This window comes from Engystomops pustulosus, chromosome 4 (genome assembly GCF_040894005.1).
Source record: "Engystomops pustulosus chromosome 4, aEngPut4.maternal, whole genome shotgun sequence".
In the NCBI taxonomy this organism is placed as follows: domain Eukaryota; kingdom Metazoa; phylum Chordata; class Amphibia; order Anura; family Leptodactylidae; genus Engystomops; species Engystomops pustulosus.
The window spans coordinates 116032659-116297196 of record NC_092414.1 but is presented as its reverse complement, the minus strand read 5'-3'; the positions used below and the strand labels follow the sequence as shown (position 1 = coordinate 116297196).

Below are 264538 nucleotides of genomic sequence, written 5' to 3'. Positions count from 1 at the left end.
AAAAAGTGGTATTTCAGACATTCAGTGTTACTTTCTGTCACGTGGTTCACTGCCAGGAATAACCGTTATTATATATTTATCGGATATTGTGGGACCCAGTAATACTTAACATGTTTTGCATTATATATGTTTATTTTTATATCATTTCTAAGGAAGGGGGTGACTTGACTTTTCTCTTTTTTTAAATGTATTGCAGACTGAAAAGAGGTGTTCTTCCTACAATATTCTGCAAAATGCAGCTGTACATAGCTGTTGTATTGTGTTTCAAAACACACTGGGGCAAATTTACTAAGAACAGTGCAAACTACACTACACATGAATCTGGCCTTACAGAGGACACCACTTTTTTTGGCACACCTACAACACACTTCTGTCAGACTCTGCATAATAAATGGGGTGCACGGTCCGACTAAGCAACAGAACGCCCCATAATTTGTGTCACATGATGACTAGTACAGCTGCGCTGCAAAAGGGTCGCATGTGACACAAATGTAGCGCGGACACTTCTTATATCCATGTAAAAATGTACAAGCAGTGTACACTAGAAAGAACGTGCAAAGTCCGACAGAAAACTTGCGCAAAGCCCTTAGTCATTGTGCCCCTTGTAAACATTATATGTGAACGCAGCTTTAAACTGAAAAATATTGCGATGTGTTTATAGGAAATGGACCAAGCCATGCAATGTTTAGGACTTATGAAATTGTGACATGCACTTGCATTGTATCCGCAGGTAGCACACGTCCCCATTCACTTCAATAGGCAAATGCACAAGGCTATGAATACCACAACCCTGTGTATGACCCGACTGCCCGGGCTGCAAAACACAGAGCGGATCCATACCCATGTTTGCGGTTCTGGCTATTATTGTCCGCTCACATGCCAATGACAAGCAAGCCTGAGACAATGGTCCGCAGGACCACTGTTTGTAGCCTCAGAAATACATGTGTAGTATGTGGGAAGCCTAAATCTGTGTCTAAACCCCACTCCCACAAAAGGAGAAAGGGTGGAAAAAAGGCAGAATTCCACTTTTACAATGCTATCGTTGAACATGAGCCCTTCAGCCATTGGAAAATTACTGCTTTAAGTCCTGGTCCCCAACTTCATGGTGCGGTCACACATGACATTTAGCTCATGAGTTTCAAAATGCAATGCAACAGCTGCAGAGACACTTACCTAATTAAATTTGTTAACATTTGCATTTACAAAAAGCAACCATTAACCCCTTAAGGACGCAGGGTATTTTCGCTAATTTCTCGCTCTCCATCTTCAAAAATCCATAACTTTTTCATTTTTCCGTGTACAGAGCTGTGTGAGGGCTTATTTTGTGCGTAACAAATTACTTTCCCGTGATGTTATTTATTATTCCCTGCCGTGTACTGGGAAGCCGTAAAAAAAAAATTCCAAATGTGGAAAAATTGAAAAAAATGTGCGTCACGTTCTTGTGGGCTCAGTTTTTACGACTTTCACTCTGCGCTCCAAATAACACCTCAGCTTTATTCTTTGGTTCGGTGCGATCGCGGTGATACAAAATTTATACAGGTTTTATTGCGTTTTAATACATTTTCAAAAATTAAACGAATGTGTACAAAAAAGAAAAAAAAAATTTCCATCTTCTGACGCTAATAACTTTTTCATACTTTGGTGCACGGAGCTGTGTGATATGTCATTTTTTGAAAAATGAGCCGACGTTTTCATTGCTACCATTTGGAGGACTGTGCGACATTTTCATCATTTTTTATTATATTTTTTATGTCAGCTAAAAAGGTGTAAAAGTTGCGTTTCGGACATTTGGGCGCTATTTGCCGTACCGGAGGTCACCGCCGTCAATAACCGTTTTTAGATTTTGATAGGTCGGCCATTTTGGGACACGTCGATACCTAATGTGTCTGTGATTTTTACTATTTATTATGTTTTATATCAGTTCTAGGGAAAGGGGAGTGATTTGAAATTTTAATATTTTATTATTTTTGTACATTTTTAAACTTTTTTTTTTCTATTTTTTCCCACTATTTCTTAGTCCCTCTAGGGTACATTAACCCTAGATGTTCAGATCGCTCCTGCCATATACTGCAATACAACTGTATCGCAGTATATGGCATTTCTGCACACTATACATTACAATGAGCCACAGGCTCATTGTAATGGATATGCAGAAGCCATGTAGCCTCGGGTCAAACGAAGACCCGAGGGTACCATGGCAACCGATTGCCGCCCCCCGATGACGTTCAGGGGAGCGGTGATCGGAGGTAAGATGGCGGCGCCCATGCGCCGCCACGTTTAAAGTGCCGCCGGCGACTTTGCCGGCGGCAAAGAAAAGGTTTGCACCTTTGGGTATATGCAATATGCAATATGCAGCAAAGCCCATCTCTATATGAAGAAGGCTCAGCCCATGAGCCTTCTTCATACAACCTTCACAGCTCCGTGGCGGAGACTGTGAACAAACAATACATAGGTTCACACCATTTTTATGTGTGTTAACATCCGGTTAACAGTTGTAATTTGTAAACGCAAATGTTAAAATCAACGTGTGACTGCACCCTTAGGCTCTTTACGTCACCCTGCCACCAGTCCTGAGTTAATCTGAAGTCCTGGTACCTGTGCCTGCTCAGCAACCTCTGTGAATCACTGCATAAGGGTCAGGACTTCATATTTCCTCAGAACCAATGGGAAGGAAAAGAAGGAGCGTTCATTGCATGCCCCAAGGAAACCTAAAGTCCCTGCACCTGCACACTGATTCACAGAGGCTGCTGAGCAGGCACAGGTATCGGGATTTCGGATCACCGCAGTCCGCAGGACTGGCCGCTGGGTGACATAAGGAGCCCTTAGGTGCACTGGAGCACTCCCACTGCTCCTAAGCTGGTAATTAACATAATTCTTTATAAAAGCATTAAAGGATAACCATAGAGGCCATTTTGATGGAACTTACAGTGCTGAAGTCAGGGTCATCAGGTGCATAGCATGATACCTTCAGGTACTATGCTGTGCACCTGGTGCTCGATTCCCTTTAAACAAGGGATATATATAAAGACAAAATACTCATGTACCACACTGTAGCTCCATGTATGGCTGTGTACTGCCGCTGTATAAAGACTATATACTATAGAGACAGGGCCTCCCCCCCCCACCCCAGGATAGAAATAGGGCCTCATCCCCCACCCCAGGATAGAAAAAGGGCCTCATCCCCCACCCCCACGATAGAAAAAGGGCCTCATCCCCCACCCCAGGATAGAAAAAGGGCCTCATCCCCCACCCCAGGATAGAAATAGGGCCTCATCCCCCACCCCAGGATAGAAATAGGGCCTCATCCCCCACCCCAGGATAGAAATAGGGCCTCATCCCCCACCCCAGGATAGAAATAGGGCCTCATCCCCCACCCCAGGATAGAAATAGGGCCTACCCCCACCCCAGGATAGAAATAGGGCCTCATCCCCCACCCCAGGATAGAAATAGGGCCTCATCCCCCACCCCAGGATAGAAATAGGGCCTCATCCCCCACCCCAGGATAGAAATAGGGCCTCATCCCCCACCCCAGGATAGAAATAGGGCCTCATCCCCCACCCCAGGATAGAAATAGGGCCTCATCCCCCACCCCAGGATAGAAATAGGGCCTCATCCCCCACCCCAGGATAGAAATAGGGCCTCATCCCCCACCCCAGGATAGAAATAGGGCCTCATCCCCCACCCTAGGATAGAAAAAGGGCCTCATCCCCCACCCCAGGATAGAAATAGGGCCTCATCCCCCACCCCCACGATAGAAAAAGGGCCTCATCCCCCACCCCAGGATAGAAAAAGGGCCTCATCCCCCACCCCAGGATAGAAATAGGGCCTCATCCCCCACCCCAGGATAGAAATAGGGCCTCATCCCCCACCCCAGGATAGAAATAGGGCCTCATCCCCCACCCCAGGATAGAAATAGGGCCTCATCCCCCACCCCAGGATAGAAATAGGGCCTACCCCCACCCCAGGATAGAAATAGGGCCTCATCCCCCACCCCAGGATAGAAATAGGGCCTCATCCCCCACCCCAGGATAGAAATAGGGCCTCATCCCCCACCCCAGGATAGAAATAGGGCCTCATCCCCCACCCCAGGATAGAAATAGGGCCTCATCCCCCACCCCCACGATAGAAAAAGGGCCTCATCCCCCACCCCAGGATAGAAAAAGGGCCTCATCCCCCACCCCAGGATAGAAATAGGGCCTCATCCCCCACCCCAGGATAGAAATAGGGCCTCATCCCCCACCCCAGGATAGAAATAGGGCCTCATCCCCCACCCCAGGATAGAAATAGGGCCTCATCCCCCACCCCAGGATAGAAATAGGGCCTACCCCCACCCCAGGATAGAAATAGGGCCTCATCCCCCACCCCAGGATAGAAATAGGGCCTCATCCCCCACCCCAGGATAGAAATAGGGCCTCATCCCCCACCCCAGGATAGAAATAGGGCCTCATCCCCCACCCCAGGATAGAAATAGGGCCTCATCCCCCACCCCAGGATAGAAATAGGGCCTACCCCCACCCCAGGATAGAAATAGGGCCTCATCCCCCACCCCAGGATAGAAATAGGGCCTCATCCCCCACCTCAGGATAGAAATAGGGCCTCATCCCCCACCCCAGGATAGAAATAGGGCCTCATCCCCCACCCTAGGATAGAAATAGGGCCTCATCCCCCACCCCAGGATAGAAATAGGGCCTCATCCCCCACCCCAGGATAGAAATAGGGCCTCATCCCCCACCCTAGGATAGAAATAGGGCCTCACCCCCCACCCCAGGATAGAAATAGGGCCTCACCTCCCACCCCAGGATAGAAATAGGGCCTCATCCCCCACCCCAGGATAGAAATAGGGCCTCATCCCCCACCCTAGGATAGAAATAGGGCCTCACCCCCCACCCCAGGATAGAAATAGGGCCTCACCTCCCACCCCAGGATAGAAATAGGGCCTCACCTCCCACCCCAGGATAGAAATAGGGCCTCACCCCCCACCCCAGGATAGAAATAGGGCCTCCCTCACCCCCCACCCCAGGATAGAAAAAGGGCCTCATCCCCCACCCCCACGATAGAAAAAGGGCCTCATCCCCCACCCTAGGATAGAAAAAGGGCCTCATCCCCCACCCCAGGATAGAAATAGGGCCTCATCCCCCACCCCAGGATAGAAATAGGGCCTCATCCCCCACCCCAGGATAGAAATAGGGCCTCATCCCCCACCCCAGGATAGAAATAGGGCCTCATCCCCCACCCCAGGATAGAAATAGGGCCTCATCCCCCACCCCAGGATAGAAATAGGGCCTCATCCCCCACCCCAGGATAGAAATAGGGCCTCATCCCCCACCCCAGGATAGAAATAGGGCCTCATCCCCCACCCCAGGATAGAAATAGGGCCTCATCCCCCACCCTAGGATAGAAATAGGGCCTCATCCCCCACCCCAGGATAGAAATAGGGCCTCATCCCCCACCCCAGGATAGAAATAGGGCCTCATCCCCCACCCTAGGATAGAAATAGGGCCTCACCCCCCACCCCAGGATAGAAATAGGGCCTCACCTCCCACCCCAGGATAGAAATAGGGCCTCACCCCCCACCCCAGGATAGAAATAGGACCTCCCTCACCCCCCACCCCAGGATAGAAATAGGGCCTCCCTCACCCCCCACCCCAGGATAGAAATAGGGCCTCCCTCACCCCCCACCCCAGGATAGAAATAGGGCCTCCCCCACCCCAGGATAGAAATAGGGCCTCCCTCACCCCCCACCCCAGGATAGAAATAGGGCCTCCCTCACCCCCCACCCCAGGATAGAAATAGGGCCTCCCTCACCCCCCACCCCAGGATAGAAATAGGGCCTACCCCCACCCCAGTACCGACCGACAGACATACACACACACACAGAGGACCTTACCGTGTTCAGCAGCCGCGGGAACGCGCCATCTCAGGTGCAGGCGAGCACAGGAGCAGGAAGCAGGCATCGGGCGCCGGGACCACGCGGCCACCGCCGGGAGCTCCGGGGCCGTGCAGGCGTGAGAGAGCCGGGGCCGCGCAGGGGTGAGAGCGCCGGGGCCGCGCAGGGGTGAGAGCGCCGGGGCCGCGCAGGGGTGAGAGCGCCGGGGCCGCGCAGAGGTGAGAGCTCCGGGGGCCGCGCCGTCATGGGAGAGTTGGGAACTCGACCGCATCGGAGCACCGGGACTCGGCACGCGTCAGGGCCCACCGGAGGATTCTCCGGTACTCCGGTGGGCCAGTCCGACGCTGTGTGCAGCACAGACCGCACAGTCTGCGGCCCACCGGCCGGCCCCCCCCCCCCCTAGTGTCTTAGAGTCCGGGCCCCATAGGGCAGTACCAGTTGTACTGCCCTATCGGCGGCCCTGTCACCACTCTCCTGTGGGCTTTCACTGTGCGCTCCAAATTACACCTCCCCTTAACTTTTTGTGTTGCTACGTTAACAAAGATAACGTGTATATATATATATATATATATATATATATATATATATATATATAGGTTCTATTAGGCTTTTAAAGATCTAAAAAATGTAAAACCTCTGGTACAAAAGATTTTTCTTTGTTTCGCCATCTTCTGAAGCTAGTAACTTTTCCATAATTCATTGTACGTAGCTGTTACTTTTTGCAGCACGTGATGGCGATGATACCAATCAATGATACCATTTTGGGGACTGTAAAACTTTTTATTACATTTTTGTCTGTTGCAAAATGGCAAAAAAAGTGGTATTTCAGACATTCAGTGTTACTTTCTGTCACGTGGTTCACTGCCAGGAATAACCGTTATTATATATTTATCGGATATTGTGGGACCCAGTAATACTTAACATGTTTTGCATTATATATGTTTATTTTTATATCATTTCTAAGGAAGGGGGTGACTTGACTTTTCTCTTTTTTTAAATGTATTGCAGACTGAAAAGAGGTGTTCTTCCTACAATATTCTGCAAAATGCAGCTGTACATAGCTGTTGTATTGTGTTTCAAAACACACTGGGGCAAATTTACTAAGAACAGTGCAAACTACACTACACATGAATCTGGCCTTACAGAGGACACCACTTTTTTTGGCACACCTACAACACACTTCTGTCAGACTCTGCATAATAAATGGGGTGCACGGTCCGACTAAGCAACAGAACGCCCCATAATTTGTGTCACATGATGACTAGTACAGCTGCGCTGCAAAAGGGTCGCATGTGACACAAATGTAGCGCGGACACTTCTTATATCCATGTAAAAATGTACAAGCAGTGTACACTAGAAAGAACGTGCAAAGTCCGACAGAAAACTTGCGCAAAGCCCTTAGTCATTGTGCCCCTTGTAAACATTATATGTGAACGCAGCTTTAAACTGAAAAATATTGCGATGTGTTTATAGGAAATGGACCAAGCCATGCAATGTTTAGGACTTATGAAATTGTGACATGCACTTGCATTGTATCCGCAGGTAGCACACGTCCCCATTCACTTCAATAGGCAAATGCACAAGGCTATGAATACCACAACCCTGTGTATGACCCGACTGCCCGGGCTGCAAAACACAGAGCGGATCCATACCCATGTTTGCGGTTCTGGCTATTATTGTCCGCTCACATGCCAATGACAAGCAAGCCTGAGACAATGGTCCGCAGGACCACTGTTTGTAGCCTCAGAAATACATGTGTAGTACGTGGGAAGCCTAAATCTGTGTCTAAACCCCACTCCCACAAAAGGAGAAAGGGTGGAAAAAAGGCAGAATTCCACTTTTACAATGCTATCGTTGAACATGAGCCCTTCAGCCATTGGAAAATTACTGCTTTAAGTCCTGGTCCCCAACTTCATGGTGCGGTCACACATGACATTTAGCTCATGAGTTTCAAAATGCAATGCAACAGCTGCAGAGACACTTACCTAATTAAATTTGTTAACATTTGCATTTACAAAAAGCAACCATTAACCCCTTGAGGACGCAGGGTATTTTCGCTAATTTCTCGCTCTCCATCTTCAAAAATCCATAACTTTTTCATTTTTCCGTGTACAGAGCTGTGTGAGGGCTTATTTTGTGCGTAACAAATTACTTTCCCGTGATGTTATTTATTATTCCCTGCCGTGTACTGGGAAGCCGTAAAAAAAAAATTCCAAATGTGGAAAAATTGAAAAAAATGTGCGTCACGTTCTTGTGGGCTCAGTTTTTACGACTTTCACTCTGCGCTCCAAATAACACCTCAGCTTTATTCTTTGGTTCGATGCGATCGCGGTGATACAAAATTTATACAGGTTTTATTGCGTTTTAATACATTTTCAAAAATTAAACGAATGTGTACAAAAAAGAAAAAAAAAATTTCCATCTTCTGACGCTAATAACTTTTTCATACTTTGGTGCACGGAGCTGTGTGATATGTCATTTTTTGAAAAATGAGCCGACGTTTTCATTGCTACCATTTGGAGGACTGTGCGACATTTTCATCATTTTTTATTATATTTTTTATGTCAGCTAAAAAGGTGTAAAAGTTGCGTTTCGGACATTTGGGCGCTATTTGCCGTACCGGAGGTCACCGCCGTCAATAACCGTTTTTATATTTTGATAGGTCGGCCATTTTGGGACACGTCGATACCTAATGTGTCTGTGATTTTTACTATTTATTATGTTTTATATCAGTTCTAGGGAAAGGGGAGTGATTTGAAATTTTAATATTTTATTATTTTTGTACATTTTTAAACTTTTTTTTTTCTATTTTTTCCCACTATTTCTTAGTCCCTCTAGGGTACATTAACCCTAGATGTTCAGATCGCTCCTGCCATATACTGCAATACAACTGTATCGCAGTATATGGCATTTCTGCACACTATACATTACAATGAGCCACAGGCTCATTGTAATGGATATGCAGAAGCCATGTAGCCTCGGGTCAAACGAAGACCCGAGGGTACCATGGCAACCGATTGCCGCCCCCCGATGACGTTCAGGGGAGCGGTGATCGGAGGTAAGATGGCGGCGCCCATGCGCCGCCACGTTTAAAGTGCCGCCGGCGACTTTGCCGGCGGCAAAGAAAAGGTTTGCACCTTTGGGTATATGCAATATGCAATATGCAGCAAAGCCCATCTCTATATGAAGAAGGCTCAGCCCATGAGCCTTCTTCATACAACCTTCACAGCTCCGTGGCGGAGACTGTGAACAAACAATACATAGGTTCACACCATTTTTATGTGTGTTAACATCCGGTTAACAGTTGTAATTTGTAAACGCAAATGTTAAAATCAACGTGTGACTGCACCCTTAGGCTACAATGACATGTCCATGTCTGTCCATAAATCCAGGACTAAAAATTGGACTCCTTTCATAATGACGATATATGTAATATGAACAAAGTTTGACACTGCTGTTCTGTGGGTATGCAGTTTGCCCGATGCAAAATTTTACCCTATATGGTAAATAGTTTCTTCTATGGAACAATTCTTCAAATATATAAGCTTTCTCTACCATATGCCATGTTTGCATAAAAAAATACTAACTGCTATAGTGCAGTGGACAATGTAGTTGTATTGTATTATTGTGTCCATATGTAGGAGGCCTAAAATTGGACATTCAATATATCAATTTTCTGTAGGTGGGCCCCCAGAATCAGTTTCACTGGTGGGCCCTTAGGCCCCCCAGTCTGACCCTGCTAATGATCCAGCTCGCTAAGAAGAGCCAGACTACCCATCACTAGTGAGAGTAACTGTTAGGAGTGTTCCTGTTTTTTGTTATGTTTTAAGCATAAGGAAGCTAGTTAAGTTCCCTGTTCTGGACTGTGTTAATAAACCCTGGAATATGAACTAGAATACATCTGACTGTATGAGACCATTTGCCGGACTGTAAAACTGACTGAAGGGCCCTGTTTCATAATATACTTTATATAGATAATGTTTATTGCAGAGAAATAAAAGACCAAAATTACAATAAAATCAAGTCCCAAGGGCTCATATAGAAATAATAACACTGCTCTAGTAGAAAAAGGTGCTGGAGTAACATATTACAGGGTATAATGACTTGTCGCGTGACATTAGTTCCAAATCAAACAGTTATGGTTCTGAGAATTATGACTGACTGAGTTGTCACCAAACATAGGACAACACGGACATAGGACAAGATACAAGAAAAGGAACCATTGTGAAAAGGAATTAGGGAAGGTAACACAAAAGGTAAGGTACCGGAAGGGTGAGTAAGCAATTAGGATCATATGTCTTGCCTTCCTTCAGGAGAACCATAATTAACTACTAATCCAGGTTTTAAACTCCAGGGAATAACCAAATTTTATCCAGGGGGTCCCGATCTGATAAAGAATGGGAAGTTTTTTTCAGACATTTACTCCATGGCTCTCATCTCCTCCATCTTCATGATATGATTCAAATGCCTCCGCCCATTGGGCCTTAGATGGAGATACTGGTGATTTCCAAAGTTGGGGTATGGTTTGGTGAGCAGCATAAAAACCCCTTTTTGACCAAGAAGAGTGAGCCAGAGACTATAGATGCACAATTTTTGGGCTAGCAGAGACAGATGCAGACCATAGTCTGTTGTATAGAGCAAAGATAACTCTCCACAGCTCCTGTATTCCCAAACAGATCCACCAGATGTGTAACATCGTTCTATCATCTTCGCTGCATCTCCAACATAAGTTAAGAATGGAGGGGAACATCTTAAGGAGAATATCTGGTAGAGGAACATCTTATGGAGGTGAAAAGAGAAAGAGATAAGAAAAATTAAGTGTCTAGTTGCTTGTGAAAATGCAAAAAGATTTTCAAGGGGAGTGAGTTCTCTACTGAGTGCTGCCATGGACCCTAGTGAGTGAATGCATTTTCTTAATTGCACTGTAAGTTGATGGAAACCACTCATGCCAGTACAAAGGCCAGTAAAAAGTCTGTTAGGGCCATCCCTCCCTCTTCCTTTGGTTTAGTGAGGAGATTAAGAGCCAGAGCTAGATTTCCACCAAACAAATCAGTTTCACATATATACATATAAACATATACATCTTTGTGAAAAGAAATTTCTTGGATATGTCTTATATATACTGGTAAACTTACCTTGCAGCACAGCAACAAGCCCTGTAGTAACCCCCGAAATAATATCGCTAAGAATCCATTCCTTAAATCGATATTTAGGAAGCCATGAAATAATAGGGAAAAAGGATAATGCAATTTGTTTTGCTTTCTTTGAGGAACAACTGAAAATAAAAAAACAGTCCACACATGTTTAAATAATATCAAAGGTTATAAATAAAAACATCACATAAACTGACAAAAAGCATCAGGTCAAGAAATTGTCTGCATCATATCTGACAGGCATGCAGCTAACCACAGCAACCAAATATTTGTTTTCTTTTGCATCATTTACTACAATGTAATGTGCTGAAAAAGGGGTATTTCCTTATGGCGCTAATCCATAATAATTCATAACTTCATAGTAAAATAGCTCCATCAAATCCAATATATAAGGAAAACTCCAGAATCAAAGTCACATTTTTATAATCTAGTTCCCATCCACAAATACTGAAGCTCTACTGCGAAATACCTCTCTGAAGAAAGCCCAATATGGGTCTCTGTGATGCCTCACTGGTAACTGTGACCCAATCTAAAGATGTGCTATTTATGATGACCCTGTTTTCTATCACTTAGCCAATGGTTAATGCAGTTACAAATATTTTCTATTCTATTTTATATTCAAGCATTCTCATTTTATGCACCAACCTTTTATGGGATACAGTATCAAGTGCCGAGATAGGCAACATTCATGGATTCCCCCAAGTCCATTCTAGAGTTCGTCTTCTAATGGAAGCTTACCAAGATGGATGGCTAAGTCTATTGTAAAGTTATTAGCACTGAAATACTCCAGAAGAGCATCTTTGAGAACCCCCTTTAATAGTTGTTCCCAAAACAGAGGTTAAACTAATAGGCCTATTGTTTTGACCCCTTCTTGAATACACCTGGACAGAGTAAAGAGTAGGGTCCATATATGCATTTGCAAATGAGGTTTAGAGTTGTGTAATGATAGCATACTACTCATGAAATTATACACAGATAGTGATATTAATTAAATCTGCCTGTATATCATTAATAAATCTCTACTTCAGCTAGCATAATGGCAGAAGCATGAAGATAGTTTACAAGTTTAAAATATAAAGACTACAGATTTTAGTTTTTGAGAAAACTCCAAACAAATCAGTGGTGCAGTCCTTGACATGGACATTAGACTATGAGAAAACATCATTCCTTGAATTCCATGTATTAATCTCTAGATTACATATGAAAGACGTGTGCATCTATCAAGGAAAGTTCTTTACCAATAAGAAAGGAACGCTATATAACGGTTTATAGAAGGAGGAGGTGTAACTACTGGGCCAATATCAACCTGTTTGCAGAGCACAGAGTTCCAAAGGTTAATGTGTTCATGATCCGAGTGACATACACCCATAAGTGGATAACAATGAGTAGATCTATACCATTATCTATTACTTCTTGCTTGAACATGCATTCCTTGCATGCACATTATATAAGTCTTAATAGGTTTTTATGTTTACGTATTTTATAGCACTAAATTATAAAATCCATCTAAGGATATAGGAAAAAAGTATCGATTTTACTATTCATTATGATTAATTGTATTCCTGTTTTTGAAATTATATGATTTAATAATATAATGATACAGATGCAATTGTATGTGCCTATTGCTCAATAATCCCCCCATATCATCAGTAATTGTACTCTTGAAAAAGGAACCTGAACTCTTCAAAGAGGAACTTTTTTTTACATTTATAGCTTGTATTTAGCACCAAAAATAGATTTTTAATTAAAGTTTGTCATAATATTGTCAACTGATAAAATCCATGTAAAAATTTGAATTCTTACCGACAAGTCCTTTTAAGAAGATCTAATGTTGTGGTGTGATGTCTTTCAACTATATCATGGCCAGCATTGAAGGAATCTTCTGAATAAATTGGTCTTGCCACCAAATATTTATTTTCCAAAGAGTCTATCATTGTTTCCCCAGTTACTTTATTTTTTTTATTTAATAAATTCTATAGGTTACCGGTCATATCATCTGAAAAATAAAGATATGACAACATTAGTTGCAAGATACAACATAAAATGAAAAAACTAACATCAGAAGTCTTAAAACCATGTTTTTTGAACTGTTGTTTTATATAGCTAAATACTGTATATACTCGAGTATAAGCCGAGTTTTGCAGCACAAAGTCGTGGTACCTACGACGGACCGGGAACTGATGTCGGAGTCGCGATGGATGCCGGGAAGCGCCGGAAGGTGAGTTCACTTTTCTTTTTTTTTTTCCTACAGGCAGGGGCTACCAGGCTATATACTCAGGGGGGCAGGCAGGCAAGCTATATACTCAAGGGGGCAGGCTATATATGGGGAAGTCAGGCTATATACTCCAGGGGGCTGGCAGGCTATATACTCCAGGGAGCTGGCAGGCTATATACTGGGGGGGGCTGTGACCAATGCATTTCCCACCCTCAGCTTATACTCGAGTCAATAGGTTTTTACAGTTTTTTGGGTCAAAATTAGGGGTCTCGGCTTATACTCAGGTCAGCATATACTTAAGTATATATGGTTAGTATTTATTTAAAACTTATTTAGATGAAAAGGGACAGTTGTAGAACTGTTTGCAACAAATCCAGATATATGAAGGTGATATATACATTTAAAGAGAATAACATTTCAAATATGCTTGTATTGTTGTAAAAATAGCTCTGGGTTACAATGTATAAAAATATTTATACAGGCAGTCCCCAGGTTACATAGAAGATAGGTTCCATAGATTTGTTCTTAAGTTGAATTTGTATGTATGTCGAAACTGCACATTTCATAATTATAGATCGAGGCAAAAAAAAATTTTGCCCCAATGATGATTGGAGTTTCAAGATTTTTTGCTGTAATTGGGCCAAGGATTATCAATAAAACTTAATTACAGACACTTTACAGCTGATCATTGCAGTCTGGGATTGTAAAAAAGGATTCAGAGAGCTTCACTAGAGGTCACAGTGGGCAGATGGGTGCGTCTTTAACTAGGAGTCGTCTGTAAGTCATGTGTCCTTAAGTAGGAGACTGCCTGTATAATGAAGTTCACTAATGGTTGTCCATCATTCCAACAATTTGACAGCTACACTGTCTATCAGAGGGATTTGCATTGCACCACTGTATGTACCATACACAGGCTGTGAACAGATGGGGAATTGCTTAATCGCATATTTTCTTTATCCTGAACAACCCTTTTAGTACTATACAGAAGCATCATAATTGTGTTTAGGGAGGTATACACTATATACCCAGACTAATGGATAGAAGAAAACCTTTTACCTTTTGCGGTAAAAACGATACTATTTGGGTTTTCAGCACCTGGGTATAGAAAATAATTTCTCAGTTCACAGACACCAATGATCTAGAAAAGTTTGAAAGACTGATATACAAAATAGAGTTTATTCAAAACTGCGTCATTTTATAATACCCAAGAAGATACACAACATAGAAAAATGTCATTGGAGTGTACACTATACGAATAAATGAATTGCAATATAACACTTTATAGTGTCAGTTTCTCACTTTCTACTAGTTGTCTCAGATTACCACAAAAATTTGAACATATTTCTGGCGCATGGTGCAGCAATAAGTCCCCACCCACTTTATCAGTTATCATACCTCTTTTTCATACAAGTTGTACAGCTTTCTTTAAAGTATCTAAAACATTTCATAAATGAGGTCAAGGCATCATTATAGTGCATTCTGCTCAGTAATCTCTACAGAAGATCAGGCTAATCCTTAAATTTGTTGTATCTTAGTATGTTTTCCATTATAAAAAAAGTATACAGTGTATTGTGCTAATAGAATCAAATTTACTTGAATTACATAATTGTATTTTTGAAGATTATATATAAGTTATAATACCTGTTTCTTACCTTCTGATGCTTTGAGACAAAAGAACTCTGTAAAAGGTAAGTCTGTGGGATCCTGTTAGAAAGTGATTCCAATAATGATATATAAGTTCTTCTTGTAGGTGTATGAATTTGTCAGTAGCAATGATTAACTTTAATTAACATGGGAGAAGATTTTGTAACCTTTGAGACTGTAATCAATTACAACAATACTGATAAGGTATTTCCTTGGAGAACAACTACAATAATTTCACTTCGGAAACGTTATTCTTAAGCAGACTATTATATTCAAAGTTTTTTCAGGGACTTCCATCTTCTGAAAACAGAAATTCATTCTAAAACCCTGGCTAAATATGACTTGCTCTGGTAAAATGGACTAGACATGCAGGAGATGACTTTGAAGTCTATGGATAGGAAAGAGAAAAGCATCTTACCCCAGTTGCTATTAACAACAGCACCTTTTCAGCGTTTCTGTTTAATCTCCCATATGACACTTCTGATGATTATGAGAGAGACTTCAACAGATTAAATGTGTGTAATGTATTAAAGGAAATCTACCGCAGCGTTTAACTATATTAACCATTCACCACACAGGGGAACTTCCATTGGCATGAATACAGGCTTATGTTTATTAGGAGTGTTTATACAGTACATTAAAATTAACTTTTATCTGTATTCAGGGGTTTCACCATAGCCCTTCCAGACTGCAGAGCTCTGGCTCTTACACAAGCCCTGTAGTTCTTGTTACCGCCTCCTTCCTTCCTTGGCGCTTCCCAAATCTTGCATCAGAAGTGAGTATGATACACACTGCTGCCTCAAGGTTTCTGGCACAGAATGGAAAGGGGAAGCCGGTGGCAAGTGCTAACTCAGGGCTAACTCAGCCTATGAAGCACTCCTAAAAAAAACTTTCCATTTAATGTTAATAAAATATTTCATCATGGTTTATAGAGTGTGACTTTAAAAACAGAGCTAAGAGTCCCAAATGATGTAGTATAATTAGCAGTAGAGAAAGCAGGGATCTAGAAAACTGAGGAATTGATACAGAAAGTATATAGGAAAATTCTATAATTTTTCCTTACACAAACCACATTAAATATTTTCTGAAAGTGGACAGACCCTTTAACTATAGCTATGCACTCAAAACTGCAATACTGGCTTGCAGCTAATGTTAGAAACTGTATGTCTTGTAATATCCCGGCTAAACGTTTTTTTAACATTAAGAAGGCATTTGACAGTGTAAGTTGTCCGTTTCTTTTTAGCACATTGAGACAGATAGGTACAGGCCTCCCATTGCTTGGTAAGATGATGGCCATGATCTCCAACTACCAGGGTAAAAATGAACAGTCTCTTGTCAGACCTTGTCTGTATTCTCATTGGTACTCGTCAGGGTTGTCCCTTGTCCTGTCTCCTTTATGTTTTGTCTATGGAACATGGACCTCTTATTGTATGTTACTGATCCCATGACCACTTTCCCCTTGGTTATTGAGGAGTTTGAGTGTCTTAGTAAGCTTCTAACGTTAATTACTTGAAAACTGAGACACTCAACATTTCTCTGCCTCAAGCTGATGCTGAATTTTTCACTCACACTTTATGTGGCAACAGGAATCTTTAAATATTTGGGGGTGCATAATTCACCTAACCGGACAGCCTTGTTTGATTTGAATTATACCTTCATTCTTCAGTGCATCATCCAAGCACTTTTTTTTTCCATTCTGAATTTTTATTTATTTTAACAATTTTATGCTGTTACAAATGCAAGGATACAATAGTAAATAACATCTTCGTTGCCTACAAATGAAATGCATTGTAAAACAACATATTTATCATAAAGTATCCAGGGTTCTCCTCCACCCGATGGTCGGGTGTGGGAACCCAATCTGATAGTAATAACAGTCTACTCTTGTACAGAATACAATTCTAAAACAGCAAAAAACTGCGAAAAAGTAAAGAGCTATCTTCCACAATTTCTGTCGCTTGGTGAACTATTTAGTGTGCGACTGCTAGGATACGTAATTGGATAGGAATAAGTGGGAGAGAGGGATGGGGAGGGGAGGGATTTGTATATTCTATCATGCAAGTGAAATTACTGACTTGAATCACTGTCTAGAGAGATAAGTTCACCCAGGTCCAGATTTCTCTAGGCATGCCTTGTATTTCATCCATGGTGCCCAGATTTTGTGAAAAGTCTACAAATTTTTCTGAAAAGTTCTTCAAGGGAACAAATTTTGTGTACTTTTGCTACCCATTGTGCCATTGTGACTGGGGGTTCTTTTACCACCATAATTGCGGTATCAGGGCCTTGACGGGTGCAATTAAATGTGTCACAAGATTGGCTTTGATCTCTAGTTCCCTTTCCCATTTATCAAAAAAACTGGGGAAAGAATCGCAAGGGTGGGCGATAAAGTTTTTCCTCAAGGTGGACACCTTCCTCGGGGTCACTGTTAAGGGTGCAAGCAGCTTTTCATATTCAGTTGGTTCCCTTGGGGATTCAGTTAGTTTAAGCCAAGCTTCATGAATATGTCGAAAATGTTGAAATTGGAGGGAGGTCAGTTTCAGATGGGCTAAGTGAGTCTCAAAAATGTCACTGGAAGATCTACCTCTAGGGCTAAATAGCTCCGCTCCTGGGATGTATTGTATCCCACATGTACTGGTATTGCGATTCTCTGCCTAATATCAGGCGCAGGAGAAGCTTTGCTGTTAGGTACGGTGATGGGGAAGGCGCTAAAATGTATCCGCTAGAGCTCTCCAGGTCTCCATTGCTCCAGTGATTAGTGGCTCTTTTTTAATTGATTGGGAATGTTTTTTTCTATAAGCCACAAATCTCCTAGAAATGTCTGACCATAGGTCCGGGAGGCTAATGCAACCGTATTTCTGTTTTTCTTTGGGTCTACAAGGGAGAGCCACCAGCTTAGTTGTATGGCCTTGTGATACTGAGCTAAGTCTGCGAGCCCCATACCTTCTTTGTTCCTGTCTTTTGTGAGCAGAGTGTGTGCTAATCTGGGTTTCTTCTGTTTCCAAAGAAGTTTGGAAAACATTGCTTCCATTTTGGCAAAAAAAAGTCAATGGCAAGACTATAGGGACCATCTGCATAACATAGAGGATTTTTGGGAGAATGTTTGTTTTAAGCAAACTGTTTCTACCCATCCAGAAGATTAGTGGTAGGTCATAGGCCTTAAGCAACTTCTCTACCTCATCAAAAAGAGGAATGAAGTTTAACTTATAGAGGTTTGTGATGCATCTGGGAACGGAGACATTTAAAAGCTCAGATTTATTGAAGTTAACTTTGAAATTTGATATGTTCCCGAAGGAGGAGAGCAATGACACCAGGCATGGCAGACTCTTTTCAGGGTTAGTGATGAGAAATAAGAGATCATTCGCAAAGGCGGTAGCTTTCACATGGAATTTGCCCAAATCTTTAAGTCTAGGTTCAATAAGGAAATGGGTCTGTAACTGCCACATTCCTGTGGGTCCTTCCCTTCCTCAGAGCAATGTGTGCCTCCTGGGTCTGCTTTTTCAGGGTCTCACCTTTTAGCAGTGCATTACATGTCACCACTAGGTAGGGGAGAAGGATATTCATGAATTATTTGTAATATTGAAGGGGAAAACCGTCAGGGCCGGGGCTTTTTTTTAGGTGAGAAGGTAGAAATTATTTTGTGTACTTTGTCTTCAGTTATGGGCACCATTAGTATGTCTGCCTCTTGTTGACCTAGGGCCGGTAAGTTTATCTTATCAAGGAATTCATCTATCGCATTATGTGTAGTTTTATCTGGCTCTGCAGTGTTCCACAAGTTATAGAGTTGTGAATAGAAGGAGTGAAATGCCTCTGCAATTTGGGGTGTGTCCGATTTTAATACGCCTTCAGCGGATTTGATTGCTGAAATGTGCGTTTTCTCTCTTTGCTTTTTGATAAGAGCGGACATGAATTCCCCTCCTTTATTCCCATGTGTGTATGTCATTTCTTAAAATAAAGAAAAAGTTTAGCAGCCTTATTGTCTAAAAACTTTCTTAACCCCTTAACTACATGTGACGTAAAATACTACGCAGGTGCGGGTGCATCGAGAGGGCTCATGGGCTGAGCCCTCTCCATAGCCGGTAAGTCTTTGCTGCATATTGGTGTTTTCCCGCTGATCGGTGCCGGCGAAGCAACCGGTGGCTTAAAAAAGATGGCAGCGCATGGGCGTCACCATCTTGATCCTCGCTCTCTGTGACATCATCGGGGAGCGGCGATCCGTCACCATGACAGCCTCGGGTCTTTGGAAGACCCGAGGCTGCTTCGTGTTAACCTATTCATTACAATGTGCTATCAGCACATTGTAATGAATGAGGAGGAAAATGCCCATATACTGCCATACTGTAGTATGGTAGTATATGTTAGGATCAATCAGACAACCTAGGGTTAAAGTAAAAACTAGTAAAAATAAAAAAAAATTATAATAAAAAAACATAAAAATTCAAATCACCACCCTTTCCCTAGAACTGATATAAATAAACAGTAAAAACTATAAACACATTAGGTATCGACACGTCCGAAAATGCCCGATCTATCAAAATATAATAACATTTTTTTACTGCACTTAACCTCGTAATGGAAAATAGCACCCAAAATCGAAAATGGCACTTTTTTGCCATTTTAAAAACTATAAAAAATTCTATAAAAAGGGATCAAAAGGTCAAACAGTCCTAAAAATAATAACACTGAAAACATCGTCAAAAGTTGCAAAAAACAACACCTAAAGCTCTGTATACCAAAGTATAAAAAAAAGTTATTAGCACCCGATTTTAATTTTTGTAAAGGTATGAAAACACTATAAAACCGACACAAATTTGGTATCCCTGTAATCGTAACGACCCAAACAATAAAGTAGACATGTCATTTGGGGCGTACATGAAAATCCGTAAAATCCAATCCAAGAATACAGCGCAAATGCGTTTTTTCACCAATTTCACTGCATTTGGAATTTTTTTCCCGCTTCCCAGTACACGCATGGAATATTAGATACCACCATTTTGAAGTGTAATTAGTTACGGAGAAAATAAGCCACAACACAGCTCTGTACATGGAAAAATAAAATAGTTATAGATTTTTGAAGGTGGGAAGTGAAAAATGAAAACGCAAAAACGAAAAAGTGCATCGACGGGAAGGGGTTAATTGTGTCCTCAAGTTTATTAGCTCCTCCTGGTCTACTCTCTTCATTGATGTTTTTTGCCTGCGTTGTATTACTGAGATGCTATCTAATAGTGTGCCTACCTCCTTCTGCCTCTTCTTCTGCTATCTAATCCATATAGCCAGAAATATGCCTCTTATGTATATTTTGTGTGGTTTCCAGATTAAAGGTTCATGATAGAGAAAGAGCAAAAGCCGGTGTGTATAGGTTTAGAAAAAAAATTTATTAAACAAATTTATTGAGCACAATACTTACACATAGATGACAAGCATCAGATGGAGTAAAACAAATTAAAAGTGTACAAAAGACACAAAAATACACATGTGGACCCCACCTAATAACTAAGGTCCACGTACAACCACAAGTAACGTCAAGTAAAAGATATAAAATATTTAAAGAGAAAAAGAGGTGTGCCAATAGACAAAATTATGTAAAAAAAGTGATAAATCTTTATTTCAACAATAGAAAAACTCCATCAAGGCATGAAGGACAAGTTAAAAACAATTAAAAAACATACATGAGTCAAAATGTTTGGCACAACCAGGTAAGGTTCACCAAACAAACACCTCCTCCATACAGTGGAACCTGGCCCCTAGTATGATACAATTACAATAGAAGGATGAATAAGGCCCAAGCTGTCTAATGACCCTGAACAGATGAAGATAAATCTGCCATAACAATCATAGTGCGGCTATAGAATAAATGGGTAAGTATACATTGGTCAGCAAGCAGGCATCAGTACAATAAGTCAACAGGGCGGCTCAGCAGTAGTGGAGGACGTGGAGGACTCCCCACGCGTTCCGTCTCCCAAGTGGAGACTTCCTCAGGGGTGAAAGTCAAGTAAAAGACTGTCCCAACTGGTAAGTTACAAAGTGCTGTATGCAATAGAATTCTCCATCCTGGAAAATTATACAAAGTGCTAAATGCAAAACAAGGGTAAACACACAGTCATAGCACCCCTATCAATATAAAGTCAAATGCAATATAAGTAATAAATAGAGAATGAGGCTCCCTAATGCTAGAACCAGGATTACAGACACCAGATCCAAAATACCAGAATCATGGGATGGGACAGGAGACAAGTATTGTCTCAGGCTTGTGGCTGGAGGCATCCCACGCGTTATGTCGCAGCCATGCGACTTCCTCAGGGGTAAGTGCCTAAGATAAAAAATAACAACCGAAAAATCTTTAACTTCAGGAATAAATCACTATCTAGTCAAATATCTTCGCTCAAAAGAGTAGGAAGGCCCCAGAACCATCAAAATAACCCCTATCAAGCTTCCATAGAAGAACACAAATATGCCTCAATCGATAAATAAATCAGAATCTTTATTGTAATTTCAATCGACAGTATATTACAGCAAATACATAAATACTAAAAAAAAAAACATTAAAAAGAAGGACATCTAAAAACAAATGCAAATACGGACAGTGTGGGAAAACTGGAGGGGTACACTATTACATGTATATACAACGCTGGTGTTGACCTAACACTATCCAGGCCAATGTAACATTATATATGACAAGTACTGCTATTGCGACATGCCCAATTCAGAAAATTTATATTGTACAATGTATTAACACATATTCAAACATATGTCACAAACACAAAAGTATTAACCAGTACCCACCAGACGCCATGACTGCCCTACCAGAACACACTTTTGTGTTCTGCACAGAATTCACCAGACAGGACTTGAGGAATCCTCCTGCAGGCCCAGGTAGCCCAGGACGTGAAGCATCTTGGTCTACCTGAGACTGCAGGAAGAGAAGGTGAGGACATGGTCAGATTATGATTGGAGCCAATGAAGCTCCTGCTCTTGGCCCCACAATTCTTCCTGTTCAGGGAAGCTCCAATGGCAATCATAATTTTCCCACCTTCTGTCAATGATATTGGTGTCCTCAGGAATGTTGAAAGCTGCGGTATAGCACAGAGCAAGAAGATTTTAATAATGTAATTGCTAGAATTGCTACGTTGGCACTTTGCAATAAATAAGTGGGTCTGGTTAGCATTTTGGGCACTCAGTCTCTAAAAGGTTCTCCACCACTGCCCTAGGTGCAAGACAACCAAGGTTGTAAATCGAACGGACCCCCCTCCGGAGTAGCCTAGGTGTGACATGGTCACCTCTAATGGTGGGTCGCACAATGTCTAGCCCAACCACCAGGATGCCCTGGGGTTTACCTGCATGGTTCTGATGAAAGTGTGTGGCCACCGTCGAGAGCGTCTTGCCCTGGCTGAAATGTGAATTCGCATTGGTATTGCTGGATAAATGCTGTTGTATTCTTTTCCTCAACTCCTGGGAGGTCTGACCCACATACATTTTCTGGCAGGGACAAATGAGGGCATAAACCACATTTATAGATTTTCAATTAACATATTCACGTAACCTGAATGTTTTACAGTTCAAATAATCACTGATTTCTTTCCTGGATTTCATGAGCGGGCAGACAGAACAGTCCACATAGGGATGGGAGCCCGTCAATCTAAGACCTCTCCCCAAACGTTTTGTTGGTCTCTGCTAGTGAGTAGAGGTGAGCCTGTCCTTTAATTTTTTTGCTATCTTGGTGATTAAACATAATTTGTCCTTAACCAGACTCCGAAGCCTAGGTTCTGCCAACAAAATATTCCAATTTTTGTTTCGTATGCCGCGAATATCATCCCACTAATTGTTAAATGGTATGAAAATGCCACCTTTAAAGATTAAAGGTTTAGTTAACTTGGGGTCTCTGTTTGTATTAAAGTAATGCTGGAGGTGGCAATCAATTTCCTTAATGTGCCGGGGATTGTCTAACAAAGATTCATTCTACAGCCGGCGTGCGCACCCTAGGAGGCAGGAACGCGTGTGTACGGCATTCTGCTTGGGAACCGGAGCCAGAACAGGTGAGTCCGCGGCAAGGCTCGGAACGGGGGCACGCGGAGGAACACAGGAGCACCCATGACACAATCTTTACAATGTTGCTTGCAAAATGTTTGACTTCCCCGAAGAGGTGTCCAATGAGGGGTTTAGGGCCAAATTCAGATCTCCACCCAGAATGATCAGACCCTCTGCAAATAGTTGGAGTTGATCTAGTGCCTGGAGCAGCCACTTTGCCTGGTTTACATTTGGTGCAAATATGTTAGCTAATTAGTAATTGGGACATTAGCTAACTTTCCTTTCACTTAAAGCAGCCTACCTTTTGCATCTAAGTGTGTGGAAAGGGGTTGGAACGGGAAGTGCTTACTAATTCCAATGGAGACCGCTTTGGATTTAGATGAGGGGGCCAAGCTATGGAACCATAGTGAAAAAATATGTTTTGACAAGAATACTGGTTTACCTTGTTTAAAATATGTTTCTTGTAGGAATGTGGCATTGGATTTACATTTCTTAAGTGGTAGTATATGGTGTCGCTTTTTGGGCAAATTTAACCCCTTTACATTAAATGAGGTGAAAATGGATAGATTCACCTAAATTCTTTAGCCCAGTCTAGTCTGCACCCTAAAAGTGCTGGGATTGAATCTTGAGGTTTACTCTGCTGACTTGTTATAAAATAGTTCTCTCTGTGAGGTGGGAATGGGTAGAGAGGAATGTGGGAAGCAATAGGTATACACGTTAACGGTGGAAGATACACAAACCTTCAAATGTAAGCAGGGGGGAAGTCCCCTCCTGTCTGGAACTTAACTGCTGATATGCACAACTCTACTTCTAAAATGAATTTTCTTAATGGTAAAACATGTAACGATATACTGTCATGAAAAAGAGGATTAACGCTAACTTTAGCTCCTCCTGTCTTTGGTAGACTTGGGCCACCCCTGCGGGGAATCGAGAATCCAACAAGGTGCTAATCTTATAACATTGCATTGTTAACAAACCATATCAGGTGAGTTCTTTATCACCCTTACTCTAAAGGATAGGGTATAGCGTAGCCTGTCATAGACGGGTTGAGAGGAAGGGAAGGAATGTGGGGGGGAGGAGGAATGTGGGGAGGAGAAGTAAAGGTAGTCTGTGTGGTTCAACGTTACACTCACGGCTCGCCCATAGTCCCAACATAAGTTATTTGGTCACTATCGACGATGATCATGCTGTTCTGGTTTGCATCCCTCACGCCGGAGCACCAATCTGCAAGGTCGTCATTTGGTTTTGAATTTTGTATGGAAGCCAGGATTCGATGGGAATGGGGTCAATCCCAAGGGTTTCCCAGGAGTTTTGCAGATCTTCCGGTGTTCTAATAATGACTCGCCTGCCTTCCATGGGGATCGCCAGTCCAAAAGGAAACCACCAGAAGTATTGAAGATTACAAGAGCATAGAACTTCTAAGAGTGGTTTCAGGATCCTTTGTTAGTGTGGATGATGTAATGTCCTGAAAGAAACACATGTCATCATTATCGTACTTAATAACTTGTTTATTTCGAGCTGCAGTTAGTAACTGTGAAGTGTCCACATAAGACAGTAAGCCACATATGACATCCCATGGTGGTTCTTGGGGTCTGGGCTGCGGGCGCAAGGCTTTGTGGATCCGTACAATAACTATTCTAGATCCATGGCTACTTTTGGCAATGACTCGGCTGACAACGATTCTGGCAGACCTTTTATTCTTATATTTTTGCGCCTGCTCAGATCCTCTTGGTCTTCAATCAGGGTGAATTGCGGTATTAATGTATGCTTGGTGTTGGGCTGAGTGAGTTGTGGCTGTAGAAAGGTTTGAGCATGTCGCCTCCAAATTATCCACTCTGCTGCCAGCATTCAGTGGGCCACTAGTGGGCCACCAGTCCCGAGTTCTCACTCCCATCTCACACCTCACGGTAATTATTTGTTGGGCGCAGCGCCTGGTGGGTTCTTGTTATTAACACTTTGCTTATCCAGCATCAGGGGATCATTCTGTACAATCGTGCTCCATCCCACTTATTTCATGGCTGGATTTCATGTAGGCTGAGTTTTTCAGCTATCTCCCGCGCACCAACGCCCTATTGGTGTTATTACATGACTATTTCATTGCATTTCATTCATTTGAGCTGTGAGTTGGTGTTGTGAGACTCGGGTTCGGATCACCCGACATTATCAGGTGTCGGGCTCCGTTTGATTATGCATTCGATGGGTGCACTGGGGTGCATTCCTTTTTAAATGGTTTTATTTCTGTATTGTCTTGCTGATGTTGTCTTTTGTCCATCTCGTTTAATAAAGTGATTTTGCATTTTGCTACTCGACACATGCTTTTTTGTCCTTCTTGTACAGATTTGTTTGCATGTGTGTAGCCCTAGACTGGGTGTAATTAACAAGTACAAATCCCAATTTTGTTTACATCTACTGTTATCTGTGGCAGCTTCTAACAGGGATTTAGGGAGTCTTCCTGGCGAGAAGTTGTATCATTTTTTCCACATTTTCTTTATGTCAGGTTGGCCTTTTTGAGTTTTAGGAGTGTTAGGAATTTCACCTGTTCTCTCTTTGTTATTTTTTTTAAATCCTTTCAATTTCAATTGTGTGTGCAATGACTACCCCTGCTCACTTTGGGGGGAGGTCTAGCCCTCCATCAATGTATGTTGGTGACAATAGAGGAATTAAGTTCAGGGTCTATAATAGAAAAGGGGAAAAGCGGAGCCTATGTGACTCTTATTGCTGGTTCTGTGGCTGATTTTCTCTCCCCTCTCAGTATGTGGTTCTGAAGCCAAGATGGCACCCACTGGGGCCTGAGGGCGGGAATTGAGGGGTTATAGTGGTACAATATGGAGTATCTCACCACCACTTTGTGAGGCCGCGGGTCCGGTGTCGGAAGCCAGCACTGGATGTTATCCACTTGCGGCGGCTCCTATCCTCTCTCCTTTCCTGTTCTGAGCCGTTGCGCTGACCTGTCGGCTTGGGTCTCTCCGCGGCGTGCCCGCAGTATCCGCTGGTCTGCGCACCTAAGATTCTGTTCGGTGCGCTCTTGTCGAATGTAGAATGCATCAGATACAAATGGATGTGTTGCCTCAGTTTCTATACATATCTGCATCAGCTCCCATTGTCCCTCCAAAGGGATTCTTCAAATAATTAGGTAGGCTGTTATTTTATTATAGGGTTGCTCAAGGCCATGGATCCGTCTCGCAGTTCTCTGTCCCCCAAAGTCATCTGAAGGCTAGGGTGTTACGATAGGGCTGTTGAATTCATGGTTGTTGAATGGTTCAAACTTTCTTCCTCTTTGCAATTGGTGAGGGTTGAGGCCACACTCTTCCCCTTAGAATTTTGATATTTGCTTTGTATTGTCCCCTCTTCAGGGCCACTGGCTAACTTTTTTACTCACCAATTTCTCCTCATATAAGACAAACAACTGTAGGACAGGTGAGGCCCTTTAACCCTGCTTTTTGACAACTGGGCATTTCTGTCTGCAGTGGGTGCAGACCCTTTCATAGTTTGGGTACCCATCTATTGATTCACATGAATCACCACCTTTGACAACTTTGCAGTGCTCAACAGTATGAGAGCTATAAAAACCAAACAAAACAATGGGTATTGCTGAGAACAAAGTGAATATGACTCACAGTCTGTAATATCCATACTAGCAACATCTTTTGTCTGCAGAATGCAGCCTAGAAGGTGTTAATTCTATTCTGTGTTTTTGCATGTGAACTGTGGCTAAAGTTGGTACGGGAGGTAGACGTGCACCACACCCAATTCGTGCAGTTTGGCTCTGTCCAGCAATGGTTAACTAGCTTTGATGGACAGAAACTGCTCCAGTCTGGTGGGGGGAATGGATTCTCTCACCCCCAAATAAGGTTCCTAGCACAGTTAGTCTGGCTCTGGTTAAATTTATAATTCAGCTCTCTGTTTGCATTCTATTTTTCTGTTATTTTTGTTTCCCTGATTCCCTTTGACTTTTGTATATTGATCATCTGTTTTGTATCTCCAATCTGCAATCGCTGTTGTAACCTGGAACAGTCATAACTCTTCATTGTTTGTTGTTTGTTTGCCATGTTTCGTGTCTTTACTTTGGGACAGGGAGGGACTGTTGACCAACGATCAACTTCAATCATTATGATGTACCTGTACAACTTGGTGCCTTTATAGCAGGCAATCCATGCTGTAAAAGAGTATTGCTGTGTCTTCGTGAGGTAATACTCCTATGTGGAAAGTATGGCTCTGTTGAGTATCACATATTGTTTGTGAGAAGAGAGTGGGGAGAGATATGAATGTGGTTTGTGTGCTGTGTGACTGGTGATAGTGGGTCCTTCATTTCTCCTGACTGTCCTGATTTATATTTTGATCCTTTTATTATATACATTATGTACTTGTATGTTATCCTTCAATTGTATTTTATGTTGCAATGAACCATTGTCACATGCTTGTCTATTTATTTATTTGGTCTTTTCAAATTTGAAAGTTTTCTGAACTTAACACTTAAAAGAGAGAACACATGGTTCTGTTACAGACAAAAGAATGTCACTTTTTAATTTGTAACAAATGTGATCTTCTAGTCACAAGATTGATTAGACAAAATTCTGCAAAGTCATGTTGACTTGCTAGCCAAGTTATTGATTTGCATTGCGCCTTTCTAGCAGAACAGCATTTTCTACTGATGTCTTCTATTGGACATAAGTAAGATTACACAGGTAGTGGGAGTATGATACTGAAGAATAAAAACAAATAAACCTGTGGATCTAAAATATTCATGAGCACTGGTAGAATGAAAGCTGAGATGTGATTGGTTGCCATGGGCAACTAGAAATATTCTGACTTTCAGACAACTTGATAAATATTTGCTATAGTTCTGCAGGCATGTCGCGAAATTTGTTGTTCACTTTCAGATGCTGGTAGGTCATATGTCATATTAAAAAGTCATATGTAGAAATAATTGTAACCAATTAAAAAAAAAACTTGTTACACAACAAATAACCTTTACATAGCCCCTAAGGAAGTAAAATATAAAACAGTTATAGGTCTTGTAAGGAAAATTTTCTTTTTTGTAAAGGTGATATTATTCTGCAACACCTGAAACACTGAAAAAATAAATAATTGGGTGTAATCATATATATCTTGTTATGTTGCACAGTAAACATTGCAAAATTCATCTAGTAAAAAACTGTTTTGCTGTATTTTCAAATTCCTTCCAAAAAGAGTTAATAAAGTATAATCATTGGTTATTTGGTCCGCATTTGGAAGCTGTGGTGCTCAATGTTCCAAAAATAGTATTTTCATATACAAGCATCAAAAATTAGAAAAAAAGGAAAAGGCATGATGGCATTCACTAATATTTTAAAATCTACAGGTTTTATTGTACAAGGGAGCGGATAGGACTCACTGGTAGCCCACTGAGGTGATGGCTTTTTCACGTTACTTGCTTCATACCCTTTTTATGCTTGTTTTGGTAATTTGGTCATTAAAGTCCAAAATAGGCTAAATCAACCAACAACTAAATCAACAGATAACTTTTTTTTGTCAGCTCTTTGTTTTCAATCCATTGCACAATGACAAATGGAAACCATTAGTCATTAGACTGTCTAGTCTAATGACACCAGTATAGACCCCACATTTGAAGATGTTTCCTGTTCAAAGGAAACATGATGGAAGTAATCTTTAATCCTACCATTCGGTATTTCTAACAATACTGCTTAGGCTACATTCTCACCTCGTTTTATTTATACATTCAGGGCATATGCCTGGAAAGCTCCTGGTTTATATGCTGATTGTATCCATATACTGGCAGAGGGAGGCATCCTTTTTACATCTGTCTTCACAGTATACATTCTATACTGTAGGAAACACTGGGTGGAAAAGTATAGCAAGTTGCTCTTGCTGGGCGCCATATACTCTCAGCAGAGGCCATTGAAAGCTATATGCTTTAGGAGCTTCCAGTGATGTAAGTGTCCATATAGCGTCAGTATTTTTAAATTTTGGTGCTAAAATATTCTTTTTACACTTTCTTCACTTGCAATTTAGGCAGCATAAATTTATGTAAACGGAAATGCTTATCGTCTATGGAGTACACACATTTATAGTAGTGTCCCTTAAATATGTGTAAGGATATACATTACAGATTTACAGAGCAGGGTACAAGGAATACACATTGAGAACTACACTCACCGGCCACTTTATTAGGTACACCTGTCCAACTGCTCGTTAACACTTAATTTCTAATCAGCCAATCACATGGCGGCAACTCAGTGCATTTAGGCATGTAGACATGGTCAAGACAATCTCCTGCAGGGCATCAGTATGGGGAAGAAAGGTGATTTGAGTGCCTTTGAACGTGGCATGGTTGTTGGTGTCACAAGGGCTGGTCTGAGTATTTCAGAAACTGCTGATCTACTGGGATTTTCACGCACAACCATCTCTAGGGTTTACAGAGAATGGTTCGAAAAAGAAAAAACATCCAGTGAGCGGCATTTCTGTGGGCGGAAATGCCTTGTTGATGCCAGAGGTCAGAGGAGAATGGGCAGACTGGTTCAAGCTGATAGAAAGGCAACAGTGACTCAAATCGCCACCCATTACAACCAAGGTAGGCAGAAGAGCATCTCTGAACGCACAGTACGTCGAACTTTGAGGCAGATGGGCTACAGCAGCAGAAGACCACACCGGAACAGGAAAACTGAGGCTACAATTTGCACAAGCTCATCCAAATTGGACAGTAGAAGATTGGAAAAACGTTGCCTGGTCGGATGAGTCTCGATTTCTGCTGCGACATTCGGATGGTAGGGTCAGAATTTGGCGTCAACAACATGAAAGCATGGATCCATCCTGCCTTGTATCAACGGTTCAGGCTGGTGGTGGTGGTGTCATGGTGTGGGGAATATTTTCTTGGCACTCTTTTGGCCCCTTGGTACCAATTGAGCATCGTTGCAACGCCACAGCCTACCTGAGTATTGTTGCTGACCATGTCCATCCCTTTATGACCACAATGTACCCAACATCTGATGGCTACTTTCAGCAGGATAATGCGCCATGTCATAAAGCTGGAATCATCTCAGACTGGTTTCTTGAACGTGACAATGAGTTCACTGTACTCAAATGGCCTCCACAGTCACCAGATCTCAATCCAATAGAGCATCTTTGGGGTGTGGTGGAACGGGAGATTCACATCATGGATGTGCAGCCGACAAATCTGCGGCAACTGTGTGATGCCATCATGTCAATATGGACCAAAATCTCTGAGGAATGCTTCCAGCACCTTGTTGAATCTATGCCATGAAGAATTGAGGCAGTTCTGAAGGCATGCCTACTGTAAAGAATTGGGGTGGCAACATCCTGCTTTGGGGCTGTTTCGCTACAAAGGGTCCAGGATGACTGATCCGTGTACATGAAATAATGAATGGGGCAATGTTTTGTGAGATTTTGAATGCAAACCCCCTTCCATCAGCAAGGGCATTGAAGATGACATGTGGCTGGGTCTTTCAGCATGACAATGATCCCAAGAACACTGCCAGGGCAACAAGTAGTGGCTTCGTAAGAAGAAGTTAATGGTCCTGGAGTAGCCTAGCCAGTGTCCAGATCTCAACCTCATAGAAAACTTTTGGAGGAAGATAAAAGTCTATATTGTCCACCAACAGCCCCAAAACATTGCTACTCTAGAGGCGAACTTTCTGTGCCAACCTTGTGATGACTTTAAAAAAAAAAAAAACGTTTGGCCAACAAAGGATATGCAAAGTATTTAGATGAACTTTTGTTATTGACCATATAGTTATTTTCCACCATAATTTGCAAATACATTCTTTATAAATCAGATAATGTGTGTCGGCGTGGCTGGCAGTGCATGGAGTAGGAAGCACACTACCTCACCCGTGCCTCAAGACCCACAGCAGTTCAAAACAGCACACCAAACGAGTAACTGGACCCAAAAACGTACCCTAGAGGTTCCTGTACCCAGGACAACGACATACAAGTTAAAAGAGAGAGGAGGCCCGAATTCTCCTCTCACTGAATTCTTCCTGTCCCAAAATGGTGGCCACACCACGCAGAGTGCGGCATATGCGCCTGATGATGCAGGCTCTTCAGACCCCTGCACGGGATGAGCAAGGTGATCACTGGCCCATAAAGGTAACCCTGAAACATACATAAAGGGGAGAGCTCCGGGGATAGATGGGGCAATACAAAGCCCCGGAACAAGGTCCACATTTCAGGCGGCCATGCTCAGATAATGCCACTCACAGCAAACTACACCATCCATGATCACAGAAAGCATGTGGGTGTATAAACCAGTCATAGAGGAGCTGCTAAAGGGGGAACTTTATTGGGGGAACTTCATTCTTCACTACAAAAAGAAATACACAATGCGATTTATGCCTTTAAAGCAGAGTGTACAGGTCTGGGAGACCGCTCATCACATATTGACGACAAGATGGCAGAGATGACTGAGGCACATAATGAACTGGTGGATGACAATAATAACTTAGAGGAGTAAAGACTAAAGATTGCGGACATGGAAGATCATACATACAGGAAAAATATTAGGTTCCGTGGAATTCCAGAAAAGTAATCAGAAGTCTTATTTAACCCATTGTCGCACTAATTCCTGACGCTCCAAAGTCTGACCTTTTAAAAGACAGGGCACATCGGCTTCCTAAAACAAGATCTTTGCATAAAGAGATCCCAAGAGATGTAATAGCTGTCACCGGTGCTCCTGCGACCCAGATCTCGGGCTCACAAGTTTCAATCCCTGTTTGCAAGCCCGGTGCCCGTGCTTCTTACCTGTCCCTGCTCCTGTTCCACATCCTCTGGCTGTGCGCGTGCGTCCCCATCTCCTAGGGTGCGCACACACCATTTCCTAGAATTCCATATAAACCAGCTCCACTCTACACGCCCTGACGGATCTTTGTGCCTATTGCCCTAGAGAAAGTTTTGTTCCTATGCCCAGCGATGTTATTGTGATTTCCTGTTGTGACTCCGATTACATTATTGACTTCGATCCCGTGCTGTCTATCCTAAACTTCTGCTACGTCCCCGACTCTGATTCCATGCTACCTCCCTCGACCTCCTGTCTGTCCCTTAACACGGGTTTTCTTTACGATTCTGTACTTTGCCTCAGCTGTCACCGCAGCCAAAGTCGTGCCTGTGGAACGACCAGGAGGTACCACTCCGCAGCCTGTTTAACCCGCTTTGTGGTGGGTTCTGGTGAAAACCGAGTACCACTTAGACCCCGGTCCCAGGTGTAGGCTTACGTCATCATCCACGGTGGTCCAGTGGATCCAATACCCCCCTGGTGCCATGGCCATGGATCCCGCCAAGTTCCCATAAGTAAACTAGCTGATTTTACCAACGTCGTGGTCCAGCAGTCCCAGCAGATTGCCGTGCAAGGTGAACAGCGTGGACAAGTCACTGCCATGTTGCAGCAATTGATGGCTACACAGCAACTGCATCAAGCTCCTGCAGCTCCTCCTGCTACTCCGGTTAGCCTGCCTTCCGCTGGACCTGGGCTGAGACCTTCCATGCCATCGAAGTATGATGGGAACGCCTAGTTATGAAGGGGCTTTATCACCCAGTGCTCCCTGCACATTGAGCTTATGCAGACACAGTTTGTCATGGAATGGTGGAATTCATCATCAGCCTCCTCTCTAGAAAGGCCCTGGCATTGGCTACTCCCCTCTGGGACAGAAAAGACCTGGTTACCTCCTTCTTCGCTCGGGCGTCTTCAGCTGAGACCCCACTGCTGAACCTACTTCAAGGGTACTCATCTTTTGGTGACTATTCGGTTCCGTACTTTGTCTCTAAGCTAGCCTGGAATGAAGCAGCCCTGATATCATCCTGTAAAAAGGGACTTTTGGAACAAGTTAAAGATGCGCTGTCTGCATGTGACCTGGGCGACTACTCTAAGTGGTCTCATCTCTCTGGCCACTTAGATTTATATCTGGTTTATGGAGTGCTCTGAGGAGCAGCACCACACACAATTGCTCGACTGGCAGACATGAAGGTGATGAACAGAAGACTGCCTTCAATACTTGTGATGAGCACTTTGAGTACATGGTTGTGCCATTTGTACACTGCAACGCACCAGATGTTTTTCAAGAGTTTGTCAAAGACATTTTCAGAGACTTGCTATATACGTGTGTTGTGGTCTATCTGGACTATATCCTGGTGTTCTCTACAGACCTTGAGTCCCACTAGTCCCACGAGCGGCAAGTCCTCAGTCATTTGAGAGCCAATCGCCTTTACATCAAACTCGAGAAGTGCCAGGTCCACCAGAAGAGTTGTCCCTTTCTTGGCTACATTCTGACAAGAATCTACAGATGGATCCCGCTAAGTTGTCTGCGGTTCTTCAATGGCCTCACTCTGTGTGACTGCGCGCAATACAGAGATTCCTGGGATTTGCCAATTACTACTGGCAGTTTATTACGCACTTCTCCTCTCTTGCGTCTCCCATTATGGCGCTGACCAAAAAGAATGCCGATGCCAGACTCTGGCCCCCTGTAGCTGAAGAAGCCTTCTCTAGACTGAAGTTAGCCTTTGTCTCGGCCCCAGTTCTCACCCGGCCTGATACGGAGAAGCCATTCCAGCTGGAAGTTGACGCCTCCTCAGTAGCAGCTGGATAAGTGCTGACCCAGAAAAGGCCCAAGGGTGAACTCTTACTTGTAGGTTCTTTTCTAGACTTCTACCCTGCAGAGAGGAATTACTCCATAGGGGATTCTAGAGCTATTGGCCATAAAACTTTCAGAAGAGTGGAGCTATCTTCTGGAAGGAGCTCGTCATCCGGTTCATATCTACACCAATCATAAGAATCTCCTATATCTCCAGACTGTTCAGTCTCTCAATCATTCACAGGCTCGTTGGTCTCCCTTCTTTTCTCGGTTCTCGTGCCTATGATATTGTTTGGGAAGAACCGGCTCCTCGTCATATTGTTCCCATGGAACGACTGCTCCTGTGGACCTATGGCAGCTTCCTCCTGGCCAAACCTATGTCTGACCAGCTCTTCGGAAGAGGATACTGCCTTGGGGACAATGCTCTCATGTGGCTGGGCACCCTGAGGTGCAGAGATCTATTCCTCTCCTCTCATATCTCGTTATTACTGGTGGCCAGATCTGGTCAAGGACATTTGAGATTTTGTGCCTCCTGTGCCTGTAACAAGTCGTCACATCTCAAGCCTGCGGGTCTGCTCCTGCTGTTGCTGTACCCAGTTGCCCATGGATTCACATAGCCATGGACTTTATTACTGATCTCCCATCTTCTTCCGGTAATACAGTCATCTGGGTGGTAACAGATTGATTTTCCAAGATGTCCCATTTTTTTCATCTGCCAGGTCTGCCGTCAGCTCCACGCCTTGCCAGTCTGTTCTTCCTGCTTATCTTCCGGCTTCATGGTCTTCCCCTGCACATTGTCTTGGACCATAGGGTCCAGTTTGATTCCCGTTTCTGGCAATCCCTCCAATGGACCTTGGGCTTCTATCTCCGCCATTTTGTCTCCACCCGACAGGACGACTGGTCCACTCTTCTGCCATGGGCACACTCTCTGGAGTCTGAGTCTGCCGGTGCCACTCCTTTATTTGTTGTTTATGGATGACATCCACGCCCACCTCTTCCTATTTCCGTGTCTGCTGATGTTCCTTCCGTGGAAGAGTTGGTAGAAGATCTTAAGTCCATCTGGGAACAGACTCATCAACCTCTACTTGGTGTGTCAGCCTGCACCAAAACTCAGCGCAGACCTCCCCCAGTTTTTTTCTCCAGGTGATGGTGTGGTTCTCCTCCAGATATGTTCGGCTGAAGATTCCAAGCTATAAACTTGGGTCACATTTTCCTGGATCCCTTTAAGGTACTGCAGTACATCAATCCTGTGGCATACAATGCACCTACCATGCACATCCAGAACTGCTTCCCATGTCTCCCTCCTGAAGTCAGTCGTCTTGAACAGCTTCTTCCGACAGGTGCCTCCTCCTGCTCCTAAAGCTGATGCAACTGATGTCTTTGAGGTAAAGGAGGATATGAAGTTGGTCAGAGGAAAGCGGTTCTTTCTTGTCAACTGAAAGGGGTTTGGTCTGGAGGAGAGGTCCTGGGAACCTGAGGACAACATCCTGGACCATGATCTCTTGCAGAGATTTCTCCAGTCGAAGAAGAGGGGGAGGCGGGAGGGGGTACTGTCACAGGTGCTCCAGCGACTCAGATCTCGCCCGTTCTTCTTTCCTGTCCCCGCTTCTGTTACCTGTCCTCCGATCGTGCACGCACCTCCCTGTCTCCTAGGGCGCGCACGCGCTGGCTTAAGAAGATTTAAAGGGCATTTTAATTGTTGCTGGCCATTACCTAGAATTCCATAAAAACCAGATCCTCCCTGCACTCACTGCTTGTCCTGACCTTCTGCTGTCAGCAGGCTCTTGTAAAAAACCAGGTACCACTTAGACTTCATCCCAGGTGTCGGCTTACATCATCGCCCGCGGTGGTCCAGTGGGTCCACTACCCCCGATGCCTGACAAAAGCCTGCTTACATTTTTATCATTTTAAGGAGCATGTAATGAATACTTCAAGACAGGCGACTGAGCTACCAGAAAGATTCCAGAATATATCACTCTACACAGATCTTTCAGCAGCCAAACGATGCGAGTTCCAAGATGTGGCAAAAGTCTTCCAAGATCATGGTATCCTATAAAGATGGGGTTTTCCCATCAAAATCAATATTTCTATTGATGGAAGAAAAATAGTAGCAATGTCTCTTGAAAAGCTTATTCAACTTCTACAGGAGTGAGAATTAGTCCCAGCTGAGAACAGACAACTCAAGTTAGGAAAACTTCAGCATCCCGTATGGGAAAAGAATGGGAGGAGGTAACAAAGAGATGAAAACCGGGTACAAGAACAAGAAGAAGTTACTATGATGTCAATTACAGGCCTCTCTTCTTTTTAACCCCTTCCTGACGCGCGCCGGGTCCCGATGCATGGAGAGGGCTTGCGGGCCGACCCCTCTCCATAGCCGGTAAGTCTTTGCTGCTACTTCGTTTTAACCCATTCATTACAATGTGCTAAATGCACATTGTAATGAATGGGGAGTAAAATCCACCTATACTGCCATACTGCAGTATGGCAGTATATGGTAGGATCGATCAGACAACCTAGTGTTAGAGAACCCTAGGGAGTCTGAAAAATAGTAAAAGTAAAAATAAAAAAAAGTTTTTTAAAAAAATGATAATAAAAAAAACCTAAAAATTCTAATCACCCACCTTTCCCAAGAACTGATATAAATATAAATAAACAGTAAAAATCATAAACACATTAGGTATCGCCGCGTCCGAAAATGTCCGATCTATCAAAATATAATAACGGTTTTTCACTGCGTTTAACCCCGTAACAGAAAATAGCATCCAAAGTCGAAAATGGCATTTATTTGCCATTTTGAAAAAAATCTAAAAAAATTAATAAAAAGTGATGAAAAGGTTGCACAGTCCTAAAACACTATAGCAATGAAACCGCCATCAAAATTCGCAAAAAATGACACTACCCATAGCTCTGTACACCAAAGTATGAAAAAGTTATTGGCGCCAGAAGATGGCAAAATAAAAAAAAAAATTTTGTACAGGAGGTTTTCATTTTTTTGATGTATGAAAACATTATAAAACCTATACAAATTTGGTATCCACGCGATCGCACCGACCCAAAGAATAAAGTAGACATGCCCTTTGGCACAGTTAAAGCTGTAAAATCCAAACCCACAAGAAAACATCGCAAATGTGTTTTTTTTTTACCATTTTCACTACATTTGGAATTTTTTTCCCGCTTCCCAGTACACGGCATGGAATATTAAATACCGTCACTATGAAGTGCAATTTGTTACGCAGAAAATAAGCCATCACAGAGCTCTTTATGTGGAAAAATAAAAAAGTTATAGATTTTTGAAGGTGGTGAGTGAAAAATGGAAGTGAAAAAACTAAAAAAGGCCATGTCGTTAAGGGGTTAAGTGAGAGAACTGCACCATTGGTGGCCGACTAAATCCCCCTTTTCCCCACTGTACGTATAAATGGTTTTATATTGCTGGTATGTAAGTTTTGTCCTTCAAATTGACAAATAAAACAGTATGCTCTTCAATGTTTACGCTTCATAACACACTAATCTTTTGCTTTACATTTTCATATGTTGAGAAACCCTGTTTCAACACAGGACATCGCAAACAATAATTAACTTCTTGGTTTTCAGTAAGTTCCACTAGGCAAGTATTTGCAACTTGATAATCATTATTTCTATTCCTTCCTGGTTATTCTATGATTGTTAATTGTATCATCATGTTTGCGTATCATATGCTTCATGTTTGCATTTTACAAGCTTACAACATAACTTCGATTTTGCACTGAATCATTATCAAAAGCTAGGAATTTCATGTAAGACTTCCTCAATAAATCTAATTAACCGTCAGAGTGTTTAGAAAAAAGAGAAAATGACTACTAGACATATATAAATATATTAAATATAAGGTTGATTACTCATTACAGTAAAAAATGTAATTATAATATATTGTACTGTACTGATATACCCGTGATGAAACATTTGGCATGTGAAACAAGCGTAGATGATCAGCTCCCTCAATTTGCTAGATTGGTCATACGCCTGCCAATCCGGCAATACATCTGGGTCCCAAACCAGAAAATAGAGTTCACTTATCTCTAGTAATAGGTGATCTGCCCACATGAGGTCTTTGCATATGTGTCTCCTTTGAAAACTGCCATATATTTCAGTCTATCATTGTGACTACTTTGGGTTGCCTTTCATCCTTTGTGTATGTTTTCATTAATATATTTTTACTCTTGATGTATCAATAAAGTTTAATAAAGGATAATGTGTCACCTCACTATTTACTCTGGTTATGTTATACTGCTAGTTGAATTGGGGACTAGTTACACACTTCCACATATATTAACCCATTGGAGAGCCTACTAAAGTGCTAGAACAGAGCCAATAGTAAGGTTTCCCTTCAATTGTATCTCATGGCTCATGTTCATATACAAAAACCCTTTAAAGAGCATTTAATTAATGCAAATTTGTCATGATATGGTCATTTTCCCCTCTATTCTGTAAATATGTACACCTCTTGTTGCACAAGTTCAGCATAGCCATCCACAACAATTACCCGATTCACTTAAAATAGCAGATGTCTCAAATATTATTATGGTGAATGTCAGGCCTGGGCTTCCAACTGTTATAACAACCAATAAGCAACCCCCCACCGATGACACCTCTACCACATCCCTTACTGCAACATGATGTTCAGTTTTGTCATGGTGTGAGAATAGGTTAATAATAACAGACCAGACATACACGCCGGGATTTAGTAGCAATTCCTGGCGCTTGTGCAGAGAGGGGGCAGAGCAGCGCCTTACGGTGGACCAGTATGGGTTTTTTATGCCCAGGGGCTGCACACTGCCTATAGCCTGAACCTGTTCAGGGATAGAAGAGCCTCGGTGGCACAGCATTTTATTGCGCTGTGCTGCCGGCCGCTCTGGATTTATCAGGAGGTCGGAGCCTCCTGATAATTCTGACATGTGTCGGGGCCGGGAGGAGCATTATACGCTGGCGCAATAATTGCCAGTGTGTAATAAATGTGCTCCAAAGTGAATTTGATATCTGCATGATCATACTGAGTAGAGAATGTAGAGAAAGCGTTATTTAGACTGCAATGTAAAAGCCATAAAAACTAAAGAAATTGAAGAAGATTACACAATACTTTTGGCCAATTATACTAGATTTGAAATCTTTTTTCCAGATACCTAAAACACTTCAGGTGCCAAAACAGTACATAAAAGGCGCCACTAGCAAATACAAGCCGGTAAAGTGCCATGGCATTAAAGGGGTAAACAAACCGGTGCACAGATGACACGGACCGTGACACGGGACATCAGCGGCACCGGACGAGGTAAGTACACGTTTATTATTTTTAAAAAGCCCAGCCCGGCCCTATGTAAATTAAGGAGTTACAGCATTCTAGGTCTGCTTTCTTCCCTGCTCAATTTAATAGCGAAAAAAAAGGTCATTGACGTTAATTTCTTATCAATGTCAATAAAATATGATCATCAAAGTGGAAAATACAAAAGTACAACTAAATCTTAAGCAAGCTTTGCTTTTCATATTGATTAATGATTTACCAGTTTTATGGAAAATCAAAACCAATATAGGATAACAACCATAGAAAATTCTCTGTTTATGTCCTTTAGTAATTTAAATATTAAAATTAAATCTTAAAATTAAAATCTGAAATCTTTCTTTAGGCCCATGAAAAATAACCAAAAGAGCCTTGCACTTGTTCTGTGCAGTTACAGGCTTAGGTAATTTCTCTGGGGAAAAATGTCCATCAACCAGCCATAAACATATGGACTTGGGTAAGAGGTGATCAAGACAGGGATAATGTGGGGGGCGTGGCCGAACTATGGAGGAGACCAGACGTGTCTCTGAGTAGCTCCTGCAGCTGAACCCTCAGACAAAGCTGTATCACCTTGCTATATACCACTCAAGCACCCCGATGGGTCCCAAAAAACGGGGAACTCCCCAGGCACCGAGTGTCACTGTCCCCAAAGGTGCAACTAAGTGGATTGGGAGATTTCTATCCCCTCTGACAACCCCAGAGCCCAGTGCCACGTGGCGCCGACATGGCAGCACGATACTCCGCACAGTCCTTCGCATCGGCCGCACAGCCCCGACAACAGCAGCACTCACCAGACTTCGGGAATGCAATTCGTGTGCTGGATCCCCCAAGCAAGCACCTGAAGGTACCGGCAGGCGCTTGATTAGGAAATGGAGCGGGCTGCGCCGTCCTCCAAGATGGGGGCGCAAGCAATCTCCAGCTCCGTCGCACAATACGATGCTGCAGTAAAACCTGCGCTGGCCGGAACACGGACCCCGCGTCAGCCCACAGCCTTGGCACCAGAAGCGGTGCACCAAGACACAGAGGAGGGGGCCTTACCCCCAGAAGCATTAAAGCAGTGTTGGTCGGCCAGAAGCAAGGCGACACAGCAGATACACCTCACTTCCCAGTACCCACGGCTGCATCCTGTGGGCTATGCACCCGGGCCCCTAACCAGCCGACCAACTGCAAGGGTCATCTGAGGCCTCAGGGGGCACTAAAGCAGCTTTGAGGGGTATGTAGTGCCCATCACAGGAGGCCCACCCAAGGCCAATTACTGACCAAAATGAATCTCTAGACTGTTCCTTGCTTCATGGATTGGAAAATCTGAAGAGTGGCCACCCACACCTGGAGATTGCTCCCCAGCAGTCCACGCCTCACCTCCCTCACCCCCCTTGTCTGCGTCCCATTATCCGTGTGGGGCTGCACCTGCAATGTCACCTTATTATACACTCTCTGCTGTCACAACATTCGCAGATAGTGATGACTGAGTTTCCACCTGTCCTTTTATCACAAGAATGTGGGGCACTATTGGAGTTAAGAGCCCTCCGTGCACATCTACACTCGGGAAGTTACATGGCATGGAAAGTTACATGGCACACCAAGAGCAGTCATACGGGTCAGAATTAGGGGTAGTGAAAGAGTGAAGAGTCTCCACTGTAGAAGACAGTGAAGCGACCATCTGTAACAGAATGAACAACCTCGAATCTTCTCTGTCCCTATATTCCTTCCAGCTACAACTTTTAGCTGATCAGTTAGACGAGACTGAAAACAGGGGTCGTCGCAATAATATAAGGCAGTGGTGACGAACCTATGGCACGGGTGCCAGAGGTGGCACTCCGAGCCATCTCTAAGGGCACCCTTGCCATCACTCAAGGCCTCTTGCAGTCCCAGGCAGCCCAGGACCCTAGAAGGAAGCTACCATGATAATCCAAAATTCCTTTCCTTCTTTCTACTATATTGGTGTTCTTAGGTGCCAATACAATTTAAACCTGTGAAAGAGCAGGGAGTCATAAGTTACTGCTTAAATTGTCGCATTGGCACGTTGCAAAAAATATGTGGGTTTTGTTTGTAGTTTGGGCACTCGATGTCTAAAAGGTTTGCCATCACTGATATAAGGGTTCGTGGCCTCCAGTGAAAGGTGGAAGCTTCCCACTTACATGACACCCTTCGGCAGATATTCAATTCCATACTTGAGACTCCATCTGACACACCCTTAGAACTGGATCGGGCACGCCGAGCTCCACAGGCTAAACCCAGTGACCAGGCCACGCCCAGAGATGTCATTTGTAGGGTTCATAAGTACCAAATTAAGGACGCCATTATGTCCAAAGCCAGGGACATGGAGAACATACAGTTCCTGGGGATTTCCGCTTTGTTTACATGTCCGCTACAAAGGGGGTAGATACACCCTACGACATCCGGCTGAAGTTCCCGATCTTTCAGCTACTTTAGGCTTCCCAGCACTAGTCATCACAGAGTGGCCAAGGCTCCCTATCCCGGAGGGATTAGATAGAGGCCCTCCCCCCACTCCCAGCTAGACCTCCAAGTCGCCGAGATCGCGGAGGTCGGAGAGGACGTCAGGGAGCTCCAGATAATCAGTGATGCAGCCTGTTTTTGCCAGTTATTTGATATTATGGACAATAATGCACAAAAAAGGACAGGCACTGCCAGAATCAAAGATTGCCCATGCATCCTAAGCAACATGTATAACAAACACCAGAAAAGATAGATGCATATACTGGACCAATGTACAAATACAAATTTTATTAATCAAAACAAGACAAGACAAAAAATACAATAAAAACACTAAAAGGATACAACGATAACATGTACCCAGCTCTCACCGGTCCAGAAGTGACCCAGACCCCCCTGATTCAAAAGCTGCCCACCAATACAAAATGTTAGAGTATCAAAGCTGGCACAGTAAAGTAAACAATTGCATTGAACCTGTAGTGAATGAATGTATTAAGGGTGTAGAATACCTGCCCTACTGATACAATACCCAGCTAGATAAACCGCATGGGACCAAGTGTAGAGGGTGATGGAGGTGGACAAAGAGCCAGGAAGGTGGAAAACCCCACGCGTATCGTCACTGCAGGGTGACTTACCCCTGAGGTACCCTTTTAGTGTTTTTATTGTATTTTTTGTCTTGTCTTGTTTTGATTACTAAAATTTATATTTGTACATTGGACCAGTATATGCATCTATCTTTTCTGGTGTTTGTTATTTTTATTATTTGATATTATGTTACATTTAGTCAAGTTACCAAAGGGTTATATATCAACATTTTACTGTGCTCTGACTGCAAGCGTGTGTTACTTACCAGATTATACATCCATGTTTGAATATGAGCTCTGGCTCAATTCACTTAACCTTGAGACATGCCGGAGATAGCCCATACTGGGGTGGATCCTCTCTTACCCAAAATATTTTGTAAATTTTGGATAGCTTTCACTTTCTCCTCTTTCCTTCACGCTTCTTCACTAACAGCAACCGGGGGTCACAGATACTGTATTTGCTTACTCCTCCTCTCTAGTTTACCCGTTTCCCACTGGGGTCTACACGTACGGCAGGACCGTTCGTGTATATATAGTCAACACCCCAACTTAATCTCTAGATCTGCATAGATTAAGGTTACTTGTTTGTTGTTGTCTGTTTTGTCTACTTGTCTTACTTCCCTATACAAATCACAACCTATACCCTCTTCCCTCTTTTCATTCTTCTTCTATCTTCAACCCCACAACTTGACACCGCCATGCCTAATCTGTCGTTATCTTTTTGTTCCTTCAATGTCAAGGGTCTCAATGCTCCAGCAAAAAATGGACAAATATTATATAGCCTTAATAAGCAGTAGGTCCTTATAGCCCTTTTTCAAGAAACTCATTTTGTGGCTAATGCGATACCTAACTGTCCTACCAATCTATACTCCAAATGGTTTCATTGCCCACACCTGGATAAAAAAGCAGGGGGGTCGCCATAGCTTTACATAAAACACTGAATTACATTCTGATAGACTCAAAATACGACCCAGGGGGTAGATTTTTGTTCCTGAAAATCAGTGTTGGAGGTGCTATTTTTACCATTGCTAATGCATATTTCCCTAACTCTAGCCAGGTCTCCTTTGGGGTCTCAGTGCTCCGATTACTGGCGGAATTTGCAAATGGGTAGATTTCAACATGGTGATGGACGTGGACTTGGACACAACCACAGGTAGTTCCCCTGTCTCCTTTGCCAAACGCCATAGACTAAAAACTGAACTTCGAGCTCTTCATCTGGTTGACATGTGGCGCACATTACACCCTTCCAACAAGGAGTATGGCTACCATTCCCTTGCTCACAACTCCTATCATAGGCTCGATTATATTTTCCTCTTACATAGGCTACTGAACATGCTACCTAGATGCTCTATTGATACACTCCTTTGGTCAGATCATGCTCCTGTCTTTGGCTCTCTAGAAGGCTCCCCCTTCCCGGGACGGAAAGGCACCTGGCAGCTTAATGATCATTTATTGGATGATCACTTGTGCATGGAGGAATTGAAAACGGCAATTCGCTCCGCTTCAGAGAACCCTATTCTGCATGCCCCTACGCCTCTCAATACATGGGATGCCCTTAAAAGTAAATTGCAATCCATCCTCATTTCACATGGGGCCAGATTGAAACGAGAAAGAGCTCATAAACTTAGGACACTACTACGATCCTTAGCTGACAAAGAATGCGTTAACAAACCTACCCCTTCGGAGCTCTTTAAAGCTGATATCTCTTCCATACGGAAGGAGGTTTTGTCTATCCTTGACCAGAAGTATTGTTGTGCTAGGGAATGCATGCAGAGGGGCTTCTTTGAATATGGCCACAAATGCGGAGCTTGGTTAGCCAAAGCACTCTATCCCCGCAACCCGACCACTCACAGTTTTGCTATAAACTACCGGGAAAAGGGGCTAGTACACAAAGAGTACCAGATCCTAGACGAATTTTCCAAATTCTATTCCAAGTTGTATAACATTGGAGATGGCCACTCCGGGCCCTCCAAACCCTCCACAGAGGCGGTTGTTACTTAGAGACAAATTCGTTACCCACTATCCCAAATGCTGATGCCTTCTCTCTGGAGGAGGATTTCTCAGAAGAGGAGGTTGCATATGTCATTAAGAATCTTAAACCCGGTAAAAGTCCAGGCCCTGATGGCTTCACCCCTAGATTTTACAAAAAGTGTAAGTTAGAGTTAGTTCCTCTGCTAACCAAAGCCTTTAACACCATCTCTGAGAATTGCCCCCTTTCGAGTCAAGCCCTGCAAGCCTACATCACAGTGATCCCCAAGCCAGGAAAGGACCAGACACATTGGGGCAGATTTACTTACCCGGTCCTGTCGAGATCCAGTGGGGCGTTCTCTGTGGAGGATTCGGGTCTTCCGGCGATTCACTAAGGTAGTGCGCCCGATGTCCACCAGACGTTGCTGCTGCGCTGAAGTCCATCGGAGTTCTCTGAAGTTCACTGTCCTACCGTGGGTGTAGGTAAGCGATACTTTAAAAAAAAAAAATACAGCGTTTTTTCTAAATCCGTCGGGTTTTCTTACGGCCACGCCCCCCCCCCCCCCCCGATTTCCGTAGTGTGCATGGCGGCGCCGATGTGCCACAATCCCATCGCGTGCACTAAAAACCCAGGGCAATTCATGGAAAGTCGGCGCAAAGCGGTAATATTCAGGTAACCCGACAGAAAAACGTGAGTTGGGCCCTTAGTAAATGACCCCCATTGTGGGAATTTCTACCCCATATCCCTGTGGATGTGGACACCAAAATATTTTCTAAGCTTCTAGCACTCTGACTTCAGCCTCTCATTCCATCTTTGATACATCAAGAACAAGTGGGGTTTGTCCCGGGATCAGGAACACCTCTTTGATAGCGAAGGCAAAGACTTCCAGAACCCCCTTGTGTCTATTGTCCATTGACGCTGAAAAAGCTTTTGATCAAGTACACTGGGGGTTCCTGGAGTTGACCTCGCACCGGTGTCCCCTTTCCGCTGGACGGATACGTCCATTAAATATTTGGGTGTTCACATTCCCTCGGATCTTTCCCGCTTATACTCTCTCAACCACGAATCGCTGTTGAAAGTCATAGAGGCTGATCTGACTAAATGGCAACCATTGGCCCTATCCTGGTTTGGGAGAATCAATGTACTAAAAATGGACATCCTCCCTCGACTTTTGTCCCTCTTCCAGACTGTTCCCTGGGATATACCCTGACCCTTTTTTATATCCCTCCAAAAAATCACTTGCCACTTTATATGGCAGGGTTCCTTACCCCATATAAGAAGAAACCTTCTTATATGACTCAAAATAAACGGGGGGTGGGGATGCCGGACTTCATATCCTATCTTAGGGTAAGTGCGTATTGGATCTTTTCCATCATAAAACAAGGAAATTATGGGTCAAATCAGAACTGGAGATCTCCCCCCGACAGGCGTTGGGTTCTTTTTGGTTACCGCAATCCGTTACTTTGCAATCCCTCCATTTACCACATGCTCTGAGGACTATCCTACAAGCTTGGAGAAAATTTGTGTTTAAAATGCAAATAGTATCCGCACCGGGCCCTATGACCCCGATCTTGGGCAACCCACAATTCACTCCGGGGCTAAGTGCCTGATTCTTCTTGGGGATGGATAGTGCATTACCTAGAATCAGAGATGTAGTGGATGAGAATAGGCTCCGTCCTCTTGTGGAAATAAGCACTGGGAACACTCCGGGATCTTGGATCACCTATTTACAACTCTGACATTTTGTATCCTCTCTGGCACCCATATCAACCCTCACAGCCACTCTCACCACATTTGAAGAGCTATGCCTCACTAGCACCCAGCTGACTCATACCATTTCACTTTTTTATGGCTTATTTTTGGCAAGGGAGACAGGGGACTCAAAACCGTACTACTCCAGGGCATGGGAAATGGCACTGGATAAAGAACTGACCACAGAGCAGTGGTCTAACGTGTTTTTGCTAACTCATGTTCATTCTTCTTCCTGCAGACTCCAGGAACTGAATTTTAAGATTCTCTCACAATGGTACCGCACTCTGGTTAAACTGAGATATATTAACCCTCTGATTACAGACCAATGCTGGCGCTGCGAGGGTGATATTCGCTCCATGTTACATATTTGGTGGAGCTGCCCTCTCATTGTCCCCCTGTGGCAGAATGTTAATCAGTTATATAATGTATTAACCAAATCCCATGTGACCTTAACTCTGGAACAGGCCCTTCTCTCCGCCCTTCCAGGACCTATCTCTAAAATCAAAAAGGGCTTGCTGAGACATTTCCTTGTGGCTACCGGCCAGATTATTCCCCACTATTGGAGATCCTCGACTCCCCCTTCCAGAGCTGACTGGGTGGCTACCCTGAATTACATATTTAGAATGGAGGAGCTGAGGGCTATCGACAACGACAGAATCACACAGTTCCATAGTACATGGTCATCCTGGGTGACCTTCAGGGAGTCTCCCTTCTTTGCTGCCTGGATCACATCTGGATCAATTTCCTGAGGTGACCCGACATAGTTCTCTCTTTAGTCTTATCTTTTATCCCTTTTATCTTTAACTTACTTCTTCTACGCTTCTTTACCCAATACCCATTCCTATCCTTTTTGTTTTGTGACCTCTCGTTCTACCCCACCCCTATGTCTCTGTTGCCAAACTGTTTCTTGGAAGCATTATGGCCTTGCTTAGAATTGTCTGTTGATTGACTCTATGTACTTGAACTCTGGATTTTGTGGCTTGTCGTACCATTGCACATACCATCCCAGGCCACAAATCACTTGTATCATTCATAATGCATTTGCTTTCATTCTATGACAAATTGTGTAATGGTTTACTGTATTTTGTATGTTTCAGTAAATGTTTATTGACTCTAAGACAGGGATAATGTGTCAGGGATAATGTCACGTACTCTGCAAAGATTTTCCCAGTCGGATTATTAGGCCTATGAGGAAGCCAAGTTCCCTTTCTTGTCAGGGGTTTGAGGTGGCTATGGACCACTGCATCCTTAATATTCTGACCCCTTCTGTAGGTGATTGATGGATGATCCTCGATCAAATACGCAATATCCCTATTCATCTTCAAAATACCCCACTTTTTCACCTCTTCATGGCAACCATCAAAAGTGCCAATCACATGTATCTTCTGATCGTGACTGTCATGTTTCTTTGGATTCAATGGGTCATTCCTCTGTCTGGTAAGGGCATGATGGTGTGCATCCTTCAATATTTGTGGAGGATAACCCTTTTCAGCAAAACTTTTCACAGCTGCAAGATAGTCCCTGGTTGTGTAGCAGTTTCTCCGCATCCTCAGGTACTGGCCTTTTGTAATGCCCCTTTTGAGGGGTACCCGGGTGCCAAACTATTTGTTGCAGTTGGTTTCCTAAACACCTTTGTTTTAAGATCACCCAAGGAGGTAACAGAGATTGTGACATTCATGGACATAATATCGGTGAAGCTGATTTCATAGGTGAAGAAAAGACCTAGTTGGTTTACATTTAGCTTCTGGTCGAATTCCATAAAGGATTCCTTTGTGTCATTCCAGAAAATAAGGATATCATTAATGAACCTCAGCCATAAAAGTATGGCCGAGGTCCATTTCTCTAGATCCTCCTGGAAGACAACGTCCCTCTCCCACCAGCCCAGGTAAAGGTTGGCATATGTGGGGGCACACCGGCTCCCCATTGCCACATCCCTGAGCTGGTGGAAGAATTTGCCCTCAAAGAGAAAATAATTTCTCCTGACTATGAAATCCAGCAATCTCAAGACAAAAGTATTGTGTGCTTTATGGTACACACCCCAAGTCTTTGGGAAATCCCCTAGAGCCTCACAGCCCTTAACATTTGGTAAGCTGTAGAGGGCGTCCACATCCAGACTGACAAGTAGGGTTCCAGCCGGGAGCACCACATCGTCAATCCTTCTTAAGACGTCTATTGTATCCCTCACATAAGAGGGGAGTGATGTAACAAATGGACGTTACAAGGTGTTCAAATAAATGCTCACATTTTGTGTGAGACAATCCACACCTGAGACAATCGGTCTCTCTTTTAAGGGAGAGAGACCCTTGTACATCTTAGGGAGGGAGTAGAACGTGGCTGTGGTGAGGTCATCAGGGAGCATGAAATTTAAATAATTCTTTGTGATGAGCCTTTCCTTCAAGGAATCATTCAGAATACACAAGATACAGAATACACAATGATAACCCCTTGGACAAAACTTTAAGTTCCATGTTTGACAATTGTTTGGAAGAGATATTTACCACTAAGTTCTCTGTCACAGTGCCATTTTTGTGATTGCCATTTTGGATTCTTGTCTTTTGTGTTGTCGGCAGTGTTTCCTCCCTCCACGTCTTGATTTGGATTTAGATCCACCTGATTATCCATTTGAGAATCTAAAAAAGATGAATCATTGGTACTATTTTTTATTAACCTTTTCCGTTCTAGGTAAAGATTTTTTCCTTTACGATGACACAGGTACTTAGAAGATGAACTCGTAGTAGTTTGTGAACCTTGTCAGGCGTATCCAAAACCTGTATTTTATAATCTTCCATGTCTCTTAGCAATTTTCCTTGTTTGATTTCTTTCTTTATAAGTCTGCATACGGGCCCCAGTAGTATATCCAGCCCCCTGTAGTGTATAGCCAGGCCCCAGTAGTATATAGCCAGCCCGCCCTCTGTCCCCAATATAAATTACACAACAGAACTTTCTGCAAACGCCTGCTGTCTCCTGCATCGTCGCCGTTGTCCTCTCACTCTATGCCCCAGGCGGCACCTGAGCAATGATGTTGGCAGCAGTGCACCTGGGTCATAAAGGGCACTATCTACGTCCAGCAACCAGCGACATGTGTATCTTAAAGATACACATATCGCTGATCGCTACTGAGGGCGGGATGGCGCCCCAAGGTGAAGTGCGAAGGTGGGGTTTTTATTGCGTTTACACAAGCAATGCTAATGCCCAGGGGCGGAGCTTTGCCCAAGCGCATATGTGTTTCCATTAAAAGGGTTGTCCGAGACCTTAAAAAACATACTGAAGTATTGTAGGGTATTAGCTCAGTCAGTATATGCACATGCATAGGCTGACATTGAGACTTTAGGATCCGGTCACAGAAGGGATCTTACAGACATTGCCTGATGGGACCTCAGGGCTACTGTGGAAATGATCGGAGCTCCTAAAGACGGCGGGGGGGGGGGGGGGTGAGGGCATTGTGGGGGAGAGACCCCTAGCAGGTATTCTCTGACTATGGTGGGTACAAACTCCCTTTGGTTAGTATTGTGAAACAAAGTGTATAGTTCCCACATATTCTCCACACGCCCCGATTGATAGCTTTCTATATAACTCTTACAATACCAAAATGTAAGCCATTGTTGTACCACAGTGCTCCCTGCTGGTAAAATGCCAGAAGTGCATTGAAAACTTTGAAAATAAGTAAAGGGATTAATCTCGTCATCAATTTACCTTGCTGCAGTCTCTTCTTTCAGATTATGGCTCTTAGAGGGGTGATGGTAAAGGAGCTTTAGCAATCACAAAATGTGCCACACTTGTTGCAAGTACCAAGCATAGAACAGGTAGGCAGCACAGTGAGAAACAAAGGGGATTCAATCCGTGTGGGTGCCGACTGCGTTGGTCTGACCCAAGACCCAGTTACATGGAGGTAATAGAGAAAGCAGCAGCACTCCGTTTTCCTGGTTCAGGATATGTTTATTCACATGTGGATACAAAGCTACGTTTCGGCTAGCTCAATGTAGCCATTTTCAAGCAGTGCTGCTTCCTCCAGGTTACAAAATAAGTGGGTTGTCACTGCACAAGGCTGGCCTTCTCTGTAACATTACAACAGTGACATAAGTGACAAGATACATATGTAAGTGAAATACCGGTAATTAAGATAAGTAAACAACTCTCAAAAAAAGTTTATCAGAGGTGTCACAAACCCCACTCGCCAGAGTCCACACACAGGGTTCGCCTACGCCAGGGAACCATGCAAATTAGCCCTTAGGCTCCCCCACTCACACAAAATGGCGTCTTTACACCAATCGCAGGCATTAACCCCTTAGACACCGTGGTCACATGTGACCACGGCGTGCAAGGGTCCCGTGAGCCAAATAGGACCCCTCCCACTGCGCTTACCGCGGGGGTACGATCCTCCGCTGGCATCCCCGGGGTCCGCCAGTGCCCCGGGATGCGCGGCTTATACCAGGAGTCTGCTGGGAGCATGCTCAGTGTGTCACATAATACAGTGTAATACATCTGTATTACACTGTATTAAGTGAAGAAGAGCTTGAACAAGCAACAGAGGATCGCTTGTTCAAGCCAACCTGTAAAAGTAAAAAAAATTTTTTAAAAAACACTTGATATAAAAATTTATTAATAAAAAGAATTAATTAAATAAAGTTAAAGTCCCCTAAACACAAACATTCCCTATACGTATCTAATAAAGTAAAAAAACACAAAATCACCAGAAAAAACCCACATGTTTGGTATCGCCGCGTCCGTAATCTGTACAATAGCTCAGTAACATTATAGGACCCGCTTGGTGAGCGCCGTAAAAATAAAACCCAAAAAACTCGCCAAAAATGTACATTTTTCATTAAATCCCTTCACAAAAGTGTTCTAAAAAGTGATCAAAAAAGTTATGTACGCCACAAAGGTATCACTAAAAAGGACTGAACATGCAAAAAATAAGCCCTAAACCAGCTCTGTCAACCAAAAAATATTAGCGTTATATCTCCGTAAAGATGGCGATACGAAAATAAATGAGATTTTCTCTGTATTATTTTTTCTTCAGTAAAATTGTAAAAAAATGTAAAAAACTATATAAATTAGGTATCACCATAACCGTAGTGATCCATAGAATGAAGATAATATGTTATTTTTATGGTACGGTGAATGGCCCCAAAAAAATACAAGAAGAAAGGACCTGAGTGAAGTTCGCCCCCCCCACCTTCTTCAAATCTAACAAAATTGGTGTCAATAGTTTGTGCTACGTTTGTGTTGGTTTGTGCAGCAAAAATTTTCGTTTGTGCTGCTATCGTTTTTAAGATTTTAATGAAAGTTTCCAGAGGTCATCAGAGGTCAACCAGCCTCCCCACGTTGCCCAAACCAAACAAAGCTGGTGCCAATCAATTCTGCTACATTTGTGCTGGTTTGTGCTGCTCAAATTTTTGTTTGTGCTGCTTTTGTTTTGAATATATGAACTAAAAAATAAAGGTCAAAAGTTCAAGCAGCCCCCCCCACATTAACCAAATCGAACAAACTGGTGTCAAACTTTAGTGCTACATTTGTGCTGCAAAAATTTTCGTTTGTGCCGCTATAATTTTTAATATATACATACTTTTTTCCAGAGGTCATCAGAGTTAATTTCTTCCAAAGTACAATGTGTTTGCTAGTTCTCCCTGGTGATCAACCCAGGGAAGTGTCACTAGGTTTGTTTTTTACCAGTTCATCCTGAACACCTTTAACCTATGTAAACACCTGAACATACCTTAAAAATGATACCGGCACAAATGAAAATGTTTGCTGCACAAACCAGTACAAACATAGCACTAATGTTTGAAACCAGTTTTGCTTGATTTGGTTATTGTGGGGGGCTAGTTGAACTTTTGACCTTTAATTTTTTGTTCATTTATTCTAAACAAACAAAAATTTGAGCAGCACAAACTAGCACAAATGTAGCAGAATTGTTCGGCACCAGTTTGGTGTGGGCAATGTGGGGGGGCTGGTTGACCACTGATGACCTCTGAAAACTTTCATATATATCTTAAAAACTATAGCGGCACAAACAAAAATTTCTGCTGCACAAACCAGCACAAATGTTTGACACCAATTTTGTTTGATTAGAACAAGGTAGGGGGGGGGGGGGCAACTTCACTCAGGTGGAGAAAGGAAACCAAAATTTACAATTTTTTTTCCTACATACGTTTAAGAGTTAATTAAATCTCATCAATGAGCTAATAACCCACTTAAATGAAGTATTTGTAAAGCATATTTAATGTCACAAAAAATAAGCCCTTATTTGTCCAAATTTCCCCAAAAATAAAGATGGTATAGCCAATAAAAAGGGACAATGCATAATCTGCTCTTAATGGCGCAGCTTCCATTCGATGCCCTGGCGTGTGCCCATACAGCAGTTTACTACCACATATGGAATATTGTTACACTCAGGAGAAATTGGGTATCAAACTTTGTGGACCGTTTTGGTAATTTATCCACTGAGAATTTGTACATTTTTTGAAAAACACATTCATTTAGCAAAAAATATGTAAATTTCAAAATTGCATCCGATTTTGTTTTATCCCCTGTAAAATAATTAAAGGGTTAACAAACTTCATGAAAGTTATTTTACATACATTAAGGGGTGTAGTTTTTATAATGGGGTAATTTTTGGGGTTTTACTTTTATTTAGGCCTCTTAAAGTGACTTGAAATCTAAGCAGGTCGTGCAAAAGAGTGATTTTGTGTTTTTTATAAAAATTTGAGAAATCGTACCTCAGGTTCAAAGCCCCATAACATATTACAAAAATGAAAAATCCATGGGTATATAAAGCAGACAATCGGTTAATGTTAGTTATCAAGTTTTTTTGCTGTTATGACTACGAATGGAAAAGGTACTAAGCAAAGGTAGAACATTTTCAATTTCAGAAATCAAGACTTTTTAAAAATTTTCAAATATCTGTTTTTTTCCTAATTCAGCGCAACACATACCACCAAAATTCTACAACTAACAGGAAGTACAAAGTGTCACGAGAAAACAATTTTAAAATCACTTGGATACATTAAAGCGTTTCAAAGTTATAACCACTTATAGTCACACATTTGAAAAAATAAGCCGTGTCAGGAAGGTGAAAAGTGGCTTCAGCGTTAAGGGGTCTACAAGTACTGGCACTAATGAAGTGGGGCCCACAATACAATAATACATACAAATATAGGTAAAGCAGTACTACTATTGGGGGAATACTAGGGATGCTTTATTATTGTATTATTAACAAGCTCATGTGAGGGGGGTAGATATGGGGTACTACTACGAATCCTTGCACGCGGATGTTAATGGATGTTTAAATAAAGTTCACAAATTGTGTCCAGGGAGGTGCCACGGCATGTTCATGCGAGTGCTCAGAATTCAGCAGGTAATATTTGGGCTTGCTTTAGAGAACCGTCTTCTCAGAGATTCCTCAGCAATGCCAGTAAGAGGCAGTCTCCTGCACAGATCCCTTATCAGCAATCCCCCTGTCTCCGCACGTTATCTAGGGACGAACCGCCGTTAGTGCAATATGAGACTACATTTCCCAGGATCCACCGCGGCTACCACTCCCCTTCGCGCCTGCGCATCTCGCCGAGTCCTTGATCCTACGAAGCCCAGACAGGGAGCAGAGTGGGTCACATCCACGAAAGCAAAATGCACAGTTGGAGCCGCGTGTATTGCACCTTAAGCAAGGTAAAGAAGGAGCAGCTATTGGAGCACCTAATCCGGAGCTCAGGGCGGACACAGCGCCACCTCTGGCTACTGTCAGTGTGTGTGGGACAGCTGGGCCTAAACTGGTAGCTCTGCTTGTCCCGGTGCTCAGGTCCACACTGACCTTCAGTGCTGTGGATAGTTTCCATAATGTCATGGCTACTGACTCCAGCAAGGTGCCAGTCCCTCCAGGCATGTAGTGTCCTCAGTGCATATTATAGGGTGTGATATGGTACCCTGGAAGCTCTACATAGAAGCCCTCCAGCTCATTACTGGGGACATCAACAATAGATCTGTTTGTACAGGGCACTGCTTAGCGACAGCTGGCATGACCGGGCACTGCCCCATCCACTTATACTGAACCATGCTCAGTGCAAGGATAAAATGCTCTACTTTGGCTAATACCGGGTGGTGTATAAGTAGGTGAGCCCCACTTGGCCCAATAGAGCTTCTGGATGCCACTGCGGCAGATGGGGTGCACAGGTCACACAATAGTCTGCAGTCTAACCCTCACGCCTTTGTACTCGCACCGTTCTACATGTTTGCGGATAGCAGTATGTACTCCAAGAGACCACTCTACATTGCCCAATATCAGATTAAATGAGAGGCTACATGAATGACAGATGATCTGCTCCCCGGCTACTCTGCTTAAACATGGCTCCTGTATAATCAATGATAAATACCCATCACTTCTCAATATCTTTATTGTAGTAAATGCTTATATTCCAACTTAAAATAAAAGCCTTCAAGCATCTTTTCTGCTGCCCCTCTGTCATCCCTCTTGTAAAGGCTCAAATAAAGCTTGGGTCTCATTGCACTCTGACATTACTCATTCAGCATTGACAAGTCTAACTTTTTAGTAAAAACATTACTGACAGGGAACAGGCACACCCATTATATTCAAACATTTTCAGGAAGAATAACTGTCCTAATGTCTTTAACATAAATGAAAGATTGTCATTCTTGTTTCTTTTTTTTTTCCCCCTAAATTTAGAAGACTAAATTAGGTCACATTACCCCTGGATTGAAAAGAATATGCACGGCACCGCTACGAACCTACTCAGACCAACCATGTAAGTTTTTGGCAAGTATGTGACTGTTCTGTCATAAGGGCATGTAATCTTGTAATTTAATAAATTGCTTAGAAGTTATGAATCTGAGTGTCTTAAAGGCTATATATGCTCATTACTTTCTTCAAGTCTACAAAGTAAATGGTAAATGTATTCCTAAATATCCAAGAGGAAAAATAGGGACACAACGCAGGGGAATGGGTTCTCCTTGAAGAATCGAGGTGTAAAGATTAGAATCTTATCTTTCAAAACCTATGATTGTGGTTCTGTGAGCCAGACAGGCAGTTAAAGACATAGTTTCTAACTGTCAACTGCAGGGGCGTAACTTGGAGAGGCTGGGCCATATAGCAGATTTCTGTATGGGGGCCCCCCTTCTCCTTAAAAAAAAAAAATATATATATATATTTGTAAAATCACACATTTATATACTTGTAAATGCACATCCTATATCTACACTCATACACACATAACTATACTCTTGCACATACATATATGTATAAATTCGTATGCACACATTTACATGTACTCATATACAGTATTGTATATATTTATACACTCATATATTATATACAAAGTCCTAAAGTATATTTATAAAATTGTATGCAAGATGTGTGAACTACGCCTGAAAACCTAAATACATGTGCAAACTGCTTGCACAAGTATTTATGAAGCTTGTGCGCCAGTATTGTGTCATGGCTGCACAATGTTTGCCGCAACACCATACACTGTTCTGATGCCGGTGTATATCGGGCGCCACATTTATGTCGAAAGTCTGATATAATTGTGGCGTGCACCAGAAAAAAAACTGGGTACGCGCTGCATGCGCCAGTTTATTATTTGTCTCACTATTAATAAATGTGGCCAACTATATGCACATCCGTAGACTTATACACATCATATGCACACGTTCTGTATATTACATGTAGATTATAAACACATATAGTATATACAGGCAGTCCCCGGGTTACATACAAAATAGGGTCTGTAGGTTTGTTCTTAAGTTGAATTTGTATGTAAGTCGGAACTGTATATTTTATCATTGTAATCCCAGCCAGAACTTTTTTGGTCTCTGTGACAATTGGATTTTAAAAATGTTGGGTTGTCATAAGAACCAGGATTAACACTAAAGCTTCATTACATACATAATTTATAACGGTTCCAGCTGCTTATTGTAGCCTAGGACTAAAGTACAATAAATTACCAATATCCAGTGGTCTGTTTGTAACTAGGGGTCGTATGTAAGTCGAGTGTTCTTAAGTAGGGGACCGCCTGTATACATAATATATTATATACATATAGTATAAACACACCCAACATACAGTACACATATATACAGTATAAACACACCCTACACACACTGAATATACATACATAGAGAATATACACACACATACATACAGTACAGGGGGCCCCTACTTAAGGACACCCGACTTACAGACAACCCATAGTTACAGACAGACCCCTCTGACCTCTGGTGAAGCTTTCTGAATGCTTTACTATAATCCTAGATTACAATAATCAGCTGTAAGGCGTCTGTAATGAAGCTTTATTGATAATCCTTGGTCCCATTACAGCAAAAAATGTTTAAACTCCAATTGTCACTGGGGCCAATTTTTTTTTTTTTTGTCTGGATCTACAATTATAAAATATACAGTTTCGACTTACATACAAATTCAACTTAAGAACAAACCTCCGGACCCTATCTTGTATGTAACCGGGGACTGCCTGTATATAAATACTATACATCATATACAAATACATAAACGCAGCACATGCACACACTGTTACACCATAACTTACCCGGACATGTAGCCTCTCTGGCTATGCATTGGCACTCTTATTCTGTGCAGCGCTCCAAACGTACTCTCCGTGAGAGGGCTAGTGGATTCTTGCTGTTACAGATTGTGAACAGTTCCCTTTAAAGTAACTGGTATAATTCTCTGTGTTGCAGTGGATGCTGATGTCACAGTTATTGGCTCTGGTCCAGGAGGATATGTCGCTGCTATCAAAGCTGCTCAGCTGGGCTTCCAGGTAAATGTTTGTCATACAGTGGCACATATTTAACAGCACACAATTGTCCTACATGATGCTATGCAATGCTTTACCTGTTAAAAAGTTTGGTCCTAAAGTGTTGTCTCCAAGTTTCTCTGTTTGTATCTGTTATGTTCTCTAATAGGAGCTCCAGCAGTCTAATATATATATATATATATATATATATATATATATATATATATATATATATATATATATATATTTAAAATTCCCATATAACATTTGGATAAAACAACCCATAAAGATCAGAAATGGGTTAATGTTTCCATTGGGATTTAACTTTTTCAGTAGCTGTATATCACAAGAAACTACCTTTTCTTGGCCTCTTTCAAACAGCCATAGGCTCGACCGACCGTAGCAGCGGTGATTCTACAGCCACTCAGAGAGGAGTGCTGCTCACCCCCATAGAGATTTACAGCGCCCTGGCGGTAAACGTCTCCACAATGGCTGTGTAAAAGCATTGGATGCATTCAGATGGATGCATAAGCTTGCGTCCCCTGTAGATGGCAATGATGCACGGCGAGATACGGTGCTGTACACGGGGAAAAGATAGGACATGCCGTATCTTTCCCCCTTTGCAGTGCATCTCTATGGAGAGTGGAGGGGTCACCACTCCTTCTCTCCAGCGCGCCGGACGTATGCATGCCCGGCTGTAGTCACACGGGCATACGTTTGTCTAAATGCAGCCTAAGGCTGCATTCACACTGCCGTTGCCCGCCATACTGTAGCATGGCGGGTACACAGCAGTGCCAGGGAGAGGAGGAGGAATATATGGCACCATATTCCGGAGAAAGATGGGACATGTCCGTACTGCGGCACCGTGCGCCCATTGCCGTCTATGGTGGACGTATATCCCCCAATGTAGCCTAATACTGTTTTTAGATAATTTTTAGATATATATAATGTGTGTGTAACAAATGTATGTATGTGTTTACTGTATGATCACCCTATAAATGAGCGATATTCTGGTTGATATACCATGTACAGATACCATTTCATAAATTTGTAACATATATTTTAGACTGTGTGTGTGGAGAAGAATGAAACTCTTGGTGGAACCTGTCTGAACGTTGGCTGCATTCCATCTAAGGTAAGTCCGAATAGCTATGGCGCTGGCTAATTATCAAAATGTAAAAAAAAAATTTTCAGAAAAGTCCCTGCAGTTGTTACACCTGAGAACAAGCCAAAGAACCATAGCATTTTATTGTTATATTGGTATAATTGCACGTGGGCTTGGATTTTTACTATAAGAGTTGTGTTTTTTTTATTATTAAGTAAAATATGTCAGCAGTTCTGACCATGGGACCTGGAGAACCTTGTGTGTGTATAGTAGCAGTAACACCTTGAAAAGTTCACTGGGGGGGTTTAGTGTCTGACCCTGGATGCTGCAATAAAGCATATGACACAGCACCAGGAGTACAGTGTGCGTTGTGCTGAAATAATTTTAAGATTGTCAGGAAAAAGTAGTGATGGCTATTTGGTGGTTGTTTAAAATATTATAATATTTTTTTATTATTAGTTGATTATTATCAATTATTCTTACAGGCTTTGCTGAACAACTCTTATCTCTATCATTTGGCTCATGGAAAAGATTTTGCAAGCAGAGGAATAGAAGGTAGGTTCATTATTTTGCTTTCAGTTGCTGATGTTCAAAGTACGGTCACACACAGTGCTAGTATTAGCAATTTCAAGCACCCAAGGGTGGGGCTTTTTCAGTGGACCGCATGTGGTCGGTCTATAGCACCTAGGGGGCAATTTATCATAAGTCTGGAAACATTTGTGTAGTTCAGTGATTTTCAACCTTTTTTTGAGCCGCGGCACACTTTTTATACTTAGAAAATCCTGGGGCACACCACCAACCAAAATAGCACAAAGTGACACTAAACAGTCATATTATACATATAGTTAATAATATAGATTCTAAATTTATTTTACTCACTCAGTGTGAAACCTGGGCCTGTTTCGATAAACACAAAAGGGATATCCTGGCAGGAATGGTGGAAAGACACACAGGAAGCTCTTCCTCAGCAGTTCTCAGTTTCTCCCTGGTTTTAGTATATGGTGCTGATTATTATGTGGCTCATATACTGCAAAATAAAGGGGTACAATGAGAAGTACTATGGCCATGAGGCCAGAGTACAAGTGCCAGCTCATATACTCCGCATATGAGCTGGGACTTGTAGTACTCCAGCCTCATGACTATAGTATTTCTCATTTTACATTTCTCATTGTTATATGCAGTATACTGCTGGAGTACTAAAGGTACCAGCTCATATGCCGAGTATTCTGCCAACAGTTCATATACTCAGGCAAAAGCTCATATAGTCAGCATTATTGGCGGGCATTACCTTGGCGGTGGGCAAATGCGAGAGTCTCTCCGCTCTCAGGATGATGCACCGGCCTCGGTGATGTCATTTTGTCGCGCGAGGTTCAAAGCTTGCGCATGTATTATTGTACACGTCTCCTACATTGTAAGAAGCCGTGACTGCGCATCGCCAGGAAACAAAACACAGGGGGCACCATAGTTTGGGGAACTTTCCCCGCAGCACACCCGATCATGTGTCGCAGCACACTGGTTGAAAATCACTGGTGTAGTTTTTGGTATTTGAGCTTGCCTGATATATCTTAGTGATACATGAAGCATGTGACTTTGCTGGTTTTGTGAAAAGTCTAAAATTTTTAAGCAACAGTTTTCATATGCATTGTGTTGGCCCACATAATGTAAGCGTTGCACGTGACTTCGCCCTCACAGATTGTTTCACGCAACTAATGACGCTGCTAATAATGTATTGGCACATCTATAGTTTTGTACTATAATGCTTTATTTGTTTCTTCTTTATAGTCACTGGGTTACGTTTAAATCTTGAGAAGATGATGGAACAGAAAAGTGGGGCAGTCAAGTCACTAACAGGTGGCATTGCTCATCTGTTTAAACAGAATAAGGTCTGATTATTTCATTTTCTTATCCATAACATTATTATAGTTTATTTTTTTTGGACTTGAACAGAGGCAGTGGTTACATTGTTGGCAAGGCTTAAAACTTGGATGCATTAGCCATACCCAAAGTACATGCTTTATCGAAATTATACATACTTTGCTTGCACCTTTCCATACTCATCGGTGGTGTATTTTGTGCAGGTTGCACATGTACAAGGCTTTGGAAAAGTCACAGGGAAAAACCAAGTGACTGCAACAAAAGCAGATGGCAGCACTCAAGTCATCAACACAAAGAATGTCCTCATAGCAACTGGTTCTGAGGTTACTCCATTTCCAGGAATTGAGGTATTGTGATGTAATAAGGAAATCGGATTTAAATGTTTTATATACTTATATATTCGGTACATGTAAGCACTTATTTCTGATTTGATGTTTCATTACAGATTGATGAAGAAACTGTAGTGTCCTCCACTGGTGCATTATCTCTAAAGAAAGTGCCTGAAAAAATGGTTGTCATTGGTGGCGGTGTAATTGGTGTTGAATTGGTAAGCTGAGTACTTTCCGATATTGATTTACAAACTTGCTTTGGGCATGCTCCAAAAATGGCATCAGGTGTAGCATAGACTGTTTGTTTTATTGATGGCTTTTAAGCTTTATCCTAGATTTCCATGTTTAGAGCTCTTTTTCTCTTTCTTTCATATTGTGTTGTAATTCTGACAGATAACATATTTCACTGTTCTTTTTTTCTCTCTCTCAGGGATCTGTGTGGCAACGATTGGGAGCAGATGTTACAGCAGTTGAGTTTTTGGGACATGTTGGTGGAATAGGAATTGACATGGAAATCTCCAAAAATTTCCAGAGGATCCTTCAAAAACAGGGTCTGAAATTTAAGTTGAACACAAAGGTCACTGGTGCGACTAGGAATGCTGATGGGAAAATTGATGTTTCGTAAGTGTGGGTTTTTCCTATAAAATGCTACCTATATGTTAATATAACGTGAACCATACGTGAAGAGGAGATAAAAAATATAAACCTAAACATTTCTCCAAGAAGCCCTAGTGTGGCATAGGATAACTTACCCTTTGTGTGCAAGTTTACAATCGTGGCAATTGCTTTACAGCACTACTGTACCTTTGTCTCTGGTCAGAGGATCAGACGGTAACAACACAATGGAAGAGGTGGAGAAGGCAGGCATACAAAAGCCCCAGCCTGTTGTATTTACTATTGTGTCCGCTGGAAAACTGGCAGAGACCATAGCTGAAATCTCCGCCAGGTCAGGCCTATTCTAAACAGGTCTAACCTGGTGGTGATCAATTCTGGATCTACTAAGGGGCGCTAAAAATTAATAGATTTCCCAAATCTATCCCTTTTATAACTGAGAAGTTAAACTGAATGCAACTGGCTACAAGGTGCTTTGCAGTAACCATCTGAGCCAAATTGCAGCCTGTGACAATAATTACAGATTGTTTTATCTGCCTTTACTTAAAGGAAATCTACCACATGGGTGCAGTATTGTAAGCACACTTACACAATGATGTGTCCCCTGAAACATGACCCTTTCTTATCTTCTAATGGACTAGATTTGGAGAAAATCACCTTTTTAATCATGAAAATGAGCTTTAGGGGCTCCTGTCTATGTCACAGAGGGCCCTTCTGGCTCTGTCTTTTGCCGATTATGCACACCTCTGGAGTTATTGCTTGCCTTCAACAGACCCGACTCAAGTGAATGTATTAATGATCTCCAAAGAAGCATGCAGGGAAGCCGCACTCCTGAGAAGTTGTAAACTTCACCCAAGGGCAAGATGCAACATTTCAGCTTCTCAATTTTCATGTTTGAATGTAGAGCAGCAGACCTTCACAACTTCTCAGAAGTGCTGCATGTTTTTGGTCATTATTGTCCCCCTTTGGGGCATTCTGAGACTGTGTGATCTGAAGTGCGTAACCAAATTGGGTTTAAGAATAAGGGACATGCTGGTACAAAAATGGTGACAAATTTTATGAAATTTAGAATAACTGCTTTCTTTTTATTATGTTAACAGTATTGAAGCAGCTTCTGGTGGCAAGGCAGAGGTAATAACCTGCGATGTTTTACTAGTATGCATTGGCCGTCGGCCCTTCACTCAAAACCTCGGTTTGCAAGAGCTTGGAATTGAGCTAGATAATAGGGGGAGGATTCCAATCAACTCCAGATTTCAGACAAAAATCCCAAAGTAAGTAAACTATTAACCAGAATATGAGATTTACATCTGAAAACACTCGTGAACTGCGAGCAAGGCATCGATGAAGCCTGGTACTGGTGTACACGTAGACATATGTTATATTAATAGATGACGCTCATTAGACTGAATAAGAATGTGATGAAAAGGCCAATAATTTATTGCTAAGGTCCTAAGATTTTTTCATAAAGTGGAACAGAATCCGCAATTTCTCCGCAATTCAATTTTTTTCAGGGTTTTGATGCATTGTATGGAATATTTAATACGAAAAAGGAAAAGGTCTGCAGTTGTAAAAAATCGTAAAGAATGGGGGTAAAGAATTGTGTGTGGACCACTGTGCCTGTGCACATTCAACCCTCAATGAAGCATATGATGAATACGTTATAGGGAACCTGTCAGCAGAATTTGAACTAGTAAACACTATCAGTATGTTGTGAAGCAGCTTAACACCTTCCTGTTCATGTTTCTGTCATGGCCTAATGTTATGGCATCATCCAGAAAATCAGCTTTGAAGTTATTGTAAACTGGATGTGTAAAGTTACTGGGGCAGAGAGTTTAGTATTGAAGTCAAGCTTCCCTCTCACTTCACAACGACCCCTTTGTTGTATTTGATGCCCTTAAAGGAAACCTACCACTTACACACAGATACATGGCACCAACTCAGGGTGAGCTGGTGCCGGAGCATATTTTCATTAGTAGAATAAACCCAGTATCACAGATTTATATTAACATTTATCTTGGCGCACCGCACTAGGGCACGGCGCACACTTGCACCTGCGCAACTTGGAACGGCCCGTTTCCCCTTGCTAAGTTGTGCAGGCGCGAGTGTGCTGGAGAGCTCGGTGACGTCACCTGCTCTCCAGCACTACAAAATCCGGCGCACGCACGGGCGTGCGCATGGTGCGCCGTGCCCTAGTGCAGTGCGCCGAGATAAATGTTAATATAACTTATAAATCTGTGATACTGGGTTTATTCTACTAATGAAAATATGCTCCGGCACCAGCTCACCCTGAGCTGGTGCCATCTATCTGTGTGTAAGAATTACCACTTTTAAGTGGTAGGTTTCCTTTAAGTCCAGATTTTGGGTTGATAAGTTATGGGTAGTGTTTTACACTGAATTCATTGAGCAATGAGTGGGTGACCAGCAAAGAGGCAAAGGAGAAATGCGGACATAAATGGATTAGGTGGGCGCAGAGTTAAAAATGGTTTTAAGAGGTGTTACAGACTTAGCTGGGAGATCATAGAGGAGAATGTTGCAGTAGTTCAAGTGGGAGGTTGGACTTGCGATTTTGTAGGCTTTGGGTTAACCCCTTCCCGACGCGCGCCGGGTCCCGGTGCATGGAGAGGGCTCGCGGGCCGAGCCCTCTCCATAGCCGGTAAGTCTTTGCTGCATATTGCAGCAAAGGCTTACCGGTAACAACCGCGATCGGTGCTAGCACCGATCGCGGGTGCTTTCACCGAGATCGCCGCCGGCAATGCTGCCGGATGCTTCAAAAAGATGGCGCCGCCATCTTGGCGCGGATCTTCGCTCCCCGATGACGTCACGGGGGAGCGGTGATCCGTTGCCATGACAGCATCGGGCCTCACGAAGGCCCGAAGCTGTCTAGTTTTAACCCATTCATTACAATGTGCTATCAGCACATTGTAATGAATGAGGAGTAAAATCCCCATATACTGCCATATTGCAGTATGGCAGTATATGATAGGATCGATCAGACTACCTAGGGTTAGAGTACCCTAGGGAGTCTGAAAAATAGTTAAAGTAAAAGTAAAAAAAAAGTTTAAAAAAAAAAAATTATATTAAAAAAACCTAAAAATTCAAATCACCCCCCTTTCCCTAGAACTGATATTAATATTAATAAACAGTAAAAATCAAACACATTAGGTATCACCGCGTCCGAAAATGTCCGATCTATCAAAATATAATAACGGTTTTTCACTGCGTTTAACCCCGTAACGGAAAATAGCGTCCAAAGTCAAAAATGACATTTTTTTGCCATTTTGGAAAATATAAAAAAATTAATAAAAAGTGATCAAAAGGTAGCACAGTCCTAACAATGATAGCAATGAAAACGCCATCAAAAGTCGCAAAAAATGACACCACCCACAGCTCCGTTCACCAAAGTATGAAAAAGTTATTAGCGCCAGAAGATGGCAAAATCAAAAAAATAATTTTTGTACAGGAGGTTTTAATTTTTTAAAATGTATGAAAACATTATAAAACCTGTACAAATGTGGTATCCCTGTGATCGTAGCAACCCAAAGAATAAAGTAGACATGTCATTTGGGGCACACAGTGAAAGCTGTAAAATCCAAGCCCACAAGAAAACGTCGCAAATGTGTTTTTTCACCATTTTCACTGCATTTGGAATTTTTTTCCCGCTTCCCAGTATGCGCCTTGGAATATTAAATACCGTCACTACGAAGTGCAATTTGTTACGCAGAAAATAAGCCATCACAGAGCTCTTTATGTGGAAAAATAAAAAAGTTATAGATTTTTGAAGGTGGGGTGTGAAAAATGGAAGTGAAAAAACTAAAAAAGGCCAAGTCGTTAAGGGGTTAAGGAAGTATCCGGTGCATCATTTGCTTCATCATGGTTGAAAAGATTGGACTTAATGGGGGGGATTTATCAATGTGTCTCAGGTTCTGCCAGTTTCTAGCTGGAAAACACAAGTCTTCTTCTGCGCCAGATTGATTACTGTGATGATGAATTCTGGTGCAGTATAAGACTTTAGACCTACTTTTAGTTGGTCCAAACTGTGCCAGAATTTTGGGCGCATGGATGATTTTCCACAAGCCACGCCCCTTTCTCACGAGGTCACGCCCATCTAAAAAATCACGCCACCTTAATCAGACAAGTTGGGAAAGTGCCAAAAAAAGTCTAAAAGCCTTGATAACTGTGGTGCAAGGCATTTTAGACAGAATTCTGGTGCAAAACCACCAGAATTGTGGCACAAATGTGTTTATAAATCCCCCACTATATGTTTTTATTGTACTAATGCATAGTCGTCCACTCACATTATGGCTAAAACGATGTGGATTCGAAGTGTATTGAACTGTATTATGCAATTAGGCCCCGGCTCCATGCGCCAAATTTCCCCCCCACTCCCGGTCAGAGCTAAAGATGAGTGCTGGCTGTAACATACATCTGGCAACCGATGTTTCTGGTACTGGCTCCATTCAGGAGCCGGTGCCAGAAGCATGACGTAATAATACTTCAAAATGCGGGAACGCACCTCCCGCCATGCAGTACTATTACGTCAAATGTCAGGAAGGGGTTAACGGGACTTAGCTTTGCACAGACCATGTGTCAGATGTATGTGATGTCACTGGCCTGTGTTACAGAACCATGTTAGCCGTATTGCTGCTATTGTTTCATGTGGCCCGCCAGCCTACAGATGGGTGATAAATTAAAAAAAAAAAAATCTAACAATTCCTATAAGGGAGATGGTAGACTCCCTTTAAAAACACTTTCTTCAGCAAGATCATGTTTTTACTTTTTCCATCAGGTTGAAACACTATCATGAGCCTGTTGTGGCAGATTAAAAAATAAACTTTTTGTTTTCAACAGCATTTTTGCAATTGGTGATGTAGTAGCTGGGCCGATGTTGGCCCACAAAGCTGAAGACGAAGGTATAATCTGTGTTGAAGGGATGGCTGGTGGAGCAGTTCACATCGACTACAACTGTGTTCCATCTGTGATCTATACTCATCCTGAGGTCGCTTGGGTTGGAAAATCAGAAGAGCAATTAAAAGAAGAGGTAATTTTAGAAGAATGAATTAATTTAACATATTACCGTTTGAGGAGTTGGTTTTTTTTTTTTAATCAATGTTTTAATATCCTGTTCACCTCTTCCTGCTCTTCATTTTTACAAACTGGCAACTGGTTTTGGTACTGAGCACCTGATGGGTGTCGCTTGTAACTTGGATAGAGTTTGGCGATAACTTTACAACGGCTACAATCAGGTCAGCAGCACATGACCTCTGCAACCTATGTGCTCCTAATACACACATGTAGTTTTTGGCCACGTGCTGTCAGGTGATTCAACTGCTGAAACTTGCTATTTAATGGAAAAATTTTTTTATTTTTTTTTTTATAGAAAAATCCTGTTGCAATTTAGAAAAAATAATTTCTGATTTTTGATATTGTATAGGGTGTGGAATACAAAGTGGGCAAGTTTCCATTTGCTGCCAACAGCAGGGCTAAGACAAATGCAGACACAGACGGCCTGGTGAAAATCCTTAGCCATAAGTCAACTGACAGAATGCTTGGAGCACATATTCTTGGATCCGTAAGTGTCATGGACTCGTATTGTGTAAAAGTTCAATATACATGTTTTTAGTATGAACACACTAAAGCAACATTCATTGGTTTTTCATATGTTCTATGCTAAGTTGATTTAGTAACATTTTTTTGTGTACAATGTAACCGTTGATGTTGTTAATGAGTCTTGACTACCCATTATGGTGCCCTCTCTTCCAGGGTGCTGGTGAAATGATTAATGAAGCTGCTCTTGCCATGGAGTATGGAGCCTCCTGTGAAGATGTAGCCAGAGTATGTCATGCCCATCCAGTAAGTATTTACTACTTTTTTTTTGTGCTTAATTTCAGTGTATTTATGTCTATTACCTGTCTACGCAGACAATGTGTACATTGAGTTTTCTTCTTGCAGACTGTATCAGAAGCCTTCAGGGAAGCGAACCTTGCTGCATCATTTGGGAAAGCCATTAATTTTTAAGTGGACAGAGAAAGCCATTATATGTGTATATAGGTTTCTTATATGGGTCAGTGGAAGACTTCTTCATCTGCAAGTGTCTGATATCAAGGCCAACAGACTTTTGTTCGATCCAAGTATTTAACGTAATGTTTGGAATTAGGAATGTACATGAGTGAAATCCATGTACAGTGTGCTTACTGTACTTGTGGGTTTATACAGAATATTAATTGGAAACACTTGGGGAAGCCATGTCTTTAAAGTGAATTTGTGTCAGGAAAGAGCTGCAAAGTAGTTGTCATCTGTCTAATGGAGATACATACATACATACTTTCACACTGGCTCTGTGTCTTTTATTGTCTATTTGATAAAGCAAGCCTTTATTTTTTGTGAAGCCAATTAATATTTGAATATACAGTAAATGGTTAAGCCAAAATTAACATTACAGTTACATGCCCATTTGGACCAGATATATTTAACCCAACATCAGAGTTGGCAAATGTCAATATGTTTGTAGGTTTCATCTCTTACATTCGCTTCGACTTTTAGCATCGTTGGCCACTTGCTTGCTTTGGATTCTCTGCCATTTTTCTTCTTCCCTCTGTTCCCGAGCAATCAATGGAATTATTTTTAGGTTAGTATCGAAAGGGTGGTGCAAAGCTGCTTAGTCCTGGACACGGCCAACTATCTTACAGTAGACAGCTTAATTAGCATAAACAATTCTATTTAGGGTCTCTACTTTCAAATGTGTGGTCTTAAGCTGGAACAGACAGCCTGTCTCTGCCCACTTGGCAGTAGAGCTCCAGAAACAATTACATGTATTGCTCTGAAATGGTTAAAGCTAAGGAGAAATATCCAACTATGAAAGAATCCGTTGCAAAATGCTTGTTAAAGAATGCAAATACTTGGGGTTGGTTAACGTCCACAATAATGGCCACACTGAAAATAACAGGATATTCTACTTTTAACTGGTGAGAAGAAATCATTGTATAATTATTTTTTTTTAAAAAAAACAAAACGCTGTAAAATACCATATATATATATCTCGAGTATAAGCCTAGTTTTTCAGCACAAAATTTGTGCTCCAAAACCATAACTCGGCTTATACTCGAGTCAACTAAAAAAAATTCAGAACTCACCTTTAGACGTCAACCATAGGTCCTCTTCTGTCTCCGATACTCCGGTGCCACCTTAGGTCCTTCGGATCCTCTTTGGGTTCTTTTGCTCCTCTTCGGGAAGTTCCGCTCCTCTTCGTGTCCCCTCGCGATGCCAGCGGCTAACAAACAATGACGTTGGCAAGAGGCTGACGTCATTCTGTGTGCTGGCCGAGCACGGAGACCCAAAGAGGAGCCAAAGATGAGCGGAAGAATCCGAAGAGGACCGAAGGCGGCACCGGAGGCAGAAGAGGACCTATGGGGGACGTCGGAAAGGCGAGTATAGGGGCTGGGCAGGCTGTATGCTACAGGGGCTGGAAGACTATATACTGGGAGGCTGTGACCAATGCATTTCCCACCCTCGGCTCATACTCGAGTCAATAGGTTTTCCTAGTTTTTTGTGTTTAAATTAGGTGTTTTGGCTTATACTCGGGTCGGCTTATACTAGAGTATATAAGGTAGGTAATTTTCTGGTGGCTCATTCCTAATAAAATGTATATATCCCCATAAGCGCAGCAACCCAAAGAGTAAAGGAAAGCAGACATTTGTTGCACACATTGAAAGCATTAAAAATAGAGCCTACAAGAAAATGCGGCAAAAACTTTTTTCATCAAGTTCACTGCTTTTTGAATTCACTGCTTCCCATAAATGACATGGAAAATTAAATACTATAAATAGGAAGTAAAGTTTGTTACACAGAAAAATAAGTCCTTTATATACAGTAGCTTCATACATGGAACAATAAAAAAGTTATTTTAAAGAAAGGGGGCAAAAAATGGGAATGCAAGAGCGAAAAAGGGCATCAGAGAAAAGGGGTTAAGATCCTTGTTAGAAAAAAAAGCTAATTGTACAACCAATTTTGTAACATTAAATATTTGGATATGTGCTTTCAGAGAACAGAGAAGTTTAGAGAACATCAAATTAATTTCACAATTTGAAAATGGCTACATTGAGATAGCTGAAACGTTGTAATTCTCCACTGGTGAAATAAACACCTGATTGTCACGGAGTGCTGCTTTCCTATTCTTTGCTTACTAAATTAATTTCACTAGTAAGGGTTAGATTGTACGCCGGAGCCAAACTTTTTTTGTGAGTAGTGTAGATAGTAAAAGCCATATGCCACCTCTGTACCGCCTTGGTACAAAACTGCTGATATGATTTGAACAACATAATCTAAATCAAGCTAGAGAACATACATGGTTGTGTGCTTTCAACACAACATGTCACTCTTACTACTAGAGGTCTTCTGGCCAAAGCTGCAATCAGGAAATTATGGACCCTTTTAAGCACATTTTGTGTCCCAACCCCATACCAGTGCCCATAAAAGTCTTCCACCATGCACAGTATCACATACATATCATTGTCATGCACACTAGAAGGGAAGTAAGTGACTACAGTACAGTACTCTTAACAGACATGTAGCTTTCCAATAACCATCCACAATGAATCATTTTATATACTACATTCTGAAAGGCACCACAGTTATCATCCAAAAAAAGGAAATGTATATTTGACACCAATTAAAATTTTCTTAATAGTCCCACACAAGCAGAGCACTACTACATCCATTTACTCCCACAGCTCTGCTTAAATTAATTTACACACACAGCTCTTCTAACGAAATCAGGTCTGCTATATACATTGACACTCATGAACACACTCAGCACTGCTACACTTATGTCTTCATACCCAGTCCCAGCAGCAACTTCTTCACTGGTACCACTAGGAGCCTTGAAGTGATGCAGGAAGTGTGTGATTAGTCACATGCTTTTCACATGACTCTTGTTCTAACAGTAATTATTAATGTTGGGACAAGCAGGGAGCGGAAGAAAGCAGTGCTAAACTTCTGCTCTCTCAGAGATCGGTTGAAATGCTTTGTCGGGACTTCTCCCGATCTTCAGGACCATAGATCATTCTGACTTTGACTATAAGACACTTTTTAGCAAGACTTTTTCAGTAATTTTTCTCTATTGCCCCGATATCACTAAATGTGTATTTTGACCAAAATGCATGCATTTTGTAAATAGCAACATTTATTTTAACAATAATAATGGTTAATAATAATAATTCTTTATTTATATAGCGCACACAGATTACGCAGCGCTGCACAAGCATATCAAATTGGTCCCTGTCCCCATGGGGCTCACAATCTAAACAAACTAACAGTATGTTTTGAAGTGTGGGAGGAAACCGGAGTACCCGGAGGAAACCCACGCAAACACGGAGAGAACATACAAACTCTTTGCAGATGTTGACCTAGGTGGGATTTGAACCCAGGACACCAGTGCTGCAAGGCAATAGTGCTACTCACTCAGCCACCGTGCCGCCCTGGTAATTCAAATGTAAACACAGCCATAAGCTGGTGGCACAGAATTATTTGAGACTGAATTCGGTATGGTTCTCCCAGTGCATTAGTATGTTGGTATTTTATGTATTGGGATTTGTTGTTGTTTGTTTAGATTTGCCTGTTAAATTTAACTCCTTGATGGCCACCAAATTAACTTTTTACGACAGTAATTAAAGGTACTTTTTCTGATGTGACGCCTTTCTACAGCACTGCATCGGAAGAAGATTGCAGGACTGCCTTCCATTCTTGTACTGCCTGTACAAGAATATAACTACTATAATACTGCCCCCTATGTACAAGAATATAACTACTATAATACTGCCCCCTATGTACAAGAATATAACTACTATAATACTGCCCCCTATGTACAAGAATATAACTACTATAATACTTCCCCTATGTACAAGAATATAGTACGTATAATACTGCCCCTATGTACAAGAATATAACTACAGGCGGTCCCCTACTTAAGGACACCCGACTTACAGACAACCCATAGTTACAGACGGACCCCTCTGCCCACTGTGACCTCTGGTGAAGCTCTCTGGATGCTTTACTATAGTCCCAGACTGTAATAATCAGCTGTAAGGTGTCTGTAATGAAGCTTTATTGATAATTCTTGGTCCAATTACACCAAAAATTTTGAAACTCCAATTGTCACTGGGGCAAAAGAAAAAAAAATGTCTAGAACTTCCATTATAAAGTATACAGTTTCGACTTACATACAAATTCAACTTAAGAACAAACCTCCAGACCCTATCTTGTATGTAACCCGGGGACTGCCTGTACTGTAATACTGCCCCCTATGTACCGGAATATAACTACTATAATACTGCCCCCTATGTACAAGAATATAACTACTATAATACTGCCCCCTATGTACATGAATATAACTACTATAATACTGCCCCCTATGTACAAGAATATAACTACTATAATACTGCCCCCTATGTACAAGAATATATCTACTATAATACTGCCCCCTATGTACTAGAATATAACTACTATAATACTGCCCCCTATGTACAAGAATATAACTACTATAATACTGCCCCCTATGTACAAGAATATAACTACTATAATACTGCCCCCTATGTACAAGAATATAACTACTATAATACTTCCCCTATGTACAAGAATATAGTAAGTATAATACTGCCCCTATGTACAAGAATATAACTACTATAATACTGCCCCCTATGTACAGGAATATAACTACTATAATACTGCCCCCTATGTACAATAATATAAATGCTATAATACTGCCCCCTATGTACAGGAATATAACTACTATAATACTGCCCCTATGTACAAGAATATAACTACTATAATACTACATATATACACAGAAGCGAACATGAAAAAAATCTGTATTTATCATATACAACTACAGAAAACACATGAGATCCTCACCTATTGCATCCAGTGACATCAGGTGACGTTTCCTCGATTGTGCTCGTTCCTTATCTTCTCCATTAGTTCCACCATCGCCTTGTCTCTTCCTCCAGGTACACGGCCTTCCTGCAGAGTTTACCACACAGACGTCTTATGTGCTGCACTTTCCCATTGTCCCTTCTTCTGCTACCACCAATACTGTGCCCCAAATACTGTAATAGAGCCCACTGAAATATTAGCACCACGCAAATAGTGCCCCATAATGTAACATATTGTAATGGTAAGGATAATTTATCTCTTCTTTCTCCCCTTTAACCCCCCACCGACCCACCTCAGTATTGATAGAGTTCCTACTATGACCCAGGTGTAAAAATAATGGCCCCAGCCCGCCCCAGACATATAACTAATGCCCCCTGCCAGCCCTAGATATAGAATAATTCCCCCCTGCCCCAGACATATAATGAATGCCCCCTGCCAGCCCCAGATATATAATTAATGCCCCCTGCCAGCCCTAGATATAGAATAATGCCCCCGGCCCCAGACATAATTAATGCCCACTGCCAGCCCCATATATACAATAATGCCCCATATAATTTATGCCCACTGCCAGCCCCATATAAACAATAATTCCCCCCCACCCACCCCAGACAAATAATTAATGCCCCCTGCCAGCCCTAGATATAGAATAATACCCCCCCCCTGCCCCAGACATATAATTTATGCCCACTGCCATTCCCAAATATAGAATAATGCAGCCCCCCACCCCCCAGACATATAAATAATTCCCCCGTTCTGTAATTTAAAAAAAAAACCCATCATACTCACCCCTTTGGCGCAGTTTCTTCCCGTCTTCCTCGTTCTTCGGTGGCTTGGTGTAGAGGCGCGGGATAGTGACGTCAATGCTCCGCGCCTCTTACACCAAGCCGCGGAGGCAGGCGACAGCTGGTAAGTGTCAGCCTCCTCCACGCTACACAGGTCGCGGAATGACGTCGATTGCGCGACCTGTGTAGCTGAGTGTATACACAGACGCAGGAGCAGCGGTGCTGCGCTGCGTCTGTGTACTAATCAATAGCACCTGCATCGTACGATGCAGGTACTATAGATTGTTAAAAGTTTTAGGGAGTGCGGACCGGCCCCGCACCAGCTCCTGACTGGCCCCAGACAGGCCCAGGACCGACCGGCCCACCGGGAAAATTCCCGGTGGGTACAATGGCCAGTCCGCCCCTGGTAACAACATTCACCTGGAGAGGGTTTAGAGATGAGCATTTTAGTGCTATCAGACATTATATTCTTAAATTTTAAAGGGAGACTACCAAGAGTTTTGACCATAGAAAACTCACACAATGCCAAGCTCTTTGATCTATGACTTCAAACTCCTTTAGAGACCCTCCCTTCTGCTGTATTACCTAACCAGAAGCCTCATATTACTCTGACTTAGAGCAGAGGGGAGGATCTAGGATCCAGGAATATAAATGCATAATACATATGATTACACAGATCTTCGGGGGAACTAACTGACACTGTCTACATCTTTGTATGATCAAAACTGCTAATAGACCCCCTGTCTGGGTTTGTATTTGAAGTGAACATAGTCAATCATCATTGTTGCAATTGTTAGTGCTTTATTTAAAATTTTATATAGGAGTGTATAAATGTATACACAGCAATTTGTGTGCAACAGAGCTCCTGGTGCAGATATGTGGTACAGTTTTCAAGCAGCATGCAAATACAGTATTTGGCTCTGTGTGTAAAATCATTACAATTTATTTTGAATTGGGACTGGTTACGCATTACACACAACAGAAGGAATAATGTTACCATCCATAGGCTCCATAGTGGGGAAAATACACTCGTGTAAAACTATTGTCCACAGTGATATCTGGGGAATATAAGTAGTTAGTAAATTTGCATTACATTATCATGTCAAAAAAGTGTTATACTAGTGCAAATAGATTATTGGCTAGAAAACTAAAATACTAAGTAATATGAAGAATGTGGGAATGTTAAAAATACTGCATTGGTTTCCAAAGTTATTGCTCAAATCTTTTTTATTTATTAAAATAGGTAGAAGATCATTTCCTGGGTTCACTAAACATCCAATAAATTAGAGAACCATTGGTCCCAATCACATGGTTTCTACTGTCACAATTTGGTTTACAAGCATGTGCTGTACACTGCTGCTTTCTGGCTGATGGCTTGTAAGAGTTCCCTGACTTGTTCTTCCAAAGCCACAAGCATTTTGGCTTTTTCTTCCAATATGTTTTGGTTATCTTCATAAGACTTTTCTAAATCTAGGAAAAAATAGAAAATTAAATTATATCTTAATATGTTTGCTATCCCAAAACATCATAGAACTATCAATGCTAGCTGCAGCATTAAGGGAACACTCCGGTCAAAGCTAATTCAATGAATAATGAATGAAGGATCATGACTCTTTTTTTTATTGTATTGCTAGAACCTAGAGTCATGCTCCTCCTTCAAGGCCCTGTACAAGGTATAATTCAATGAATCAGCTTTGACTGGAGAATTCCTTTAAATAGTGGCTGTAACATAAGAGGTGCACAAGAGCGTGCCCAAAATTGGTTGTGGACAACATCTGTTTTTGCATCAGTCTGACATCCATTTTTCACGGATACTCTATCACTATAGTCAGTGAGTTATCTGTGAATAACTTTTTGGCTATGATGTTCTCTACTTGATAACAGATCTGTTGCATAATCTGTTAAAATACGGGAATGCATTTAGTGCAGCCATGTGCAGTCCATTTAATAAACAGATGGCACACAAGAAGATTTCTCTAGCCTTTTTTTTAACATTGTATTTAACACCTATATCAACAGCAAAAAAAAAAAAGTTAAGGCTTTTGGAAGGTGAGGTGGAAAACTGTGTCCTGAAGGTGTTAATATAAGCACACCGCCACCATTAGCAATGGATGGACAGTGACATTTTGTCACTTGCACATTCTAAAGCTATGTACACATGGGGGAGAAATTTATGACGGCTTCTACGCCAGTTTTGTGGCAAAGAAGCAATGAAATAATCGAAAATTTTTGCGCAGTGCAAGAATTTGTGATTACAATAGCAACTACGCCACCTCCACACCATGTGGGTGTAGAGGGGTGCGGCGGCTGGCGCATTTGCTGGAGTAGGGGGCTTTCATTCACCGGAGTTTATGCAAAACTACACCAGGTTTGACCTGGTGTGGTTTTGCCTGGCGGCCGTACAGCCTGCTGGATACATCAAGAGGCCTAAGCCTATTGATATATCCTGTGCGACTTAGGAGGCGTTTCCACAATAATCTCCTACGGAATCCATACTATATTCCAATAACTATATTCACTATACTTGTAAACAATTTTAAAACCCCACTTAGATGCTGTTGAAATATCTAAAAAACGTTCAAGGCATGCTGTGAATTTACAATTCTATGCCAAACCTTGTGGAATGCGGGTAATATTTACTGCAAGATACATGGCTTGTACATGCTCCATCACTTGTACTGAGATTAAGTTACATAAAGAATTATTTGTAACCACAAATATAAGGTGTTTCAACTGTGAAACACTGGTTTCTTCTACTACTTTTTCATCTCACTTGAGACATATTTGTCTCAATTGCGACTTTTTTTTGTCTCCAATGTAAAATATATAGTGCATGATTAGTGGTGAAATAACAACATTGTCATAGTCTCAGCTACTCATTTCCTGTGGGTGCTGACTATACACTATTCTCTGTTGTAGGGTTGTTTTTACAGGTTTGTCATCTAAATTGTTAAAATTGGCTATTAATAGAAATAAATCTTCAGTTACCCAATGTAATAATTTACCTTTAAGTAAGTTAAGTTTCTTGTTTGCTTTTGATAACAAGGCTTTAGCTTCATTCTGAAGTTGCTCTGCTTTCCTTCTAGCTTCTGATGAGTCTTCTGCTTTCTTTGCTATTAAATCTTCAACTTTCTTATATTTATTACGAAGTTCTTCATCTAGAACCTGCAATATAGGGAACCACCATTAGAGGGCATATAGTACACTGTGTTTAGGCATTAATAGGCAGATCCGTTAAACTAGTATTTTGCACTCTCTGAAGATCCTTCCATCAGGTACAACATTCTGTAAGCTTTGTGCTCGGGAAGTAAGAGTTCCGATCCTTGCGGACAAGTAAAGGTGGATTTGCAATTATTGAGCCTTTTTTTATAACTAGTTATGTTCCAGACTGTAGAGCTTACACTGCCCCTTGTTAGAAAACACAAACAACCAAGTTTTTACTAGAGATGAGCGGAACCAAACTTTATGTTCAATTATGGGGTTCAGATGTGGACATATTGCCGGATAGATGACTGTACAGTCATTCTGGCATATTTATGCCCCTAGATACTAGCCATAGCTGTGATTGGTCATCAGGAACTGAACTTATAATTTGGGTCTGCTCATTGCTTGTTGCAAAGAGAAAAAATTATTAAAACTTTTGTAAACTTTTAAGAACTCTTGTGGTTGTGGTATTGTATCTCAATTTCATTGTGCAACTGAATTGCAATACCAGACACAACCCATGGACTAGTGTGGCGCTGTTAAAGAGGCTGACTGGGTTCTTAAAAAATGTATATCTGGCCAGTGTGGGGTTTATAAAAACAATAAAAATCTGTAACTTGCCTTCTCCTGTGCCAGCCGTCATTGCCCCGCCTCTGTTTGTTTACAGAGGCCCATGCTCCCATCCTGACATTTCCACTTGACTGATACACATTGAAATCGATGCTTTATCAATACCATGGCAGTGTTCATATGGGAGCAAGCGTCTCGGTAAATAAACAGGGACACAGCAGTAACAGGCAGAAGTGCGGGACAATGGGAATCCAGGAGAAGGTAACTATAAGATTTTTACTTTTTTTTTTATAACCCCTCTCCCCCCAGGCGTGATATACATTATTTTTAAAGCCCAGACAACCACTTTTAAGACATTGTTTTGTAATGCTGTGAATATGATCCTCTTCCAGCTCTGGAATAAATCCCAAGATGAACAAACCTTCTTAACTCCATCAGCATTAGCTTTGGCATCATCTGAAGATTTCTCAATTGAATTCAAAGTTGCAGAATTTGCAGCAGACTTTTTCAATAAGTCTCCAAGACTTTTTTCTAGATTTGCAATACGTTGGGTTGCATTACTTAATGTTTCCTCTGATGCTGATGCCTCTGATTCAATCTGTAAACAGAATACCAATATATTAAGGTCAGTTCCTAAAGAATTTAAAAAAAAAAAAAATATATATATATATATATATATAAACATTAAAATCAGAAAGGCATGCAATAAGAAAAGCTATGTGATCTCATTACATGGTACAATTCATTTCCTAGACAGTACCTTCCTTTAATGGTGCCAAACCCACTTAGTCATGAAAAACAAATGATACAATGTAGTTATTTTAGTTATTTTTTACTTACGGAAGTGAGTAAGTTATTTGTTCCTTTTATGTCGTCATCAGCCTGTTTAATGGCTTTTTCAGCTGCACTTTGGGCTTTGCCTGCTTCCTCTAGGGCTTCTTTCACCATGTCTGCTGTAGCCTTAATATCTGCTGCAGATTTGCTGTTACAGACACAATAAAGTTAGGTGAATCATGTCATATGCTAAAAAGCTGAAATGTATAGTTTTACCTCTAGAAAATCCTTTTTCAAGAAAAGTCAGGCAATTTTTCTGTATTGTACTGGTTTCTTTTGAACCCGCAAAATGATCATGTTATGATTTACAATCGAAATTATCTATAAGTAAAACTGTAGGGATCATTTCTTCCTCTTGTATTTTGCATCAGAGTACAACATTTATGGACTTCTTTCTACTAATAACCAACTCATAGGATGGGTATAGGAGATGTGCCTACAATGCATTTGGAGGGCTTATATACCATTAAGAGAGCTCTCTGTTGTCTTATCTCACCAAAGTGTAGCAACGGGTCGACCAGTTACTAATGGTCCATCATAAGGAAAACCATTTATGGAAGGTACCTCTAAAGATTTCCAGGAAACCAATCTAACATCAGTCTAAGAAAATCTGCAGCACTGAAATGCAATATTCCTACCAGGAAGACACAGAACATTGTAATGTGCCAGACTCTTCACCTTCATAAATTATTTGGTTGTGAGGTCTACTTTCACTCAAGGGAATGGTTTACAATTTGAGCAGGTAGTGAAGTACAATTGTGTTTCCTTATTTCTTCCTACCCCCAAGAAAACAGAAAGATTGCAGTTTGTATGTTTCTCTTGTTTACTTTTTTTATGTCATCTTATTTTTTTGTTAATATTTTTTAGTTTTAAAAGCTCAAAACCCTTTCAGTATTAGATTATTAACTTTTATGTTGGTCCACGTACACTCTGCATCAATAGGTGGTGGCAGTGTGTATCCATGGTGTGTAATTTAAGCTCCGCTTACAACCTGAGCAAAAGGTAAGCCCAAGACTGAAGGGATAGAATAAATTATGCCCTTGTAGTCACATCCATGTCACATGACAGATCAAAGCACATGTCACAGGCAGGTACTCAAATTTGTTTGTTAGATAATCCAACAAGTTTTTTTTTTTTTAAGTTTTTGAAGATGCCTTTTTAGTTTGGTGATAATTAGGATCAACAGGAGATTTCAAATATCAATGTTTATCAGATTGAATGATTTCCTGAAGTTACTGTAAGTTTTAATGAAAATCTATCTTTAGTTCATTAATGTATTAAAGTGACTTCAAAGGTGCGGAGTAATAAAGAAAAAAGTTGGAAAATAGTGTAGTTTCAGTAATTACCTGGACTGTTTGGCTTCTTCTAAGAGTGACTCTGCTCTGGCTATATCTCCAGCACTTTGTTGAAGGATTGTTTCCACTCCAGAAAGACTTTCAACACGTTCTCGTATATCGTCAGTTAATGCCTGCAACTGTTCAGGAGTGGTTGGCATCTCCATTTTCAGAACTTCACTGGCAACAGCTTCTATACTATCCAGATCAGCTCCGTCCTCTGTATAAAAATAAAGAACCGAAAGAAGATTATCCATTATATTCTATATAAAAGTGATCCACACTATTTAGTGGAAGCAATTTTCAGAAATAGAATAAACTCATTTTTAACACTTTACATTTATAAATAGATATTTATAGGGGTTTGAGCCTTACATTTCTAATAATACATACCGTATATCATGCCCGGCACCAGCACCCGACACTGGTACAAACGATCACCATCCAGCTGGTGTAGTTTTCTGCCTCTATGCTGCGCTCGTTGGGAACGCAGCATGGAGGCAGAATCCAAAACTCACATTTCCTCGTTGCCCGAAGGTGGCGCTCTGCACTGTATGCGATTGCTCTGAAGCCAGTGCACATGATTATGCCATCGGATCACGTGTGCCGCCTTCGGGGGAACGAGGAAAGGAATGTATTTTTCTTTCCCAGAGGGGGGACAGTGTGGGGGGGAGGGGCAGTGTAGTGGGAGGGGGGATACAGTGTGTCTACAGGAGTAGGGGGGGATACAGTATGTCTACAGAGGGAGATGGCAGTGTGGCTACTGGAGGGCAACCCACGAAAGGGCCCACTGAGGCTCTATCACCCAGGGGCCTACTAAAGTCTGGAACTAGCCCTGCCGTATATACCGAGACCCCTAATTTTAACACAAAAAGCTGGGAAAACCTTTTGACTCGTGTATAAACTGAGGGTGGCAAATGCAATGGTCACATGCACCCCAGTATATAGCCAGCCCCTTCCCCCTAGTATAAAGCCAGTGCCTGTCCCCTTGAGCTCTTTTGTCTTCAACTCCGGCTCCGTCCTTGGCTCCCCGCACAGTCCCATTGCATACACCATGACATAAGCCGCTTGCTGACATCATAGTGTGTGCTGATGTTGGTGCACACACTATGATGTCGCCAAGAGGCTGACATTATTGTGTGTGCGACGGGACTGCGTGTGGAGCGAAAGACAGAGCCGGAGCTGAGAGAACCTGCAGGGATGTCGGAAAGGTGAGTACACAGTTTTTTTTATTGACTTGAGTATAAGCCAAGTTTGAGTTTTTCAGCACATTTCGTGTCCTGAAAAACTTGGCTTATACTCAAGTATATACGGTAAGTGAGAATGAATACGTTGTTTATATCATATCAATAGGATATGCCATATTTGTCCAATTCATGTGACAATTATCTCTGAGACCCCCATTTATTTCCAGAACAAGGGTCACATGAATTCCCTTTCACCTGAAGGCACAAAAACAGTGAACAGAGAGATAGCCACACATGTGGTTTTCATAATTTCTATGTATAAAGAATATCAGCCCTATAACCGTGGTGGTGAACTTATGGGATGAGTGGCAGACATGACACTCAGAGCCGTCTTTGTGGGCACCAGGCAGTTCACCAAACAGGACCTCATTTTTCAGTTCCAGGCAGCCCAGGATGTGCAGTTTTCAGTCCTATTTTAAAGAAATTCATTCTTGGCTGCCTGTAACTGCAGGGAAAGTCAGGAGGTATGGATAGAGCTGGATTATAATTCCAGCCACTGCTCTACCTGTTTCTCTGGGACCCCAGAGAGAAGCTACAATGATAATCCGAATTTATACTCCTTTCTATGATATTGGTGTCCACTGACCATCAATACAGTTGGAAGCTGTGACAGAGCAGGGAGTAATAAGTTATTTCTGTAATTGCTTTGTTGGCACATGCAATAAATTTGTGGTTTTCATTGTAGTTTAGGTGCACGGTTCCTAAAAGGTTCACCATCGCTGCTATATAAGGATACATTACATATGAATTCAAGGCTGAATACAAGATTCTGGAAGGATCTTTATAGCTGCAATTCTGCAAGTAGGAAAAACTATACATACGCATTAAGAAGTCTCTTATTTGTTTAATGAGATTTCTTAGATCTTCATTGCTTTTATCCACTTTATCCTTTGTAGCATTCGCTTTAATGAGAACATTTTGGGCACTTTGTTTTGCTTCTTCTGCCTTTAGCTTTGACTCTGCAACCTTTAAAGAAATAAAAATATGAATTTCTTTTCAGTATAGTCTGTTTAAAAGGATCATATTACCTTTTAGAAAATGTGAGAGACGAACAGAACTGTTTTCAGTTTCGCCAGATAATAAAATGTTCTAATCCTGGATAGCATAGGTTTAAGACATCCTAGTCTAATTGTACAACTCCTTTAAATGGCTTAGTTTAATCTGTCATTTGTTATCCACTATTAAAGTGACATTTGATTGTAGTTACTGGTCAATTAAAAACCAACTGGACACACCTGATGTTTGCACATATTAGTTTTTGTTTTTAAAGGGGTTATCTGGGTGTTAAAAAATACTGAGGGCCAGGCTGGGGTGGGCTAGTTAAACATAATAAACATGTACTTACCTCGCCGCGGCCCGTCTCCTCTGTGCGCCGGTTTGTATACAGGGGCGCACAGGGCTGGAAGCTCCCATCCGACACCATCTCTCAGCGCTTACAATGCTAAGAGAAAGGGACGGATGGGAGGAGCCGGCCACAGCGCGGACCGGAAGCTCCCTGTAAACCGGCCACAGCGCGGACCGGCTTCTATACCCCTGTAAACAAACAGGCACGGATCGAAGGGACCGCGGCATGGGGCATCGGCAGTACCGGAGGAGGTAAGTACATGTTTATTATGTTTAACTAGCCCACACTAGCCCACCCCAGCCCGGCCCTCAGTAATTTTTAACAGCCGGATAACCCCTTTAACCCAGGGAATACATCGTTGGACATTTAATTTGATTTATAATCATAGCCATTTCACTTACCAGTTTAGAGAGTTCCTCCACTTCTGCCATGGCACTAAGAATCTCCCTGTCAAAATTCATAGCTGTTTTCCATGCATTGTGAGCCACAGTCACCAGCCCATCGCAGCCTTCACCACCACATTTCCTTTTGCCATCTTCTGTTGTGCAGCCAAGACCTCCACATTGTGAATTTTCACATGAACCACCGACTGGGGTTCCACAAGTCTAGACCAATAAAAGATCAATAAAAACTTTATGTCTATTATATACTACCAAAAATATGTCTATAAATAAAATATCAAATGATATAGGAAACCTGTCATCAAGTGGTAGGTTAAAATTAAAGTAAATATGTAATTAGGAAAATACTGAACTAACTGATAAACAATTTTGATTCCAGTTCAAATGATAAATTAACCTACCTTTTCAGACACAGATGAAAGGTCCAAATTCTGGATCTCACCAGCAAGTTCATCCAAGATCCTTGACTGCTCATCCTGAATCTGCTTAAAAGCAGTTTCCTTTTCATCTATAAGATCTTCTACTTCCCTCCGTGTAGTGGCTGATTGCTGAAGAATGCTATCGTGGTTGACTGCTGAGGCATTGACCTTTTCTTCTGCCTCCAGAGACATCTGGAAATATTTATTGATACTGTCCATAGCTCCTGAAAAAGATAGAAGGACATATGAGCGAGCACTGCATTCCCAAATCACACATCACACATCAAATACAGCAAGAGGATCTTAGCAAATCTGCATATAGTTTTCTGGAAATCATTCAGTGTAAGTGGTTATTTATGTGTCTATTGATTTATACAGTTTTTGTTGTTCTTGTTAACAATATACCCATTCTCTTGTGCTCTATGACAAGTTGCCAGCCTTAAAAAGGAACATACATATGAAGACTCAACAACGGATGGAGATCTCTATGCACATTAGAGCTCATCAACGATTCACAAAAATGTCAAGAACAATCTAGTTAGGAAGATGATACTTTGAGGATTTGCAGTGCCTTGTGAAAGTATTTGCCCCCACCTTCAAACAAAAAGATATAAAATTGTAATTTTTGGTGAAAAATCAACAACAAGTGGGAAACAATTGTGAAGTGGAATGAACTTTATTGGATATTTTAAACTTTTGTAAAAAAAAAGTGGGGTGTGCAATATTATTCAGCCCCTTAAGTAAATACTTTGTAGCGCCACCTTTTGCTGCAATTGCAGCTGCAAGTCACTTGGGGTATCAGGTCTCTTATCAGTTTTACATTGGAAAACTGCTTGAGTTCAGTGAGGTTGGATGTGGAGCATTTGTGAACAGCAGTTTTCCGTTCTTTCTACAGATTCTCAATTGGATACAAGTCTGGATTGTGACTTAGCCATTGTAACACTTGGATATGTTAATTTGCTTTACGTTTGGGATCATTGTCTTGATAAAGACAATAAATCTTCATCCCAGTCTCAGGTCTTTTGAAAACGCCAACCGTATTTTTCCAAAATCGTCTTGTATGTGGCTCCATCCATCTTCTCAACAATTTAACCATCTTCCCTGTCCCTGCTGAAGAAAATCCCAAACCATGATGCTGCCACTAAGATGTGTGACAGTGGCGATGGTGTGTTCAGGGTGATGCGCTGTGTTGCTTTTTTGCCAAACATATTGTTTGGCCTAGCAGTCAAAAATTGGATTTTGGTTTCCTCTGACCATCTTCCACATGTTTGGTGTGTCTCCCAGATGGCTTGTGGCAAACTTTAAACAAGACTATTTATGGAAATCTTTTAGAAATGGCTTTCTTTTTGCCACTCTTCCATAAAGGCCATATTTGTGCGGTGTATGACTGTTGTCCTATGGACAGACTCTCCCACCTCAGCTGTAGATCATCCAGAGGGACCATGGGCCTCTTGGCTGCATCTCTGATCGGTCTTCTCCTTGTTTGAGATGAAAGTTTAGAGGGACGGCCAGGTCCTGGTAGATTTACAGTGGTCTGATACTCCTTCCATTTTATGATCACTTGCACAGTGCTCCTTGGGATGTTTAAAGTTTGTGAAATCTTTTTGTATCCAAATCCGGCTTTAAACTTCTCCACAACTGACCAACACACACATAACGGACCTGTCTGGTGTGATCCTTAGGCCGGCGCGACACAGGGCGCTTTGTCTGCGCTTGCAAACGCAAATGCAGACAAAGTCGCGCCCACCGGGGCGGGCCTCGGCCCGATCGCATCGGCGTTTCTATGGAAACGCCTGCGATCGGGAACGAGCTGCCGGTGTTTCGCGCTAATTTAACGCAAAACACCGGCGGCTCGTTCGCGTTAATTTAACGCAAAACACCGGCGGCTCGTTCCCGATCGCAGGCGTTTCCATAGAAACGCCGATGCGATCGGGCCGAGGCCCGCCCCGGTGGGCGCGACTTTGTCTGCGTTTGCAAGCGCAGACAAAGCGCCCTGTGTGGCGCCGGCCTTAGTCTTCATGATGCAGAACCCTGAGACTATCACAGAGCAGGTGCATTTATATGGAAACTTGATTACACACAGGTGGATTATATTTATCATCATCAGTCATTTAGGTGAACATTGGATCATTCAGAGATCCTCACTGAACTTTTGGAGTGAGTTTGCTTCACTGAAAGTAAAGGGGCCAAATAATATTGCACATTCCACTTTTTACAAAAGTTTAACATATCTAATAAATTTCGTTCCACTTCACAATTGTGTTCCACTTGTTGTTAATTCTTCACCAAAAAAATTACAATTTTATATCTTGTTTGAAGCCTGAAATGTGGCAAAAGGTAGAAAAGTTCAAGGGGCAACATTAAGGTACGGTATGTTGACATTTTATCACATAATTCAAATATAATTCAAGAAACCTACCCCGAACATTAGATATCTTCATGTACTCCAACTGCTCTCCAAGCTCTTTTAATGCTTTACTGACAGCATCAGCATCTGCCTGCAAAGCTGTTACTGTGTCTGAACCATTTAGGTTGATCTCTGCAAGCTTCTGTTCTACTTCTGTAACTTTATCCAAAACATCTGATTTCAGTTTCCTAGTAATAGGACAGAAAATATAGCTTATAGTCAGTATTAGAAAACATAAGTTTAAGTACTCTGGTCATCTAGTTCAGCAACAAATAAGGGGTTGTGTGACAATGTCTATTCATTGAAAAGTCCACTGCTCACCAATCTCGGGTCCAGAGGACACTGTTCCCTCTCTAATTCAACAGGGAGAAGGAGTTTGAACAATATTGGTATTTGCTGGTCTCTTCACTGCTTTTGGGACTGCAATGAACTAGCTATTTATTTTATAATGTAGCTTTTAATAATTGTTCTTGTGAAAACTAGTGTTTTTGTCATACTGTTGGGAGCCGGACAATTGCTCACACATGATTCGCCAAATACATCATATACTTACTCTGCTTCTTCAAAAAGTTTCTCAATGTTATTAAGTGGCTGTGCAGCAGGATTCTGGGAGATGATGGTTTTAATTTCCTCCAATTTTTCCTGAACTTTGTTAATGGTCTTCTGGTATGGTCCAATAACTCCCGTGACTTTCATGGCATTGGCACGGTCTAAAAGCTTGTTTGTCCGGTTGGACAACTCTTTGATGATTACATCCCAGAGGGCAAAGCACTTATGACAAGGAACACAATTTGGAAAAATGCCTGAGTAACCACGTGCACATTTATCACACCGTACTCCTTCGATTCCTTCATTACAAATGCAGTGTCCAGTGGAGCGGTCACACTGAGGGGTCTGTATACCTCTTGAGTCACAGTCGCAAGCTGCAAAGACACAAATAAGGTTAAGATTCACTGAACATCCAATTTAAATCATACAGCATTAATGTAATATTGTACAGCTAGGAAGAAAGTTCACCATTTTGTTCTGACAAAAAGACATCAACCGACCAAGGATGATTTGATAAAATAAGTAATTCATCCTTCATTCAAAAAAATTTGAAAAAAAGCTTTCAAAATATAATAATGAATAAAAATATAATGCATGAATTAAGATTCTAAAATATAATTGACATCATGCATATTTAAAAGAAACCTCTCAGTGGAAGTTACCCTAAAAAATTCATCATGCAGAATACCAACTGTGATATGCAAAATAGATGTATTGAGAGACAGAGACAGAGAGCTAACAACTGAAGCCAATCTTTCTGCTGCCTTAGATCTAGTGATGGCCCTGGTAGTAAGGATGTAAGGTGAGGTGTTGAATTCAGTGAGCCTTTAAGACTTTACACAAATAATAATTACGTCATCTCAGAGGGGATTTCGTGGATGATGACACAGGACTGCACCGTGTTCTTCTACTTAATAATGTACTGGTTGTATTACAATAGGTTAATTTTCACTGATAGGGCCCCTTTAAAGTGAAGGGGAGAAAGTTGCATTAGCGCTGGTCCACTAAACTTGTGCTAATTCCAAAGCTACGATGACCCCCTACAAGCAGCTGATCAAAGCTACACTTATCTGAAAACCAATAAAATAAACTCATAACATGCTTTCTAAATCATAAAGGAGTAGTATGGGTCTTAGGGTCCTTTCAATATGGGCAGATTCCTGCTACAAGTGCTGATTGAGGATATTGTACGTGAGTTGAATATTTCCATCTTTCCTATTCACCTATATGGGAAAACATAGAATGCTAATCTGATCTATGCAGTAAAAGACAGGTATGTTAATGCATGCTGGCCAAGCATATGCCATGGGCATTCTTTTGGCACAGACTGGATGCATGTAGACCCATAGATACAACCTGCAGAAACTGTAGATGTATATACATGTATAATGAAGTGTTAAGAGAGCCTTCAATGTTTACTGTTTGTGATATTTGTGTCATAAAACCTTTGTAATATGAATTTCTAATAAGAAGGACTGTCCTATAAGTATCCTGGATCATATGCAGATCTAATCAACAATAAAGTTAATTAATACAGACCCATAGACTCAAAAGTAAGCATCTTTTCTTTCTGCACCTAAACGCCAAAGACCTGTGCAGAATGCACAAAATGATTTGGATCTCTTGCTGTGCCTTTCAAGAGGATTGTTTCCTTTAGTACACAGCTCTATCCAGTAAAGATCACTTAAACTCTTTTTAAATAAAGATCAAAACTGGGAGCGAGACACCAAATACATGTTCCATTAAGACTAAGTGAAAGGAATGCCAGACTACTATTCTACAGCAATCTACAAGTGATCTTTTGATCTTAAGAAGAGCTTAACTTTTTCTTCAGCTATTTAACTGATAATCTGACATTTTAGAAAAAGCATTTTAGCGAACAGCAGAATATATTGAATTTATTTTAGTTAAGTATTTAATTAATTTTAATAAACAGAGAAAATATAGAGTTTAAATCCTCTCTACCAACCATTGAAAACTGCAGCATATTAATAACATATTAACACCAAGTTTATTTTTTCTACATTATGACTTATTTTAATTTAAAACATATGTAATTTTTAATGAATGTTTTTTGTAGCTCATATGGAACCTCTCTCCAGCTTTTATCCCCGTAAATTGCTTGTAACCTTCAGTTAAGGTACTGAATATCCTTTCTAGAGTTCCCTCTTTATGTGAAATCTCGCCAGTTTTCTTCTCCTACAGTCATATGCAAATGAACAGAGAAGAGTCATGTTTGGCCTGAGATGAGTCAAGTTTAGACGCTGCAGGGAAAGTGTCACTTCATATGGCCGTATCCTTGGTTCTATACTAACTAGAAATATACTTTTGGTATCACAAAAGAGATGAGAATATAGTTGAAAATATCAGCTACAGATAAAAATCCAATATCTGGATTTATTTTAACTGTCTTTATCTCTTGTTCATTAGCTCACATAGTAACAAAATTGATACAATCTAAAAGATTCTTATCTTCAATACTAAATTCATGTTTCTCGGTTATATAGGACTGAGGATAGGGGCATCAAAAGTGGCCCTCCCCTGCAGCCCCTAAACTGGCAGCATTTCACATAAAAGATGACATTGTAGAAAAGTAGGGTATACTGTTTTGTTTGTTAAAATCTGAAGTTTCCTTTAAGTCTTATGAAGATTAAAGAAAAATATATCAGAAAGAATTAGGAAGGCCACACGGCTGCACATGACTCTGATCGGTTTGTGAAAAGTGGACAGTGGTTTGGTCAGGTTTCACAGATCAACCACAGTGCACAGAGCCTTATAGAGAGACGTAAAATAAAATGCTGCAACATTGTGGAAATTATGTATTCACCCACACATTGCTTATCTCAATTAAATAGCCCCATTTCTAAGTGAACAGTTAAGACTTTGTTCAGATTTGGCATGCCTTCATTGCCATTCTCTACAAAGCATCATTTGTTCAGCAACATGTACACTCCAAACAATACACAATGACTCAATTATCAGTGCTGACTAAATCACTATAATTAATGAACACAAGATGAATATTAGACATTTGCGCCAGCCAAACATGAGAAAGCATTCTCTGACTTGTAAGCAAGTAAGATCAAATAGATGGATGGGTTACAATTACTGTTCAATTGAATGACATATACTTCCTGTTAAAAAAGGCACATCTTTCATAGGTTGTTTTAAAACACTGTGTACCTAAACACACAAAGAATGATGATTTGTTTAGTTAGAGATTTTAGGAGAGACCTCTTATGGGGGAGGGGGCTCAAACTTAAAAGCTAATGAGCTTTTTCAGCTCAATAATGCAGCTTTGCATAAAGAAAATGTGACTTTTTGTTCTTCTAGTTAATCCTTAGTGACAATGATGAAATACTCCACTTGCATCCCAACTTAATTGCAATGTGATAAGAGCCTTTGATCTTATGTCATCGTTTCAATTCCCAAGACACTCATGTTCTCAGATTTCATGTTTGTCGAGTCTAAACAGGTCAATGTTCATTGCAGTTAAAAGCGAAACAAAACTAATGGACTTCTACAAGTTTCTACAATTGGTTATAGCACTACAATATGATTCATTGATGTACATTTTGGTACCTCTGTTACCTTTGCTAAAAATGTGGCAAAATATTTAGAGAAACAGCCTGATTCAGTATGTAAATCTTATGTGTGTTCTCCTCAGTGGTTAGAAACACTCAGTTAAGCTGATTTGTCGAATACAAATGTATTAAAACATGTGCTGGGATCACAGGTAAAGGTTAAAATTAAGTAAATTTTTTAGGAATCTGCTTAACACATGTTAAGATTTTCAAACTTATTTTAAGTGATGACTTGGAAAACTCCTTTAACTATTGTTTACATCAAAGTCCTATCACATCTGCTCAGAGGCTACTGACATATTTATATACATTTGTGACTGCATGACTGCAGTATCACACTATATGGGGCTTGGTTTCAGAAGCTGTATATAGAAACTCAATATGCCGGCGGCATTTAAAAGACGGCGGCGCGTGGGCGCACCACACCCCTGAACGTCATCGCGGGGCGGCGATCAGTTGCCATGGTAGCCTCGGGTCTTCGTTTGACCCAAGGCTATCTGGCTTCTGCAGATTCATTACAATGAGCCAGTGGCTCATTGTAATGAATGAGCTGCACAAATGCCATATACTGCGATACAGAAGTATTTTTTAATGTACCCTAGATGGTCTAAGAATTAGTGAAAAAAAAAAGTTTAAAAAATAAAAAAATTAATAAAATATTAAAAATTCAAATCACCCCCTTCCCCTAGAACTGATATAAAACATAATAAACAGTAAAAATCACAGACACATTATGTATCGCCGCGTCCCAAAATGCCCGATCTATCAAAATATAAAAACGGTTACATCTGGCAGTGACGTCCGAGACAGGAAATGGCGCCCAAATGTCCGAAATGTGACTTTTACACCTTTTTACATCAAAATGTCGCACAGACCTCAAAATGGTAGCTACGCAAACGTCGGCTCATTTCGCAAAAAAATGAATTTTTGCGAAATTTTTTTCAGCTTCTCAGTACAAATTTGTTATGCACAAAATAAGCCCTCACACAGGTCTGTACACATAAAAATAAAGTTCGACAATAATATATATTATTGTTTGTTATAGCGTAACTGTAAAGTTTAAGCACAGCTGGAGAGAGCCTTTGACAACAATTACAACCATACCTGTATCATGCTGTTGGCTTCTTCCAAGCTGTAGATACAGACTGGTATATCTATCATCATTTCTTAGTATATCATATTAAACTATTCCTGAAGTAGGTGGCACTTCACAAGTAAGGGCATTCATATGAATCAGGAGAGAAAGTTTGTAATTGGCCGATCTGAAGCATGTGATGAATCATATGCTTGTGATATTACTGAAGGTCCTTTGCGAGAACACTAAGAACTTTCAAATGATGCAGGGCATCATGTTTGTAATTGGATGACCTGAAGAATGTGATAAGTCACATGCTTGTGACATCATTCAAATTCCTATTTTTGCACTCCTTTTCTACAGCCACTCGCAACACGAGCCTCCTGTCATCTCTAGCTGTTCTATATAGTTTCCCATGGTTACCAGTAAGCATGGCAAATGGAGATAAGCCTGAGGAGGGAGGGGAGGGACAAGGTAAATCCTCTGCTAGTTGATAAACACCTACAGATAGCTAATTAGAGAATTGCTTATTTTTGCTTAGGCAAACGTTGTTATACTTTACAGTTGTACTTTGAGCCAGCTATGGCTGGCTCGTATAATATGACATATCCAAAAACATATAACTCTCAAATTTCTCAGATTGATGTAAAAATATACATTAGTTACCTTGGCACTCAACATCTGGATTACCCCAAAATAGTTCCTGGCATTCACTGCAATTTCTGCCACCAAAACCAGGCATACAGTGACACTGCCCAGTAAACTGTAAATAAAGGCATTTAAATTAGTGTCATGTTAAAAGACCTTTGCAGGATATATGTTCTTCACAGTAGAAATAATACTACCTGATTGCAGGATGGACCCAGGGAACGGCCAGGGTCACAGCCACATGACTCACAACCATTTCCACTCGCTAGATTCCAGGTATTTGGTGCGCAATAGTCACAGCTTTGTCCTATCACGTGGCTTAAGCATGGACACTGGCCGGTGGTAATATTACAGTGGCAGCTGCTGTCTCCCTGGCAGTAATCCTGATCTGTACCCAGGTAATTACAGACACACTCTGCAAATAAAGCAATTGGTTTAAAGAAGCAATTGGTTTATAAAAGAAAAAACAAACCATCCACTTAGTACTATTCTTAGATACATGAAGTATATATATGGGACTCTTAAGGTTTCAATAAAGTTGTTGGTAGAAAAACAATATATTCCTCAGTGTAGCTGGATGAAGTGTTTAGCCCATTAAGGAACATAAACATCGGAGAAATGAAATGAGGATGTCAGTCTAAAAGGAACTAAAGGAACTTGAACCTAAATGTTTCACCTCCAGAGGATATTTTGTGATTCTAAAAAAGGCATGCATCAAGATTTTATCAGAAGGTAGAAGTATTGTAGGTGGAACGGAGAATAATATCTTGGTACTCCGAAAAATTAAATTTTAAAAATTTTTATAGCATATAATTTCAAAGGGCAGAAAAAAATATTTGAATTATTCTGTACCACAGAAGATTAATTTACAAAACCAGAAGATTGTATTTTATCAAGTCATTCTTTGCAGTCATCCTTGTCTAAATTTTACTTATTACTATACAGTATATCATACTATAATAGTAAAATAAAAGACTATTTGGAAACTAGATATCATACAATGCCGAATATTCCCAATTGAAATTCTAATTATAATAATATATACCATAGATAAAAATCAATAAATACGCATTGTTTTGTAAAGTTACAAAAATACAGTTTATATTTAAAAAAAAAAAAATTAAACAAAGGCCTCACTTTTACAGTCTTGCTGGAAAGCATTTCCGTAGTAACCCAGTTGACATTGCTGACAATTCTCGCCCTCTGTGTGATGGAGACATTTCAGACATACTCCAGTGCGCTTGTCACAAGCAGATGGATCCAACATATCTATGTTATTATTGCAATTACATGGTTGACATGTTCCTTCGATCTCTTCTGGATTTCCAAAGTATCCAGAGGCACATTCATCACATCTTATACCTAAAGTATAAATAAATAAACTTTGGTTTAAAATACAGTAGTTATAGTTATGAATATTAGCTTACAAATATGATCCTAGCATATTAATTTTATATCAGACTCTACACGCAGATAATCAGACATTGGAAGACTTGGCTCCTTGGTTTAGGAATTGTGGACTACATATTGGAAATGCTTACCTGTATAGCCTTTGTTGCATGAACAAACAACATACTCAGTAGAAGGATCTTTATAACATCCAGTGGCGAATTGCCTTCCACTACCAGGTCCATCAGGACATGGGCAAGGCCTGCAGTGATCACCTGTGCCTAACCGGGGATCCCCATAATAGCCAGCTAAACATCTGAAAAAGACATGTAAAAAGTCAGACCAACGGTACAGTCCAAATTGGACAATCCAAATCACACCAAGTAAATGAGCTCAGAGATTTTCTGACACACTCAATGATCAATAACTGCAATCCTCCTTAGTAAATTAGCACAGTTGAAATATGTTGACATGCACTGATTCCAGCTTCAGATATTATGTATGTACAAAGCAGCCCCCAGACAATATCTGATGGTCATTGGATGTCAGCTGTGATGCCAAGATACACAACCATACCTAGATTTTAAAACCACTAAAGCAATAAAAAATCAATACATATTTATCATAATATTAGTGATAACAAAATAACAAATAAAATGTTTACAAAATTTATATGAAAGGAAAATACCTTTCACAACTGTAGCCTTCCGTATAGTTTCTACAGTTGGTGCACTCTCCAGTTAGTGGGTTGCAATCTTCAGCATGTCCATTGCACTGGCATTGTTGACAATTAGGAAATCCCCAGTAACCAGGCAAGCATTCATCACACTGACGTCCAAAGGCACCATGAAAGCATGGGCACTGACCAGTTTCCATGTGGCAAAAAGAATGAGAAGATCCTTTCAGGTTGCACTCACAAGCTGAAAAAATGAGAGTAAATTGTTTGGGTATTGTAACTCACATATAAAAATAAGTCCACATGTAATTTAATTTGAGAGAGTATAGTAGCTGTTAAGTTGTACAACACCTTAAATTGTTGGAAATGAAGTAACCTTTGCAAATTAAATCATTATTATATTTAATTTGTAACTTTCACTTAAATAAAGCACAAAATTGGAAATCTGAAAAACTTACTGGAAAAAAAATTCTAGTGAAATAGAATAAGACAAATTTAGCAGGATGCTTTAAAGCAGTGGTTCTCAACCTGTGGGTCGGGACCCCAGCGGGGGTCGAACGACCAAAACCGGGGGTCGCCTAAAGCCATCTGAGCCGAAATTTTACTGTGTTTTTACTGCAAGTTGCATGGTTTGGGGTCACCACAGCATGAGGAACTGTATTGCGGGGTCACAGCATTAGAAAGGTTGAGAACCACTGCTTTAACCCCATAGCGCAGTAAGACGTACCCTTACGTCTTACTGCGCATGGGGGAGTATGAAGAGGGCTCACGGGCCGAGCGCTCTTCATACTCACCGGGCATTTGCTTCATAATGAAGCAAACGCCCGTCGCTAACACCCGCGATCGGTGCTTGCACCGATCGCGGGTGTTAACCCTTTGATCGCCGCCGGCAAAGCTGCCGGCGGCATTAAAGAGCCGGCGGCGCGTGGGCGCCGCCATCTTGGCTCCGATCGTCACTCCCCGTGACGTCACCGGGGAGCGGCGATCCGTTGCCATGACAGCCTGGGATCACATAAAGATCCAAGGCTGTCATGATCGAGGCTATCTATTACAATGTGCGATCTGCACATTGTAATAGATGGTATGCAAAATCCCCATATATTGCCATACTGTAGTATGGCAGTATATGGTAGGATCAATCAGACAATCTAGGGTTAAAGTACCCTAGGGAGTCTGAAAAAGAGTAAAAAAAATAAATAAAAAAAAGTAAAAAAAAAAAAATTATATTAAAAAAACATAAAAATTCAAATCACCCCCCTTTCCCTAGAACTGATGTAAATATAAATAAACCGTAAAAATCATAAACACATTAGGTATTGCCGCGTCCGAAAATGCCCGATCTATCAAAATATAATAACCGTTTTTCACTGCGTTTAACCCTGTAGCGGAAAATAGCGCCCGAAGTCGCAAATGGCATTTTTTTGCCATTTTGAAAAATAGAAAAAATTCTATAAAAAGTGATCAAAAGGTCGCACAGTCCTAAAAATAGAAGCATTGAAAACGTCATCAGAAGTCGCAAAAAATGACACCACTCACAGCTCCATACACCAAAGTATGAAAAAGTTATTAGCGCAAGAACACAGCAAAATGAAGAATTTTTTTTCTGTACAGGAGGTTTTAATTTTTGTAAATGTATGAAAACATTATAAAACCTATCCAAATTTGGTATCCTCGTGATCGTATTGACCCAATGAATGAAATAGACCTGTCATTTGGGGCGCACAGTGAAAGCTGTAAAATCCAAGCCCACAAGAAATGGCGCAAATGTGTTTTTTCATCATTTTCACTGCATTTAGAATTTTTTTCCCACTTCCCAGTACACGGCATGGAATATTTAATACCATCACTACGAAGCGCAATTTGTTACGCAGAAAATAAGCCATCACATAGCTCTGTACACGGAAAAATAAAAAAGTTATAGATTTTTGAAGGTGGGGAGTGAAAAATAAAAACGCAAAAACGAAAAAGGGCATGGTCCTTAAGGGGTTAAAGGAAACCTGTCCCAACATTTTTCACAAATACAGCTAGTGATAGGTTCCCATGCAGCTTTATTAATTAAATGACACCCTTCTTTTAGCTAAAATTTGTTTCCCTCACAATCCCTCACAATTTAACTTTATACTCCTGCCTGGCATACATTCAGATCCAGCAGGTGTCAAAGGGGTGTGTGGCCTCTTCAAGCTGAATCCAGCAGCTCCACCCCATGCCATCTTAGCATTCCGCAAATAATGTCATGTGACCAAGGTGACATCATCTAAGGTAATTTTGCCTCCTAACATTTGCAAACTGTACCCCATGCATGTATGTGATCACATGAAATCACAGCATGCCTGCATGGACCTTTACTCCTCCCATCCTCTATGAAGGCATGCTGGGATTGCATGTGATCAGATACATGCATGGGGTACAGTTTACAAATGTTAGGAGACAAAAAGGGCCTTATAAGATGTCACCCTAGTCACAAGACATTATTTGCTAAATGCTGAGAAGGTATCGGGAGGGGCTGTTGGATTCAGCCAGAGGAAGCCATGCTCCCCCCTCAACTCCTGCTAGATCTGAATTCATGGCAGGCAAAATTATAAAGTTTAACATTTTTAGCTAAAATAAGACTGGGAACCTGTCACTAATTGTATTTGTGAAAATGTTGTACCATACAAGGATAGGGTAGTGTGGAATTCCAGCAGTGTGATTTTTCAGATAGAAAATTAGCTACGCGCAACAAAAAGTAAATATGACTTGTAAAGTTGTCAACTTTCCTGTGGTAAACTAAGGTGTTCTGGATTTATCATGTGCCTCACACCGAATGTCTTATCACAGATTATCACAAGTGCACTCAACCTCCACCCCATGCCTTCAAAATAAAAAACATTTCTCAACGCCATGTTATGTGACACAGTAATAAATGAGTCATCTTTTTTTCTACTTCTAATTTAACACCAGAAAATGTATACTTACGTTTACATCCATTAGGTCCAAATCCATAAGTCCCTGGGGCACATTTATCACAGTTCCTGCCAACAACATTTGGACGACACTGACACTGTCCTCCATTAGGGTCACACACTGCACTCAATGAGCCTTGTGGATCGCAATGACATTCTGGATAAAATAAAAATAACAAAACTGTAAAAATGTTTTCAATACCAAAGATTCTGCCTATATCATTGGACATTTCACTGTCTCACATTTAAAACTCAATACAATTTTATATATTTTATGCATAAGTCTATTAATCAAGTTCTAAAAAGAACCATCCAAATATAATATTTACATTTAGTCATTTATAGATATGTTTACATGCCTGCTAAGGTATATTGTCAATGGTGGCCAAAAAAGGCTAAGGCTCTTCTTCCAGTATAGGCAGCAGTCACCTAGTTGGAACTCTATAGCACCTTCTTTATGGGTCAGTGAGGTCTTACAATCATCATTCAGATCTTACTATGGCTTTTGGTGTAAACAGAGGTCATGATGCCATGAACATACAGTAGTAGTATTTTGTATTTAGAGCCTTAACCTTATGTGTACCATAATATATTCCTATTTCTCATCATCAAAGTGATTCAAAATAAATACATACCCAAGGCGCCTTCATGTAGCACTGCAGAGATACTGAAGAGGAAATGTTTGCAGACATCAGTCAATGGAGTTTTCACAACACTTTGGCTATTCTCTGAACATCTGTATCTCTCGAACGTCTGCCAGGCATTACTGGTATCATCTCCTGAACCTCCCATGCCGAATAAGTCAAGTGACTTAACATGAGGCAGTAAAACAATCTGTGGAAAGAATTTTACCAATTGAGTTAACATTTTAGATAAATAGATATATATTTTGCAATTTCATGTTACAAGAAAACAAATATTCCCATGGACTAAATTTAGTTCTAAAACAATTAACTTGTGATTAAGTATAGAGTGCAGCCCTCACTAAGCTTAGTTGACTAATTAAATCAAGTTGTGCTAGGCAATGCTTATACCTGGAGATGAGCAGTAAATGTACAAGTTGGACTTTCAAAGGGGCACTGGTCTGGTTCTGAGACGTCTTTACAGATTTTAATGTAAAAATAAGACCTCTCTTTGGGATTAAATGTTATCATACAATTCAATCCGGGAAGGAAGTTTTACATTACATTATAATTAAAATAGTTGCTCAGAAAAAATGAGAGGAAACAGTGGGGCAGATTTATAAAAAGGGTCCTCAGGTTAGACAGTGCTTGACTAGACAGTCTTATTCTGCACCAGATTCATATAAGTGTCTGTTGCTGGATCTGGTGCAGTATAAGGCTGTCTAGTCATACTCTGCACCTCCTATTAGTTGGCTTACGTTACACCAGAAAATTAGGAGAAAATTCTGTTGGGTCAGCAGTATTTTTGGCACATGCACCTTTTTGGTGTGAGGCCATGTCCCTTTTCACAGGCCATGCCCCTTTTGTTGAGCTAGACGTGGACATTATTCTGTTGTAGGCAAATTAATAAATGTCCCCCACCGTCTTAACAAATGTTATTAACATTATCATTAACATACGCATTTATCATCTTTAAAAACAAGTACTGTACTGCATATTTGTTCTTATTGATTTGAAGAAGACATCATTCTGATGTTGAGACATATAACATATCTTGGACTAGGTGGACTAGGCAAATAAAGAGCCCTGTTAATGATATTTGTCAGTTTTCCACCCTGCTTGACACTTTAGGGTAAGAAGGGCCCAGGCGGGCATGAGCGCCCAGTGCTGCCCTATTTAGTATAGTATCTGCCAGATATTCATATATTAAATCTATGCCAGATGTTCAGTATGCCAACAGGAGGGGGGAGGTATTAAGACTGGCGTTCAATGAACCAGTCTTAATAAATTCCCCCATTTACTTTTTTTAATGCAATTCTGAGATACTGATTCCATACAGAGACAGTTTAAAAAAAAACTAATGAAAAATCAAACAATTATAATTGAAAATACTAATACTTTAAAGGAAAATATACTTACTGAGTCAATTAATGTGTACGGATTCTCTACATTAGAGTTAACTGAATACCTAGGCAGTTCCAGACGTATTGTATAATTTAAGCCTTTTTCAAAGCATATGGGACGTGGGAGGACAATATACCTGGAATTATGGAACAAAGCACATCTTAATTATTGTCTTCCTTCTAGTACATTAGAGAAAATGAGTATTTTAAAATCAGGAACCTAGTGTAATCTTTACACCGACTGTGCATAGAAATATCAACATCTGGTTGTTCATCCAATGTATCTTATATACCATTATAAATGGGAAGAAAAAGTACTCTTCCAAACATTTGCATGAATACAGATCTATGTTAACAGGTTTTGAAAGTCCTGTATAAGCATAAAAATGCATAAAGTGCATCAATTATGTGCACATTTTCAGGTATAATCTACTCCAAATGCTAACTTTCTACTCACCGAGATCCTGGTGGTAAAGCCACATTCTGGTTATCATCAGTGGGTACAGTATTACCACATCTGCTGCTTGTGGGAATTTTCCCAGGGCGTATAACTGTAATCACTGCCTCTTCCCACTGCTCTGGAAGCTGACACACAAATACATATTAGCATTTTGTGACAGTGGGAGCTCAATATTGGGATTTAATGGATAAAACCCTACCTGTGGTTCATAACGAATCAAAAGATCATACTCCATAGAGGTTGGAATATTGTTGATATGAAATTCCAAGTACGCTCCTTCTGGAACTTTGGCAAAACCAGGTCCAGTCCAGGAAGGAGTACGATCTTGAGGAAGTAGCCTCTCCACAGCATTTACACCCTGTTAGGAAACAGCAAAGACTATGAAAATCTAATAAAGAGAAATTAGAACATCTTAGGAAAAGGATAAATACTTACAGGTCCAAAATCTGCATCCTCAGCTTCATAGATGTAATGATCTAAAGAAATGAAATAAAAACCAGATTCCACTTCGTTGCACTGACGGCCAATCATGTGTGATCTACAGCGGCACTGGCCAGATTCAGGAGAACAGCTGTGGATAGCATGAAACCAAACTGAGAAATCTCATTTATAGCAGAGATGTGACATAACAATAAGATATACCAGAAGACAATCCAGAATACAAATAGAAATTTCCTTTGAACCACGAACAGTTGAACAGTATTACTTGAGTATAGTTTTTATGTATGTACATTTTCTATTTTCAAATGGGTACTGGTCCAGTAGAACATTTGCATTCTTCTTTTTAGGGATTTACTGTCTACCAATAAATCTAATTTTTATAGTCCTCTTGTTCCAACTGCTTTTTACCAGTTTGCAAGTTTTATAACCCATGTGTTGCCTGATTTACAACAACTACATAAAAAGCATTGCTTTGCTAACTAGTTGGCATGTTACAACTAAGAAGTCAATGATTAAAAGAGAAGAATTTAAAGATTTAGCTTACTTATTGTCGAATGAACCACCACGGTCACAATCGCAAGGCCGACAGCCATCTAAATCATTGCTCAAACCCCAGAATTCAGGCTGTACAAAAAAGGCACAAACATTTCTGTTATTTGCATTTTAATAGTAGTTTTTTTATTGCGTATATTAGCAGCCATTAACAAGAGTGTGTTGTAATTTTTTATTAGTAATATTACAAAATACAACAGAATATTATCAGATAGAGCCACGGCATACTTTGCCTACTGAAGAGAAATAGGTGAAAATAGATGAAAATAGTAAAATATTTACCATCTGTACATTCCTGAGGACTCATAATGTACTTATATAATAATATGAGTGAGCAATAAGGTGAGGAAGTGACCTACTCTCAATAGGACAATCCTGTGTTATCTATATTTAGGTGTTTTGTGGCCATACAAATGAATTTCCATACAAATGCATGCTCAGATCGGCCAAGCATACATATGACATTCGTATGAATGTCATACATAAGGGATGTAGGCATTACTTAGCAACGGTATTTTAGAAACAAATATTAGATAAGATTAATGTTACCATGCACTGATCACACTTCTTTCCGGTAGTAAAACGCTTGCAATAACAGTTGCCATCTTGGGAGTCACAGGAATTTCCACCAGGTATTGTTCCCAGTTGATTGCATCCACAAGCTTCAGTAGATACAAAAATATTGTATAAACCATTTGAATTAGTCATGAAGTAATAATGTATACATAAATCATTGAGAAAGAATTCTTACGTTGACATCCATCTGGATCTTCCGCACTTAATTCATAGTGCCCTTCTTTGCACCTATCACACCTTTCACCTTCAACATTTGCTTTACAACGACACTGCCCAGCAATCAGTCCAAATGAGAAGTCAGTATAGCGGTCACATATTCCTCCATTTTGAGAACCAGCTGGGTCACAATTACAAGCTGAAAAAGAAATCTGTGTATTTATTCTTTACTTTATTATACCAACATATTCTGCAGTTGGTATCCAAGTAACAATGTAATTCTTCATGGAGGAAATACATTCATTCAAAGATTTCTAGGCAAATGAAACTGCTGTGAGAATAGAGCCTTATAAAGTCATACAACACCTCTCCTCAGACATAAAGTGCAATAAAAGGAACAATAGCTGCTGTTAGCTAGAAATGATGGAGCACTGCCAGAAACTAAGGCTCAGAGTAAAGACTTTTAGGATACTTACGTTGACATATATTTGGGTCCCGGATGTCCTTGTCTGGGTGCTGATAGAAGAATGGCTTGCATTGCTCACAGTTCCGACCCATTGTGTTATGCTGACAGTCATCACATACCCCACCGCTAGTATTTCCAGTTGACATATAAACAGCCATGTCAAAATGACATTGTGTGGAGTGTTCATTACAATTACATTCTGCAGAATAAGCCAAAATGTATACACTGTTAAGAATAGAACATTAATACATAAGCACACAGATCTACAATATATAAGCACTACTAGTTCTGTGGCTGACAATAAAACCTTGAAACATATAGTTTAGTCTTTTAGTAGAAACCTATGAGCCACTATTTTTTCATGAATGATGCTCTTTATTGTGTTGTCACTTACTTTTACAAGCATTGCTGCTCCGGCCTTCTGCTGGTCTCCAAGGTAAATCGTGGTAAAAGTCCATGCATTGTTCACAATTTAAACCTTTTGTGTGATGTCTGCAAACACAACGACCATGGACCTCAAGTGAAAGAAACATGTCTTGTTAGAGGAAACAGCTCATGATTCATTATACCGTGTATAAAATGCATAGAGGTTTCAAAAGCAGACGATGATAAAATTGCTAATTATGGTATTGTTAAAATGTTAGCAAAACTGCTAAGAAATCCTATTTCTTATTTATTTCTATTAAAAATGTTTTTTATTTATATTTATTTGGTGAAGTGTGTCTGTCTGCACCCAAAAAAGGCATGGAATTTTCTCACAATGCTACTTGTATCCACTAATATGTCTTCTTCCTCTAATGTACCTAGAGCAATAATTTGCTTTAATTTTGTAAGAAGATCTATGTTTGGCATTGTTTTGGTACAGTTGTGATGAAAATGCTGTTTTGCCACTTTCCATTGCGCCAAATAAAAATAGGACATTGCAAAGTCACTTTTACATGGACCTCGCTTGCACCAAATTAATTATTTGCATAGACTAGTTTCCACAATGGGACTGAATTCATGATTTGCGACTTTCAGTTTAGATGCAAAGTTTGATGCAAATTGACTCCCTGGTCTATGTGCTTAGACTTTTGATGTTTTTTGCAACTTTTTATGCGACTGTCGCAAACAATACTTATATCATAAGACACTGCCAACGGCCAAAACCACTTTAACCCCTTAACGACTTGGCCCTTTTTTGTTTTTCATTTCCAATTTTCACTCTCCATCTTCAAAAATCTATAACTTTTTAAAATTTAGACGGAAAGAGCTCTGTGAAGGTTTTTTTTCTGCGTAACAAATTGCACTTCATAGTGACTGTATTTAATATTCCATGCCATGCACTGAGATGTGGGAAAAAAATTCCAAATGGAATGAAAATGGGGAAAAAAATGCATGTGCGCCATTTTCTTGTGGGCTTGGATTTTACGGCTTTCACTGTGCGCCACAAATGACATGTCTACTTTATTCTTTGGGTTGGTGTGATCACGGGAATACCAAATTTGTATAGGTTTTATAATGTTTTCATACATTTACAAAATTAAAAACCCAAAAAATTATCTTTTGGGGGGGTTACCATCTTCTGGCGCTAATAACTTTTTTATAGTTTAGTGTACAGAGCTGTGGGTGGTGTTATTTTTGCAACTTTTGATGATGTTTTTAATGCCAACATTTTTTGGACTGCACGATCTTTTGATCACTTTTTATTGAATTTTTTATATTTTTCAAAATGGCAAAATAGTGCCATTTTCAACCTCAGGCGCTATTTTAAGGGTTAAACGCAGTGAAAAAAATCATTATTATATTTTGATAGATCGGGCATTTTTGGGCGATACCTAATGTGTTTAGGATTGTTACTGTTTATGTATATTTATATCAGTTCTAGGGAAAGGGGGGGTGATTTGAATTTTTACTTTTTTTATTACAATTTTTTAAAACTTTTTTTTAATTTTTACTTTTGCTATTTTTCAAACCCCCTAGGGCAGTGGTGGCGAACCTATGGCACGGGTGCCAGAGGTGGCACCCATAGCCCTTTCTGGGGGCACCCAGCACAGAATTTACCAGTTGGACTCAAGGCTTCCTCCTGCAGTCCAAGACAGCCCAGGTCATGCTCAGTGCTATTTTAAAGTGACACCTACTTGGCTGCCAGGACTACAGGAGGAGCGAGAAGGTGTGGGCAGAGATGGATTATCTTTGGAGCTCCTGCTTTGGGTCCCCTGATTCTTCCTGTTAAGGGGAGACTGGAGGGAAGCTACAATCCAAAGGTCTCCTGCTTTCTATTGTATTGGTGTCCTCAGGACGCCAATACGATTGAAACTTGTGATACAGCAGAGATCAATAGGTTACTGCTCAAACTGTTATGTTGGCACTCTGCGACATAAAACTGGGTTTTGGTTGTAGTTTGGGCACTCCAAAAGGTTTGCCATCACTGCCCTAGGGTACTTTAACCCTAGGTTGTCTGATTAATCCTACCATATACTGCCATACTAGAGTATGACAGTGTATGGGGATTTTCCTCCTCGCACATTGTAATTAAATGGTTAAAGCGATGACGTCATGAGCGACGATTGCCACCAAGCGCAGCCATCTTTTTGAAGCTGTCGGCAGCTTTGCAGCAAAAATATGCAGCAAGGTCTTACCGGCTATGGAGAGGGCTCAGCCCGGGAGCCCCCTCCATGCACCCACACCCAAGGCGTGCCATACTTTTACTGCACGGGTCAGGAAGGGGTTAATGAATATAAAATCAGTGAAGCTCCAAAGACATAGAAATGTTGTAAGGAGCTGTTCTAATGGCATAGAAACAAACGCAGCCTGCAAATTTTCCTGTATGAAAATTTTGGGGCTGCAGCAAGTGCGCAGGCACGGGGACAGAAACATCCCATGCCGCTCTACTCCCTGCCGCCCCCTGGTTGCCCACACCCCGTTTTACACCCCTCTGGTGTGGCGCAGAAGCCCTAATAAATACTCCCCAATATATCTATTGAACTGGGGACATATTATTAACATAGGGCTACAGTTAACACTATATATTTTCAGTAAAATTGACAGGCAGCAAATATACCGCTTTTCTGATTCCATAGGACCCTTAAAATCATGTGGCAATATGAAGCATGATATTGCATATATGATAGAATGCCGAAATTTCATTATGCTTAGAATAATAATTATAGTTACATTTTGTATCAAATGATTGCCAAGAACAAATAGGTAACAAATAAATAATTACCATTCCTTCAACATTGTCAGCATAGCCTTTAACAGGGGCACATTCACTGGCATGTCCATAACAGAAGCAATTACCACGGACAACCATATCGTAAATAGCATAGTAATATTTTTCTTTGATTTCAACTCTTGAATCCAACAGGTTGTCTCCCAAAGTGTGGAGCTTTAAGAATTTGATTCTTAAATTTGTAATTCTCAGCAAACCTTCAGACAGAAAGATAAATATAAATAAATAAAATAAAATGGAAGCAAAAGCATTAGCTAATGTAAAAGTCCTATGTCAAGAAAACATCCCAGAAATTATGTTTTGTTTCTGAGTGTTTCATTTGTGTGGGGAGGCTGCTAGACAGCCTAATAATGGGGGAAGGGGTCTACTGCTGCACTGTATATTAATAAAGGGGGCTTCTGCTGGACAGAACATATATATGCGGGGCTGCTGCTGGACATTATTTATAAGGTACATGAGTATGGTGCTGTGTGTATATCTCTGTGTAGCATACAGTATTTGTATATTTTCAAGTGTAATGTGCAGGAATGGCAAGGTTTTGGTATATAAGGTCCCAGTCCAAAGTTTTCATGGGCTACACCCCATAAGTGGCTGAAGTAAGTGACATGCCCATGTGTCAGAATACTGTCATTAAACCAGAGTGGCAGTGAGCAGGTCATTTCCTCTCCACTTCCAGTAGGAATGGAAATTACTTGGTCTGACCTTTTGCTGCTCAACTTTCAGGGGTTAGATAAGTCACCCCATATTAAAGGATACATCTACATACAAAGACATATTGTCACCTACTTTTAATTCTAGGACTGTACGGATCATCAATGCGGAAAGCTGGATCTAACACACGAAAAATCACCTATATGATCAAATTAAAAAAAAATTACAATAAAAACTTTTCTAAAATGTAAAATATTTTATATGAGCTTATAATAAAAAAAAGTAAAAAAAATACCTCTCCTTCAGAAGAAGGTTCAATGTCAGAGTATCGTGAGTCACAGATTATATCATCCACTTTTTTCATTGGGCCAACTGAGATTCCAGGGAAGGAAGACTCACAATCATATGCAAAATATCTATATACTGCCCATGTTTTCCCAAAATCCGATGATCTTTCAATTAACATTGCAGCTGGGCGGAATGTCTAAAAAAACAAGTGAATCTTTTATAACATAGACATCTGCTCGTAGAACTCAACTACGGTAATAAAATTTATAAGGTTTGACCAGCAATAAAGCTTTGGCAAGATGCTCTCGAACATGAAAGCCTTCCAAAACTACAAGAACATGTCTAACTATGTGAAGTAAAAGAGCACGAAATATATATTACAAAACATATGTTATTTCCTGTCATCTGTTTAGATCTTTGACAAAGAAACTGTATGCAGATGTGGTGCTTCTAAACACACAGCAAGAGGATTAAATTTATACACTTCCTAAATGGACAGAATACAGCACGTATGACATAAGTTTGATGTAAAGGCATTTTCATTTTCTAATTTTTCTTCAATGGCTGCACTGTTCAATGCATGCATTATGTCTTAACAATAAGCCCTTATACTGTACAAGTTTGTCCCATACTAGCAGCTATTGTATCCACAAGGAGAAGTCATGGATATCTAACCTTAAAGGTCATGATGAGATGAGTGAAATGGAATTCTGCTTCAAGATCCAGCTGGATGGTGACATTTTCCAGACCTTCGTAAAGAAAACAGAAGAATTTTATTATTCTCAATGCATCTTGCTTGGAATCAAACACAAGTATTGGTTGTCTACTAGATGGATAACACATGTTTAATGATTAAACTAGCTTAGAAAGAATATAATAAAGATAAAAATGTTGTAATTTTGCAAATACCACTGAGTATATCAAACAGCAATCTTACGCAATTGGGTGCATTATAACATTCCCCTATTAAGTCATGGCTCTAGTACCATAAGGCAGGGGCTACACCACTGTGCTAGGGCCATGAAAACCGTATTGTGTACTGGTCAGATTTTACAGACCAAAAACAGTAGCAAGGATGGGTCTCCTTACACCATGGTGATATATTATGCTTGCCAGCGAAACAGCAGACCAAAACTGAAATCACGATTAAGGTTCCTGATGCAAGGATTTCCACCTGTGGCAGTTTGGTCAGTCAGTGGATTCCGGCCAGCACATGGGTGAGTTGTCACAGACCTAGCATGGTGGTGTGGTGCCTAAATCAGAACAGAGTAGGAGTTCTAGAGCACTTAGCTTAGTAAATGTCTCTCAAATAGTTTTACATAATAGATTATTCAATTCCAACAGGTTTAGAATCTTTGTAAGCCCACTGCATATATTTACCATTTTCTGACTGCCACCAAAGATCGAAGCGATGTGGGTCGAATGATGTGACTACATTTTCTATTCGATGGCTTTCTGTGTTAGTTTCACTGTCATAAGGCGTTCTTGAATCACATATGAAGCATTTTTTTTCATCCTAAAAATATGCATGTCAGTTAATATGTTTTTGCATCTAATATAAAGTAACATTTTTTTTAGTTTTTTTCTACTTTAATGTCGCTCAACAAATAACAGTACATTTATGACATATTGCAAGTTCTTCAGTTTGATTACAACAACTGACTATTTACATGCATCACTTTAGACTTCTGGGGCCACATGGGAAATTGGAAAGGATTTAGAAGACCAGACTAACATTCTTGACTCAGTTCTTCTCAATACCTATGTACTGTATTCAGTATAACTTGTATAACCTATCCGTGCATAAAAAAACTGTAAATAATACATCACAATGATTCAATGAAAATGGGGAGGACCTAATTGCATCATTATTTAATGATGGCGAGGAAAACTCACATTTTTCAACAATATCATGTGGGCTTCTCAGAGACAGTTAGAGGGCCCTCGGACCATACAATGCCCATGTCTGCATATGTAATATGTTTGAATTACATCACAGGAGAGAATATTTCCTTATATAGCTAAAAACAATGTTACAATCATGTCTACAAGAAATATCTCGACGTATCAGCTTAGTGATACTCTCCAGTCAAAATCTTTAGCATTTACATATATAATGAGCTATGGACTGATCAACTACAGGCTTGCACTAGATTGTAGCCTGACAAACTGTGTTTGGTACTTAACAGTACAAAACTAGACACCCAATCTACAAATATAGTATGCATGATTTATCACTTAGGCTCAAGCCTATCTAGAGGAACAATTTGAGAGCAAAATCATAGAATATTGCATAGTAAGCCATGCCCAGTGTCCACATGTTTAGAAGAAATATCATAAAACTAAAGTTAACATTATTTATTAAAAAATGTGGCAAATCTGAGTCATTCGTAGTTTTGAAGTCTAAAATTGAAGGAGGTAAATAAAATTTTAGATCATATTTGCAACTATCTAGATTTCCGTATGTACTATTTCAGTAAGTTTTGTATTATATTCATTGTATAAATGCATTTCTACAGTGGTTTTAGATTACTTTAAAACATTAAACTAAAGCCAGAAGCTGTTTGTCTCCTAAAAAATAACAAAAGGAAATATACTCTCCTTACTCTTTATCTATTTCTGCTGTGAGAAAAAAGTTTGTCACAGTATAATCAGGGGTCAGGAGGTCAAAAATAATCTACTTTAAGTCACCCTCTGTGGAGCTTCACCTCCTCCTTTCCTGCTCATGCACCATGACAGGCTTTATCACAGCAGTCTGTCTCTTAGCAGACAGTCTGTGCCACAGAAACATAATAAAGTTCCTTCAGAGTTTATAACAACACATTATTCATCAGAAAAACAAAAGTGATTTTAGGATGATAAAACATCTGATACATCCTTTTATGTGCTGTTAGTTGCAGCAAGAATGTTAAAAAAAACTAATTTTTATTCCAGGATTTGTGCCTTCTGGTGCACTGGTGTGTGACATCTCTTCAATGAGCACAGCTCAGCCTCCGCCCCCTCAGTAACTGCTGTAGTATTTAAACAGAAGTGACTTTTAGCACCCTTGCATCCCAATGTTTCAAGTTCAGCTGGTCAGATTGACTTAGCTGTTTGTGGATACCACTATGTGCTGATCGATTTTATATGATTATTCAATAAAGAAGCAAGAATTTTTTCATTAAAAAGGTGCTGGATTGTTTGAATCTTTTTCATTGTCTGCAAAAACCTGCAACCAGAGGGTGTATCCTCTTGCACTTTCAAGAGGACGGGGAGGATCACAAAATGCTCACAGGTGTAAGGATTTCCTTCAAAACACACTTTTCAGATTGACTTAGGTTATAGTCAGAGAAAGAAGTTAGCCTGAAAGCCTGATAGGACCGCTATAATATGTATTTACTATTAAATGGATTAACTGTATATCAGTACAAAGGAAGTTACAGGGATCAGAAAATGGACTGGACATGATGTGTCATGCATTATAAAATACAATAGAGGAAACGTGCAAATACATTTTCCCGGATGGGATGAGGAAAACATTGCCTCATTTGGCTACCCTGTAGAGAGTCCTGTAACATCAAGCATGACTTTCAAGGAGCATAATGACATGATGCAGGATTAATGCCAAACCACTTTATCTATTCCAAAATGAACAGATTCCCAACTCTAGAAAGTGCTTTTTGCCTCTTGTCAGTAGAGTGCAGGGAAATGGTTTAAGGAAATCTATGATCAAAATCAAACATGGTATACCAGGAAAACTTACTCATTGATCCAGATACTGTGACAGTGGCAGTTTTCTTATAAATGTTATCCATGGCTTTCTTCCTGTTAAAATTATACTAATGCACCAGAAGGTCTTTGGGGGTGTTTCCAGAGCCTTTAGTGCTGTTGCTTCACTGGCTGTTACAGTGAGCAGTGCCAGTCCCCCTTCTCCTGCACTTTCTGCTGCTGCAAGATTACTCAGGAGGAGGGAGAGAGCAGGGAGTTGGGTGAGACATGTTCTGCTCATTGTAACAACCAGTTAATCTTCAGTACTAAGGGACTTTAAACCCTAAAGAGACTTTAAGCCTTTTTGACCCATCAGCAAAATTTTAAGTTTATTTTAGAAGGAAGGAGGCAATGGATAACTGGCATATTACCACAGTCTAGGATGCCTAAATCTGTGAGTAAGTGTCCCTGGTTTCTCTTGCTTGATTTTGCTGGTAGATTTTCTTTAGCTGACCAAGAGGCTTTTGACTATGGTTTGTAAGTAATAGCTCTCCTTATGGAGCCATTGCCAATTAATGCTGCATTGCAGGTGTTTGTAGACTAACAGCCATTGGCCCACAGTTATTAAAGCGTTTGCACCAGTTTTCTTTCTGACTTTGCAATGAAAAGAATGTGCAAAATTCAAGACATAAAAAATGTGTACCTAAAGGGTCATGTTAGTGCTTAGTTGGAGTTTGTGCCGAATTTAATACTGACATGCGCCACATTTCTGCAGATCACACAAAGTGCACCAAAAAAAATGGTGCACACTTCCAGAGCAATGCAGGGGGCGCCAAATTCATGAAGACCGTGTGCCAGTTTTGATTAATGTGGCGCACTCTGCACACTGCACAGGAAAACTGCACTAGTTTTGATAAATGTTGGCCACTGACTCTCCACTGGGGGATTCTGGGTTTCCCTTAATTGGTAAAGTCTCCGTTAGGAGAGCTCTTACTTACCGACCCAATATACAATAAAGGCATTCACAAAAGTGCTTAAAGACAAGCATGGAAACAGGTAGGAAATTTTGAAAATGATTCAAATCTTAACCAATATAAAATGCTGGTAATCTGCATTGTTCTGAACTCTGGACTAAAAGTTAATGAAAGAAAGAAAAAGGTCTTCTATCCAGAATGCATAATAAACAAGCACAGGAAACACTGTGCAGATGCAACTGTTCAAACAATGCAAATGTGTGTGAATGTTCACATTACGCCCAGTCTACAAGCCAGATGTTTTCTGTTTAATGGGGAATGTTGAGGGGGAGAGCTGTATCCGTGCCTGGGAAGAGCTGCATATCCCCCATAGGACACATTGCATCCATTCTGTATAGCTCAGATTTCATGGGAAAGGAATTCTACTAAAAAACCGTGTAAGCAGTGATGGGAGTACAATTTAGGAGGATCTTGAAAAGGGATTACCTGGAGATGACTGACTATACAGAAAGATTCAGGCCTCTGGACTCCACATGTGGAAGATGCAAAAAGTTGCTCTGAACGTCCTATTAACAAGTCACCGGTGGCTGGGTAACAGCTGCCTTCTGCACAGCCATGGCTGAAATCTGGTTCTTGAGATCGAACAAGTCCCAGAATGATAACTGAAAAATGATGTTAATAAATCTTAATTTACAAGAATTAATAAAAGGTTAATTTATATAACATGGACTGTGATGTGAAGTTTGCTTATATATGATGATACATGAAAAATGTCTAGAATGTAATAAGTAGCCTTTAAAGTTACTGCCTGGGTGGTTTCTCTATGTACATACTTTATTGCTAAAAGCTCATAAAGAACAAACCTAACAAATTCCTTCCAGGCAAGAAAAGGGTTTTTATATGTACAAACAGGAAACAGCATTAGCATTCATCTGTTGTCTATGTCATACATTTTGATGCAGAAGGAATTGACATCATGAAGAATAATGACGTTCACCTTCTAGTAATTAGCAGTTATATCCAGACATCACAACAGATGTAAGAGCTCAAGATCTTGAGCAAAAGAAAAAATAATGTTAATTATATTTAGAGTTAATAGTGAATAGATAATGAGGAACCATCTAACAAGACTCGTTCTTTCACAGTGGGGCTAATACCTTCAAATTCCACAGGTAGTACACTCTATGGTCTGAATATTTAGTGCAGTGTCAACCACATAAAATGTTCTGTTTAAGTTTGTTGGAGCAACTTTCACTCATAGATGACCCATTCACTTCATTAGGTGCACATACAGCTTGCTATAACTCCTAATTCCAACATGAATGTTAAGAAATGATTCTATATTGCAAAGCTGTAAAAATCCTGGTCACATTTATTTCAATGCTCCTACCTTCACTATACAAAGAGCACACCACACTAATCAGTTAACCACACAAAATTCCACAACTTAGTTCAACTTCAAAGACTAAACAAACATTGGGATTCAATAGTCTTCCTCTTCTCGGAAAGATGTGAGGATTCCTGTATTAGTGCCCCTTCCCAGGGAGCTCCATACAGAGCTCACAGCATATAATTTTAACTCACTTCTCCTGGCATTATTTTATTTTGCCTGGAGTCATTGTTATATACTGTATTCATTTCCAAAATAGGAAAAGATAATCCAGGAACATTGCTAAGACATTAGGGTAAGAATGTGTCTCTTAGACCCAAAAAACACTAAACCACCAAAACTGCTGTGCAAACCTAAGCTAAGCAACTACCTCTCCAAGCAACTTTACAAAAAATCTACAGGGAATAAATCAGGGTCACAGCTTGTTCTTGTTCCATATTGCCCTTTGCCACAACATGTAACTCCCTGTTATAATCCCTATAATTGTCTATATAGGGGGTTGTGTGATCCCTCTAGTATGCTATTGGGTGGGAAGCTATAGAAAAGAGCAGATTTCAATACAAAAGGGACCTTAGAAGCTTTATCTACATACTGTTAGAAACAAGTAGACCACTCCCTGCTTCTCATTTCTGTTCTCTCTCTTGGGGGCCATTAACCGTTTGTATGCACCAGGATGTGAAGCCCTTTAGTGGAACAGCATTTTAATCTTTTCAGTTTTAGACTTAAGTGTTTTTTCCCTTTCAAAAAATAAAAAAAATGCAAGGAAAACCCTGCCTAAATATATATGAGTGAATCCATGCATCTTTAAGACATACATAACTCATAACAAATGCAATCTTCAAAGAAACATAACACAAAACATATTTGCAACAAAGACAGATAATGATGTCGTCTCACTTCGTGTGGGTCTGAATGGCTTCCATCTGTACAGTTTAATTACTATGCAAAAAAGTATATGGATGCTGAAGTATTAAGCTTTATATAGTGTAAAGATTATCTCAGAATATTAACTTATTCCTCAGTGGAGAATATAATAAAAAGTCAGCAAATAACATGGAAGACGCCTCTCAATTAGAATAGTTCACCAAAAGGTCTTCATTATCATTGAGATAAGTGGTAGAGTCTATACTTTGTTAACACAGGAATGCAAGAACATCCTGTGCTTAAAAGGATTGCTCAAGCATGGAGGTAGGCACTATGGTACACTATTCTGATAGCCCAGGAAGATGTCCACAATATATAAATTGCTGCTTCATATTGTAACCATTAACAGCAACCCTCAGGGGCATACTGATTTCATTAGATATTAACTTGGTGAACCTGAGAAGAACAACTTCTTCTGGAACAAACCCCTGGCAGACACACCCAGAGCAATGTAACTGTAAAGCTGTGCTTACACAGTATAGTGGATTATTACTGTTTCAGTGAATGAAATGTAAATGTAACAATTGTAGAAACATTTCACAAGCAATCATAAGCAAGAAAATAGTCATCACTTTACTACATTGATTCGATTTATGTCATATATCAGGCAGTGTCCATCTTCAAGGATGGATAAAGATCATGTGAAAGCCCAAACAACTGGACACAAGATCATTAATTCATAGATCTATCTCATATACAAAATTGCATAATGTGTATTCAGATCCCTTAAAGAAAAGTGTGACAGGTTAAGTATTGCTTTCTATAGCACAGACCTCACTGGAAAGAGTTAAATGCTATGTTGAAGGTCACATTGCAACAGACTCTCAGTTATGAAGTTTCACTCCAGCATCTACATCACTATAAGAGGCAAAGCAGACGAAATCACATGGAATCATTAAGGATAGAAGTCTGATCCTTACCTAGTAGGAGTGCTGGTACCTGAAGCTGCCCCATTGTACTTCTGGCTGGGGGCTTATTCAGGATTAAATCCCCCCTGTAAACGGAATAAAATACAATGAAGGTAGGAGCAGGACACTGAGTATAACAGAGGTATAAAGCAGATCATCTGTCTTACAGACTGCTTCCTCTTCTGCCCCCTAGATGACTGAGGAATTTCTCTATTCAGACCCAAAAAAGTTGAGACTTTAACTTTGCTGAGCATGCTCAGTGTGGACTACATGACCCCCACCTCTTGTTCTGTACTTTAGTCACACCCCTCTATGCACTGCTGTGTCCTCAGGAGGTGACTTGTTCAGAGGTAAGAATGAATGAAAGGATCATGAAGAGATGCTAATGAACAATTACAGTGAACTCAGTAAGAGTTTGAGACACTTTTGCACTGTACATGTTAATATGCCACCTTGTTATACAATAGGGAAAACTGTTTATTATACAAAAGTCCTTAAAAGATACAACTGTAACCACAGTGCAGACCCCGCTTCAGCTACAGGACTGCTAAATTAATGGATTTTCCCTTGGGAAAATAGTTCCAAAAGTGTCAAAGGTCATATGACTCCCAACAGAGGGAGACGTAAAAACTTTCCTAATATCCTTCTGTTGCTGAATATATTAACACAATTATCACAAAATCAAGGAAGCTTCATTCTGGGTTCACACTGTTCAAACATCTATTAGTTTTTAACAATATTTCTTATATACATAGAGAACATAAACTTACATTGGGTCACTTAAAGCCAATTTTCTGACAGTGACTCAATATATAACTTGGCACAACTTGCTTAATTTGAAGGGAACCTGTCATCGGACTTCACCAAGTTTTTGCAGATGTCTTCAAATGGTTTATAAAATGTAGTTTTAAAAAGTAGCTAGGACACCTGATTCACAGAGGGGCATCTCCCAGAGTGCACAAATGTAAGAGCAGTTTCAGTGGAATGCGTAGTACAAAAACCAAATTGTAGGTGGTCAAGGAGGGAGTTTGCTGAGCGATAGAGTGCACAAATGTGGCACTTAAGGTTTGAAAGAGGATGAGTTTGGCAGAAGGGAGGAGGGAATAAGGGAGCTTACAAAGATGCTGGCAGTGACTCGCTGAAGATAGGAGACGCCTCCTGTGATTTGGGCAAGTGTTCTGGCAGGATGCTACTTTTTAAAACTACATTTCCTGTGAATATAAGCTATGGATTTTTAAGATGAAAATAACTTTATAAACCATTTGAAGACTCCTGCAGGAACCTTTCATTAGGTTTTAAGGTGAAAACCCCATGATAGGTTCCCTTTAAACACTTTGAACCACCTATTGGTTGTCTTACTTTCTTTGCACATTTTTTGTAGTGAGGTATATTCTAAAACAGATCAAGGTATGTAGGCTAGTTATTTGGCTTTGTAACTAAACTAAAGATTGACATGTCTTGCTATTTAAATAGTTTTCCCCACAAATTCCACATATTCTTTATCTATGGGATTGTTGGGATTCGCAACATTCATGAAGTCACTGCTTCATTCACTTCTATGGAACACTCAAACACCTTTTTGTAGTCAAGGTCACAGACATACTTTCCTGACATACATATGATAAGCTATATTAGAGAAATTTCAGGTTTTTTGCTGATAACATTTTCGTGGGAAATTTAAAATGCCTTGTTTGCCAGTTTTCTTTGAGCCAGGCTTGCAGGGACAGGCTTGGCATTCACACCATATTCACTATAATCAAAACTATATCTGAAATCTCCACCAGGTCTTAGGTGGCATTCAAGCGGCAGAAAACACCTCTGAATATCCTAAGAGACTGGAGCCAATCTTAATAAATTTCCATCTATGCTTCAGAAGCACATGCTCCTATTGGTACCTCCATGTCTTCTCCACTGCCCAGTGCTGCTCTTCACATACCCTTTACAAAATAATTGATATGCTTCATAGAAGGTGAAAAAATAGATCACCAAACAGGAATTGCCAGACCCTCCTCTGAGGCAAGAAGCACATTTATAAAAGGTCGCTGAGAATCAGTAAAGAAACTGGAAAACAGTGATAAGATTATTAGGTTACAATGTCGTTTTTATGTGTAGGTTCAAAGACGTAGAGTATATCAGTCGCACTCCTAAATGTGTCACAGGTGCAGAGAATTGGAACCCTACTGTAACATATAAGGAGAATATATCCTGGCACTCTGATTTTGGATGCAAAGTGAAAAAGTATTTTAATAGTGGGAACTTTTTATTTTGTACATGGAGCCGCTGGTTGAAGGAGAGGCAGTAAGACGAGCGTAGTTTGAAAAGCACAGCAGTGCCAAGGGAGGACGCACGAGCGCGGTCTATGATAAATATGCCCCAAAGAGTTGTTAAAGACAGCAGAGAGACATTCACTCATGTTCTGGTTTATGTGCAGAAATATACAGTTTGGTATCATCAGCAAAGAGATGATACTGGAAAACAAATCTGCTGATGGTTTGTCCAATGGGGGCAGTATATAGGGAGAACAGAAGAGGACCGAGGACTGAGCTCTGAGGAACCCCAACAGTGAAAGGAAGGTGAGAAGGGAAAGATCCAGAAAAGGAGACACTGAAAGTGCGGTCAGAGAGATAGGAAGAACAACACAAGAGTGGCCCTTTAGGCCAGTGGAGCGACGCATTTTGAAGCGGAGCTAGTGGTCCATAGTATCAAATGCTGCCGAGAGATCCAGAAGAATGAGGGGACAATAGACACCTTTGGAATTAGCAGTGAAGTGATCATTGGAAACTTTAGTAGGAGCAGTTTCAGTGGAATGCATAGTACAAAAACTAAATTGTAGGTGGTCAAGGAGGGAGTTTGCTGAGCGATAGCGGGTTAGTCAAGCCAGGCATTCTAGGAATTTGGAGATGAAAGGGAGATTATAAACGAGTTGGTAGTTAGTAGCACTGGATGGGTTTGGGAAAGGTTTCTTTAGTAATGGGGTAAATTGGCATGCTTGAAATAAGAGGGAACCACACCAGAAGAGAGAGAGAGGTTGAAGATTTTAGTGAGGTGAGAAGTGACTGCTGGGGAGAGGGTCTGTACGAGATGTGAGGGGATGGGGTCACTGATACAGGTAGTGGGTCGAGCAGAGGAAAATCCATCCATCCATCATTCATTGCGATATGTTATTTTTTACATCTAGTGGAGAATTTTGAACCTGTTTATGAATATATTCTCATGGATCAAAGACCCTCCATTTGCAGACATTTTATGCACAGGGATGTCTGGCTGATGAAGTAAAAGCAGAATGCTTCACTTCACATATTAAGAAAGTGGTACAGAACTTTTAATAGATGTATATTGGGAAATTACCTAATATGCTGTGCTTACCTGACACTTACACACACACATTACAAAAAGCATGAGGTAAACAGGCCAACCCCTTAAAGTCTAGATTTGTTTTACTCTAAAATAGCTATAATATGTGAATTTGGATGTAATTTTTTACATTTTAATAATGATTAAGATAATGATTGAGAACACGTTATGAACAAATATGACTCCTTCCTTACACCCTGGCATTTATTCCAAGCTCTTATGTGATTAAGTGTCTGGAATGCAACTCTTACAAGCACTGATCTGTAGGAATGTGGTGCATGTCACACACCATCTATGATAACTGCAAACTATAGCATGATAAATAGTATTTCATATTCATTTGACAAAAAATGGTGGAATATTTCTTACTCCTGCAAATAATCTTCCCGTTCAGTGGGGGAATGCAGAAGTAGAGAAGAAGCAAGAGGAGAGATAAATACTTGTCAGCCCACTCCCATCCTCTGGCTTCTTCTTGACCTCTGCTAGGCCTTGCTTTCCCATGCTGGATATCATTGCGTGGGACTAAGCAGTATGCACTGGTTGAAGTTGTTGAAACACAACAGATTTATCTTTTCTATTTCTAGTTTTCCTGTCTGTCTAGTTTCTTTTTTGGTTTGTTTCTTAGTTTGTTTATTTGCCATAGTTTTTTTTAATTGTGTTAAATTAGACCTGTGCCTGTTATTCTAACGAGTTTGGCTGGTGTGGAGGACGATGTGACTTTTTTTTATATAGTCACAAATTTCTGTGCAAAAAAATCACAATTTTGGTCTTTCTTCCAAGTTTGCTACCTGACAAAAGACAAGATTTTGTGCTTTTTTTGCAAAATTTTACAAAACAAAAATCGCAGATAGTCAATGCAACTAATATGCACCAAAACATCTGGATAAAAACATAAATAAAGTTCCTCTTGGACATGTGGATGAGTTGAAATGCAAATACTGAAAAGCCTTAAAAAAGGGCACATTTCCTACTGCTCAAAAATGTGTGCGACTTTTTTAATCTAACAAAAAATAGTCTTGTTTTATTCTATATTGTGACATTTTGGCTCTATCTGAGGCTTTTTCATGCAATGTGACAAATGTCTGGGGTGCAATATATACACACAATATGAGATCACATGATCACCAATTTATTATCAGATTAAAAACAGTATTATCCATATTCTGAATTAAAATATACAACATCATAGAGATTAAACTAGTCACCAAGTATTGTTCTTTGCCTCATAGTGTACTACTTTACCCCACATATCTCATAATACATTTAATTATTCTCTAATCTCATAAAGTGACAAGTGCATCAGCAACATTACCATAATTAATAACGTAACATCCCCTGATCTCTCTTAATATAAGATAGTTTTCCCCTTTATCTTTACAAATGGGCAGGTGTAGCATTGGAAATAAGCAATCTCAAAATTGGTCTACGGGTCCAAACTGACGGAGTTTACGCCCATATTTACTAAGAAGCTGCAGTCTCTTAGTAGATATGGGTGCCAGACTGCCAGTGAGGAGTAATTTTAACACTGTGTTCAAAATGAATTTCCCCCTTATTGATCACTGTCTAGTATGTCTTTGTATGCACAAGTTTATTAGGTCTATATAATTCTAAGGTGGCTTTAAATGGGCACTTTAAAAATGTGGTAAATAGCTAGTAAACAATTGTTCTTTCTACTCTATGCAATGTGTTATTTTGTAAGGGAATTTTAGGCTGACATTGTTTTACAGTGTTACCCAGCATGTGTATAAAAACGTATTTGTCCTGGAATTAATTCTGCAATTATAGAACAGTTTGTTAGTATTGTCTACATTTACTAACATCCTGCACTTATCACACATCTTGACCTCAGGGCATTCACTGCTAAGACAAGTACAAGACTGTTAGAGATCACAACGGAAATGTGTCTAAAACATTTTTTGTACTGTCTACAAAGATCAGAGTAGTGCAGGTAATAAAAGCATCCATCACTTTACAGTGGTAAGATGTAGATGTTTTGTCTTCCAATGGTCAGCCTCCCTCCTGTAATCAGCTAAAATTCCTTGTCACAAGAAGCTGGTTGAGGGAAAGATTCCCAGACAGATGCAGTTTGAGTCATTGCTATTTAGACATCCCCCAAAAGATATGAGCCTGCTTTGATGTGGATTCTAGATGAAGACATTTTATAGAATGTCTCTTTAGCTTGTGTTATTCTGTTTCAATAGTTTTTATTGATTTAACAGGTTAAAAGCTCAAATATCCAGTGTATTAAAGCAGGTACATAGTAATGAACAATTACAAGCTTACATCTTAAGTCTTAAATTTAAATTACCCAACGCTATATGTTCTCATATTAGGAGTTGTGCACATATACTGGTTGTCTGTAGGGGTTACGCAACCATTTTAAAGATACAATCAAACCAAAATGAACTGTATACAGAACAAAGAAAAAAAAACACTTGCAGGAAATTATTTGAATACATAAATTTCTACCACAAAGTGGAAATGAAACTTACAGTCCAAGGTGGGAGAGGTCAGTTTACTATAAATCAACAGCCCATGGAGAAGAAAGCCAAGGCTGCTATATCTTGAAGGGATATGAGGAATCCATATGCCAATGCTGCCTTATAGGAGTAGATCTGGTTAATCTCAGCTATAATATCTTCAGGTGTAGGAATGAATAAAGATTTTCATCTCCTAGTTATTATAATCTTTGCAAATGTAAGAATTTTGCCAACATTTTAATCAGTGTAATGTAGTGGCAGATCTATCATCTATCAGTTTTAGGGTTTGCTGGTACCCAACATAGAATGATATAGTTTAGTAACTGAGATACTCTGTACCAAAAATGATATTTATGTGGGCATGACCACAGAATATGGTAGAGGGTTCCTTTAGCTCCACATCCCCTCCAACAAAGATTAGAAGCACCTGTGTACATGTGGTCCGGTGTATAGTACCAATTTAATATAAGTTTAATAGCAGCTTCAACCTGTGGGCAATTTTTCAAAGACTTATGAAAAAGTCTTATGAAGCATGAAAAAAATTCCAAATGCAGTGAAATTGGTGAAAAAATGCATTTGCGCCATTTTCTTGTGGGATTAGATTTTATGGCTTTCACTTTGCGCCCCAAATGACATGTCTTCTTTACTCTTTGGGTTGTTATGATCACGGGGATACCAAATTTATACAGGTTTTATAATGTTTTCATACATTTACAAAAATGAAAACCTCTGGTTCTAATAATCATTAAGTTACTTCACGACTGTTTGGGAGCCGCTAAGTTTATATCATAAACAAAAAAGAGGGTACATTTAGAGTAGATTTTTTTTTAAAAAAAGCAACTTATCAAAGTTGTCAATGCATACTGCAGGCAGTTGTTCTGCACTGCAAGACTGCAAGACCATTTTGTAGGTGATGGTTATTGCTAAATATTATTTTCAGGTCCATGGATTCACCTATTTCAGACTTTTCTGAAGAAGTGGGGACAGTTGGAGGGTTTTTGCATAAAAAGGTTGTACCAGGTTTTATATTTTCCCCCTATCAAAAGGATAGGGCATAACAATGTCATGGGTGGAGGGCCCATTATTACTAATTAATGGAATGACAGGTTCAGCATGTGACTTCTTGTTGTGTATTAGTAAAACCTGATACAACCCCTTAAATTTTGCAAATGGAAAATAAGGAGTCTTTATGCCATAAGAGGTTCTAGGAAAGAGACCTGGCAGATATAAATGCTTTCTGTCTGTCATTATACTGAACTTTTGGATGTCTTGTCAGTATTATTCAGGAGCATGCAGCAGTTCCCAATGATATTGAAAAATCATTTAGATATTGAAGCTTGGATTATGCAAATCTGTATGAAACTGTATGGTGGCATGTCGCTTAATTTAGTACTAACTAATTTTTTTAATCAAACAAAAGCAGAAAAATGTAAAAGGTTCATAATATAAGTTAGATTTAAAATAGCATATTCTTTAAAAAAGAAGAGGAATCATCTATTTTCAAAGTCAGTATTTACAATGACACAATAAATGGAAATGTGGAATGGAAGGAATGTGTAAATGAGAGATATTGGGGCAGATTTATCAAGCAGTCTGAAAGTCAGAATATTTCCAATTGCCCATGGCAACCAATCACAGCTCCCCTTTAAAATATTCATGAGCACTGGTGAAATGAAAGCTGAGCTGTGATTGGTTGCCATGGGCAACTGGAAATATTCTGACTTTCAGACTGCTTGATAAATCTGCCCCATTGGGGCAGATTTATCAAGCAGTCTGAAAGTCAGAATATTTCCAGTTGCCCATGGCAACCAATCACAGCTCCCCTTTGGAATATTCATGAGCACTGGTGAAATGAAAGCTGAGCTGTGATTGGTTGCCATGGGCAACTGGAAATATTCTGACTTTCAGACTGCTTGATAAATCTGCCCCGATATCTTGATTAAGGGATACAAGGCATTGCTTGACTGAAGGAGAAGCAGAACTCTGAATGGATACAATCTATGTCCTACAATGAAGAGTTAATGTTGGAAAATGAACCCTTGACCAAAAATATAAGAATGAAGTATTATCAGTAGTTTCATTAACCCCTTCCCGACATTTGACATACTATTACTGCATGGCGGGAGGTGCGTTCCCGCAATATGCAGTAATAGTAAGTCAAACTTAAATTTGACTGCCAGTGCCCGGGGCTGCACGATCTTCTTCCGGGTGCCGGGTCCGTGCCTTCTGGCAGGACCCGGCTGTGACACACTGAGCATGCGCAGCATGCTCAGTGTGTCACATAATACAGGGTAATACATCTGTATTACACTGTATTATGTGAAGAATAGCTTGAACAAGTGATCAGTGGATCACTTGTTCAAGCTAACCTGTAAAAGTAAAGAAAAAAAAGTTAAAAACACTAAATAAACACAATTTTTAATAAAAATAATGAATTAAATAAAGTTAAAGTCCCCTAAACACAAACATTCCCTATACACATCTAATAAAGTAAAAATACCTGAAAATCACCAAAACCCCCCACATATTTTGTATCACCGCATCTATAACAATCTGTACAATAAGTCAGAAACATTATTGGACCCGTATGGTGAACGCCGTAAACACAAAACCTGAAAAACTTGCCTAAAATATAAATTTTCATAAAATCCCTTCACAAAAATGTTCTAAAAAGTGATCAAAAAAGGTTATGTGCCCCAAAATGATACCAATTGAAAGAACAACTCAACACGTAAAAAATAAGCCCTAAACTAGCTCTGTCAACCTAAAAATATTAAGGTTAAGTTCCCGAAAAGATGGCGATGCAGAAACAAATGAGATTTCCTCTATATTCGTTTTTCTCCAGTAAAATTGTAAAAATAAATGAAAAACTATATAAATGAGGTATCACCGTAATCGTAGTGATCTATAGAATAAAAATATTATAGTATTTTTAGTGTATGGTGTACGACCCCCAAAATATACAAAAAAAAGAAACCCCAAATTGACAATTTTCTTTTTCTCCATACATTAAAGAGTTAATAAAATCTCATCGAAAAGCTACAGACCCACTTAAATGAAGTATTTGTAAAGTGCATCTCATGTTGCAAAAAATAAGCCCTTATATGTCCAAATTGCCAAAAAAATAAAGATTGTATAGCCAATAAAATGTGACAATGCATAATCTGCTCTTAATGGCGCAGCTTCCCTTCGATGCCCTGGCGTGTGCCCATACAGCAGGTTACCACCACACATGGGGTATTATTATACACAGGAGAGATTGGGTATCAAATTTTGTGAAGCGTTTTGGTATTTTATCCACTGAGAATTTGTATATTTTATGAAAAACACATTCATTTAGCCAAAAAAATGTAATCTCGAAATTGCATCCGATTTTGTTTTAACCCCTGTAAACCAATTAAAGGGTTAACAAACTTCATAAAAGTTGTTTTACGTACGTTGAGGGATGTAGTTTCTATAATGGGGTAAATTATGGGGTTTTACTTTATTTAGGCCTCTCAAAGTGACTTGAAACCTGAGCAGGTCCCTCAATAGCAGGATTTTGCTTTTTTTTATGAAAATGTGAAACGTTCAAAGCCCCATAACATCCTACAAAAATAAGAGTATGCATAAAAAACCACGGAGGTATAAAGTAGACATGCGGTGAATGTTAGTTATTATGTTTTTTGGTGTTATGACTCATGTGTGGAAAAAGTTGAAAATTTTGAATTTCGAAAAATTGCTAATTTTTCAAAATTTTCACCAAATATCTGATTTTCTCATAAATAAATGCAAAACATACAACCAAAATTTTTTAACTAACATGAAGTACAATGTGTCACGAGAAAACAATTTCAAAATCACTTGGATATGTTAAAGCGTTCCAAAGTTATAACCATTTATAGTGTCAGAGGGCAGATTTTAAAAAATGGGCCGTGTCAGGAAGGTGAAAAGTGGCTTCGGCGTTAAGGGATTAAAGGGGTTGTCAGAGTTTATCAAAATCTAGATAATCGGCCTGGAGGAGCTGTAAAAAAAATTATACTTACCTCCATTGCTCCCAATGTCCCACACTGCCTGTGTTGTAACCCTGTTAGTTTACAGAGACAGGTCACACCCACCACTCCAGTGGCGTGCACCTGTACAGCAGTGAAACCAATTCTGTAGCAGGTGACCAAAAGTAGTCAGACAGCAGCCTGGACAATCCCTTTAATTTGTAACTAAACTTCATGCACGATAATGTCTGCAAAGTCAGATGTCAGAAGTTACAATATTATAGCATTTACTTTAAAAAAAATCTACCGTAAAAATTACATAAACCACTGTGACTGTGGTAACCTTTTTACATTTGTTATCAATGGCCTCCTTCCTACTTAAATTAGCTTTTAAAACTATGCTAATGAGTCAGAAAGCCTATGTGTGTACTATTAGAGCCCCTCCATGCTGCAGATTCACAGGCTTCCTCCCTCCCACTGTGTGCCATAATTACAGGAAGTGCAGGGGGTGGGTGAGACTGAGATGTACTACTGCAGTGTAACAACAGCTTATTGCACAGAGGGCTTCTGTAGCACGCCCATAGGCCTTCAGGTTTATTAACATCATTTTTAAAAGTTGATATTATTGAAAAAGGAGGCCATATATAACAAATATCAATTGATCAATTAGTAATTGTCTGTGGTTTATCATGGTAGATTTTTATGGTCGATTTCCTTTAATAAACTTCAAATAAAGGGGGGGGGGGGATTTATCAGAGCTTGTATGTATCCTGTGATCCTCTATATATACCCAAGAAGGCGGAGTAGGAATATCATGATACTCTGACACACTATGCTCCAATGTATGATAAATCACCCCAAAATGTGTAAATTAAAATAGACAAATGTTGAAGTCAACATAACTTTTTTATGCAATGATTAAATTATAGTTACATTAAAAATCTATGTCATAAAACCGATGACATGGTTGAAATGCATAAAGTCATGCCAAAGGCTATTACACAAGTATAAATCAAAGTTCTAAACAAATAAATACTGCAGATTGTCACACACAATGAACATTTTATGATAAAAATGATCAGAATAATTAGTCTCTGCAGTTAGCTTGCTTATTTTCTTCCGCAAGTATATAGTTCTTAAGCTCTATAGCTTTCTTCTCCAGTTCTAGTAGTGTATCAACTTTTTCTTCATTTGCTTTGTTTAGGTCATCGATCTTATCTTCTAGATCTGCAATAAAAACACGAAGGTGAACATAATATCAATACCATGTGAAAGAAATATGTTGTTTATATACCAGAATTATTTCCGGCCAGAAAGTATAGGCAAGTTTATCATTAATCCTGGGATTAGTAAAGTTCATGTACAGTAAATCCTGTATGGTGACCCATTATTACATCACCATTAGTTCTGATTCGACAAATTTCAAAAATAATGAAGCACAGCTCAAATAGTCTGTACTCCAAAGCACAACCTCCCTAAAGGGGAAGTAGGCCTCCAAAATTCATGGAAGGACTATGAAGCTTTATGTCATATGGGATAAAAAATATTGGGGTATTTATCTTAGTTATTTTTACTTTGTTTTTTTAAGCAAATTTTTTTGCTGCTGTTCATTTTATGCAAATAAATTCCTGTCCTAAGCAGATGTAGGCGATAGAATGTAGCTGAACACACGCAAATTTTGTATGACTTGATACAGCATTGAATCTATTGTTGTATCAGGTGAGCCAAAGTAATCAGATGGGAGCATCTGGTTCTGTAAACAACAGGGTCATGGCACTGATGGGTGGCAGCACTTTTTTTTACAGCCACCTCAGAACGGATTTAAAGTTTCATTAAAGCCCAGATGACCACTTTCAACAACCTGAAAGCAAGGAAAGGGCATTGTCACAGACTAAGGATAAATGACCCTCATAGATTATGAGCATTCACAGGCAGGGCCCTCCTTCTACGTGTGCCCGTTCAGTCTAGTTTTGTGTCTTTTGTACTTATTTGTGTTTGTTTTTATTCAATGTACAGTACAGAACAACTTTGCACACTCTTTGCATTCTCTTGATGAGCTTCAAGAGGTAGTCACCAGTAAAGGTTTTCACATCACAGGTGTGCCCGTCAGGTTTAATAAGTGGGATTTCTTGCCTTATAAATAGGGTTGGGACCATTAGTTGTGTTGTGCAGAAGTCAGGTGGATACACAGCTGATAGCCCTACTGAATAGACTGTTAGAATTTGTATTATGGCTAGAAAAAAGCAGCTAAGTAAAGAAAAACTAGTGGCCATCATTACTTTATGAAATGAAGGTCAGGCATTCCGGAAAATTAGGAAAACTTTGAAAGTGTCCCCAAGTACAGTTGCAAAAACCATCAAGCGCTACAAAGAAACTGGCTCACATGAGGAACGCCCCAGGAAAGGAGGACCAAGAGTCACCTCTGCTGCGGAGGATAGTCCTTCCGAGTCACCAGATTCAGAAATCACAGCTCAGATTAGAGACCAGGTCATTGCCACACAGAGTTCTAGCAGCAGACACATCAGTACAACAACTGTTAAGAGGAGACTGTGTGCAGCAGCCTTCATGGTAAAATAGCTGCTAGGAAACCACTGCTAAGGACAGGCAACAAGTAGAAGAGACTTAGACCAGTGGAAATCTGTGCTTTGGTCTGATGAGTCCAAATTTGAGATATTTGGTTCCAACCACCAAGTCTTTGTACGACGCAGAAAAAGTGAACTAATGGATTGTACATGCCAGGTTCCCACCCTGAAGCATGGAGCTGGAAGTGTGATGGTGTTGGATGGCTTTGCTGGTGACACTGTTAGGGATTTATTCAATTGAAGGTATACTGAACCAGCATGGTTACCACAGCATGTTGCAACGACATGCTATTCCATTCAGTTTGCTTTTAGTTGGACCATTATTTATTTTTTAACAGGACAATGACCCCAAACATACCTCCAGGCTGCGCAAGGGCTATTTGACCAAGAAGGAGAATGATGGGGTGCTATGCCAGATGACCTGGCCTCCACAGTCACCAGACCTGAAACCAATTGAAATGGTTTGGGGTGAGCTGAACAGCATCTCTGGGAACTCTGTTGGAAGATCACTTCAGGTGACTACTACTTGAAGCTCATCAAGAGAATGCCAAGCGTGTGCAAAGCAGTAATCAAACCAATTAGTGGCTACTTTGAAGAAACTAGAATATAAGACATATTTTCAGTTGTTTTACACTATTTTTGTTAAGTATATAATTCATAGTTTGGATGCCTTCACTGTGAATCTACAATTTTCATAGTCAGGAAAAAGCAGAAAACTTTTTGAATGAGAAGGTGTATCAAAAATGTTGTTCAGTACTATATGTGAACCCTTAAGCATTGTAGAATCCCTTAAGGCTCCTTGACATGCTATTATTGCATCAAGCACTGTCACTTGCATGTACTTAGATGGCTACATTCACTTTGGTCTTGATAAAAGCAGTGGACCTACACCAGCAGATGGCATGGCTCCCCAAACCATCACAGATGGTGTGGAAACTTCACACTATACCTCAAGAAGCTTGTATTGTGGCATTTCCACTGTTCCTCTGGACTTTGGGACCTTGATTTCCAAATGAAATGCAAAATTTTAATTCATCTGAAAACAAAACCTTGGACCACTGAGCAAGAGTCCAGTTAGGTAAGATGCTTCTGGCTTTGTCTATTGGTCAGGAGTGGATTGACATATTAAATTAAACAATTGTAGCCCATATATGTGGTGTCTCTTGAGGCACTGACTCCAGTAGATGCCCACACCCTGTGAATCTTCCCCAATTTTGTAATGACCTTTTCTTAAAAATCCCATCAGAGCGGTGGTTATCCTGGTTGATTGTGCACTGTTTTTTACTACACCTTTTCCATCATCAACTTTCCATTGAAATGCTTTGACATGGCCAGCTTCCTTAGCAATGACTCTTTGTGGCTTACCTTCCTTTTGAGTGTGTCAATGACTGTCTGCTGGACATCTGTCAAACCAACATTCTTACCCTTGATTGTGTTGCCTACTTAACCAAACTAAGGAATTTTATAAAACACTTAGTAAGCCTTTGCACGTGTTTTGGGTTAATTATTAAAATTTTCTGAGATAATGGGGCAGATTTACTGCCATTCGCGATCCAGCGGCGCGTTCTCTGCGGTGGATTCGGGTCCGGCCGGGATTTATTAAGGTAGTTCCTCCGATGTCCACCTGCTGCACTGAAGAGCATCGGAACGCACTGGAATACACTGAGCCGGGCTGAATGAAGGTAAGTGCAATTTTCGCGACACATTTTTTTAAAAAAAATGCGGCAGTTTTTCCGAATCCGTTGGGTTTTCGTTTGGCCATGCCCCCCGATTTCTGTCGCGTGCATGCCGGCGCCGATGCGCCACAATCCGATCGCGTAATCCAAAATCCCGGGGCAATTCAGGGGAAATCAGCGCAAATTGGAAATATTTGGGTAACACGTTGGGAAAACGCGAATCGGGCCCTTAGTAAATGACCCCCAATAACTTTTAGGTTTTCCTTGGCTGTAAGCAGTAATCTTCAACATTAACAAAAATAAAAACTGGAAAAAGTTCACTTTGTAATTCATCTATATATGAGTTTCACTTTTTGAATTGAATTACTGAAAAAAAATAACTATTTGCTGATATTCTAATGTATTTAGAAACACATATTTCAAAGCTCATTTAAAAACAAAAATGATCTCCTTGATAATACGAAAAGCCGATGTTTAATGCCGTGTGACATTACAATATAATATCAAAACGTTTTAAAAATGACTAAAACATAAAGCCGTCTTATGGGAAATGCTAGTAAGGTTTACCACCCAAATTGATTACTATTTGTCTGAAATAGAGATAATTTTCCCTCCAATTTTTTTTTATAAATAAATGCAAAATTTACCACTAACATAAATTAAGTGTTTAAATGTTATAATCATATAAAGCAACTCATTACAAAAAGTGTCAGATTACAAAAAATGGGGGTGAGCCTTAAGGTACAAACTGGCTGCACCCTTAAGGGATAATGTTCTTTATAAATAACACTGATAAAAAAAAAACATAAAAAATCGGTTACACTTTAAAGGCACTACGAAATGTTCTATATATCTGCAACACCCCTGCCAATGCATAGGCAGTTGGGGAGTTGCGAATATTGCCCTCTCCATGTCAGGATCCATCTGGTGAGCCTGATCAACTCATCCAGAGGATAATGCTAGAAGTACCGTGTAATTGCAGCTGTAGATACTGCTTGAAAAGGCAACAGTTAACTGGTGTGTATAATTAGCCAATAATCTGTTTGCTATGTCAGCCAGAGTGTGATTGTAGAGGTGCTACCACCAGACCAGGGGTGGAAGCACGTGGTCTAGTAAGGAGCTAGAGCAGTGATGGTGAACCTTTTACAGACAGAGTGCCCATACTACATCCAAAATCCACTTATTTACCGTGAAGAGCCAGCATGGAATTTTATACCTTAACTTACTGCTACCTGTTCTTCCACATCTTTCAATTGTATTGGCCGCCTGAGGCCACCAATATAGTTGACAGAAGAAAGGCAAATTCAAACTATCATTGTAGCTTCTTTCCAGGGCCTCTATGTACAGGAAGAATGGTGGGTCCAGCAGGATGACCTCAAAAAATAATGCAGTTCTGTCAACACCTTCTTACTTTCCCCGCAGTTCCAAAGTGTCACTTTAAAATAGCGCTGAGAGCAGCATCTCTTAAGTTGAAGATTCAGTGTTCGGTGAACTCTGTCCTTGGACAATGGCCTGAGTGCCCACAGAAAGGGCCCCGAGTGCCACCTCTGGCACACGTGCCATAGGTTCACCATCACTGAGCTAGAGTGTGCAGCACACCTTCAGTGCTGCCACAGGTACTTATCCCAGGAACCCAGGGTCACATGCAACACAATAGTGGAGCAAACACTTCTTAAATACCTGTACAAGCAGTTTCCACTAGAAAGAACGTGCAAACTCTGTCAGAAAATCAGCACAAAGCTCTTAGTAAATGTGCCCCAATGTCTGTGTTCTTCTGCATAAAGTGGAAAACACAAAAGTATAGTATGCTGCTTCAGCACTGATACTTGATATGGCCCTTAATCAAATTGGATTTGTTCCAAAAATATTATTCTAGTACTGTGGGAAGATAGGGACTGGGAAGGTAGGGGTCTATGCTTCAGTGACTACTAGTCTTTCATTAGAGCAAGCAAAATAGTTTGAGAAAGGTATAGGTACATTCTTGTATGAAAGCCTGCTGTGACCTGCAAGAAAATAGGGTTAATTATAGCATTTGTAGGATTATGAAAGGGCTGAAGACATGCTCAAAGGGCTGCAAACAAATTAGTTTTGAGGAAATCCTAGATGCTAGATAGTTGTGTTATCACTTCAGACTTCCATGGGATATTTGGAAACAGGCTATATTTATATGTTTTTGTAAAATAAAGGTTAAGGCAATTTGTAGTACATCACAGATGTTCATGTTGTTTCAAATAAGAATTTCCTGCATTAAATACCACAATCCATAGACATTCTAATGTACACTTAAGGCTGACATCTCTAGGCTTAAAGACTAAACAATCCCATTGTTTGAAGCTAGCATAAATGTGTAGTCTTAGATGTACAAATTTAACCCTTTAAGGACCAGGCCATTTTTGTTTTTTACATTTCCATTTTCTCACTCCTTAGCTTTTTTACTTCTGTTTAACAGATAGGTAGTAGGGTTTGTTTTTTTTTTTTTTTTTTTTTAAAAAGTTTTATTGGGTCAACCGTAAAGAATATACATGCATACATATAGTCACAGTTACAATAGTATCAGTATTAATACAAAACATGGAATTCTTATGCTTTTGACCATTGTTCTTATTCACAGTTAGATCTCAACTTTATAACATAAACAAGGCGCAACTAGCGCCCTTACGGCTATACGTCTGTCTTGTTCATTGCATAACAGCGTTTCCCTTGAACAGTTAAAATCAGACATAGTAGGGAACACATAAGTAGTATAACTATTTATACCGTGGGAGACATGGTGATCCAGTGTGTGGCATGACATAACCTCGTTTTTCTAAGGGCAGGATAGGTGTTTTCACGTAGGGAACCCTACTGACACTAGAAATTAGTTGTGTCTATCTGTAATCGGCCTAGAGTCCCTTTCAAGTTCTCGGTGTGGTACCAAGTTGTATGACACAGCTTTGCCATAAGACGCCTGATCTCCTCTGTTGTGAGGTAGGTGGTGATAAATTTCCTCCATTTGCGGAAGAACGATTTTGTACGTTTATTCCCCAGTCTCTCTGTCTCTAGCCTGTCTACTTCGAGGTATGTCTTTATCTGTGCTAGCACTTCTGCCCATGAGGGTAATGTGTGTTCCAACCAATGATTTAGTAGACATCTCTTGGCTACCAACAGCGTGATGTGTATGATTGGCGGTAGGGGATCTCCTGCCTCCTCCTCTGCCCCTTCAGGTATTGTGGAGTGGAATAGTAATCCTAGAGCTGTGATGGGGAGTGTCACTGAGTAGGCCCTAGCAATTTGGTCTCGGATTTCGGTCCAGTAGGGTTGCAAGTGGGGGCACGCCCACATAGTGTGGTAGAGACCTACTAGTGGCTCCTCGCACTTAGGGCATTTAGTTATCCTGTCCGGTCGCAATTCCGTTGCTGGGATGTTGAATGCATAGATGGCGGCATGCATAAGTTTGTAATAGGTCTCACGCCAACGCTCACTTAGAATGTGCCTACGCACCCCAGCCCACCCCTGCAAGATACGTGTGGAGACATGGTTGGCCCGTAACCTTTTTTCCCAGTATGGGAAGGTAAGCGGTTGTTCCACTGGTTCTCCTTTCCGTCCTAGTATAGAATATAGTATCGATATGGATCTTCTCCATCCCACTTCCCCCAGCAATTCGTCAAATTTGTTTGTGGTCATTTCACCTGCCAAATTTTGTGTTTTTGAGTTACAAAACGTCACCATCTGAATGTAGGGAAAGTCTTGTCTGTCTGGCAAGGTATATTCCGTTGTCAGTTCCGTCAGTGTCTTAAGTCTTGGTTCTGTGTCATGTATCAACTGTCGCATCCGATTTATTCCGTTTGCTTTCCACGGTCCATATAGTCTACTAGTCCCTCCCGCCGGGAACTCCGGGTTGTCCCATAACGTTAGGTGTTTGGACATCTGATACGGCATCCCAAATTGCTTCCGCAACACCTTCCATGTCGCTATGGTGTCCCTTAATAATGTCGACTGTTTTGCCATTTTTGGAAGTTTAGCGTAAGGTAGGTGCAAGGCTGCTACCAATCCACACCCCTGAAGGAGTCCCTGTTCCAGTTGTATGTTTGAAACTTTGTTGGTGCCATGCACCCAGTCAATTAGGTGTCGTAGTATAGAGGCATGATTATAGCGTCGTATATCTGGGAAGTTCAACCCTCCCGATGGTTTAGTGTAGGTCAGGCGTTTTAATGATATCCTTTGCTTCTTGCCCTGCCATACAAATCGTGTGAACGCTTTGTTCAGATCTCTTATATCTGTTGTTTTTAGCAGCAGAGGCAAGGTTTGTAGGGGATAAAGTAGACGTGCAAAACTAATCATTTTTATGAGTTGTACCCTTCCTGAAATGTTTAGTGGAAGAGATTCCCAGCGCAAAAGCTCTGCTTTTATCTTCTGGAAGAGTGGTGGGTAATTCAGGGTATATAGGGAGGAGGACGTTTTTCCTATGTGGATTCCTAAATATTTTATGCTCTTTGTGGCAAGGCCTATTCCTAGCGCTTTTATGGCGTGTTGTTCCGTAAATAGAAGTGGGTCTAGCGGTAGAAGGTCACTTTTAGCCAGATTTATCTTAAACCCTGCTATTTCTCCAATGTCTTCGATGTGCGCCAGTATCCGCGGCACCGTATGCACCGGGTCTGTTAGGAAAATCAGTATGTCATCCGCGAATAAAGCGGATTTTACACAAGTATTGCCCACTTTGATTCCCCCGTTAATGATCGGTGAGCGAAGGGCCTTTGCTAGCGGCTCAAGCGCCAGGTCAAAAAGTAGGGGTGACAGGGGGCATCCCTGTCTTGTCCCTCTACTCAGGTTTATTACTCTAGATTTACAGCCTGCCATTAGTATCTCAGCTCTAGGGTTGGTATATAAACCTGAGACAAAAGTTCGGAAGTGGCCTGTAAAGCCGTACTTGTCCAATGTTAAGTCCAGCCACCGCCAGCGGATCCTATCAAACGCTTTTTCTGCGTCTAAAGCCAATAATGCTCTTTTCCCCGCCGACGGTGGCTGGTGTGGCACGCTGTCCAGCACTGCCAGTACCCGCCGGATGTTCGTGACGGCCGCTCTCCCTTTCACAAATCCAACTTGGGAAGGGTTTATTAGTTTGGGAAGTAGTTCTGCTAGTCGGTTAGCTATTATTTTGGCCGCTAGTTTTAAGTCCTGATTGATTAGCGATATGGGCCGATACGAACTGGGTAATAGTAGGTCCCTACCTTCTTTGGGTAATACTTTAATATAAGCCGTATTTGCCGATGAGGGGATTGGGGTTCCCTCCATAATTTTGGTGAAGTAGCTTGCTAGTATGGGTGCAGCTTGGTCCTTAATCTCTTTGTAAAATTCCGCCGGGAATCCGTCTGGTCCCGGTGCTTTCCCATTTCCCAATTCCTTAATGGCCCCCTTTACCTCTTCTGGAGTTATTTCTTTATTTAGTAGAGACATATCCGCGTCAGATACCGTTGGTAGTGATATCTGAGACAAATATGTCCCCGCCCTGGCGCTGTCAAATGGAGTAGTGTCTTCATATAGTTTGGTATAAAAGTTGTGAAAGATTGACAGTATTTCTCTGGGGTTTTCATGAATTGTTCCTTCTGCGTCCCTAAGTCTGGTGATGTTAGTGCGTGGTCTTTGTCCCTTTGCCAAGTTGGCCAATATTTTTCCAGATTTGTTCCCAAATCTGAATAAAGTCGCCTCAAATCGGCTGCGGTTTTGTGCTTCTTGCAGCTCTATTAGCGACTCGTGGTGTGCCCTCGCTGTTTTCCAATGCCCTAGGTTCTCTGTGTTAGGGTGCAAAAGATATTTTGTATAAGCCTCTCTAAGTGAGGCGCTGCTGATAGCAAAACGTTCCTTATTGCGCCTCTTGAGTGCGCCTACATGGTTCATGATTTTCCCCCTGATTTCCATCTTTGCTGCCTCCCAGTACAAGGCAGGTTCTATTTGCCGTCCTGCTTGCGATGTTACATACTCTGTCCACCATCCTCTCAAGAGCTGGTTAAATGAGTCATCCTTCGCTAAGTGGGTTGGGAATCTCCAACAAAAGTCAGTCCCCGGTTTGTGGGTATGCGCTAAAGACAATGAAATAGGAGCGTGATCTGATATCAATATTTGTTCTATAGTCGTGTCTATTGTGCGGCTCAGTAGTGCCCCTTTCATAAACATGTAGTCCAATCTGGACCAGTTGTGATGTACCTCTGAGTAAAAGGTGTATTCCCTGTCATCAGGATGGTAATATCGCCACACGTCCGTCAGTCCTATGTCGTCTGTCAGGGTTTTCACATCTGAGTCTGTTTGTGATATCGTCTGCGGTGTCAGTGTTTGGCTTTTCCGGTCTTCTGCATTGTTCATGACCTGATTAAAGTCTCCAGTCAAAAGTATGTGAGAAGATATATCTTGGGCTACTATTCCTGTCAGAGATGCATAAAATGTGTGTTGGTCATGGTTGGGTGCATATATGTTGTATACGCTGAGTCTACCTGCAGGGGTGTCTAGAATGGCATGCAGAACCCTATTGTCTTCTAGCATAACATGAGAGTGTACCGTAATAGATGAACGTTTGTTCACTAATAGGAGGACCCCCCCTCTCCTTCTAGATGTTGATCCCCCTACTGCAGTTGAGACCCAGAACCTTTTCATTAAAGAAGATTCAGTACTAAGCAGGTGGGATTCCTGAAGCACTGCTACATCCACCTTCATTTTATGTGGATGCCGCAGCACTAGGGATCTTTTCTGCGGGGACCTCAGTCCCTTAACATTCCATGATATTATTTTAGTAGACATGGGTGTCCATTTGGATCGATCTTCCTAGTTATATCCTTTCCTACACTTTTGTTGTATGGCCTATGTCTCCCACTAAACACAACAAATAACATTAAAACAATCATCAACAATACAATAACTCGAAAACATACAAAAAAAAGGTGTATAGTCACCCGTGCCCATGGTATTGGGCTTGACGTATAGTCTCTCAGTGACCTCCACATTTTCCGGCATGGAAGGAGACCTCCCCACCCAGTTCGTTTGAAGATGCGTCTTCCCACCTGCATCGGACAAATAATGACTGTTCCATAGTCTCTTGTCTTTGTTTCCCGGTCCTCCACCTCATCTGCCGTTGATCAGACACGTCGTGGGGTCTTGGGTGGACGTTGTGATCCCGATGGCCTCTGTTCCGGGGACATTGGTGGTCGTCTTGGGGAGGAGTATGACGATGGTGAGCTTTGTCGCTGCCGTGGATGTTCGCGCCAGGCTTGTAGTGTTTGGATTGTGTTTTCTGCGACCAAAGGATCCGTAAAGCTGCAGGAAGTGCCATCTGGGTGAGTGACCTTAAGCGTTGCTGGGTATAGCAGTTGGAATTTCCAGTGTCTCTGAAAAAGTTCGGTGCACAGGGAGCTGAAAGCACGTCTTCTCTTTGTTAACTCTGCAGAGTAGTCCGCAAAAAGTAGCACTGATGCATTATCAATTTTCATTGGCTCTCGTCTTTTTCTGTAGGCCCGCAGAATGGCCTCTTTTTCTGCATAGTCCAGATATTTTGCTATAACCTGGCGCGGTCGATCCTCCCTCCCTGATGGTTGCGTAGAGGGGGACCTTGGTGCTTTTTGAGGGCCTATTCTGTGTGCCCGCTCTACTTTGTATGGTCCTGTCAGGCCAAGCTGTTGCGGCAGAATATCTGAGAAGACGTGTGAGAGCTGGGATACTGGAACTGACTCTGGAAGCCCTACCAGTCGTAGGTTACTTCTACGAGACCTATTTTCTAGATCATCAAGTTTCTCTGCGATACGTGCAGATTCGTTTGTGACTGCCGTTAACTTATTCAGAGCTACTGTCAGGTCATCTTCTAGAGTAGATATCCTATGCTCTGCTTCAGATAGTTGGGACGTATGTTGGTCCACCTCAGCTTGTATACTCTGCAGTGTCTCCTCTATGGCATTGGAGACTGCTTCCTGTATGCCTGGGGTAATCTTTTTTGCCACCTCTTTAGCCAGCTTTTTGTAATTAATGGGCTGCCTTACCCCCTGCTGTGAACCAGCATCTGATTCATCCTCTGATGCTTCTCCCTTCCCGCTGCGTGGAGCAGGCGGCGCCATGTTGCCAGCACGTGGTCCGGGGGAGTCTGTAGCAGTTCTGTGCTCCCGCTCCGTTCAGCGCCTGGCGATTTCCCCAGGTGAGGTCTCCCGATTCCGGTAGCCGGGGGACACTGCTCTATATGTCCGGTGCGGCAGTGTTGTGCGCGCTTATTGCGCTTTTCGTGCGGTCGGGTGGCGGAGCTCCGCTGCGTGTCTCCTTACATGCCGGGGCCGGAACCGGAAGTCAGTAGGGTTTGTTTTATGCTTAATGATCTGTACTTCCTAGTGATGGTATTTGATATTCCATGCTGGTTATTGGAAAGTTGGAAAAAAATTCCAAATGCAATGAACAATACATTTGCGCCATTCTTTTGTGGACTGTTTATATGGCTTTCATGGAGCACTCCAAATTACACCTCTACTTTATTTTCTGGGTTGGTATGATCATGGGGATACCAAAAAAATATAACTACTATAATACTGCCCCCTATGTACAAGAATATAACTATTATAATACTGCCCCCTATGTACAAGAATATAACTACTATAATACTGCACCCTATGTACAGGAATATAACCATTATAATACTGCCCCCTATGTACAAAAATATAACTATTATAATACTGCCCCCTATGTACAAGAATATAACTACTATAATAATGTCCCCTATGTACAAGAATATAACTACTATAATACTGCCCCCTATGTACAAGAATATAACTACTATAATACTGCCCCCTATGTACAAGAATATAACTACTATAATACTGCCCCTATGTACAAGAATATAACTACTATAATATTGTCCCCTATGTACAAGAATATAACTACAATAATACTGCCCCTATGTACAAGAATATAATACTATAATACTGCACCCTATGTTCAAGAATATAACTACTTTAATACTGCCCCTATGTACAAGAATATAATACTATAATACTGCACCCTATGTTCAAGAATATAACTACTTTAATACTGCCCCTATGTACAGGAATATAACCATTATAATACTGCCCCCTATGTACAAGAATATAACTATTATAATACTGCCCCCTATGTACAAGAATATAACTACTATAATACTGCCCCCTATGTACAAGAATATAACCACTGCAATACTGCCCCCTATGTACAAGAATATAACTATTATAATACTGCCCCCTATGTACAAGAATATAACAACTATAATACTGCCCCCTATGTAGCTGTTTTAATTTCTCCCTTATTGTATGACCTTTTGATCACTTTTTAATAAACTTTCTCATGCTTTGTAAAATTGTGAAAAAGTGGCATTTCCTTCAATTGGAAACTATGTTCCACAGGGTTCACCGCTAGGAATATACATTTTTATTTGTTTATAGAATTGGACTTTTAGGATGATGTGATACCTAACATGTATATGATCACATAACGGGGAGCGATGATACCATAAAAGATGGTAGCACTCACGTGCCACCATTTCACTGGCATTTAGGAGAGTAGAGGACTGTGATACACTATGGTATCCAAATTACATACTTTTCCCTAAAAAAAACTATATTATATGCCATAAACAGCAAGATCTAAGACTATACCGGCATATAGTGGTATAGTGAATAACTAATAGCTCTGCATATAAAATGTTTGAATGACACCTCTCATTAATTAATATTTATATTTGTGGTTATAGCAAGCTTTATTCATCCGGCTATATTTGGCACCTTTTAACAAGATTGGCTGATGTAAATTGTATGACCACATGATCAAGGCCAAGCCAGATGATGCTTTACTAGTACAAACACAGATTTCCATGTTTACATGAATTACAAACACAGCAGACTGCACCTGGCACTGTTCATCATGGTCCCAACAGATATTCAGGGAAATGCTGTGCTGAATACTACAGACAATATAAGGAAATCTGACGCTGTGCCTGAAATATGTAAAGCTTAAAAAGGTCCACATATCTGCTTGGTTATGTAGTCAAGGTCTTTCCAGCCTAAAGAATAATCAATCATCAATCTCTGTACATAAATTGAACATTATCAGAAGAGCAGGCGATGAGGGTGGTTTGATGGAATTTTTCACTTTACTGTCTTATCCAGAATTGGATGACAAACAGCAAATTGAGAAAAATATTGTTACCACAAAATGTTTATCGCTACAATTTAACCCATGTCAATGTCAGTAACAGAAGTGAAAGCTGTGAATAGCAGAAGGTTAAATAAAGACATGCACCCTCTTGTGAGCCTCAAGTTATAGTAAATTTACTGTAAAACTCATCCTAGTTACACACATTTAGTAATGGAAAACTGGTGCAAATTAAAAAATGTCAGAACGCTACAGGAAACAGATGTCTCCATGTAATTGGGATTAACAGCCTCTTCTGCTGAACATTGAATTCTCATTGTTCATTCACCCACTATCTGCACCCTATGGTATGGGAATTTCCCAATGTACAGGCTGTGGCTTAGCTTCATAGTTTTTGTATGTTCTTGACTTTGCTTTATAATGAACTGAAAATGATTGTTTATTTAGTATGGCAGTTTTAAATTCCAGCCTTGGCAGGCAGAAAGTATCTGTCAAACTAAGATAACTATCGAGAATAACGACGTTCTTGTTCTAACCATTGTCTATTCCTGGCCCAGATGACAGGCAGGTAAGAAAAGGATTAGGATGTAAGATCACCAGAGCTTAGGACTGATATACACAGTGTGTACTTACTACATAAATAATCTATGCCTTTATAACCAGTAAGTCCATCATCAGAATGCAAACTGTGGTTTATGGATGTCTGCTCTGGCAAGAAAAGGATTCAAATGTAAGATCACTGCAGCTAACTACTAATATATACATAAGTATTAAGTATTGGCATATTTTTCAATGTCACCTATACCACCTTTGCAATAGGTGAAATACAGCTACAGGTTCCCATAGAGCCCTATTAACTAACTGACACCATTCTTTTATCTAAAAATGGTATCCCTCAGATTCCTATAAAATTGGAGTGATAAACTTGAAAGGCATATCTAGATCAAGTCTAGGTGGGCGTGGCTTCCTCAGGCTGTATCCAGCAGCTCATTCCCATGCCATTCCCACGCATTCAGCAGTAATGTCATGTGACCAGGAAGACATCATCAAAGGTCCTTTAGCCTCCTAACATTACTAAACAGTACCCCATGCCTGCATGGAGAGGAGTAGTCCATGAAGGCTGCGGTGATTTCATGTAGTCAGATATATGCATTGGGTACAGTTTGCTAATGTTAGGAATCTAAAGGACCTATGATGATGGCACCCTAGTCATGTGACATTAGGCCCCACCCCCTAACTCACTCTAGATATCCCTGGATACTAGGCAAGGTTATAAAGCTGATTTTAAGGGAATCTGAGGGAAACTATTTTTAGCTAATAGAAGGGTGTTGGGTAGTTAATAGGGTTCTATAGGACCCTTTCACGAGTTGTATTTGTTAAAAATGTGGTGACATGTTCCTTTTAAATTTTCTAAGTCCTTTCACATTAACTATTTAGCGGACTGTTCCATCTGAACAGTAAATGCCATAAATGATAAATGGGAGGTTTCCCCTGGGACTCAATGTAACATATGTAACAATCTTTGGGACAACTAAAACACCTTTTTATTCTAACTTCGGTTTTCATAATTTGATTTATTTAATTAGAATAAAAGGGTAATATTGCAGCGGGACTTGGTGCGCTTGGGTGGATTCCTGTGGGAGATCTCTTCACTGAACTGTTGCCCCACCCCACTGTTTTTAGTTTGACTGCAGAGATTTCAGAACTGACAAAAAGGATAATGTATACTTTTTAATACCTGTGTCAGTGTTGCTGAAGAAAATATATGGTAGCACATGATTTTTAGTCCTGGGAATACATCTATATCAACTCTGTGTTTAGAGAAAGACAGTCATATTGTACATCATCAAAAGACATATTTCATTGTTACCTATCCCCTAGAGCAGTGATGGCGAACCTTTAGGAGACAGAGTGCCCAAGCTTCAACCAAAACCAACGTATATGGCACAAAGTGCCAACATGACAATTTAACCAGTAACTCATTGCTTCTTGCTGTATCACAGGTTTCAATCGTATTGGCCTCCAGAATTCACCAATACAATAGAAAGATGGAGAAATTTGGATTGTAGCTTCCCTCCAGGGTCCCCTGAAGAGGAAGAATCAGGGGACCCAGAGCGGGAGCTCAAATGACAATCCATCTCTATCCGCACCTTCTCGCTCCTCCTGTAGTTCTGGCAGCCAAGCATGGCACGTCCTGGGTTGTACTGGATCACAGGAGGAAGCCTTGAGTCCTATCTGGCAAACTCTGTGCTGGGGTGATGGCCTGGGTGCCCACAGAAAGGGCTCCGAGTGCCACCTCTGGCACCCGTGCCATAGGTTCGCCACCACTGCCCTAGAGAGAGGAAGCCATGCTACACATCACCTACAGACATAGCAAAGTACTTAATAAAATAGTACGAGGGACCCATACAACATCTGCACTGCAGGCTCAGCAGGCACTTTTCCAATATTTTGACTAGGTCTTAGGCTACATGCACAATGCCGTGGCCCGGCGCGCCGTAGCATGGCGGGCACGCGGCAGCGCGCGGGGAGAAGAGGAGGAGGTGAGCGCAGCTCATCCCCGCCCCTCTCCATAGGAACGTATCGGCCACGGTGCCGTAATACGGGAAAAGATAGAACATGTCCTATCTTTTCCCAGGATACGGAGCGGTACGGTGCCACATGTGTGCTGCACCGTACCGCTCCCGTACGATGCCGTCAGCCTTTAGAAGTGTATGGGGGACGTACACTCACCAGCCACTTTATTAGGTACACCATGCTAGTAACGGGTTGGACCCCCTTTTGCCTTCAGAACTGCCTCAATTCTTCGTGGCATAGATTCAACAAGGTGCTGGAAGCATTCCTCATAGATTTTGGTCCATATTGACATGATGGCATCACACAGTTGCCGCAGATTTGTCGACTGCACATCCATGATGCGAATCTCCCGTTCCACCACATCCCAAAGATGCTCTATTGGGTTGAGACCTGGTGACAGGGGAGGCCATTTGAGTACAGTGAACTCATTGTCATGTTCAAGAAACCAGTCTGAGATGATTCCAGCTTTATGACATGGCGCATTATCCTGCTGAAAGTAGCCATCAAGTGTTGGGTACATTGTGGTCATTGTGGGATGGACATGGTCAGCAACAATACTCAGGTAGGCTGTGGCGTTGCAACGATGCTCAATTGGTACCAAGGGGTCCAAAGAGTGCCAAGAAAATATTCCCCACACCATGACACCACCACCACCAGCCTAAACTGTTGATACAAGGCAGGATGGATCCATGCTTTCATGTTGTTGACGCCAAATTCTGACCCTACCATCCGAATGTCGCAGCAGAAATCGAGACTCATCAGACCAGGCAACGTTTTTCCAATCTTCTACTGTCCAATTTCGATGAGCTTGTACAAATTGTAGCCTCAGTTTCCTGTTCTTAGCTGAAAGGAGTGGCACCCGGTATGGTCTTCTGCTGCTGTAGCCCATCTGCCTCAAAGTTCGACGTACTGTGCGTTCAGAGATGCTCTTCTGCCTACCTTGGTTGTAACGGGTGGCGATTTGAGTCACTGTTGCCTTTCTATCAGCTCGAACCAGTCTGCCCATTCTCCTCTGACATCAACAAGGCATTTCCGCCCACAGAACTGCCGCTCACTGGATGTTTTTTCTTTTTCGGACCATTCTCTGTAAACCCTAGAGATGGTTGTGCGTGAAAATCCCAGTAGATCAGCAGTTTTTGAAATGCTCAGACCAGCCCTTCTGGCACCAACAACCATGCCACGTTCAAAGGCACTCAAATCACTTTTCTTCCCCATACTGATGCTCGGTTTGAACTGCAGGAGATTGTCTTGACCATGTCTACATGCCGCCATGTGATTGGCTGATTAGAAATTAAGTGTTAACGAGCAGTTGGACAGGTGTACCTAATAAAGTGGCCGGTGAGTGTATATCGGCCGTATATACGTCGGCCGTATATACGTCCATCATACATGTGTGTGAATGCATTCTTAAAGCACAATGTCTAATTGCTCTACTCTAATGGGTTACCATACTTCAATGAATGCAGGGAAATAAGGTAAGAGGGAAAGTGAGCAAGATAAATGTAATTTTTATTTCATTAATATAAAATCGCTTGCGTAATGTGAAATGAAATTGAATAAAATTGACATCTAGAAAAAGAGGAGTTCACCTGTCAAAACGGCCATAGGAATACAACTAGGGATATAATCTAGAAGGGACAGACACAGGGTTAATTAATATTTACCCGTGAGTGTTATAGCAGTACCATATCCCACACGTGGATACATCTCAATTGATGGCGACCGCTTCGCCAGTCTCCTTCCTACGGAGACTTTGCTAATTAAGGCGTGTGGAGACTTATAGCCATTGGGATACTGGAAAATATGCAATTTTTTAGGATGGGACACGGAAAACAATGGCTTTTTTTGCTACTTTGAAAGGCAGTCCCCTTAACATCAACCATGACTTTCAAGAAGCCTAATGACATGATGTAGGTTTCCTAAGCTACAACAAAGAGATGCCTTCTGGATTTACAAACTGTTCTGCTGATAACCAATGGGTTAAATAAAACAATTAAAACCTATTTGTAAATTATCCAGTGTAGGTTAAAGTTATAGCATATTACTATACCTATAGCATACTAATGTTGTAAACCAACTATGGCCTGTGTAGCCTATAACCGCTGTTGCAGACCTGATTGGCATTACCAGACATTGCGTGTATTTCTGATTGAGCTGCCCAATATCTGTGTGTGAATATACATACACATATATACACTGGAGTCAGCTGCACTGATATAATAAATATGTGTGAGCAAAATTTTTAATATATTTATCAAAAATAGTGATGATTTCCCATTAAAAAAAATAATAATTAAAATAAATTAAAACCTGAATACATTTTACAAGTCACACAGTGTTCCTCATGAGTGCCAGCCACAACCCCTTCCTTCTGACATATATGTCAGAAGTTTCTACAAGATCAATGCTGCTCTCAAACTATTTCTGGCACCAATATGTTGCATCCTGCATACGTGACAAAAAAAACAAGATACATCCAAAGTACCTGATATACGTTCAAATTTCTTATTAATAGAATTAACTAGATCTTCAGCATTTTTCTTCAATTTCTGTAATCTCTCCAAAATTTCCGGAGGGATTTCCTGTTTCTTTAGCTTTTCCTTCAGCAGCTCATATTTTTCTTTTAAATTATTTAAATCCTGTAACAATAAATTAAATATGTGAATGTCTATTTCATTAGAAATGTACGAACATATCTATAGAGTAAAGCATCTGAATTATAGCTGTAACCTTTACAAATAATCTGTATGCACAGTTAAAGCTATTCTTCCAGCTGTTTGGCCATACAAAGCTGCAGACAAAGTTAGGTATTGGACCTGGGAATCTCTGTGACCATAACTTTGTGTTACTAGCAACAGGACTTCAAATTTATATTCCAGGATTGCAGCCGGACTTGGTGAACTAGGGTGGATTCCTGTGGGAGATCTCTTCACTGAACTGTTGCCCCACCCCATTGTTTTTTGGTTTGACTGCAGAGATTTCAGAACTGACAAATCCCTCCCATTGCTCCAAATCCAGTTATATTCCTGGAATATACATCAATTTTCAAAGTCCTGCTGCAACTAAAACATAAACGTAACACAGATCTCCATGGCTGCTACTTAACATTGTCTGCAGCATGGTAAAGAAAAAAACGGCTGGTAAACTCTTTTTTGCTGCAAGTTTTTCTATAGCAAAATCTGTGAAAATATAGCCACTGGAAATATACCAGTAGCATATGGTAACTTTGCTTTGGATTTTCTGGTGGAGATGTTTTATAATTGTCTGAGAGCAGGATTGTTCTAGGAGCCCATGGCAATTAACCAGAGCTCAGCTTTCATTGTATAAACTGCCAAGGGAAAATTAAAGCTGGGCTCTGATTGGATTCCATGGGCAACTACAACAGTTCTGCTCTCAATTAGAACACAGCCGATATTCTACATGAAAATCCATGTGGATAATATGTGCTTAACATAAAAGCTGTGACAAAATAATTGTGTTAGCCATCGCTTAAAGATAAGTAACGCCAGTGTATTATCTAAACCAGCAATAAAGATTGCCTTCCTCATAGATTAGATGTCTCTGGCAAACGGGTCATCTAGTTGTAATAGAAGAAAATAACACTAGCACCGTGGCCAGTGGCACAGCTGTGTGGCACTGGATTACTCATGGTTCTTGTGCTCCATTTCACGTAATAAGGCCTGAATACAACTGTGATGAGTGTCACGTCGTCCTTGAGAAACAGGTCATCTAGTTGTTACTGATTTTCCATCTTAACAGAGGGGCATCAGCGTTTCGCACTTTTGAGTATCTTAACACATTCACTGTGTTCTCTCTGTGTTTGCGTGGGTTTCCTCTGGGTCCTCCAGTTTCCTCACACACTCCAAAACATACCAGTAGGTAGATAAGATTGTGAGGACAGGGAATGATTTAGCAAGCACCGTGTAACACTGTGTAATCTGTGTGCGCTATATAAAGGAATTATTATTATTATATGGTATATTCTCTTCCAATATCGGTACTAGTGAGAGAATGTTGGGATGTAGTCGTAGCTAATATAAAGCCTTGACTAGGATTCTATAAAAGAGTCTGCCGTTTATATATATACAAAATATCACAGTTTAACCCCTTAAGGACGCAGCCTGTTTGCAGGTTAAGGCTCGCAACTTTTTTTGGAAATTTGACCAGTGTCTCTTCCTGTGGTAATAACTTTTCAACGCTTTAAGATATCTCTGTGATTTTGAGATTGTTTTCTCGTGAGACATTGTAGTTTATGTTAGTAGTGTCATTTCGGTGATCCGTTCCTTTTTTGGGGGGTAAAAATTCAAAAATTTAGGAAAAATTTGAAAAAAATGACTATTTTCAAAGTTTCAAATGTTATAATTTTTAGACAAAAAGTGATACCACAAATTTTTTTTGATAGAAACCTTTTGCCATTGGTCTTCTTTTTATATCCATAATTTGTTTTACGTTTCCATTATTTTTATGGATGTGAGAAGGTTTGAAGTTTTAGTAGCAACTTCTCAGATTTTCTTGAAATTTGAAAAATGCGAACTTTTTGGTGATCAATTCAGTTTGGAAGTGCTCTATAAAGGCTTATGTACTATATACCCCCACAAGTAACACCATTTTATGAACCTAACATCTCAACCTATTCAAATCAGCATTTAAGAAGTCTGTTAACCCTTTAATTATTTTTCCGGAAGCATATGAAAATGGAGTGGAAATTTTGAAATTTCAATTTTTGATTTCAATCTTTCCAATTTAGCCCTAAAACGGATACATTCAGAAGGAATTTGAGGTAAATATATATTCCTAATTTCTTGCCCTGCTTCTTCCGAGTACGGCAATACCAGACATGTGGATGTCAGCTGCTGTTTCCCCGCACATCGATGTCCAGAACAGAGTTAGCGATACCGGGAATTTGGAAGGCCAATTTGGCTGCAAATATTTTGTGGTGCCACAGTGTAATTGAAGAGCCCCTGAAGTAAAAGTACAATAGAAAACCCCCCAAAATGTCACCATTTCGGAAACTAGACCCCTCAAAGAATTTATCGGTGGTTGTGGTGAGCATTTTAACCCCCGACACGCTGGTCAAAATTGAATGCAAAGTAAATGGTGCAGAGTAAAAATTGTGTTTTTATCTCAAAAATGTCATTTTAGTGCCTCATATACTGTGCCCAACTCATGCCACTTTAGACAAACACCCCAAAAATCATTCTGCGGGTTGTCCCGAGTACAGCAATACCACACATGTGCCAATAATTTACAGACTGGGCGCACAGAAGGGATGAGAACGGAAGGAGTGAAATTTTGATTTTCCAGCTCCGTTTTCACATGTTTGGATTTGGAGTGCCATGTCATGTTGGCAGGGCCCGTGAGGTGCCAGTGCAATAGAAACCCCCAATAAATGATACCATTACGGAAACTAGACCCCTCAAAGAATTTATCGGTGGTTGTGGTGAGCATTTTAACCCCCGACACGCTGGTCAAAATTAAATGCAAAGCAAATGGTGCAGAGTAAAAATTGCGTTTTTATCTCAAAAATGTCATTTTAGTGCCTCATATACTGTGCCCAACCCGTGCCACTTTAGACAAACACCCCAAAAATCATTCTGCAGGTTGTCCCGAGTACAGCAATACCACACATGTGCCAATAATTTACAGACTGGGCACACAGAAGGGATGAGAACGGAAGGAATGAAATTTTGATTTTCCAGCTCCGTTTTCACATGTTTGGATTTGGAGTGCCATGTCATGTTGGCAGGGCCCGTGAGGTGCCAGTGCAATAGAAACCCCCAATAAATGATACCATTACGGAAACTAGACCCCTCAAAGAATTTATCGGTGGTTGTGGTGAGCATTTTAACCCCCAACACGCTGGTCAAAATTAAATGCAAAGCAAATGGTGCAGAGTAAAAATTGCGTTTTTATCTCAAAAATGTCATTTTAGTGCCTCATATAATGTGCCCAACCCGTGCCACTTTAGACAAACACCCCAAAAATCATTCTGCAGGTTGTCCCGAGTACAGCAATACCACACATGTGCCAATAATTTACAGACTGGGCACACAGAAGGGATGAGAACGGAAGGAATGAAATTTTGATTTTCCAGCTCCGTTTTCACATGTTTGGATTTGGAGTGCCATGTCATGTTGGCAGGGCCCGTGAGGTGCCAGTGCAATAGAAACCCCCAATAAATGATACCATTACGGAAACTAGACCCCTCAAAGAATTTATCGGTGGTTGTGGTGAGCATTTTAACCCCCGACACGCTGGTCAAAATTAAATGCAAAGCAAATGGTGCAGAGTAAAAATTGCGTTTTTATCTCAAAAATGTCATTTTAGTGCCTCATATACTGTGCCCAACCCGTGCCACTTTAGACAAACACCCCAAAAATCATTCTGCAGGTTGTCCCGAGTACAGCAATACCACACATGTGCCAATAATTTACAGACTGGGCACACAGAAGGGATGAGAACGGAAGGAATGAAATTTTGATTTTCCAGCTCCGTTTTCACATGTTTGGATTTGGAGTGCCATGTCATGTTGGCAGGGCCCGTGAGGTGCCAGTGCAATAGAAACCCCCAATAAATGATACCATTACGGAAACTAGACCCCTCAAAGAATTTATCGGTGGTTGTGGTGAGCATTTTAACCCCCGACACGCTGGTCAAAATTAAATGCAAAGCAAATGGTGCAGAGTAAAAATTGCGTTTTTATCTCAAAAATGTCATTTTAGTGCCTCATATACTGTGCCCAACCCGTGCCACTTTAGACAAACACCCCAAAAATCATTCTGCAGGTTGTCCCGAGTACAGCAATACCACACATGTGCCAATAATTTACAGACTGGGCACACAGAAGGGATGAGAACGGAAGGAATGAAATTTTGATTTTCCAGCTCCGTTTTCACATGTTTGGATTTGGAGTGCCATGTCATGTTGGCAGGGCCCGTGAGGTGCCAGTGCAATAGAAACCCCCAATAAATGATACCATTACGGAAACTAGACCCCTCAAAGAATTTATCGGTGGTTGTGGTGAGCATTTTAACCCCCGACACGCTGGTCAAAATTAAATGCAAAGAAAATGGTGCAGAGTAAAAATTGCGTTTTTATCTCAAAAATGTCATTTTAGTGCCTCATATACTGTGCCCAACCCATGCCACTTTAGACAAACACCCCAAAAATCATTCTGCGGGTTGTCCTGAGTACAGCAATACCACACATGTGCCAATAATTTACAGACTGGGCACACAGAAGGGATGAAAACGGAAGGAGTGAAATTTTGATTTTCCAGCTCCGTTTTCACATGTTTGGATTTGGAGTGCCATGTCATGTTGGCAGGGCCCGTGAGGTGCCAGTGCAATAGAAACCCCCAATAAATGATACCATTACGGAAACTAGACCCCTCAAAGAATTTATCGGTGGTTGTGGTGAGCATTTTAACCCCCGACACGCTGGTCAAAATTGAATGCAAAGTAAATGGTGCAGAGTAAAAATTGCGTTTTTATCTCAAAAATGTCATTTTAGTGCCTCATATACTGTGCCCAACCCATGCCACTTCAGACAAACACCCCAAAAATCATTCTGCGGGTTGTCCCGAGTACGGCAATACCACACATGTGCCAATAATTTACAGGCTGGGCACACAGAAGGGATGAGAACGGAAGGAGTGAAATTTTGATTTTCCAGCTCCGTTTTCACACGTTTGGATTTGGAGTGCCATGTCATGTTGGCAGGGCCCGTGAGGTGCCAGTGCAATAGAAACCCCCAATAAATGATACCATTACGGAAACTAGACCCCTCAAAGAATTTATCGGTGGTTGTGGTGAGCATTTTAACCCCCGACACGCTGGTCAAAATTGAATGCAAAGTAAATGGTGCAGAGTAAAAATTGTGTTTTTATCTCAAAAAAGTCATTTTTGTGCCTCATATACTGTGCCCAACCCATGCCACTTTAGACAAACACCTCAAAAATCATTCTGGGGGTTGTCCTGAGTACGGCAATACCACACATGTGCCAATAATTTACAGGCTGGGCACACGGCAGGGGTCAGGAAGAAAGAAGCACAATTTAGGTTTTCAAGCTTCGTTTTCACTAGATTGGTAATGGGGGGTACCCCCGAGGTACCAGTACAATAGAAACTCCCAAGTAGTGAACCCATTTTGGAAAGGGCACCCCTCAAAGAATGTATGTAGGCTTGTATGATCATTTTAACCCCCAACACGCTGGTCAAAATTGAATGCAAAGTAAATGGTGCAGAGTAAAAATTGTGTTTTTATCTCAAAAAAGTCATTTTTGTGCCTCATATACTGTGCCCAACCCATGCCACTTTAGACAAACACCCCAAAAATCATTCTGGGGGTTGTCCTGAGTACGGCAATACCACACATGTGCCAATAATTTACAGGCTGGGCACACGGCAGGGGTCAGGAAGAAAGAAGCACAATTTAGGTTTTCAAGCTTCGTTTTCACTAGATTGGTAATGGGGGGTACCCCCGAGGTACCAGTACAATAGAAAGCCCAAGTAGTGAACCCATTTTGGAAAGGGCACCCCTCAAAGAATGTATGTAGGCTTGTATGAGTATTTTAACCCCTAAGGTGCTGGCTCAAATGTAATACAAAGTGAGTAGTGCAGAGAAACAGTTGTATTGCAATTTATCAAATATGCCATTGAAGTGACAAAAGTATTTTGCCCAACTCATGCCACTGGGGAAAAACACATCAAAAATCATTCTGCGGGTTACCCCGGTTAGGGCAATACCCCATAGGAGGCAATAATCTGTAGGATGGTGACACGGCAGGGCTCAAAAGGGAATAACTTGTTGGAGCACAGACATTGTACTTTTTTTTTTCTTTTTGGCATCATGAAAGATTTGTAGATGCCAATAGGGGCCAGTACAGTAGAAACCCCTAAGAACTGACCCTATTTTGGAAACTACACCCCTCCATGAATTAATCTAGGGGTATAGTTAGCATTTTAACCCCACAGGTGGACCCCTGAAAAAGTGCAAAATGGATAGTGCATAGTAAAAAATATCTATTATGTCATTTTGTGCCCAGCTGCTGCCATGGGAGACAAACACCCTAAAAATCATGATGCATGTTTTCCCGGGTAAAGCATACGGGACAGTAATCTAGAGGCTGGGCACATGGCAGGGCTTAGAAGGGAAGGTGCGGCATGATGTATAAGCTGTGCGTCAGGGTAACAACAGGGTACTCTAAAAATCCAGGGATGTATGATAAATTCGGAAGCAATCTTTCATACATAACCCTGGTTTTTCTGGGCATGTCTCACAGTGATGAATGGTGTCCTTCCGAATGCCATTTTTGGAGCACACCCTGCACCTCTTTTGTGACCTTCCCTTGCTGGCTGTTTGGGGAACTACTCCTGGAAAGTGCTGCCCTGGTACAATACGTGATGTGGCCTCACTTCCAGATGTGCTAGCACTCCCCCCTTCCTGGTCTCCAAAAAGAAAGTACTTTATTACCATCTCTTGAAATTCCAGGAAAGTTCCCCTCTGGCCGGCATATCGATGCAGCACATAAGCATTATACAATGCCATCTGCATGATGTGCACGGCCAGCTTCTTGTACCACACCCTCGACTTCCGCATGGCATTGTACGGCTGAAGCACCTGGTCAGACAAGTCCACCCCTCCCATGTATTTGTTATAATCTAAAATACAGTCTGGCTTGGGGGCTTCTGCACTGGCACCTCGTACTGGGACAGGGGTGGTGGTGTGCTCATGTATTGTGGTTAATACAAGGACCTCTCTCTTGTCCTTGTACTTAACACACAATACAGAGTCGCTGCATAGTGCCCTGCTTTCGTGCCTTTTAAGTTTTTGCCCAAGCAGCGACTTAGGGAGACCTCTCTGATTTCTGCGTACAGTGCCGCATGCCGCAGTATTTCTGGAAGTGAGGCACTTGAACAGGGTGGTGCTGGTGTAGAAATTGTCCAGGTAGAGGTGGTAGCCCTGGTCCAGCAGTGGGTGCACTAAATCCCACACTATCTTCCCTGTAACACCCAGGAAGGGGGGGCATTCTGGGGGCACTATAGAGGAGTCCTTCCCTTCATATACCCTGAACTTGTATGTGTACCCTGATGAACTTTCGCACAGCTTATACATTTTCACACCATATCTTGCCCTCTTATTGGGCAGGTACTGGCGGAATTGAAGTCTCCCTTTGAATTGTACTAGGGACTCGTCTATGCTTACATGTTTGGCGGGAGTATATGCCTGGGCAAACTTGGCACTAAAATGATCTAATATGGGCCTGACCTTAAATAACCGATCATAACTGGGGTCACCTCTGGGTGGGCACTGTGTGTTGTCAGTGTAGTGCAAAAACTTATGGATGGCTTCAAAGCGCATCCTGCTCATTGCCATGCGGAACATGGGGGTGTGGTACAGTATATCTGTGCTCCAGTAGTCCCTGATTGAAGGCTTCTTTACTATCCCCATAAGGAGTATTATGCCCCAATACTTGTACATCTCTGCTGCAGTGACAGGGGTCCACCTGTAGGGTTGTGCATAAAAGGACGTGGGGTTTTGGGCAATATGTTGTGCAGCGTAGAGATTTGTCTGAAATATAATAATATTTAGCAGCTCCTCATCAAAAAAAAACTTAAAAAAGTCTACAGCTCTGAGCCCTGTCGTGTCAAAGTTAATGCCAGGATGGCCCAAAAAGTCAGGGACCTGAGGGGTATAATTATCTGGGGCTACCCATGTGGGGTCAGTGGAAGCCCCAGACGCTTCTCCTGCAGAAGTCCCAGAAACTTCTCCTGCAGAAGTCCCAGGCACTTCTCCTGCAGAAGTCCCAGGCACTTCTCCTGCAGAAGTCCCAGGCACTTCTCCTGCAGAAGTCCCAGGCACTTCAATTGCAGAAGTCCCTGGAACCCTACGGCGCCTTCTTGGGGGTCCTTCCAGGTCACTGGAAGATGAGCAGGAGGATGATGATAGGTAAAAGGGACCATCATCCCCACTAGCTGACTCGGTGTCAGAGGCAAGCATGTTATATGCCTCCAACACGGTGTACGTCTTCTGAGACATTGCACACAAAAAAAAATAGAGAACAAGAAAAATTAGATAATGTGCACCAAACTACACGGATAAACCGTCTAGCAGGCACACAAAAAAAAATATAATGCACACCAAACTACACGGACAAGCCGCACAGATGGCACACACAAAAAATAATGTGCACTAAACTACACGGACAAGCCGCACAGATAGCACACAAAAAAAAAAAGATAATGCGCACCAAACTACACGGACAAGCCGCACAGATGGCACACACAAAAAATAATGTGCACTAAACTACACGGACAAGCCGCACAGATAGCACACAAAAAAAAAAGATAATGCACACCAAACCACACGGACCAGCCGCACAGATGGCACACAAAAAATAATGCGCACTAAACTACACGGACAAGCCGCACAGATAGCACACAAAAAAAATAATGCGCACTAAACTACACGGACAAGCCGCACAGATAGCACACAAAAAAAATAATGCGCACTAAACTACACGGACAAGCCGCACAGATAGCACACAAAAAAAAAGGTAATGCACACCAAACTACACGGACAAGCCGCACAGATGGCACACACAAAAAATAATGCGCACTAAACTACACGGACAAGCCGCACAGATAGCACACAAAAAAAATAATGTGCACTAAACTACACGGACAAGCCGCACAGATAGCACACAAAAAAAAAGGTAATGCACACCAAACTACACGGACAAGCCGCACAGATGGCACACACAAAAAATAATGCGCACTAAACTACACGGACAAGCCGCACAGATAGCACACAAAAAAAATAATGCGCACTAAACTACACGGACAAGCCGCACAGATAGCACACAAAAAAAAAAAGATAATGCACACCAAGCCACACGGACCAGCCGCACAGATGGCACACACAAAAAGTAGCTATGTACGGGTACACCTACGGCGTTCTGGAAAAAAATATTACCAGGCACCGAAAAAAAACCTATGTGCACCGCGCAAAAAGGCGCTACAAATGCACCTAGCTTGCCCTAAGACAAACTAACTACCGCTAAGATTGCTAAAGATTCTGTGCAGCGCTATTCACACGGCGCACTGAAAAGTGCGTCCAGTGCAGAACAACGCTAACACAGCGCACTGAAAAGTGCGTTTGGGTTCAGAAGGGACAGACAGGGAAAAACGGAAGACACGTGGGATCACACAAGGCGATCACACAGGGAACACACAGGACACAGGAAAAAACAGATAGGATGGGAATTTGTAGGGAACAATAGGGATCAGATAAGGATCAGAACACTATTTATAGTGTAAAAGTGTATTTTGGTGCACACAGTAACGCTCTCTCCTCTCTCCAGCGATACCAAACCAAAATGGTGCCGCTGGAGGAAGAGGAAAGTGCTAAAAGCACGTTTTTTAGCCTAAAATCGCTGTAATTGGCCAGTCAGGTTTGACTGGCCAATCACGGCGATCGGCGGGCGGGACCAATTTGATTGGTCGGGTGACGGAGACAGGAACTCCTCCTGCCTCTGTCACCCAAATTTCAGCCCGATGTCACCACGTCTCGCGACGTGGTGACAATTCTAAAATAGTATGCGCTCGCGCAGTAGCTGTACTGCGCTGAGCGCCAATAGTGGGAAGCTGCGCAGTACAGCTACGGCGCGGAGCGCTAAGGGGTTAATGAATTTATTTGCAGTGTCCTCCACTGAATTAAGATAAAGCGCCCCTTTTTTAAATGACAATACAGAGCATTGTGTAGGGCACTTTTCCAGATATCTAATTTTCCTCAAATGTCTCTTATTTGAGAAAAGTCAGTTTTATAAAGTATCATATAGCTTGAAAACATGTGGCAGGAGGTAAACTCCCTATAATCTTGTAACATATAAAAACAGAAGATCCTGCATACATTAACATATAAAAGCCCTCATAAAATATATGTGGATATCATAATATTGTTTGATGAAATAAGGTTACATACAACTTCACTTTCAGATGCCTCCTTAAGAGCATTGTTTGCCCCTTTCTGTGCTTTATAAGCCTCAATCCTGTTTTTGAGCATTTTATCTTGAAGTTCTGCAATTCTTGATTCCAGTTGTGAGAGTGTATCCTTTATTGATTTTAATTTGCTGTCAACCTTATCTGCTCGATTTTGAGCCTAGGAAAACAGAAATAATGAGTTATAAACAATTTAGTTTAGTAATTTTTATTATTTGCATGGGGAGATTAGGTATTTTGTGGTTACCTAATCTATTAAAAGATTTAATACAGTATTTCTTACGCATAAAACCTATATTTGTGGATTGTCTGTTTGTTCATGTGAGTACTAGTTGATAGCCTTCAATGAGTTATTAGCTAAGATGCCTCTAAGGCTTAAAGGGAACCTGTCATCAGGAGCTCTTTTTCTGGCTCCCCCATTTCCACATAGAGAAAAGTGTGCACATTGCCAAAGTGTTTTTTTTTTATATAATAATACTTGGTTTTTCTGACAAAATGAAAAGCTAGATGAAAGTTTACCTTTCTCTCTGCAGAGCAGCGTCCCATGCCCCATGTGAGTGGCCTGTGAGGAGTGGTCCCACCCCCTCAGAAAACTGCTAACTGCATTAGTTGATTGGCTACAGAACACAGATACCGGTAATAGCTTAGTTGAGGTAAAATACTAGGGATTCAGTGAAAATAGATTTTTCTGGACAAATTCCAGTTCTTGATTTCATACAGTTTTATAAAGTATTGAGTTAAATTGACAACATTTGCAAAACTGAATGAAATACAAGCCTTTGGTATCGTGGCCAGTTTAGGTAGTGGAGGGTGGAGATAACTAAGGACGTATTTGCACAATGTCAGCAGTAGTGCTTCCCTGCAATACCAGTGGCTTGTTATTCTTCATGGGTACAGAAGCGTAGTACAAGCAAAAAAATTCAACTTATGTACAAACCTACAGTCCCTATCATGTATGTAACCCCTGTATGTATGTATGTATGTATGTATGTATGTATGTATGTAACGCTAAATGAATTTGCTTATACCTGAGAAAGTTTGCTTCTGATGTCTTGGATATTTTTATTCACATTTTGTATTACAGTTTTTGTTTTCTTCTGTGCATTTTCAGATTGCTTTAAATTATTATGAATTTCATCTCCACTTGGAAGATTATCAACTGCCTTTCTACATAGAAAAATGAAAAAAAAAAACGAAATTTAAAAACAGATTTTTAAATGTATGCACACCACTGCCGAAACCATTTTCAGACTTCATCACTCACTTGACTGATATTTGATTTTGTAAAGTACTGTATTATCCAACAAAATTGGGATATTAACTATATTTGTGTAAAATAAAAAAAAAGTTAAAATAAACTTTATTGGATAAGCAGAAAAATAAAAATAGAAATATTTACGATATTTTGAACCAAAGAAGCCCCTTTATCAGACAAGTTTACAAAAAGAAATTGTACACTTAAATTGCCTAATGAAGGGGCTTGAAGGGCTATATCAATTTGAGCATAATCTCTTCTCACTGTGTACAGTTGATATAGAAACAATATAATGGTGGTGTCTACCATACATAGTGATGAGACACTGTATCTGAGATTCCCCCATGTATGCATCCACTCTATATAGAGCTGAGATGCAGGATATAAGCTTTGTCAGAAAAGATTATTGTTCATATGCTGTTTCCAAAATACATATTGATATTTTTGAAGGCAAGGAGGAAAGACATAACTTTGGGCTAGTGCCCCTAATTTTTAAAGACCCAGGCAATGAACCTGACTGGTTATCCTACATAAATAGGAGCTGCAGAAAGGAACTAATGGGCATTAGGAAACAGTGGGGGTCATTTACTAAGGGCCGATTTGCGTTTTCCCGACGTGTTACCCGAATATTTCCGATTTGCGCCGATTATACCTGAATTGCCCCGGGATTTTGGCGCACACGATCGGATTGTGGCGCATTGGAGCCAGCATGCACGCGACGGAAATCAGGGGGCGTGGCCAAACGAAAACCCGACGGATTCGGAAAAACCGCCACATTTAAAAAAGGAAATTGTGTCGCGGAGCTTGCACTCACCTTCATCCAGGATAGGATCGTGAACTTCAGTGCATTTCAGGGAACTTCAGCGCAGCAGCGCCACCTGGTGGACGTCGGAGAAACTGCCTTGATGAATCCCGGCCGGACCCGAATCCACCGCAGAGAACGCGCCGCTGGATCGCGAACGGACCGGGTAAGTAAATCTGCCCCAATGTGTTGGGACTATAAGGTACCATTTCTTTAATACTTATGTTATTAACATAAAGTATAATGGCAATATGAAATACAATATGTGGTGGCTTTTTATTTTTGAAAAGTTTTCAGGGCAGCTACTGCCTTATTATACTGTATTCAAATAGTGCAGCACATTGTATTTTTTATTCCCTACAAATAATAGAAATCTATTGTTAGAGAAATATCAGGGCTCAACAAGTGAGAACTCTTCCTTGGAAAGTAAAGAGGGATAGGGAAGATGTATACTGGGTTTTACCTTGAATGTTTAAAATTTGAAGAGGCATGCAAAATAATTAAAACAATACTATATTTAGGTAAACTACACAACTTACACCAACAGGAGCATGTTTCTATTTTTACAGATAATTTTGTCAAAATAATTCTTACTTGGCATCTTTTGCTTGCTGGGTAAGTTTCTTAACTTCATCTAATTGCTTCTGCAAGTTCTGCTTATTTTGCTTGAAGTCATCACAATACTTTTTAATCTTATTTAACATGTTCATTAAATCATAAGGAGCAGCAGGCAGTTTAATAGCAAGAATTGCATCAGCTATTTTCTCTATTTCTTCAGGGCTTGCAGTAGCATCTGAAAGAAGAATAACATTGTGTCAACTGCTATGTTCTTTACCTTACAGACCAAATAGTGTTTTCATGGTACTAATGCAACAAACTGCTGTGATAACAGAGTGATACAAATGGTAAAAAAAATCTGTCGCATGTAGCATGTAGTTCTATTGTATAAAATTGGTTTTCTGAGAAATAGGAGATCATAACAAAATTTGGTAAAGGTAATAGTTGAGAAATCTTTATAAAATCTATTTAGATACCAATGTTTTTCTATAGACTACAGCTGAAGCTGGGAAGATAAAAAAATCAATAGCTCTACAAAAGCTACATGTAACCGACCTGTAACCTTATTCATGCTTATGTATTAACGGAGAAAGGATTATTCAGAGTAAAATTGCTAGCACTATGGTAAAGATCACACATATTTTACAGAAGTTTACATAATTTCTTTTGCAATATTTAATTTTTTTTCTTTCTGCTGAAATAAAAACAACTGAATTACAGTATGTGTTTACTGTTTATAGTTTTTTAATAAATGCAACTTTAGATTATTTTATAAAGAAAAGTATTTTTTGTGCCGCACTATTTTACATGTAGAAGCTACTGACCAAAATGTCCAACATTAAAAAATCCTACATTAAAAAGGCATATATAAAATAATCTGAACGGAGCTCACAAGTTTCAACAACAACTTCATTTTCAGATATTCCACAAATCTCCAGATAATCATAGAATCTTCATAAAGTACACAAGAATCTTCTACAAGAATAAGCCACCATTCAGACATAGGTACGCTATGCTTTTTCCTCTTTTAGCTTCAACTTTCTTTAGGGCTAGCTAAGTAGAGGAAATTCACATGGACATAGTGTAGCCTGTTTTAAAAAGAATTTCTGTATTTTTATTGTATTTTACTCACTTAAAATGCGCATATAAAAACCAATCAGTCAATCAGCCCTAGGTTTCACCTCCACAGCTTCTTTTAGGGCATGATTGACATCAATCCTCAAGCAACTTTTTTATACCTATTCCTGACATTTAAATCAGTTAATCAAATATTTCACATTTAATACATAAAATCTCCTCTATCATTATTATATATTTAATAATATAGTAATCATCTAAATTTTACACACTAATCGGCACCATTTTCATACTTTCCATAATCAAATTCATCGCATATTTACTATTTCCTCCATACATCCCTTTTTGGTAATGTTTTATGCTTTCTAACATGTCATTTATCTACACTTTTATACATTTATTGGTACTTCGCTACATTCTTACATATTCTCTGTGACCCCGACAGGACATTTAAAAAGTCACATGTTCTTTTTGATCCAATTCTATTACTTCTATTACATTTTGTCCAAACCCAAAAAAAGAAAGGCTGTTTGTACAGCTTCCCACATTTTAAACTCAACCAATAGCAGTACTTCTAAGATGTTCATCATCAGATCAACGGGACTGTCTCCTATATAGTTCGAAAAATTAACAAGTATCCTCCGCTGCATAAGGGCTTGCCACCCCCCATATCATCTCATCATGCAGCAGATATCATCCAATGTGCATTCACAACATAAAAATATGAGACTGGCCTCTGAAAGGAAACAATATTGCAAAAAAAATGCAGTTTATTATATCTCTCATGACTAAGGCTGCATTCAGGGCATTTGGGGACATATATAACACCGTCGTATGTACGTCGGATAAACGTCCCCCATAGGCCGGCGATGGGCGCATTATGGCGTATGGAGTGGTATGGGGCCACACATGTGCAGCACCGTACCGTTCCAAAGAGGGGGGAAAAGATAGGACATGTCCTATCTTTCCCCGGAATGTGGCGCCATGCGCAATGTTTCTCTTTTGAGAGGGGCGGGGGTGAGCGAAGTTCACCCCTCCTCCTCTCCCCGGCGCCGACATGTCCCCGCTGTACTACGGCACAGTGGACACACGTTCGTCTGAATTAAGCCTAAGCCATTGGGACCCAAACAAAAGTATTTTATCATATAACCAAATATAATCAAACACAGTATTGGAAAGGATAATGATTCCAAAACTCCATCCATAATAATAGTTTTCATCTTCCTTCAGACTGTATAATCTTTATTTCTATAACCCACAATTTGTAAATGTGACCTTCCTGGAACAAGCAGGTTATTTGTATGAACCAATAAAAACAACCCACCATTTGAACAAATCAATCAGTGAAGGCAACATTTACAACTTTACTTCTCTTAGTCACTGAACTAACCTCAAATACTTCATTCCTATTAGTTCATAATAATTCAAATAAATCTAAACTGATATAAAAATAAACTGATTATACTTTTATATATAGAGTATTTATAATTCTTCTATAGTTTTCTTAAAGACCACATCAAAAACCAATCACTCATTAATAATCATACTCACATTATAGTCTTATTTACTCACACAAATGTCCATTTATTTAACTATGTGCAAATGAAATATTGCACATTCAACTATCTTTTAGGTAACATTCAAGTTCAAAATCAATATTTTACCTTGGCTGTGCAAAAGTACCCAGCTTGTATATCCACTGTCCCTCGCTCTTACTCTCTTACTAGGTTTTACATTAATTTGTTCCTCCCTTCACTGAGCCTTCCCCTTGTCTATACCCCAAAAACACGCTGAGCTAGGCTCTGAATTATGTTCTTTTTAACCCCTTCCCACCGCAGTCCTTTTTCATTTTTGCGTTTTCATTTTTCACTCCCCACATTCAAAAATCTGTAACTTTTTTATTTCTCCATGTACAGAGCTGTGTGACGGCTTATTTTCTGCGTAACAAAATGCACTTCAAAATGGTGGTATTTTATATTCCATGGCGTTTACTGGGAAGCGGGGAAAAAATTCCAAATGCAGTGAAATTGGTAAAAAAAACACATTTGTGCCGTATTCTTGTGGGCTTGGATTTTATGGATTTCACTGTACGCCCCAAATGACAGGTCTACTTTATTCTTTGGGTCGGTACAATTACAGGGATAACAAATTTATATAGGTTTTATAATGTTTTCATACATAAAAAAAAATTAAAACCTCCTGTACAAAAATTTTGGGGGGGATTTTGCCATCTTCTGGCGCTAATAACTTTTTATACTTTGGTGTACAGAGCTGTGGGTGCCGTTTTTTGCGGATTTTGATGACGTTTACAATGTTATCATTTTTTTTTTAATGGCAAAAAAGTGCCATTTTCGATTTTGGGTGTCTGTACGATCCTATCATATACTGCCATACTACAGTATGGCAGTATATGTGGATTTTACTCCTCATACATTACAATGTGCTGACAGAACACCTGTGCCGGCACCGAACATGGGTGTTACCGGTAAGCCTTTGCTGCAATATGCAGCAAAGACTTACCGGCTATGGAGAGGGCTTGGCCCGCGAGCCCTCTCCATGCACCGGGACCCGGCATGTGACGTACTATTATGTCACATGTCGGTAAGGGGTTAAAATGTACATATGAACTGTGGGTTGGTATCCCCTTCCTGCTATTCCTGCAATGTTCACCAATTCTAGTGCGTGCCTTTTGACCCTTTCTCGCTCTATAACCCAACCTATATGGATAAATGAATAAATAGACAACATTAGTCATATATCTCGATTCATATTGGGGGAGATTAATGAAGCTGTCCATTGCAACCAATTACAGCTCAGCTTACATTTTACCAGTACTCATGAATATTTTAAAGGTGAGCTGTAATTGGTTGCCATGGGCAATTAAAGTACATTCTTACTGTTAGGCAGCTTGATATATCTGCCCCATTTGTTCTTAAAAACTATCTTATGACCATTAATTTCCACCTTATTATCATTTACCATATTTCAATAGTCTGCCCTTTTTATTCTTTTTACACAGCTTAGACCTACTATAATGAATAAAGCCCTCATTATATCCTTTCTTATTTCCCTCAACCTTCTTTCCTATGTAACTATTAGTCATCATATCCTTCAAGATTACCAGAAAGGGATATATGGAGGAAATAGTAAATATGTGATGAATTGAATTATGGAAAGTATGAAAATAATATATTAAGGTGCCAATTAATGTGTAAAATTTAGATGTAATTTATGTTATTAAACTTATAATAGTAATAATGGAGGGGTTTTATGTATTAAATCAGAAATATTTAATGAATTGATTTTACTATAAGTTTTGGGAGTAGGTATAAAAGTTGACAACTGATGTAAATCATGCCCTGATAGAAGCCATGAAGGTGAAACCCAGGATCGGCCATGGATGATTGGCATCCTTGTGGTTTTTATATGAACATTTTAATATTTTACTGAGTATCATACAATAAAAATACTTAAATTTTTGATAGCATGATATGCTATGTCTATGTGAGTCTCCTCTACTTGGCAAGCTCAAAAGAATGATGTTTGAGGCTGGAAGAGGATAAAGGATAATGTCCCTGACTGTCCCTGTGTCTGAATGGTGGCTTATTCTTGTAGAACAATTCCTGATTGTGTACTTGTGAAGATTCTATGATTATTTCTGAAATATGTGAAAGTGAAGTTGTTGTTGGAACTTGTGAGCTCCGGACACATTATTTTACAGTATATATAACTATAAATCAATATAGTAATAAAGCAATCAATATCTAATGAAAATGCAACACATATAGGAAAATGTGCACACTTTTTGCATACCTTTACTTCAATATTGCAATATCTTTATATTGATGTCTAGCCTAAATTACCCACAAAAGGTTAATACTAGTGTAAAGGGTAACAAGAGAGAATTGTTATTTTATGATGGCACTGTCTTTAAATAAATGCATTAAGGAAATATTCAGTTCTATGTGGGGCACTCAGTAGAAGGCTTAGACTTGTTTTAATGTAGGAGCATCAGAGAGTGTTGGTTGGAAGCATACCAGAAGTTCATGGCACATGTATAATAAAAGCAATTTGAAGTGTCTAGAAAGCATGAGGACTGAGTGCTAGTGAAAACCTCTGCATGGCCTAGGGAAGTTTTATTATACAACATACTGCTATAAAGAATGACATAAATACTGTATGCTTATGTAGACACTAAACAACAAAGCGAGTTTTTGTATTATGCTTACCAAATTCTTGTGGTGTCTTAAAGCCTCCACCCTTTGCAGTGGTTCTTCGGCATTGGTGGACAGGTATGCTGTCTATAGGTAGATAACCGATGCAAGAGCAATTATATGCACATTTACTAATAAGCTTACAGCTTACTTCAGAAAGAAAAGCTTTCTTTTTAATAACAAACCTGCCTTATTTTCAGCATAAGCAAGAATGGACCATTGCTATTCATCTTGTTATCCAATAATTTTTGAGAAAATGTTAACATTTTTAACATTTTAACATGGATAACACTTAACACTAAATGTTGGGGTTTGGTGAATGAGGGGCCCAAAGAGAAACAACCAGTAAGATTTTTAGGAGCCCTTTTATATCTAGGTAGCCTCTCTGGTCTAATCCCACTGTAACAAAATTCCCTAGATTTCAATCCAATGCAATATCTGTTCTTGGGATGTACAGGAAAAAGCTTGTTTAATCTATGGAGACCTAAACCTGCAACTCACTAAAAGCATATTTTAAAGTGGATACATGCTTCAAATACTCATTGATAAAACAGATCATGTCATACTTTCATCTACAGTACAGGCAGTCCCCCACCCGACTTTCAGACTTTCCTAGTTACAAACGGACCTCTGGATGTTGGTAATTCAATGTACATTAGACCTAGGCTACAATGATCAGCTGTAGGAGTTATAAAAGGTGTCTGTAATTAAGCTTTATTGTTAACCCTGGTTCTTATGACAACCCAACATTTTTAAAATCCAATTGTCACAGAGACCACTAAAAATTTGTCTGTAGTTACAATAACAACCTATACAGTTCCGACTTACAAATTCAATTTAAGAACAAACCTACAGAACCTATCCTATGTAATCCGGGGACTGCCTGTATATCAATACAAATATATAGCCAGAAAGGACACAGGTCATATCTTATATAATGCATTTTGCTTACTTTAAGTTGAACTAAATGACACTTACCTAACAGAAAATCTTTAACATTCTTTATAAGTTCTTTAGAGCGATTTTTGTCTGCTTCCATTCGACTCATTGCTTTGCTTAGTGTTTTGTTTAGTCGGGAAGCTTTTAACTTTGTGTCTTCTGCTAGCTGCCTGATGTTCTTTATCTTAAAGCCAGAACATAAGTCTTTTACTCATTGTATATTGAGGTAAAATTAATATTAATTTGTGAAGTATAGATATAGATAGATATAAACCACAGTAACATTTATCGGTGAGGATAAAGGTTCATAAAGTCAAAAGTTCACAACGAGAACATTACATAAATAGACCTTAAAGTTGGCAATTAACTGGTTCCGGACCACCCAATGTCAATTTAGAGCCAGCAGTCTGGGTCCCTAAAGCCCACATAATTTTGTATTTAAACCACTTTAGGGTGCTGTCATGTCCCCAGCTTTGGGCAGCTGCTGGGGAACCTGGAAATAAGTTTTATTTGTAAGGGCTCCAGCAGGTACGCTGACTCTATCCCATTGATCATCCCATTGATCATGTGATGAAACACGTGCTTGCTGGGATACCAGTACTGAGAGGCTGCTACTGGGTCTGTCTAGACAGATTGCAAGTGCCGTACCAGAATAATACAAATATTAAAACCTCTTAATAATCCTGGTTTGTCATGTACAGGTTGCACTGATTCTTATCACTTGCGCACAAAGCGTTGCTTATTATCTTTTTAACATAGCAGGATAGTAACTGCTTCACTTTCTTACCGCCTCTCCTTGCAAGTGCCATGTGACTGTGAAATATGCCTATTTTGGGTACTGTCTGAAGAAACCTGGTCTCATTACTACAGTGTATTCCTACAGTAAACACTTTTCATGGGCAGAAAATGCATTGCTTTAAGATTGTCTGACCCCAATACTCCCACTTTCAGGATGCGGAGATCCAATATAATCAGATGCTACTTTATGAATCTATGAAATTTAAACACAGAAACTGTTCAGATAAGCTTAAAGGGGTATTCCCATCTGGGCATTAACATTTAATTTCATTTATTTGCCTTATGTAAACTGTGTAATGATAATTTCTCCTAAATGTAGCAATGTTGTCCCTTAGAAACCAGAAAGCTTCCCCGGATACGACCACCTCACACTCTGGCAGCAATGGCCAGACATGCGCTATTGAGCCCTGCTGGACCACCTGGATTCAGCGTTCATTACCACAGGATGGCTGTAGGATATGCAGTAACTTCTGGACATTACATATACTAAAACTTTTAGTTCCTTTGTGCAATCCCTCCAGCAGACGTGGTCATATCCAAGGACACAGTCTTGTTACTAAGGGACCATATCACTAAATTTATGAGAAATTTTATGCACACAGGTAATTTTTTTTAATAACATCAAATTGAAAAAATGTATATGTATGGCAGATTAATTAAATTGAATTTGTATGCCCAGACGAGAATACCCCTTCAACCGAAGCTGAGGGAATTGCTGCAACTCAAATTGTATTATTTACTCTCCACGTAGATACTCACTCTCTAAACTACTGTTACAGACATGAGTGGGTCATGTTATTTAATGAAACTCCTTTTGAACCTCCTCAGTCCCTAGCTGGCTTGATGGTCATACCTGCCGGAGATGGGTGGATTCCACATATACCTAGATATTGTCTACATGGCTGTGAGATACTAAAACTTCGGAAGTACCACAGAGTCTACAATACTTTGTTAACAGTTTTCAGTTTATTTTTTATTTCATACTGCTGATTGGTATATGTTCAACTAAACTCCTGGCTCTCATCAGCATAGCAGCTTATCTCAGACATCATCTCAATATGGAAAGGCAAATTGGGCTCTCCATCGTCGATAAATGTATAACTCGTATAACTCTTTTCTGTTAAATATTTTTTTTCTTCTCTTCAATAAACAGGTTTAAAAACATAGCAAGATAGCTGAAAAGACTTCTAAAATTGATCAAATAGTAAAACTGAATTAAAAGTAAGAGAATATTTCCTTATTTACGAGCGTTGGAAAGAAACTCAATGGGGAAGATTTATCAAGCTGTCTGAAAGTCAGAATATTTCCAGTTGCCCATGGCAACCAATCACAGCTCCTCTTTAAAATATTCATGAGCACTGGTAAAATGAAAGCTAAGCTGTGATAGGTTGCCATGGGCAACTAGAAATATTCTGACTTTCAGACAGCTTGATAAATCTTCCCCAATCAGTCTTCAATCTTCCCCTCAAAAGAACTTATTAGTGAAATGTTTAAAACAGCTATTAACAGTCTTTTCAATGTTTTAGTATTTAACTATTTTATGAGATTTCACTTACTTTTAAAAGCCAGTGACATACCTTAGCCAGTAATGTAGAATGGGAATACAGCACAATTTTAGCTTTTGTACCCACAATTGCTCTTTTCATTGCACAAAACAGTCAATGTTTAATATAGGATACTATTTTTTACTTACCTGCTTCTCAGCTTCAAGCAAATGAATTGCAACACTTTTTAACTTTGCATCTGTTTCATTAGCTTTTTTTAAGCCATCTTTGGCCAGTGGCAAAGCTCCATTGCAATCTGGTCCCCCACATTTTCTCTTTCCAAACTTATCTCTGCATAATGCTCCTCCACATGGTGCAATATCACATGGAAAGTCCCAGACTGTTCCACAAACCTATGTACATAAATCACATTTAGTTCCCTCACATAAAGTCTTTCTTTATAAATGTCATAGGTATAGTTTTGCTAAATGTAAACTGGTTTTTACTCACCTAGTATGGCTGCATATAAAAATTGTTGTCATTTGCACCCTCTTTTGTAAAAGTGCGCAGAGTGGGAATTAAGATAGTGGTTAAAAAATGGTACCATAGTTTTTTCCGTTGTGTATTTTTTCTGAATTTGCAAAAATTCTGCATGGCCATTGCTATATAAGCTGTTCCCTAACCAGTGGTTCAAGCGACATGTGTGGATAGCATACCACTCTTTTAATATATTAATATTCAGTGGAACAATGCATCATGAGCGGAAGTCAGTCTTGCTCCCATGTGCTTTGCTTTTAATATATTGATATTCAGTGGAGCAATGCATCATGAGCAGAAGTCAGTCTTGCTCCCATGTGCTTTGCTGTAATTAGTGCCAAATATATTAAATGCCATAAAATTGTATTTTATATAACATTTTATAAAGTTGCATTGATACATACATCCTGTCACGGGTGCTCTTGGGTCGTGGGCTCACCCATGCTCCTCTCTGTGCCCCAGCGCCCCTGCAGCTGTAACTTACCCGCCCCCGATCCTGTCTCCGATCCATAGGCCGTGCCGGCTTAAGAAGATTTTAAGGGCCAGCGCACCGTTAATTGGCGCTGGGCATTTCCCAGAATCCCTTATTAACCAGCCTCTTCCTGTCATAAAATGTGGTGGGAAGTAGGTCCATAAAGACACATTTTGGGTGCCAGAATTATACAGTGCTTGACACATTGACCCCAGCATTACTCAACCAAAACCTGCTCTTTTTAAAATTAATCACAGCATATAAAATGCTACATTGCTTTAACCCCTTAACGACACAGCCCTTTTCCATTTCTGTATTTCTATTGTTTTACTCCCTGTAATATGTGGGTTTTTCCTTCTACCTGCTCTAACTAAGAATTGTTCTGTGGAAATGCAGAGTCCAAACTTGGAGAAAGGCTTATTTAATTAAGAAGGTATAATAGATGACTAAAAAAAAAAAAAAGTTGTAATACAAAATAAAAAGCCTCCTCAATGTCCTATTCTGGGATTTACAGATACACACAGTATCTGACTACACTCAAGACTACATGACTAACAGACACAAGACTATATAATTAGTCCATCATTAGTATGTTAGCTCTCCACTACTCCTTGACCATACATATATAGCTCAACTGCTATCACAATCACACCCACAGATGCTCATGACTCCACCCCTACTCGGATATCTTCCGGCCTTCATGATGACTTGTCGCCAATCAGCTTCCGGTAATAGGATATTGGCCTCCTTGGTGTCGTCATTTACTCCTTCCTCAGGATGGCGCTCTCGTACTTGGAATTGGTATCTTTCCCTCAGGCCTTTGTCCCAAATGGCTTGGTTGACTTATTTATTGCCCACCGGAAACAATAAGGTTGCCCATGGGAAAGTGTCCATGTATCCCCTTTTCACAACAGATGTTTGTTTATTGCCCTCCTGAGTCAATAGAATTAGGCCTGCAACAACACAGCTCTCCTGAGAACCAGGATATTGATGCCTTTGATCTATGCCCCAAGTTAATGGATAAATCCTTCCTGTGGAGATTCCACAGGATATTCATTGAGAAAGGGTACCTAGGTGGCCCATGATCCATTACCAAGTCTTTTATGGCACCACTCCATGGCTTCAGGCAATGTCCATCTGGTGGCCGGCTATGTCAGTGTCCATATTATATGAATCTCAGTATCAACTTTAATATTCAAATATAACACTCCCCATCTCCAAAATGCCAGACACTTTTTATATATCCATTTACAGAAATGAATATGGCTTGTTTTCTGTGGGACTTTTTAGTGGCACCATTTAATATTCCATGCAATGTACTGGGAAACTGAAATCCATTAAAATTGTTGAGAAAACTTTTACAGCTTTCACTGTGTGGTCTAAGCAGCGCATCCGCTTCATTAAATGTACCGTACTAGGAAGCTGAAATCCAGTAAAATTGATGAGAAAACTTTCATAGCTTTCTCTGTGTGGTCCAAATAAGGCATCCCCTTTATTCTTTGCTCTATTTACGTACAATCACCAAGATACCACATTTTTATAGTTTTTATTATGTTTGGAGCTGAACTTTGTACTTTGTTTTCATTGATATCATTTTGGGAACTGTACAACCTCTTAATCACTTTTTATTCCAATTTTTATGGGTGGTAAATGGTTAAAAGGAAATGAATTGGACAATTTTTTTTCATTTTGGGACACAGGGGGGTTGATTTGAAGTTTAAGGTTATTTTGCTTTATTTTTATTTTTTTACTAATAATAATTAGTAAATAATAATAACAACTTTAAGAGTTATTTTTATTTATATTATGAGCATCACACATTTTCAACTATTGACAGGTTTCCAAATCTGATTTTATAATTAACATTACTAGTTCCATTCACTTTTAAAAGGATATAAAAGTCAGCAAACTGCATTGAGTCATGGGGGGCATCTAAGTCCACGTATCATTATCATCATTATCTCCTCTGTGCTTAGCTCTTTCCCTGCTGACAAAGATTAGCTTGGAACATGGGGTCATCTAAGGGCTGCATGAGCGAAGGGTGAGGAAGAGGTAATAGAGGGAAGAGAAGATAATAATGATGATGACAACACAGGGACTCAAACACCCCCATGACTCAAAGCAGCTGGCTGGAAGGGAGCCAGGTATACTTTTATATATTTTTAAAAGTGAGTGGAAGCAGCAATTTTGAAATAGTATTAAAACGTTTATGGGAACATTTCATTCAATGAAAGTTTGTGATCCAGATGACAGGTTCCCTTTAACTATTTAGACCCCTAGGTTTCTTTAAACCCATGGGGTCTGTTCCCTCATACAATATACTGCAATACTACTGTTTATTACTGTATATTGCCTATGTAGTAGATCTGAATTAGAGCCTGCCTCTGTGAGGCTCATAGGAACAGCTCACCATCCCACAATGAGTTCTTGGGGACTGATGACCTTATCAATTATGGGAACTTGCCATGGCCAAAAAAACATTTACTTGACACGGTTGCGTTCACCTGTGTAAATTAAAATGTTAACGTATGTGATCAGAGCTGTCAGCGTTAATGGCAGATGTCTGCTGTATAATATCAGAGGCACTGACCTGTATAGAGCGGACTTAGTCTGTAAACATACTCCCACCTCCAAAAGCTATTTTTTTTATATGCAACCAATAAGTGGAATCTTATTTTATAGCCCTAGTCTTCATTTCAAGTGCTACTTTAATCAATACATTCATAACAGACTCAATCCAACATTCAGGACAATCGATAAATCCCCCCCCCCCCCCAATATGCATGAACAACAATTTACTGATCGTATGCAAAAAGATATCCAAACAAAGCTGCAAATATTTTTGAACAAGGTTTCTTACCATTTCATTCATTTTGCTTATTTGTAGAGATTTCATTTTCTTTAGTTTGTCAAAGTTTTGTTTGTCTTTTGTGTCCAGGTTGCTTATAGCACTTAAAATGTTTTTCCTAGTTTTTGCTGCTATCTTGATGATAGGAGTAGCATTTCTTGATATTTCTACAGCAGATAAAGAGGTTTTGTAGTGTTTGGTGATCTTGTCTAAATACCCTTGAATGTCTGTTAAGAAAGAGAAACCATTTATTATGGCACCATCTTACTTAAAGGGAACCTGTCACCAGGAGACCCTTTTGGGAGGAGCTGGAAAGGAGCAGTTCCCCCCCACCCTTGGGATTCAGCTTCTCCATGTGACCTTTTCAAATATATGAAAACACCCATCACTGGGCTTAGCGACGCCCCCTGCTCCTCTACGGCCAATCCCGAGTGTGGGGAGTTATTCATATATTTGAAAAGGTCACATGTTTCCCAAGGGTGGGGGGGAGCTGCCCCTTTCCAGACCCTCCCTTTTGGCAACTGCCTAGTCACACAGCAGATGCTAATGAAAGGTACAATATAACATATCTTTTTTCTGTAAAACCATTTTTTTATACAAAAACACTTTGGCAGTGTATGTACTATGCTCTGTGGGGACTGGGGGAGTGCTAAAAATGGGTCTCCTGGTGACAGGTTCCCTTGTTATGGAAATATAAATGATAGAAACATTGGAAAAACAGTATGTTAATAACAAAATATTAAAACAATAACATGTTTAACTATTTAACTTAGAAAACTTTAATATTTAATTTTGTAGCTCATGTAACTTTACAAAAGCTCAAATGAGGCATCAAACCAGATAGACAGCAGATTTCCTATTGAAATTTATTTAAAGAAAAAAAGTCAACCATAGTAGGAGTGGTAATGCCAGTCATATTAGTTTAATCATGAACATTTTTAAAATAAACAAATAAGTATAGAATTTTGCCGGACTTTGCACATTCTTTTCAGTATAGTGTAAAGTGTCCGTGACACAATTGTGTCGTGGCTGCACTATGCCTGATGCAACATAACATTCTGCACTGTATAGGGCATTCCGGTGCATATGTCGGACCATGCACCACATTTATCATGCAGTGTCCAACAGAATTATTTTGCATGCTCTATGTTAAAGGTGCACCAAATAAAAATTTGTGCACTTTGTTGGTGTAGTGCATGGGTCGCAATATTCATGAAAAACATGCGCCACAATTCATGAATCTACTGCACCCTGCATACACTACAGGTAAACTTCACCTTGGGCAATTTGCACGGTTTTTGATAAATGTGGGCCAATGGCTCCACCGCTTCTGTTTCTATAAGACTTGAAGTGCTGACATCACAGTCATTTTGTATTGGATCACTAAGCCAATACCTGGCTAATCAGTGGCCTAGGGGTCACAAGCCATTCATTCGGACATGGCCGTTGAGTCCAGGAATTGGTGCAATGGGCATGTGCAGGGGTAACATAAATTTGATGTCAAAGTACTTCAAATTCAATGGGATGTAAGTATTTGTTAAATCCATGGGGTGTCCTCCAAGAAATTATGTTTTCAATAGGTTTTAGGTTAACACACACCATGGGGAGATTGATCACTACCCTTCTTCTAGTTGGTCACAGATTTTTGCATAGAGACTTTTTTGCATATTTTTTCCACTGTTTTTCAATGTATTTGTTGTATTTATCTTACAAATCCAGCTGTTTAGACTCAGGTTAGATGTATTCCCCAACTGGGACTTTAAAAAAGTTGCAAATGCTAGACAGCACTGACCCGTCTAACTTCACCCCCTTGAAAAAAAACATTTGCATTAAAAACTATGTAAAAATGTGTGTAAAAACATTTTTGATCTAAAATACTTTACTTTGCAAGCTGCTATTTTTGGAAGAAATTTTTATTTTTTAACAAAAAAAATGACAAGTGAACTGTATTTTGGCTGCATTATGCAGATAATATAACTAAAAGCATTACATAAAGAAAGGGTAGATTTATTGTACAACTGACTGAGACTTTTTTGTGCACATCCTCCATACCAGGAACAATGTTAGACTAACAGGCACAGGTGCAATTTAACACAAGGAGAATCCACCTTAAGCTGAATTTACACAAACATATGCCTGCCGGGTCGTAGCCAGGTGGGCATACATCCACCATGATGGAGAGGAGGAGGGATGATCCCTCCCCTCTCCATAGAAATGCAAGGCGAACGGGCCGTGCACATGGGGAAAGATAGGACATGTCTTATCTTTTCCCCCTGTACGGAGCGGTACAGTGCCCCACGTTTGTGGCACCATATCGCTCCGTGGAGTCATTGCCGTCTTTTGGGGATGTATGTGCGGTCGTTTAAATGCGGCCTTAGGCAAAATAAACTAAGGAACAAGACAAAAAAAGAAACTAGAAACAGTAAATAAATCTCGCTCCATGAGAGGTTTTTTAAAAAAGCTGAAATCCCCTTTCATTATTTACAGTTATTTGTACTTTTAGTATAGTATTTAATTCTTATAGAAAAAAAATTTGTTACTGAACTGCAACAATTACTTTCCATATACTTCCAGAGAGATCAAAGAGGTTGTGTAATTAGAATTTTTACCTTTAGACTTGATTGTATTTTCTTTCTCTTTCTTTTTTTTTATTTTGCTGAGTTCAGTAAATAAATTGCCAATCTCTTTCCCCATATCTGAAATTGTTCTATTCATTTTCACAATTTCCTCAAATTTTCCTACATCTGGAACCTTTAATTTATTCACTTGTTGTCTGTAAAATATAAGAAAATAGAAAAGTTCAGTACAAAAAATGGATGCGCCTTTATAAACTTGCTTAAAGTGACATATTATATTATGCTATATTTAACTTATTAGTATGGATGAGCAGACCCATTTAGGTTGGGGTTTGGCCAAGATGTTATGAAAAAATCTATTATAAATTACAAATATTCTGCTGATTGTGATGGGTATTGCAGACTTACATTACATTTATGATATGGCTCTATTCATAATAATTAGCACATTGGCTATCTAGATTCTAAGATTTGTCCATATCTGAAATTTAATTTACATAACTTGACAGTCAACATTATCTAAAAGGTCCATGATAAAAATTAAAGTGAAACTAGACGGATTCCACAAAAAAATATAAAATATGAAAATTACCGTATGTTATCATAGAATTTCTTTACTTTATTGTACTTATCAGGTGAAAGAAGAGGACTCCGAAAGATCTTCTCAATGGCAGAAAGTTTATCTTTGAGTATACTCATCTGGACATCACAGCCAGCTGGTGATCCAGTGGGACCAATGTTGGCAGCTAATCTTATGAAAGCATGGACTGAAGTTGACAGATCAGATACTTCTGTATCATACTGATCAAAGCACAAGTGACATCGTGGACATGCAGGAAATTCTTGTTTGAATTTAGGTGCACATTGGTCACAATTTCTTCCAATGACCCCAGGTTTGCAGTTGCATTCACCAGTTTTCTTATCACAGAGGGGTTTCAGAGTACCATCCAAGTTACACTTACAAGCTAAAAAGAGACAACAATATAATGGCATAAATTATAAACATTTTGCTTTGTTTTATTTCTGAATAGTAAAAGTTGCTAAATATATTATGTTGCTGTGTAAATATGTTATATGTTTACTATGAGCAGATCGAAAGCCATGAATTGGCAATAAAAATAATATTCCATGTTTGATCATGATGGGAGGAGGTGCTGTAATACACATTGGGGGTCATTTACTAAGGGCCCGATTCGCGTTTTCCCGACGTGTTACCCGAATATTTCCGATTTGCGCCGATTGTACCTGTATTGCCCCGGTTTTTTGGCGCACGCGATCGGATTGTGGCGCATCGGCGCCGGCATGCATGCGACGGAAATCGGGGGCGTGGCCGAACGAAAACCCGACGTATTCGGAAAAACCGCCGCATTTAAAACCCGAAAAAGTGTCGCTCCGGAAGCGCTTACCTTCACCTGGTCCGAGGTGGTGCATTCCGGCGCGTTGAAATGATTTTCAGCGCAGCAGCGCCACCTGGTGGACGGCGGAGGAACTACCTTAATGAATCCCGGCCGGACCCGAATCCTGTGCAGAGAATGCGCCGCTGGATCGCGAATGGGCCAGGTAAGTAAATGTGCCCCATTGTGTCCAAGCAGGAATAATAAAAAAATGGTCTTACACTAAGGCAATCAGCGCTTAGTACACCTTCAGACTCAAGCTTACCATAAATATTTTACAGCCTCTACCTTCATGTACATAATAGAACATCTTAAACCAAACAGATAATTCTGACAATTTTATGTGTGGATGTTATATATCAAAATGTATTGATAAATTTTTATATATATATATATATATATATATATATATATATATATATATATATATATTGTATGCATATTTATTATAACTTTGATACAGTTAATCCAGATATATGATTGCCAGTTTACTATCAAGTTTGGATTTTTGCTGCACTTCAGGAGTTGTAAGAAATTTCATTCTTCTTAAAGGAGTTTTCTCTCTGTCAACTCCATAGAGATGAATGAAGCAGAATGGACATGCGCGGATGTCTGCTCCATTCATCTTGAGGAGCAACGAGGGGTCCGATGGAGGTAAATCGGACCCTGTTGGATTTCCTGTTCTTGTGATTTGAGACCCCATGATAAATAATATGAGGATGATACCGTCTACATTTGTATTAGTAGAAAATAAAACTACTGCAGCATTATCCTTGCCATTATAACATCTCTGATACTCCAGTCACATCCAGAGCAGCATTCTTATAACTTCCATTAGATAATACATAATATTCCAATCACATTCACAGCAACATTCTCATATCTGTCCTTTGATTGTCTTTTGCATTTTAGTGACATCCAGGGCAACACTCCAGTCAAACCACAGCTGCTATTGTTTGGTCATCTGTCATGACTACAGTACTGCATGTCACTGGATTATCAATCTGTCGTTAAATCATCTCCAATATTGCAGTCACATCCAGAGCAGCTGTTTCATATATGCAAGTATTTGTCTACCACAACCACTCTGCTTTACGGGATGAGAAAACGACTATTTAGTGGGAGAAAGAGAGCAATCGGCCCTTATGGCTTACAAACACAGAGATAGCACCACTCTGCAGCAAGACAGTAATAACCCTCCAGCATGTGGACACATGGTGGAATACACATCATACCCCAGCAGGGCCACCTTCTAATGACTCCAATCACTATAGCACCTACTCCAACAGCCCAGCTACAGGACCAGGAGAAGGTAGTGTGAACATGGGTGGATACAGGAGCAGAGCAAGGAAGAGGCCAGAGGAATATCTGTGCAGTACCTCTATCATTATAATTATTAATACCACTATCATTTTATATATATATATATATATATATATATATATATATATATGTACATATATCAGCAGTTATTTACTAAGGGTACTACAGCCTGTATTGAATGTATCATATAATAGCGCCTTAACTCGTGTCACTTTATACCAAAACACTTGAGCATCCAACAATAGTTAAAATATAACAACAATGAAAGACCCTACAACCAAGATAATTGAACTGCCTCAATTTTAAATATTTCTTTGTCATTTTTATTTTTGTTGTTGAAAACAATGTAAGAAAGCCTTTCATAACATAAAGATAAAAATTGTATCCATGATAAGGAAGCAGTAACTCACCACCAATACTGACAAGATGTAATTAGACATACTGTATTACACTTACGTGTACATTGAATGGCTGGATTTCCATAGTGATTTTCCTCACATTGGTCACATTTTCTACCAGTGTACTTTGGTTTGCAAAGGCACTGTCCTGTAAACTAAAACACATAAAACAGGATTAAAATTTATGTGGGAACATTGAAGTGGCAACAGAGCCACTGAAAGCCACTTAATGTTGGACTCAAAGTAGTCAGGCCACATCAGATAATATCCATAACTTTTATGGAGAATCCAGGCGATACTACCCTTTAACAAACTACATTGTTCCTTTAAAAAAAAAAAAAAAAAATCTTTTAAGGACACCTGTAATAATGTCTCTATAACTGATTCTGTCACCACTACCTGTTTGAGCAGCTGAATTAATACATAAATCTTCTAAAATCATGTGCTTTATTATGCAAATGAGCCTGGTCACAAGGAGAGAGAAAGTGATGTCATCCCTCCACTCTCCTTCCCCTGCTCATGTCTGTGTGTAATGTATAGTAAAGCATTGCTAGTGCTTGTGTGAGAGACACAGACATCACCTGACATCTCTGTCCTCCCTTACACATGGCTGCATCCTGCAGCAGTTGTATCTCTCACACACACACAGACTGCAGGGGGCACCACAGTGAGAACCAGGAAGTATAGAGAGGCAGCACTGGGAGTGTCACTTCATTATGCGTATGGCCCATAGGGAATGTATAAAATACAGGCTAAATACGTGCTGCATACACCGCATGCTGCCGTATATACGTGCAGTATCCAGAACCAGTGAAAGGTGCATTCTGTCAGCCAATACTCAGCCATCCATCATTTGCCAACCCACTGTATTTTATACGGATATGGTATGGATATGGTGCAATACGTTGCCATACTGTTGCAATTTACGTCCAGAGTACAGAAAAGACCATATGGCTGTGTGCATGAGGCCTATCTCATACACACACAGGCTGCAGGGGGCATGGCCGCCAGAACCAGGGAGTATAGAGAGGCAGCCCCAGGGAGTGTCACATCATTATACAGGCTGTCAGTCATGTGTATAGGAGTATATCATACACACAGGCTGCAGGGGGCGCCAGCACCATAGAGGAGCCAGCACCAGGAGTTATACATCATTATACAGGCTGTCAGTCATGTGTATAGGAGTATATCATACACACAGGCTGCAGGGGGCGCCAGAACCAGGAAGCACATAGAGGAGCCAGCACCAGGAATGTCATATTATTATACAGGCTGTCAGTCATGAGTATAGGAGTATCTCATACATACACAGGTTGCAGGGGTGTGGCCTCCAGCACCAGGAAGCACATAGAGGAGCCAGCACCAGGGAGTGCCACATCATTATACAGGCTGTCAGTCATGTTTATAGGAGTATCTCATACACACACAGGCTGCAGGGGTGTGGCCTCCAGCACCAAGAAGCACATAGAGGAGCCAGCACCAGGGAGTGTCACATCATTATACAGGCTGTCAGTCATGTGTATAGGAGTATCTCATACACTCACAGGGCATATGGGGGGTGGGACCAGTAAGTACCAGGAGTTATACATCATTATACAGGCTGTCAGTCATGCACTAGGGGTTTAGCTGTGCCTTACACTCATGAACTAGCTGAATATGATAATGACTTATTGGACCCATCTCAGATCATTTCAATACAGCTTTAGGATCTGTTTTAGTTTACAGGCATGAAGAGAGACACTGTAGGCATAGGGGCAATGAATTCTAATGACAGTTTATGAAAATATATTTAGTTTTGAGGGTTAATTTGCCTGAAAGGTTCTCTTTAAGTAATCCCCTTTGTAGTGTATATACATATTACATAAATAGCCTAGTACAATCTTGGACATTTCAGTATACAGGCAGTCCCCGGGTTACATACAAGATAGGGTCTGGAGGTTTGTTCTTAAGTTGAATTTGTATGTAAGTCGAAACTGTATATTTTATAATGGAAGTTCTAGACATTTTTTTTTCTTTTGCCCCAGTGACAATTGGAGTTTCAAAATTTTTGGTGTAATTGGACCAAGAATTATCAATAAAGCTTCATTACAGACATCTTACAGCTGATCATTGCAGTCTGGGACTATAGTAAAGCATCCAGAGAGCTTCACTAGAGGTCACAGTGGGCAGAGGGGTCCGTCTGTAACTATGGGTTGTCTGTAAGTCGGGTGTCCTTAAGTAGGGGACCGCCTGTACTATTAAAAGCAGCATAGCATGTTGTACTTGATGTATTATACCTGATTGCATTGGTTTCCATAGGAATTATTCAGGTAACAGTTACAGGGTTTACATCCTTTTCCACTGGTAAAGCCCCAGTACCCAGAAACACATTTATCACAGCTAATGCCATCTACATTAGGTAAGCATGGGCACTGTCCTGTAGTTCTGTCACAGCCACATTCTCCAGCCTCCTCATAAATTGAGCAGTTTTGAGCCTTTGTTCCTATCATGTTGCAAACACAACCTCGGGGAAAAAGGAGTACATTATTAAAATGATTTTTAATTATCTAGCAAATAGAACAGGATAATGTCATATTCTCTGTCATATTATAAACAAAGTCTCTGGAAAATTTTGAGGGAGGGGGGGGGGGTGCAGAGGGAGCAGGGAGAGAGAGGGACCTGCTACTGCACAGTGTAATAGCCTCTAAATCCAGAGCATGTTGGGGCTAGGGTAATGCCCCCCCAAGTCTTTCTGGCTCATTAGCATGACTTAAAAAGTTGATTACAACAGTCACAATGCCTGGATCTATCACTATCTATCAGATCATTAAATTGATTATGCTATAGATATACAAAAAAAAAAAAAAAAAAATATATATATATATATATATAAGTATAATGATAAGACAAACAAGAACTAGAAAATTGGCATCATTATTCATTTTATAATGCTTACTTGTACAGTTTTGATGAAGTCCTGATCCAAAGAAACCAGGTAGACAGTGTTCACAATTGCGGCCATATGTGTTATTTGTACACTTCAAGCACTCCCCTGTAACCTTATCACAGGAGTCAGGGTCTTTTACATTGATATTGTTATTGCACTGACATGGTAAACACTGTTCTCCTTCTTCGACATTTCCATAAAATCCTTCAGGACATTCATTACAGTTCTTTGCTATGAAAAGATAAGTAATGTGATAGACAGTTTAAATAACTACTACTAATTGTGCAAAATAACCTTTACTGATTCAGAGTTAGGAGATGTTCTTTATTTAAAGGAACCCTACCATCTCGGATCTAGTGGAAGGTTCCTCTAAAAAATACCAATGGAGCCCTAGTATGCCTATTTGTGAAAGAGGCTACTAGGGCATGGAGTAGCCGAAGCTGAAGCCGGAGCTGCGCAGCCATCAGCTTTGCACAGATAGCCTATGCAGGGCACAGACGAGTGCGGCAGCTACCAGGAGCTGCGTGCTGACGATCTCAGGGTAGGAGGATCGAAAGAGGCTACTGGGCGTGGAGTAGTCGCGCTGTGTAGCTTCAGCTCCAGCTACTACACGCCCCAGTAGCCTCTTTCACTAATTTGCATATTAGGGCAATAAAAGAATTACAAACTTATTGGTCACTGAACGATTAGCCCTAAAAAGGGCTCCAATGGCATTTATTAGAGGAACCTGTCACCGGATCTACCTTAATAAGTAGATCCAAGATGGTAGGTTTCCTTTAAGTAGCTGGTTTCTCTCTAAATCAGGTTTAGACAAAAATTTACCATGTTTTAACTATACAGGTGGTCCCCTACTTAAGAACACTCGACTTACATATGACCCATAGTTACAAACGGACCTCTGGATATTGGTAATTTATTGTACTTTAGACCTAGGCTACAATAAACAGCTATAACAGTTATCACAGGTGTCTGTAATGAAGCTTTAGTGTTAATATTCATTCTTATGACAACCCAACATTTTTAAAATCCAATTGTCACAGAGACCAAAAAAGTTCTGGCTGGGATTACAATGATAAAATATACAGTTCCGACTTACATACAAACTCAACTTAAGAACAAACCTACAGACCCTATCTTGTATGTAACCCGGGGACTGCCTGTATATGAAATAGATCAATATATATATATAATTAAAAAAAATTTTTTTTTAAGGAATGTTACTTATATAAAGCTGCTACAAAACTAAACATTATGGACAGAAGGAATGTTATTTTCTAAGATGCTTGTAAAATTATTATTATTATTATTATATTATATTTATTTCTAGGTGTAAAATAATCCTATGCGATTCAACTATCTGATAAAGATTACCTATTAATTAATTTTAATTCTATATCACTATACATTTCAATACAAAAGGAAAATCTTCTGCAGCACAAATAGAAGCAAGAAAATGGTAGGTGCTTGAGAAAGGCTCAATACTGGAGCTGAAACATTGCTGCTATCATGGAATAAATCCGCCTGATCACTTTATATCCTTGGAATGCAGCTATCTTTTTATTTTTATACATTTCAATAGCTATATGCTATGCTATGCATTTGTTTGTAATCTGTACCTACAGTGTCATCATGTTTATTCTATTTTCTTGTATCTAATTCTTGTATCTTATTTTATAGCATTTTCCATTATGTTTTACAGTAATTATGTAAGCATTCTACATATTAGTTAAATATATTAAAAAGCATACAGCAGATAGTACATATTTGTTAAAAATGACTGTATTTGATCATGATTTTAGATACATTTTCACTGAAAGTTACCTGTATAGCCTTCAAGGCAGTTGCAAGTTACCTCCATAGTTTCATTATCTTGTTGACAAGAATGTGCAAAATACTGATTACTTGTAGGAGAACCTGGACACATGCAGGGCTGACATGGCTGTCCTATCACTGGATTACCATAGTAATTATCTTGACACCTGAGATGTATGATGTAAAAATGTGTTTGTTTAATTCACTTTAAAATTGCATTTCTTAAAAAACCAACATCTGGATGGGCATATTTGAGGTCATCTGAGGTCCACTAAAGGATATTATGCAGCTGAAGTACAGACCATTTAGCTCAGTAAACTTCTATAATCTATTCCTCTAGACCAGTGATGGCGACCCTTTTAGAGACCAGGTGCTCAAACTACAACCAAAATCCACTTATTTACCGTGAAGTGCCAACTTATTGCTCCTTCCACAACATTCAAACGTATAACCCCCCTTAGTACACCAATATTGTTAAAAGCATGAGGGCAAATTCAGACATGATTGTAGCTTCTCTCCAGGGTCTCTCTGTACAGGAAGAATCATGGGGCCAGCAAATGGCCTGCAGTTCCAATCAGTCAAAGATGTGTCACCTTAAAAGAGCATTAAGAGCACCATCTCAAGTTGTCTGGGACTGCAGGAAGATTCAAGTCCTGTCTGATGAACTCTGTTCTGGGTGCCCACAGAAAGGGTTCCGAGTGCCACTTCTGGCACCCGTGCCATAGGTTGGCCATCACTGCTCTAGACAGTCTAAATTACTCCACAAAGAGTAAATTCTCAACTTATATGGCTGTAAAGTTTGAGCTATAAATTTATTCAGTGCAAGAATTTCATTAATTAGGGAGGAGATTTGGACCTTATTTATTCATCTCCCAAAACAATTAAAAAAGGCAATGAATAAATTTTAAGTACCCCAAAACATAAGAAGTTACAAATTTAATTGAAAAAATGCTTTTGTAATTTATCAATGCAAAATACAACTATGTACTTGGACATTTAGAGCAAAGCCTTAAATATATTTCCAGACAATAATTTGTCTGACAATGTTTGACAATCTATATTTGATAAAAAGTAGTATAGTACATCTTGTAAGTTCTTTTCTGGCTTACTCAGTGTTAATAATAGACTGGATCTAATTCTGTTTTTTTTTTTTTGCAGCAGCAGCAGTCACTTCATTTACATCATGAGAAAACACCAGAGGTGCTTTCATTGCTGACAATAGACTATGTCACAGCTATGCTTTAGCCATTCAACCATCAATTAATTTACTTCTTTCTGATGTTCAAGCTCACGTAAAGAGATGCATAATCTTTAGGCCACATTCACACAAACGTGTGATTTTTCCAGATCTGTATTTTCGTGCTATATGAATCCGTATATACATTTTTTATCTGTATGTGCATGTATGGCACTGAATCCGTACTGTTACCATATAAAATACAGTGGCCTGGTAAATGATGGATGGCTGACAGAATGCACCTCCCACTGGTTCTGGGTATTGCACGTATATATGGCAGCGTATGGTGCACAATCTTATGCAGCCCGTATGCAACCCAAATTTTATAAGTTTCAGTTGACTTCTATGGGGTGTTCGGACACCAATACATAAGAAAATAGGACATGCTCTATATTTTTATGCAGCTCAAAAACGGTGTGGTACGGCATGGTGGTCAAAACGGCCATTCAATGGAAGGCTGTATTGCCCATTAAAAAGAACAGGGGCGTATGGTACCTGTATATACGGCAATATATACAGCTGTTTCCACACGTTTGTGTGAATGTAGCCTTACACTGTGATGTTTTCATACCGTTCACAGCTGGTCCCATTTGTAAATCCCTTGCAGTGTAAACAAACACCAGTAACTGGATCACATGTCTCCGAATTGCCATTGCATTGGCAGGGTCGACAATTTGGAAATCCAAAATATCCAGGCAAGCAGCTATCACAGCGTCGTCCTTGTATATCTCTACGGCAAGCACACTGTCCAGTTACCTGATCACATAATGTGCTGATTGACCCTTTGCTGTCACAGTCACATTCTATAAAATTAAAGAGAACATTAAGGACAATAGCACAGTACTAGTACTACATATACAGGTCTGCTATGTAGTAAAGGCAAGGCAATTTCCTGGCCCTTTATTTTAAAGAATCATTGGGGAGTGTGTATCAATCTGTCTACGTCAGAAAACTGGAGTAATTTAGACCCGAAATGCTGTACAACACATTTATTGAAGGTTTTAAATCACTTATAGGCAATTTTCCGACTTGTCCGAAAAAAGAGCGTATCCTCGGTAACTGGACAGAAAATAGCCCATGCGTCAGAAAATTTAGTCTGTGCTCCAGAGAATTCAATATTGAGGTGTAGAAAACTTGGCCAACTAATAGGAGGTGCAAAGTAGGGCTCACCAGTCTTATACTACACTATCATCAGCATCACATTGATTGATCTGGCTAATCTTAGATAATTCCTAATAGCATGTGACTTTAGAATAACTTACCTTGGCAACCACTTGGGCCAAAACCATAACTGCCCACAGAACACCTGTTGCAGCAGCTCCCAACCACATTTGGTTTACATTCACATTGACCTCCAAACTTACTGCAGGTAGAACTTAATGATCCTTCTGGATTACATGTGCATTCTGTAAGAGATATTTATAATGGTTTAATGCAATGTTTTTTTTTATTTTACAATGTATCCATGTTATTACAATACAAAAAAAATTAATACTTTAATATAGAACATTGTTAACTACTTTACATGAGTGGCCAAAAAAATTGTGCTCAGTTTGGCAGAATTATTGCTTGTAATGTGCCTAAAAGTTAGGAGGACTGCCTTGTGCCACATTTGCCACATCAACAGTATTTTTAAAAAGGCAGAATAAATTGGTGACTGTACCAGATTTCTTATTGTTAAAGTCCATCAGAAGAGGCCAATATAGCAAATTATGTCTGCCTTTGCATTTCCAACTGTTGTCTTTAGTTGAGATACTATTAATAAATATCATAATACTCTATATGAAAAGTAATCGATCACACATGAAATCTGAAAAAAATCTTTTTATGAACCTTTGTACATAGGATTACAGAGTGAGTTTCTTTAATGGGGTATTCCAGAAATTAGTCCGTAAAATATAAGCTTACATGTAATTAGTGGTTTTTTTGCTCCCCTTAGCAGAAAATGCTGCTGACATAGACTGTAATGAAGAATTAAAATGCTACTGGCCCTTTAATCAGTCCGTTAATTTCCTCCGCGCGGAGCAGATACAGGACAGAAGATGGCCGCTGTTGACATGTCCACATCACATGTCCTGCACCTGCCTGGGCAGGTCATGTGATCTTCACTATGTTTGGCTGTAATCGGTTGACTGTAATGCATCCAGAATGGTAGGTGTTCTGGTGATGTGCAGTGATGGCAGTTACACATCATTATTATGGTGACAAAGCAGGACAGTCTGTCACATTATCACTGGGGGCAGGAAATAATAGGGGGGAGGAGTTACTGAGAACTAAAGATTATGGGACCTGTAGTTTCCAGGTGGAGGACGTCTTGGTGATAACTCCTCATACTTTAGAGAGGCCATAAAATTTTGTGAATCATAAACTCAAACTATTTGAGCTACATTTTGTGACTAATGACATTGAGTTTTGTTATATTAAATTATTTATAGCATCATGAGTTTTTGTATCAGACGTTCATATTTCCAGAATACCCCTTTAAATATGCTACACATAGCTTCAAATATATTTTTCTGGCTGCACCTTCAAAAATCTAAATCCAGAGCAGCATAGTGGGAATAAAACTTATTCACATGGGTAAGTGCCAGGTATCAACAGACTTACTCTACAGGGTTAATAAACATCTTATCTTATTTTACCAGTTTGTCTTAGTGCTGCCCATTTTTTCATTATTGGATTTGTTTGTTGCTTTCAGTGACGATGGCAAAGACACCAGGGCATTTAAGGGGGTTGTCCACTTACAACAAATAATTGATATGACTTGTGTAAGCCAAACTTATGCATTTTTCCAATAAACTTTCTGTTATTCTAGATCTCTGCTTGTTGTTCTTCCAGTGGATAGACATCTGACTACGGTATTCTGATAAACGCGCAGGTGCACGAGCCGTTAGTATCACACGGCTTTGATTACTCTCTGTGATACTAACGGATCATGCACTTGCATGTCCATCTCAGATTTCTTTCAACTGAAAGTAAATTTCAAAGCTTTCTATAAAAGGACAACAAGCAGAGATCTAGAAAACTGTTAGGAATTGATACAGAACTATATTGGAAACTTGTATAACCTTTCATTACACAAACCATATCAATCATTTGCTGAAAGTGGAGAGCCTCTTTAAATCGATGAAGCAGAAGCATGTTAGTGCCAACATAACAGCAACTTGATGACCTGAACTGATTTTTAAAATCTGGGTTACGAACTCTAGCTACAAAATGAATAAACTTTATACTTATTTACTGTGACTTACATTACCTAAGGCAATGCCTCCTATTTAATTTAGTTTGTAGTGCCCAAAATAATATTCTGGGGAATGTATGCCTTCGGGCTCAGCATCAGATTGGAATGCACTTTTTAGAGGAATGTTATAAGGTTGTCTGCCTTTCAGGTATAGATGATGGAATACCAGACAAAGGAAATGCAAACCAGGGATATTCTTTAAAGAGGCCATATAAATATCATGGTTATTGTATATATACACTTCTCCATAAAAAAACAGTTGCATGTATCCATTAAGGTAGAGCAGAAACTTACTTAGAGCTCCATTGTGTATGCGGGCAGACATACTAAAAATGAGCCGCTCACAGACCTCTGGGAGAATTTGTGTTCCAATATCTGAAGCAATCTCAATGCAGTTATAATAATCATACTCTTCTAATTCTGATTCGGTACACAGATCACTTACAGACGCAATCTGAGGAATGAGGCCAAGCTGCCAGGAATATAAAATGACATTTAAAAGAAGCTATATACATTTTCAATCTGGTTATATATTGCTTGTTCATGTACTTGTATATATATAATTACACTTAGATAAAGACATGTTGTATATTGAAGATAGAAGCCATAGGATTTCTAAAGCGGTGTTAACAGCCTCCCTGACCTTAAGCTTTATTACTTAGCGACTCACCTCCGTCATATCACCTCTAGGTCTACAATATATGCGTTTAACAAATGGATGGAATGTGAGAAACTATGACCGTTACAACCGGCTACACTGATAATGGGGTCCCCCACCAGTTGGCTCGGTGCCAGCACTATTAGGTCCTATGCAGTTAACCCGAGATGTTTGGTATAGATGTAGGGTAGCCCCTATGCAGTCGTTGCTTACCCCAATACTTTTTACATCACACCTTCCGGATAGTCTCACCAATAGTTACAGACCTTGGGTGCAGGCAGGCACTTTTGAAATCCGGACTCTGTTAGATCCGCTCACACGTAAGATACTTCCACTTAGAGAACTTACCTATCACCAGATTAAATATTTTATTTCCTCTATTCTGGGGTGTGAACCTACCCCTATACCTACACCATTTGAATTGATTTGCTCAGAGGGTCTTTCTACCAAGGGCTTGATCTCCAGCCTGTACACCATACACAATGAGCAGACAAATGTATCACATCCTTACAGGGAATGGGAATAATGGTTGGGTAAACGTTTTACCCCTAAACAGTGGCAGAATATCTGGCATAGAACACGCCAATCGTCTATCTACACTCTATATACAGAGAACCAACTTAAAATTTTACATTGGTAGTATTGTACTCCCAACATACTTCTACATAGATTCTACCCGTCAGTTCCCAACCTATGTTGGAGGTGTGGAGGGTCTGATGCTACAGTGTTCCATATTTTTTGGAGTTGTCCTGCTTCATTTTGGCTGGAGGTTAGGTCCCTCATTGGGGGGATCCTTAACGTGCAAGTCCCACTGGACCCTGAAATTTATATACTCAATCTATATTCTAGTTCTCTCAGGGCTCCGAGTACCAGGTTGTTCCTACATATAATAACAGCAGAGCGATAATACTAGCGATAATTTCGAAAAAAGACCTGGACTCAATGGGATGCATATAATGCTAGATTAATTTCCTGAATGTTAATGAGTGATTACACTACTTGGGATGCTATCATACTTATGCCATACTATAAGGAAAACTTGATATATGTGACAACTGTTATTTTGTCTCTTTCTTGTTTATTGTGTTTTGCTACTGCAGAACCGTGTACTGGTTTTGGCTCTTTTATTTGCCTTCTCTGTATTTCAATAGTTGTTCTTGTTTTTAGAAAATACAAAAATAAAGAGTTGATTAAAAAAAAAGAAGATAGAATGGTCTTAAAATGCAGAGTCCCTCTTACCTATAATATCTTTCCACTGACATCACATACGGAGACACTAATGGAATGCAGGCAGGCTACAACTTGTAAACTGCTACATGAAGTTATACCTTTCTGTCTTTAAAGAAGTTTGTGCAGTAACTGTCATGCTTCCTTTTAGTTCCCTTAAACATTTACTAAGCTCTGAGAAAGATCGCACAGGACTTTTATAAACCTTTCCATAAAATAAAAAGGACATCATTGTTTAAGAAATTGCTACATTTTGGGGGTTATTTAGCATTAGGCAGGCGATAGTCCTATGAATGCCATTGGAGCTGTGTTGCCCATCGGATTTATTAAAGTGATGTTGGCCCTTCAATAAATCTCTCAGCAGTGTCTGCGATTTTTTTAATTTAATCACAAAATATGATTTGTTACTTACCGAATCAACTAGAATATAAAATTTACTATTAGTGTTTATGGGTAATGTTTGAGAAAAATAGACATCTATTAGGTATTCTTTGTCAGGGTCCAGGCAAACAGATGAGTTCAGCATAGCCAGCCTATGGAGGAAATATAACCATTAAATTCAGAAAAACATAATGGGGGTCATTTACTAAGGGCCCGATTTGCGTTTTTGCAACGTGATACCCGAATTTTTCCGATTTGCGCCGATTTCCCCTGGGATTTTGGCGCACGCGATCGGATTGTGGGTATGCATGCAACGGAAATCGGGGGGCGTGGCCGAACGAAAACCCGACGGATTCGGAAAAACCGCTGCATTTTTTAAAAAAAATGTGTTGCGGAGCATGCACTTACCTTCACTCAGCCCGGCTCGGTGTACTCCAGTGCGTTCCGGAGAACTTCAGCGCAGCAGCGCCACCTGGTGGACATCGGAGGAACTGCCTTAATGAATCCCTGCCGGACCCGAATCCACCACAGAGAACGCGACGCTGGATCGCGAATGGACCGGGTAAGTAAATCTGCCCCAATGTGTCACATTTGCACCAGTTTTCTGTTGGCCTTTGCACATTCTTTTCAGTGCAAACTGCTTGCACAGGTATATCGGCGCTGCATATGTGACTATTGTGTTACGGCTGCACTATTCTTCATGAGACACAAATTTCTGCACTGAAGAAGACGTTTCAGTGCTCAGTCCTACCGTGCGCCAGATTTAACATGCTAAGTTTCACAGAAATGTGTTGCACCGGCCATGTCATAGGTGCATAAAAAAAGTGGTGCACTCTGTCGAAGCTGTGCAGAGGGTGCCAGATCATGAAGAACGGGCACCACAAATCCTGAATCTGGCACCCTTTGCACACTACATATAGTGCAGTTTGCACTGTTCTAAGTTAATGTGCCCCAATGGCTGCAACATAATGTCACCTTTTTCATTTGTGTGAATATACTCAGGATAACAAAATAACACATTCTCTAATTCACTGTTATTAACAAAAATACAGCATTTCACAGATATAAGCCCAAACTGTCTCTATAAGTCCTGTTGTACACAATTTCAGTTGCTCCTGGTTCCTGACTCTGTATCTTCTGATTATAGGGTCGGCAGCCATCTTGGTTTTCTGTCTGACAGCCGTGGAGCTGAGATTTCTCTCTCTCTCTGCCTCTAGCCCCTCCCCCTGCATTCCAGGACGGAGCTCACATTTATACACAGACATTGCCGGCCTGCCGGCAACAGCGTGAGGAGTGTTAAGCTGCAGACAGATAAGTTCTTTAACTGGGGAGGGGGAGGAAGGAACAGCAGATCTAGCAGTGCATTTTGGAATAGCAGAGGTGTAGGATAGCTGACTGTGTCATTGTGTGTAATATGCATGTGATGGATCTCATCATCTCTTTTTCTATATGATAGGATCTACAACAGCAATAACTAAGTAAAAATGTAAAGTAAAGGGTAAAAAAATGATCTTTATTGTGTTAACATCAATAGGAGATTGAAATTTGAGAATTTTCTTTAATAGGCAAACCCCTTTAAGGGATTGTTTTTTTCCAAGACAAGCTGTTTCTTTTGATTCTCTGTTCACCATATTGCATGTTAAATGTGGCGCAAGGTTTGACTGTGTACCAGAATGCCCAGTGAAGTGACGGAATTTGCGTGGCGTGAAGAATCGTGCATGAAAGGGTTGCATGCGCCACATATGTGGCATGGACACTTCTTAAATAGATGTGCAAGCAGTTTGCACATCATAAAAGTCTGACAGAAAACTGGAACAGGGGCACTAGTATATGTGCCCCAATGTCATTAATCAGTAAATTGAACTTAAATAGTTTACTTTTATGACTCACAAAATTGTATGGCCTTTCTAAAGTAGGCAGAGTTATCCTAAAACTCCCATGACCCCACAGTTCTCAATAAGAGCTTCTTCCTCTTATGTAATGATGTGTGTAAATACCACTGCACATTACCTCACTGAGATGATGTCTCACCGCAACACTGGCCATACTGGATGCACTGCAACCCCTGGACGACAGAGCTTTAGCAGGCCCCTTTGCAGTGAACTCACATAGTGGCATTAAAGATGTAGAAACTAAAACAGTCTTCTATTCCCTAAAATATTCCCTAGTTTATCACACCAACAGCCCCCCTTGCTCCCTATGGATTCTTTATGTACAGCCTTATGTGAGCGCCCCCAGCAGCCCTTGGCCCTGGCACTTGCCCCGGTATGTCCAGTGCTGGCGCCAGCCCTGACTGCAACCAACCGACTACATTCAAGCATAGTGATGATCACATGACCTGCGCAGGCAGGGGAAGGACATGTGTTGTGACATGTGACCAGCAGCCATCTTCTGTCATGTTTCTCCTCCATTGGGACACAATCAATGGACTGATTAAAGGAACAGTAGAAATTTCATTCTTCATTATAGTGTCCACAACATTTTTATGCTTAGGAAATTACATATAAGCTCATATTTTAATGACCCATTTGAATACAAATTAAGCTTATTCCTGAAATACCCCTTTAAGATTGGAGCCATGGTGCAAAAGGACTCCAGATACCATGTGAACACATTAGAAAAATCAGTGTAAATACCATTCCAATATTTGTTCATCATGGGTACTTTACAAAAGGTATACCATGATGTGCAGGAAGGCCATTTTATTTTAAGTGGTTAAGTCCATATAGTTATAGTTGAAAGAGTCTGTTATATAAAATGTTGTCCTTTGGGTAACTAAAGTTATATAGTGTACAAGATATATAGACTATAAGAGGCCAAATCAATGAAAAAGACCAAATCAATGAAAAAAGCCTTACAAATTGGCCTAATTTATCAAAGCTACCTAGGTCGCTTCTTCTAGGTGTTTGGATAGTGCTTGTCTGTTACATTTTGTACAATATTTTTCTGATGGTAAATAGGTCACAGCCTGTACTGTGTTATGAAGTTATAATGATAACTCTCTATTGTGTGCAAAAATTGCACTATGGGAGAGCTTTCCATGTTGTATTTTTACCTGGAAGTAGCAGGCAGATTCAGTATATATCCATCCAGTTGGGGTGTCCTTTTCTTGCAATATTCACTCACTTCCCCATGCGGTAGGTTAACTGTAATCCTTGCTGTCCAGTCTTTCAATGACTATTATTACAGATAATGATTAGGAGGGAACAAGAAGTCATAATCTAAACATAGAGTTATGATGAAAAAATTGTTTTAATAAGTTAAAACCTGACCCTTATTCTTGTTTAAAAACATTTGTTAAATAATTGCTACATAATAACAATACCTCTGGCTCATATCGAATGGCGATGATGAAGTCCATGGAATAGGGGATGTTGTTCACAGTAAATCGCAGTCCAGCCCCATTTAAAACACGTGCAAATCCAGGACCCGTCCATGTGATAGGCTTTCCAGGAGTTGGCTGCCGTAATACCAACTCCACAACACCCTCTGTACCAAATGGAACTATTTCCTGGGTGCAAATGAATCAAAATATGACTGTTTAAGGCAGAAAATATTATTTGTCATGATATTACATTAAAAGCAAACCCTACCTGTGCTTGCCGCTTGCCTCGTATACTTCTTTTCCTCATACTTTTTAGTATTATCCTATCATTCTCAAATCGGAAATCTATTCCTTGTTTTAGGAAGTATTCCTTGCATTTTGGCATCGGCGTTGGATTGACCTGGAAGAAAATGTATGAATTGTTTGAGCTGAACTTATTTGTATGATGAATTAAACATACACTAATTTAAGGGTAAGTCACCCCATGAGCTTGACACAATTTTCTAAAGAATAGTGAGCGATGCTTATGGGGTCTTAGGGGGTTATATATAACATATAATTTTTCTGTCACCCACACTCATTCTCTTACTCTCTGAGAACATAAGGAAATTAGGGAGTAAGCGAGAGAGTTTGAGTGACAGAAGTGTCTTTATATGCATTAAAACTTGTAACCAAAAAGTATTTAGCCAAATTGCATTTCAGATAGTCATGACCAGAACATCTTGACTGCCTTGGACAGAACCTTGACTGCCGTGGACGGCCAAGACAGAACCTTATCCATCAGGTTGCCTTCTCTTATACACCCAATGCTTTTATTTGGTTGTAAAAGATACGACCCAATAAGCTGAGCATAACAGTAAGTTACTTTCATTTGCTACGATTAACCATAAAGTATACTACACTATTTAGTCTTTCCCATTTCCCCATCTACCCAGATAGTCCTGTTTGATATATTTAAGTTTTTAAATTTTGTTGAAGAAATTTAGTTTAACAGAATAACAAAGTGCTATCAAGCTCTTCTGGTGGGCTCTTGATTTTATATGGAAAGCCAGAATAAGCAAAAAATTTAGCATTACATTATTCCACCTATTAATATATTGGGCAATATTTATTATGCCTTTTCTGGCATGCCTTTTAGGGATGAGGAGAAAAATCTCCTCATCCCTAACAGTTCCTGGAAGTTCTGTCGGCTCAGTTTATATTTATGAATTATCCACTTCCTTCCAGTCTTTAGCTGTGTTATGTGACCAATATTAGAGCCCTTCCACTAAGGTCCCTTGTATACAAACGTAATGGGGACCGCAAATGGTGCGGCCAGACCTCTATGGCACCCAGTTGTAAAGCGATGAGTCATTTTCAAATGCCAAGGGCCCTTAGCCATCCAAATAAGAAAAGACTTAAAGAAAAATGCCCCTTTTCCAAATTCCAAAGGGTCCTTGGTCAACCAAGTAAAAAAAATGTCAAAATAGGTCTAAAAGCCTTGATAGATTTGGAACAGTTTTTTTGGTGCAAATTACACCAACATTCTGACCCAAGTGGATTAATAAATTCCCTCCACTGTTCCTGGTGGAACATCTGAGTAATGGTCAAAGGACACAGTTAAGGACTAGAAGGGAGCAGATGACTCATCTACCAGTAAAAAGATAGCCTTCTATGCAATCAATATCTATCACATAAAATTGTTCTGATGAAAAATTGAAAAATCACTACAGGCAAAGTATAGTACTTTACATACTAATCTAGGTATTAATTAAATGCTGTAGAACATTGTACATCTTTGGGTACTCACTATAGTTGCAGATCCAGACAATGCTTGTGCTTTTTCTGCCTCGTATATGTAATAATCTAGTGGCACAATATAATATCCATTTGCGGGTTCATTACACTGCAGTCCTACGATGTTAGGGAGACAGTCACACTGACCAGTGCTCTGAGAGCACCTGTAAACAAGGAGACATCAAAAGAAAAGAAACTGGTAAGCACTTGTGTTTCTTACCAGCACCAAGTTGTAGATTAATGTCAAATAACTTGTTGGAGTAACCTGGATTTAAAGGGGTGTTCCCACAAAGACAAGTTTCTTGTACTCAGGATAATGAAATAACACATTCTCCAATTCACTGTTATTAACAAATATACAGCATTTCAGAGATATAAGTCCAACCTGTCTCTATCAGTCCTGGTGTACACAATTTCAGTTGCCCCTAGGGTGGCCCCATCTTGGATTTCTATGTGACAGCATGCAGATGAGATTTCTGTCTCTCTCTTCTGTGTGCCTGTAGCTATGTCGCCTGCATGGAGCTCACACTGATCACTTCCTGTAAGCACATCTTAAACAAAGAGTAGCTCTAAGCTACAAACTACAAGGAGATAAGTGATCTGGGGGAAGGCAGAGGAAGGCACATATCTGTGAGATGTAGCAGGGCTCACAGTGTAACAGTGTGAAAGTCTGTCAACCTCTGTCTATCAAGCTTCTCTCCTCTCTGATCTGTCTCTCTCTTTTTATGTGTCAGTGTAGTACAATGTCAGATGCCAGATGAAAGTGTATATACACCTGTACCCTGATAATCTAACCACATTGTCACCCCACAGAAATAGATGGAGCATAATGTGTCTGCTTAGAGAGCCTAGGGAGTGATAGGAGCTAAAACTGCAATAACACTGAGTAACAGTAAGGGGTTAATATGATCTTTATTGTTTTAACATCATTAAGGGAATGAAATGTCAGAATTTTCTTTTGTGGGAAAACCCTTCTAATGAAGAAAAGTAACCAATGGAGTTTGACAAAACACAAAGTAATGAGACAACACTAGTGAAATATTGTTTTACTAAAGTTTTCATGAACAATTATTATTATTACTATTATGTTACTTAATTCATGTTGTGGATTATAAGGAATATCTGGAAAAAAACCGTAAGCAAAGAAGTTAAAATATGCTTTAAAATCAGTATACTTACACGCTTGTATGGGCACCTCCAATGTCACAGTTGCATGCAGAACAAGGGTACAGGCTGTTTCCAAGTCCCCAATAGCCAGGCTAAAATGTAAAAAAAATGATGATTAATTGCCTTGTAAAGGGCACATAAATCCACAGTACAAAAATACATGAAATACGGATCATATATTTCTATTTAAATTCACCAAAATGTTTATTTTTACCTGTATTCATATGCTATTATCTGATTACATGTTCAATACGTTCCCTTTTGTCAACTGCAGATTTCCTGTTTTGTAGCTATTTTGTCCGTTTAGATTTAACCCCTACGGGACACAGCATCTTTTGGCCTAAAGGACGCGGCCCCATTTTTCAAATCTGGCCTGTGTCACTATAAGTGGTTATAGCTTTGGAACGCTGTGAGATATCCAGGGGATTTTGAGATTGTTTTCTCGTGACACATTGTACTTCAAATTAGTTTAAAAATTTGGATGAAATCTTTTGCGTTTAGTTATGAAAAAAAACAAAATTTGGCAAAAATGTTGAAAAATTCTTTATTTTCAACGTTCTAAATTCTCTACTTTTGATTCAGAAAGTCATAGCACCCAAATAAATTCATAACTTACATTTCCCAAATGTCTGCTTTATGTTGGCATGGTTTTTTCAGATTCCACATATTTTACTAGAATGTTATGAAGCTCAGAATTTGGGAGCCATTTTTCACATTTTTTGTAAAATCGCCAAAACCTGTATTTAGATGGACCTGCACAGTTTCTAATTGACACTGAGAGGCCTAAATAATAGCGAGACTCGTAAATTACCCCATTGTGGAAACTACACCCCTCAACGTATGAAAAACCACTTTTAAGAAGTTTGTTAACCCTTTACGTGTTTTATAGGGGTTAAAACAAAATGGAGGTGGAGTCTGCAAATTGTAATATTTTTTCACAATACACTCATTTTGGGTGGAAAATTAAACATTTGTAATGGATAAAATGAAAAAAGGCTCCACAAAGTTTGATACGCAATTTCTCCCGAGTACACCGATACCCTACATGTGGTGGTAACCTGCTGTATGGGCGCACGGCCGGGCATAGAAGGGAAGGAGGCGCCATCCGGAGCAGATTTGCTGTCACATTGTACAGGCTATAATTTTTTTCTTTTTTTTAATGAGGACCTATAGGGGCTTATTTCTTTTGCCACATGAGATGCACTTTTCTAATATATAATTTTGGGGCATCTATAGCTAATTGGTGAGATTTAATTAACTCTTTGTTGGTGGAGGAAATGAAAATCATCAATTTTTAGGAAAATTTTTATGTGTTTTTTTTTTTGGCCGTTAACCATACCATGAAAATAGTATATTATTTTTATTCTTTGGGTCGCCACGTTTATGAAAATACTTCATTTATATATATTTTTTTATTTTTTCCCATTTTTACTGAATAAAAAGTAATTTGGCAAAATTGTTGTTAATTTTAGCATCACCGACTTACATATGCATAACTTTTTTATTTTTCACCTCAAAAATCTGTTTAAGGGCTTATTTTTTGCAAGAATGATAGCTCTTTTTAGTGGTCTTATTTTAGATTGCGTAACTTTTTAAAATCACTTTTTTAGAGCATTTTTAAAGGGCATTAATAAAAAATCATCTTTATCAGAGAGAGTTTTTTTAGGTTGTTTTTTACGGGGTTCACTTTGCGGATCTAATAACGATTCTGTTTTATTATACAGATTGTTACGGACGCAGGGATACCAAATATGTGGGGGTTTTGTGTATTTTATTCAATTGTACTGAATAAAAACTAATTTGGAGAAAATCTTATTCATTTTAGCATCACCATCTTTTTATATGCATAACTTTTTTATTTTTTGGCAGATAAATCTTGTTAGGGGCTTATTTTTTGCGAGAACAGTTGTTCTTTTTAGTGGGCTTATTTTGGAGTGCATAACATTTTTTAAATCACTTTTTAGAGCATTTTTTATAGGGTATTAATTAAAAATTATCTTTTTTCGGAACGTTTTTTGCGTTTTTTTCCTCCGGCGTTTACCGTGCGGGTCCAGTAACAATTCTGTTTTATTATGCAGATTGTTACGGACGCGGCAATACCAAATATGCGGGGTTTTTTTGTGTTTTTATGTTTTTTATACTTTATTAAGTTTTTTTATGGGAAAGTGACATTTTAGGGGCTTATATTTTTATGTATTAATTTTTTATTTATTATAATGTGTAGTGTTAACTGTTTTTGCATATTTTTACTTATACATACTTGAACTTAAACCAGTGATGCTCTGATCACTGGTTTAAGTTCAATACACTGCTCTACAATACTATTTTATTGTAGAGCAGTGTAAACTGTCTGAGCAAGCTTGCGCATGCTCAGACAGTTTACAGCCAGACCCGGAAGGGGTCTGGCTGCCATGGAGACCGGGCAGCTCCGGGGCACATGCCAGTCCTCGGAGCTGCCCGGCAGAGGATCGGATCCCCCGGTAAGCGGCACGGGGGATCCGATCCACAGCGCTTACACCCTTACACGCCGCGGTCATGTTTGACCGCGGCGTGTAAGGGGTTAACACCCGCGATCGGAGCCGGCTCCGATCGCGGGTGTTAGCGCAGGCTGTCAGCTGTACTAGACAGCTGACAGCCGCTGCTTCTGGTACCGGCTCCGTTCGTGAGCCGGTGCCAGAAGCAGGACGTTATAGAACGTCCCCGTGCGCTAAGCATCTAGCCCCGGGGACGTACTATAACGTCCTGGTGCGCCTAGGGGTTAATGAGTGTAATATATTGTACTGTACCTTAACATGATTTGGAAAATGTAATAAATAGAGATGAGCGAGCACTAAAATGCTTTTCCCGATGCTCGAGTGCTCGTCTCGAATAACGAGCCCCATTGAAGTCAATGGGAGACTCGAGCATTTTTCAAGGGGACCAAGGATCTGCACAGGGAAGCTTGGCCAAGCACCTGGGAACCTCAGAAAAGGATGGAAACACCACGGAAATGGACAGGAAACAGCAGGGGCAGCATGCATGGATGCCTCTGAGGCTGCTTAATCGCACCATTATGCCAAAAGTATGGGCAACAGCATGGCAATGACAGAGTGACCGAATGAGGCTAGATAGCATCTAAAACATCCAATAATTGACCCTGACACTATAGGGGACTATGCAGAGGCAGCGGCAGCAGCGGCAGGCTAGAGAGTGTCTTGGCAAAATACCCCAAATGGACTCAGGCTTAAAACCAATGGGTGGCAGAGAGGAACCAAAGGAGGTGAGCAAGAAGCGCTGAAATAATATCGGTAAATGATAAAAGTTTGCCAGTATATTTTGTGGATTACACAGCAGGGTGGCGACAAAGTTAACAAGTTTGATGTGGAAGCCATGAAAACAACCCAAAATTCTGCCTGACACAGCTCGTTTGATAAGGGGACCATGTATGGAGGCAGTGAACTAGTAGTAGATTAAAGGTGCTGCAGTTAAAACTATGTTAGTTGGATCTTGGGATGGAGCTGGCGCTCCACTGCCAGGCGAGCTTTCGCCAATCCAAGCCCCTGTCTCTAGGCTACTCCCCAAACAGCACTTCTAAGAACCTTTTGTATAAGATCAAGTGTAGTAGCGTTCTTATAAGTTTAGGATATGGCGGGTGAGGGGAATGTAAACAGATGCGCAAGAAGCGCTGAAATAATATTGGTAAATGATAAAAGTTTGCCAGTATATTTTGTGGATTACACAGCAGGGTGGCGACAAAGTTAACAAGTTTGATGTGAAAGCCATGAAAACAACCCAAAATTCTGCCTGACACAGCTCGTTTGATAAGGGGACCATGTATGGAGGCAGTGAACTAGTAGTAGATTAAAGGTGATGCAGTTAAAACTATGTTAGTTGGATCTTGGGATGGAGCTGGCGCTCCGCTGCCAGGCGAGCTTTCGCCAATCCAAGCCCCTGTCTCTAGGCTACTCCCCAAACAGCACTTCTAAGAACCTTTTGTATAAGATCAAGTGTAGTAGCGTTCTTATAAGTTTAGGATATGGCGGGTGAGGGGAATGTAAACAGATGCACAAGAAGCGCTGAAATAATATTGGTAAATGATAAAAGTTTGCCAGTATATTTTGTGGATTACACAGCAGGGTGGCGACAAAGTTAACAAGTTTGATGTGGAAGCCATGAAAACAACCCAAAATTCTGCCTGACACAGCTCGTTTGATAAGGGGACCATGTATGGAGGCAGTGAACTAGTAGTAGATTAAAGGTGCTGCAGTTAAAACTATGTTAGTTGGATCTTGGGATCGAGCTGGCGCTCCGCTGCCAGGCGAGCTTTCGCCAATCCAAGCCCCTGTCTCCAGGCTTCTCCCCAAACAGCACTTCTAAGAACCTTCTGTATAAGATCAAGTGTAGTAGCGTTCTTATAAGTTTGGGTTCTGGCGGGTGAGGGGAATGTAAACAGATGCGCAAGAAGCGCTGAAATAATATTGGTGAATGATAAAAGTTTGCCAGTATATTTTGTGGATTACACAGCAGAGTGGCGACAAAGTTAACATGGAAGCCATGAATACAATCCAAAATTCTGCCTGACACAGCTCGTTTGATAAGGGGACCATGTATGGAGGCAGCTATATGGACTACTTTTGGAGGCAGCTATGGCGATGACGTGTGGAGGTAGCAATGGAGACAACGTGTGAAGGCAGCTAAAAAGACGACGTGTGGAGGCTGCTATGGAGACAATTTAATTTGGATAGTGCCTGTATGTGGCAGTCCAAAAAAGTTTTCAAAGCAGAGGAGCAGGTAGCTGGTCCTCCAAAAAGATTAAATAAATTGAGTGCCTGTATGTGGCAGTCCAAAAAAGTTTTCAAACCAGAGGAGCAGGTAGCTGGTCCTCCAGAAAAATTACATAGATTGAGTGCCTGTATGTGGCACTCCCAAAAATTGTTTAAAACAGAGGACAGGGTAGTTGGCCCTCCAGAAAAATTAAATACATAAAGTACTAAAGCCAGAGCCAGTTGGCCCTGGCAAAAAAATAGCCAGTTTCCTCTGCTTTAGTGTACAAAGAGGAGGAGAAGGAGGACAATAAGGAGGAGGAGTGCATACATTATTCAGGTTCAGCTTCTTTCACCTGGTGGAGAATGGAAATGCGGAGAAATCCAGGCTTTATTCATCTTGATAAGCGTCAGCCTGTCAGCGCTGTCAGTCGACAGGCGTGTACGCTTATCGGTGTTGATGCCACCAGCTGCACTGAAAACCCGCTCGGACAACACGCTAGCGGCAGGGCAGGCAAGAACCTCCAAGGCGTACAGCGCCAGTTCGTGCCACATGTCCAGCTTTGAAACCCAGTAGTTGTAGGGAGCTGTGTGATCATTTAGGACGATGGTATGGTCAGCTACGTACTCCCTCACCATCTTTCTGTAAAGATCAGCCCTACTCTGCCGAGACTGGGGACAGGTGACAGTGTCTTGCTGGGGTGACATAAAACTGGCAAAGGTCTTGTAAAGCCTACCCCTGCCAGTGCTGGACAAGCTGCCTGGTCGCCTACTCTCCCTCGCTACTTGTCCAGCAGAAGTACGCCCTCTGCCGCTAGCGCTGTCAGAAGGGAAATACTGTTTCAGCTTGTGCACCAGGGCCTGCTGGTATTCATGCATTCTCACACTCCTTTCCTCTCCAGGGATGAGAGTGGAAAGATTTTGCTTGTACCGTGGGTCCAGGAGAGTGAATATCCAGTAATCGGTGCTGGAATAAATTCTTTGAACGCGAGGGTCACGGGATAGGCAGCCTAGCATGAAATCTGCCATATGCGCCAGAGTCCCAACGCGCAAAAATTCACTCCCCTCACTGGCCTGACTGCCCATTTCCTCCTCCTCCAACTCCTCTTCTTCTGCCCATACACGCTGAACAGTGAAGGACTGAACAATTGTCCCCTCTTCTGTCTCGCCAACATTCTCCTCCTCTTCCTCCTCATCCTCCTCCACCTCCTCCGATATGCGCTGAGAAACAGACCTAAGGGTGCTTTGGCTATCAACAAGGGAATCTTCTTCCCCCGTCTCTTGTGACGAGCGCAAAGCTTCCGACTTCATGCTGACCAGAGAGTTTTTCAACAGGCCAAGCAGCGGGATGGTGAGGCTGATGATGGCGGCATCACCACTGACCATCTGTGTTGACTCCTCAAAGTTACTCAGCACCTGACAGATATCAGACATCCACGTCCACTCCTCATTGTAGACTTGAGGAAGCTGACTGACCTGACTACCAGTTCTGGTGGAAGTTGACATCTGGCAGTCTACAATCGCTCTGCGCTGCTGGTAAACTCTGGATAACATGGTTAGTGTTGAATTCCACCTCGTGGGCACGTCGCACAACAGTCGGTGAGCGGGCAATTGGAGGCGGCGCTGCGCTGCCCTGAGAGTGGCAGCATCTGTGCTGGACTTCCTGAAATGCGCACAGATGCGGCGCACCTTCGTGAGCAAATCAGACAGATTGGGGTATGTCTTGAGGAAACGCTGAACTATGAGATTTAACACATGGGCCAGGCAAAGGTTGCACACCACAGTCCGTCGGTCATCCGGTGTTTCTTTAAAGAACCTCCAGACTTCTGAAAATCTAGCCCTCGCCACGGGAGCTTGACTACGGGCAACATTTGGCGCTGATGCACCAGCTCTGGCCCTGCCTCTCCGTCTGGCCCCACCACTGCCTCTTCCAACCTGTTCTGCTATAGGACTCGCCTCCATCTCAGAAGCACTGTGTTCACCCGGCCTATCAACCCAGCTTGGGTCTGTCACCTCATCATCCTCCGATCCCTCAGTCTGCTCCCCCCTCGGACTTCCTGCCCTGACAACAACTTCACCACTGTCTGACAACTGTGTCTCCTCATCGTCCGACACCTCTTTACACACTTCTTCCACTACGTGAATAATGTCATCATCACCCACAGACTGCGACTGGTGGAAAACCTGGGCATCGGAAAATAGCTCAGCAGCAGCAGGACAAGTGGTTTGTGACTGTGGGAAGGGTCCAGAAAACAGTTCCTCAGAGTATGCCGGTTCAAATGCCAAATTTTGGTGGGAGGGGGCAGACTGGGGGGAAGGAGGCTGAGGTGGAGGAGCCGGAGGAGTGCTGATTTCGGCGACATGGGTGGACTGCGTGGAAGACTGACTGGTGGACAAATGGCTAGAAGCATTGTCCGCAATCCACGACATCACCTCTTCGCACTGTTCTGGCCTCAACAGTGCTCTACCACGAGTCCCAGTAACTTGAGACATGATGAACCTAGGGAGTGTACCTCTGCGGCGTTCCCCTGCTCCCCCATCAGCAGGTGGTGTCTCAACCCGCCCAGGACCACGGCCTCTGACCCCTGCAGTAGTTGGACGCCCACGTCCACGCCTTCGTCCTCTACACCTAGCCCTCGGGTTAAACATTTTCCAAATTAAAGTGTAAACTTGAAAAAAATATTTTTATGTGTTTATTTTTTTTATTTTTTTATTTTTTTTAACAAAACGATGCTATCCTATTGCTATGGCTAGTTTCTAACCTACACTGACAGCACACAACTGGATTTTGTGCTTTGCAAGATGAGTTTGAGCTATAAAATGAAATAAAGGTAAAAAAAAAAAATTAATCAGCAGACTCTGCCTAATTCTAATCAAACCCCTAATAAATTGTCCCACTTCGGTGTTTGAGGTGGATATGCGTGTCACTAAGAGCTAAACACAACGGTCGCAGGTCTCCCAGCAAATTCCTCACAGTATGGTACTAGCTGCACTACTAGTGCCAGCAAGCCCAGCCACAAGCAAACTAAAAAAAGGAAAATATAACGCTATTGTAGGCCTAAGTAAGCCGTTGGGGTTCTCCTATGGCTATTTTGTAGCCTACAATGAGAGCACACTGCTTTGCAAGATGAGTTTGAGCTATAAAATGAAATACAGCTAAAACAAAAAAAAATCAGCAGACTCTGCCTAATTCTACTCAAACCCCTAATAAATTGTCCCACTTCGGTGTTTGAGGTGGATATGTGTGTCACTAAGAGCTAAACACAACGGTCGCAGGTCTCCCAGCAAATTCCTCACAGTATGGTACTAGCTGCACTACTTGTGCCAGCAAGCCCAGCCACAAGCAAACAAAAAAAAGGAAAATATAACGCTATTGTAGGCCTAAGTAAGCCGTTGGGGTTCTCCTATGGCTATTTTGTAGCCTACACTGAAAGCACACTGCTTTGCAAGATGAGTTTGAGCTATAAAATGAAATACAGCTAAAAAAAAAAAAAATCAGCAGACTCTGCCTAATTCTACTCAAACCCCTAATAAATTGTCCCACTTTGGTGTTTGAGGTGGATATGTGTGTCACTAAGAGCTAAACACAACGGTAGCAAGTCCCCCTGCAAATTCCTCACAATATGGTACTAGCTGCACTACTAGTGCCAGCAAGCCCAGCCACAAGCAAATAAAAAAAAAAAAAAAGTATAAAGTTATTGTAGCCCTAAGAAGGGCTGTTGGGTTCTTGTAGAATCACTCCTGCCTAACACTATTCTAATAGAACACCCTAACACTTTCCCTGACCAGCAGCAGCTCTCTCCCTAGCGGCATCCAGACACAGAATGATCCGAGCAGCGCAGGCAGGGGCTAGTCTATTCCAGGGTCACCTGATCTGGCCAGCCAACCACTGCTATCGACGTGTAAGGGTACCAGGTCATGCTGGGTGGAGTGCAGAGTCTCTTGGCTTGTGATTGGCTCTGTTTCTGGCCGCCAAAAAGCAAAACGGCGGGAGATGCCATTCTCTCGAGCGGGCGAAGTATTCGTCCGTGCAACGAGCAGTTTCGAGTACGCTAATGCTCGAACAAGCATCAAGCTCGGACAAGTATGTTCGCTCATCTCTAGTAATAAACTAACTGTTTTTCCACTTCATTTTTTGTTGATGCCTATGTACTGGACTTTCAATTCCTATTATAGGATCTTGAAACACTACTGACATCTAGAGGTTTATAGAATAAGTAGCATTTGCCTAGTATTCAGACCCTTTGCTTAGTATTGAGTAGAAGCAGCTTTTGAGCTAGTACAGTCAGCTTAGTTTTTGTCTTAGGTCATTGTCTTTTCATCCAGGATATCGCTCTACTTGTCCACATTCATCTTTCCTTCAGATGACCGCTTGTCATTTCTCTGCAGCTGAAAATCACCCCATAGCATGATGCTGCCACCACAATGTTTCACAGTCCGGGTTGTATATGGCAAGTGATTAGCAGTGCCTGGTTTTCTCCACACATACCACTTAGAATTAAAACCAAAAAGTTCAATCTTTGTCATTGTGCCATTGTGCTCTTAGGAACCTTAGGAACCTTGAGTGCTGCAGAAATTCTTTTGTAACCTTGGCCAGAATTGTGCTTTGCCACAATTCTGTTTCTTAGCACATGATCTCATGATTCTCTTGTTCTCATGCACTCTGAGCTGTTTGGTCTTATATAGACAGGTGTGTGCCTTTCCTTGTCAAGTCCAATCAGTTCAATTAAACACAGCTGGACTCCAACGAAGGATAAGAAGCATCTTGTCAGGTTTCGGGATGCGTGAATCCACTGGACCACCACAGAAAATGATAATTGCCGACACCTGGGACCAGAGTCTAAGTGGCACCTGGTCTTCACCAGAGCCCATTCATTCATCCAGTGAGTTGTAAGAGAATTCCGCTCAAGGTAGCAGGCCGGACCAGTTGTCCTGTCGGGCAGAGTGGTGGAGATAGCAGCCCAGAGTCTGGTCAACCCTCTCAACTTGTCCATTGGACTGTGGATGATACGCAGATGAGAAGTCCAGCTTCACTTGTAGCTGACTGCACAGGAATCGCCCTAAACGGAAAACAAACTGGACCCCACAGTCCGAAACAATGTGCAAGGGGAGTCCATAAAGGCGGAAGATGTGCAGGAAGAACAGGCTGGCAAGGCGTGGAGCTGACGGTGGACCTGGTAGAGGGACAAAGTGAGACAACTTTGAGAACCGGTCGGTTACCACCCAGATTACAGTATTACCCGAGGATGATGGAAGATCTGTGATAAGGTCCATTGCCACATGAGGCCACAGGCAGCTGGGTATCGGTAACTGCAGGAGAAAACCAGCAGGTTTAAGTTGAGAGTGCTTTTTTCGGGCGCAGGAAGTGCAGGAGCCCACAAAATTCTGTATATCCTTGACCAGACCTGGCCACCAGTATAAACGGGAAATGAGGGTGACAGAGTGTTGCACCCCAGGATGCCCAGCCACATGAGAACAATGTCCCCGAGTTAGTATCCTTTTCTGAAGGGCAGGTCGGACATAAGTCTTACCAGGAGGAAGCTGCCGAAGGTCCACTGGAGCAGCAAGAACCAGTCGTTCAGGAGGAACGATATGTCTAGGAGCAGGATCCTCCCCAACAACATCCGAGGCACGAGAAAGAGCGTCGGCCTTAACATTCTTCTCTGTCGGACGTAAATGTATCAGAAATTAATTCGGGAGAAGAAGATCACCATTAGAGTAGCTCCTTTCCGCGGCAGAAAAAGTCTTAGACAAGATCCTACAAGTTAGAGTTCGGCCTTTGGGCCCCTTCTGGGTGAGAACAGCTCCTGCACCAGCGGATGAGGCATCGACCTCTATCAGGAACGGTTTCTCAGAATCAGGCCGGGTGAGAATGGGAGCAGACGAAAAGGCAGACTTCATCTTAATGAAAGCTTCTTCAGCCGCTAGAGAAGCTTAGGATTGGTGTTCTTCTTGGTAAGCGCCACAATGGGAGACACCAGAGTGGAAAAATATGGGATAAACTGCCAGTAGCAATTGGTGAAGCCAAATAATCTCTGGATAGCTCAGAGCCCCAATGGATGCGGCCACTGAAGTACTGCAGACAACTTTGCAGGATCCATCTGTAGTCCCTTGTCTAAGATAATATAGCCTAGGAATGGGAGACTTCTCTGATGGAACTGGCACTTCTCGAGCTTGGCATACAAGCAATTGGTCCTTAAGCGCCAGAACTTGCCATACATGGACTCGATGGGACTCAATGTCTGCGGAGGGCATGGATAGACGCAGCCTGGGCTCAGCAGTAGATGATGTAGCCGTAGAAACAGGAGTTACTGCAGGTGCTGGAAGCAGGTGCTGGGTAGCCACCAACTGTTGCAAGTTGGCGGTGAGTTGTGCAAGTTGTTTTCCTTGCGCGACAATCAGTTGCGACTGCTGTTCCATGAAGGTGGTAAGGTCAGCCATTTCAGGTAGTGGATCCTCGGCGGCATCCATGGCCAGATTTTACTGTAAGGATGCGTGAATCCACAGGACCACTGCGGAAGGTGGTACTAGCCGACAGCTGGGACCAGAGTCTAAGTGGCACCTGGTCTTCACCAAAACCCGCCGCAAAGTGGGGTTGGACTTGCTGCGGCAGGGTACCACCAGGTCGTTCCACAGGTGCCACAAAATTTTCCATTTTTATAAGTTGATCTAGACGCTCAGGATGTGTTTCTGGGACTAGTTCTATTGCAGTGGTGGTGAACCTATGGCACCGGTAACAGAGGTGGCACCTTTTAGATGCGCACCCAAGCCTTCACCCCAACACAGAGTTTGCCAGACAGGATTCAAGGCTTCCATCTGCGGTCCAATACAACCCAGGACTTGCCATGCTCAGCGCTATTTTAAAGCAACAACCTTGGCTGCCAGGATTACAGAAGGAGCGAGAAGGTATGAATAGAGATAGATTATCATTGGAGCTCCTGCTCTAGGTCCCCTGATTCTTCTTCTTCAGGGGACCCTGGAGGAAACCCACAATCCAAATTTCTCCATCATCTTTCTACTGTATTGGTGAACTCAGGACGCCGATCCGATTGAAACCTGTGATACAGCAGGAATCAATAAGTTACTGCTTAATTTGTCATGTTGGCACTATGCGACATATATGCAAGTAGGTTGTAGTTTGTACTATGCCTCTAAAAGGTTCGCCATCAATGCTCTATTGGAACGAGCTTAACTTTATTAAAATCCTTGTGGTGAGAGGAAGTGTCATGAGACGCTTTGTAGAAATTAACCAATTTTTACTTTATTCCTATGTTCATTCATTTTTTTCCTAAGTTCCTGGGAAGTGTGGACCACATATTATAGTGCGCAAGGGCATTCTAACAAATAAACCATATAATCAGAATTGTATGTGATATATGACTTCAAGGCAAAGGTTTCTCCTGTAGAAGTTTAAATATGTAGAATGATGTTGCAAAATCTTACAAGTAAGGCATCTGTTGGGTCGTAAGGCCCCAATGGTGCATGGTAATATGGTTGTAGGTATTGGTCTTGTTGTTGGATTCTGTAACCTACTGAGGGCTAGTATATTCTTCAGTGTTGGTGCCCTGCTAAATGTTATTATTGGTTTGGGGCTAAAGCTACAATATCCATTTTTCAGGATGTCCTAATTTTGGATAATATTGATCTAGTCAGCTGATGATCTGCGTAAAGGTCTTGATATACCTCATCTGTCTGGTTTCTGTTTGTTGTTTTTGTGATGATAATAAGCAATCCTTATATACTAGGTCTTTGTTTTTCTATATGCATCTTTCAGAAGATGACTGGAGTATCCTTTATCCAAAAATCAGTTTTTGAGGATCTTCGACTGTTTTCTAAATATGCAGTGCAGTTGTGACGGATGTTTTTGTGGCTAGAATCGTACTTGATGAATCAAAGTAGATCAGTAAATCCAGAGGCTCAATTTTGCCTCTGGATACTTTGATAGTATCGATAACATCATTGATGGTATTGATGTAAACAATGATAAAAACATTTAAAAAAAAACCCATAATTTAATTATTGTCATAATATATAAGTATGGACTATAGATATATATTGATCTATTTATTTTTATAGACAAGACCACCGCAAAGACCTATGAAAGGACCTTTTGTATCTGTCTATATCTCCAAGTGAGCATGTATAGATTTAATTTAAAATTTAGACTGGATTTGCAGAATTTTATATCCCCATATTTATTTATTATTATTTTTAATATAGTCATTTTTTGTATGTATTTCTCACGTATTCCCTGTAGTGTATATTAATGCGTAGTCCAAGAGAATAAAGAACCTCCAATTTCTAGAATTCACTTGCCTGATCTTGGTAGCACATCATTTTACAATCCTGTTTTTCAACCAAGTTATCCCTCCATATTATTTGGTGGGTAAATTTACAATATCTTATGGAACATATACTGATTAGTAACTATACTTACTATGCATTCATCACAGAAGCGGCCTGTTGAAAAGCTCTGACATTGGCATTGCCCAGTATTGGCATCACACACTGAAAAGGGCAAGGTTCCAAAAGGATTGCAACCACAGTCTAAAAAAGAAAAATACTGTAACTGGAACTTAATTGTACAATTCATTTAGCAAACAACAGGCAAAAGCCATTAATTAGTAAATTAGATTCTTTGTCCCAGGTACGTACATTGACATCCAACAGGGTCATCAGCATCCAATCCAAAGTAGCCTGGTTTACATTGATCACAGCGGATTCCTTCTACGTTTGTTTTACATAAGCAGGTCCCAGCGATGATTCCCTGTTTGTGGTCTGTTTTACCTTCACATAATCCATTACCTTGTGTACCTTGGGGGTCACAGTTGCAAGCTGGAAGCAGCGGGAAGAATAATGAAAAAGTATAATATCACAGTTTCTATAAAATATCCACAAAAGAGTTTGCAGCCAGTAGAAGTAAGGAGAGGTATCTAAATAGGACATCATACAAAAAAATATTTTCTTATATGTTTTTTGAAGAACGAGGATTTCATCATTTTCTATGGAATGCATTAAGTCTCTATGCTACATTATTTTGACTGAATTGTTTTATTAGATTGAAACACAAAATATTATGTATTATTATAACATTATAAGGATACATTTTCTCAGTTTTAAAAGAAACAGGAAAACAACTGAAATTTTATTTTTACATGCCCTACTGTTATATCATCCTACACCAGTTCTCACCAGCTCTTTGGAAACATACAAATAAAACTTACGGACACAAGTATCGGGATCAGAAATAGCTTTGAGAGGGTCATGATAGAAGTATGGTTTACACAGTTCACACTGATTTCCTCTGGTGTTGTGTTGGCAGTCTTCACATACCCCTCCGCTGGTGCCACTGTTTGCTTGGTATACCAACATATCAAAATAACATCTATCAGAGTGTCCATTGCAATTGCATTCTAGAAATAAAATAAAATATTCTGTTAATGAACAGAATACAATTATAGAACTTGTTTACAAAATAGAATTTTAGCATAGTTTTGCAGTTGCCTTAAATCATAATTATATGTGGTACCTCATTTTTTTTAATAAAACTGTACGGTGTGTCCTGCAAATCACTGACGGCACATGGCTTGCTTTTCTTTAATGGAAGTCATTGAACTGCAAAACAGTCCAAAATATATCATGTCCCTACCTTTTTAATGCACCCACAGCCCATACGCAGACATTTAGACCAATTTAAATGTTAATGTTAAAGGTGCACCATAAAAAAGTTGGTGCACTCTGAAGGAGCAGTGCAGAGCCTGCCAGATTAATGGAAAACGTGCACCATAATTCATAAATCTGGCTTTGTTTTTTTGACTCTAACGGACCTCTAATTAATCTGTTACACATTAAGGAAACGCATCATGTAATATTTATCAGCTGAGTCTACATTGCTCTGAGCCTGTGTTAGGAGACACCTAGTGACACTATTGGTAGTTTTCCTTTGCTCTTAGTGGTTAAGGACCAGTGGTGTTTAGCTTTGCTGTGGGATGTGGATGGGCTAGATGGAGAAATGTACTGCAAGTTACAGGTGCATTATGAGAACAATATTGAAAAGCACACACTCTCACTCAGGGCTGACACTGGCACTAGCGGCCGGAGAAAGGATAATACAGGTGAGTACATGATTGTACATGATTGTGAGGGGGCCTAGCATATAAAGTTCATAGAGGGGCAGTATGTAAAATTCATGAAGGGGGCAGTTTATATAATTAATGAGGGGGGCCAATATATAAAAAATTTATGAGGGGGCACTATGTAAACTCTTGGGAGCCCAGTATATAAAATTCATAAGGGGGCCCATTATTTAAAATTCATGGGGGACAGTATGTTTAATTTATGAACACATTCTTTAATAGGGGCACTGTATAAAAATAATTATAACGGGTATTAAATAGGTAAATTAATTTATTAAATGGGGCCAACTATAAAATTATGAAGCCATGTATTATGTAATTAATTGTGGGGCACAATTGTGGGGTAACAATGTAATTTTTGATATATGCAGGGGGCACAACATGGTTTTGTCATTTATATTCTTTAGCAGCATAGTGTGCACAGGTGACATTATGCTGCAACTGTGATATTCTTAGGAGTACAGTTATGAGATGTGCTGCCGAGAGCTGTCGGAAAATTCTACAACCAATTCTGGACCCGAAGGAGAAGACATGTCACCTCTGAGGTACTAGATCCTTTTTCTTCCTCTATCAGAACATTATTCTACTCACTGACTAACTAATAGCAGTGGTCATGGTGTGGTGGTATTATGTGGTCATGGTATGTTGGTATTATATTTAGGTTAAAATTCTGGCACCTGATTTTGTTATTCTTGGATAGTATTTTAGCCCGTTATTGTTGACTATTTAGTAAAAGATATGTATTAAATATTCCATCCAGGCTTGAGAATTGATACATGTTTCCTATAGACACACATTTGCTTTGTTGTAGCATTAATTTTTCATGCATTATTACAAAATAGCAGTATTATAAAAAGTGTATCTCCAGAATATATGTAGTTCTAAGATAAGAACTTTAGAAGTCATCTATGCCATTCCAGATATTTTACTTACCGTAGTAATTGAATTAACAGGTTCCCCATGGTTAGAAATCAAATAATCACAAATCAGAGATAACATATTGAAATGCAGCTATAGAAGTAAACTATAAATGCAAAAATATATATATTATGTAGAAGTTATATTACAACTTTACATGAGGGGTAACGGATCACGTAGTAACATAATGTAGCATTACGTACTTACTTTTACAGGCATTATCCTCAAAGCCAACTGCTGGGCTCCATGGTGCATCATTATAAAATTCTTTACATTTTTCACAGTTTAGGCCATCAGTATTATGTTGACAGACACATTTGCCATGGACCTGGAAAAAGTAAAAAACTTTAAAGTATTTCAGAGGTAGAGATATATATATTTCTGCTCTTACATAGAGATGTTTAATATCTACATAAAACATTCAATATTTAATCTATGAATCTAGTACCTAAAATGTATAGTTTTTAGCTGAAATTTTTGTGCTACCATTTTATTTGCAACTTTTTAATATTTATATTGGTGACACTAGATGAGGGCTTTTTTTGCATGCTGCACTTTAAGTGTCAGTGACACCATTTGACGGTATGTGCAACTTTGTGGTCACTTTATTAAGCCAGTGCCAAAAGGAGGGGTCACCTTTTATAACTCTTCTGTACTGTCTACAGCAAGTAATGATTGAACGCAACTGAACGCAATCAGTGTGAGCTCCTGCAGCAACAAATATACTGCCTACCACTAGCTACAGTTATGTTGGGTTTCTCTTTTGACATCATAGTTCTGGATAAAATAATTCCCCCTAGTAAATAGACCTTTTTAGTAAGTAAGCCTTTTTTATCATAATTTATTTCTGGCTCTTCAATTAATAAGGAATTAAATAATGAAAAGAAATTGACTATTGATACACATTAATATTACATTAATAATTAATAATAAACACCATAGACTGAAATAAAATGCAACAAAGTTTGTTATGGTCCTCCACTGAAGCTTTCTTTGCAGAAAAAAAAATGTATTCTAAAAACATCCAATTCAGGAAATACTGTAGAACTGGTTTTGAAAACAATTTGCAACTACTTTGATTTCATAGTAATTATGGAAATAATGTTCTCAATTTTGATTTTCAGCCCAGGACCTGTCTTAAACCCAAAAACCTGAATAAAGGTATTTTTTTAACCAGAAGGGGAAAATCTTTTTCACTGCAAAATCCATTGTGTGGACATGGATATGAAAACATATATAATAAAACATTGATGTTTTTTGAGGTATGACAGAAGAGTTATTAATTTATTCCGTGTCTTCTATGTAGTGCAATATATAAGATTACACAAAAGACTACATACAATCCCATACTGTACATTATGAAATGCTTTATATATTGTAACAAATACCATCTTACCATTCCATGTTCATTTAAAACATCTCCCCTCGTGGTGTCAATTGGGACACATTGGCTAGCATGACCATTGCAAAAGCAGTTTCCTCTTATAATCATTTCATATATAGCATAGTAATATTTTTCTTCGGGTTCACTTTGCCATCCATTGCCTAACGTATCTCCAAAGGTGTGAAGTTTTGTAAAGTTAACTCTTAAGTTTGTTATGGTTATTAAATCTTAAGAAAAAAAGAATAAAATTTCTCAAATTAAAAAATAGTTATATTTACAGAACATAAAATAATGAATTCATAAAGTATGAGTAAAGTTCTGTGCACATGACTGATAAACCAGTTGCTGGTCTCTGGAACAGGGCATTGGCTCATTGGTCATGTGCAAAATGAATTACACAAAGCCATGGGTGGGAGGGGTTGAGCCCCACACAGGTCAGTAAGTTTTTATTTATTTATTTATTTGATGCTGATGATACCCAACATTTTACTTCTGCATGTAAAATCCCCCCTGCCTTTCTTCACAATATCAGTTATTGTCTTTCTTCTGTCTCTAACATCATGTTCTCTCTTTTCTTGAAACTGAACTACTTGCCTTTCCACCATTAACTGACCCAAATCTGACTTCTCCATCTCTGTCTGTGGGATCACAATAATCTCAAGTCAGCAGGCCCACTGTCTATGGGTTGTGCTGGACTCTGTGCTCATTGTCGTTCTGATTCACTCTCACCTAAACTTCTGTAACTCCCTACTAATTGGTCTTCCACTCACTAAACTCTCTCCACTCTAATCTATCCTTAATGCAGCAGCCAGGCTCGTCTTTCAGACTAAACTCTACACGGATGCCTCTAGTCACTGCATTGGTTGCCCATCTAGTTAGGAATACAGTTTAAAATAATAACTCTTATCCACAAAGTTCTGCATAATGCTGCACCTACCTCTCTTCTCTCATCTCAATCTATCACCCAACCTGTGCTTTTCGATCCACCAGTGATCTTAGATTAATTTCTACCTTAATTCCAACCTCTCACTCACGCCTCGAGGACTTCTCCTGGGACACACCAATTCTCTGTAATGTCCTTCCCTGGAATATTAGGTTAATACCTAACCTCAAGTTTAAAACATGCTATTAAAACCCATCTATTTAAAGGGGTTGTCCGAGAGTTCTGAAAAAAAAAACTAAAGGTGGCCGGGAGAGGGCTGCTTAAAAAAATAAATTCCTACTTACCTTACGGTGCCCTCCGGTATCCAGCGCTGCTGTCGCTCCGGTCTGGGCGCCATGTAAACAAACATGGCCGCCAGAGCAGCGCTGGACTCAGCTTCCGGCCGGCCGTGGTCGGCCACGCCTACCCGTCCCTATTCACAGCATTGTGTATTGGGGCCGGAAGGTTGTCGGGTCGAGTCCAGCGCTGCTCCGGCGGCCATGTTTGTTTACATGGCGCCTGAACCGGAGCGACAGCAACGCTGGATAGCGGAGGGCACCGGAAGGTAAGAAGGACTTTATTTTATTAAGCAGCCCTCTCCGGGCCACCTTTAGTTTTTTTTCAGAACTCGGACAACCCCTTTAAGCAAGGCTATCACACTCACTCAATGCATGAACTTTCAATCATTGCTTTACTAACTCATCCCAAGCTACAGGATTCTCAGTAGTCCCATTGACCTTGGACTTTGTTTAGAAGATAGCGGCTGATGGCTAGTTCAGGCAGCAGCATCTTTATTTATTATATAATTTTATTCCCCTATAAAGAATGGCTGGACCATTATACAAGCTCTTATACCTCTTGTGTCACCCCCTCATCCTCATAGAATGTAAGCTATTGTGAGCATGGCCCTCACTCCTATTGTTCCATATGACTCTTTGTACTCTGTAATGTTTTATTTAGGTGTATAGGTCCCCTATGATTTGTAAAGCCCCATGTGGAATATGATGATGTTGTATAAATAAAGATTATTATTGTTAATTATTTTAATAAAACCTGACTTATTTGAGGGTTTTCCAAAAATGTTGCTATAAAGAAACCACATCATTATAATATTATTATTAATTATAATAATTATTATTAAATAATAGCACACTATTCTACATTACTATCCCAGAAGGGAGTTATCCCCCTTTCACAGTATACATTTGATATAATAGCAGTACACCATCAAGTGCTCAAAGAAAATATCTTTGGACAGTGCTGACCTAATGCAGCTCTTTATGTCCCATTAAAGAACTTGCACGATCCATATAAAATAGTATCCAAATGCAAGTACCACATAGCTTACAATATTTACTTTAATACAAACTATACATATTTTATTTTTCAAAAATGTACCATAATAATGTCATTTCCATACCTTGTATGTAAGGATCATATGGATCATCAATATCAAAACTGGGATCTAGAGCCTTTAAAACCACCTAGAAGACAAAATAGTATGCTGTGTAGAGGCCTTGGCATTGTGTTGTTATCTAGTTATCTTTCATATTTTACTATTTGTTTAGAGGTTCTTTAAAAAATATAAACATTTACCTATTATTGTCCAGTTGTAATGAAAAAAAAAAGAAAAAAACATATCTTGGCATTAATTTTACAGGTCCACAAAACAAACCCATATTAGAGGCATAAAGAGGTGAAAAGATCTAATACATTTCTTTGCCTTGGTGTGCCCTTTTTTAATTGGTATGAAAGCCTACCTGGTGTACCTGGTGTACACCTAGATAGGGGAAGTTGAATAGGAAAAATACCATCACCAGAGTAGCAGAAAACATCTCCTGCATCCACATAGATGCACTGTACTTCAGTGTACAGCATTATGCTGGTGGTAGCAGGATTTGATCAAAACTGTTCAGTGTCCAGACTCTTTCTGGTGACTTTTGCTATAACCTGTGCATTTGTTCAGCTGCTCCTGCTTCACCAACCTGCGACTTACTCTCCTGTTGATTCTGCGCTCAAATCAAAGCTATGTACAGTATGATGATGCCCCTTGTTGTTTTGGGCCACGTGTGCTCTTTTCTAAGGCTTTTATTAGTATGACAAGCAGAAATACCAAAAACGTTTAAGAAATGCTGCTGTTTTTGTAGACAGTTTTGAGTAACTGTTACAGGGGATATTATTCATAACTGGACCCTCTGCTCTATTATTATATATATTACATATAGTGTAAATGGATTCAGTATATACTGATAGCAGGCACTGATATTCTGGGGTGAGATGTCAGTGTGTACTGAAGCCATTGGGTCATTAACATATCAAAAGGCTTTGAACAGTAAGAAGCCACCATGAACCAGGTGTGAGATTCCCTGCACACACTGGGGTCTATCCTAAGAGGGTCTTAGGGTGGAGTTATAGGTGGTGGGAAGGGATTACACACAAGGATATTTAAGCATGGTAAAAACAGAAATGAGTCTCTTTTGTCTCTTGCTCCTGACCTCCCCGGACGTACAGCACTTACCTTAGGAACCAGGTCATATATTGTGTGTGCTTTCTGTGTATGTATATAACTTTATAAGAGTAATTATAACATAGTACTTATTATAATATAGTAGACTTTATACGTGTACCTATAGATATTCCAGGTGTTATGTGTTTTACCATATATATACATAGCTAAGTGTTTACAGTGAGTGTGTATACAGTGGCGGAACTACCGCCGTAGCAGCCGTAGCGGTTGCTACGGGGCCCGGGAGCTTCAGGGGCCCGTGGGGCGGCACATCCCGATGTCTGCTGCGCAGCGCCGTTACCGACCCGGTCCGACCGAGGCCCGGGGCCCGGGCCCTGCTATACGGCACGATAAGGCCCCTCCCCGCCCCTGTGTATCTGTCCCTGCGCCCGCTCCTGTGTATCTGTCCCTCCCTGCGCCCGCCCCTGTTTCTGCCCCACTACTTACCAGTCCTGCGTCGGCGATCCGCCCACCTGTTCTCCTTCAGGTTGCACCGCGCGGCCCATGTCACGTGACTGACGCGACCTGACGTCAGGTCGCGTCAGTCACGTGACCAGAGGCGCGCGGTGCAACCTGGAGGAGCCGAGCCGCCATTTTCTCCCGTGAGGTGAAGGTAAAGGGAAGAAGACATCACCGACCGGTGGGTAAGTATATGTTTATTATTTGTATAGGGAAAGCTTTTTTATTAGTTAAGGGAGGCCCTAGGGGATTTTTTATTAGTTAAGGGAGGCCCTAGGGGATTTTTTATTAGAGAAGGGAGGCCCTAGGGGATTTTTTATTAGTTAAGGGAGGCCCTAGGGGATTTTTTATTAGAGAAGGGAGGCCCTAGGGGATTTTTTATTAGTTAAGGGAGGCCCTAGGGGATTTTTTATTAGAGAAGGGAGGCCCTAGGGGATTTTTTATTAGTTAAGGGAGGCCCTAGGGGATTTTTTATTAGTTAAGGGATGCCCTAGGGGATTTTTTATTAGAGAAGGGAGGCCCTAGGGGATTTTTTATTAGAGAAGGGAGGCCCTAGGGGATTTTTTATTAGTTAAGGGAGGCCCTAGGGGATTTTTTATTAGAGAAGGGAGGCCCTAGGGGATTTTTTATTAGAGAAGGGAGGCCCTAGGGGATTTTTTATTAGAGAAGGGAGGCCCTAGGGGATTTTTTATTAGAGAAGGGAGGCCCTAGGGGATTTTTTATTAGTTAAGGGAGGCCCTAGGGGATTTTTTATTAGAGAAGGGAGGCCCTAGGGGATTTTTTATTAGAGAAGGGAGGCCCTAGGGGATTTTTTATTAGAGAAGGGAGGCCCTAGGGGATTTTTTATTAGAGAAGGGAGGCCCTAGGGGATTTTTTATTAGTTAAGGGAGGCCCTAGGGGATTTTTTATTAGAGAAGGGAGGCCATAGGGGATTTTTTATTAGTTAAGGGAGGCCCTAGGGGGTTTTTTATTAGTTAAGGGAGACCCTAGGGGATTTTTTATTAGGGAAGGGATGCCCTAGGGGATTTTTTATTAGAGAAGGGAGGCCCTAGGGGATTTTTTATTAGTTAAGGGAGGCCCTAGGGGATTTTTTATTAGTTAAGGGAGGCCCTAGGGGATTTTTTATTAGAGAAGGGAGGCCATAGGGGATTTGTTATTAGTTAAGGGAGGCCCTAGGGGATTTTTTATTAGTTAAGGGAGGCCCTAGGGGATTTTTTATTAGGGAAGGGATGCAGGGCAGGGAATGGGAAAAGGTGCCGTGGTCATCGGCAAGGTGGGGGGGGGGGGCCCCAGCCAAAAGTTTGCTATGGGGCCCACTCATTCCTAGTTACGCCACTGTGTGTATATATTAGTGTAACTACATGTATAACCTATAGCCGTATCCCATTCACACGTGGATCTGTGCCCTGCACGTGTATTGGAGTAGATATATAGATGCTGTTGTGCATGAGTCTCTATATGTACATGTATATGGTCAGGTACTGGATGTGACTCATGCGTCAGGATATATCCAGGAGCTTCTGTAGTGTTAACTATATATTGTATATACATACACATTACGGTGTCCGGGAGGGGTCAGGAGAAGAAGGTTTGTCTCTATGTATTTTGTATTGTATTTTATGTAGTTACTTTGTCACATGTATGTTGTTAGTAAAGTCTTTTTGTATATAAGTATCTGCGAGGGTTGTATGTTATTCCTGTGATATATGAAGGACTGGAGTGGGTGCTTATGGTAAATAGCACAGACTAAGGGGCTGGACAGAACCACTGTAGCCTAGAGGAACGGAACAGAAACCCAATCCCCCAACCCCCCTTTATCAGTAACTAAGCTTTCTACAATATTGCATAAATCAATAGTGCAGATGATAATAGCAAACTTAATTGAAGAAATATGTCCCATTTGTCTTTTTATATTATTTACTCTGTCTATGAAAATCACCTTTTCTACTCCACTGATAGCTGAGCGACAAAGACGAATCACCCCATTAACATAATAATTAAAGGAAATGTAAAGTAGTAATCATTATTTATTCTGAAATTAAAAACTGCTTCAAATGCTTTATTTATTCTTTAAGCCCAGTCAAAACAAATTGGCCCAGATTTATTACAGCCCCTGCACCAGTTTTCTGTCTGATTTTGCACATTCTTTTTAGTGCAAACCGCTTGAAAATGTATTTATAAAGTGTCCGCAACACATTTGCGGCACATGCAACACATCTGCTGCACTATACCCAATGCAACACGAAATTCTTCAATTAAATTCCTGTGCAACAGATTGTGCAACACGTTTATCAAGCAGTGTCCGACACACTCTCTATGATAAAGGTGCACCAAAAAAAAGTTGGCGACCTCGGAGCAGTTCAGGGTGCGCCAGATTAATGCAGAACTTGCACCACAATTCATTAATCTGGCGCTCCCTGCATACTTCACAGGTACACTGCACATAGTACAGTCAGGGGTTACCTAGCCCTTCTGCTGCCTGAGGCGAGCTATAGAAAAACGCCCCCCCCCCCACTCCTTATATGTAATATATCAAGGAGTGTCAGGACCAGACCCGATCATATTGGTTTAATTCGAAAATAAAGCAATGCAAAATACATAAAGTGTGCCACCGTGTACTGTATAATAAACTAAGCGAGCTACTACAAAGAACAAAATACATACAACAATCCGCCATATAATATAAAATCAATACATCATGCAACCATATAACACTGTATGTATTATATGGTATATGGCGGCACGCTGTATGTATTATATTGTACAGGGCGGCACGCTGTATATATTATATGGTATATGGCGGCACGCTGTGTGTATTATATGGTATATGGCGGCACGCTGTATGTATTATATGGTACATGGCGGCACGCTGTATGTATTATATGGTATATGGCGGCACGCTGTGTGTATTATGTGGTATATGATGGCACGCTGTGTGTATTATATGGTATATGGAGGAACGCTGTATGTATTATATGGTATATGGCGGCACGCCGTGTGTATTATGTGGTATATGACGGCACGCTGTGTGTAGTATATGGTATATGGCAGCACGCTGTGTGTATTATATGGTATATGTCGGCACGTTGTGTGTATTATATGGTATATGGAGGCACGTTGTGTGTATTATATGGTATATGGCAGCACGCTGTATGTATTGTATGGTATATGGCAGCACGTTATATGTATTATATACTATATGGCAGAATGCTGTATGTATTATGTACTATATGGCAACACGCTGTATGTATTATGTGCTATATGGCAGCATGCTGTATGTATTATATACTATATGGAAGCACACTGTATGTATTATATAGTATATGGCAGCACGCTGTATGTATTATATAGTCAGGGCTGGATTAAGGTTGGTGGGGGCCCCTGGGCGCAAAATATGGGGAACAGCAATCGCTACATACCAGTCCCCAGTATTCACTATATACAGCTCCCCCAGCAATCACTATGAACAGCTCCCCCAACAATCACTATATACTGCCTCCCAGCAATCAATGTATACAGCTCCCCCAGCAATCACTATATACAGCTCCCCCAGCAATCACTATATACAGCTCCCCCAGCAATCACTATATACAGCTCCCCCAGCAATCACTATATACAGCCCCCCAGCAATCACTGTATACAACTCCCCCAGAAATCACTATATACATCTCCCCCAGCAATCACTATATACAGCATCCTGACATCACTATATACAGCTCCCCCAGCAATCACTATATACAGCTCCACCAGCAATCACTATATACAGCTCCCCAGCAATCACTATATACAGCTCCGCCAGCATCACTCTATACAGCTCCACCAGCAGTCACTGTATACAACCCCCCAGCAATCACTGTATATAGCTCCTACAGCAATTACTGTATACAGCTCCCCCAGTAATCACTATATACAGCTCCCCCAACAATCACTATATACTGCCCCCTAGCAATCACTATATACAGCTCCCCCAGCAATCACTATATACAGCTCCACCAGCAATCACTATATACAGCTCCACCAGCAATCACTATATATAGCTCCACCAGCAATCAGTATATACAGCTCCCCCAGCAATCACTGTATACAGCCCCCCAGCAATCACTGTATACAACTCCCCCAGAAATCACTATATACAGCTCCCCCAGCAATCACTATATACAGCCTCCAGACATCACTATTTACAGCTCCCCCAGCAATCACTATATACAGCTCCAGCAGCAAACACTATATACAACTCCCCCAGCAATTACTATATACAGCTCCCCTGGCATCACTGTATACAGCTCCCCCAGCAATCACTGTATACAACCCCCCAGCAATCACTGTATAAAGCTCCCAAGCAATCACTGTATACAGCTCCCCAGCAATCACTATATACAGCTCCCCCAAAAATGTTGTATACAGCTCCCCCAGAAATCACTATATACAGCTCCCCCAGCAATCATTATATACAGCTCCCCCAACAATCACTATATACTGCCCCCCAGCAATCACTATATACAGCTCCCCCAGCAATCACTATATACAGCTCCACCAGCAATCACTATATACAGCTCCACAAGCAAACACTATATACAGCTCCCCCAGCAATCACTATATACAGCTCCCCCAGCAATCACTGTATACAACTTACCCAGCAATCACTATATACAGCTCCCCCAGAAATCACTATATACGGCCTCCAGACATCACTTTATACTGCTCCCTCAGCAATCACTATATACAGCTCCCCCAGCAACCACTATATACAGCTCCACCAGCAATCACTGTATACAGCTCCACCAGCAATCACTGTATACAACCCCCTTCAATCACTGTACACAGCTCCCCCAGCAATCACTGTATACAGCTCTCCCAGATATCACTGTATACTTCTTCCCCAGCAACCACTGTATACTTCTCCCCCAGCAACCACTGTATACAGCCCCCAGCAACCACTGTATACAGCTCCCCCAACAATCACTATATACTGCCCCCAGCAATCACTGTATACAGCTCCCCCAGCAATCACTATATACAGCTCCCCCAGCAATCACTGTATACAGCTCCCCCAGTAATCACTATATACAGATCCCCCAGCAATCACTATGTACAGCTCACCAGCAATCACTGTATACAGCTCCACCAACAATCACTATATACTGCCCCCCAGCAATCACTATTTACAGCTCCCCCAGCAATCACTATATACAGCTCCCCCAGCAATCACTATGTACAGCTCCCCCAGCAATCACTATATACAGCTCCACCAGCAATCACTATATACAGCTCCTTAAGTAATCACTGTGTATAGCTACCCCAGCATTCACTGTATACAGCTCCCCCAGCAATCACTGTATACAGCTCCCCCAGCAATCACTGTATACTTTTCCAAAAAACAAGACAAGAAAAAGCAGGTCACTCCCCGAAAATATACAGTCTTGAATGCAGCCAGCGGGATACACAAGAGAGGAGCTGGGCACGCCACAAATGACGGACTGTTTCGCGCGGTACGCACTTTCTCAGGTCTGTCTACTTCTGTATACTTCTCCCCAGCAATCACTATATACAGCTCCCCCAGCAATCATTATATAAAGCCCCCAAAAATAACTATATACACCCTCCCTATAATAACTATATACAGTCCCCCTATAAAAACTATATACCGACCCCATACACTTCTATGGGCTCACGACCCTGTACGGGAGTGGTATGGTACAGCACACGTGCGGCACCGTACCGCTCCATAGCCCTTAGAAAGATAGGACATGTCCTATTTTTGCACGTGATACGGCGCCGTGCGCTGTATATGCCTATGGAGAGGGGCAGGGGGTGAGCTCATCCCCTGTTCCTCTCCGCAGCACCAATGTATGCAGACACTCATACAGCAATCACTGTATACAGCTCCCCCAGCAATCACAATATACAGCTCCCCCAGCAATCACTGTATACAGCTCTCCCAGCAATCACTATATACAGCTCCCCCAGCAATCGCTGTATACAGCTAACCCAGCAATCACTATATACAGCTCCCCCAGAAATCACTGTATACAGCTCCACCATCAATCACTACATACAGCTCCCCCAGCAATCACTATATACATCTCCCCCAGCAATCACAATATACAGCTCCCCCGGCAATCACTTTATACAGCTAACCCAGCAATCACTATATACAGCTCCCCCAGAAATCACTGTATACAGCTCCATCATCAATCACTATATACAGCTCCCCCAGCAATCACTATATACATCTCCCCAAGCAATCACTATATACAGCTCCACCAACAATCACTATATACAGCTCCTTTAGTAATCACTGTATACAGCTCCCGCAGAATTCACTGTTTACAGCTCCCCCAGCAATCACTATATACAGCTCCCCCAGCAACCACTGTATACAGCTCCCCCAGCAATCACTGTATACAGCTCCCCCAGCAATCACTGTATACAGCTCCCCCAGCAATCACTGTATACTTTTCCAAAAAAGAAGACAAGAAAAAGCAGGTCACTCACCGAAAATATACAGTCTTGAATGCAGCCAGCAGGATACACAAGAGAGGAGCCGGGCACGCAACAAATGACGGACTGTTTTGCGCGGTATGTGCTTTCTCAGGTCTGTCTACTTCTGTATACTTCTCCCCAGCAATCACTATATACAGCTCCCCCAGCAATCACTATATACAGCCCCCTAAAATAACTATATACACCCTCCCTATTTTAACTATATACAGTCCCCCTGTAAAAACTATATACCGACCCCATACACTTCTATGGGCTCACGACCCTGTACGGGAGTGGTATGGTGCAGCACATGTGCGGCACTGTACCGCTCCATAGCCCATAGAAAGATAGGACATGTCCTATCTTTGCACGTGATACGGCGCCGTGCGCTGTATATGCCTATGGAGAGGAGCAGGGGGTGAGCTCATCCCCTGCTCCTCTCCGCAGCACCAATGTATGCAGACACTCATACAGCAATCACTGTATACAACCCCCCCCCAGCAATGACTGTATACAGCTCCCCAAGCAATCACTGTATACAGCTCCCCCAGCAATCACTGTATACAGCTAACCCAGCAATCACTATATACAGCTCCCCCAGAAATCACTGTATACAGCTCCACCATCAATCACTATATACAGCTCCCCCAGCAATCACTATATACATCTCCCCCAGCAATCACTATATACAGCTCCACCAGCAATCACTATATACAGCTCCTTCAGTAATCACTGTATACAGCTCCCGCAGAATTCACTGTAAACAGCTCCCCCAGCAATCACTATATACATCTCCCCCAGCAATCACTATATACAGCTCCACCAGCAATCACTGTATACAGCTCCCCCAGCAATCGCTGTATACTTTTCTAAAAAAGAAGACAAGAAAAAGCAGGTCACTCACCAAAAATATAGAGTCTTTAATGCAGCCATACAAGAGAGGAGCCGGGCACGCCACAAATGACGGACTGAATACAGGGTATGGGCCCACTGAATGTCACTGTGGGCCCTCCTCCTGTTCCTGACAGCCAGCAGCGGCCACCAATGGAAAAGCAGCTGCTGAAGTGTCAGTCTGCTCTTCATAAAGTGGCCCCGCCTGAAGTACGCAGCGGCGGGACCTCAGAGAAGACTGGAGGAGCTGCTGCTGCTCTGCTGCCCTTATAGGACAGATTCCTGAAGAGAAAAATAGGTAAATGTGCATTACATTCACACACATAGCTACAGTCTGCACACCCTGATAAGTAAATCTACATTCATACAAAATTGCAGAGAGCTGAAGGACTACAACTCCTAGCAGTTGAATGAGCTTGCTGGATGTTGTGGGTTTTCAAAGGACTGCATTTTGTATTGATGCAGATTTACTTTTACCAACAAACCTCCTGTTAGAGCACCCACAGTGCAGATTTCAACACACACAAATATTTCAATAAAAAGTGATTGAACATTTTACAAACTGATAGCAAAGAAAATGTCCAGCTCCATACATCAAAGTATAAAAAAGGTGTGTTAGGGTTAACATGGTAAATATGGTAAAGTGGAGCCTGTAATAAAACTGAGCCTTTTTAATGTTTCCATTTTTAACTCCATAACTCTTTTATATTTATGTGCATGAGGATTGTTTTCTGCATAACAAAAGTCGTACTTCCTAGTGGCGATATTTAATATTCCATACTGTGTCCGGAGAAGCAGAAAAAATTCCAAATGCAGTAAAATTGAAGGTAAAACACATTCGCACCACTCTGCTGTGAGATTTCACTGTGCGCTCCAAATTACACCTCCCCTTAATTTTTTGTGTTGCTACGTTCACAAAGATATCAACTATATTAAGGTTCTATTGGGCTTTGAAAGATCTAAAAAAATGTAAAACCTTTGGTACAAAAGATTTTTTCTTTGTTTCGCCACCTTCTGACGCTAATAACTTTCTCATAATTCATTGTACGTAGCTGTTACTTTTTGCAGCACGTGATAGCGGTATCAATGTTACCATTTTGGGTGCAAACTACACTACACATGAATCTGGCACCCCCTGCACTTGCCTAACAGAGGACACCACTTTTTTTGGTACACCTATAACTTTTTGTGGTACACCAGAACGCCCCCTAATTTGTGTCACATGATGACTAGTGCAGCTGCGCCGCAAAAGGGTCGCATGTGATACAAATATAGCGCGGACGCTTCTTATATCCATGTACAAGCAGTGTACACTAGAAAGAATGTGCAAAGTCAGACAAAAAAACTTGCGCAAAGCCCTTAGTCATTGTGCCCCATTGTAAACATTGTATGTGAACGTAGCTTTAAACTGAAAAATATTTGCCAATTATGTGATGTGTTTATGGGAAATGGACCAAGCCGTGCAATCTTTAGGACTCACGAAATAGGGACATGCACTTGCATTGTATCAGCAGGTAGCACACATCCCCATTCACTTCAATAGGCAAATGCACACCACTATGAATACCACAGCCCTGTGTATTGCCCGGGCTGCAAAATACAGAGAGGGTCCATACCCATGTTTGCGGTTCTGGCCGTTTATTATTGTGCGCTCACATGCCGATGACCAACAAGCCTGAGACAATGGTCCGCGGGACCACTGTTTGGAGCCTCAGAACTACATGTGTAGTTCATGGAAAGCCTAAATCTGTGTCTAAATCCCACTGCCACAAAAGGGGAAAGGGGGGAAAAAAGGCAGAATTCCACTTTTACAATGCTAAGGTTGAACATGAGCCCCCCAGCCACTGGAAAATTACCTCTTTAAGTCCTGGTCCCCAACTCCATGGTGCGATCACACATGACATTTAACTCATGAGTTTCAAAATGCACTGCAACAGCTGCAGAGACATTTAACTAATAAAATTTGTTAACATTTGTGTTTACAAAAAGCAACTGCTAACAAATGTGTTAACTCAAAGTTAACAAATACATATGTTCACACAATTTTTTATGTGTGTTAACATCCGGTTAACTGTTGTAATATACTAACTGCTATAGTGCAGTGGTCAATGTAGTTGTATTGGATTATTGTGTCCGAATGTATGAGGCCTAAAATTGGACATTCAATATATCAATTTTCAGTAGATGGGCCCCCAGAATCAGTTTCACTGGTGGGCCCTAGGCCCCCCAGTCCGACCCTGGCTGCGCCCCTGTGTTTCTGCCCCCATACTTACCTACAAGCCCCGCGTTAGCGATCCGCCCATCTTCTGTAGCTCCTGCACCGCGCGGCTCATGTCACGTGACTGACGCGACCTGACGTCAGGTCGCGTAAGTCACGTGACCAGAGGCGTGCGGTGCAGGAGCTACAGAAGATGGGCGGATCGCCATTAGGAGTGAAGGTACGCGGAAGTAGACATCAAGGGTAAGTATATAAGGTTATTATTTGTATAAGGAAGGCAGCTAGGGTCTTTTTTTTTATTAGTAAAGGGAGGCTGGGGCTTTCTATTAGTTAAGGGGGGGCTCTAGGGCCTTCTAATTAGTAAAGGGAGGCCTCTCGGGCCTTTTAATTAGTAAAGGGGGCCTCTAGGGCCTTTTAATTAGTAAAGGGGCGCCTCTAGGGCCTTTTAATTAGTAAAGGGAGGCCTCTAGGGCCTTTTAATTAGTAAAGGGGGGCCTCTAGGGCCTTTTAATTAGTAAAGGGGCACCTCTAGGGCCTTTTAATTAGTAAAGGGGGGCCCCTAGGGCCTTTTAATTAGTAAAGGGGGGCCTCTAGGGCCTTTTAATTAGTAAAGGGAGGCCGCTAGGGGCTCTTAATTAGTAAAGGGAGGCCGATAGGGGCTCTTAATTAGTAAAGGGAGGCCGCTAGGGTCTTTTAATTAGTAAAGGGAGGCCGCTAGGGGCTTTTAATTAGTAAAGGGAGGCCGCTAGGGGCTCTTAATTAGTAAAGGGAGGCCGCTAGGGTCTTTTAATTAGTAAAGGGAGGCCGCTAGGGGCTCTCAATTAGTAAAGGGAGGCCGCTAGGGGCTCTTAATTAGTAAAGGGAGGCCGCTAGGGTCTTTTAATTAGTAAAGGGAGGCCGCTAGGGTCTTTTAATTAGTAAAGGGAGGCCGCTAGGGGATCTTAATTAGTAAAGGGAGGCCGCTAGGGGCTCTTAATTAGTAAAGGGAGGCCGCTAGGATCTTTTAATTAGTAAAGGGAGGCCACTAAAAGTTTTTTTTAGTAAAGGGAGGCCGCTAGAGTTTTTTATTAGTAAAGGGAGGCCGCTAGGGGTTTTTTATTAGTAAAGGGAGGCCTTTTATGACTGCTTTAGTGTCATTTTGTGCTATTTTGATTGGTGGTGTGCCTCAGGATTTTATAAGTATAAAAAGTGTGCCGCGGCTTAAAAAAGGTTGAAAATCACTGGTCTAAGGCAGAGCAGGGAACTTATTGTTCCCTCGCTCTGCCATAGACGAAAGGCAGGAACATCGCCGTGATTCGGCCCGGGGAGCCCAGAGCCAAGTACATTGTTGGCGATTCGGGCAGTCAAATTGCCCACATTTGGTGGGGGCCCCTTTAAGGGCAAAGTGGTGGGGACCCCCCTTATGATACGGCCCTGTATATAGTATATGGCAGCACACTGTATGTATTATATACTACTGTATATGGCGGGAAGCTGTGTGTATTTTATATTAAATACTGAGTGCCGCCAAATATAATATAAAATACACACAGCGTACCGCCATATACCATACAATACATACAGCGTGCCGCTATATATATATATAAATATATATACACACACAGTATACACACACTCATACAACATGTACACATATTTACAGCATATATACACATACTCACCACACACATACAGTATACACATACTTATATACAGTTATATAGCATACATACACACACTCACCGTACAGTATATACATGCATACAGAGATGCATATAAATATACATGTGTGTGTATACACACACACATATATATATATATATATATATATATATATATATTTATTTATTTATTTATATGCATCTTAAGATATAATAGGTACATACTTACCATGACCGGTGAGGCGGGCCCCAGACGGGAGAGGCAGGTGGGCGGGCCGCGGACGGGAGAGGTAGGCAGGTGGGCTGCGGACAGGTGAGGAGGGCCGTGGATTGAAAACATGGGCCGCGGATTGAAAATGTGGGCCACGGACGAGAGAGGTGGGCCGGGTGCAGACGGGAGAGGCGGGCCACGGAGAGGGGAGGCGGCCGGTGGATTGAAGATGTGGGCCTGGTGCGGACAGGAGAGAGGCGGGCCGCGGACGGGGGAAGTGGGCAGCAGGGAGAGGCGGGCCGGGCGTGATAGGAGAGAGGCGGGCCTTGGATGGGAGAGGCGGGCCGCAGACTGGAGAGGCGGGCCAGAGTCCTGGAGAGGCAGGTCGGGAGGCGGCTGCAGACAGAAGGGGCATCCCAGATGGCCATGGACGGAGCCATCTTGGCGGTCACAGCAGTGAGTGACTTGCCTGATGCCGCCCCCACCGTCCTCAACTCGCCTCATGGTAGGTGCGCCCCTGAGTACAGTTTGCACTGTTTTTGCTAAATGTGGATCATTTTATCTATTTTACATATCTTAGCAACATATTTCTACTTGTATCTTCTTAAAACAAACAAAGAATGTAGTTCTGACCTGCCAGTTCATCAGAAACAGCATGGAGTTGCATCACTTGCTTTTGCGGAATTCCTTTTTTTTAGATGTATTTGTAGCATAGTAAATAACCAGGAAGAATGAAGTAGAATGTGAAAAGTCATAGGATTATTGGTTAAGCATCAAGGAACGTTGGACTATGTGTTTCCGGAATGTACTATTTGCTTACTCAGCTCCATAGATAAAGTAATGCTGTTAAGTTGGCTTGTACAGCTAAATGGCAAGCATCCTGAGAAGAATGGATCGCCCAATTACTCCTAAATATAGACAGCATAAACTTCATACAGTTCGGATGCACACAGTCTATACATGTAGTCCACCATTGCTTGAAGTTTAACTAATAAATCCTTTGATTCTTCAAATCTCCTTGCCTTCTTCATTCTAGTAGGTTAGGAACTTAACATTGTTGAAATTAGTTAATACCTCTCCTTCTGAAGAAGGCTCCATGTCAGAATATCTTGAATCGCAGATTACATCTCCTACTTCATCAGCATAACCTTGAGTAATGCCCGGAAACTGTAAATCACAATTCTGTGCAAAATATTTAAACACCTTCCATGTCTTTCCAAAATCTCGAGATCGCTCAACCAACATTGCAGCTGGACGAAATGTCTGGAGAATAAGCAAACACTCGTGTAAATAAAAGTAATAATAGATTAGTTAGACTTATGTTTTATGAAATATGTATTTAAAACAATTTACCTTAAATGTGATCACAAGATGGCTGAACTGAAATAATGTTTCGAGGTCTAGTCTTATGCTGACCTGATCAACTCCTAGAAAACAAAAAAGTTAATTGAATGGAACAAAGCTGTAATGCCAAACCCATTACATCGTAATCCTGTCCCATAGATCCTGGCCTTAATTTGTTTTATTTATTCAAACACAAAAATAATTTTTATTTTAATTCCTGACATAATTGGGATATGTTCAAAGTGATTTCTCCCCTTTGAAACACCCATTGGTTTGCACAAGGTATTTTGACAAGGTTTTGAAGAAATCCTGATAATATTTTTAAGTAAATAGTAATGACAAATGTGTTAAAGTTTTACCCTTATACCTTTCACAAGTCCAAACACATAATAAATATGATATGCACTTCATTTACACATTATTATAAGTTGTATTGTGTTGTATTGATGATGTATAGCTACTTTTTCTACAAATTTAATTGTAATGTCTCTTTCAGCTTCTCACCATTTTCAGACTGCCACCACTTCTTTTTCCAATCTGGATCAAATGTTGAAATAACATTTTCAATCTTGTGACTATTGGTGTGATAATTTTGATTATATGGACTTCTAGAATCACAGATGAAACATTTCTGATCATCCTATAGTAAAAAGAGACATATGTGAATTAGTTTCTAGTTTTAATGATAAAAAAATATCCCACATTATACAATGTGCCAATGGCAACAGACCGCTGTCATGGCGACAGATTCTTGCTCCTCAATGACGTCAAAGTAACGATGATCTAAACCAAGATGGAGGTGTCCACGCATTGCCTGCTTTTTACCGCTGCCGGCAACATGGCACTAGCAGCTATCATGGGGGTTACTGTAATATGCAGCAAACAACCGCCTTGTATGGAGAGAGCGCACGGTAAGGGGTTAAAACCTTATGCATACAATGATGTTGCTTATTAAAATTCACCTCAAGGTAGCTTATGATGCAGTATCTTTGAGGGCCTTCCAACCCACAAGTCGAAGATGCTGACAGTTGTTTACTACGTCCTACTAGAAGATCTCCAATTGTTGGATAGCAAGAGCCATCTTCGCAGCTTTCCTGCCCTCTAACAAGACTTAGAAACTCTTATTAAGGGGAAAAGAAAAAGAAATGGACATGCATGAATTGTGCAGTATACCAAAAATACTAAACTTAGCTATGTGAGCAAAAGTTAGTAAAAGAAAAAAAGCTAACAATTGATCTTGAATCACAAGGATTACAGGTACACTCTTAACTGACATAGGATATTTTACTATTTTTATATTCGCTCACCAACTGTGACTCCCAGATCCCTTACGAATTTTGTCTTTCTAAAAGGACATTATAGTAAGTGATAGCAGGCGTGTTTTACCTGACATGCCTAACTTTGTTATTGGATAGATTCCTGCAATACTGGATTACAGTTACAGGTGCTAAAAGTAAGTTTCTGACTCAAGCTGCCCTTTCTTTTATTGTAGAAATCATGATAGGAGTAGAAGCATAACAGTGTGAAGCATAACAGTCTTTACTTTTTTACACAATTGGTTTCTCACACTACTTTGTTATTACATTTTCAGATCCAATATACAAGTAAGAGAAGTCAGTGACATTGGTAGACTGCTCATAATTGGGTCAGACCGAGCCAAAACTAGTAATTTATTTAATGAACTTATATTTATATCTCCTCTCATCATCAGGAACACGTCAGGAACAGGATATTTTTTAGTTTTACAATGTAACAATATGAGAAATTGTAAGGGTTCTATGCTAAATTGGAAATTGTGACTAAATTGTGTTTCTTTACAAGGCAACATTCTTATTATATTGTAATAGAGAAAAGCTAAAAATACTCCTTTATTGTAGGTTTATTTTTTAACACATGGATAGGTCATCCTACAAGTCTTTTTATGGGTTAAAGGTTGAACTTGCCCTCCAGCTTTACAAATGATGCAAAGCTCCTGTTAAGACTTGGTTAGCTATAATAAGCTTTGTCAGCTATAAAAAATATACATATTGTGAAATATATGATATTTCTTGGTGTCTTTGATTGGTTTAAGATTTTCTTAAATTGTTGTACAAAGACAACACAGTGCTGAGGCAGACCTAGGATCAGAGCAGAATTGTAAATGAACGGCCACATGCAAATTGTGGCTAAAAACCTTCTCAGAAAAACACTTTTTGCTGTGGTTGGAATCACTGTGAAATGACTCCTGCAGAAAATTCACAAGGATTCCACATTTTGGGCCCTTGGCCCAAAGAAGAACAATTTAGATAATATTGACATAACATTACATAAATAAGTGGGCTGTGGCTTATCCAGGACATAATACAAATGTGAGCAAACAAGGTGTAGAGTCATGTATTGTCATGGGCTCCTATTATTCCACTTTGTGAAACATGAGATTTATTGAACCGATGTACTAGATACAATGCAGTAAAAATCTAAGGACCACTTTACACCTGGAGTCAAATACTTTCTGCTTCTTTTGTCACCTTCCCTCTAGGGAATAGTCTCTAAAACAGGTTGAGTCTTGAATGGTAAATGTAAATTAAAGCCCTAGAGACTTGACATAACATTTCAGACTATGCTTGGCAGAACTTGTTCTAATTATCACATAGTGAAGTAACCTATAATATATTGCTAAGGGTTTTAGTGGTTTCATATTGACTGAGGTATATTCATGATGTTTAACTCTAATATTTGTATTTCTAAGCAATCCAATTGACTATTTTATTCACAGCATTATTACACACACGAAAACTAGACTACCGTACAAACCTAAATATATCCATTTTATAACACAACTGAATATAGCTAGAAGTTACTGAGATTACTCTTATATTCTAAACCATCAGGAAATATCATCAAGATCCAACATAATCTGCTTTGGGAATCTTGTTTTCCATTAAAACAAGGTTTTAAGTGATTTCTGTGTTAGAACATATTGTTCTATATTTTTATGCAAATAATAAACTGTTTTCATGCATTTAATTGATGAATTGTGTTAATCTAAGCAGCAAATAAACATAATTAGTACTTACCTACTATACATATCATTAATTCCAGGATAATCATTATCTGTGCCAAAAAATGTATTTTCAAGTAAATAATAATTATTTTAATTTTATTGTGCATGTTACTTAAATATAGTACATTAAATTTGCTTGTAAACAGAACATTGCAAAGTTATATTGTGGAAGAAATGATTGGAAATGATCTAATTGATGAATCAGTAATATCCACATATCATTATAAATACAGTTCTTTCCCATATCCAACAATTTCCATTCATTTTACTTAAACACACCTTAAATTTAGGAAAACCATAAGTTTAAATTGTTTTTAACCACAGACAAGGTGACAGATTGGACAGCCATTGCATCTATTGGTCTATGGTGGCTGATCATGAGGTCTCTGGGATTCCAGCACACAGAGGTAGCTGCTATCAACATAGCACCACCAGTGCAACTGTCACTGAAACAGGCCTATTATAATGGGAAAACAGGTTCTAATAGAATAGATAATATAGAAAAGTTTCCTAAATTCTCCCAACAGGCAGTCCCCCCGGACTTAAGGACACCCCACTTAAAGGCAACACCTAGTTACAGATGGACATTTTTCTTCTAATGACAACCCTGAATTTACATACAAAATGAAATCAGAACAAACCTAAAGAACCTATCTTGTAAGTAACTTTGGGACTACCTGTATCAGACTTTAATGGGAAAAAATAAAACCTTAAAATGAATACATAAATAATCTGTAAAAATAAAGAGATTATGGGATTATGGCTTCATCTCTAGTGACATAGAGTAAATTTTACCATGATGGATTATGGCAGTCAGTGGTTTTATAGTAATACCGCTGGTGTCCTTGCAAAGTATTCATCCTTATACAGAAGTGCTAATTGCTTATCTTCAATAATTAAGAAAAAATGGATTTACTATTAATGCATTCCAGGTCAGCCCCTGTGAAGGGTTGTTAACTTTCCTTTCAATGAAGGGTTGTTAATTTTCAAAATCTTTTGGGTTCCCAATAGTCAGTCAGATTTCAACTTGTTTGCAGATTGATTATTCAATAATCAGGCATTAATTTATATCTATTTTAAAAGATCCCATCTTGTTGTTCCTGTTATCATTCACAAATCTACCACAGTAACCAGCCATATGGGGTTCAAGTTGTTGTTCACCTGCCCAAATTTCTTGGCACGCAAAAGTGTTGAGTGAAGGATGTAAACGATTATATCTCCATAGCTGGCCTTTGAGACATGTACTTGATAGTGGGCGCATCTTGGCAATACGTGGGCACAATTTTGCAATGAGGTTCCATCTTTACTTTTTACCCCATTGGTTTTAAGCACCATACTACAGATTGATTTCAGACAAAGTCATTGGTTTTGTTGGGTTTTATAGCATAAAAAAATTCTCTAAAAAGTCACATTGACCTTTTTGTGACTTTCACTGCCGAAAAGTTGCACAGGACTATTTCCGCCACTTTACTATTTTGGCATAAACATACTGCTAGTGCAACACAGTGCAAAGCCTGATTCATGACTTGTAACTTTTTATAAAGGTCCCATAAAAATTGAATGGGGATTCAAGTGTATGTGTTGGTACTTTTTATGCATTTTGTAACTTTTTGAAAAAAAAATCCCAGACAGCAAGTAAAGCATAAGAACATTTATAGCCACTTTAATAAATCTAATGAGCAGCGGAACTCCAAGGACATAGACATTCTAAGGAGCCTGCCTAATGATAAATAACCCCATTGGCTTTTAATTAATATGGCGGTTAATAAGAAATTGCTGATGTACAGTACAAGACTGAATAGATTTAAATTGAACCTGGAAACTCCTGACCACTAAATTCAGTTCTTGAATTTCTACAAACAGGATATATTTACTATAGTATCTTAATATTTTAATATTTAGATGAATATGTCTTTACAAGGGTTCTAAAGTGACAATTTAAAAATATTTTGTACCTGACATTTTGGGCATTTCTCCTGGGACAGTGGCATTTGTTAACTCAGATTCCAGAATCTGCCTAATGTCAATGACTGTATGGATGTGGAAATTACATTACAGACATTTTTATGTACTGTATACATATACCTAAATCAGGTAAATACCATTCTTAAAAAAAACACTGACACATATTTATCACATGATAAATCTCAAGCAAGGCATCTGAAGTAAATAGAGGAGTGGGTTAATTCACTCCAAAAACAAAATGGCAAATTTGGAAGACATTTTGAAGGCAGAAAACCTATGTAACTAGTACATAACTGACAATCAGCAAAGAATACATTAACATCAAAATTGGACATACACATTCTCTATGAATGAAAGATGGCTTAATCCAGGGCCAGGCTGCCTCTGCTTTATTTGCACCACGTTTTGCTGTATCTGTGTTGCATATTGAAAAGTAGATTATTAATCTCTACAGCTGTATCTTAGAACCATTAATGCAGCAAAACGCTAAAAGAGGAAAATCGGTAGAAAAATTATAAATTTAGAAGTCACTCTTTCAAATTCACATAGGGAAATTTCTTTGTAATAAATTGAACTTTTATTAAACATTTTGTGCCAGCATAATGATATTGACCAACTACAGATCTTAACTATCACATGGATTGGGAACATACATGCAGGACCACCACTGATCAGCTGATTCAAGCTGCATTCAGCACTGGAATAACTATAGAAAACAGAGCTGGAAAAAATAGCTCCATTCTCTCTGTAGCGGCCAACCTAATGAATTGCAGCTTGGCTCCCATTTAAATGTATTGTAGCTGAGCTGCAGTAATGCAGTTTGGGCACTTCTAGATCCCTTCTCTATGATGATTCTAGTGGTGAAGACAACCCCATCTGTGCCCAGTGCACCTTTAAGGATCTGATATTAATCTTATGATCTAATATTCTTAACAGTTATATATAGCTAAAAACAATTTAAACCAAAGTTTAAAAAAATGCATTCAGATGAATAAAATGTCATTAGAATTACAATACATTTCATATCTGTAAATCTGTAATTATTTTTACCATCATTAGTATTTTTCTGTTTTCACTAAATATTTTCCTACTGCCAATGTCATGTATTCATTACAGTAATATAAACTTTAAAACAATGATGTAACTACAAGATAGCAGAAATAGAATCTCTACATGCTAAATTTACTTGCTTTAAATTTTGCCGTTAATGCATTTTCTATCATCACAAGTTCACAATTCAAGAACTATAGATAGCAAAATCATAGCAAGATAGACAGATAGATTAAAAGAACTGATAATCCTTGATTTTACTTTTTCAATGGAATAGCCAAAGAGACATATGCAACATCGTTTAGTCATTTGCCTTGACTATTGGCAACCAATATTATGAATTCATATTAACTTATTCAATAGAAAACAATTCCAAAATGAACTTACCTGTGTTGTGCTAGAATAAGCTTTCTGAGGAGTTAGCTGAGTGGAAGCTATACAGCAAGTAAAGGCTTAGCAGGGAATCTAGCAGTAAAACGAAGAAAGTTTGGCCCCAGGCAATCAGCAATGATAGTAAACTATGTGGAAAGGTGATATTCAAAATCATTTTCTTATCAGATTTCAAGGCTTGTGTGATGAAGAGGTTGTGTGATCCCAGAGTTGCCAATTTGGGCCATTTTGCTAATAAAGGGGGGAAATCACCAAATCACCATAAACTTCGGATTCGTGCCGAACCGAAGTTTTACTGAAATTCTAATTGAATTCCATTTCATTAGAATCAATTCACCCATCTCTATACATGATACTCAGATAAAATATTGCAAGATAAAACAATACATTTGCACTACAGACAGGTTATAGAAGCCTATAACAGCTGCATTGCAAATATGCCTTTGTGCCTCCTCTAAGTATTGCATTCCAATATAATTATGTGTCTTAACTTACCTTGCACCCTGACAAAATCCCCTGCAAAGTCACAGGGGTGGCTTGCTTTACATGCATTTAAAAAAAACAACATATGGCTTGTCTTTGCTGCTCACTCCTCAGCTCTCCGCACTTAGTGCTCCTGTACAGCTCCTCCCTCCTGCTTCTTCACCCACAGGAACAGAACTCACTGGAGAGCTGAAATCAGTGGAAGAGGGAGGAGCTTTACAGCAGCACAAATGTGGGTGCTGTGAGCTCGGAGTGCACAGCACAGACAAAAAATGGGTTGTTTTTTGAAATATATAACTTAAACAGTCCACTTCAGCTGCTCAAGCATGTATTATCTGAGCCATAGGTGCAAACAAAGTGCAATTCAGAAAGCAGTTTTTCAGCTAGACGTCGATAATCAGATAAAAATTCATGTATTTAGGCTTGTCTGCCTTAATGCCTTCTCTTGTTCCATTATGCCGTGCTGAATTTCTTTTTTAAATTGATGAAATAAATACATTAATTTTTATCTGACTATTAACTTCTAATGTCTAGCTGGAAAATAGTTTTTTGAAATGCATCCAAACCAGAGCCCCCTCCCCCTTCCCCCGGGAATAGCAGAGGATTTTGTCAGGATGCAAGGTAAGATAAGACACACAATTTTATTGAAATGCAAATGCTTAGAGAGAGCAGAAAGGCATATTTGCAATGCAGCTGTAATGGGCTTCTGCAACCTGCATTTAGTGAAAATTAGATCCCCTGTGACAGGTTCCCTTTAATTAATCTGCTCTGTTTGTACCTTGTTTTTATGTTGATGCTCTTTCAATCTACACAGTGCTAGACAATTGTGTCAGATTATAAATATAGATCTGCACTACCACACCCCTTCATGTGCACAGTTTTCTAAAGTGTCGGACAAAATGCACCCACAACACAATTTTGGAACAGAAATATGATAAATACATGTGCTAGCTCCAATGACACTTTGCCATGAACAATAATATATGTGGGCCATTGTATTTAACTCAATCTCAACTGCCCATTGACAGAAGTTGTTGCAGTTTCTTATGATCCTATGCTAATCATGGTAAGCAGGAGTGGGTATTCAGCTGTCAGACTCATCCGGAGACCCTAGGGCAGTGATGGCAAAAGGCTAGAGACCAAGTGCCCAAACTGCAACCTAAAACCTACTTACTCTTCGAAAAGTGCCAATATGGAAATTTAACCCTGAATAGCCCTAAACTCCTACATTCGGGAATGGGCACAATATGTTTTACATTGTTTAAATGCATAACATGTGGTGCGTGTTTATGATTGGGGGCAGTTCCTTCCCATCCTTCCCATATTAGTGGCCTAATATTGCCATTATAGACAACTATAAAATCTGCAGCAGTCCTGTGTTAGTAGGTGCACTAGGTGCAGAGGGTGCCAGATTCATGAATTTTGGCACACGTTCTTCATGAATCTGGTGTCCCTGAACTGCACCGACAGAGTGCACCAACTTTATTTTGGTGCACCTTTAACATAGAGTGCCAGACAAGCTTTCACCTGTCCAAGCCCCTGTCTCTCGGCTCCTCCCCACCCAAAATAGGCCTGGGGGCCAGAAGCATTTACTTTGAAAAAAATATAATTTTCAAAGCAGGGGGGGGGGTCGTTTGAATATTTCATCTAGGAATAATGGAATAGCATAGTGGTTCTATTTTTAATTTTTTTTCGGAAATGGTTCCATGATTAAGATCGACAGTATGGGGCATCCATATTGCGCTGCTATGATTGCAACTTCAGGTCTCCAGCATGGCGGTGACAGATGGGCCGAATTCCATTATGTATCTGGTGAAACACCCGAAAATTCTGTCTAACACAGCTCGTTTGATAAGGGGATGATGTATGGAGGCAGTTAGGTAGTAGTAGATTAAAGGTGCTGCAGTTAAAACTATGTTAGTTGGATCTTGGGATGGAGCTGGCGGTCCGCTGCCAGGCGAGCTTTCGCCTGTCCAAGCCCCTGTCTCTCGGCTCCCCCCCACCCAAAATGGGCCTGGGGGCCAGAAGCGTTTACTTTGAAAAAATTATAATTTTCAAAGCAGGCGGGGGCTACAAACAGCGCTTCTAAGAATCTTTATTTGGGTGCACCTTTAACATAGAGTGCCAGACAAGCTTTCACCTGTCCAAGCCCCTGTCTCTCGGCTCCTCCCCACCCAAAATAGGCCTGGGGGCCAGAAGCATTTACTTTGAAAAAAATATAATTTTCAAAGCAGGGGGGGGGTCGTTTGAATATTTCATCTAGGAATAATGGAATAGCATAGTGGTTCTATTTTTAATTTTTTTTCGGAAATGGTTCCATGATTAAGAGCGACAGTATGGGGCATCCATATTGCGCTGCTATGATTGCAACTTCAGGTCTCCAGCATGGCGGCGACAGATGGGCCGAATTCCATTATGTATCTGGTGAAACACCCGAAAATTCTGTCTAACACAGCTCGTTTGATAAGGGGATGATGTATGGAGGCAGTAAGGTAGTAGTAGATTAGTTGGATCTTGGGATGGAGCTGGCGGTCCGCTGCCAGACGAGCTTTCGCCTGTCCAAGCCCCTGTCTCTCGGCTCCCCTCCACCCAAAATGGGCCTGGGGGCCAGAAGCGTTTACTTTGAAAAAATTATAATTTTCAAAGCAGGCGGGGGCTACAAACAGCGCTTCTAAGAACCTTTTGTATAAGATCAAGTGTAGTACTGTTCTTGTAAGTAATTGGCCTGGTTATGGCGGGGGAGGGGAACGTAAACAGATGTGCAAGTAGCACTGAAATAATATCGGTAAATGATAAAAGATTGGCGGTATATTTTGTGGAGTTTGATGTGGAAGCCGTGAAAACAACCCATAATTATGCCTGACACCAGCTCGTTTGCTAAGGCGACGATGTATGGAGGCAGCTATGTGGACGACTTTTGGAGGCAGCTATGGGGATGACGTGTGGAGGCAGCTATAAAGACGACGTGTGGAGGCTGCTATGGAGACAATTAAATTTGATAGTGTCTGTATGTGGCAGTCCAAAAAAGTTTTCAAACCAGAGGAGCAGGTAGGTGGCCCTCCAGAAAAAATAAATAGATTGAGTACCTGTATGTGGCAGTCCAAAAAATTATCAAAACAGAGGAGCGGGTAGGTGGCCCTCCAGAAAAATTAAATACATAGAGTACCTGTATGTGGCACTCCCAAAAATTGTTTAAAACAGAGGACCGGGTAGGTGGCCCTCCAGAAACATTAAATACATAGAGTACTATAGCTAGAGCCAGTTGGCCCTGGCAAAAAATATCCAGTTTCCTCTGTTTTAGTGTACAAAGAGGAGGAGAAGGAGGAGAATGAGGAGGAGGAGTGCATACATTATTCAGGTTGAGCTGCTTTTACCTGGTGGAGAATGGAAATCCTGAGAAATACAGGCTTTAATCATCTTGATAAGCGTCAGCCTGTCAGCGCTGTCAGGCGTGTATGCTTATCGGTGATGATGTCACCAGCTGCAATAAAAAACCGGCTCAGACAACACGCTAGCGACAGGGCAGGCAAGAACTTCCAAGGCGTAAAGCGCCAGTTCGGGCCACATGTCCAGCTTTGAAACCCAGTAGTTGTAGGGAGCTGTGTGATCATTTAGGAAGATGGTATGGTCAGCTATGTACTCCCTCACCATCTTTTTGTAAAGATCAGCCCTACTCTGCCGAGACTGGGGACAGGTGACAGTGTCTTGCTGGGGTGACATAAAACTGGCAAAGGCCTTGTAAAGCGTACCCCTGCCAGTGCTGGACAAGCTGCCTGCTCGCCTACTCTCCCTCGCTACTTGTCCAGCAGAAGTACGCCCTCTACCGCTAGAGCTGTCAGAAGGGAAATACTGTTTCAGCTTGTGCACCAGCGCCTGCTGGTATTCATGCATTCTCACACTCCTTTCCTCTAGAGGGATGAGAGTGGAAAGATTTTGCTTGTACCGTGGGTCCAGGAGAGTGAATACCCAGTAATGGGTGCTGGAATAAATTCTTTGAACACGAGGGTCACGGGATAGGCAGCCTAGCATGAAATCTGCCATATGCGCCAGAGTCCCAACGCGCAAGAATTCACTTCCCTCACTGGCCTGACTCTCCATTTCCTCCTCCTCCAACTCCTCTTCTTCAGTCCATACACGCTGAACAGTGAAGGACTGAGCAATGCTCCCCTCTTCTGTCTCGCCAACATTCTCCTCCTCTTCCTCCTCATCCTCCTCCACCTCCTCCGATACGCGCTGAGAAACAGACCTGGGGTGCTTTGGCTATCAACAAGCGAGCACAAAGCTTCCGACTTCATGCTGACCAGAGAGTTTTTCAACAGGCTAAGCAGCGGGATGGTGAGGCTGATGATGGCGGCATCGCCACTGACCATCTGTGTTGACTCCTCAAAGTTACTCAGCACCTGACAGATATCAGACATCCACGTCCACTCCTCATTGTAGACTTGAGGAAGCTGACTGACCTGACTACCAGTTCTGGTGGAAGTTGACATCTGGCAGTCTACAATCGCTCTGCGCTGCTGGTAAACTCTGCATAACAAGGTTAATGTTGAATTCCACCTCGTGGGCACATCGCACAACAGTCGCTGAGCGGGCAATTGGAGGCGGCGCTGCACTGCCCTGAGAGTGGCAGCATCTGTGCTGGACTTCCTGAAATGAGCACAGATGTGGCACACCTTTGTGAGCAAATCAGACAGATTGGGGTATGTCTCGCTGAACTATGAGATTTAAAACCTGGACCAGGCATGGCTCATGTGTCAGTCTGCCGAGTTGCAGAGCCGCCGCCAGGTTACGGCCGTTGTCACACACAACCATGCCTGGCTTCAGGTTTAGCAGTGCCAGCCACAGATTAGCCTGCGCCGTGATGCCCTGTAATAGCTCTTGGGCGGTGTGCCTTTTATCGCCTAGGTTCAGCAGTTTGAGCAACGCCTGCTGTCGCTTAGCGACGGCACTGCTGCTGTGCCTAGAGCTACCGACTGATGGCGCTATGCCCACGGATAGTAATTCAGAGGAGGAGGTGGAGGAGGGGTGGGAGGAGGAGGAGGCATAGTAGGCCTGAGAGACCTGGACCGAGGTAGGCCCCGCAATCCTCGGCGTAGGCAGTATATGAGCAGCCCCAGGGTCAGACTCGGTCCCAGCCTCCACCAAGTTAATTCGTGCCATCAGCGATTTATAGTGGCCCTGCCCGGCAGCACCCGTCCTCATGTCCGTGGTCAGGTGGACCTTGTCAGAAACGGCATTGGTCAGGGCACTGGTGATGTTGTCTGACACGTGCTGGTGCAGGGCTAGGACAGCACAACTGGAAAAGTTGTGGCGGCTGGGGACCGAATACCGAGGGGCGGCCGCTGCCATGAGGTTGCGAAAGGCCTCGGTCTCTACCAGCCTATATGGCAGCATCTCCAGGCTGAGTAATTTGGAGATGTGGACGTTGAGGGCTTGGGCGTGGGGGTGGGTGGGTTGCTCTGTATTTCCTCTTGCGCTCCAGCTTCTGGGGTATAGAGAGCTGGATGCAGCGCATGGAGACATTGGTGGACGCTGTGGAGGATTGTGGAGGCAAAGGTGTGGTTTTCGCCCGGGAGGTGTTTGTGCCGGGGTCCTGGGCAGGGGATTGACTAGCAGAGGCAGCAAATGACACAGGGGAAGGGGCAGTGGTGGACCCGGCCAGAGGTGAACGGCCTTGGTTCCATTGAGTGGGGTGTTTAGCATTCACATGCCTGCGCATACTCGTGGTGGTTAAGCTAGTAGTGGTGGAACCCCTGCTGATCCTGGTGTGGCCAGGTTGCACACCACAGTCCGTCGGTCATCCGGTGTTTCTCTATAGAACCTCCAAACTTCAGAAAATCTAGCCCTCACCATGGAAGCTTTACTACGTGAAACATTTGGCGCTGATGCACCAGCTCTTGCCCTTCCTCTCCGTCTGGCCCCACCACTGCCTCTTCCAACCTGTTCTGGTATAGGACTCGCCTCCGTCTCACACGCACTGTGTTCACCCGGCTTATCAACTCAGCTTGGGTCTGTCACCTCATCATCCTCCAATCCCTCATTCTGCTCCCCCATCGGACTTCCTGTCCTGACAACAACTTCACCACTGTCTGACAACCATGTCTCCTCATCGTCCGACACCTCTTTACACACTTTTTCCACTACGTCAAGAAGGTCATCATGACCCACAGACTGGGACCGGTGGAAAACCTGGGCATCGGGAAAGAGCTCAGCAGCAACTGGACAAGTGGTTTGTGACTCTGGGAAGGGTCCAGAAAACAGTTCCTCAGAGTATGCCGGTTAAAATTTTCCTGGGAGGGGGCAGACTGAGGGGAAGGAGGTTGAGGTGGACTGTGTGGAAGACTGACTGGTGGACAAATGGCTAGAAGCATTGTCCGCAATTCACGACATCACCTGTTTGCACTGTTCTGGCCTCAACAGTGCTCTACCACGAGTCCCAGTAACTTGAGACATGAAGCTAGGGAGTGTATCTCTACGGCGTTCCCCTGCTCCCTCATCAGCAGGTGGTGTCTCACCCCGCCCAGGTCCACGGCCTCTGACCCCTGCAGCAGTTGAATGCCCACGCCCTCATCCTCTACCCCTAGCCCTCGGGTTCAACATTTTCAAAATTAAAGTCTATTATATAGACAAAACAGAAATATAAACTGTAAAAAAAAATTTGTGTTTTTTTAATTTTTTTTATTTTTTTTGTGTTTTTTAATTTTTTTAGACTGTGCCTAATTCAATCAAACTCCTAATAAATTGTCCCACTTAGGTGTTTGAGATGGATATGTGTGTCACTAAGAGCTAAATAGAACGTTCTCAAGTCTCCCTGCAATTTTGTCACAATATAATACCAGCTGCACTACTAGTTCTAGCAAGCCCAGCCACAAGCAAATAAAAAAAAATAAAATATAACGCTATTGTAACCCTAAGAAGGGCTGTTGGGTTCTTGTAGAATCACTCCTGCCTAACAGTATTCTAATAGAACACCCTAACGCTTTCCCTGAGCAGCAGCAGCTCTCTCCCTAATGGCATCCAGATAGAGAATGATCCGAGCAGCACCGGCAGGGGCTAGTATATTCCAGGGTCACCTGATCAGGCCAGCCAACCACTGCTATCGACATCTAAGTGTACCACGTGATGCTGGGTGTAGTGCAGAGTCTCCTGGCTTGTGATTGGCGCTGTTTCTGGCCGCCAAAAATCTAAACACCGCGAGATGACATTTCGCTCATCTCTAGCTGGTATATATATTGCTTCTGTAGTGATTTACATTTTTTCAGCAAATCTGAAAAGCTCTTTGTTCTTGTATTCGTTTAAATGTAAGAATTGTAGACATCTAGTGGTAAATGTTGAAAATGAAATCAGAGCAAGGATCTTGCAAACAACTTTCACTACTTTAAACATTTTTTAACCCCCTAACGACCAGGCCCTTAACGACCAGAATTTAGCATTTTCATTTTCTACTCCCCACCTTCAAAAATCCATAATTTTTTTATTATTCCATGTAAGGAGCTGAGGACTGTTTTCTGCATAACAAATTGCACTTCATAGTGACGGTATTAAATATTCCATGCCATGTACTGGGAAGCAGGAACAAATATTTTAAACATAGTGAAATTAGTGAAAGAATGTATTTGCGCTGTTTTCTTGTGAGCTTGGTTTTAACTGAGCGCCACAAATGACATGTCTAGTTTATTCTTTGGGTTGGACGCGGCGAGCGAAGCATCACTACGCTCATGAACGTCACTGACTCTTATGGTTTTTGAGAGTGGATTATATTGTATCATCAATCAGTTAAGGGACTTGTTTGATTTGTTTGCCTTTAATAACCATCTTTTTTGCCTTTTAAACCTTCCTTATACATGTGTGCCTAACGAAGCATTAATTATACTAACGATACCAGAATTAGAAGCCGAAGTGACAAAGCCATGATCCAAAGTAAAAGCCTGTTTTTTATCCTTCAGCAATTTTGCAATGGGAATAAGACAGAGAATCTGCCCCCATGACACATCTATCGCGGTTTTGGTATGCGACAAAATTGCTGGAATAAAGGGGTCCCATATCCCTGCCTGCCCAACAGATGCAACATACCTGACTGGTTAAATGCAGGTGGACGGGAAGGAACCTCGTCAGTGACGTTCATGAGCGTAGTGATGCTTCGCTCGCCGCGTCCATAGTTACTGACCCCGCCCATGACCTCACGTGACTACTGCAGAGTCACATGACTGGCCTGTAGGAGGGGAGTGGGCGTGCCTATACGGCTATTTAAGACGCATGCGCACCAAATGTGGCGCCGACGCCAGAGATTAACCTAGTGGTTAGAGAGATAGAATCGGGTAGTGATGAGCCACTGCTCACACCCGTCCGAATATAATCAATAGTGTGTGAGAGCCAACGCCTGCATACAGAATTGTTAAGCATTGCGGCTCGTTGGAAATTTACAAGATACCGCAATCTGCTGAGTTTTCATTTCCCCTGAGGAGTGCATGTGACTATGCACGAAACGCGTAGGGAATAAGGAGTAACATCGACTTTAGAATCAAGGGTGCACTAGTTTGCATACAGGGACAGATTTGGGGACCGCCCTTGTAAGGGCTGGGAGTCACTAATAACGGGATTAGGACTGCAGAAAGGGCATAATAGGGTGAGATTGAGTATTCCCTTACAGGAGTGCCCCTTCGTCCAACCCGACCGAGTGAAGACCGGTAAGACCAAACCTGTATACCTCCCTGACCCATTGAAATGCTGATTTCTTGTTATGCAGATATATGGATTATGTGCATCTATTGATCCATTGATTAAGTGAATTTTTGTACTCAATACACTAGGAACATTTTAGCATTATCACCATTAATTTTATTGTAAGCTTTTGATTAAAAGTTAAGTTTTAAGATAATTCTTGATAGCATTGTGCTGGCAATTATATAGATATTTATTGAATGCTATAGGCCAGTGGTGGCGAACCTATGGCACTGGTGCCAGAGGCGGCACTCAGAGCCCTCTCTGTGGGCACCCAGGCCATCACCACAGCATGAAGTTCACCAGACAGGACTCAAAGAATCTTCCTATAATGATAGGCGAATTAGCCCTCCTCCTTTCAACTGCGTTGGTGTCTTTAGGAGGCTGAACCATTGAAAGTTGTCAAAGAACAAAGAGAAATAAATTACTGCTTAAATTGCTGTGATGGTACTTTGCAATAAATAAGTGGCTTTTGGTTGAAGTTTGGGCACTCAGGCTCTAAAAGGTTCGCCATCACTGCTATAGGCTATTTATCTGAGGCTATGACTGCTGAATAGTCTCGCTGCTGCTATTTTTGTTATAATTGTCTGTGGACATGGCTGGCTTCTTGGCAACAGGCTTAGACACACAGAACTGGTTGGCAGAGGCTAAAGAGGTATTCTCTGAAAAAGACTTTGTGCAGAAAAAATATACACCAACCTTTTCAGCTGCATTTAAAGAACTAAACAAAATTTATAGAGAAAGGATAACCTCGTGGTGGGAAGTCCAATCGTTAGAAAGCTACCTGAAAAATTCAATAGTCCCAAGAGGGCTAAGGATCACACTAACTCCGGCACAAAGGTGTCGATCGACAACTTTAATATCAAAGTGGGAGCGTGAAGCGACTAATAGTTCGCTACGGCTCATGCAACTTCTGCTAGAAGAAGAAAAAAAGATCTTAGCCAATTTAGAGACCAGATTACAGGAACAAATTGAACTGACAAAAAAATTTGAGGGAGAATCAGAGTTTAAAAACAGGGAGAGCACCCTTCAAGCGGCTATAGAGAAATTTCAGTACCACGTAAAAGAGCGCAAACATCGCCAATACCTGCGTGATCTCCAGGATTTTAAAGAGAATAAAGTCTACTCTGCAGTTGCAGGTAGAAGACAGGCGATTCGTGATACTGACATTTCGTCTACCGAGACAGAGAACTCCGATACCGACTCCTCTGCCAAACAACAGCGACCTAGAAACAGAGGTAGAGGCAGAAGTAGAGGGGGCTCGAGAGGCAATAGAGGCTCCGGGAACCCAAATAGGGATTTTTTAGAATATCCCTACCAACTGAGGGAACGGGGGATACCAGGGGCTCAACAGGGGGAGGCCCCAAGTAAAACATCTGGTTCGGAAGGATACAGACCAGGTAATTCAGCAGAGCAATACACAGATCATAAACCTTACTTCCTTAACTCTGACAGAGTCCCAAAAAAGTATCCTTCAAAAGGGCCTATCCTTCGTACCAAGCTCAGACTTTGACCTATTCTGCATGGTGAAGGACCTCAATTTATTTGTGCGAAAATTAAAGTGGCATAAATACTTTGCCAAACGAGACCGGCAAATAAGTTCCGAAATGGGGATCCCGGAGGAGATTCTCCCAGATATAAGACTACTAACGAGTTTAGCAACTGACAACATCCCGGAGCAGACGGGGAGAGGCCCTTATACCGACTGTAAACTAAAAAGTACTCGCCTTCCCCCGAATATGGATGTGTCACCTATAGACGTATTCCTGAATAGAGTCACCACTGATTTAAGACAGTTAGAGAACTCCTTCAGTCAGTATAACTGTTCAAGGGCTGAAATGGAGGCCCTACGGTCATTACAAAATGAAACATCAATTACTATTAAGAGTTCCGATAAAAGGGGGCAACATAGTACTCATGATGACCCCCCAATATAAGGAAATGTGTATGAACTTGTTAAAAGATAAAGACACATACGAAATTCTCCCCACCAATCCAACCGATATCTATTTGAAAGAACTAAGCGTTCTTCTGAGACAAGCTAGAAATGATAACCTCATTGATGAATCTGAATTCAATTTTCTGTTGCCAAAGAATCCCGTTGTAGCAACATTCTACAGCCTGCCTAAAATACACAAGGGGCTGTCCCCGTTAAAAGGACGCCCCATAGTGTCAGGGGTGGGTAATATAACCCAGAATTTAGGGATTTATTTGGATAAGGTCCTGAGAGGCTTTGTTTTAACACTCCCCTCATATACAAGGGACACTTTAGATCTTCTAACCAAGTTAGATGGTATCACCTTGGATCATGAGCACATACTGGGAAGTGTTGACGTCGAGGCATTATATTCCTCAATACCCCACAGCATGGGCCTTAAAGCTGTTGCACACTTCTTAAGGTCAAGAGGAATACAACAAGAGGGCCATAACGACTTTATCTTAAGGGCCTTAGAATTCTGCCTCACCAGAAATGTCTTCCTTTTTAATGGGAGATTCTACCACCAGCTCAGGGGCACGGCGATGGGTTGGCCCTGCGCGCCAACCTATGCCAACTTGCTCCTGGGCTGCTGGGAGGAAACCATGGTATTTGGAGAGGAGAATATGCCGGACACATCGAAGATCGAGGCGTGGCACAGATTTATAGATGATGTCTTTGTGATCTGGCGGGGCCCCCCCCAGGAATTTGAGCGGTTTGTAAAGGATCTGAACACTAATCCTATAGACTTACGCTTTACCCATGAGAGCTCTGATGAGAGCCTACCATTTCTAGATGTACGTATCACTATAGACAAACATCGAGCACTTACAACTGAGATTTTTCGTAAGACCACCTCGACAAATTCTCTGTTGAGGTGGGACAGTAGTCACCCGACCCCCCTAAAACGTGGCATCCCTAGAGGACAGTATCTGCGTCTGAGAAGGAATTGTTCAGACACAGATACCTATATCGAACAAGCAAAAGACCTGCGCCTCAGATTCCAAGCAAAAGGATACCCAGATAAAATCTTAAGGGCAGCCTATCAGAATGCACTCCAAAAAGATCGGCACGAACTCCTTAAAAAACAAACTGAGACCAAAGAGGAGAGGATGATCAGATTAATTACAACTTTCGATAATGGAGCTAAGGATGCCAAAAAGGTGTTGGAGAGACACTGGGACATCCTACTAATGGATCCTGATATTAGGAAGGTTTTGAGCCCCTATGCAACGGTGACCTACAGAAAGGGGCAATCACTAAAGGACAGGTTGGTACATAGTCACTATACCCAAAGTCACAACAGCACATGGCTTGATGGAACAACCAAGACCACCGGTAGTTTCAAGTGTAGTGGCTGTGTCGCCTGCCCACAGATGCTAAGGTGCGACGCTTTCACATCCACAGTGACAGGTACCACCTACAAAATTAAACAATTCATAAACTGCAAAACACAAGGGGTAGTATACCGAGCAGTATGTGAGTGCAGGATTGAATATGTAGGGAAGACCATTTGTGAACTTAGAAGAAGAGTGGGAGCGCATCTAGGGGACATAGTACATAAGAGAGACACACCCCTTGCCCGCCACGTAAATCAGGTCCACAATGGTGATATGAGCAAAATTAAATTCCATGGGATTGAAGCAATACAAAGACCAGTGAGGGGGGGTAATTGGGATAGATCTATTCTACAACGCGAGACCAAGTGGATATTCCTTTTAGATACAGGTGCCCCCAAAGGCCTTAATGAGATGCTGAATTTCACTTCCTTTTTGTAGAATAACTCCCTTTGACTCTTATGGTTTTTGAGAGTGGATTATATTGTATCATCAATCAGTTAAGGGACTTGTTTGATTTGTTTGCCTTTAATAACCATCTTTTTTGCCTTTTAAACCTTCCTTATACATGTGTGCCTAACGAAGCATTAATTATACTAACGATACCAGAATTAGAAGCCGAAGTGACAAAGCCATGATCCAAAGTAAAAGCCTGTTTTTTATCCTTCAGCAATTTTGCAATGGGAATAAGACAGAGAATCTGCCCCCATGACACATCTATCGCGGTTTTGGTATGCGACAAAATTGCTGGAATAAAGGGGTCCCATATCCCTGCCTGCCCAACAGATGCAACATACCTGACTGGTTAAATGCAGGTGGATGGGAAGGAACCTCGTCAGTGACGTTCATGAGCGTAGTGATGCTTCGCTCGCCGCGTCCATAGTTACTGACCCCGCCCATGACCTCACGTGACTACTGCAGAGTCACATGACTGGCCTGTAGGAGGGGAGTGGGCGTGCCTATACGGCTATTTAAGACGCGTGCGCACCAAATGTGGCGCCGACGCCAGAGATTAACCTAGTGGTTAGAGAGATAGAATCGGGTAGTGATGAGCCACTGCTCACACCCATCCGAATATAATCAATAGTGTGTGAGAGCCAACGCCTGCATACAGAATTGTTAAGCATTGCGGCTCGTTGGAAATTTACAAGATACCGCAATCTGCTGAGTTTTCATTTCCCCTGAGGAGTGCATGTGACTATGCACGAAACGCGTAGGGAATAAGGAGTAACATCGACTTTAGAATCAAGGGTGCACTAGTTTGCATACAGGGACAGATTTGGGGACCGCCCTTGTAAGGGCTGGGAGTCACTAATAACGGGATTAGGACTGCAGAAAGGGCATAATAGGGTGAGATTGAGTATTCCCTTACAGGAGCGCCCCTTCGTCCAACCCGACCGAGTGAAGACCGGTAAGACCAAACCTGTATACCTCCCTGACCCATTGAAATGCTGATTTCTTGTTATGCAGATATAAGGATAATGTGCATCTATTGATCCATTGATTAAGTGAATTTTTGTACTCAATACACTAGGAACATTTTAGCATTATCACCATTAATTTTATTGTAAGCTTTTGATTAAAAGTTAAGTTTTAAGATAATTCTTGATAGCATTGTGCTGGCAATTATACAGATATTTATTGAATGCTATAGGCTATTTATCTGAGGCTATGACTGCTGAATAGTCTCGCTGCTGCTATTTTTGTTATAATTTTTTCATACATTTACAAAAGTTAAAACCTCCTGTACCAAAAAAAAATTCTTCATTTTGCTATGTTCTGGTGCAAATTACTTTTTCATACTTTGGGATATGGAGCTGTGGGTGGTGTCATTTTTTGTCATTTCGATTATGTTTTCAATGCTACCATTTTTTATATTTTTTAAAATGGCAAAAAATAGCCTTTGGGGCTATTTTTTGTTTCGGGGTTAAACACCGGCATAACCATAATTATATTTTGATAGATTGGACATTTTGGGATGTGGCGATACCTATCATGTTTAGGATTTTTACAGTTTATATACATTTATATACTAAGGAAAAGGGGGGGGGGGGGATTTGAATTATTTTTTTATTTATTTTTTTTTTTTTTACTATTTTTCTGACCCCCTTTTGTACTTTAGGTTGTCAACCCTAGGTTGTCTGATTGATCCTACAATATACTGCCATAATAGTATTTGTAGAATTTACACATCATGTATTTCAATGTGCAAATCACACATTTTGTCAATAAAATATAACTTTTATTCTGATATTTAAAATAGAGGTGAGTAATTGATACAAATAAACTTATTTTTAAAAACCTAATGATGTGTGGAGAGTTTTGTTACATGGTTGCAATAGTTTCCACTCATTGTATAATGCTATTGATTGCACTACAGTGTAGCTTCACGGTGGATAGGTATTGTTTAGTTAGATGCACTGTAGCCTAATTTTCCATTCTTGACACTAGATGTCAGTATATGTTTCCAATTTCCCCACTGGCTACAATTGGCATTGTTCTCTTATGTCTCGTGCTGTTCCTGCCGTTTCAAGCCGTTCAGTGCAAACTACAATTGCCTGTATTTCTGTAAGAAGCAAGCCCTATCTAGACTAAGTAAGGATAGGGAGCTCACGGTGAAACCCTCCGACAAAGGGGGTAACGTAGTCGTAATGGACACGAGTGACTACGTCCGAATGGTGATGGACCTTCTAAATGACCAAGAAACCTATGAATGTCTATCAGGAGACCCCACAAACAAATACATCTCCGAACTTGAAGCCATTCTGAAAAATACAAAAGATAACAACCTAATCAGTGAGGATGAATTTAAATACATGTTTAATAAGAGACCCACTATCTCTACATTCTACGCACTTCCAAAAGAGCACAAGGACAAAAGACTCGTACCAGGCCAACCCATAGTGTCAGGTTGTAACAACCTAACCCAAGCCTGCAGTACCTATGTTGACCAAATCCTCCAGTCATTTGTTCAAACACTATCCTCATACCTGCATGACACTAAAGATGTCATTAGGAAACTCTTTGAACTTGAGGTCTCCCCTAGAACGATGCTAGCGAGTCTGGATGCCGAGTCCCTCTATAGCAACATCAGACACAAATTGGGTAATGAAGCGGTGAAATACTTCTTAAGTACAAAGGGGGTACAATTTGGAGAGCTTAACTCCTTTGTACTGGAACTCTTGTCCTTCATTCTAACGAGGAATTACTTCTTGTTTGATGGTACCTTCTACCACCAGGTGAGAGGGACGGCTATGGGGACGCAATGCGCCCCCTCATATGCCAACCTCTTTCTTGGGTGGTGGGAGGACACCGTAGTCTTCTCAGAAGAAATGACAATATATACCCATCAAATCCTACACTGGGGCAGATTTATAGATGGTGTCCTCATCCTTTGGGATGGGGACAGACCATCATTTGACAAATTTGTGGACATGCTAAACGACAACACAATAGGCATGAAATTTACCAGTGAAATCCAGGAACACTCCATTCACTTTTTAGATCTCACAATTTCCATAAATACAAACCGACAGGTGGAAACACAAATTTTTCGCAAACCTGCATCCACAAATAGCTTCTTGGACTGGCGTAGCTGGCACCCACAAAATCTCAAAAGAGGCATATCCGTGGGCCAATACTTGCGAGTATGCAGGAACTGTACAAGTGACACATCCTTCTGTACCCTACTGTTCAACAGATTTAAAAACAGGGGATATCCCAAAAAACATCTATATTGGGCATATTCTAGAGCCAAGAGAACGGATAGGGACACTCTTATAAGAACCACTCAGCTCAAACATGAACAGGATCAGATACGGTGCATAGCAACTTACGATGCATACGCTGAACAGATCTCAAACATCATCAAAAAATATTGGCCCATCTTATTGGCAGATCATGACTTGAAAGGAAAATTGACAAACTACCCAGCAATAACCTATTGGAGATGAAAAAACCTCAGAGATCACCTGGTCAAAAGTCACTTTACCAGAGAACCGATGAATGAAACCTGGCTACGATCTACGATTTTGGGCTCATACCCATGTGGAAACTGCACATTTTGTAGGTTTATTCCCCCGCATTAAAACCTTCACAAACCCCAGAAATGGAGAAGAATTTACCATCAGGCAATATATCAACTGCAAGAGTGAGGGGTCATATATGCAGCCCAGTGGACATGCCCCCTTTTATATGTTGGAAAAACCATCCAAGAACCGCGCAGACGCATGTCAGGTCATGTGAGTTCCATTACCACCAATAAAGATACCCCAATCTCTAAGCATATCAGGACAGTACATAGTGGTGACATCAACTACCTACAATTTTGGGGCATTGAGAAGTTGCAACTGGGTCCTAGAAAGGGAAACCTGGATAAATTGTTGCTACAAACAGAGGCGCGTTGGATCCATAGATTAAAATGTCGGAGCCCATAAGGCCTGAATGAAGGCTTCACCTTTGTGGCTTTCCTATAAGATAATATAGGTATAGCCAATACCTCATGAAGATATAACCTTGTTCAGAATACCCTATACACATGGGGTTCCTGGATCACAATACTGTAAAAGAAAATTGAAAACCCAATTCTCCATATAGATGTTCATGTAAACCAATGAGGGATGAATAAGAGGAGTTCTACTGAATCACCTAATATAAAAAATCAGATGAACTAGCCACAATATTAAATACACAATTAATTGTGCAAATAAAAGTTAGAGACTGGTGGCAAAACAATTTTTGAAAATTATTAATGAGTCAAGAAAAACCCTGATGATACTCCACCATATGAGATCAAACATAAGAATATATCTAACCATACACATTATCAAGCGCAATTAAAAAACTGTACCTAGCGATGTCATTGGACACAGCCTAAGATTGAAATCCTGGTACAGTGATATACATACCGCATCTGTAGACCTGCATATAGAAATCAGCGCTAGGCACAGCAAATTGTGACCTAATTACAGTTACGTGGTTTACAGGAAGTGGGCATACACAGTACATACCGAGCCGCGTGAGACCAAGTGTTGGGACTTGCGCACTGCACCCCGGAGACCCACGAAAACACCAAGTTGTCACGCAAGAGACTAAGTATCGGGATTTGCGCACAAACTTCGGAGATCTACGAAAACATAAAGTCGGTACGCATGCGCAGTAAAGGCAGAGCCTTCTTCGATACGTGCGAGCAACCCCCATGTATATTTTCATTGCGTTTCTGAACGTGCTTCAAATGCAAGGTGTGAATGCAGCCTGTGGCCATGTTCACACATTTCGTTTTTTGTTGTTTTTTTCAACGCTTTGGAAAGACAATCTGTTCCTCTTCCATTTGAAAAGAATGTTCATTCAGCAGACAAATTTTTGCAACAAAAAAAACATAATGTGTGAACGCAGCCTCAGGCTTCCTGCAGGCTTCCATGGTCCAATGGAACATTGTTTGAGGGTTGCTTGTCATCAGGATGCAAGTACATAATAATAGCCTGAACCGCAAACATGGTTAGGACATGGTTATTCACAGCCATGTGCATGAGCCCATAGAAGTGAATGAGGACGTGTAAAACAATCCTGCAGAAAACAGGCCTCAGGCCCCATGCACACTTTGTTTTTTGATGAGTTTTAACTGAATTGGAAACCGCAAAAGGTAGGGGTTTTGTCAGAGCACATATTTCTTTCTACTGAAAAAACTTTTGTTCTGGAATGAGCCCCTCCCTGTTGCGTTTTTAAATGGAAATAAAACAGATCAAGAACTGCAACGTGTGAATGGGGCCTGAGGCTTGTTATCTGCCGGACTGTAACTTCTTGGAATCAGTATTTAACATTTATCACCAGGATGAAGGATTGTAAACCTGCAGATCTTGCCAGAGGGGGCGCACACCAGCATGTAAGTGTGCTTGGTTTACAATCCTTCATCCTGGTGATAGATGTCCTTTAAGGAATGCACATGGTACATGTATGTCCTTAACAGGTTTCAGGTACAGGTGGTCCCCTACTAAAGGACACCCGACTTACAGACAACCCCTAGTTACAGACATACCCCTCTGCCCACTGTTACCTCTGGTGAAGTCTCTGGATGTTACTTTAGTGCCAGACTGTAATGATCATCTGTAAGGTGTTTGTAATGAAGCTTTATTGGTAATTTTCAGTTTCATTACAGCCAAAAATTTAGAAAATCTAATTGTCACTGGGACAAAAAAATTTTTTGTCTGGGTCTACAATTATAAAATATACAATTCCTACTTACATACAAAGTCAACTTAAGTACAAACCTAAGGAACCTATCTGGCAAATAACCCAGGGACTGCCTGTATATGAAGAAGGTTCACAGGCTAGGTCCTTTTCATACACACCTTTGTACCAAAGGTTCATTTTTTTATATAAAAAGTGAATAAAAGCTTTATGAATTTGGTGTCCTCGTGATCACACTTACCCAAGGAATTATGGGGATGTATGATTTGGAGCATACAGTGAAAGCCATACATACGTAGCCCACAAAAAAATGGCATAAGTATGTTTTTTTTGTCACTTTTACCCCATTGGGATTTTTTCCCGCTTTCCAGTACACGGCATAGAATATTAAATACCATCACTAGGAAGTACAATTTGTTATGCAGAAAACAAGCCTCATACAGCTCTGTACATGGAAATAACACAGTTATGGATTTTTAAAGACACAGAAATAAAAATGGAAAATCAAAGATGAAAATGGTCTGGCCTTTAACCCTTTAAGGGTTAATATTCCATGCAGTGTACTAGGAAGCTGGAGAAAACTTCCAAATGTGGTATAAATGACAAAAAAAAGTTGCATTATTTTTATTACAGGCTCGGTTTCACACACCTCTTACTTTTTTAAACTTTAATGTACGGAGCTGGAGAAGCTGACATTTTCAGTGATATCAGTTTGTGAAGTGAAGAAGCTTTTCATCACTTTTTATTCAAATGTTTGTGCATTGAAATGGTGATGAATCTGCAATATGGACATCATGACGGGTGGAGGGGGTTGTTGGTAAAACTGAGGCTGCGGTCACACGTAACGCGGGGTATACTGGTAATACTGAGGCTGGGGTCATACGTAACGCGGGGTATGCTGGTAATACTGAGGCTGCGGTCACACGTAAAGCTGGGTATGCCGGTAATACTGAGGCTGTGGTCACCAGTCATGCGGGGTATGCTGGTAATACTGAGGCTGCGGTCACACGTAACGCTGGGTATACTGGTAATACTGAGGCTGCGGTCACATGTAACGTGGGGTATACTGGTAATACTGAGGCTGCGGTCACATGTAACGCGAGGTATGCTGGTAATACTGAGGCTGCGGTCACACGTAACGCGAGGTATGCTGGTAATACTGAGGCTGCAGTCACATGTAACGCGGGGTATGCTGATAATACAGAGGCTGCGGTCACATGTAACGCGGGGTATGCTGGTAATACTGAGGCTGCGGTCACATGTAATGCGGGGTATGCTGGTAATACTGAGGCTGCGGTCACACGTAACGCGGGGTATGATGATAATACTGAGGCTGCGGTCACGTGTAATGCGGGGTATGCTGGTAATACTGAGGCTGCGGTCACAAGTAACGCGGGGTATGCTGATAATACTGAGGCTGCGGTCACATGTAATGCGGGGTATGCTGGTAATACTGAGGCTGCAGTCACACGTAACGCGGGGTATGCTGATAATACAGAGGCTGTGGTCACACGTAACACGGGGTATGCTGGTAATACTGAGGCAGCGGCCACACTCAACGGATTGATTCCTTCAGCCCTTGCATTTGGACAATACAAGACACCGGGTGCGGGTTACTGATCGCATGCGTCTGCATAGAAGCCCATCCTGCCCCCGTGCGCTTTGATTCCATTTGTAAGTCAGTGCGTTACATGTGACATCACTCCTTATTCTACATCAATACTTAACACAGTCAATCAAAGTACTACAACTTTCAGCATCTCATTCAACTGCTGGGAGTTGTAGTTGTTGAGTCCACTGTTATTCTATATGTATATACACATTGCAGGGATGTAATGAGGTGCACTGTGTGTGTGTAAATGTGATGTACTTTTATTTTGTACCTTTTTCTTGTGCTGGAAGCCATCAGCAGCTCCTCATCCATCCTGAGCTCCTGCTGAGGGCAGCCTGTGCTGTGCCAGGGGGAGGACACTCCAGCAGCAGCTGCTAGCTGATTGGTGGCTCCTGATGTCTGTCAAGACCAGGAGGAAGGGGGCCCACTGTGACTACTAGGGGGCCCACGTCCTCTGGTCTGTAATTAGTGACAGCTCACTGTCTGCTCCTCCAGTGAATCAGGGGCCATGTTCTCCTGCAGTGACGCAGGGGCTGTGGTGCTCAGTGCAGTGAGGAGGAAATGTCTTACTCACTGCCCCAGCGCTGCTGTGAGAAGAGTAGAGAACCTGTCTCTCCCTCCTGCAGGACGTCATAGTCCCCCCTGCTACCTCCCTCCTCCAGCCTCAGCTGAATGTGCCTGCACAGACACAGGCAGGAGATGGTGACTTATGATAAGGGCCCACCAGGGTTTTGACAGGTATCCCGGCAGGCCAGTCTGAGCCTGGAGCTAGCTCCGTTATAGGCAGAAAGAGACAGTTACAGAAATACAGGCTATTGTAGTTTGCACTGAAGGGCTTGAAAGGGTAGGAACAGCACGAGACATAAGAGAACAATGCCCATTGTAGCCAGTGGAGAAATTGGAAACATATACTGATATCTAGTGTCAAGAATGGAAGATTAGGCTACAGTGCATCTAACTAAACAATACCTATCCGCCGTGAAGCTACACTGTAGTGCAATCAATAGCATTATACAATGAGTGGAAACTATTGCAATCATGTAACAAAACTCTCCACACATCGTTGGGTTTTTTAAAAATAAGTTTATTTGTATCAATTACTCACCTCTATTTTAAATATCAGAAAAAAAGTTATATTTTATTGACACTTGGATATGGGGGGTACTGCTTTGCCATAGGCAAAATTCTGTAAATACAACTAACGCCCACTCTGTTCTCCGCCTCCGTCGGGGACTCCAGGGCTCCAGTGTTCAGTAATTTTAAAAGTCTTTTTCTGTGCAATCAAAAACATTCCTATAACACTGGTTGATTTCCTTAAAGGGAACCTGTCACCACATTTTTCACAAATACAGCTAGTGGCAGGTTCCTATAGAGATAGTAACAAGAGCTCTATGGGAACTTGCCACTGGCTGTATCTGTGAAAAATGTGGTGACAGGTTCACTTTAAATAAAAGTCTAAATTCCACTGCCGTCACCTCAATTTGCTCCCCTTTACAGATAAGTTTACCAAGAAATCGGTGTAGAACTGTTATAAAGTAAAAAATGTCAGGGGGGAAAAATCACACTTTCACGTACACTGCAGGAAATATAATTTTTTTTGGGGGGGGGTGGAGAGGATATAGATGTATATGTAGATTCATTTGGATGTATGGTTAAATATGTTTTTAAAAATGACATACAGATGAAAAACCCATTCACCATTATCGGTGACAGTAAATATGTTTTATTACTAAATCACAAATAAAATATATGCTGTTCTATAGTGCACACTACAATACATAGTATATGTGAAATTGGTAAGAACTACTTGTGGATACATTTAATATATGGATAGTATTGAAGTTGATTCATAAGTATTTCATTAACCACAAGCATTACAACTACAAGATGTTATGTGGCTGTAGGTATATGGTATTGTGCTGCCATCTTGGCATTTCAGCTCAATCGTTTTATCTTTAGTTGTTGCATCTTTACAGCAATAGCAGTCACTCACTACTTTATGCATTATCTCGTCATATCTGAAAAATAAAGAGACAAGATGCACATGTTAAAAAAGTGTTCAGAATCATCAGTACAGAAAAATAGTTAGTTCCCCTTCGTACCCCTTTTGTATCCCACATGAAATCATGCTGGAGGACATCTGCTTAAATATATTCTAACTTCTACAAGTTTATGAATACATTTCTCTTGTTAAAGGGAATATATTTAGCTGGTTGGATTTCATGGATTGACCACAGTGCAGAGGATTCGACTCCAAGTATATGTGAAATATGTGAAATATGATGCAAAGGAAGCAGGCAGGTATGAGCTGTATATGGTCTGTCAGGTTCTATATGGTTTTATAGGTTTCATTAGTTGTTTATTTTAACATCTTATGCTGGTTCAGACAGTCACAACAATCATTCCATATAATGCTGTGAGGTTTGCTCATGGAAAGGCCCAGAGCAGAGACTTTAACTGGAATATAGTCTGTTTATTAAGGTATGACAGCTGGGTAAAACTGGTCTAAGAGAGAACAGTGTATAAAATATCGAAGAATAGAGTATATAAAGAAATGAGAGATGCCATGTAAAAAAGATTATTAGCTACGGTGGAAGAAAGAAGCGTTGTAGGCTGTAATGGTGTGAGGCCAGCTTCTCCTTGAATCCTTGAGTCCTCAGCAAACTCTGATGACATTTCCAACCATACAGGGAATATCATCATGGCAATGGCCGTTCTTATCACGTAGGAAAGGGTAACAACTGTTCCTGAGATTTGTTACCAAACTGCTTTCATAGGTAAGTTCACACAGGGAGATATTTATTAATCAATTTATTCAACTAAAAGCTAAAAGGAATAAAATTGTAAATGTAAAAGACGTGTTTCGGGCCCTGAGTGGATGCATCTTCAGGAGTGTAACGTTGATTACCTTTAAGTGAACACCTATATGCAGGAGATACTACACTGTTTGCACTCTCTCTCTTTTTCTGCTTCTAAATACAGGCTCATATTATGGAATATCATCGAACAACATAGAGTGACTGACGTAAAATGAAAAGTGCAATACTGCCAGATCATTCCAGACATTTATTATGGTATATCAGGTAAATGATGTATAAATATCCCATCATAAATATACCACCTTTATTGTTATACCCATCACTCTATATTGTCCCATGACATAATATCAGCAACTCGGGGTCCAAAACACTGAATATGATAATATAGAGGGGAATAAATAATAATACAGGGGGAAGTAAACTACAAGTTTCAGAATGACACGGTTGGTATTAGGAATGCTGTGGATAATATGCAAAGTGGGATAAAAAGGGAATGGTACTAGTCCCAGAATGCCTGGTTATTTTATCAATGTGGAGACCAGGGTATAACAAGGGGAAGCACCAAGTTTCATTAAAGGGGTATACCAGAATTAAGTATTAAGTGCCAGCGTTAAGGTGAGAACCTTCACATTAAGACCATGTACTGTGATGGCAGTGACACACATCATTGCTAGGGTAACAGAGCAAGATAGACCATTAGATCACCATTGGGAGCAGAGCAGAAGAGAGAGGAGCTGTAACTGAGAACTGAAGGATAATGGGAGTTGTAGATGGTGACCATCTTTAGATAACTCCACCTGCTTCTGTGAATCATAAAAGCAAACAATTTAAGTTTAATTTTGTGCTTAATGACATCGAGTTTTGTTGTATTTATTTATTTATAGCATTATAGGCTTTTGTAGAAGATGTTCATATTCCCGGAATACCCCTTTAAGTCTAGTTTTTAATTATATAATAATAATAATTTTTATTTTTATAGTGCCATCAAATTCCGTAGCTCTTTACAAATCATAGGGGACATATACAAATATAATATTACATTACACAGAACAAACAGTCATATGGAACAATAGGAGTGAGGGCTCTGCTCACAAGAGCTTACAGTCTATGAGAATGAGGGGGTGACACAATAGGTAAAGGCTTGTGTCTTATTTACAATGTCCAAGGTAACTGCAGAGAAGCGATAGACTGAGATGAGAGAAATGGAGGTGCAGCATTATTCAGAGCTTTGTGGATGAGGGTCATTATTTTAAAGTGAATACAAAAGGAGACAGGCAGCCAGTGCAGTGATTGGCACAAACTGGAGGCATCCATGTAGCGTTTGGTCTGAAAGACGAGCCTGGCTGCTGCATTAAGAATAGATTGTAGAGGAGAGAGTTTAGCGAGTGGAAGAACGATTAGTAGGGAGTTACAGTAGTCTAGTCAAGAGTGAATAAGTGTAACAATTAGCATTTTATAAGTTTCAATTGTCGGAAATGGATGGATTCTGGAGGTGTTTCTGAGATGCATGCGGCAAGAGTGAGCAAGAGATTGAATATATATAAATCAAGATTCTACACAGAATATGTATTATGGGAACTTAAGCACCAGCTTGTCCAAGCTGTTATTATGGTATTTTAAGTTAAAATGTGGATGGGGAAGTTTATAATAGGATGACTATAACACCTAAACACCTATGCAATGTAAGAGAGGATTGCAAGGAGGAAGGAATGTATAAAAATAGAAAACTACAACCAATAATGTCCAGTCTGTTATTATGTGATAGCAGGAGCCAATCCAGAAAGTGGTAAAACAAGGGACATTGTACCACATTCATTAAAGTTTTTGAGACAGTTTTCTTTATGTCTTTGCACTAGAAAGAATGTGCAGACTGTTTGCACATTTATATATAAAGTACCTGCACCAGTTTTGTGCCTCGGCTGCACTGTGTCCCACAAGACAATGTGTACCTAAAGGGATGTGCGTGTTAGTGTTTAGTCGAACTGTGTGTCAAAATTCTGTCCAACATGTGCCATGGGAATGAGGCTGCATTTTGCTAGGGCTACATATATACTGGGGCGCTGCATTTTGCTGGGGCTACGTATATGCTGGGAGTAGGCTGCATTGTGCTGGGGCTATCTATATATTGGGGTGGCTGCAGTGTGGTGGCTTCCTATATATTTACGGGTGGGGGGGGGGTACTTATGTATTGAACTCATACTGGTGCTGTATTTATGTACTAAGCCTTGCTCTGGTGAAGTATATATGTAAATCACTATTATAATTCATGCCAGGTACAATATTATCTTTTAAAAGACACTGTACATTTTATTTAAAAGGGGACACTGTATATGTTAAAAACAATTTGGAGGAACAATCTCTAAGGAATAGTGTGACTATAATCCATACATAAATCCACGTCTGTAATATTTTTGAATTACTGTAGTTGGGGGTTGTTTAAGCTAAAAATGGGGGTACATTGTATATATTTTAATAACCTGGGGAAAGATGGGGCATTTTTTGTCAATTGCCCTGTACAATAAATTACCTAGGAACTGCCCTGAATCCAAACATATATATATATATATATATATATATATATATATATATATATATATATATATATATAACACATACGATCACAGAAACAGATCTAATTTTATGATACTTGTGATTGACTACCGTTGTTAATTTTAGAATATGGAACTCCGCTGAAAACAAAAATTAAATGTCATAGATTCTAAGTGCTTTCTTCAGCTCACATTAATTTTAAGATTGTTTTATATTTTTTAATTAGATTTTAATCTGCCAAGGCCTACCTTGGATTAGCTTCTTCACATTCTCCAACACATTGGGCCATTTCAACAATTGATGAACAGTATGTTATCAGTTTATTATCAGAGTCTGTATAAGTAATAGTTAACTCCAGTGGTGATGGTTGACATGAGTTGTCACTAGAGATGAGCGAGCACTAAAATGCTCGGGTACTCGTTATTCGAGACGAACTTTTCCCGATGCTCGAGAGTGCTCGTCTCGAATAACAAGCCCCATTGAAGTCAATGGGAGACTCGAGCATTTTTCAAGGGGACCAAGGCTCTGCACAGGGAAGCTTGGCCAAACACCTGGAAAGCTCAGAAAAGGATGGAAACACCACGGAAATGGACAGGAAACAGCAGGGGCAGCATGCATGGATGCCTCTGAGGCTGGTTAAACGCACCATTATGCCAAAATTGTGGGCAACAGCATGGCCATGACAGAGTGACAGAATGAAGCTAGATAGCATCTAAAACATCCAATAATTGACCCTGACACTATAGGGGACGGCATGCAGAGGCAGCGGCGGCAGGCTAGAGAGTGGTATGGCGACATACCCTAAATGGACTCAGGCTTCAAACCAATGGGTGGCAGAGAGGAACCAAAGGAGGTGAGCAAGAAGCGCTGAAATTATTTCCTCTTTGAACAAAAGGTTGATGGTATATTTAGTCGATAACACAGCATGGTGGCGACATAGTGACCAAGTTCCATAACGTATCTGGTGAAACACCCGAAAAATGAGCCTGACACAGCTCGTTTGATAAGGGGACGACATTTGGAGGCAGCCATGGAGAGGACTTCCATGATTAAGAGCGACAGTATGGGGCATCCATATTGCGCTTCTATGATTGCAACTGCAGGTCTCCAGCATGGCGGCGACAGACGCGCCGAGTTCCACTATGTATGTGGTGAAACACCTGAAAATTCTGCCTGACACAGCTCGTTTGATAAGGGGACCATGTATGGAGGCAGTGAACTAGTAGTAGATTAAAGGTGCTACAGTTAAAACTATGTTAGTTGGATCTTGAGATGGAGCTGGCTCTAGGCTACTCCCCAAACAGCACTTCTAAGAACCTTTTGTATAAGATCAAGTGTAGTAGCGTTCTTATAAGTTTAGGATATGGCGGGTATGGGGAATGTAAACAGATGCGCAAGAAGCACTGAAATAATATTGGTAAATGATAAAAGTTTGCCAGTATATTTTGTGGATTACACAGCAGGGTGGCGACAAAGTTAACAAGTTTGATGTGGAAGCCATGAAAACAACCCAAAATTCTGCCCGACACAGCTCGTTTGATAAGGGGACGATGTATGGAGGCAGGGAACTAGTAGTAGATTAAAGGTGCTGCAGTTAAAACTATGTTAGTTGGATCTTGAGATGGAGCTGGCGCTCCGCAGCCAGCCGAGCTTTCGCCAATCCAAGCCCCTGTCTCTAGGCTACTCCCCAAACAGCACTTCTATGAACCTTTTGTATAAGATCAAGTGTAGTAGCGTTCTTATAAGTTTAGGATATGGCGGGTGAGGGGAATGTAAACAGATGCGCAAGAAGCACTGAAATAATATTGGTAAATGATAAAAGTTTGCCAGTATATTTTGTGGATTACACAGCAGGGTGGCGACAAAGTTAACAAGTTTGATGTGGAAGCCATGAAAACAACCCAAAATTCTGCCCGACACAGCTCGTTTGATAAGGGGACGATGTATGGAGGCAGGGAACTAGTAGTAGATTAAAGGTGCTGCAGTTAAAACTATGTTAGTTGGATCTTGAGATGGAGCTGGCGCTCCGCAGCCAGCCGAGCTTTCGCCAATCCAAGCCCCTGTCTCTAGGCTACTCCCCAAACAGCACTTCTATGAACCTTTTGTATAAGATCAAGTGTAGTAGCGTTCTTATAAGTTTAGGATATGGCGGGTGAGGGGAATGTAAACAGATGCGCAAGAAGCGCTGAAATAATATTGGTAAATGATAAAAGTTTGCCAGTATATTTTGTGGATTACACAGCAGGGTGGCGACAAAGTTAACAAGTTTGATGTGGAAGCCATGAAAACAACCCAAAATTCTGCCCGACACAGCTCGTTTGATAAGGGGACGATGTATGGAGGCAGGGAACTAGTAGTAGATTAAAGGTGCTGCAGTTAAAACTATGTTAGTTGGATCTTGAGATGGAGCTGGCGCTCCGCAGCCAGCCGAGCTTTCGCCAATCCAAGCCCCTGTCTCTAGGCTACTCCCCAAACAGCACTTCTATGAACCTTTTGTATAAGATCAAGTGTAGTAGCGTTCTTATAAGTTTAGGATATGGCGGGTGAGGGGAATGTAAACAGATGCGCAAGAAGCGCTGAAATAATATTGGTAAATGATAAAAGTTTGCCAGTATATTTTGTGGATTACACAGCAGGGTGGCGACAAAGTTAACAAGTTTGATGTGGAAGCCATGAAAACAACCCAAAATTCTGCCCGACACAGCTCGTTTGATAAGGGGACGATGTATGGAGGCAGGGAACTAGTAGTAGATTAAAGGTGCTGCAGTTAAAACTATGTTAGTTGGATCTTGAGATGGAGCTGGCGCTCCGCAGCCAGGCGAGCTTTCGCCAATCCAAGCCCCTGTCTCTAGGCTACTCCCCAAACAGCACTTCTAAGAACCTTTTGTATAAGATCAAGTGTAGTAGCATTCTTATAAGTTTAGGATATGGCGGGTGAGGGGAATGTAAACAGATGCGCAAGAAGCGCTGAAATAATATTGGTAAATGATAAAAGTTTGCCAGTATATTTTGTGGATTACACAGCAGGGTGGCGACAAAGTTAACAAGTTTGATGTGGAAGCCATAAAAACAACCCAAAATTCTGCCCGACACAGCTCGTTTGATAAGGGGACGATGTATGGAGGCAGGGAACTAGTAGTAGATTAAAGGTGCTGCAGTTAAAACTATGTTAGTTGGATCTTGAGATGGAGCTGGCGCTCCGCAGCCAGCCGAGCTTTCGCCAATCCAAGCCCCTGTCTCTAGGCTACTCCCCAAACAGCACTTCTATGAACCTTTTGTATAAGATCAAGTGTAGTAGCGTTCTTATAAGTTTAGGATATGGCGGGTGAAGGGAATGTAAACAGATGCGCAAGAAGCGCTGAAATAATATTGGTAAATTATAAAAGTTTGCCAGTATATTTTGTGGATTACACAGCAGGGTGGCGACAAAGTTAACAAGTTTGATGTGGAATGCCCTTTAATAGCTCTTGGGCGGTGTGCCTTTTATCGCCTAGGCTCAGCAGTTTGAGCACCGCCTGCTGTCGCTTAGCGACGGCACTGCTGCTGTGCCTAGAGCTACCGACTGATGGCGCCATGCCCACGGATGGTAATTCGGAGGAGGAGGAGGTGGAGGAGGGGTGGGAGGAGGTATAATAGGCCTTTGAGACCTGGACCGAGGTAGGCCCTGCAATCCTCAGCGTCGGCAGTATATGACCAGCCCCAGGGTCAGACTTGGTCCCAGCCTCCACCAAGTTAAGTGTAGTAGCGTTCTTATAAGTTTGGGATATGGCGGGTGAGGGGAATGTAAACAGATGCGCAAGAAGCGCTGAAATAATATCCGTAAATGGTAAAAGTTTGCCAGTATATTTTGTGGATAACACAGCAGGGTGGCGACAAAGTTAACAACTTTGATGTGGAATCCATGAAAACAACCCAAATTTCTGCCTGTCACACCTCGTTTGATAAGGGGACGATGTATGGAGGCAGCTATATGGATGACTTTTGGAGGTAGAAATGGAGACAACGTGTGGAGGCTGCTATGGAGACAATTTAATTTGGATAGTGCCTGTATGTGGCAGTCCAAAAAAGTTTTCAAAACAGAGGACCGGGTAGGTGGCCCACCAGAAAAATTAAATGCATAAAGTACTATAGCTAGAGCCAGTGGGCCCTGTCAAAAAATAGCCAGTTTCCTCTGCTTTAGTGTGCACAGAGGAGGAGAAGGAGGAAAATGAGGAGGAGGAGTGCATAAATTATTCAGGTTGAGCTTCCTTCACCTGGTGGAGATTGGAAATTATGAGAAATCCAGGCTTTATTCATCTTAATAAGCGTCAGCCTGTCAGCGCTGTCAGTCGACAGGCGTGTACGCTTATCGGTGATGATGCCACCAGCTGCACTGAAAACCCGCTCGGACAACACGCTAGCGGCAGGGCAGGCAAGAACCTCCAAGGCGTACAGCGGCAGTTTGTGCCACATGTCCAGCTTTGAAACCCAGTAGTTGTAGGGAGCTGTGTGATCATTTAGGACGATGGTATGGTCAGCTACGTACTCCCTCACCATCTTTCTGTAAAGATCAGCCCTACTCTGCCGAGACTCAGGACAGGTGACAGTGTCTTGCTGGGGTGACATAAAGCTGGCAAAAGCCTTGTAAAGCGTACCCTTGCCAGTGCTGGACAAGCTGCCTGCTCGCCTACTCTCCCTCGCTACTTGTCCCGCAGAACTACGCACTCTGCCGCTAGCGCTGTCAGAAGGGAAATACTGTTTCAGCTTGTGCACCAGGGCCTTCTGGTATTCATGCATTCTCACACTCCTTTCCTCTCCAGGGATGAGAGTGGAAAGATTTTGCTTGTACCGTGGGTCCAGGAGAGTGAATACCCAGTAATCGGTGCTGGAATAAATTCTTTGAACGCGAGGGTCACGGGATAGGCAGCCTAGCATGAAATCTGCCATATGCGCCAGAGTACCAACGCGCAAGAATTCACTCCCCTCACTGGCCTGACTGTCCATTTCCTCCTCCTCCAACTCCTCCAACTCCTCTTCTTCTGCCCATACACGCTGAACAGTGAAGGACTGAACAATAGTCCCCTCTTGTGTCTCGCCAACATTCTCCTCCTCTTCCTCCTCATCCTCCTCCACCTCCTCCGATATGCGCTGAGAAACAGACCTGAGGGTGCTTTGGCTATCAACAAGGGAATCTTTTTCCCCCGTCTCCTGTGACGAGCGCAAAGCTTCCGACTTCATGCTGATCATAGAGTTTTTCAACAGGCCAAGCAGCGGGATGGTGAGGCTGATGATGGCGGCATCGCCACTGACCATCTGTGTTGACTCCTCAAAGTTACTCAGCACCTGACAGATATCAGACATCCACGTCCACTCCTCATTGTAGACTTGAGGAAGCTGACTGACCTGACTACCAGTTCTGGTGGAAGTTGACATCTGGCAGTCTACAATCGCTCTGCGCTGCTGGTAACTCTGGATAACATGGTTAATGTTGAATTCCACCTCGTGGGCACGTCGCACAACAGTCGGTGAGCGGGCAGTTGGAGGCGGCGCTGCGGTGCCCTGAGAGTGGCAGCATCTGTGCTGGACTTCCTGAAATGCGCACAGATGCGGCGCACCTTCGTGAGCAAATCAGACAGATTGGGGTATGTCTTGAGGAAACGCTGAACTATCAGATTTAACACATGGGCCAGGCATGGCACATGTGTCAGTCTGCCGAGTTGCAGAGCCGCCACCAGGTTACGGCCGTTGTCACACACAACCATGCCTGGCTTCAGGTTCAGCGGTGCCAGCCACAGATCAGTGTGCGCCGTGATGCCCTGTAATAGTTCTTGGGCGGTGTGCCTTTTATCGCCTAGGCTCAGCAGTTTGAGCACCGCCTGCTGTCGCTTAGCGACGGCACTGCTGCTGTGCCTAGAGCTAGCGACTGATGGCGCCATGCCCACGGATGGTAGTTCGGAGGAGGAGGTGGAGGAGGGGTGGGAGGAGGAGGAGGCATAGTAGGCCTGAAAGACCTGGACCGAGGTAGGCCCCGCAATCCTCGGCGTCGGCAGTATATGACCAGCCGCAGGGTCAGACTCGGTCCCAGCCTCCACCAAGTTAACCCAATGTGCCGTCAGCGTTATATAGTGGCCCTGCCCGGCAGCACTCGTCCACGTGTCCGTGGTCAGGTGGACCTTGTCAGAAACGGCGTTGGTCAGGGCACGGATGATGTTTTCTGACACGTGCTGGTGCAGGTCTGGGACGGCACATCGGGAAAAGTAGTGGCGGCTGGGGACCGAATACCGAGGGGCGGCCGCCGCCATGAGGTTGCGACAGGCCTCGGTCTCTACTAGCCTATAGGGCAGCATCTCCAGGCTAAGCAATCTGGAGATGTGGACATTAAGGGCTTGGGCGTGTGGGTGGGTTGCACTATATTTCCTTTTCCGCTCCAGCGTCTGGGGTATGGAGAGCTGAACGCTGGTGGATGCTGTGGAGGATCGTGGAGGCGACGATGGGGTTTTTGTGCCAGGGTCCTGGGCAGGGGGCTGACTATCAGCTGACACAGGGGAAGGAGCAGTGGTGTGCACGGCCGGAGGTGAACGGGCTTGGTGCCACTGAGTGGGGTGTTTAGCATTCATATGCCTGCGCATACTGGTGGTAGTTAAGCTAGTAGTGGTGGAACCCCTGCTGATCCTGGTTTGGCAAAGGTTGCACACCACAGTCCGTAGGTCATCCGGTGTTTCCTTAAAGAACCTCCAGACTTCTGAAAATCTAGCCCTAGCCACGGGAGCCCTCGCCATGGGGGCTTCACTACGTAACACATTTGGCGCTGATGCACCAGCTCTGGCCCTGCCTCTCCGTCTGGCCCCACCACTGCCTCTTCCAACCTGTTCTGGTCGAGGACTCTCCTCCGTCTCAGAAGCAATGTGTTCACCCGGCCTCTCAACCCAGCTTGGGTCTGTCACCTCATCATCCTCCGATCCCTCAGTCTGCTCCCCCCTCGGACTTCCTGCCCTGACATCAACTTCACCACTGTCTGACAACCGTGTCTCCTCATCGTCGGACACCTCTTTACACACTTCTTCCACTACGTCAAGAAGGTCATCATCACCCACAGACTGCGACTGGTGGAAAACCTGGGCATCGGAAAATTGCTCAGCAGCAACCGGACAAGTGGTTTGTGACTGTGGGAAGGGTCCAGAAAACAGTTCCTCAGAGTATGCCGGTTCAAATGCCAAATTTTCCTGGGAGGGGGCAGACTGGGGGGGAGGAGGCTGAGGTGCAGGAGCTGGAGGAGTGCCGATTTCGGTGACATGGGTGGACTGCGTGGAAGACTGACTGGTGGACAAATTGCTCGAAGCATTGTCGGCAATCCACGACATGACCTGTTCGCACTGTTCTGGCCTCAACAGTGCTCTACCACGAGTCCCAGTAACTTCAGACATGAACCTAGGGAGTGTAGCTCTGCGGCGTTCCCCTGCTCCCTTATCAGCAGGTGGTGTCTCACCCCGCCCAGGACCACGGCCTCTGACCCCTGCAGTAGTTGGACGCCCACGTCCCCGCCCTCGTCCTCTACCCCTAGCCCTCAGGTTAAACATTTTGAAAATGAAAGTTATAACTTTAATTTTTTTTTTACTTTTTTTTGGTTTTTTTGTTTTTTTTGTGTTTTTTAGTTTTTAAAACCAAACGATGCTATCCTATGGCTATGGCTATTTTCTAGCCAACTATGAAAGCACACTGCTATGCCAGATGAGATGACGCTGAGTTATGAAAAAATAAACGTAAAATAAAAAGTAAATGGCAGACTGTGCCTAATTGAAATCCAACCCCTAATAAATTGTCCCACTTCGGTCTTTGCGATGGATATGTGCGTCACTAAGCGTTAAACACAACGGTCGCAAGTCTCACTGCAAATTCCTCACAATATGGTAGTAGATGCACTACAGCAAGGCCAGCCACCAGCAGATCAACCAGAAATAAAATATATAACGCTACTGTAGGCGTAAGTAAGCCGTTTGGATTCTCCTATGGCTATTTTCTAGCCAAGTATGAAAGCACACTGCTATGCCAGATGAGATGACGCTGAGTTATGAAAAAATAAACGTAAAATAAAAAGTAAATGGCAGACTGTGCCTAATTGAAATCCAACCCCTAATAAATTGTCCCACTTCGGTCTTTGCGATGGATATGTGCGTCACTAAGCGCTAAACACAACGGTCGCAAGTCTCAATGCAAATTCCTCACAATATGGTAGTAGATGCACTACAGCAAGGCCAGCCACCAGCAGATCAACCAGAAATAAAATATATAACGCTATTGTAGGCCTAACTAAGCCGTTTGGATTCTCCTATGGCTATTTTCTAGCCAAGTATGAAAGCACACTGCTATGCCAGATGAGATGACGCTGAGTTATGAAAAAATAAACGTAAAATAAAAAGTAAATGGCAGACTGTGCCTAATTGAAATCCAACCCCTAATAAATTGTCCCACTTCGGTCTTTGCGATGGATATGTGCGTCACTAAGCGCTAAACACAACGGTCGCAAGTCTCACTGCAAATTCCTCACAATATGGTAGTAGATGCACTACAGCAAGGCCAGCCACCAGCAGATCAACCAGAAATAAAATATATAATGCTATTGTAGGCCTAAGTAAGCCGTTTGGATTCTCCTATGGCTATTTTCTAGCCAAGTATGAAAGCACACTGCTATGCCAGATGAGATGACGCTGAGTTATGAAAAAATAAACGTAAAATAAAAAGAAACTGGTAGACTGTGCCTAATTGAAATCAAACCCCTAATAAATTGTCCCACTTTGGTGTTTGAGGTGGATATGTGTGTCACTAAGAGCTAAACACAACGGTAGCAAGTCCCCCTGCAAATTCCTCACAATATGGTAGTAGCTGCAAATAAAAAAAAAAAATGTATAACGTTATTGTAGCCCTAAGAAGGGCTGTTGGGTTCTTGTTGAATCACTCCTGCCTAACACTATTCTAATAGAACAGCCTAACGCTTTCCCTGACCAGCAGCAGCTCTCTCCCTAGCGGCATCCAGACACAGAATGATCCGAGCAGCGCAGGCAGGGGCTAGTCTATTCCAGGGTCACCTGATC

General features: G+C 41.0%; 4 protein-coding genes across 5 annotated transcripts in view; 1 reads left to right on the top strand and 3 right to left on the bottom strand.

Annotated features, from left to right (window-relative positions):
- Positions 1 to 15003, bottom strand: part of LOC140127006 (chloride anion exchanger-like) — a 62525-nt gene extending 47522 nt beyond the window's left edge. The window contains exons 1-3 of the mRNA XM_072147139.1: positions 14908 to 15003; positions 12844 to 13036; positions 11023 to 11162 (exon numbers count right to left, since the gene is read on the bottom strand). Coding sequence (XP_072003240.1) covers positions 11023 to 11162; positions 12844 to 12974 — 271 coding nt within the window. The 5' untranslated portion in view covers positions 12975 to 13036; positions 14908 to 15003. The remainder of the gene's footprint in view (positions 1 to 11022; positions 11163 to 12843; positions 13037 to 14907) is intronic.
- A 38065-nt stretch (positions 15004 to 53068) lies between these two features.
- Positions 53069 to 67238, top strand: DLD (dihydrolipoamide dehydrogenase). The gene is made up of 14 exons (XM_072147134.1): positions 53069 to 53233; positions 54246 to 54324; positions 56273 to 56352; positions 57395 to 57463; positions 57919 to 57988; positions 59216 to 59316; positions 59512 to 59655; positions 59754 to 59855; positions 60068 to 60258; positions 61350 to 61520; positions 65098 to 65287; positions 65681 to 65818; positions 66010 to 66099; positions 66199 to 67238. Exons 1-14 carry the CDS (start codon positions 53195 to 53197, stop codon positions 66262 to 66264), a joined length of 1530 nt encoding a protein of 509 aa, XP_072003235.1. The 5' UTR covers positions 53069 to 53194; the 3' UTR covers positions 66265 to 67238.
- A 5497-nt stretch (positions 67239 to 72735) lies between these two features.
- On the bottom strand, positions 72736 to 111555 carry LAMB1 (laminin subunit beta 1). 2 transcript variants are annotated; one of them, XM_072147132.1, is made up of 34 exons: positions 111462 to 111555; positions 111307 to 111380; positions 108559 to 108734; positions 104792 to 104927; positions 104087 to 104160; positions 103419 to 103607; positions 103259 to 103322; positions 102467 to 102669; positions 99653 to 99773; positions 99269 to 99457; positions 98812 to 98991; positions 98610 to 98722; positions 98053 to 98132; positions 97503 to 97638; positions 97267 to 97425; positions 97065 to 97192; positions 96624 to 96744; positions 95217 to 95415; positions 94595 to 94738; positions 91652 to 91883; positions 91116 to 91279; positions 90712 to 90936; positions 89772 to 89989; positions 89593 to 89689; positions 84272 to 84641; positions 83731 to 83906; positions 81294 to 81535; positions 80893 to 81096; positions 79968 to 80112; positions 77912 to 78119; positions 76572 to 76713; positions 76153 to 76329; positions 74963 to 75122; positions 72736 to 73427 (listed from the first exon to the last, which is right to left on the bottom strand). In XM_072147132.1, exons 2-34 carry the CDS (start codon positions 111338 to 111340, stop codon positions 73291 to 73293), a joined length of 5343 nt encoding a protein of 1780 aa, XP_072003233.1. In that variant the 5' UTR covers positions 111341 to 111380; positions 111462 to 111555; the 3' UTR covers positions 72736 to 73290. The 2 variants fall into 2 exon arrangements, with proteins under 2 accessions (XP_072003233.1, XP_072003234.1); XM_072147133.1 differs by lacking the exon at positions 111462 to 111555 and having other exon boundaries at positions 111307 to 111454.
- Positions 111556 to 121986: 10431 nt separating this feature from the next.
- LAMB4 (laminin subunit beta 4) lies at positions 121987 to 230055 on the bottom strand. The gene is made up of 36 exons (XM_072147131.1): positions 229785 to 230055; positions 226396 to 226432; positions 224302 to 224459; positions 223844 to 223979; positions 223349 to 223422; positions 223070 to 223258; positions 209008 to 209071; positions 206678 to 206892; positions 205489 to 205609; positions 203452 to 203640; positions 202883 to 203062; positions 202665 to 202774; positions 189498 to 189577; positions 188332 to 188482; positions 186811 to 186942; positions 186543 to 186728; positions 186273 to 186394; positions 183249 to 183369; positions 181246 to 181423; positions 178973 to 179116; positions 178282 to 178513; positions 176483 to 176640; positions 174671 to 174892; positions 174012 to 174238; positions 171794 to 171890; positions 169213 to 169585; positions 168654 to 168817; positions 166057 to 166271; positions 162397 to 162600; positions 159945 to 160089; positions 158982 to 159053; positions 153712 to 153910; positions 152089 to 152227; positions 151044 to 151220; positions 140545 to 140698; positions 121987 to 122326 (listed from the first exon to the last, which is right to left on the bottom strand). The coding sequence occupies exons 2-36, from the start codon at positions 226427 to 226429 to the stop codon at positions 122187 to 122189; spliced, it is 5502 nt and encodes a 1833-aa protein (XP_072003232.1). The 5' UTR covers positions 226430 to 226432; positions 229785 to 230055; the 3' UTR covers positions 121987 to 122186.
- Between the last annotated feature and the right edge of the window lie 34483 nt (positions 230056 to 264538).

Coding starts and splice junctions, on each gene's coding strand:
- DLD (XM_072147134.1), top strand. CDS start 53,195: ATGCACAGTTGGAGCCGCGTGTATTGCACCTTAAGCAAG. Junction 61,521..65,097: donor TTTCAGACAAAAATCCCAAA/GTAAGTAAACTA, acceptor TGTTTTCAACAG/CATTTTTGCAATTGGTGATG. Junction 65,288..65,680: donor AAGAGCAATTAAAAGAAGAG/GTAATTTTAGAA, acceptor GATATTGTATAG/GGTGTGGAATACAAAGTGGG.
- LAMB4 (XM_072147131.1), bottom strand. CDS start 226,429: ATGATTATCCTGGAATTAATGATATGTATAGTAG. Junction 223,980..224,301: donor GCATCATAAGCTACCTTGAG/GTGAATTTTAAT, acceptor TTTTTACTATAG/GATGATCAGAAATGTTTCAT. Junction 209,072..223,069: donor AGCCTTCTTCAGAAGGAGAG/GTATTAACTAAT, acceptor TTTGTCTTCTAG/GTGGTTTTAAAGGCTCTAGA.
- LAMB1 (XM_072147132.1), bottom strand. CDS start 111,340: ATGGGGCAGCTTCAGGTACCAGCACTCCTACTAG. Junction 98,992..99,268: donor GGACCCAAATATATGTCAAC/GTAAGTATCCTA, acceptor TTTCTTTTTCAG/CTTGTAATTGTGACCCAGCT. Junction 91,280..91,651: donor GAAGGCTACAGTTGTGAAAG/GTATTTTCCTTT, acceptor TGTCTTTTTCAG/ATGTTTAGCTGGCTATTATG.